Source organism: Chaetodon trifascialis, chromosome 18, assembly GCF_039877785.1.
Source record: "Chaetodon trifascialis isolate fChaTrf1 chromosome 18, fChaTrf1.hap1, whole genome shotgun sequence".
Lineage (NCBI taxonomy): Eukaryota > Metazoa > Chordata > Actinopteri > Chaetodontiformes > Chaetodontidae > Chaetodon > Chaetodon trifascialis.
Window position 1 is genome coordinate 8,386,437 of NC_092073.1, and position 258,035 is coordinate 8,644,471.

A 258,035-nucleotide genomic window follows, 5' to 3' on the forward strand; every position below is an offset into this window, starting at 1 on the left:
TCGTTTTTTTCTTATTCAATCCTAATCCTAATCCTAAATCCTTTGAAGAAAATATAAGCGACATTACGACTACGTATTTCCACTTATGAAACATCACAAAGATTTGTCCCATTCTTTCCATGGCTGATGCTGAAACACTTCCATGCATTTGTCTCATGTAGGTTTGACTACTGTGATAAAAATAATAAAAATAAAAACACATCTTTTCGCAACAGCCTTCAGTCTCACTCAGTCTGCCCTAAATACTAAACTACAGTTATCCAACTTAAACTCAGTAAATGGGCACATGATTATGTAGATGTGCTGTATGTTACACTTTTCTGTATGTGTATATGTTTTTGTATATCATGCTTATTACTGTTTTATTGTACATTTTTCATCGTATATGTTGAATACTTCCAGTCGTTGAAAAGCTCAATAAAGAAGTTAATAAAGGAAGTAGCAGTATTCGCTTTGTATCTTTTTTCTCTTATCTTGTTTATTGTTGAGTGACATATCTTCCCACCATACGCGATCTTTGACAGCAGTGAGACGAGGGGACGTCTCTTTGACGATCTTAGCCGACTTTTCCCGAAGCGTGCCGCCGCCGGTGGAGCAGGTCGCCCCTATAAACAGGCTTCTCTCATTGCAGCTTTCCAGCCGCTCTTTGTCCTCGGCCGGCCGACTGACGACGCGTTTCCCTTTAAGATGATGTCGGACGCGCACACGCCTTATTTTATCATTCTCTGTATTGTCGGCAGGCAGAAACTTGGACCGAGCAATAACGTTAAAAGCCGGCGACGGTAGGCGGGGAGTCCAGCATCCGCGGCGGGCATCACCTCTTCTGGAAGTGGTGGAGTGTTAGCTGTGAACGGGGCTAACGCGTGTCCGGTGTCCTTGCTTGTGTCCCAGGCAGCGCTGGTGTTTATCCGAGGCTCCAACACTTGCCCGGGACAGACATGTCTCTCCACGCAGCAGACAAAGCAGACTGGCACCGAGGCGCAGAGGAGATACGGTGAATGCGGTGAAACTACTATCTCGTCCCCTCTCACCCCGCGATGTTGTGGATGTTTGACGACGGACAGTAGACATACGACTCACATTTAGCAGCGTTTTAAAGGGGTAAGTAACAGCAGCTTGTACATGTGGTTTTGAAGCCGGGCAGACGGCTGAACAGCAGCCGTGTGTTTAACCAGTCTGTCGCGGCAGGTGAGTCTTGTCAGGCCCCCCCCCCCCCCCTCTATTCTGTCATTTTATCTCCCCCTAATGCTCTTTATGTCAGTGTTAGCACATCTTCCACAGTGGCCAGTCAGCCCCCCGTTTGTTACATTCCCTCCACGTCCTTTCCCCCCTCCTCGTGTACCACCTCTTATGTAACCCTGTGGGACTCCTTTTTTCTAAGACTTCCTGGCCCTTCAGAAGGAAAACACAGCAGCACTGGCTGCTAGAGGAGCACCATGTGCACCGACAGAGGAGGCAGCCGAGGGGAGCACAGGCTGTTCACATTCCAGCCCTCAGCTGGGAGCACGGAGAGGGAAGGCAGGGCCCCCATCATTGCGCTGTTTTATGTCAGCTTTTTTAGACTAATCTGTCTACATATGTACCCGTAAAGGCTGCTGACACCTGCATGCTGCATAAAAACCTTCAGTCTTTTGTGTGAGAACTTGAAAAACATGTTAAGTAACGAATATTGGGTCAAAGATCATTGGTTTGAATTATGGCCACGACTAACAGTCATCTTAACCGATGTCAGAAAAAGGTGAAAAGGACCATCAGAGTTTTCTAAAGCGTCAGGTGATGTCATCTGAACAACAGTCAAAGATGTTCAGTTTACACTCATGTAAGGCAAAGAAAAGCAGCCAATCCTCACATTTGAGAGGCTGAAACCAGGGAGGGTTTGGTATTTTTGCTTGCTGAACAGCTGCTGATCATCACAGCCTATCGACTACCTGTTAAAATTCTTTCTCTCGCCTGAATTGAGACACATTTTCCATTGGATCCACACTGAAGTGTAGGTTTTATCTTATAATCCGCATACTAAATTTACTCTCAGAGTTGCTGCACTTCCACGAAACTCTTCTGTTCCAGTTTGGTGTAGATGGACAGAATTAGATTGTGTAAATATTGTGCTCCTGTGGGGTTCAGCGTCCAGGAGGTGCTTCTGCACAGATTTTCACTCTGTGTTTAAAATCCTGTGGTCTCACTGTGTAATGACCCACTGACAAAGGGCAATGTTAGTGGGAACTTTCATATGAGTGCCAATTACACGTGACTTGTGGTCCTGCAGGCAGGAACCACACGGCTGGTACATGTGGTGAACACACATGAGCCGCTGAGCTCCACCTTAATGAAGCTGAAGCTACAGTCAGAAGTGAACACTGGAAAAGTACAGTCACAGCGGATGATAGATGATAATGTTATTACATATATTTGAGCATTTAAGGACCCTGAAACTGATGCAGCTAAATTGAATTCAGCCATTATTTTATTGTTGTCCTCTTCTGAGAGGTCGAAAAAAAGCTCATTCTTGAACCTTTCCCGCTCTGTTTACGTCAGTCCTGCGTTTAAGCTGTAAAGTAATGCTGTGTAATTCTTGTCTCCCACAGAGCTCTCCCACATCTCCAACCATCTACAACCTCCCCACACCTCCACCTTTCACCCCTCCAAATGATGACATCCCCGGACTCTCCCCCACTTGTCTCCCCCTCCCCGTGCCCTGCTCCCCCTCCGTCCCTCCCCTCCTCACCTGTGCCCTCCTCCCCGGCCCCTTCCTCCTCCTCCCTCCCCGCCCCGCCCTCGCTGCCTCCCACTGGGGAGGTGATGGTGCTGGCTCTTGGCAGGAAGAAGCAGAGGGTGCTGATCGCTCTCTCCATCCTGCCCAACCTCTTCCTGGCCTTCCTGCTCTCGTCCGACCCCCTCATCACCCTCTCCCCGCCCCACCACTGCCACCTGCCGGGACCCTTGCCATCGCCCGAGGTGCTGAACGCTTCCCTGCCCTGGGAGAAGGGGGAGAGGCCCTGGGACAGCGGGGGCCTGTCCCAGTGTAAGCAGTACGTCAACGGCAGCCAGACAGTTGCAGAGGAGTGCGAGGCCGGCTGGGACTACAACGTGACGGAGGGGCTGAGGAATAACATCGTTACAGAGGTAAACCTCCGGCCTGGGATCCTCCTCAGCTCTCTAATTATGGTCCCGACCTAGTTCATTGTTTTGGCTTTCTGTGGGAAGGCTTTCTTGTTTATGTATGGATTTAGGGTCTTAAAATGCTGAAAAGTTTCTTTCTTTTTTTATCCTGCGCTCATCCATAGGAGGTTCTCGCTGAGCATGCACCCTTCGTTTCTGCAGTGCCTGCTAAACTTTAATAAAACTGCACATATTTGTAACCATGAGGTGCACAAAAAGTCATCTCCTGGGGGCTTGTGGCACCCTGGATCTCACTGGGCATGTTTTTAAGTTAAGTGTTGTTGTGATTGCGTGGGGACGGGAGTTGTTGTGAAAACTCTTTCTTGTTGGTGTTTTCAAGAAAACTCCAACGTCAGAGATTTGGGAGACCCCTGACACAATTCTCTGACACCAGCCTGCTGTTTGATGAGGATAATGAATGAATGTGCACAGTACCGATGTTCCTGATAACCACAGAAATACTGAGAGTTGTCTGTTTTCTCCTCTAGCTAGCTGGTTGTAGGTTGCACGTGAGTATTTTTTCATCGAAGTGGAAATGCTGTTTCACTTTTCCTCAGATGTGCCAGCAATGTTCAGGGTTGTGATGGATGGAGGGTAAGGTGATGCACACGCACCCATTCAGAAATGGAGCTGCACATCTGGTTTTTTTTTTACACATCAAAGTCTGTTCACAGGTCTGTGGAGTACTACTGCGTATGTGAAAGAGTTGTATAAAGCCTTTTGTGGCTCCAGAGGGAGCTGCACAAAGTCTGACAAACTGCCTCCAGCCTGGTTGTGGCTGTACTTGTAAAAAATGAAAAAAAATCTGGCTTTTGGAAAAGAAGTGAGTTCATCAGACCTCTGTAGCCTGCTCCACAGCTCTGCTTGAGGCTAGAGGCTACATTAGCTGCTACTAGCAGGTTGTCCAATGTGGGTAATGTAGGCGTAAGTCTTTGAGAAGGAAGAACACGTATCTCCGTGTCTGCTGCAACACTTTTAAAAATACAAACATTCAAAAAGCAGCTTGTCAGCCACGACAGGAGGGCGGTGGAGCAAGGTCGGATAATGCCCGGTGACTCATTCTGAAATGTGTGTTTAACCTACGTCACTGTGCCAAACTGAACGGGCCACGGGAGAGATTTTAGAGATATCTCAGACATGTTTCAAAGGTCAAAGTTTCCTTGAATATGTCACTAAGGAAGAACAATCCTCGCTCACAACCAGATTCCCACTGCCCTACAAAGAGAGACAGTGTCCTTAAATGAATGGACGCCAGGGTACAAAATATCTTCGCCTTTGAATGCTTTGGTCACGGGAAGCTCGTTAGCTATATCCTGCTTTACTCCTGGCCACAGCTTAGCTTCTCCAACCTTTCAACTTTTACATACTTCCTGCCTTGATGCCTTTGTAAAAAGGAACATCGTCGGGTTTGAGAAATAAACCTTTGTCATCAATTTGAGGTAGTTTCTTTTCCTCTAATGCTCATGACCACACAGTCATTGTTCTTAGAACGTGGCACGAGATGAGGGACAGCTCATCAGGTTGCTTGTGGTTCTCAGTGAAGTTGCAGATTTAGGTCTGATTCTCACATTTCTGGCTGTACCTGCTTCTGTCTGTACATATTAGAGTGATTAATGCTGACAGATAAATGCCTTGTTTGTGCATTAATGTGTCACTTGACCAGTGTTGAAGATCATTTCCTTTCACAGCTGAATTTCATAGTAAAAGCACTGAACTGCTCTTGTTAATGTCTTTGACGGAGCCTCATCAGCTGCTTGCCGTTCTCCACTCAGGCTCTCTGGTCTGTGTGTCTGTTTGCTTTTTTGCTTTCTCTGCCTACTGATGTGGGAACCACACCCAGCCCTCTGGTCTGTGGTATTAGGGCAGTTCGCCGGTAATCCACCCACACCACTGCAGCGAGCTGAGGATACATAAAGGCTGCCAAGGGAGGCATTTAGCGGGCACATGCTTGCAAATTCATTCTTCCACAGCTAGCAGCTATATATGCCTTCAGTGTCCTCCGTCCTTCATTCACTTTACGCACTGAGAGTGGCATGGACAGATAAAGAGGCTGACATTTGTGGGCTCTTAAGTCAGATTTAGCTCAGAAAGTATTTTTTGCTGTCACGATGATGTCTCTCCAGTGCCGCTTTGCTTTGCTGAGCTGGCAGTCTGATGAGCAGGAAGCAGGACGGCCTGCGATCAGCTTCTCCTCTGCCACTGATCAATAAATACTGTGTCACTTCATTAGAGGAAAGCTCCTCTCAACATATCTCTGCTACAGTCAACGGCATAATGCACAGACTGGTTTGTTTCTTCCTGACGTCATTAGGGTTCGTCAGTAGGACGATAATATATCATCTCTCAAAAATGTTGTCCTGTTTTATACGGGTGGAGCTAGACCAGACGCATCTGAGTGGATGAGGCCCTTGAGGGCTGTATTGCACATCCATAAGCAGGACTGCTTTATGGAGATAGTCTACTTTTACATGTTATTTGAATCAATATAACACAGTGTATTGATTTGTCAGATAATTAATATACTAGTTTAGCCAAAACACCTTGTTTATCAATAGTTTCTCAAATGCTTTTTCCAATACATTTCCTTCATCACTACATGTATTGACATCGCTCTGCAGAGATGTAAGGAAATGATTGGAGTCAGAGATGTAAAAGGGGGAGGGCTGCACGGTGGGGGAGGGCTGCACGGTGGGGGAGGGCTGCACGGTGGGGGAGGGCTGCACGGTGGGGGAGGGCTGCACGGTGGGGGAGCAGGTAGTGCGTGTGGCTCACAGCAAGAAGGTCGCCGGTTCAATTCCCGGGTCGGGCCTTTCTGTGTGAAGTTTGTATGTTCTTCCCGTGCATGCGGGAACACCTGGCTGACACCTGGTGGGCTCTCCCCGGGTACCCTGGCCTCCTCCCACAGACCAAAAACATGCTCATTAGGTGTTGATTGGTGACTCTAAATTGCCCCTAGGTGTGAGTGTGAATGGTTGTGTGTTTGTGCCCTGCGATCGGCTGGTGACCGGTCCAGGGTGTACCCCGCCGACAGCCGAGATAGGCTCCCGCGACCCCGAAAGGGATAAGTGGCATAGAAAATGGATGGAAAAGGGGGAAATGGATGCAGGTTTCAGTCCCTCCCAGAGTCGCACACTGTGCCTGAGCCTCATTCTCAAAACCAGTCAGGGGAGTTCACAGACTGGTTTGTGTTCATTTTCTCTCCTCCTGTTGTCTAAAGCATTCCACCCGCATGAGTGCGATGGGTTGCTATGCTGCCCTTTCCCCGACTAGTGTGCACTGTTACGGCTCTGTGCCTCAGCGACAGGACAGCTGATATTATGTGACAGGCTTTTATGTTTCCGTGCACGGGCTCCAATTATGCAAGGCCTTTTTATCGCCGGCCCTCTGCTCTCTCTCCCTCTCTAGATCATTAAAATCATTTTGCTTTCAGCGGGCCGGCAGACAGCGACATTCGCAGAGCTCAGCTGTTAATGCAAATCAGTGGGTCGGCTTAATGTGATTAAAACTCAGACCTGAGAGCAGATATCTGTCGTTATTTTTCTGTAGTTTTTTTTTTTTTTGTGACAGACATGCTGACTTTTCGTGTGCATGCCCCGTTATGTACAATCACACAGGCATTTGTTTTGAATGCACTCAGTACATGCACATGACCAGACAGTCCTTTTGGTGTATAACTACTATTACTGCTACAGCTGCCAGTACTACTAATAATATCACTAATAATACACCCACTGTCCTCTGGCTATCACAACCACATACACTTTAACATTATGAGGTCACATCTTCCAGGGTTTGTATTATGACTCTGATGGATCCTGAAGGGTTTCTGCTGTCTCATTCCGCCTAAGACACCTCACTATTTATCAATGATCAGAAATCATCCACGTCCACAAAAGCTCTCTTTGTTAGCGAACGCTTGTCTTTGTTCTGTCTTCAAGACCAGACAGGTGGATCTGAAAAAAGTCAGCCAGGTGTAAATTAGGTGTGTTTTCCACTTTCCTCCCTGTACGCTAGTGTCCTTAATGAGTTTGCTGTTAATCAACCAGTTTGCCATTGTTTGTCTTGTCTTGTTTGTCTTTGTCTTGCCTTATGTGTGCATATACAGAACAGGTGTCACACATCATTCAGTATAGTTGCTTAGAATATGAATAAAACGTTACGAACAGCTCCTGATGTGCGTCTGCTGCTGTCGACCCGGTGGCTGCCTGTTCGCTGACATGCACGTTGCTCTACTGACCTGAGCAGATAATAACTGACAGACCTCTCCCCCTCCCTCTTGTGTGTGTGTGCTGTCCAGTGGGATCTGGTGTGTGGTCAGTACTGGCTGGTCCCAGTGGAGGAGGTGTGTTTCATCCTGGGCGTCCTGACTGGCTGTCTGGGCCTGGGCTATGCCGCTGACAGGTAATACATACACTAACCCTAACTAAGCCTTAACCCTTTATTTTAATGATTTATGCAATGGGGACTTGCTTTTTGTCCCCAGAATGTGACTGTGTTAACAGATTTATGAGTATTACATGAACACACACACACACACGTTTTAGTACAACTCAGTCCATCTGTCCTCAGACGTCTGTGCTGTTAAAGCACGTTGTTCCTTGTTTTGTCCTCACTTTGCAGTTTCACTACTGCACAACCCTTCATACAACACACAGACCTGAACACACACACACACACACACATACACACACACACACACACACACACACACACACACACACACACACACACACACACACACACACACACACACACACACACACAACACAAGTAGTCTGAATGTTGATGTGGACATGAAAGGAGCTTTAGATTTCCTCCTCTATCTGGTGGCCTCCAGCTGAAAGTGAGAGAGATTTAATATCAAGCAGCCCAAACGCCGTTTTATTGTGCTTTTATCACAGTATGAGATGTGTTTGTGCAGGAAATACAGTTGCACTTGCTGTAATACTTTGCAACAGATAAACCAAAGAATATAGCACAGAGAAAGTATCACACATAAACAACGCGTGGCATACATGTTAATGTTAGAGGCTTTATTTAGCTGGATCTGAGGACCTCATGCTCAGCACTGTGCATTAGGCACCTCAGATAATTACATGGACCCAGCCTGTGTCTGAAAATCACACGGGGGAAGCCGTAGTTTTGGGGGGATTGCGAGGGAGATGACTCAAATTTAATCAGCCAACAGCCTTCATTAATTTGTTGACCAATGGAGCACAGCATCTGTTTGTTAAGACTACTGAATCGATGCCGCCTCCTGGGAACGTGCAGAGAGGAAGAGGGAACGGTGCTAGTCTGCAAGTTGGAAACAAAACTGCTGCACATGCATGCAGCTGAAAATTGGCCAATCATCACGTTTAGTGATCAGTTAGTGCTTCACAGTTGATCTGCCTCCAAGATGCGTTTTCAGGGCTGGAGACTGCGAGCATTCAGTGGCACTTTGTGACCATTTTTGGAAACAACGCGACAAGATTTTTTAACTCAGAGGACCAGTTTGACTCACAAAGCTTAGAAAGTTTGTGCATCACATCTATACTTCTGTTCATACCCGCATGCTCCCCCTCTCTCATCCACATGAGCACATTCCATCTCTCTCTCTGGAGTACACTACATTTAATCATCATTAATAAATACTCTGCCAAAGCCTCCATATTTGAGAGCAAGCTTTCATTGCCAGCTCTATTTTATTAGCAAGAGCTATAACCAAATCATTTTCACTGCACTGCACTACTCCATTGCACTGCTCCATTATTTATGTTATCACATGCTAATATCCATTGTGCAAATGATCCCGTGCTATATATGTGTGTGCAGAAACACTGTATTTTTATTATTTTACCGTGAAACTGAGCTATTCTTCACAAGTTGATATTTTTTTAACTTATTTGTATATCATGTACACAGCCTCTGTAGTTTTAATTTGGATCTTTTTTATTGTATATTTGTTCCATTGTTCTGTTTTCCACCTCTCCTTTTTAGTGTGCTATCGTAAAAAGAGAATTTCCCCAGTGTGGGATCAATAAAGTCTTGTCTTATCTTATGTCATCTCTTAAATCACACATCCACATTCACATACAAATTGCCCACAAGTGTCACAGTACACGGCAGTAATAACAGTGTTACTGCTGCACAGCGTGAACTCTCTTCAGGAGTTTGGATTCAGTGGGACTCTGAGTAAGTTGACGGAGTTGAAAGTGAAAGTGTGAGCGCTTTTCTTGTCTGTATCTCTGCAGGCTGGGCAGATCCAAGACTCTGCTGACCTCCCTGACCCTGTCGGTGGTGTTTGGGGTGCTGGTGTGTGTCTCTCCGTACCCCTCCATCTTCATCGTCATGCGCTTCTGTCTGGCAGCAGCCAGTGCGGGAGTCTACCTCACTCTGTACATCACTCGTGAGTAGTCTGACATTTGAAGGACTGATGTTTGAAGCTTGTTTAGCTGGAAGAAAATTCATGTCAATCCATCAAAGAGTTGGGTAACACTTAACTTGAAGGTACCGTCATAAGAGTGACGTGACACAGTCATAAACATGTCATAAACATTATGTCAGTGTCATTAAACGTTTATGACTGTTGTCATTAAGTGTCATTCGATTTGGTAATGACAAGTTGACATTATTTTGGTTGTCTTCATTATGACAACTTGACATTAATCAAGGTGACATAACCAGAATTTGTCTTTGTCATGACAACTTGACATTAAATTTGTTTGTGATGTCATTATTATGACAACGTGACATTATTCAAAGTGACATTACTAGAAAATAGAAAAATGCTGTGCAAGGTTAAAGACCAATTCTAGCACTTGGTCATTGATGTTTGACAGAATAACAAAAACTGACTGTCATGACAGTCAGTTTATCCATCATGCTATGATAATGACAGATCACAAAATGCTACCACTTTACTTTAAGTCAAAGAATTTCTTCATTACATTGTCATAATGATGTCATGACAGTCAGTTTATCCTTCATGATATTTCGTTAATGTCAGGTTGTCGTGACAGAGACATTTTCTAGTAATGTCACTTTGAATAATGCCATGTTGTCAAAATAATGACATCACAAACAAATTTAATGTCAACTTGTCATGACAAAGACAAATTCTGGTTATGTCACCTTGATTAATGTCAAGTTGTCATAATGAAGACAACCAAAATAATGTCAACTTGTCATTACCAAATCGAATGACACTTAATGACAACAGTCATAAACGTTTAATGACATTCACATAATGTTTATGACATGTTTATGACTGTGTCATGTCACTCTTATGACAATGTCATGTCACTCTTATGATGGTACCTTCAAGTAAAGTGTTACCAAGAGTTGTTGTGCTAAAAACTACAAGTAAAGGAGCATAGAGTTGAGATGAGGGGCAGCTGAGGAAATTCAGTTGCTTTGCCCCTGTCGCTTGCTTCTTTATGCAGTGATTCATGGTGGTCAGCGTGGATTTGCTGATGCTGTGTTTGTCTGCCAGGTCTGGAGCTGTGTGAGCCATCTCTGAGGCTGCTGGGGACCATGCTGGCTGGCCTGATGACTGTAGCCGGGGAGCTGCTGCTGCTGGCCGTCGCCCTGGGCTGCCAGTCCTGGAGGGGCCTGCTGGGAGCCGGCGCCGCCCCGCTAACACTCTTCCTCAGTTACGGGTACGAGTATTTGTTTGCATGCCCACGTGTGAGCATTTTCTTTTCATATTTAGATAACTGAACATTAGATATATTAGATTTCTTTCCTGTGTCAGTATGCACGTGTGTTTATTTTTCTGAGAGACATGAGAATGAAGAAACCTGATAGTCTTTTGATAAAGTGCCTTGATGCCAGCTGATTTGCTGAAAGCTTTGTTGAATTGTATTGATCTCAATCCCCTTGTCGCACTGAGCCTTTTAGCTCATGTCAGAATGCATTAGGGCTACTTTGTTTAAGGTTGCCCGTTCCTTTCAGACCTGTTACAAGATAAGCTTTCATTGCAGTTTCCAAACCAAATTAATAGAGATTAGCAGATGATTACTGGCAGTGAATTGCAGGTTTTTAATAAGAGTGGAGAAAAAGATGGATTAAGAAATAAAAAATTCTGCTACTCTGTGACCTACATTGGATATTTTCCATGCAGAAGGAGCAAATCTGGTTTACAGCAACAAAATCTGAATGCATCTGAGGTGTTTTGGGCGTTAATAAAGGTCAGCAAAGATCAAAGAGTGGATTTAGAATTTGTCTTTGCTCTCCTGCAGCATTCCTGGGGTATTTCCAGAGTCTCCTCGCTGGCTCCTTCTGTCAGAGAGATGTGCTGACATGAACTCCTTCAGCGAGAGACGAAACTCCAACAGAGATGTGAGGGACGATGAGAGCTTCACAGGTGTGTGTGTACACACAGGTTTCCCTTCTTATTCGCGCCTTTCCATCACTGCTGCGTTGAATGGACTTTCAGTTAATGAAGCCCGTTTTACTAATGGCTTATTTATTTCAGTGCATTTCAAAACATGAGTACCTATCACACACCGCTACCAAGAGCAGGTAATGATGCTCAGTTATCGTTCATGATTTATTAAACACACATGCTTCCTGCATGAAAATGGAATAATAATGGAGGATAATGACCTCCAGCTTCAAATGTGAACTGGATGTTTGCTGGACTCAGGAAGGAGGGATATTGCTGTATGTATGAAAATAACAGTAATAATTGGAAAATCAACCATTTCTTCCCTCTTCTTCTGATATTATTAAAACCCGTCATGTAAAAAAGTATTAAAGTCGGAAACCAAATAAATATTTCATGTCTCAAGGGTTATGGATGAACAAGTAGATCTTCACAGACTTGTTTGGGATTTTAGGGGTTAACACCAATCATAGATACAAAGCATATTGATATGCATTATATTTAATCATGTCTCACAGGACTAATGTGATATTTTCTGTGGTGGATGTCTGAAATATCAGTTCATCAGACGAATTTACATTTTCTCTACTTAAAATTCAACCCTCATTTAGAATTTGATGCCAGCAACACGTTTCAAAAAAGTTCATGTTTAGCACTGTTGCATCACCTCTTCTTTTACCATCGCTCGTCTGGGCACTGAGGAGACCGACTGCTGCAATTTTCAAAGGGGAACATTTTCTCATTCTTGCTGGATGAACGATTTCAGCTGCTCGACAGTTCGGGGTCTCCCGTGTCATATTTTATGTTTCACCAAACATTTTAACGTGATTTCCAAAGAACTGTGAGAAGACGTTCCACCAGGTGTTTCTTTCTGAAACATGTTGCTGGCATCAAATTCTAAATGAGGATGGAATTGTCAAAAAACAGTGAAATTTATGCTTGTGCTATTATCAGTTAAAGATGGGGTTTCAGTGTTTTGCAAATCATCACATTCTGTCTCTCCATTATTTACGTTTTACACACCTTCCCAACTTTTTTGGAAACAGGCTTTTATGTCTAAATGTTACAATGTGTTCTAAATCAATTATTGATTATTTGTTACTAAATTATTTAAATCTGACACAGCTCAAGTACTGTAAATGGTTAATAAACTACCTGTATTTGACCGGTAAGACCTGTAACACATTGATTTAGCTTGTGTCCTCCAGTCTCTCTTCAGATGAAATAAATTGACAATGAGCTATTGATTGAAAGAGAAAGTGCGTCAGGCCCCCCATCGTTGAACTTGACTTGAAAAGACGATGCCTGTTTGGTCTTTGTCTGCTTGCTGCAGAGCTGGATTCAGAGCCGGCCCCCTCCTCACACCCCCACCTGTCCTTCCCCGAGCTCTTCCACAGCAGGAACATCTGGAAGAACATGTGCGTGCTCGGCTTCACCTCGTAAGTCATCCCACGCTCTTGACTTTAATTCAGCAATGCTGCACCTTCGAGACGGTCCTTTCCGTCGGCGTAGCACTTTTTTCACGGAGCCGGTTGCAGCTGCGGTCTCAGATTTCATCATGCTTCTTATAATGTTCTTCCTCTCTGGACCGCTGTTCTATTTAAAACCTGTTTGGAAACATATGACTGCTTACTCTTTGTTTTTCTGCCCTTCCTCTCTCAGATTCATCTCTCATGGCATTAGTCACTGTTACAGCTCTTTCCGAGGTGACGTCAGAGGCACGGCCCCCAGCTTCTATTGGACATATCTGCTGTCTGTGTGTGCGGGGGGCGGCGCCTGGCTGTTGCTCTGGGTGACAGTAGACAGGTGCGGTCGCCGTGGCATCCTGCTCCTCTCCATGACAATGACGGGGCTGGCCTCTTTGATCCTCCTGGGACTCATGGAGTGTAAGCAGGCTTTAGTTGACAGCAGGATATTTGCTTTCTCAAATAAATCTAGAGTCCGATAAAGAAAGCTATTAATAGTCTTTGCCAACCCCCCTGTTGTTGGCAAATCATTATGTGAGGCTTGTATTAGGATTAAAGGCCTTGCTTTCTCAAATCCAAACTGGAATGAAGGTAAAAGTTTGATTATTTGATGTTAAGCTGAGATTTGTGGTCACATTAGATCATCTGTACACCACTGACTTCATGTGGAGCCTCATGCATTATGAAAGGAAAACCAGTCAGCTTTGTGCATGGAAAAGTATGTCTAAGGCGTCTTTGTCTCTCCACAACATGGTGTGGAAACACACTGACCATTGCCTCAGTCTCAGTCCCCCTCTTGTGGCTGAAAATGAGAATGACAGTCAGTTTATGTAGGACACTGCAGTGGCAGCAAAGTCAAAGCTGTGTCAGGTGCTGTGCTTTAATCAGGCATCAAAAGCTGAGGGGGCAGGAGCACTGACCTCCTCTGAGAGGCTACTCACTGCTCGCTCTGTCTGCTGTCAGTGATAGAAGTTTCAGGGAAAGGATGAGGTAGACTGATTCAGTGTTCTGAATCAGAAATCAGTTCAGATCAACAGGGCATCATCATGTCACGTCAGAGAGCGAGAAACAGAAAAGCTGCACCTCATCAAGGTAATCCATAAGTGCTGATATTTGTCCCTCCTCCTCCTCCCCCTAGACCTCAGTGAGACGGCCATCACAGTCTTCTCAGTGCTGGGTCTCTTCTCCTCCCAGGCCACCGCCTCCCTCTGCATCCTCTTCACTGCAGAGATCATGCCCACCATCATCAGGTAACAGCAGCACTCTGCAGTCGAAAAACTGATCTCAAATGTCAAATTAGTCTCTCCTCTTCTTTTAGCTCAGTGAAAATGTACTCAGACGTAGACATGTTAATGTTTTTTTCAGTCAGAAAGAGCCTGTTCAGTCCACGTGTGCGGCTGAAATGAATCAGGACATGAAAAATTCAGTAAATCGTGAGGGAGGAGAGGGCAAATTTCTGTCGATATCTTTTAGTAATGAAGAGAAGTTTTCTGACATCTGAAGAAACTGCATGACCATTGGAGATGAAGGATTAAAATGTCTCACGATGAGGGAATTTCACCTCATTTATAGTGCTGCCTATCAGCTGCTATTTCTCAAATTCATGCTAATTCAAATGAAAGTGACATTTTTGGAAATATGTGTAATCACTTTCCTGCCGAGCGTTTGATAAGAAGATCAATACTGCTCTCAACCAATCTGTGCTAAATATGAAGCTACAGCAAACTACTACAGCTACAGCTGCTACAGCTACTTAGCATAAAGTCAGGAAACAGGAGGAAAGCAGCTAGCCTGGCTCTGGACCAAGGTTAAAAAAATCTGCTGTTTTCACTCTGTTTTTTTTTTTTTTTACAGATCAAACAAACAAGAAATGACATGTTAATTAGTGATTTTACGGACCATCATGAAAGCGATGTCAGATTTTTCATTTAACTCGCGGCTAAAAAGTCAATAAGCGTATTTCTCAAAATGTTGATCTATTCCTTTAAAGAAATACATATAGCAGATGTAGGCAAAGCAGCAGCAGCTTAAACATTTGTACACATTCTACATCAATTAAATAAGATAGCAATAAGAAGTGCACAGATGTTATTTCACTTGTAATCAAAGGTTAGGAGTTTTGCCTTTGAGGCAGGGGGTGCTGAATTTAAAAATCCCAGCATATATGTCTTTAGATCTGAAGTCATGGTGTGTCTACAGGGGCAGCGGTGTGGGCACAGTGCTCGCCCTCGGCTGCGTGGGCCGCCTCAGCTCCCCGCTCATGGACCTGAGGAACCACTACGGTTACTTCCTGCACCACGTGGTCTACTCCTCTCTGGCCCTGCTGGCCGTGCTGTCCATCCTGCTGCTGCCCGAAAGCAAGAGGAAGCCGCTGCCCCAGACGCTGGCCGACGGGGAGCAGTACAGACGCCCCCCGCTGGGCAGGAGGAGGAGGGACAATGTGCCGCTGCTGGCCACGCCCAACCCAGAGACCTAAGAGACTCCTGAGGAGAGTGGACTGTGCTCAAATCATTCACTTTGCAGCCACAACATTTCCATCTGCCATGTCCATGCAGAGCAGGAGAAAGACAGAACGTAGAGACGTAAAGGTGACGGTGATCAGACACTAAGCTTCCTAACATATCATCCTCCATTCATTCCAAATGCAGGCGGTTGGGTTGAGTCATCATTCTGCATTTCCTGCCATTCAGACGTGCGTCGATCTCACGCACACATGTATGGAAGTCTTCATCTTTCATCTGTCCCTGGCCAGACGGTGGGCGGCCCCCCCACCATGTGGCACACCAGCATACACTGCTGCACGCGGTCGTCCAGTGTGTCTGTCGTAGAGATGTTAGCTGCTTACTACTGACACTCCAGACCAGACGTGGCGTCGGAGAGTAGTTTATTCCTAGCATTTCTCTTAACCTGCATAGAACGTTCGTTGTCGTGTTTGCTGTGTACGACAACGCAAGTGCTCGGAGGTGTGCAAAGTCAAAGCAAAGTATACACTTCCCGTGACACTTGTGGTAAAACTCTCCCACTTGGCCCTCCAAACAGGGATGGACCGCAGTTCTCAGACATACATTATGAGGCTGGATGGAGCTGTGGGTGTTACATGCCTTGTAAATACTCTAGACTTAGTTTCTTTAACTTCTAGGGGCATCTGAGTTTTGCTAAAGCAGAGCCTGTGGCTGGAAACTGTACAGTACGCTATGCAGTGGAGAAGCGGTGCAGAGCACTTTGAACCATTCTTTTTAAAGATGATGGTGGTTAATTTGACCAAAGTCTTCAAATTTAAGGGACAGGTTTATGAACATAAATCAGCTATTATCAATATTGGCATCAGAGGCTAAAAACAGCAAAGAGAGGCCTTCAAGCAGAACTGTGTTTATGTTCAATCTGTGTGAATCCAGTTACTGAATCTGGCCTGGAGCCAGCTATATTTATGTCTTATTTATGTCGTTATTGAGCATAATCAGTAAATTATCCAGAGGCCTAGTATTTTTAAATATTAAGCTAAATATTCTGAAATTGGGTTGGCATGGAATAAACTGTCCATTTTCTGATGTCTCTGATCAAGTAACAGGAAGCTGTTAGCTGTCACAACATTCCTGCATGTTTGGAAGCACTGAAGGGCTTGTTTTTTCTCTATTTCCTCAGAAGCTTATAGTTACTCAATACCTCTCTAGATGACCAGTCTCAGCTGTAAGAGAATGGACGGGTACGAACAAACGACAGTAGAAGCTGTATAACCAGGCACATACATGTTTTTGTCAGGACTTTAATGTGGAGGTTTTGAAAGAGGTCATCTGTTGTTTTGCCTGAATGTGTATTGATGCTGGAAAAAGGGCCTGATGACTATGTTCCATAAGGTTTGAATGGGAGCTGAAGAGGGCCCCAGAGCTCCAAATGAACCCCCGACTCCTCCGGCACACACCAAGGAAACGTTTTGCTTCGTAGCTTCCTTGTTTTGAGTGTGCTGGCTGATGCCATGTTGCGTTTGGCACAAGGTAAATCGTGATAGAGAATTACCAAAGCATGTCGGTTTCAGTGCTTGAAAACATTCTGGTGTATGTCAGTTTGCTCGGGTAATTCCTTTTCTCAAGTGTTTGGGGGTGCGTGACATTGAGAGGAAGCGGGAGTTGTTTAATTTGGACTCTGATGTTGAAGAGTCTTTAAAAGAATTCTGAAGGGCACAAACCTTCGCTGATGGCTACTTCCTCCGTCAGCCTTTGGTAGATTATTCCTCTGTATGTTGCACTTATACACTGATGATTATTATCACAATGATTAACTTGACTCGAGTAGAATTATGTCTGACAACACTGATGATCTGTTCAATGATGAGTGTGATGCAGTTAACTCTATAGCCTGATTTAATGTAAAATAAAGCTGGTTAAATAAACAAGATGTGGGCATTTCTTAAAGGAGTTGTTCCAGTGTGAATCTTGAACTGTTGCAGCTGTATGAAAATCAAAGCAAGAATAAGCCTCAGTGTAACTGACACAGTGGAGTAATACACCTGAAAAATCATGGTTTACGCTTCACCAAATGATGATGATGAGTATTTTTTGATTAATTATTTTAGGATTTGGATTGCACAAGAATTACATTTTTAATCCAGAGTAAATCTCTACCTCTGAAACCACAGATAACTTTATCTACATGCAGTGGTGAAAAGCTGACTAAGAACATTTCCTCAGCTACTGTACATAAAGGTCCAGTGTGCAAGAGGTTGCAGCTTTCAACCAACTGAATAACCCTCGGATGGTGGCACGGTGGAAACACTGTCCCCTCATAGCTAGAAGGTCCCGGGTTCGATCCCTGCTGTGGGCTCCAGGGACACGTCCTCCACCATGCCTTCGGTGCCTGCTGCTCGAGGAAAAGGGGCCTTTCTGTACCCCGTGTTCACCTGGGGTATCCTCCTTAAAAAAAGAAAAGAAAAAAGAAACACTAAAAACATGCAAGATCACCACCTGACCAATGGTGTCAAAGGAAACTGGGTCCCCTGCAGCCCACTGCTCGTGGTCCGTCGCAGAGGAAGGACGACCAGGATGGGTTAAACACGGAGGACAAATTTCACCAATTGCACAGCGTGTTCGCGTGTATGTTGTGTGACAAATAAAGGGGATTGTCCCTCTGATTCTTCTTCTTCTCACCCCTCCTTCAACAAGAATGAAGGAGAGCCTATGGTGGCTGCAAAACTTCTGAAAAATCTGATAGGAGCGTTTGGTTTGTCTGTTGTGGGTTACCGTGGAAACATGAGCAGAACAGAAGACCTGCTCCCTCTGTAGATATAAAGAGCTCATTCTAACGTAACGATTCATATTTTCAGGTAATGATAGACTAATGCAAACATAACAATGATCATATTCCATTTCTGCCAATAGAGGCCCCTAAATCCTACACACTGCTCCATTAAGTATAATTTTGAGGTACATAAAATAAGACATTATTGATCCCACAGTGGGGAAATTCATTAAGTCGTTACAGGCAGCAAGTATTAAAAAAAGCAAAAAACTGTGGCACAGAAGGGTCAGGAAAAAAGTATACAGAATAGAAAAACAACTATGTACATTATGTACAGATTATAAAAATAGGAAATGCCATAAAAATCCTCCTGCCATAGAAAGTAGTATTGCCAGGATTCTTATGAGAAAAACTACTAATGTCATATGTTGTATTGCACTTGAGAAAATATTGTTGCATAGAAAGGACATTGAAGTCTATGTAAATGCACAATATATACAGTTTATAAAAATACTGTTACCAATATGGATAATAAAAAGTGTTATTAAACAGTTGAGGAGAAAAATACACATCTTAAAAACTGCACAGGATGAAATGGATAATGTGATCATATATTAGCATTGATAACAGTCATGCAAAATAAAGTGGGTTTAAGATGTAGAATTAAGAAAGACAGCTTCAACACAGAGCTACATTACATGATGCTGGAGTTAAACAGTCTGACAGCTGTTGGGATGAAGGACCTGTGGCAGTTTCTTTCTTGCACACTGGATGCAGCAGTCTGTTTCTGAAGGAGCTGCTTCAGCCCCCCGCTGCCTCATACAGGGGGTGGGATGGGTTGTCCATCGTCCTCTCACCCACCCCTTCGATGGTGTGCAGAGGGCAGTCCAGGACAGAGCCAGCTCTCCTGACCCCAGCAGACCACTGTGTAAAAAAAAAAAAAAACAATGCAGACGCCACCACAGAGTCATAAAATGTTTTTACAGTGTGCTACATACTGCAAAGGAGCAGTTGCAGATGACTTTGGCCCTTCCTGTGCAGGTCACCTGTGTTTGTCCAGTCCAGTTTGTTGTTGAGGTGAACACCCAAGTATTTGTACTTTATTTGAGTATTTCCAATTTGTGCTTCTTTGTACTTCTACTCTTTTCAGAAGGAAATATTGTACTTTTTACTCCACTGCATCATCTGATACAGATTACAGATTATATATATATATATGGGACTTTGCCACTGCATACCCCTCGGTGTGTAGCTGCCTGATCACCACCCAAAACCTGATCTGTTCCACATGTCTTCACCACCGGCTTCTCTTACAAACAGAAAATTATACTTCATTTGACTCTCTCAGTTGTATTCCCTCCTTATTGTAGTTACTATTTTCAAAGGTTATTTGTACAACTACCACAGAAACAGTATAAATATTTAATACATAGCCTATATGCAATTTTCGTTTTACACATGCAGAGTACAGGCAGAGCATGTGTTTAACCCACAGATCCAAAAGTACCTCTCTGTGCAGCTAAATCAAACAAGCAGCACTTGGTGTTAATGTCAACAAGATATCTTTGTCCTCAAGGACAAAAGGAAAGGAGACAATGGCTAGCAAGAAAGATGGGTCGAGTTACACCTCATTGTCACGCTGAAGGATGGCGACAGCTACATTCCTCTCAACACTTCTGGACAGGATCAACCCCTTTGCACTGCACATCAAGGTCAAGTTCATCTGTCATTCCAGCTGCTAAAAATATGACTGATATCAAATCAAGTTTCATTACAAGGATGTAAGGACAGACAAAAGACAAACATATAAAGTGTATTTCATGTTTAAGTGAGAAATCTTGTGTAAATCTAGTGCTGTGAGACCGAAAAAAGACACATTATAAGCACAATGTATTTACACTGAAATAATAAATTCATCTAAGGGGCCCCTCTGCAAGATTGGGCCTTGATTAGGCAATTCATGAAATTACCAGAGACTAATTGTTGCATGGTGAGCATGGAGTGAAACCTTTAGGTCGCCTGGTTCAGCATGGCTAACCACAACTAGGCTAGCAAGCAAAATCTTTAGCTGCTAAGCTAACTAAGCAGCTGCAGGTTGTAGCTTTATTTGATGGACAGCTATAAGACCAAAATCATTCCTCTCACAACAACAGCACAAAAACACCATAATCCGATCAGATTTTAACTTTTGACATTTAGAATGTAAATCACCTTAAGTGAAGACGTTCTTTCAAATGTTTGATCATGGAGAGGTCAGGATATCATGCTAATGTTTATCATTCATGTGCATAAAAAAAGCTCTCCCACAGACAGTTGTCCTGTCTTGTTATGTGTAAGACTTAGTGTAGAGACCAGCAGACAGCTGAGACCTGGACCTGAGACATCATCGGAACTTGACCTGCTATAACGGCTAAACCAGAGGCGTAAATTTGTGACATCTCAAGAGGTTCTCAAGTGGCGCGTTAAGGTCCCGCAAAGGAATGAAAACTCCTGTTAATCACAACCCTGTTAGCACCTTGGGACTTGTCACTTTCCTTGGACAGTAAAACCCGACAATTATCTTAACCCTCAAGGAAGGTGACACTGGAAAGGTTAAGAAGGTCAAAACCTCTTCACTTGACACTTTGTCAGACCTCTGAGCTTTGATGGATCTGTTTCAGTCTCATTAGCTTTACACTCCTTTTATCATGATTATCATTCAGTTACTCAGAAATTTGTGTTTTGTATTCCTGATTGTCACTCTGAGCTCTATTTGTCTTTAAAAACCATGATCCTAATAGCTACTGATTAGTATTGATGATCCACAGTAAATATTTTATGTGTAATAACCATCTTTCAACCATATTTTATCAAAAATAAGCAAACACTTGGTTGGCACCAGCTCATAACACTATCGTCATAGGTTAGCAGCTCCTCCATGTATGGTTGCTGGTGTTTATTTATGTCCACAAAGACCTATACAAGTATACAGCACCTGCCACAGAACAATGAGAGCACGAGGTCTGGCAGTCAAAACAACCTCACAAGTGTCAGAAAGAATCCAATAAGTATTTCACAGGTTTATCTTTGTTCTCAACGATGAAGAGAAGGAACAGATGACAAGACAGGCCAGAGGTTGAGTAGCTGTTACTCTCCCTGGTGACAAAGGAGCATTGTGACCTTCCCTCTGTCAGCAGGAGACAGGTGGATGTGCTCAAGTAACATGAATGAACTGAGCGATGAACGCATATGTTTTCCAGGAATGCAGTCAACAACAAGGATGTTTAATGCTGTCACTTAAGTTTTGGTGCAAATGAATCCGAATGGATAATTACTTAAACAATGTCCCCAAGAATAGGAAGGGGTGGGCTAAAAGCAGGTTGTCCTTATTGGACACGTGAGAACAAATGGTTACGAGCCTTATAAGTCAAAGAGTTCAACACCTAAATAGATCATCTGATGGAAGATCTGAATAATTAATTTCTCTGCCTTTTATGATTGGACAGCACCCTTTATAAAGAAGACTGGAGGCAAGAGGCAAGTAACCAGATAGCCTGAGGGTGAGTATGGCAGAAGAGATTTTAAATAGTGGATTATTTTCTTCGTGACATGTTTTTGGTTTAACAGTTTCTAAATTGTATTTCTTGTGTATAATTTGCGACAGATATAAAAATCATCTTACCAAAGAGGTGAAAACACAGGTAAGATGACACTAAAAGCCAATATGATCGAAATCTGCATTATCATTTAAATGACAGGACTAAAAATTAATTGTAGAATTTGTTTCAGTGCTCATATAGACAAATATTTAGTGAATAAATCTTATTTAGTACACATGTCAAGTCTATATGAAGTCATCATTTGTACTGAACAGGTTCCAAGATGAGCAGCGACTCCATCATGGCGGAGTTCGGGTCTGCTGCCACCTTCCTGAGAAAGTCAGACAAGGAGCGTCTGGAGGCCCAAACTCGCCCCTTTGACATAAAGAGGCAGTGTTTTGTGCCCGACCCTGAGGTGGAGTACGTTAAAGCCACAGTCACCAGCAGAGATGGCGACAAAGTCACCGTTGAAACTGAGGAGGGAAAAGTAAGTATGTGAGATATTTACACTGACTGGCAGAAGTGGAAAAGTACTCAATTTAATTTAAACTGACATATTCTGTGTGATACATCATTTCAGACTGTAACCCATAAGGAGGCTGATATACACCCTCAGAACCCGCCAAAGTTTGATAAAATTGAGGACATGGCGATGTTCACCTTCCTCCATGAACCTGCTGTGCTGTTTAACCTCAAAGAGCGTTACGCAGCATGGATGATCTACGTGAGTAAAGACCACAAATCTACTAATCTTCCCAATGTGTGAAATCTACAGTCCCATAAAAAATGTTTTTTGTGTTTCATGCATCTTCGTCAACAGACCTACTCAGGGCTGTTCTGTGTCACTGTCAACCCCTACAAGTGGCTGCCAGTGTACGATCAGTCGGTGGTCAAGGCCTATAGAGGAAAGAAGAGGAGTGAAGCTCCTCCTCACATCTACTCCATTTCTGACAATGCCTACCAGTACATGCTGTCAGGTATGTTCAGTTCTTTGTAAACTTTGACACCATCCAATATATTTAAAGAAAAACGTCCTGACACTCAACATTGTCTTAAATCTAACAGACAGGGAAAACCAGTCTATTCTTATCACGTAAGTAATTCATCAAAGTTTAATCTGAATCAATTTGAGGAGCAGAGTTTAAGGTTTGTCTTCATGACGTGTTCAGATCACATGCTTGTTTTTGTTTGTAGCGGAGAATCTGGTGCAGGAAAGACTGTGAACACTAAGAGAGTCATCCAGTACTTTGCCAGCATCGCAGCTGTTTCTGGCAAGAAGGATGCTGCTCAGGAGAAAAAGGTTGGTTTTAAACTTTTTTTTAAATGAGTGTATTATGGGAAACATTCTAAGTTTTTGACCTTTGTGGCCTAAATGTTGGCATGCATTGAACCTACAGGGCACCCTGGAGGATCAAATCATCCAGGCCAATCCTGCCCTGGAGGCCTTTGGAAATGCCAAGACCATCAGAAATGACAACTCCTCCAGATTTGTAAGTTTGGTCATTTCAGAGATTATGTGCAGATATGACACTGTCACTCTGACAACATCTAAACAACCTTTTCTCATGACAGGGTAAATTCATTCGAATCCATTTTGGAGTGAGTGGGAAACTGGCTTCAGCTGATATTGAAACATGTAAGTACACAGTGCATACATCACTTAAAGGTATGGAAATAGTTCTCAGGTCAACAATAAACCTTGATACCAATATCAAATGTTCTCAGATCTGCTGGAGAAATCCCGTGTCACCTATCAGCTCAAGGCTGAGAGAGACTACCACATCTTCTACCAGATTCTGTCCCAACAGAAACCAGAACTGCTGGGTGAGTGCTGGATGAAACATAAGATATATATGGGTGTCAAGAAATACCATACATACAAACTTAAACTTTTCTTTCTTTGACAGAAATGCTGCTTATCACCAACAACCCCTATGACTATGCCTTCATCTCCCAAGGGGAGATCACTGTCACATCAATTAATGATTCTGAGGAGCTGATGGCAACTGATGTAAGGAATCTACAGTACAGTGCTATATTTATCAAACATTTAGGCAACCTACCATGATGTCTTGAATTAAACTTCTATTTTTGATGTACAATTTTATTTTGTTAAAGGAAGCTTTCGATGTCCTGGGCTTCACCCAAGAGGAGAAGAACAGCATTTACAAGCTGACTGGTGCCATTATGCATTATGGAAACATGAAGTTCAAACAGAAGCAGAGAGAAGAGCAAGCAGAGCCTGATGGCACAGAGGGTAAAGCATTATCAGGACAATCAACAGCTTACTTCTATTCTCTTAAAACAAGTGTACAACTACTAATTTGTGCGTTTTATACACAAAACAGCATAATCAATGCTTCTCCTACACAAAATCCATTTGCAGATGTGGACAAGGTTGCATATCTGATGGGCTTGAATTCTGCTGACCTCATCAAGGGCCTGTGTCACCCAAGAGTCAAAGTAGGCAATGAATGGGTCACCAAAGGTCAGAATGTGCAGCAAGTAAGTTGAAAATGGAGGCACTGCACTGAAATCCATTGGGGAATAAAGCGACTTTCACTATTAATGTCATTAAATTATGCAATTTTCTAGGTGTATTACTCGATTGGTGCACTGTCCAAGTCAGTGTACGAGAAAATGTTCTTGTGGATGGTGGTGAGAATCAACCAGTCTCTGGATACCAAGCAACCTCGCCAGTACTTCATCGGTGTGCTGGACATTGCTGGTTTTGAGATCTTTGATGTGAGTGTCAGAGATTAAATGATGATGCCACATGGAAGCAACTGTATATTTCAAAGAAAGAACAATGAAACAAGACAACTACTGTCCTCTCTTTTAAATGTTTTGTCAAATATATAGTTCAACACCTTTGAGCAACTGTGCATCAACTATACTAATGAGAAGCTGCAGCAGTTCTTCAACCACCACATGTTTGTGCTGGAACAAGAAGAGTACAAGAAAGAGGGCATCGTGTGGGAGTTCATTGACTTTGGCATGGACTTGGCAGCCTGCATTGAACTCATTGAGAAGGTTAGTGCTGAGTTACATTTGATTTGACGTTGCATGTAACAAACATAAGCTATTCTTTGCAGCAGGTTTACATTCAATTAATTCTATTTAATTCCTTCAGCCCATGGGCATCATGTCCATCCTTGAAGAGGAGTGCATGTTCCCCAAAGCCAGCGATGCAACATTTAAGGCAAAACTATATGACAACCATCTGGGTAAAAGTCCCAACTTCCAGAAGCCCAGGGTTGTTAAGGGGAAACCAGAGGCTCATTTCTCCCTGGTTCACTATGCTGGTATTGTTGATTACAACATCACCAACTGGCTTGTGAAGAACAAGGATCCACTGAATGAGACTGTGGTGGGGCTGTTTCAGAAGTCCACTCTCAAAGTGTTGGCAAATCTTTTCATTGGCTATGCTGGAGCAGACTCAGGTAAATTTCTACTCAAATCTTTTTCTGTAACATTACAACATTCAAACATTCATTCAAAAATCATTAAAACCTCTTGACAAATCTGTATATGAAAATATTAATGATGAACTTGGAATATTTTCTACAGCCCAGGATGCAGGAGGCAAGGGAGGCAAGGGAGGAAAGAAGAAAGGTTCTTCCTTCCAGACTGTGTCCGCACTGCACAGGGTGAACGAACTTCTAAATTTCACACTTTTGTTTTAGGTTTGTCTTTGAAGAAAAAAGACTGATGCTGTCTGTACACCTTTGCTTATAATGAATATTTTTGAATATTACAGGAGAATTTGAACAAACTGATGACCAACCTCAGGTCAACTCACCCCCACTTTGTACGCTGCATCATCCCCAATGAGACCAAGACTCCTGGGGCGATGGAGAATCCTCTGGTAATGCACCAGCTCCGCTGTAACGGTGTGCTGGAGGGCATCAGGATCTGCAGAAAAGGATTCCCAAACAGGATCCAGTATGGAGACTTCAAACAAAGGTACTGTAAATGCAAAATAAAACATATTTCCACATGTACAATACAATCACAGTCTTTTTTTGGGGGGTATATTTGTCTTTTTCTCAGATATCGCATCCTAAATCCAAACGCTATCCCTGAGGGACAGTTCATTGACAACAAGAAAGCAGCAGAAAAACTTTTGGGCTCTTTGGACATTGACCATGAGCAGTATAAACTGGGACACACAAAGGTTGGTCTGTCTACAATAAATTCAAAGACAAGGGTTGCATTTTAGAGTAAATGATTGTGCTGGGGACAGGTAATGAAAAACTTCTGATGTTATGGCATTTTTAGGTGTTCTTCAAAGCTGGTCTGCTGGGTGTTCTTGAAGAGATGCGAGATGATCGTCTCGCTCTCATCATCACTGGAATTCAAGCGAGGTCCAGAGGACTACTTGCCAGGATTGAGTTCCAGAAAATTGTTGAGCGCAGGTTAGAGTGTTTCTTTCAACATTTAATGTCACAAAAGACAAGGTACAGAAAAAAGGATTCAAGCTTGCTGATGTTGTCTCCAGGGATGCCTTACTGGTGATCCAGTGGAATGTCCGTGCCTTCATGGGTGTCAAGAATTGGCCCTGGATGAAGATGTACTTCAAGATAAAACCTCTGCTGAAATCAGCTGAGACTGAGAAGGAGATGGCAAACATGAAGGAGGAGTTCACAAAGCTGAAAGAGGCTTATGCTAAATCTGAGGCACGCAAGAAAGAACTGGAGGAAAAAATGGTCACCCTGCTCCAAGAGAAGAACGACCTACAGCTCCAAGTGCAATCTGTAAGATCAGTGATGCATTGTACCTAAAATTGCAGACATTTATACTCACAGGTGTCATTAATTACCATATTGGTTTGTGCAGGAACAAGACAACCTCACAGATGCTGAAGAGCGCTGTGAGGGTCTGATCAAGAGTAAGATCCAGCTTGAGGCCAAAGCCAAAGAGCTGACAGAGAGGCTGGAAGATGAAGAGGAGATGAATGCAGAGCTGACTGCCAAGAAGAGGAAGCTGGAGGACGAGTGTTCAGAACTGAAGAAGGACATTGATGATCTGGAGCTGACTCTGGCTAAAGTTGAAAAGGAAAAGCATGCCACAGAGAACAAGGTAACAAAACATTTTGACCAGCATTGATTAACCATATTTCCAACCGGATGAGGTGTTCTAACTAGGTGATAATTTAGGTTAAAAACCTGACTGAAGAGATGGCAGCTCTGGATGAAATCATTGCTAAGCTGACCAAAGAGAAAAAAGCTCTTCAGGAGGCTCATCAGCAAACACTGGATGACCTGCAGAGTGAAGAAGACAAAGTCAACACTCTGACCAAGGCCAAAGCCAAGCTGGAGCAGCAAGTGGATGATGTGAGTACAATGGCATTTGTGACTAAATCTCACGTTCTAGAGACACAACTTTTCGAGTAAATGTTTGGATTTTTTTTCTGTTAGCTTGAAGGATCACTGGAGCAAGAGAAGAAAATAAGAATGGATCTGGAAAGAGCCAAGAGAAAATTGGAAGGGGACTTAAAGTTGACCCAAGAGAACGTGATGGATCTGGAGAATGACAAGCAGCAGCTGGAGGAAAAACTCAAAAAGTAAAACTAGCCTTCTACAATCACCAGCACGATGCTCATTGTGCCATAACAGCTGATTACTAATGTCAAGAATTTTGTCATTAAATGTAGGAAAGACTTTGAAATAAGCCAGCTGCTGAGTAGGATTGAGGATGAACAGGCCATGGGCGCTCAGCTCCAGAAGAAACTGAAGGAGTTACAGGTAACTGCACAAACATTCATTTGTGGCATTACTATCTTTTTATGATGGGAATTCCAACTCAAAATGCCTAATTGTCTGATTAACCTCATGAAGGCTCGCATTGAGGAGTTGGAGGAAGAACTGGAAGCAGAGCGAGCTGCCCGAGCCAAGGTGGAGAAGCAGAGGGCCGACTTGGCCAGAGAGCTGGAGGAGATCAGTGAGAGGTTGGAGGAGGCTGGAGGAGCCACTGCTGCCCAGATCGAGATGAACAAGAAGAGGGAGGCTGAGTTTCAGAAGACACGCAGAGACCTTGAAGAGGCCACTCTGCAGCATGAAGCCACTGTCGCTACACTGAGAAAGAAGAACGCAGACAGTGTGGCGGACCTGGGAGAGCAGATTGACAACTTGCAAAGAGTCAAGCAGAAGCTGGAGAAAGAGAAGAGCGAGCTCAGGCTGGAGCTGGATGATGTGGTCTCCAACATGGAACAGATCGTCAAATCCAAAGTAAGACAAGCAAAACCAGTCCTCATTGAACACATCTTAAAGGAATAGCTCTGAGAAATACATTGTTTCACTTTCTTGGCAAGAGTTAGATGAGAGGATTGCTACCACTCTGATGTCTCCACAGTTAATCTGAAGCTACAGCCAGCAGCTGGGTAGCTTAGCACAATACTGGTGCAGGTATTTTCCCGTTTACAGAATTTGTGCTCAGCCAAGCTAACAGGTTGCTAGCATTAGCTTCATATTTACCACAGAGCCACGGGGGAAGGTTTGACATTTTGGGAAATATGCTTTCTTGCAGAGAGTTAGATGAGAAGATTGATACCATGCTCATGTTTTGAAGTGACAGGAAGTCACTGCCCTGCTTTGTTTTGCCGTTTACGTTAAGATCTCATCAGTCTCATCACCTGCTGGCTTAGCTCCTCTGTTAAAGCACAGACATGAAAGTGGCATCGATCTTCTCATTTAACTCTCAAAAGGAGTGTATGTATGTCCTGACAAGTCATGGTATGTCTTAAAAGATAATACCATACAGAAAATAATGCTTGTCTTGTATACATTCTGTGACTTACATATTAATATGAGAATCATGTAACTCAGGCCAACCTGGAGAAATTGAGCCGCTCACTGGAGGATCAAATGAATGAATACAGGATCAAATCAGAGGAAGGCCAGCGTTCCATCAATGACTTCACAATGCAAAAAGCAAAGCTTCAAACAGAAAATGGTAATCAGTTTAACACATGATCACATTAAGTGTTTTTTTTTTCTTTCAGCAATTACTGTTACAATAACATGTATAAAATAAAGAAAATAAAAAAGTAAGGCAGAAGTAGTTTACTGGTCTAATATTACAGGCTGCAAACGGATATGTAACTAAACACCATTAGCAGCTTGATATGGGGGTTGACAAAACTTTATTTTACAGGTGAGCTTGGCAGACAGCTGGAGGAGAAGGACTCCTTGGTCTCTCAGCTGAGCAGAGGGAAGCAGTCCTACACTCAGCAGATTGAAGACCTCAAGAGACAACTCGAAGAGGAGACCAAGGTAAAGCAGTGAATGCAGCCTCCAGATAATTTCATTTCTAATTTGACAGTACATCTGTCACAGCTTATACTTTCACCTTACAGGCTAAGAATGCACTTGCCCATGCAGTGCAGTCTGCGCGCCATGACTGTGATTTGTTAAGGGAGCAGTTTGAGGAGGAGCAGGAGGCCAAAGCTGAGCTCCAGCGCAGCATGTCCAAGGCCAACTCTGAGGTGGCTCAGTGGAGAACCAAGTATGAAACTGATGCCATTCAAAGGACTGAGGAGCTGGAAGAAGCAAAGTAAGAACAGCTGCCTCCTCTTCAACAACGTGTTTCTGAGAAGGACTGAAAGTCATTGTAATATGTTCTTGTCAAACAGGAAGAAACTGGCCCAGCGTCTGCAGGACGCAGAAGAATCTGTTGAAGCTGCTAATGCTAAATGTTCCTCCCTGGAGAAAACCAAACACAGGCTTCAGGGTGAGATTGAAGATCTCATGGTGGATGTGGAGAGATCGAATGCTGCTGCTGCAGCTCTGGACAAGAAACAAAGAAACTTTGACAAGGTGATGGGCGAAAGAAAAAAACATGTGAAGAACAATGTGAATGGATGAATTAATGCTAAGTAATGTAATACTGAATATTCTTCATCCAGGTCCTTGCTGAGTGGAAGCAGAAGTATGAGGAGTCCCAGACTGAGCTGGAAAGTTCCCAGAAGGAGGCTCGTTCTCTCAGCACTGAGCTCTTCAAACTGAAGAACTCTTATGAAGAGTCTTTGGATCATCTGGAGACCATGAAACGAGAAAACAAGAATCTCCAAGGTAGGAAGATGTATTAAAAATTGATCTTTCACTATTCACTGATTACAATCGTGAGGTGGGGAAAACTGTAAATTACATGAATATGCACAAAACAGAGGAAATTTCTGACCTGACTGAGCAACTTGGTGAGGGAGGAAAGAGCATCCATGAGCTGGAGAAGATCCGTAAGCAGCTGGAGCAGGAGAAGGCTGAGATACAGTCTGCTCTGGAGGAAGCTGAGGTGAGCGTTCAGAAGTTTATGTTGTGCTAACTTTCTTCTTATTCTTAAAGAATATTGAAGTTAATGGAGGAGACTGTTCTTTCAGGGCTCTCTGGAGCATGAGGAGGGTAAGATCCTCCGAGCTCAGCTTGAGTTCAACCAGGTGAAGGCTGACATCGAGCGTAAGCTGGCTGAGAAGGACGAGGAAATGGAGCAGGCCAAGCGAAACCATCAGAGAGTGGTGGACACTCTGCAGAGCTCCCTGGAGGCTGAGACTCGCAGCAGAAACGAGGCTCTCAGGGTGAAGAAGAAGATGGAGGGAGATCTTAATGAGATGGAGATCCAGCTGAGTCAGGCCAACAGGCAGGCAGCAGAGGCTCAGAAACAGCTCAAAGCAGTTCATGTTCATCTGAAGGTATTATGGAAGCTTATCATTGATGAATGTTCGTGCTTTGTTTTCTTTCTTCTTTTTATTATTGAAATAAAGAATTTAAAATTGTTCCCCCTGCAAAAATCCCTCTGAACAGGACTCACAGCTGCAGCTGGATGATACTCTCCGTGCCAATGATGATCTAAAGGAGAACATTGCCATCGTGGAGAGACGTAACAACCTGCTGCAGGCTGAACTTGATGAACTGAGGTCAATGGTGGAGCAGACTGAGAGAGGTCGTAAACTGGCAGAGCAGGAACTGCTGGATGTCAGTGAGAGAGTTCAGCTGCTGCACTCTCAGGTATGCCCAAATCTGGATTCATTCTACAGTATAATTACATGCCAATATAGGCAATTTATTTATGTTTCTGTAAGTGTTGACTGTAAAACAATCTTGTGCAGAACACCAGCCTGCTGAACCAGAAGAAGAAGCTTGAAAGCGACACAGCTCAGCTTCAGAATGAGGTGGAGGAGGCGGTGCAGGAGTGCAGAAATGCTGAGGAGAAGGCGAAGAAGGCTATTTCTGATGCTGCCATGATGGCAGAGGAGCTGAAGAAGGAGCAGGACACCAGCGCTCACCTGGAGCGTATGAAGAAAAACATGGAACAAACCATCAAAGACCTGCAGCACCGCCTGGATGAAGCTGAGCAAATAGCCATGAAAGGTGGCAAGAAGCAGATCCAGAAGCTGGAGGCCAGGGTAAGTGACACTGGCTTTTTTCAGATGTGGACATGGTGCTTGGCTTCTGTGACACGGTGACGTTATTTTCATAGGTGAGGGAACTGGAAGCTGAGGTGGAATCCGAGCAAAGGAAGGGCAGTGACTCTATTAAAGGGGTCCGTAAATATGAGAGACGGGTCAAGGAGCTTACCTATCAGGTATTTTGTAGTTATATACTGTAATCTACTTCAATCCATTCATATTAATGCGCTTTGTCAGTTTTAAAATGCACGACTCTGGTTTTTCAACACTATGAAGACTGAGGAGGACCGGAAGAATCTGGCCCGTCTGCAGGACCTGGTAGACAAACTGCAGCTGAAAGTCAAATCTTACAAGAGGGCTGCAGAGGAGGCTGTAAGTCGAGGTGTACTCTGATATTACAGATGGATATATTTCTCCCATGCTCTTTAAATACTTAATCATTATGTAACAGGAGGAACAAGCTAACGGCAATCTGACCAAGCTTCGCAAGCTGCAACATGAACTGGATGAGGCGGAAGAGAGGGCTGACATTGCTGAGTCACAGGTCAACAAGATGAGAGTCAAGAGCCGTGACACTGGATCCAAGGTCAGTGACACAACAGTGTCAGACACAGCTGTGTTTTATTTTTCACTTGGTACTGGTGATCAAGACAACATGGATACTGTGTACTACAGCATACTTGCAGTAGATCTATTTTACTATTGTATTTTTTTTGCTTACAGCAAGAATGTTGTTGAGTGAAATAATTGCACACCCAATTATTGTCTCTCATTGTCTCACAGGGACATGATGGTGAGTGAAGTGCTCAGCTGGAACCTTCAAAGACTCTGCACTAAAGTGCCTTAAAACTATAACTAATCAAAATAGAAAGAATAAAGCATATGAACTCTCTGTTGTGTTCAGTCTTTTCACTTTGCATTGCTTTGTTAAAGGCAGCATCTCTATGAACTAAAAGACAGTGAGGAGTCTTCATGGTCTTCCTTCATGTGCTTGAGACTCTTAATTGCCCATAGATGAAAATGTCTAGTTTACTATTCTGTCATATTTCAATCAAATATGTTAGTAATGCAATTGGGCTTTAATGGGTGTATATGATGGTTGATCAGTGGTACACAGGGTGAAATGGTAACAACGTACTAACTTTATACAGATCAGTTTAATCTGATTTGATAACATGCCATTAGATTATGTTTTGCTTATTAAAAACCACCAAGTATTCCAGTGACAAAAATAAAGGTCAAACCTTAAGACAAAACATCTCAGAAAGTGTTGTATTAAACAACGGATCATATATGGTCATTTAATTATGACCTTCTGTATTTCCCCTCAGCTCTTTGGAGCTTGTACACCCAAATATCTCAACAATCACTGGATCAAGCGCGATGAAATTTTGTGCATCATTCATGGTCCCAAGACGATGAATCCCACGGACTTTGGTGACCCGCTATTTTTGCTGGTTGCGCCATCATCTGGTCAAAATTAAACATACTTTTGTTCATGACCACATACTTGCAAAACTAATGACACCAGTCTGAGCTCTTTGGTGTTTAGTGCTCATTAGCAAATGTTGGCACGTTCACATCCTCGCTACAAACACACTCTATCTGTTCTGGAGTCTGAATGCTTGAGATGCTCTGAGCCGGCTGGCTCCCTCCATCTGAGCTGCTCTGTCTGGTGGTGTGTTTTAATTGAAGTTAAATTTAGGTTTTGTTGTTGGTTGAAAAAATGAAAACTCCCCCCCTTGCAGAAAACTCACTGTGTTGATTTTGGAATTGAGCCTGAGTACCCAGCAAGGCTTAATATTCACACATTATTGCACCCATGTCTCACTGTACTCTGCAGTGTGTGCCCTGATCTGTTTTTGTAATGCATTTTGTTGCTTCTGTTCCTGTGCCTTTAATTATCTTTCTTGGTTGTACGTTTTGTGGTTGCTGGTTCTGTTACACCATCACACACACATGAATACTTATTCTATTCACACACTACTACTAGAGTTGAAACGATCTACATGAACCAAACACCAGATGGCGCTTTAACACATCTCTTCTCCAAAACCCTGAGTTGGACAGCCACATAAAGACAGGAGTGGGCATCCATCCTAGAAATAAATGATTCCCCAAAGTCATCAGGGGGTGCTCATCACTTGTGGGGACACTACATAGACTTACATTCATTTCCTGGAGCCTTACCCTAACCCTAACCACTATTTGCCTATTCCTAACCCTAACTTTTTATTTGCTTTTATTTCCTTGTGTTTTATTTCTTCTTATTTCTATTTTATCTTCTTATTAACCCATTCTTATCCCATTTCTTAACCACTTCTTTTATTCCCAGTCACTGCTCTCTAGGTTTAATCCACAAACCAATTTTTACCCCAGGCTTGTTTATAGCTTCACAGATTTCCTCTGCAATTTTTAGTGTGTTTTATTGTGCCCTCTCTCGCTCACTGACTCTTGTGATTGCATTTAATTGTTCTTTGCTCATTGAAGTATTTTACAGTGTTTTTTATGGTGCTCCCCTTCCTCTGCTTTCTGCTCCAAACCCCCTAACCCCCCGCCCCCCGGTTTAAAAAAACGCCCTCATCCAAACCTAACCTTACATAACACGTAACCCTATCCTCAGTCTTTACCCTAAAATGTAATGACTTAATTTGTGGGGACCTATATTTTGTCCCCACATGTGACTGTGTCAACAGATTTTTGTCCCCACAACGTAATACATGGGCACACACACACACACACACACACACACACACACACACACACACACACACACACACACACACACACACACACACCACTGAAAATAATAAAGAAGTTTAGGATGAAACTGCGTGGCATGGTATCAAATAAGCCTGTTCATTGTCATTACTTAAATATTGAAATTACTCTAGGGACTGCGATTCTCTTATTGCTCGAAATTTGTCCATAAGGAACCACAGTTCAGACAGAAACTGTCTATTGAAATTTCCCCCAGGTAAGTTAATAAGTTTTGATACAAAATTATCCTTAAGTAAATTATATTTTCATGTACTTTGTAACCAGCATTTGTTTTATATCACTGTACTGTCGTCTCTCAGGTTCTTGTAGATTGTGGTTTCACCTGGATTGTGGATTATAGCTCTGTCTCCTGCCATAGCCCTGCCTGACATCCACTGCAATGACTACTACTGTTGGTCACGCAAGTTTTTCCTCGCCGCTGTCGCCAAGTGCTTGCTCACAAGGGAATTGTTTGGTCTCTGTAGATGAAGAGATGAAGAGTTTGGTCTGTACCAGCTCTATAGGAAAAGTGTCCTGAGACAACTTCTCTTGTGATTTGGCACAATATAAATAAATCTGAATTGAATTGAATTAACTGCTGATCCTGTGGAATGGGAAGCTTTCATGTACTTCTGCAGTGGTGCATTCAGGGTCAGCGACATTTTAAGTTCGAGCCAATGGATTAGTTAATGCACTCCACTTACTAATGTGCTGTGTGTGTTATATAATTCACTGAGACAAGTGTGTGTGTGTTAGTGAATGAGTCCAAGGAGTCCCTCTGTATGTGAGAGGGCAGATTGACCCTTTATATTGGGAAAAAAAATCTTTAGCGAATGAGCTGTAGAGCGCAACAGAGTCACAAGAGTGCGTAACTATGCAAAACTCTGAAATGAATTGAAAACAAAGCGGTCAACCTCCATCAGTTATTCTTCACTTAATTTCTGCCAAATGAAATCTGAAAAACTTCCGTTGATAAGACTCAAGTATAAATATGTAGAACATTGTTTTCCCAAATTTGTGATTTTACAAGAAAGATGTCAAAGTTTAAGTTAACACTACCCAAGTATTTCCAAGGCTTCTGATTAAAAAAAAAAAAAAAAAAAAACCCACAAAAAAAATACTTCTCAGTCTCAAAAAGCAGAACTGCTGATACCTTTGAACTGTGAGCGTGAACCTGCTTGGTGCAATGCAGGAAACAGCAGCTGCAAGGCTTCACAAAAGCAGAACCGGTGACCTGCTTACTGCCTCCTGAAATACTTCCAAACCGCAGCAAGAGGACTCTCTGCAATTTGTTGGCTGGTTTTGTAATATCATTAGGGTCATTTGGAACGCAACACTATTAAATCAACTAGTCTATAAAGAGAGCACAGATAAATTACACCTTAGTAGGGCCACAACTAATACTAATGCCCATCACTGTTCCCTTGAGCCCAAAGAGACGGCATCAGTCTTGTTTGGATTCTTGAGTCCAAAACCCAAAGATATTCAAATTACTATGATGTTAAGATAAAGAGAAGCAGTCCTATTTGAGGAACTGGACGTAAATTTTTTTCTTGAAATATAGAAAAATGCTTCTTAAAATAGCTGCCAGTAATGACCTGTTCATTGTCAAACTAATTAATTGACTAATTGTCGCAGCTCTAAAACCTGCTACAGTTGAATTACCTGTCAAAGACTTGTTAGGTCCCCTGAGACTGCAGGACAACACTGACCTTGTCTTTAAAATCATTGTCCATCACTCGTCTGTACTTATTCCTACAATAAAATAGCATTTATTAGCCTTTTTATATTGTTAAAGCATTATATTATATAGACAATGGCTGACTTTAACTAGCACCCTTATCAAATAATCATCTCCATCCTTCATTATATGTTGTTTAATGTTGCAGATCCATTTCATCATCCAGGTTTTCTATGACGTTGTGCAAATGTGCAATCTTGAACTAATTCCTTATTTCACAGAAGGAAAAACCCCCCAAAAAGATCAGTTAATCCAATTTTAATAGATTATACAGTCAAAAATAAGGAAACATGAGTTGAGTTTGAAGATAACAGTCCATAACTCAAGATTTCAGTAATGTTGAATACTATTCCAGGTGCTATCAAATGCAGTGTCACAGTCATTTCCCTCTTTGCAGTCCAGAGGTGACAGGCATGGGACTGGGTCGGTTCACAGTTTACAACTCAGAATTACTCCGGTAAAATTACTGACTTGGAAGAATTCCTTGGGCATGCACGATTTCCATCCCCCTGAAATTAACACTGTGGAAACTTCAATACATTTTGCCTTTTATTGTCACTCCAGTGCTTAGCTGTGTCTTTCCCTGGTCTCTCTGTAGTACCATGGCTACTGCATAGGACATTAGGACATTAACCACCAACAGTGTCAAGGGACACGCGCCATCCCCCACAAAACATGTGGATACTGTGACAAAGCTGCAAGGAAATCTGGAAAATTACCCGGACAAGTGGCTTGTTAATGTCATTTCTTGGTCACTGTCCATGTAGTGTGACTGAGGCTTGCAGGTTGTTTTTTTTTTTAAACTCATGACTTAGTGTTATCTTAATGCATGGATTTATAAACCAAAGTATTACAGAATACAAAAACAGAAGTTTGAACATAAGCTTTTTTTTCTTTCAATAAAAATAATTTCAACATTAGTAATCACTTTCTTTAAAAAATTACATTACATTTGCACTTACATAAAAAACAAAAATATCAAGTAAAATATGTAACAGCCCTCTGCACAAAGGGTCAGGGGGGGAAAAAACAGCTGTTGGCCAACAGGTCCGACCTGGGCTGCAGAAAGGCTGTTGTTGCTGAGGCACCTTCATATATCAGCCATACGAACAGTCTACAGATAATGTTCTGCATATGTTCGAGGAGTTAAATAGCTGCATACAGAAATCTGAATCTATATCAGGGTAGCCTGAAGTGGGGCTCGCAGGCCAAAGCTGGCCCGCCATAAGGTTTAACTTGGCCCACAAGAAAAAAAAAAAAATCATAATCGACGGGAACCTCGTACCATTTTGCATCTTAACAACACAACAGGTGTTTTGCTTCTGGCCTGTGGCCCACCATTAAGTCTCAGTTTTGGGGGCCTAAGGGAAAAAGTTTGGGTGCCCCTGATCATGGAGACAGAAACAAAACACACAAACCAGTAAAAAGTTTTAGCCTTCATGCCTCTCAGGGTATACACACAAGATCTTTGCCTGATGTTCATGACAAGAGCCTGACTAAATGAAAACATTAAGCCAAAATCACATCACATCTTTAAGGACTCTTGGTTAAGGCCGTCTTTTACTTGTTTCTCGCATTTTAGTACACTTGTAACACACAAAGGGAACAAGGGGGAGTACCATTTTAGTTTGGAAAAAGCATGTAGTGCATTCATACAATCTTCTCTCGTAGGTTTATAATCAGTGACCTTAGCTGCAGTTAATTAGGCTGACATCTCCAAAGTGCATGATGCATAATTTGTATTTTATGTGGAACGTCATGGTCTATAATCTCTGTTGGTTATTTCCATGTTAGTTTTCGAGGCAGGACGTCATTTTGTTAGGCCGTTTTCAGTTAGAACTAACCTCAAGTTAGTGTTTAGCAGACGTGTTTCAGATTAAAGCTAGTACTTATGTCAACTTTAGATCAAAATGGCATCAAATAGAAATAGGACCTTGCATAAGGACAGTTAACAAATACGACATCTTGCTGCACACGATACACCGTGATAATTCTCACTCTCCCTCTCTTGCTCTTCCTCTCTCACCCAACCGGTCGAGGCAGATGGCCGCCCACCCAGAGTCTGGTTCTGCTCGAGGTTTCTGCCTGTTAAAAGGAAGTTTTTCCTCGCCACTGTCGCCAAGTGCTTGCTCATGGGGGAATTGTTGGTTTCTTTGTAGATAAAAGAGCTTGGTCTGCACCAGCTCTATATGGAAAGTGTCCTGAGACAACTTCTGTTGTGATTTGGCGCTATACAAATAAAATTGAATTGAATTGAATTGAATTGAATTGAATTGAATAATTGTTTGATTTGGTTACAAGCATAGCTCCATGATGCAGATGTGATTCCTGATGGCCGACAAAGCCCAGAGGTTTAACTGTAACACTCCATCTTCTTAAACTAGACGGTGAGCCAGCACTCTTACCTGATATCAGACTGATGTACAGACAGCTGCTTCTCCATTTCCCTTTAAGGGTTTTTTTTTTTACCTACACGCAGTCAAGCTGTAAAATCAAATCATATAGTCGTCTCATTTTTCCCAATTCATTTTGTGGAGCTGCACATCAGAATGATACCGCGGCCTCAAAGACAGGGTTCACTTCCCTGACTGTGAATGTCCACTGATGCAGACCAAGTTTACACCTTAGGAAGAGCTTAAGGGGAGGGGGTTAACACAGGTGTATCTTAACACTTGTTAGCAGGAGCCAGGTCTCCACCTCATTCCGCAGTAGTTGTGGTAGTTTGGAAACTTGCAACAACATTCTCCATCACACCCAAGACCTCGTGAATCTACGAGAACGAATCCCATATGAAAACCAAAAACACGGTGCGCGTCACATTTCTGCAAAACTATAGAATTGCATAATTGACATGTAAGCTTTTTATGACTAATATTTAAGATTAAATACCATATTTTTTGCTTACCAAAATCAGCCAAATTTCAAAGTGTGTATCCACTATACAATGAAAATGTACAGCAAGATATCCTACAGTCCAGTACAGTCTGGTTCCTGTGCTCTTTTAAAAATCCTGGAAATGCTTCGATATCCCCCTTCAGGAATAGAATCATACAACGTCTTTCCTTTAAATTTGTTGGCCTCAATTAGGAATTGTGTGATGACACAAACACTAGTAGGCTTTGGGTCAAAAAAGTACTAAGTAGCTGATGAAAACGTCTTCATGAAAAGTGCTAAATGATTCCATTCAGTTAGTAAATAGCGGTCACGGACTTAAAAGTGGGCTGGGAAATATTACCCAGCCATCGGCCCCACAATGTAGTAACAAGCAAATGAATTCATATTATACAAAAAGAAACTCTTTGTGGCTTGGTGTGCATAGCATATATACTGAAGGCATGACTTCCTCTGCTTTAGAACAGGATTTAGTGTTCTGTTAGTTATATCTTGGGTCTCCACCCGTTTATGAACTGCATGAGTTTCTTCACCTGCAGCTTGCTTAGCTTGAAGTCCTCCGACAGAATTTCCTCAGTGAGCTGCAGGAGTAAATTCCCATCGATCTTCTCAGACACAAACAGAGAAACAATGTCATCCGGCAGGCCGATGAACCTCAGAGATTTGGACACCTCTTCAATTGAGAGACCAGCCAGACTGGACGGGGGCTGCCACTGTGCAGTGGCAGAGATGGATGGACAGTTAGGAGTTAATGAGTTAGAGATGGAATATATCTCTTTTGTGCCCTCTGTTTCCTGCTCACTGTCACAGACTGGGCCCGTCAGTGCATCTGTGCACGTCTTTGTGGCATTTGATTTTGGTGTTCTAGGTGGTAAGATGGGGCAAGAGAGGCTCTGCTTAGTGTTACATTCTTCTATTGGCTTGTCTCTGTACATTTCTGAATTATAACTTGAAGATTTGGTGCAAAACTGATTGAGAGAAGCTTTCTGCAGCCTGAAGTCATTACTGCAGTGTGCGTGCTCTCGGCTGTCGAAGTCCACGAGGCTGGATGAGCAGGTTTTGGGGGTGCTGGGGGATCTCTTTCTGGGGTAGCTGTAGTAGCTTCGACAGCTGGCGGGGAGGAATTCATCCATGCCGTGCGACTCTCCTCCAGTGAAGTTATTTGGCCAAGACAGCCTGGATGACATCCCATCTGATGGCAGGCTACCGCTGGGCAACGTCGTGCTTGGCTCAGTGCTGTTGGATTTACCCCAGTTGCAGGGGTAGCACATGTGCTCTTGTGGGTCGGGTGCCTCTTGCTCAGATGCTCCACTACTGTTGAAAAAATGTAAGACACATTTAGATACACATGATCATAAATTAGCCTTTACATCTAGAATTTTTAAATTGAACTGTCTGATTCTCTTTTGTCTTTTGTGTTGATTTAACGATGTGGAAACTGAAGTCATGTATGTGTGCGATGAAACAATTCCAGTTCTTACATGTTGTGGAGACCAGAAGAGTAATAGGAGAGGGTTGGACTTGGAGACCGAGTCTCTTGCTGACGTGGCTTCGACAGGATCGGCACTGATGGCATCTGTTTCAAACTTCGTGGAGGAATTGGTGGGGCATTCAACAGACGGCATTCTTCCTTCACCTTCAATGGAAATTAATTGGTGTTGAAACTCACAGCAAAACCAACGCACTCACTTTTTCTGTAAAACTCAGGGTGTTAGCACTGCTTAGGTTATCGTCCTTAAGACCAGCATGAAATCACTATCGCAGTGGCGCTGTAAGCTGATGCACCAGCTGTCTTTTTGACCAAGAGGCTGCTCAAGAAGTGTTTGCTCTTGTATTAAGCCACACTTCCTGTTACCACAGTAATCGCAAATGTCGCCAAATCAAGACCGATACCTTATGGACCACAACTTTAAGTGTGACAGATTATACTCACAGCTTCAGACTTGGGTGGGACTGGCGGTGGAGTAAGAGACACATCTGAGCTGGTTACTGCAACAAGAGGACATGCGATGGGGTATGACAGGGCTGCTGTCGTACTGCAGCCATTGTTGATGCCTCTAATCCCCTCACTTAAAGACGATTTTGGGATCTGGCCTCTCAAGTGATCCAACCACAGCTCTTCGTAGGGCAGGTCTGACTTGTTGAGGGATGGCTGTTGGCTTGTGCTGTCCAACAGCTCGGGGAAAAAGTGTTCATTTTCTCCGGAGTCTGAAGGGATGCTATCGGACGGCAGGAGAGCCCAATCTCCACACAGTGTCATACAACCCTGCAAGTTCACCTCGCTGTTCCCGTGCAGGTTGCTGCCATACACACACACAGACAGCCGGTGGAAGGACTGGGTGAGTTCATCCCGGGCGTAGGTTAAAGAGCTGGGAATCTGCATGTGGTTGGGACAGCCGTTGGAGCCGCCGCTGCCTCCGCTGCTTCCACTGCAACTACCATTCCCACTGCTCTTCTTGGGGCTCTTACCGTCATCGTTCCAGTCTGTGCGCACATCCCGGACGGCACGAGAATAGTCGTCTATGTCAAACTGCTCCTGGCAGAAGGAGAACCAGCGGTGTACCATAGTATCCAGCCACAACTCTCCTTGCAGCAGTTCTTCTGGAATAATGAATCTCGGCATGGCCATGTGAAAGGGAAAATGGACGGGGATAATTTTGTTGCTTCGCAGAATGCAGCACACGACCACTGTTTTCGTCTGAATGTTGACCAATTTGTAGCGATGGCCCTCGCGGATGAGGTGAAGGTCATGCTGGTTGCGGGGTGGACTGCTGGGAACTGTGACATTGACCGGAAGGCGGGTTTTCTCCACAATGTTCCTGATGGTGTGCTCGCCGTCCTGCATCTGAAGCTCGAGTGGGCTGCAGGTGCTGAACCTGCCTTTGCACTGGAACGGCAGGCTGATGCTCTCATTGGTGCGGTGGTTCATGCAGATCAAACAAGGCATCTTGCCTCGACCAATCTTACTGATGGAGTTCAGCTTCCCGATCTTTTTGAAAATGGTGTTGAATCTGGATTTTTCCTTGGAGGTTTTGGCATACAGGATCTCAGCCTGACCCATTAATGTCAGTTCATCACCAGTGCTTAGTGTAATGTTGTAAACTTCAGTATCTTCATTGCATTCCCCTGATGCCATCTGTGGAAACACAAATAAATACATTTTAATGGTGTCACAACTTAAAGGTAGGATTTAGTTTAGGGCTGGGCGATTAAAAACGATAGCGATATGTCTCGCGATAGACACGTTATCAATATCAATAAAAAATGCGTTCGATAAAACATTCGATAACTTTTTTTTCTTCGTCGGAAGAAACCTGAAGTTACGAAGCGAGGTTGGTTGCATGAACGAAGGCACTCGCTCTCAGGTAACTGAGCAACGTAGGGAGTAATCGCTAATTAGTGAGAGAGACATGCTAACACGCCAATCATGTAACATTATCAAGTTCGGTTGCGCCATGTTGTTGTCTCACGTGTGATGCTTCGCAAGGAGTGAGATGGGAAATAGAAAGTGAGCGCTGCAGCGAGCGAAGAAATTGTCGATAAAAAGTCAGCTTGCCGGTATGGAGTTTTTTGGATTTTATAAGTCGGACCGTAGTCAGACCAATGTGGTCTGTAACTGTGGACTGTCGTCCCCACCAAGACCGGTAACACCACAAACTTATCTAACCACCTTAGCCGCGCTCACTCTTTGGAGCAAAGCCGTATTCGCCAACCGCAGCACCACCGCACAAGCAGCTGACCACCATGCAGAGGTATCTGCTTCATTGCCTGATGACAAATCATCTAAAAGGCACGAAGACATAACGGAGGCAGTGGCATATCATATAGCTAAAGACATGCTTCACTGAGCACTGAGGAGAAGCCAGGTTATAAACATCTCTTACACTTACTTTTTTTTTTCTTAAGCACACTCGCAATAAAAATATAATTGAATAGTTCATGTATATTTAGAGTAAGAAGAGTGACTGAAGTTGTTCATATGTCTAGGCTGGTTTTATAGTTCAGTCAAGTCTACCTCAGTTTCTGCTATGTTTCCAAAACACTGCACATATCTGAAAACAATTTATTCAGAAGGTGAATCAGCTTGTGAACTTCCTGCACTAAACCTGTAGAAAAAAAGTTCTCAGGTTTCTCTGTTTACATTTTTACACTTTTTTTTTTAACATTTATTATTTAAGTGTTTTCCATGGTTGTGCTGACGTTTCCTTTCCTTTCTGCCTTGATAGCTGAGGGGATTATAATCAGAGGAAGGTTCAATTAAAAATAAAAATGTTTAAATTGAATGTATTTTTCTCCTGGTCCTTATTTTAAATAGGTCATAAAAAATATCAATAATTATCGATATCGACCAATATAAAACACTTATATCGCAATATTTTCAGCCATATCGCCCAGCCCTAATTTAGTAGCATCTTTTTAGCCACAAAACTGGCTAAAAACATGAAAGCCCTCTCTAGAGCCTGTGTTTGGGTTCTCTGGAAACATGGACCCGCTCCCTCTGTAGATACAAAAAGCTCATTCTAAAGGTAACAAAAACAAGAAGATACATTAATGAAAAATATACTTAGGAATATTATATCCAATTTCTGCAAATAGATCCCCATTAATACTACACACTTTGTGAAGTTGAATTTCTGAAAACAGACTAAATTAACTTAAAAATGTCTGTCATTGGGGCACTTAAGGGGAGGATTTCTAGTCTTAACTGGAAATCTGAATTTTTTTAATACCCTCAATGAACATGGCACTGACCATACACAAAAGATATTCATTCAATTCCTTCAACAGATTACATGTACCTTCACATTGAATGTGATTTCTTCCATGACGTACACCCTTTCAGGGAACGCTTTGGCCACCTCCTCCACACTGTTGAAGTACTGCACAGGCTCCTTGACATCTCTGTCCTGCTCCAGTAACTTAAACTGACCTAAAGTAGGAAAAGACATATCAATGCAACTGACAGGGTCAAGCATGGCTGTACTTTTCTGTGCAAATATCAATAAGATTAAGTTTGACATACGGCTTCACATTATTCCAGTGATGTTTCAACACTGACAGATCAAAGCAAAGCCTCAAATTCAAAGCCCATATTGTCGACTGATATATAGACATACCTCATGAAAAGACAGTGTCAAACAAATTCAAGAGCACCGAGCATCCGTGCAAATGTAGCTCACCTTCATAGTGCACTGGGATCTCAATTTTGGGCCCAATGACATAGTGTCCCTCCTCCAGACTGTGAGCAGTAATAGTTGTCCACTGACGGCAGGAATGAATCAAGAGGTAGTCATTGTCTCTGAGCCCTTCAACCAACTGGCCTGCAGGAACGAAAACAACAAGCAGAACAAGGATTATGCCTCAGGAAATATTGTAATACTGTAATGTGCAACAGTCGTACACCAACTTTCGGAGGAAATTCTGAGGTAGTTGCTGCACCTTTAGCACAGGCAAAATCTTAACTTGCATAAAACATCAACTATCACGTAACATATGAAACATCATTTGACTGTTGCATCATGACATTTGCAAAATCTAAAATTAATACTACCAGTTTTACACGAGTAGTGACACATTTAGTCTCTGTGTTTTTAGCATATTGTATTAACTGGCCTGATGTGGGTGATGGCAGCAGAGAAATTAGCTCATAGGGTCCAAGGCTGGGAAATATTTTAAATGATTATCCCAAACAATAAAGTAAGCATCCTGAAAACTGATATGATTACTGTTTCTTTTTTTTCCACCACTTGTGAGCTTCACGGGCTGCTCCACTCAAGCCAAGGCATTGGATTACTGAGCACACTGAAGTCATTATCCTCCATGGAGAATGACTAATGACCAAATCAATGTCTCTCTAAAACTCAAGCATTGCCATTTAAAAAGTACTGTGCACCACACACTTAGCAGGGTGTGACAGAAGATGGGAAGATAACGAAATCAGCTAGGACTGATTTCATAATGGCTTCATTTCAAAGTGCAGGCACACAATGATAAGCGTGTTTGTTAGTACACAGCTGTCAGACAACACAGCTGATGTGGAGATAAATCCCCTGACCCCATAATACAATCATGTGTAGTTTTGTACTAGGTTCATCTGCATGTAACGTTACTATTTTGCTTGACCAATCCTACTACAATTGGCACTTTTAGCCCTTATTTTCAATGACATTACGCTGCACGTGTGCCCTAATGCACACGCTTTCAACTAGTCACTGTGTTGCACAATGGACAGTCTTCTGATGCTTTTATATCTCTTCCCGAACATGACAATTCATTACTGTCATGACAGTAGCTGCTTTTACTGACTTGCTGCCTTCACTGACATGGCTGCAAAGTGACACCAGAGAGGTTACAGAAAGTAGCACTGACTGACTTAACATCGTTCCTGGTGAGATTTGCACGAGGGACGCCAGCGTTTACAGATAAACAGGCAAATTCAATCACTAGAAAATGGCAACTAATACAAAACATGTTAGACAATTTCGATGACAATTAAGAGGACGCGCTGAAAAAAAAAAAATCAACAGCAAATACTGTCTTTCAAACGGCAGCTAAGTTAGCAACTTAGCAGCTAGCAAAAGAAAATAGCAACAGAAAGTTACAAACCGTTATCCAGCTTGACAATCTGGGGCAGCCTGTAAGCGCTGACAAATTGATCTAATGGTAAAGACGTCGTGCTCCACGTAACATCTTTTAAATTGTTGTACAACATTGTTCCAAGGTCCATTTTGCTAGCTTACATTAGCCAACTGGGGAGCTAGCAATGTGTAAACAAACACGATCCCAAACGGCTACACTAAGCTAACTAACTTAATAATATATCAGCTCTCCATGTACAGCTTTACATTTGGCACGTTTCTTATTAACTGTCGCATTTGCCTACGTGTCATTAAGGTCCATAGTCTGATAATGTAGCAGAGGCATGTTTGTTTAGCTAGCGACGGCTGCATCAAGGCAACTATTCCAGAGTTAACCAGGCGAGGAACGGAAATACGTATTTTCCTTTTAAAATAAGAGCATTGCGTGTTTCGAGGTATACATAATAGTGAACAAGGTTGAACACAACAAAACTTTTTTTTGTGAAATCTTACAGGTGCTTTAGAATACACAGTAAGATATTGTGTGCTAGAGCGCATGGTATTTTCTTATGGTCAATTGGCTGTTTACAAGCGACGTATTTTATTCAAAAGAATTTAGCGGAAGTTTTACTTTTGTGCCGCATGGCGTGACGCCAATGCTGATAGCGGAAAAGACAAGACGGTAGACTCAAGACAGCCTGTTCCAAAATAAAACTCCACCAGTGCTCCACATGTAAATCATGATGAAAACAAACACTTCTCGTTTTCCAGCTGGCTTGTCTCTGTGTACTTCTAATACTTCTTTTTACGCTTTCTGTATGTCAACACTCCATCAGCCCTCTGCAACCTCCTGAGAAACAGACTCATAGAGCTGTGTCTTCCTCTGGGGAGATAAATAATGTACCCCATTTATGATGTATAACCTGTTCTGTTCAAGGGCAGAAAATGACATGGGACAGTATAGCAAGACATACACTAACACACACACATACATACACTGAATCACATGGGGGGACAAGCAACAACCACTGGACCTTAACACCTGGTGGTGGTGCAATGTACATGTACCAACAATGACACTGTCATCATCATCACACTTCCTGATCTCCCTGGTATAAATAAGAAGAGCTTCCTGAATCTGGTCTGTACCTCAGTGTACTCCTTTCCCACAACTATGTCTTTTCTGAACACCCTGCGGCAGTGGGATGAGGCTGTAACTTGTGTTGACAGAGAGGATTTGTCAGAAGGACTCAGGATTTTCCTGTCTATCCAAGAACCAAACTCTAAAATTTGTTTTGACATTGGCTGTCTCCATCTTCTTAACCGAGACCTGGATGCTGCTGAAAAGGTATGGCTGACTCTCTCTTGGTAAAATGCAAACTACATTACACAGAAATATTTTGTAATATCGCTCATCAAAAAAATCAAATCTTTACATGTACTCGATAAAATGCGGTGATATGTTGCAGTGCGAAAGTGCAAGTCACTGAGAAAGAAGAAGTAGAGTTTACTGTTTCTGTTTCCTTCTAGAGGAAGTTACTCTATTTTCTAATGTTTCTCAGGCCTTTGATTGCAGCATAGGCAAGGATGAGCATTTGGCTGTTGCCTTCTTTCAAAGAGGAATCACATTTTACAAAAAGGAGAGGCAAGACACACCAATCATCTCAATAAAATGGCCACATTCATTTTTCATGTTTAACACTGTGATTGAAAAACATAACTACACACTCTGTGTGTCACAAAACGTGATTCCAATCACTGCTCTTATTTTTGCAATCTGTGTGGTTTATTACACGCATAAGTAACTAACTGGATTATTTCTATTCAAAGGTATGAGGAGAGTTTATCTGATTTCCAGCATGCCTTCAGAACACTAAGAGGCAACCAGCTGATAGATTACAAAGCTCTTGGCCTCCGATACAAATTATATGCATGTGAAGTAAGTACTTAAGTTTTTTTTTTTATGTCATTTACAAATTATTAGACTACTTATATGCCCTATGCATATGCCCTAGTGACTAATTTGATGTTAAAAACCAATGGTTCAAAACCAGTTTGTTTTCATTTGGTGCTGTTGATGTCAGTCATTCTCCTTTAAATGCTAAAAAAAATAACAGAGGCTCAGGTATTATTCTCAATTCTCTGGTGTGCATGAGGGATTAAAATAGTGACAAGCTCCTAAATGCTTCCTGACACAGGTTCTCCACAATATGGCCCTGGCTGAGGCTCAGCTGGGTAACTGGGAAAAAGCCCAGGAAAACCTTGTGAAGGCTCTCGACTACAAAACGGAGGCTAAGCTCAATATCATCGACAAAGCGCTGCAATCCACCCTGGTCAGTTAACACGTAGTCAGTACAGTCATGACAAAAACTTGGAATTTACCTACAAGTAACATATTTTGTTCAGTGATTTGATACCTTTAAACGGGATCATATTCATGATGAAGAATAAGAATACAGCTTTTTGTCAGAATTGTAGAAAGAAATGCTTGATGAATATTATCCCGTGATTCAATTTCACCAACAGAAGCAGAAACTTTTCAAACCTGTCGAGTTCCCGTCAAAAATGCTATTCAAACCAAATAAGCACTATGTGGCTGAGCTGGAGAAGAAGGACTACCTGGGCAAAGCCAAGGTAATAGTTTTAGCTGGTACTCATTATTCATGACTGTGATATGTACTGCTCATCTAATTCAGTAAAATGTCATTCAGTCACTTAATCAGTGATTTTGTCTTCATACACTACTTGCCTTACTTGATGAATAAATGTGAGATCACTTTGCAGAAAACACTCATTATATACTGACATTTGTTCTTTGTTGTCTCCAGGTTGTTGCCTCTGTTGTTCCTCAGGACCAATTCTCTGGATTTGCCCCATTACAGCCACAGGTGACATATGGGCTTTTCTTTGGCAAGAAAGGAAACAACAAAACAATCTGATGACAAAGAAATCGGTGTGCTATTATGCTCACATCTGGTGCATCAAAAATATTGTATAAATCCAAAATTTCAAAGCCTTAAGAAGCTCTAAATTATCCATCGTCAACTTTGTCTTGGTGACAATGATGCAAGGCAACATTGATGAATCACATGCTGCATTATATTTAGGCATTCACAACATTTTTTGCCCTATCTGACCATCAAGAGCTCTCAATGTAACACCAAGTGATGAATGTAATGCTGAGCTGCACCAACTACATCTGAAAGCATGTTCAGCACCACTGATCGGATGCTTTGTGTTTTTGTTCACATCTGGCAGGTCAAAGACGGTCCAACTCGCCCAAAAGAACCTGAGGTTCTAAGGTAAAACACTCACTGTGACGTTGTGTAAATGTGATGCTCTCTATAGGGGAAAGCATAAAGCAAAAAATGCTGAATCATTGTGTTAAAGACTAGTGTTCCAGCAGGTCTCTTGATGCCGTGTGGATGTCTCCTGTCTTCACAGAGCTTTAGAAGGAGAACCACACACTGTCCTGTTTGAGTTTGTCCCTGAGACCAGTGATGAGTTGGCTGTAGTGCCCGGCAACATTGTGTTTGTACTGCAGAAGGGTGACGACAACTGGGCGTCTGTGGTCTTCAACGAAAGAGTGGGTAGACTGTGCATCTGTGTTTTTCCTTATAGGAAACATACATCCATTCTATTATTCATGCCATATTAAGAGAGTTGATATCATGTTGCTGTCAGTTGAGAGTATTGATCATTGGCATGTAAATTACAGAGGGGACTTGTTCCATATAATTATCTGGAGCGTTTGGAGATCTCCTTGGCTTCCAAACAGAACGGGGTAAAGAACTGACTTTCTTATTTTTCTATGAAATGTGTTTTTTTTGTTAAAGTTTTGTAGTGTGCTGCAATTGCATCTTTAGAAATGTACTCTGAATGCCATTATTTTCATTGTATTAACCATGGACAGGGGATACCTAAGTCTCCAAGTCGAGAACCACCGGCCAGACCTGAAAGAAAACAAGGTAGACTGATCTGACGCAGTTTAAGCAAACTAAAATAAAACCTTCTCCAACTCTAGTCTGTCATCAGAAATACTCCAACAAAAAGATCAAAAAGAAAGCATTTGCAAATACAATTTGATCCATATAACAACACTTTCTTTAATATGTATTGAAGGTGTTACTCGTAATAACAGCAGTGGAAACACACTTCAGGTATGTGGAGTCCTTGCTCATGAATATGATGCACCTTTAAACCACAAACATGTGAAGTGTTTCAGGTTGGATCTGCTTTTGATTTTTGACCACCTCATTTCACCGATGTGTCCTTTCATTAATACCAGGATGCAGAGTCTGCTAACAATTCATATATTGTCAAAGTCCGATTCACATTCACCTTTGCTGTGTCTGTGCCACCTGGGTCTCCCTATGCCATGCTGATTGAGAAAATCAGTAAGAAACTGAATGTACCGTCTACTGCAATCATCCTGAGGTATGACACACATTTAAGGAAAAAATCCAGTTTAATATTATTTTGTGCTACTGACAGAGAACAAAATTCAATCCTTCTGTTAAGTGTAACCTCCGAGGCGAATGCACAAAGTGTAATCGATGCCAACACGGAAATGGAAAGTGTGTGGAGTGGTGCCAGCGGCAGGCGCATCACCCTGTGGTGTCACACCAAAGAGGTAAGTACGTGATGATCTGCTGCCTCACAAAAGTTATCCTGTACAAACAAACTAAGATTTGGACGCCACTGTGTCATCAGTCATACAGATGCGTTTCATCCTCAGTCATGGTGGTTCAGTCGAGTATATCTGTAGCACACCAGAGCAAGACAGACATGACTTCAAGGTCAGAGAATGATATCCGTGTGCCTTCTGTGTTTATAGCAAACTGATGGAAAGCCACAGACTGAGATCCACTTGGTGGCTCTTCATTCCTATGAGTCGTCAAATCCAGAGGATCTCAATTTTCTTCAGGGCGATACGATCACATTCATCTCTAGAGGTGAGACTCCGTTCTTTCGTCCATATGCATCCCAAATATTTAAAATAGTGCGACTTGTCCAGGAAACATGATTCTAATTTGTAATTTCTTCTTTTTCTTTAGTTAACCAGGACTGGTGGGAGGGGCACTGTAATGGGAACACTGGTATATTTCCTGCATCCTTTGTGGAAGAAGTTCCTGTCAATGACCAGTAGACTGCATTCATAAATGTAAGCCAGAAAAGATACTAAAGCCAGTAATACAATGAAGAGGTCAAAGCAGAAAGTAGTCAATTTATAATTAATTACATTTGATGAATCAGGGTCTACATATTCTTTATTAAGAGTATTCTTTAACATATATTCTTTAAAATAAACCTCTTCTTCATGTGACAAGTTGTAATGTTTGGACAAAATCACAGGTTAGATTCTGTGATTCAGTGAAGTAATGCACAAAGCCAGTGACGCCTATTATTACTTACAGTTTCCAGCAATGACAAGCAATGTGCTGTTAATACCATGATAAGATACTGGATATGTCATGAAGGTGTTCCTTCCTCTTCATAGGCGATAGCTATGCCTTTCCTGCCCTTTCCTGCCTTCACCACCGGCGTCTCTCCCAACTTCTGCTCTAAGCCACGCCAGCTTCGTTCTGCCAGGAAAGATGCTGAAAAGACAAAGTGTACATGTGTGGTGTAGCCAGTTAGAAGTGTGTGTGTCTGTGAAGTTCTACAATAAACTCATGGACGTATGGAAATTGAAGCAAATGGTGTCATATGTGAAACACACCAGCTGAGTTGGTGTTAGCTACAGTCAGCGTCTGGTTCCTGAGGACCACAGAGGAGCCACACGAGGACTCTGCAGGCTCACTGAGCAGCAGATTGTGGCTTCGCAGAGCTCCTGTGATTAAAGACACGTCGGTCTCCTCGTCCTCCTCCTGCGGATCAGCCAAAGGCACATGGCTCTGTCCACCTGGTGCAAGTTTGAGATGGAAAGAAAAAATTAGACGCAGCAAAAGACTTCAACAGCCTTCATTAGGGTACTGGTGATAAAAAAATGGAACAGGCTCAACATTTTCAGATATATGTGTGTGCGTGTGTGTGTGTGTGTGTGTGTACATACTAATGGAGTAATGATATTCACTGTAGCCTCCCATGGACATATTTGAAGAGGAATGAGAAACTTCCAACTCTATGGTGATGTCTCTATTTTTAAATAAAGCCTACATAATAGGCTGAAGTCGAATTATAATATAAGCAAATTTTACACGACACATTTGGTAAGTAGAGCAGAGTTATTGTCCTCTCCATACGGCAACTTTATGACGCACTGCACCGCACTAAAGCCATCGTTTTTATTAATCCTGCGAGAGAAGACTTAAATTAAAGAGAGTCTGAGCCCCCTACAAAACATTTCCCACTTTTGGCCCAGCTTATAATTTTCTTCCAGTCCCTAAACATAAAAAAGTTGAGAAACGTTGAATAAATCCCAGCCTAACCTGGCAGCAAATGTCGAAAGTCTGTGACATACTCCTCTGACCACTCCCTCTTCTTGTTGCAGGCCACCTCCATCTCAAATGGTGTTACTACAGGTTTGTAGAACTCACTTGAGTCCAGCAGGGAGTTCTCAGGACACGCGATTAACACAAAAATGTCTATTTCCAGAAAGTTCGCTAGTTTGGGCACGTTCAGTTTCCCCATGGCAAACATGTAGCTCTTCTTGCCGGCTCTGTGGATGGTCTCCTTCAACTGCTGGATGATGGCGAGGTAGTCGGCTACTCCGAGCGTGCCAACAAGGATGCCAACCACATTGGCATCTTTGGCTCTTTCTATGGCGTAATACCGCTTCATCAGTGTACGGTTGATACTGACTGACTCAGTCCTCCCTGTCATTGTTTGGGGGTCAAAAGAACAGAACGAGCAGCGATTCCAGGTCATCATGAAGTTCCTCAGGGTTGCTCCCTCTTGGCCAACATAGAATACGCTGTAATCCGCAATGCTTGAACCACTCTTCAAGGAGAACTGTCTTCCAAACTGAGAGACAACGTCTCGCTCTGACAGACAGGTGTCATTATGGGGTCTTTTAATCCAGCCATGACTGTAGCACTGTTCCCCTTCAACAACAAGTTCTGAGGTGACGAGGTTTGGATACTCTGACGAAAGTAAGGTGTGAAGATCATCTGGAAAAAATGAAACAACATGTGTTTACTGACAGGAAATCCTTAACAAACCTTTACTAAGCCAAGATGTGAACAAGTAAGAGAACAGTTCTTTCTCCCTTAACTGAGGATGTTCTGAATTAATTTGTTGTACTATTCATCTTCAACTTGAATTCATTCATTTTCATGAAAAATTACACACAGTGATCCGAATGAGGATCGGTTAAATAAACACAGATATCTACCTAATATAATGGCATAAATATATAATATCCTAATCCTCTGTCACACATCAGATAAAGGAGAGCTGGGGCTTTGCAGACTCGCTTACTTATGGCATGAACATAGTTGACATCATAGAGGAGGATGATGTGACTCTGCGTGTCCGGGTAGAGTTCTCTGAAGGAAGAGGTGCACTTCTCAAGATCCACCGGTCTCCTCTCAAAGACGTACATCAGGGGCAGCCTCCTGGACGGGCTGAGGCAAGCGCTGCCATAGTGCACGATGCAGTCGGCTCCGACATGCTCTGCTGCGACCTCGTCCACGCAGCAACTGCTCAGGAAATAACAATACCTTGTAACAAGCAGTCAACTAAATCACATAAAGCTTTTAACTTAGTCACAGTGGCAAACGCTTGTATTTGTCAAGTCCAGTGAGGCACTAATGACACCTGCTCTTAAGTATATAATCAAGTATCACGTGTCTGCACTGGATCCTGTGCACTATTAAACCAAGTAAGACTTTTCTCAGGTGAGCCCAGTGTGTTACCTGCCATAGGATGTATCTCCCAAAATAAAGGGCTTGGCATTGCTGTGTCTCTCAATCTCCACTGCTACTGCCACTGAATCCGCCAGAAGCACATCCGGAAACTGCAGAGCAACCTGTGAACATTCAACACTTTAGACAAACAACTTTCCAACTGATCTAACAGCATCTGTTCAACTTAACAGCCAATCAAAGAGCTTTTCAACAGGAACTCTGTTGTCCTTTCATGCTTTAGCTCTGTATACCAATTGGACTGAAATGTTTACATGACTAAAAGTGAAAATGATGCTCACCTTTTCAAACTGACGCTCACTGATGAAGTCGCAAGTCTTCTTTATCTGATACAACTCCTCAAGTTTTTCCAGAGGAGTGTTTGTCTTCACCGTTACGTCCACAAGGCGCTGAATTACCGTTTCCGAGCTGCTGCTGAACGCATCAGCCATTATTGCGAAGGAAACACTCAACAGTGCCTGCAAAAATACAATAAACTACATTTCAGGATATCAGCTGCTAACAAAGCAATCTAATGGAAATATACGTAACATTTCTGGAATCCTGAATCGTTTCTTCGGCAGCGAAAAATGCGTCTGACTGAACTAAAGTGAGGTATATTTACTCATCCAGCACATTCAGGAATTACTAAATTTATCTTCACGATGTAGCCACCCACTTGACTACATTGCCAAACGAAAGCTATGGTATTTTCTTCTTACACATATCGTGTCAGATATGGTTAACCTTTCCTTAAATTAGCGTTATACAACTGACATTACCATAGCGTTAATGTTACCTCATCGAAATTAGCTTAGCTGTTAGCTGCTTTGCTCCACAGGTCTGTTTAAAACGTGACTCAGCACAAACTATCATTTACAGTTTATGGCGTATTATACTTGCATTGCCACATACATATAAACTTACAATTCAATGTCATGGGAGTAATTGCTGACGAATAAACGCTTCCTTGACAGCTACACACGTGTACACAATACTACTTATATTACTGCAGTCACACTAGGACAAACACTTCCGGCTCAAATATTTTTCAAAGTAAAAGCCTGGGTTACCCGCCTGAACTGCATGCCTCTTTAGCTGTTTCTTTTCCTGGCGTTATTTACCTCAAGTCAAAAAAATAAAATTCAAGTCACGACTAAAATTTACTCAATCCTCCAAATCACTGAGTTGTGATACACACTGATGGATTATGAATATATTTTGCAACTCAGAAGAGATACAGCAAATCAGCATGTGCTTAAAGAAGACTGGAGCATATTGACATGACCAGCTCCATCAAACGTATCCCTACACTAAATCACATCATCACAGGAAAGAGACACTTCATTTGTTGGCACAATGTTTACATTTGTTTACAATCAATTTTATTTAAATAACATCAGTAAATTAATCATGTTAAAACATTTCTGAAACCACAAGGCAGAAAGATAGATACAAGTTAAATATCTGTGATAATATGGAGTGGTCAAGAGTCACTCTAACCCCTCCAAAATTTACAGCTTAATATACACATATACAAAATAAATTACATAAAGATTCAAACAGCATTATCTGAATAAGGGGTCAGTATTTAATTGTCTGCACATCTTTTTTAAATTGAGGGGACAATAAATCAGAATAAAATTGGTCCAACCAAATGTTTTTAATAATAAGTACATTTATCAACAATGTTTCCAGCATCCAAAAATAACAACGGGTAGCTAAAAATGACTGGCCTCAGCTCCGAGGATTCATGTAATTTAAGAGTCAAAATCTCATTATTCAAAAAAACTAACCTGCTACTTCTGAGATAAGAACAAGATCGCACCAGTAAATGCAAACTTTCCAATATCAGAGAGAAGATATACAGAAAGTTCAAGTGTTGCCAGGGTTAAATGAAAATCATAATCATAGTCCTGTTTACATCCAAATACGATAGAAACCCAAGACCACAGTGAGACAGGTGAACACTGAGCCTGAAAGAGGAAAAAACATGGATCAGTCATCAGTCTAGGGGGGTTTTAGGTCCATGCAGCTGTAATTATTTGAGCTCTCAAGGCTGTGAATGCTGATTCTGATTGGTTGCCGTGTCCTTACCTGCAAGGTATTTTATAGTATCCAGCTTATGAGACTCTAACATGGTTTTTAGACCAGCCACTTCAGTGTCTATCTTCATGTTGGTCTGAGTTAAATGCCGATCTTGCTCTGCAGTCTGTAAAAGAGTCAATGAGACACAGGTATTAAAGGTAAACCCAGCAAAGACCCACCAGACGTTTAGAACAGACAGCGCGAAAGCTTTGATGGACTGAGAAGAGGCCAAACTGCTTTTGCATTAAAGCAATCACAGACAGCCATTATTATCTTATTATTTATACTTTAATAAAGCATTAATGAATGTAGGGAACAGGTCATCTGACACCGACTGCATCACAGTAAACTAAAAATGAGATGTGATGGCACAGGGAAAATGGACTGCAGGTGAACTGCACATATACAAACCATTTCCATAATTTCAGTCCGCGTTTCTAGCAGCTTCTTTTCATGCTCTGCTTTCTGAAAAAAGATAAATGTTTGATTCAAAAAAGGCATCTTAAAACATCACGTTTCGATCATGAAGTCATCTGTGATTCCACGATGAAAAAAGAACCGCTGACAGAAACAACACTCACCAATTCTTTTACGCGGCTTTTCTCCAAATTCATTTCCAAAATAGTGTCTGAGCGAACTTTATTCATAATATCCTGCAATGTGGCAAAGGAGAGTCACGACAACACTGCTGGTTGCTAAAAACATCGTCTTCTACAGTGAAACTTGGACATAAACTGATCTGAGTAGATCAGAATAATCACTTACAGCCAGCTGGACCTTGAGCTGCAACAACTGGATCTTGAGTTTCTGGGAGGAATGTTAAAATACGGAAAGTCATATGAATCAAAAACTGAACATCAATATGAATTCTGGACGACGGAGGTCACCAGATCTCCTGCACAGCTGCAGTGCAACAGCTGCTTTTGGAAAGCAGCCTGCTGATGAACACACTGACCTCGTTTTCTGCCAGTAAAGTAGAGAACTCGCTCTTCTCAAGGATTATCATGTCCTTCTTGACGGCTGCTATCTGAGACATCACACGCTGCAGCATGATCTCCTGCCAAAAATCACACAAACAGTACAAACTTTAAAGAGCAACAACACTAAAAGGACACTGTAATTCTTCTCATGATTCCTCAGATTGCTCTTCTTCACATTCAAATATATGATGGTTATCGTGTTAACGTGCTGCTGCTGCTGACGTGCTTTGACATGTTTCATAAATGTGCTGTGGAGGTTAAACAGTGATCTTGGCTCAGTGACCTTCACAGGACTCGAGGCACAGGTGAAGAAACACACAGGTGTGCTTACAGTAAATGTACAATACAACTCCCGCACAGGCTCACCTGCTGCACTTTGGTCACCATGTCATTATAGATGACGTCCATGTTCGAGTTTGTCATCCTCACCAGTATTTTAACCAATGCCTCAGCCTGCTGAGTGGTGAAACCTGTTCATGAAAAATGTTTATTTGTGAGGAAAATCAATGGCTAGTTGTGAACAAAGCATGAATATTGTGACATTTGTCTGAAGTAACAAAAGAAGCCAAACCATTTTCCTCAAAGAGTCGTACCACGGCATGAGTATCAAATAAAAGCCTCCCGCTCTCAGACTTGGGTTCACCTGGTCTCAAGTCATACTGGAAGACTCTGATGGAGGTGCTGAGCTCTGAAATCAACCATAAGTACGTATTTGTCAATAATAACTGTAGACATTTCTGCATGGGTAAAGACAGGTTGGACCAAAGTCACAAACATCAACCAGATAGTTAACTTTATAAACATTCATATTCAAAAACACAACAATGACACTTTGTGATGGTGACACAGCTGGAAGAATGGGAGGCCATGTGGTATATTATGTGAACACAGCATGGGATGTGGGCAAAGGTTTCTATTGTAAACATTTAGCATCAAGGTCTGCCTTTGAGCTGAGGGAACTGCAGAAGTTAGTGATTGCTGGGTAACAGCAACATCTGCATTCAACAGCCGCAACTGATGCGTCTGTGGTTCAGATGGTGTGAGGAGGACTTTTATTTTGAAATTCAGAATAAAGAGGCATATGAAGGGACGCCATGCAGACTGTTATTACTGTGTGTATGACAGGTGTTACAGTATGTGTGGTCTTCACGGTGCAGATTCAAAGTAAAAGATGTAAAGGGCACGTAGCTGTTCATTCAAGAAAAACGTACCTTTCACATGCGCCACTTGTGTTACGTCCCTGCTTTCAAGCACAAACTGAGTCTTGAAGTCTTTAAATGTCTTTTAGACCTTTGTCCCGCAGCTGCCATATTTGCCCCGTTAGTAAAGAGAGCTCGTTACCTCTTGCGGACATCTGAGTCACTGCAGACAGATGCTTAATCCTGAGTCCAGGAGCTCGCCTCCTTCTCCATAGCGGCTTCTCCGGGTCGCTGAAAGGAGCAGCGGTGACACAGCGGTCACAGGGCGTAGTGTGGACCGCCGCCAAACTCGACACGGTCGAGCTGTGAATGACCGACTGAACTGGCACAAAACTGATTATTCTGCTTTGACTAAAACAAACGTCATGCCACTTTTCTGGGAGGTTGACTCCAAAAACTTTGGATCGTGAGTGACACTGTTTAAGCACCATTGTTGACGCTGATGTTCCACCAGCAGCTGCACTTCCGTCTGAGAAAGTCTCGAGACTCGTCCCCTCTACTGCGTCTGCATCGTAACTTTTTCACCTCGCCTTTGCCGCCCTGTCGTCAAGGTAGACACAACGGCAGGCAGAGATTGGAAGTTCTAACTTCCGCTCATTCCCTTCAAAATAAAGCCTCAACGCTTCTTGCGCCGTTGTATTGGTGTGGCAACATATCACATTGACTGGGAGATGTCAAACTTTGCTTAATAAAACTAATTGAACGTGAACGATCTCATTCACCATACAACACAGGGTAGGCCCACCATTCATTTACTGTAACGCACAAAATAAATAAATAAATAAATAAATAAATAAAATAAAATTGAATTCACTTGTTTTTGTACATATATGTGTTTATAATACAGAGGTATGACATTGGGAAGTCTGTAATTTGTCCCTAAAAGTTTGATGAGCAAAAGTGAACACATTTTACAATATATATTGCATTGGTATATAATATCAAAATATTGCATAATTGTAATAAAATAAAATAAAGTTCAGTAAACAATACTGTTAAACAAGACTCATGCTGCATACACATTTTGCACCAAAGGAGTTACACAAAAATGAAGGAAACCTGGTTTACTCAGGACCATTTTCAATCACAAACTACAGTATATTTTAGGTTGGACAACCATTTAAGCACCTCTTGGTGTTCTATAATGAATCTCTTAAACTTTTTAGCTTTTAACTGTAGCGATTTTTCATCTATAACTCAGGCATACATTGTATACAATTTGCTTAGTAATATAATCATAACTTGGGTCTTCAGTGATGTTTTTTGTCTTTGATAGTTCAGATTCGGACTGGATTTCCTCAACATCACAATCATAATAACAATAATAATAAGTTGTGTCTCTCCATGATCAGTGGTCATTACAATCTGTTACCATGTTTGTATATAGTGTTTTCTGATCATCATGATATACAGTAGTTCTTTTTTTGAGATATTAAATAAAAAAAGAGGTTTTCTCAAGATCACGAAACATTGCATTTTTCCTGTGATCATCAGAAAATGAAATAAACATCAATATCTTCTGCAGCCTCCTATATTAAAGCATTCTGCATTGTTCATATTGTACTTGCTCATAAGGGTTTACTTACATGATGCCCAGTTTTGTCTGTTTGGAAAGCTTGATACAAACCTTTAAATGATCTCACCTTGTATGGGTGTGTAAGGTTTCTGCAGTGATTGGTTAGAGTGTGTGTCCTCTCTATCAGCCTGTAGATGGACCCTCTGCTCTGCTTTGAACATGGTTGAGTTGGGGAGGAAGGGGGCAACTTTGAAAGCTGTATTTACGAGCCACAAAGACCACTTGCTCAGCACGCATTTAACCTTCTCATTGCCCGCAGTTGTGGCTACTTTTAAGACATTATAAGGTTTGAAACACATATATCTCATAAGCCAATACTGTACTGACCTGTTTGAAAGGTAAAAAAAAAGCAACAACAGTAGATTGAGTACATTTATACCTGTTGCTTCACACTTTACCAAGGTGCTAACCAATAAAAATGAATGGAAATCAACACAGTGTCATATCAAAGGTAACACTTTTATAATGCTATACATTGTCAGTTATCTACAGCAAAGATTGCTTTATATACAGAATATTTTTAACACTATTTTTCAATAAAAGGAAGTGAATAGTTAGCTTCTTATATTGTATGAGCTACAAAGCATCAGCACCTACGCTGTGTGTTCTCAATGGCAACAAGGAAAAAAATGTGAAATAACTTTTTTAAGTTAGAAATTCTTCATTTCGTGTATCTCAAACTAGTGAGGAGAATGTACTGTGCAGAACAAGGAGGAAATATAAGCTCTATCTCCCTACAGTTAAGTAAAATCTACTGCCTGTGCTATATTGTAAGAATTTCATTTCAGCTCTAACCTGTAACTGCATGTTTTTGCTGTCACTTTGTTCAGCAAAGGTAGTTCAAAGTATATGGCAGCTTTGGATTCACTGCTATAAATGGCAAACTGGTTTGCATGCAGATTAATTATCAGACAAATGATCACATGCACTTGTAGATCATGTCGCTGCTATTACAAAATGTACCCTTTGTGAGAAAGTGTATGTAAAGAGTAAACTACTGTACTTGCAGTAGTTTTGTTTTTTGTTTTTAAAATGTTCATTGCTGAGGTTGCACAGGAAAAAAAAACAGTGGAGTGCATTAAGGTTTTGCTCATGGGAAAAGGGCAATAGAAACAGATAAAGTGGCTGCCACCAAAACAACAGTAAACAGCAATAAGAGCACAAAGACTTGGCTGCGCTGGCACAGAGGCTGCTGCCCAGGCTGCTCCTCATCAACAGACAGCAGAGCCAGGGAGGCGCTGTCGGCGCTGCTGAGCGGCTCTGCATACTGTGGCCCGTGGGGCTCCACCATCCAGCGCAACACGTTGACTTTCATCTCCATGTCATCGATCATCTGGTCAATTTGGCTGATCTCCTGCTCCATGGTGCTGCGCTCCTGGCTCTCCAGACCAGCAGGCAGGGTTGGGCTCTGAGCTTGGTTGAGGTCTGGCAGACTGAGAGCTCGAGCTGCTACCTCACTGCCTCCCCCTGCATGAGTAGAGAGTAAAATTAGATCATGCTGAGAAAACTTTTTATATAGATTTTCATCCATATGCAAGAACTGGTGGAACAAAGATATTTCCTCGACTATATCAGGGGGTCAAAGCAGCATGACTGAACAATGTGACTAAATTTTACGTGCCTATTTTGAGTCAGGCAGAGTAGACTAACATCTTCAACTAAACAACCCCTCTGCCCCTGCTCTCTCTTTGCTACTAGGGGATGGAGAGGGGGGCTGGCTAATTAACAAAGGGGATGCATTTTGGTCATATTGCTAATAAGGGGGAAGGCATTTCCCACAAATTGGCTACTGCTAGTTATTAATATTCAGTCATCCTGACCATTAATCATTGAAGACAGCAAACTTCTCCAGATCAGCCAACAGGCTGGTAGATATAAATCCAATAGTAAAACTATAATAATTGTTTTCACAGGATGTTTTTAAGTAGGTTTCAAAAAATTGCCTTTTGCTGAATACTGTAAAGAATACACAACTCCTGAACTCACTCCTCTGATGATAGTGGAAAGAGAAACAGCACATGAGATGTGTACAAACAAAGGCGTGATACTGTGCTCCCCCTCAGGCTAATCAGTGGAATTCTTAAGATGCTAGAGAGCAAAAGAGGGGCAGCGTCATCACAACGCACATCCTCCTCTGAACAGCCACCAACATCAGCCTTCACTTCAGCGACAACAGAGGGCTAATAAAGTGCTGATGGAAAGTCACATTTGCGCATTAATCATTGACTCATCAAAGAGTAGTCAGTCTATTTGTACCAACATCATTTGATAAACTTGATTTAGTCCCACTCAGTTGTTGTTTATGGTAACATTTTTGGTACAAACCTGCTTTGGAAGGAAATCATCACATTTTCACATGAATGTCCATTTTGTTACTCTTTATCATTTCAGTTCATTAAGAAAAGACAATTAAAATCCTATTCACACCCAAATACTATCTGAAAAGACTACAGTGTAGTTATTTGGCAGATTACAGCTTTCTTCTTTGCTGTATGACCCCCTCTTCTTGACTAATCTATCTCCTGAGACACAATAAGAGGTGCAGAGCCATAACATCCGTACCTTGAAGGCCAGTTTGCACCAGTTTATCAGTGTTGGCCAGAGAGAAGATGTCACCCATGTTGAAAACTTTGCACATGTCAACATGGAGGAGCTCTAGGCTGGAGGAGAAGGCCACCCAGAGGAGCTCCATCTCCTTGCGCTGCTCCTGAGGCAGGCTCTTGTCTCTCAGATGTGTGGTCAGATGATGACAGATGGCCACGGCCAACTTTTGGGCCTTTTCTCGTGTTTGTCGCAGCTCATCCCGCAGCTGTAAGCTGTCCGTGCACCCGCCAACACATGAGGCCAAGTGCCGATAACATGCCACCACCTGAGGAAAGACGAGGAAAAGAAATAATGATTGAACTGGGCAAATTAATATGCAAGCCTTAGTTTCCTGAAGATAACCTGAAGCTCGCTGTTTCTTTGAGTGAATTTTGTTTGTTTTGTTCCTCGTTGGATATCTGAGAGAAGTGTTTACTAGCAGGAGCTAACAGCACAGGGCTCTTGATAGCTTGAGTCTGCTATACTTGAACCTCTCAGACCTCAAAGGTTGTAACAGCAGCATGCCCCTGCAGTGCACATCACCCGATCAAGTATGCAGTAGAGCACTAATCACTGTCACAGTGCAGCAAGAAGCCCTCTGACGAGCCGTGCACGGGCGAACACATTAATACTTTAAGTTTGAAATATGTCTGTAGGCCAATCAAGACAATCAGACTTCCTGAAAGGAGGACATAGATGCTTTAGGATTGGTTAGAAACAGCTGTGATAAATATCCAGACTCTGTATCATCTAAAGCTTCCTGAAACAACAACTGTGAAGCTTGTAAAATGTTAGAGTGTCAGTTTTATTCATCTAAATCATACAGTAACATAACGTTTTATAAATAGACATTAGCTTAGCCCCGGAGGATTAGCAGGTGTGGTTTCAATGAAAAATATTAGAAATAATCTCATTATCATTGATCTATTTCTAGATAAGCCAAAACAACCTTGTGCACTCAGAGCATGGATAGATGAGAGGAGGGAGCACAACAGTGAGAACGACCAGTGTGCTGTATACATTTTCTGATTTGTGTACTGTATGCATTAATTGGCATCTATTGTTCTTTATCCATTGTTTGCGTGTGGTTTAAACCTTTGATATTACTGCCCCCATACTTTGTATTATTTCATGCACTGCTTTAGTTTCCCATGTGTTTCCACATGTGACACTGCTGCTACGATGCTCAGATTTCTCTCTGGAATCAATAAAACAAGTTTCATTCATAATGATAAGACATTACATGACGAAACAGTGTAATTCTTACAGTAAATTTGCAGAAAGCAGTCAAGCATGTCTGTGTAAGTCTGAGCAAAAATTATTCCATGATGAAGTCCTGGATGAAGTTTACAGCGAATATATTAAAACAACATAACACATGCCAATAACTGAGAAAAATAAATGTCAGGCATGGTCATGGCATTATCTAAGACAGAGACTAGAATGGCCACAGAGATGCAGTGGACCAAGAAATTATTTTTAGTGAGAGTGCTTTTTTGGCCACAGGGGGAAAAAAGATGCTTCGATGTCTTGTGTATGCTTAATCTAAGAAACATAAAAAAAAAAAAAAAAGTGAAAATGGCATCATTGCTGATGCAAAAGATGCTAAATTTAACTTTTAATAACACATTTTTTCCACTCTTTCTCAATATTGAACTGCCATTTCAAAAGCATTTCTTTAAGTTGCATAAATCAGCATAGAAAATCCAATAAAAATACAATCATAGGTGTTTTCTGACATTAAGTGCAGATTTATACCACAGATTTCTTTGTCCTTAACAGTCATAACGTACATAAAAACTGTTTAAGCTTGGTGCAGCTCACCTTTATTAGTGAATCCACCAGAGTCTTTCCATCAGCCAAAGCCTTGTCTGTGCCGAGTGTGCAATCATCGCCCACTTTGTTATTTACCAGTGGCATGAGGATGACTTGTCCAGAGTCTCAGACTCTGCCACAGCAGGCAAGAATTTGGCCCAGCAGCCCTTCACTTCTCCGGCTGCCCCTGCTCCTCTTCTTCCCCTGGAAGATGCTTCATTCAATGGCTGAGGGTTGAGACGGACTCAGTCGCAAAGCCGCATGATGCATTGCAATATTCCACTCCAGTGACTATTGCAAACACGGGTACAGAAACATGCTTTGGAAGCTGGGAAATATCCCACAAAGAGCCAGAGGTGGGAAAGTCAACTAGGAAAAAGAAGTGATATAAACTGATGTAACTCTTAAGCAAAGTGCTAATCCTGTGATTGACCCCTTTGGACTGACGCAGGCGAAGGCAAACAGCTAATCTTATTAACTACCACTGAGACCAGAGCAGCTGCCTGTCTCCACCTCAATGGTCCTCTCACTGAGAGGAGGCTGCGTTGTTACCTCACGCACATCACACTCACTCAACTGAACAGGACAACATGCAACATCCTATCTATTCTATTATCAGGACGGACATATTCTGATGTTTCTTGTATTGCACTGGTTAAGAATTAAGAGAGCGTAAAGATAGAATAATAAGATATTCTAATTGTAAAAAACGATGCACTTAAGGGAAGAGAAAGTTGCACTTGGTTTCTTTGTCCTTTCAGGGTCTTTTGTGGGTTACTTTCCCCTCAGGCTCTCGATAATGGATGGCCTCATTTGACCAGGTTGATATAAGGGTCAGTGTGCATATGCTTGAATTCCCTAGCGTGACATGTCTATAGGTGTGTATGTATGCATGTATAACAAGGTTCCAATGTGTGAAAAAGCACACCACAAGAAAAGAAACCATATAAGTGCGTGTTGCGGCCATGAAATGACGTCACACCAGTGATGCTGCTCAAGGAATTGATATCGGCTTAGTTTGAGCAATTTAATTTTATTTAAAACAAACAAATACATTAAAAAAAAAATACACACTTGCCCAGCATAGAATAGTCACTTTTTCAAGAACCATAAAACTGTCCACTGAGGGTTTTTAAAACACCAAAAGGAGCCTCTCTCTCCTTTGTCCGGCTGCTGGGCTTGTCAGTGGTGTGGAGTCCTGACCGTCTTCCTGAACGTTCGGCCGGTCGTACCCTTCCGTGGAGAAGTCACTGCCTCCTTGATGTTGGCAAGCAGGCCTCGCTTGATTTTAGGCTGCACAGGGGACTTCTGGGAGAGCTTGTGAAGCTCTGCCTTGAGTGAGGCAATCTCCTTGTCCTTCGCGACGCTCTGCTTCAGCATATCTTCCATAGATTTGCTCTGGATAGCAAAAAAAAAAGAAGAAATATTCAACCCACATGCAACAATAATGTCCATCCTGATGAAGTCATGTTTGGATTCTGTCAATGAAAATGATTTGAATTAATTTTTGGATGTTTTAAGTTGTTATTTATGTGCTGCCACTTTGTATTCTCCTCTAAAAATCCCCGCACCTGATCGTCCTCCTTCCTCTGCAGAGCCTCCAGATCAGCTGATTTCTCCAGGAAGGCATCTCTGACCTTCTGCAGTGTTTCACTGAGCTCCATCAGCCTTTTCTCTAGGGACAAAATCAACTGAACCGAACATTAAACGGAAAACTGAGCAGGTGATGACATGACGAGACTGAGCCAATGTCTCATTCATTTGAAACTTGTCCTGGTTACCTGCTGTTTGTCCTCACACATCCTCTCTATGGCACATTTTTCTGTGTAAAGCCTTTTGCACCGATCTTCCACTGAGGGGACAAAATGAGCCGAGGGAAGTTTATGCCTTTACGCCAAAAGTTTGCGTTTCCTGAACGAGGACGACGCTGCACCGTGTCCATGAATAGACACTGTGCTCACCTGCTGCTTCTGTCGCTTTTTCTGGTTGAGTCTGGCACGACTGGTCCACTGTTGGAGCGGCACTCACTCTTCCTCTGACGCTCAGCATTAAGGTCTCCAACTCTGACACTTTCAGTTTGAGGGCCTGCACAGTCAGTAAGAGATTTGAAGTTTTAGTTTGAGCCCAAGAATCTGAGGATTGGGACTGGATGGTTTGGTTACATAAACATGCAACAATACCTGATTACTATAAAGACAAACTGACTATTTGCAATTACCATATACCACATACCTCCACTTTCTCCTGTTCAGCAATGAATTCATCCAGCGGGACATAGTCATCTTCCAGATTGTTCAGAGCAGTCTGGTAGGCATGCTCCTTGATAGCATCCTTGTACATCTCAAAAGTGTTCTCCAGCTTTTCTTGGTAGCTCTCCTTCAGCTCTTCTATCTGTCGACTGAACGTTTAAAGTAGGGCTGTCAGTTTAACGCGTTAATTAGATTAATTAATTACGCTGCAAATTAACGCGCTATAAAAATTAACGCAATTAATCATGAGTGGCAAGTCAGTGCGCAAGCATTTTAAATTTGGCCCTTTGAGTGACCCGTAGGCTGCATCCTACCTGCGCTACTTGTCAAAAGCAGGGTGACAACAGACATGGATGCGACACTGGAGAGCGAGGCAAGCCTACTTGGACCTTTGAACGGCAAGTTTATTTATAAAAGAACAAAGACGGGACTGTTAACAAGAACGCAGTGATTTGTACCTTGTGTAAAAAAGAATTTTCCTATCACCGTAGCAGCTCCAGCCTGAATTATCATTTAAACGCTAAACATGTAGTTGCTGCTAGTGCCGCTAGTGCTACCGTGAGCTCACTCCGCCAACCCACACTTGCTGAGTTAGGAAAACGAATGAGCAAAGCCACGACAGAAACACTGACAAACTCAATCGCAAAGTGGGTTGCTGCTGATTGCAGGCCGATTTCAATCGTGGAAGACGAGGGCCTAAAAGAGGCGTTTCAGATAGCGTCATCTGGCTGATTTCCAGCTACCGTCGAGAACTACAGTGATGAAAAGAATTCACCAGCTGTAATGTGAATGTCAGTGAATTGTAATGTCCTAGAATTCAAATTCTTTATTTGGGGACCTTTAGCAGATATGAGATTAAAATGTGATTAATTAGATTAATTAATTACAAATCCTGTAATTAATTAGATTTTTTTTTTTTAATCGCCTGACAGCACTAGTTTAAAGCAAACCATCCTCAACAAGTTTGGCTTCATTTTGACTTTAACAAAGTTTTTCTTGAGAGATTGTTGCTGAAGTGACTGCTGACCATGATTGCCCAAAGGTGTGTGCATTCACTGCCAATATTCCAAACCAAGTCAGATCACAAAAACGCCACAGTTCTGCATCACAAGCCTTCAAATAATGAATAATAAAAAGAACGTACCTGCGCAGTTCTTCACTCTCCATGAGCTGTTGTAACATTGCATCTCCCATTTCTTTGCGAATCTCCATTTCCTGAACCAGGTTTCTTCTTCGTTCTGCCATGAGTTTTGTTCGCAGGCTCTCAATCATATTCAAAACCTCCTAGAAGAGTTGAAATGGACATTTAATGGAGATGACTTTGAGCTGCACAGTATCTGTTGTAATGAGTGATGGTTACTGTTAATGTTCCCTCACAGGTCAAAGGTCTCTCAGCTCTGTGAGCTAAATGCTAACGTCAACATGCTCCCAATGACAAAGCTAATGTGGTCGTGTTTAGAGGGCATATTCACCATCTTAGTTGAGCTTGATAGAGAGCTAGAGTTTGTCAATTACCGCTAAACATAAAGTAAAGTTGAGTATTGCAGGTATTTGGCCAAAAACCCAAGTACTGGATAAAAAAAGCTGCAGGTTTCGTGGAAGTTCCTACAATTCAACCTGACGCCTCATAATTAGAGACAATTCACTCAAAACCATAAATGTGAACCTTGTGGTGGCACTACAGGAAAGGTCAGGGAGTTGCTAAGGTCAGCAGGATTTATCCTCTGGGCACCATGAATATCTGTGCAAACTGTGTTATCCATTGAATAGCAACAACATGTCATAGAGAGCAGTTGGGGTCCTCTTCTGACAATCCCAAATTAAATGCAGCCAACACAAACACAAACACAGCCAACAATGTTTGAATGTGACGCTGTGTGGCAGTCATACACTCTGCGGCAGCAAAGACATGTCAGCCTCGTCCTCCTCGTCAAGCAGCTCCTCCTCCGACAGGTAGCTCTCCAGTGCCTGGCTGTCAATCACCCCATTCCTCACCAGAGGCTTGCCATCACGGCTGACCAGACAAGGAGCCAGAGATTCCAGAGACTTGTCTGGGATCACCTGCACCACCTACGGACAGCACAGGCAAGATGATGATCCAGCTCACTGTGCAGCTTCCTCTCACACCATTGTGTTCTCCCACTCACCTGCTTGGCGACAGCAGAGAATTTCATAACATGGAGGGTCTCGTCATAGGTGGACGCGCACTGGTTAATGTTGACGATCATGGACGCCTTCCCTTTGCCGCAGAAAAAAGCCTGGAAGAGCTTGGTGAGCTTACTCTCTCTGAAAGGGATGTAGCTGTTCTTCATTCTGATGGACAGCACAGAGGATAGGGTCAAGGGACACTTGATCATCAGCATCTTGAGTCAAACATACACTTGCAGCAGGTGACAAACGTCTGACATGCTCATAGACAAGTGTACCGGTCAGTCTGATTGTTGCGAAGGGCGGTGATGCACTTCCCCAGAATGAGCAGGGAGTTGTTTATGTTCCCTGCCTCCTTCAGCCTCTCCCCGAACGTCTTGGTTTTGTTGCATCTTTCCGAGCCGGCCAGGTCACACAGAGAAAACCTGAGAAATACAAATGGTTATCTTCTGCATTGGTGCTGCAGCCTTCAGAAATCAAGCGGAAACAACTTCAGAATTTGGTCCAATGACCCCTGAGCAGCAAGGCTCTGAATGTTTGACATAACTGTTTGAGTTGCCTGCTTTCTTGTTCAGTTGGTCATAAGCCGTTTGAGCTGCATTTTGTGTGAGGAGGTTGTTATATAAAATTTTATTTATTATTATGATTGCATTATCCTCCATATTGGCAGCCAAGTATCTGGCATTGATGCACAAATGTATGTGTGTTCATTTTGGACAGCTGACCACCTGCTCAGACTCCCGTATAACTGGACTGAACCACTTTAGATAAATGTGATCAGTGTGTTCAGATCACATTTTACTGCATAATGTGATGCGATTTGCTTAATGCATTCAAAAAGGTTAAAGAAGTGGAACATCAGAGGTGGCATCTTTGAACTGCTGCCAGAAAAACACTTAAAAAGAGACATTATTAACAAGTGTGTGAGCCTAGAACTCACCTCAACACTCAACAAACACGTATGTATGACATGTATGTTACTGTGAGATACTCACTCTGAGAGCCTTTTCACCTCGCTGCCGTCGATCTTCAGTAACTTCATGGTAAATATGCTGTGGCTGTGAGGAAGGCTGGTGTGAGTCTCGAGCACAGAAAATGACATCAGGTAAAGATGCGATGAAATTAACAGGTTTGCCTTCTGCTGGACGACTGGTTCATCTTCGTGGCTGCAGCGCTTCTGTTTCTGTTTCCGAACTGCAGCAGCTTGCAGGCTTCGCCCAGGGTCTGGATGTTGATCCACCTGAGATCTGAAATCAATCAAATCACACGCGTTGTGATTCAATTTTAAGCCATGAGCAACATCAAGAAGATCGCTGGCATGATTCTACAAACTAAAGCACACCTTTAACGTAAGCGTTCCCAGCACCGTTGTCACACACTCTGAGAGCAGCACGCTTCTTGGACTTTGAGCACAGGGAAGGTTGAAGCAGATCGTACACGCACTCATTGTAGATTTCAAAGAACGCCACCCATAAGGCAAACTGGCTGCTGTCTGCGGGGCTGCTTGCCAACACTAAAGGAGAAGAATATAGAGAGAACATCAAAAGGACAGCAAGTGAAATAATGCCGTTTTGAAAATGCAAGACAATATATGCTCAGTGTGTGGACGTGGTGAAGGCTACCAGTTTGGTCTTGGGACAAAGAGGAGGATGAGAGAGCGGTGATGGAGCAGGATGGGGACTGCACACCACCGCTGGCTCTGGGAGGATCACACTCCTAGAGCAAAGAGATATGCATGTCATGGCTTCATCTGCAGGCAGCGTTATGGCTGCAGCGTCTCATTCCAGCAATTTAAGTTTCTAGTTCGCGAAAAACTTCTCTCACTTCTTTGACTGAGGCAAAAATGGCAGCTTTAGCGCTTCTCTCCTGCTTGACTTGGTCAGGATCCAGATATTGTGCATCGTTCCTGAGGTAGGGCTTCAGGTCCATCCCCTCGTACTGATGGCCTCCAATGTAGTGAAAGGTGGCGTGCAGCACTCGAGGGAGTATTCCCGGCTCTTTTGGAGTTCCTGAAAACATTTCATAGCACGCTCAGACTGGCAGAGAACCTCACTGGACTAATGCTCATTAAAGTGTCCTCATCTTCACCTTGGATCGTGTAGGTCTTCCCAGCATTGGTTACACCATAGCTGAATATCAGTGCATTCTTGCCTTCCAAGAAATCAGACATCTGGCTTTTGACTGTATCCTCAAATAGCTCAGACTGTGTCATCTCTGGTCCAAAAATCTAAAAGCCAAAAAAAAAATGAATGCATGTGCTTGTCTAACACATGTTGAGGCAGCTGGGCAAACAAAACAAACGCTGCAGACCTTTGAGAAGGTGAATTTGTGGAGGGACTTGCCGATGCCTTTCTCGCTGCTCTTCATGGTGGCAGAACCCTTCGGTGCATTCAGTGTCACCGTTTGGCTGTTTTCAATCACGACGCAATCCTGAGGGGTGGAACAGAGGGAGAGATGGCAGCAATTTCTACCAAGCCATGCAATGTAATGCAAATAAGCTGCAACACTTAGAGAAATAAAGTAGCTACAGAGGAACATTCATCTTCTTTGCAGGTCATATCCGGTGCTGTACTGTACCTGATCCTCGCTGTCAGAGAGCTCCTCTTGAGAGAAGGGCCGGACTCTGAGGTAAACTCTCATGGTCTGCTGCTCCGCACCGCCTGCCTGCTCATTCTACAAACAAAGAGCACAACAACCAGACCACACACTGAACCTCAGCACAGAGGAGCCGAGTTTTAGGGTTTGTTTCAGTCCTTTCGAACAGATAATGGCACAGCCAAGGAAATCTGAACAGGCACAGACATTCTTGGTCAGTGTTACTAGAAAAACATGATACAGTGAATCTGAACTGTACTACCCAGATGAAAACAAAAAGGGAAAGCCATCACCTGCTGGGCTGAAGCTCTGACAGGAGAAACATTGCAAGTTAACTCCATGTCAACAGACTGCATGTCGTTGCTTTCTTCATTGGTCAAATCAATAACTGTACTCATCTTGAGGCAAAGTGTCTCCAAAACATCTATCAATTCACAAGTGAATTCACTACACGCACTGAACAAAGCTGCAATCAATTCTCTGCTCAAATTAGAATTTAGAGATGAAATATTGGCCTTCAAGATGACTTATTTCAGCTGCGTGCAGACCTGCTGATGTCCTGCCACTGAAAATCAAGGGGGAGCTCGTAATCACTTCTAATTGAAAGCAGGTGTGAAGCCAAACAAATCATGAAGACCAACCAGATCTGCTGGGGCTGCACGCTGATACATCAAATCACCACAGAGGATCAAAATTCCCACAGTGTTGCTCAGCGTTCAAAGAGCAAATGATTCTCCAGAGGATACATTATAAATAAAAAGATAAAAGACAGAAGAGTTTGGAAAGGGACCAGGGTCAAACATTGTCTCAAAGGGGAGTCTGGACTTCCTGAAGTATCTAATGTCCCACTGGCTTGAATCTGACATTTTGTGAAGGAGGGCCATAATTCAATTCTTGCTCTTAGAAATGAAAAGTTTAATTCACAAACAATTAAAAAACAGCCTCATTAGTCCCATATATGACCAGCAGCTTACTGTTACATGTTGTTTTGGTTTCGCTATTGTCTTGAAATTGTCACTTATGGCCACTGTGGTCTCTGAAGTTACATATTTTCTTGAAGTTCATTCAGAAATGGAGCCTTTTCATCTTGAGTTTGTTTTCTGTGGTTCCCGAGTGCATTCCAGCTCTTTCATGACATCCATCCAGATTTAAATTTGTCCTCAGGAGAGAAAAAATGGTTTTGGGAAAAAAAAATAAAAAATAAAAAATAAAAATGATGGAAAACCATTGAATGGGCTGCACGGTGGCGCAGCAGGTAGTGTGCGTGCCTCACAGCAAGAAGGTTGCCGGTTCGATCCCCGGGTCAGGCGGGGCCTTTCTGTGTGAAGTTTGCATGTTCTTCCCGTGCATGCGTGGGTTCCTCCGGGTACTCCGGCTTCCTCCCACAGACCAAAAACATGCTCATTAGGTTAATTGATGACTCTAAATTGTCCGTAGGTGTGAGTTTGAGTGTGAATGTTTGTTTGTCCTTACATGTGGCCCTGCAATCGGCTGGCGACCGGTTCAGGGTGTACCTCGCCTCTCGCCCATTGTAGCTGGGATAGGCTCCAGCCCCCCGCAACCCCGAAAGGGATAGGCGGTATAGATAATGGATGGATGGATGGAAAACCATTGAGGCTCAGAGGAGAACTAATGTAAGCCGTGGACTTAAAGTGCATTTAAATCAGCAGTTCACCTTAAGTAATGTCAGTCTGATCATGTTTGTGCTGTAATTGAGACAACACATAAAAATTGAGGTTACCTCATATCCACACACACACCACCTGTGCTGACTAAGAACAGCACTGTGCATTTAACTTTAACAACATGATTTTATCTCAAATATAAATGAACAATCACTCACATTTGATTCATAGTTTCTCCCCCTGATCTCAAATGTTTATCAGTCTGATGTCCAGGAGACATTTTCAAATCCTGGGTGGACTGTAATAACTCATATTAAATGCTGAGCAGTGATTTAGTTTCTATAGAACTGATTAGTATCAGTCAGGTTCAGATGATTGAGTGTTCCAGTTATCATGAACTGCATTTCAAAAGTGAGAAATTATGTATGGATCACTCATCCACCAGCCTCATCACAGGGGACGAACATCTGCTGTACATAAACTAAGCAGTGTTCACTCAACTCCCTACAGCAGGCATGTCCAAACTATTCCACAAAGGGCCGTGTGGCTGCGGGTTTTTCCTCCAACCAATCAAGAGCATGCAGTCTGATCAATCAGCTGTCTGAAGACTGAGATCAGCTGATGAAAGAAAAGAAAACTTCAGCCACTTGGCCCTTTGTGGAATAGTTTGGACCTGCCTGTCCAGTCAACACAATTTCACAAATGAATAAGTTTAATGGTTGATTTCCAGACCCCTGTCCTACACACAGAAGTTTTTTTATAGTGTAAAAATCAAGCCAATAACACCACATCAGTTTCCTTATTCACTTCTTTATTGAATCATCTGCATCATTTACGCATCAGCGATGGTAACTTCAACCTCAACACCGGGTTCGATGCTGATGGAGGTGATCTGCTTGACGATCTCAGACGGGCTGTGCAGATCAATCAGTCGTTTGTGGATCCTCATCTGGAAGCGATCCCAGGTTTTGGATCCTTCACCACAGGGAGTTTTTCTGGTGGTGATGCGCAGAGTCTGGAGGGGGCAAAGAAACCAGACTTTAGCCTGAGCAGATTCACACTGCATTTGTGTTCTTGTGCAGTGAAAAAGTCCTGTTACGATACAGTCACATTAGATTTCCAGAATACAAAACATAGTGCGACGACCTTTGGAGCCACTGTCATTTGAAAATAATTTAAAAGCATGTTCTGTCCTGGGTTGCCAGAATTTTGTTAAACCAATTAGAATTATTGATGGAAGTTTAACCACTTTATGAATAGTTCAACTTCTGTCCAGATATTTGTTATACATCAAGCACCTTCTCGGAAGGTGACATACTAGCATACAGCCTGTTAGCTAGATGACATCTGTTCTTACAGGGTGGGAGAGGAAAGCAGGAGGGGAAGAAACAATAAACAAAATAAAGAGAGGCTTTGGGGGGAAACACTAAGAAAATAGCAGATAAACTTTAGATGGTTCATGTGTCAGTGTTAACAGCAACATTTTGTCCTTAATCATGCTCGTTTTTACATTGAACTCAACATAACGAGTGTCTGTTCATGCCCTCAGAAAAACACATGGCAGACTCACTGTTGTACATACCAACAGTAAATCCACATGCCTTATACACATTCAGTAAAAACAACATGTCTGTGCAGCTCGTATGCCTCAGTACCTTGGTTGGCATGCGGACGGGTCCCTTCACCTTCAGGTTCTTCTCCTTAGCCCCACGGATCAAGTCTGCACAGACTGGGGATTGTAAAAAGAAAAAAAAAAATGTTTAAAAACACAAACAACCAGGAATCACTTCAAGCTACGTTTAAAAGCCATGGCTCAGAATAGCGTATTACAGTCGTCAAGGTTGATCGGGTAGGAATTTTATCCTCATAGCTCAGGTCTGTGATCCACTCTCAGCATCAACTATGTTCAGCTTACTTACCCTTCTCCAGAGATTTGACGTTGCGGCTGGTGAGGGTGATGCGGATGCGGTGGATGGCGACCTCGGTCTCAACAGGTGCCTTACCAGTGTCCTTGAAAGCCTGCACACGTGGAAAACAAATTATCAAAACACTGGACCGATCACTGATATTACACTAACAGGATATTAGGTGACATGGGGCTACAAGATGATTTGAAGGACGAGGCACTGATGGGCACAGTAGTGTTGTCTCCTGAATTGCACATTCAGCTGCAGCAGAGTATTTTCACAATCACTTTAAAAAAAATTATGTAAATCTTATTGATATTATGGCAATTTAAGATATCCGTTATTGTTGAACATTTATATTTGAAAATTCAGGATAGCAAATCGATTCCTCGTAATTGTTTCCGACCTAATACACCGGAGATTTACATTGAGCACCTAAATGCATCAACAGTTTACAAGCACATGGGCCGCCTAATATTTTAATTAACGACGTTAAACCAAAGAGAAAACGTGTTTGCGCACCTAACGTTGTCAAGGTTTAATCGTGGATATATTTCGACGTCAATTTCTCCACTTGACTTGTCAAAAAACCATGAAAACGGCACGAGCCGGTTAACATCAGCTAATGTTGGTCACCTGTCTATTGTCCCGATGCTCGTGTTAAAAACATGCCATGTTACGTTACTGTCTGAGCCTATAAGCAAACCTATCCCGTGCAACATGCAACCAACTCTATAACTTTTAGTCTGTAAACTGTCATGAACACTTTCACAATAAAGTCACTTTTCTGCGGGACACGACCATGTGAGCGAGAGACTAGCGTTAGCGAAATGCTACAGTTCAATGTTAAACTTCGAGCAAATGCAGCTTGTGTAACGTCACTTTAAAGTATGCCGAATGCTTAACAATTAGATTTTATTTTTTAAATTGGAATAATCTCGCTTCCGCACTGATAAGGTTAATACTTTGTCAATACGCAATTATTAAAGAGTCCTGTTTGTGAATGATTTCTGGCGGGACGTCTTACTTCAAGGGACACTAGCTGTCGGCGTTAGCCAGCGGACTCCGTGCTCGATGTTGAAGTTAAGCTTTGTAATTACAAAATTATTGGAACGTATACATCGTAGTAAACGACTAACAGTTGTTTCAAAACAACACATACCATTGTGAATGCTCCTGACCGACTTATTCGGGGGAAAAGAATCAAGCGAACAGCGGTGAGCCAGGAACGTGTGCTACCAACGTGGTTAGCTCTTCACAAAAAGGGCGAGAGAAGGCGCTTTTCCTGGTTATGTACTGTTCATCCGGGTTTCTGTCACTTCTTCTTTAGTGTTTTCGACTAATACATAATCAACAGCGACACCTAGTGGTTCTGCTTGATTATTGGAGCTAAAGTAGTGTTGTAGTTTCTAACTGTGTCCACTGGAGGACAGTACGCGCTAAACTCTTCAGAACTGTCTGTACTGTGTACATCGTACAGATACAATTAACTGTCAACTTCTACAATTAACGATCAATAAATTGGTGCTAAATGACTACTATCAACATAAATTCATATATGAATACCCAACATTAATCATATAACCACTAAAGAAAGTGGAGCTGGAGTTTCTCACTGTGACCATTAATTCTTATGACAACTGTCAACTCCGCCAGTGTGAAGACAGACCACAGACTAGGGTCAAATAGATAGATAGATAGATAGATAGATAGATAGATAGATAGATAGATAGATAGATAGATAGATAGATAGATAGATAGATAGATAGATAGATAGATAGATAGATAGATTCAAAACAATACAGAGACACCTGACAAAAAAGGAAAAAAATCGAATCGAAAAATCATATAGACATAGCATTTATTGTATTCAAATTAATTAAATGAGATGGCATTGACGCTGATATAATTTGGTGATTTTATATATGACAAATATTAACAAGTCTGATTATTACTGTAATATCAGATTTGGCTCATGGAAGAATGTAGAGACGTACTTCATATTTATGACCACTGGATGGCAGTGAAGTGTAGTACACGCTCGAAAACTGCCGGCTTTAGCAGTTAGGGGGTCAAGGTAGACAGATAATATCCTACTATCACATCCTGAAAAGATTTTCAAAATAAGATAAATATATTAACGTTGGCAGTTAACAGTATATTATCAGATCCAAATTTGATCCGTTGTATACAGTAATCAACAGTAATAACCACCCATGCTAATACTCCTGGTCAAACGTTTATTAATTGAACACTATTTCTAATATTATGTATCTTATGGTAACTAAGTGCATATTTGTATAAACACATCTACTCACTCACTCTGTCCTGGACTGCCCTCTGGACACCATCAAGGAGGTGGGTGAGAGGACGATGGACAGCCTATCCCATCCCCTGCATGAGGCAGCAGGGGGCTTAAGCAGCTTCTTCAATAGCAGATTGCTGCATCCAGTGTCCAAGAAAGAAACTGCCGCAGGTCCTTCATCCCAACAGCTGTCAGACTGTTCAAAGCCAGCATCATGTAATGTAGCTCTGTGTTGATGTTGTCTTTCTCAATTCTACATCATGAACCCACTTTGGTTTGTACTATTGTTAGCAATGCTAATATACGCTCACATTATCCATTTCATCTGGTGCCATTTCGAAGTTGTATATTTCTCTCAACTGTTCAATAACACTATTATCCATATTGGCAACAGTATTTTCTAAACTGTGTATATTGTACATATACATAGTCCTAGTATTTCTCAAGTGCAGTACAACATATGTCATTAGTAGTTTATCATAAGAATATTAGCAATAGTACTTTTTTTTATGGCAGTAAGATAAGTACTGCTACCTGAGGAATAACCTAATAATTCACGCATGGGCATAAATATTAGGCTTTTCATTTGAAAGATAAAAGCGGAAGTCGTGTGTTGTGTTGTGGATGTATTGCTGCTAGACAGATTCCTAAACAAGTAACGGTGCCGGGGCAGTGCCGGCCAGCTGCCAGAAAGTTGTTTTGTCGAAACCCGTTCAGCTATCCGTAAAGTGTTTTTGACTGTGGAAAAAAAATGAAAAAAAAGATGATTCCCAGGGTGTAGTGTTGAGGAAGAAGAGGAGCAGTCCTTAACATGGAGATTTAACTTTATTTTTCTGTGCGTCATGATTTCCAAACACAGGCCGCCGCCAAGTGACAGAGGAAAAGTTGTCCGTTATCGTCCCTGAAACTAACTGGAGTTGAATGGAGACGGAGTTAACACCTTCAGTGAGGACATGAATTTCGGCGTTCCCGCAAATTCACTGCTACTTTTCCGTGCCTGCGACGAGGGGGACTATGAAACCGCCCGGGGGATACTGGAGCCCGGAGCCTCGAAAGAGTCCGGACGGCAGAGCAGGCTGCGGTCAGAGGCTGGGTCGGAGTGCAACACTGCGGACATGTTGTCTCTGGTACCCGTGGACTGTACGGACGAGGAGGGGAACACCGCCCTGATGTTTGCGTCGGCCAGCGGTCACGAGAACCTGGTCCGGTTCTTGCTTCGAAAGGGGGCCTCGGTGGACAGCCGTAACAACTACGGCTGGACCCCGCTGATGCAGGCGGCTAGGTGGGGCTGCGGGCTACAGCTCTGTGCACTATGTTCTCATGTATGAGGAGAGGGGCACACCAAACTCCATTCAAAAATCTGGCGATTTTATTTGTCATTTAAATCAGAGCACAAAAGACAATGACACACAAAAAGATAACTGTTGGTTTATTTATTTATTCGTTGTTTTACCACGAACCCTTCCTGCTTTACTACCCAGGCAGTCTGTCAGTGGCCGTTGGCATTTTAACACTAATACATTTTCCTTTACTTTTGAATTCAAAAGGATGTTTTATTTGTGGGCATTTAGGCAATCGTCAGATTCTTTCATGGAGTTTGGTGTAGCAACATGTGTTAACATTTTGTTCGTTTTTAATGATTAAATCATATTTCTCAGCTTCATAATTTCAACAAAGGCCATATTAATGTTGACCTTTGAGACATCATTCCCCTTGGTGTCTGTTGTCATATTAGTGTGCAGGTTTCATGCATTTGTCCTGATCTTGAGCATGACTGAAATGATCATCATAGAGGTTAATGTACAGTTGAGTGCACACCCAGGCCATGCCGTACAGTAAAGAACATGACAATCAGTGGTTTGTACCAAAGTCCTTCTATCAGTCTCATTCTTTGTGTGCCTAATTCTCCACCCAGGTTTGGTCACCTGACTGTCGCCCACATCCTGCTGGAGAACGGGGCAGAGATTAATGGAAGGAACAGACTCGGCGCGAGTGTCCTGTCTATGGCTGCCCGTGGGGGACACGCTCATGTAGTGAAGCTGCTCCTTGAGAGCGGTGCCTACGTTGATGACTATGATCACCTGGCTGTGGCTGCAGAGGCGGTCTCAAACGGCAACAACAACAACAGCTGCAGGTTTGGGCTGTTGTAAACCCCTTGCTAGAATAAAACAAAACTTGTTTTAGATAATCTTTGAATATCGTCTTTTGCCGACAACTGTAGAACTCTCCTTAATCTCTTTGTGCCCTCTTTTTCCACAGCACGCCTGGTTTTGGAGGTGGTGAAGGCTGTCCAGGAGGAGGAGGCGGGAGAGAATTCATGGACATCATCGCGCTGATGGTGGCATCTCAGCATGGCCACGAGGCCACGGTGCGCCTGCTGCTAGAGTGGGGCTCTGATGTCAACTTCTCTCAGAAGACCACTGGCTGGGGACCACTGATGGTGGCCACCCTCAGTGGAAAGGTGGGGTTAATGGATTGATGGATAGATTAAGGAGATGGATGGATAATGTATTTTTGGGTGTCATGGCTGTCATGCATTTACACCTTGATACAAGCCAGTTTATTTAAAACACAGTCGCAGCACATGTGCGTATGGAGCTGACATATAGAGTTGTGTGTGTTTTGAAGGTGGCTGTGGCGCAGCAGCTGGTGGAGCGTGGAGCTGACCCCGACCGAGTCAACGTTCTGTCCAAGACGGCTTTTGAGCTAGCCATGCAGCTTAAACAGAGAGACATCAAGGCCTATCTGGACTCCATCACCACAGTCCGACCCCAGACAGGTATGGCCTCGCTCTCTGTGTCAAACTCAAATTTGCATGATTATGATAAAGTAGAGCAATAGCAAAGCAGGGTTTACAATATAGGTGGAAGTGATTTGAGCTTTATTTTGGTGAAAACATACTTTTTTCTGGTTAACAGGATAGTTGATCTGTCACTACCTTGTTGGCAGTGTGTATTGCCACGACTAGACTCCACCTGCGTTGCACTGCACTTAACACTGACGTGAGAGCGAAGCCAACAGTGGTAGCTCTCAGCCTCCTGGGTGTTTAATAGCTCTTCTCACCTGTATGTCAGGTTTTAACTCAGGTTTCCTGCACAGCTTTATAAAAGCTTTGACTGGGGCATCAATATCAAGAAAAAGAGCCAAGGAGGGACATGTCCAGCCTGAAAGCATTACCTGCAGATGCTTCTCAGGACGCTAAAATACTGGCCTGATTTCAGAGTCTTTATTGTATCTTCCAGATCTCTGCTTTGACTTGTTTCTTCTTTCTTTTGTCCTTGTTCAAGTGCATTTCCATTTGTGTGAGCGGTGAACTCTGCTGTGATTTTATTTCTACTTATTTACATAACCCCTCCACGCTAACAGATGACGCTGAGCTGTGTGGAGTCTGGCCAAGTAGGACTGTTGTTTCAGAGTGTATGAGATCTCTCTTCTGTCCTCAGTCTCGCTCTTATCTTCACAGACGACGAGAGAAGAAGACCAGATGTGTTCAGTGCCCTCAAGTTAGGTGAGTTTGACTGAATACTTAAAGATGTCGCAAAACTACAAGTAAATAGTGTTTTCTTTCTAAGATAAACAGGTTTTTACACTGAAATAAAAAACACACTCAAGTGCACGTTATTTATGTGTGCGGACAGGAAATTCCCAGCTAGTCAAAGAGATCTTGGAGGAGGATCCTACTCAGGTGAATTCGTCCAATCAGGAGGGAGCGTCACCTCTCATGATGGCAGCAGTGAGCGGTCAGTTAGAAGTGGTGCAGCTGATGGTGGAGAAGAATGCCGACATAGACAAACAAGACGGCGTCCATGGGTGGACGGCTCTGATGCAGGCCACCTACCATGGGTAAGACGGAGCTGCTCGTATATGATGGTAAACTTGTTGACTTAGTGAGTCTTCAAATTTCTCTGTCTTTTGTTGTCTCTCCCTCCCCCGTCCAGTAATAAAGACATTGTGAAGTACCTGCTGAGTCAAGGGGCTGATGTCAACCTTCGGGCTAAGAACGGATACACAGCCTTTGATTTGGTCATGTTGCTGAACGACCCAGGTACCCCAACTACCATAACTTGTTTTACAGCCCTTTGGGAAATTTTGCTCTGACTGAAGAGACAGTTCCTTCCTAATATTCTGTAATCAATAGCAGAATCAATGAAATCAAGTACTTAAGTTAAGGTGTCCCCTGAAGACTTTGACTTAGGATAGAGGGTAGATGTACTTACAGATTCTGTAATATTAACCAATAATAATTCAGAAGCATACATTTCCAAAATGTATATAAATGATTCTGGAATGAAATCCTTTAGATGTTACATTGACTATAAATTGTAGATCCTGAAAGGAGTAGTCCATTAAAGCTGCAGTAGGTAAGATGGAGAAGAGAGCAGAGAGCCTGAAAATTTGAACCAACACAAGCTCCACGTCACTCCCCCTCCCTCTCCCTTAGCAAATATGACAAAAAATTACTTAGGAATACATAAATCATACATGTTGCAAAAATAAGAAATACATTCATCACACATTTTTTAACCCATTAATGGTATAAGTTACATTTTCTTTAACTAAAAATTGAAAATTCAATGGTGTCAGTTTCTCAAATGTGAATATTGGCTTAGACAAATTCATTTTAACTCAAGGTCCACTTGCTAGCTTTCAGCTGCATCTCTCGCTTGTTTTCTTAATATCCTGGAATTGTAAGTGTTAATCTTTTGTTTTTGGACTGTTGATGGGACCAAACAAGCAATTTGAAGAACTTGATATAGTCGATGTCAGGTGAACCCTCTGACTCCTTATTTATTTTCTGTCTACTCTTCTCAGACACTGAGTTGGTGCGTCTGTTAGCATCAGTGTGTATGCAAGTAGACAAAGACAAGTCGAAACACCGTGGCAGAGCCTTCATGACTCTCTCCAAAAGCCGGCAGTCCCTCAACAACGTCCCTGTGCCACCTGACGACAAGGGAGGCCTTAAGGTAAAGGAGAGCTCCTGTTACATTGATATTCTGTCAAACGCTGTATTATTTCATGCTGTAGGTGTGAATAAACATCCATAGCAGGTCGTACTGACCAGTATCTCTCATGTAGCAGTATTGACTGGATGATATGAAAGATTTAAGGGAAATAAATCTCTCTGACTACGCTAACATGTTTGACTCCTTCCAGTCCTGGTGGAGTCGGATGTCAAATCGTTTCCGACGGCTGAAGCTGACTCACACCTTGAGGCACGGCCTTTCATCCAACCGCCTGGCTCCGTTTCCGGACGACGCTGAAACTTCATTGGATGCCACAATGAAGGCGAACAGGAAGCCTGCTGCCGTGTCCAACGGGGCGCTGGCAACAGCTCCTGTCCTGGGAGGAAATGACATCAGCAATGCCTGGGCAGTCAAGAGCAAAGATGCTGGTGAGACACAGTGACTGCAGATGTTTAGCTTAAAGGGGGCGTCCTCATATTTTACACATCAAAGTATATTGAAAGGTTTCTGGGAGTAGAGACTGATGCTGCTTGTTGATCCTGGTGGCATGCAGAAGTTATATGTCATAGGATGTGTTAGAGGGACTTTATAAATGTGACACATGTTCCTTTTTCAGGTCTTTGCAGGACATCCTCAGAAAAGGAGGACTTTCTTATAACCACTATGGTAGGAGCGTGAGATTTGTTGCATTCTGTGCTTCATTGTGCATTTCTTCAAGCTCCAGCAGCTTGTGATCAGAATGAATTGACTTGTAGAATGGCAGAAAGGTTGCATGTTTGGCTGAAACAGCCTATTGCAAAGTTCTTTTGCCTCAGATTTTGACATTAGTGTGAGAATCCTTTTTTTTATATATAAAATAGATCTGCTGTATTAAAGACTTAGGGTTTGCACTTTATAACTGTTTCAAAAGTGCAGTATGAATAAACGTGGTTATTAGTAGTTTTGTTGTAATTATACTGTGTGTTTCATCTCCTCCAGCTCAGAAGCGGCGCGCCCTTGACCCGGCTGCCCAATGACAAACTAAAAGCGGTGATCCCTCCTTTCCTGCCTCCGTCCAACTTTGAACCGTGGAACTCGGACCGTTCGCGCCTCCTCAGGGAGGGAAAGAGTGAAGCGCCTCGCCTGCCCATGCCACCCCAGAGGAAGCTGAACAGCAGTGGAAATTCAGACATTGTGAGTGCTTGTTGGTGAGAGGGAGAGAAAGTTCAGGGGTGGTGCTAGTGACACTGTTTGTCAGCATTCATATGTGTTTTGCTATCTTCCCTCTCCTTTGTATGTCAGACATCTATCAGTCGTGTGGTTAGCAGGTCCATTAAGTTTCCAAGCATCCCTAAGGGCCCTTCCTCCTCCTCTCCTTCAAACTCTGGTCACTATCACTCCCCCCACTCCTCAGGAGGCTCCAATGGAGTGGCAGGGATCAACCGGGACTCCCACAACCGTTCAGGTTCATGCAAACACAAATACAAACATACCCTGACACAGTGGGAACCAGGTTACGTGACTTACCTCTTTCTTCCACCAGGGGGCAGCGCAGACAGCGTTCTCTCCCAGATCGCAGCCCAAAGGAAGCGAGCAGCAGGTCTGATAGATGTGAAGGCACAAGCTCCAGAGAAACAGACGCAGAGCCAGCCCTCTCTGCCACCCTCAGCACCCGGCCTGCCGCTGCCTGATATTAGCCTTCCTGACATCCACGCCCACCCCAGCCTGGTTGCTTCTGACATCCATGCGAGAAGGGTCTGTGTTGGGTTTCTGCCATTATTTTGCTAACTGTCTTAACCAGCCCAAGTTAAGCAAATGCCTCCTATCATGTCAGTGAACTGGTGCTTCCTTCCACCCTTATTCCTTTATAGAAGATGGAGCTGAAGAAGAGACCTCAATCTGGGAACTCCTCCACCTCTAAGAGCACGTCGCCCACTCTTACACCGTCTCCTTCCCCAACACCCAAGCCTCATACTGGGCCGGGAGACTCTCTGTCCTCAGCCTCTTCCCATCCTCGCTCCAAGAGCAGCGGTGGCTCCAGCAGTGGAACCATAACCGATGAAGGTGATACCAGGTTGAATTCAGCATAAGCTGAGATTGTTGCTCTGTATGTCGCCATTTTTTGCCGTGCGGCAGGCATTAAGACAGGCCTCGACTTAAAACACCCAACAGACACAGAATCACACAAACACAACACAAATCTGTGTGTAAACACTCTGGCCATGACTGCCACGTCATGTTTCTTTTCCTCAGATCACACCATGTTGTTTTTGTCTTTTTCAGATGAGCTGTCAAGCATATTGAAGAAACTGTCCCTCGAGAAATACCAACCCATATTTGAGGAGCAGGAGGTATTCTGTCTTTGATGTCAAAGGGGAATTCCAAAACATTTTCCCCTCAAATATGTTTTTCCTTTGTTTCTATACGCTTTGATCCACGAGTTCTCAGCATGACGGAAACTGTTTTCCCCCAGCTGCATCACTGAAGCGCAGTGCCTGAAAGGACTGCATGGACTGTACAGTTCTCATCAAAATATCAGCGTTTGTCTTCTCTCTTCTTCTAGGTGGACATGGAGGCCTTCCTGACTCTAACGGATGGGGACCTGAAGGAGCTGGGCATTAAAACAGACGGACCCAGACAACAGATCTTGGCTGCCATATCAGAGCTTAATGCTGGAAAGGTGCATTTGGTTAAACATATATTATGCTTAGTAGTATGTAGTATATTTCCAGGGATGTCTGCGCTTATGGTGTGTTTTTTTTTTTCCAAAGTATAGCCCAACATCCATGTCATAATAAACTGTTAACACTGTGAGCCAGCAGACATAGATGGAATAACTTTGAACAAGGATGGAAATTGCTGAAAGGAACAACTTGCTGTTGATACGAGAGGGACATGATATGTGAAAGAACAGCTTCATCTTGAAAATGATAACTGGTTTCTGACGACTGACTGTTGCTGGCTGTCATCAGGGCCGAGAACGGCAGATCCTTCAAGAGACCATCCATAACTTCCAGTCTTCCTTTGGTAGCAGCGCCAGTAACCCAAGACAACCAGGTGAACCACGCTGTGAGTGTCAAAGTTAAAACTGAGCTATGAAATCTGGTGAAGAGCATCAGTGTGCACAAAGACATTATCATCTCTTTACCTCTTTGTCTGATTTTCTCTCTCTCTGCCTTTCTTCATCAGCACCAACGGGCTGGATGAGACACCAGGTTCGCTCCTCCAACAAAAGGTAACCCAGCAGCCCTGATGCCCACCAGGAAGAACGCCAAAGGTACTGAGAATAAGAATAAAACGCTGCTGACCTCTAGCCAAGGCACGAATAATATGGAGTCTTCTGGACACCAGTGTCCCACACAAGTGGCGGTGTGAGAGGACACTGCAGCAAAACGACCAACCGGGCCCTGATAAACTGCCTTTACTGGACCCTCCAGGTCCACACTGCCTTAAAGAACCGTCTTCTGGATCTTGAAGCAGGGGAGGTGTCACAGGGCTGGCTGAGTCCAGTGCCCTGCTGCTATTTGGGACGTGGTGTGTGACAAATCATCTACTGCAAATGCAGCACATGGGTTACACAGAGAGGTTAGAGAGCGCAAGCCAAGAGAGATTTTTATTTTATCTGAACAAATGTGAGAGATAGAGCATATGTACTGTAACGGCCGGAGAACAAGAAGGGAGTGATTATGAGTATAACATTAAAATAAAGGGAAACAGGTATTAACCAGTAAAACTGTGATTGAGACTTTAAAATAAGGTGCACTGATGAGGAAAGCAAATGGACACAGAGAGAGGGACATAAGCCAAGCTAGTTTTTAGTCATCCAGTCTCTTGGACTGCTTTTATTAGTACGTTTATGTCTTTGGTTTATGGGCCACTAAATAAACAGTTGATTTTAAGTCAAGACTGTGCTGTAATGAATAAATAAACATTATGATGATGCAATAACTATACGGTTTTTTACCACTTACGATCTTATTGGACTTGAGATGAGAAGACATTGGCAAAAACATTTTGGGAGCTTTTTATGAGTAGTATAAATTTTGTTTGAAAGAGGTGCATTGAGCAATAGTTTCCACTGAGCCTCCTCTGGTTTTTCATCTGGCTCCTCTAAGAACAGTCGGTCTGCGTGCACACAGATGGAGCGCAATGTCATCCCTAAATATCAGGTACTTATGATACATGCCTCAAATCCAAAGGATGGGCTGTGACAGCGTTCAGATGGCTCAGTGAAATACGAGGTGACACCAATATCACATCCTGTTTTGTCATGGACTGTGTTGTGGAAACGTGAACAAACATACTGAACACTTGTCAAAAATCTGGGTGAAGAATTGAATCATTTAACAGAAACAAAGTCTGTCCAGAATGAAATTCTGCAAGATGAAATAAAGTGAATACAAACTATGTTCAGTGGTGCTGAGGTTTAATAGTTGGAGGTTTCAGGTCGAGCTTTGCCCGTCTAAAACTTGTATGCAAAACTAATGTGAAACCATCTTCTTCCCACAAGATGGCAGTGACCCTCTATTGATGCAATAAATCAACAGACCTATGTCTCAGCTGTAGTTGCTACAGTAAAGTGAGACTTTTGAATAAAGAAATATAACAGCCTCTCACAAATGAAAAGGCTCATTCATCACCAGTAAAACTCACATTACTCTTTTCACTCTAAAGTTTTGCTGCTACAGCCTCACCTGGTCTGGTATGACCAATACTTCATGGTGGCTAATGTTTGCAAACGTAAGATGGATTTTACTGACACTCAAGTTGCCAACTTGGTGACTGCTCATGCTGCAGGACATAGTAGTATGTTTTTGCGATTGCTGCCTTAATTGCCACTGATAGCCACAATAGCTACAGCAGAAGCAGGCTGCCTTTACGACCTCCAAGAGGTGAGTTATTGAGGTCATAATTAGCAGTCAAGGGTGGGTAAGGGCCTTTACATGAATTTAAAAGATCCCCTCCAGACATGTGCGAGACATATTAAACAACTCTGATTTGAATAATAATTTGTGTCTGATATGCTTTTGGGTTTAGATGAATTTAGTATCAGCATCAGTTAGAAATGCTGCTGAACAAAAACGTCCCCTGCTTCACTGAAAGGCCATTCTCCGTGTACCTGCATGAAGGTTTCATGTTACCATCATCACACTTAAGTTTTAAGATGCATACAGGACCATGATTGGCTTCCAAACTTTGTGATGTCACAAAGTCCTGCTCATATGAGCACGTGTTAAACAGAGATTTAAGCTGAGAAGCTTTCCTCCTTCGCCAGTCCGATGTGAAAACAGACATCTAATGTCAAACTCTGCACGTACATCATTCTGCACAGTGAAGCTCAAACATCCAAGTGAAGCAACAAAAACACATTTTTGAGTGGAGGGAGCTTTAAAGAAACACATGTTTTAGTATATACACCATTGTCCATGTTTTTGTTTTTTGTTTTTTTTTTAAGCTGTTGTCACCACGTGAGCAAGATCAGCCCAGAAATGTGCTGGGTTAAAACGAGGAGTTCTTCAAACCGCTTTCGCCAGAGTTCAGAAACACAGACCATCCCCAAACATGACCAAATAGCAAAACACTGACGTTGCTGAAATCATTATTGATGACCTGGATATAGACTGGCCCGACAGGCAGGCGACAGGGTTCCTGTAGAGTTTAATGAAAAGCATCACTCAGTGGAGGAAAGCTTTCCTCTCCAGGCCTGTGGCAGATTGAGTGCTCAGATGTACAGTCATACAGTATGTGAGCTGTAAGAAACTGTAGGAGAGAGAAATACATTTGGAATATATTAACGTCGCTGTGGCATGTGGGCAGCAAATGGAGTGACTCATTCAATTTCCTCCCAATTGATTTCACTTGCATATGGTTTTGATTGGATTGAATAACATTTAATAATATTGTTTGTAACTGTCAACACATTAGGCATGCAGTAGTGAGGAACGATGGGCATAGATCATAGAGTTCACTAAATCTGTGATGTAGATAGTGACTCAGAAAGAAGATTTCTCTAATGAATTCATTAATTGCTGTATTTTTAACTGCTCCTGCTACTGGTAAGATCCCCACAGCCTTAGCCAAGATGTCTACCTCATTGGCTCAAAGTGGCCTCCTGTCTGTGGTAAAACGGGCTGACTGAAGGAACCTGAGTCTGAATTAAAGCCTAGGTTAAGATCCCCAAAAGAGATCCACTCGTGTGCCACAGTGCCAGTTTTCCGATTTCCATTCCCTGTGCTTTCCTATAGGAGTACATACGGTATTCCTCCATAGGCTCACCGAGGACAGACAAACACAAAACTAAACCGAGGTGGTTTAATAGGAGCAGTTAGTCCTGCAATGTAATACAGTAATTATAAGAATAAGCATCTGAGGCCTTATTCAGACTGCCAGTCCAAATCTGTTTTTTGGCATATCCAGATAGTATCCTTGATTTTAGAAAGTCTGAACAGCAGAAAAACACATGAAATGAGTTTTCATTTCAAATCGGATCCAAGCCACATTTTGGTTTCAATGCGATTCGTATTTCCACGAGTCTGGATGCTCAAACCAGCTTTTCAAAGTGTCTTTGAATGTGACACTTAACGGTGACGTCCATTTTGGAGAAACACAAGTGCAGCAGAGCATCTGAGCAGCATTACAGTCATTGCCACAGTACATATGACACAAATCTGATCTGATCACTCAAATAACAGTGTAGACAGTCTGTCTCAAAGATCTGTTTTGAGGAACAAATCTGATTTACCTGCACTTTGAACAAATCCATGTCGTTGTCCACTGTCTACTGTCATGTGTTAGCAGAATGAGAATGATTTTCCTAAAAAAAAAAACCAACGTATGGACTCATAAAAAGATAATTCCTCCCAGTCATCACTTCTGAGCCACTGGAAGCATGTGGTGGTTTCTGTATCAGCAGAGACCCTGCGTTTCCACTGCAGGAACTTCCCCGGAGACCAGGAACCTTTGGAGGAACTCAGTGCATTTCCACCACAGGGAGCAGGGTCTAAATTAAGTTCCAGTCACATTATTTTAACCCCCAAAAAGTCCCTGCTCGGGGTGTCGTATTTTCCAAAAGTATAGGAATTTTGTTCCTATTCAAAACCCGAGTCCAGGCCTCATTGTTGTATAGCCGTGCACAACATCTATGCGTAGAAACTAGTGCTGTCAAAAATATTGCGTCATTAACGTGTTAACGCAAATCAATTTTAACGGCGCCATTTTTTTTATCGCAAGATGCTCTTTGTGACCTAGTGCACTTGTGGTTTTTTTATAAGCTGTGGCCACTGCTAGTAACGTTAGAAAAACTACAGGATCTGGTTGTAAACCGGAAACAAAACAACAGGCACGCCCCACGCACGTGTTTGGTCTTGTCTGCTTGCTAGCTGTAAAAAAGTAGGCTACTGGTTTGTGTGGATGTCAAGCATGAAACGCTGAAATGGATGCGAACAAGATTCTGAATGGAAAGTTTAGTTTCAAAAAGTTGCCAGATGGGTCGACTGACAAGACCAAAGTCATCTGTGTGTATTGTCGTTGTGAGCTGAGTTATCACTGTAGCACATCCAGTCTGAAATACCACTTGAAGACCAAACACAGAGCTAATGCGAATTCTCCGCCGCCTCCTTGTCAAAACCAGGTGACAATGGATGGCTTTCGACAGAGGCATATGGATGCTATTATGTTCAAAGGAAACTTAAGAAAGGAAAGTTTAAGCCATGGTAAATTCAAGGGACATTTAGAATAGAAAATGTGCAATTAATTGCGAGTTAACAATGACATTCATGAGATTTAATCGCGATTAAATATTTGAATCGATTGACAGCACTAGTAGAAACCATTGTTTTTGATAGGTCAGTGGACTTGTTTGCCTAATCTCTGTCAGTCTTTAGATGACAGTGGAAATGCAGACAACAACCGCCTGAAGGAACCTTTTAGTTCCTTGAAGAGTAGTTCCTTGGACCACAAGTTTCAGGTTATAAAGGCAGCTTCAGGATGTTCAGGATGTTTCTGGGCATCAACCTCTGCGTAGCTCCCAGCCAGTAACAGCAGGCAGGGTGTGAGGGCAGGACTCTATGAAAACGAAGCGACTAAGTGCCAAATTGTAAGCATACATTGGACATGCGCTTCTGGTGTCCTCGAGCTGGGGAGGGACCTACTTTGAATGTTGTATTTACAAACCGCAAACCAACAAAGATTCGTTCTACCTTTAAGGAACGCAAATGTTCCGCAAAATCATTTACTAAAAAAATCTGCCAGTTTTAAAGCCATTTCATCATTGGAACAAGTGACGTTGGCCCAGGACAAAATCACTCCTCTGCGGTCATTGACTGACCTCAGAAACTGTAAACTCTGCCCAATTTATTTCACTTGTTAAAGGAAATACAAGGCTTTACGATTAAGTGCTAAACTTGATGATTAGTGGTGGTGCTGTGCTTCATCAGGTGTGTGTGTGTGTGTGTGTGTGTGTGTGTGTGTGTGTGTGTGTGTGTGTGTGTGTGTGTGTGTGTGTGTGTGTGTGTGGAGATATTCTGAATTGGGGTGAAATGCAAAACAAGTGACTTGCTCTCTGCCAGAATCAGAGGATTTTCGCAGCGTTTGAGAGTCTTCTCTAAAAGCTTTGGTTCCATTACCATGAAATTCACTTTGTGGCCATCGGCCTCTGGCTGTACGAGGAGGTGCGGTTTTCAGATTGTGCATCACCTAGGGCAATGGCTTTACGACTGTGTGTGTGTGTGTGTGTGTGTGATTTAGCGGGGAGCAGGGATTGCAGGATTGAGCCCACTGGAGCTTCCACTTCGAGCGCGGTGACTTCATATTCTACGCTTTGCTTTGACGTCTCTCGCCCACTTTGGCCTCCTCCTCACTGAGGGCCTGTCAGCACTTGTACACATCCATCAGACTGTACACGTTTTAAGCAGTTGTTGATTAAAGCTCAAGCCCGTCCAATAAACAGTGTGCACAACTATCATAGCATTGTGTATTGTTTGTGCAAACTGTGCCCAAACAAACAGTTGCTGCCTGATTTCACATTAGCATTCCACTGTCAACTTTCATCCTTGCAAAAGTGACTCATTTGCTCCAAGGATTTCCCAGCATGCTCAGTGTTGCACAACACTGTGGCCCCTTCATCATCTCTCTGTCCACCTCTGTTTTTCTGTGTACTTGACACACACGGATACAAACAGAGCCACAGACACGGGATGGAGCAGATTACAGAGAAATAGGAAGAAAACCTCTCTCTGACCCTTGTTCTGACCATAAATTGACCTTTGAAAAACCGAAATCCAAATGTCAACAAAAGATTATCCCCACAGAGTCCCAAAACACAATTTTCCCTCTCAAAGCGATTGACACAGCTCTTGATACGGGGACTGACCGAAACGTGACAGCGAAGCACGAGTTTGAGACCGGCAGTGTTTTGGCTCCGTTGGATGACATTGCCTAGTTGTGCGTAACCAGCAAAACATTCAGCTGGAGCTCAAAACTACTGAAATTGAACGGCACAATCTTTTATGTTACTGTAAGATCGAATGGGCTGAAAATGCCAGACTTTCCACAAAGGACCAGAAATATTAGTGCAATATTGATTGATTATATTTGACAAACACTTCTGCAACTCTGGATCATTCACAAGGTCGATACAGACACCCAAATGGCTTCCCAGTGCGTAACTCCGTGTGCATTTCTTTGCAGTAGTCACACTTCACAGGCTCGTTCACTGTGTGCCTTTAACATTCATCGTCTAATTCCATCCTGGATTTAAGAGTCATAGTCTCACGAGATCAAAACAGATCTATTCCCTGTCCCCAGAAAACACCAATCTGCTCAGCTGTGGTTTTAAACACTTTAGGGTCAGTGTGTGATTGTTTCTTCCAACATTTGTGACCGTGAACGACCTGAAACAGTTGAAACTGCACTATTCTCTTTGTATGATGAAACCATGCGTGCACGTGTCTGTGTGTACAAGTATGCCTGCACAGTATTTGTCCAACCTAAGGGGACCTCTTGAGCTGGTCTTGTCCGTTAAATACTCTGCTGTCATGAGTTATACTCTGGCACCACAGATCCTGAAGGCATCATTCCTGCTTTCTGACTTCATGGTTGACACCACTCATTGTTAGAACTGGACAAAATGTAGACCAGCAACTTAAATTCCACCATCTTTTTGTGTATACGCTCAAGATTGTTAGCTACACCATTTTCATTTCTGTTTTGAATTGTCTTCCCGATATTGACTGTCCCATCAATTATGAATGTCCATTAAAATCAGACTTGTCATGTCGCAGTTCTGCACATCTCCTGAAATCCCACGATGACGCTAACAGACATCTTAATCAATGAAAGCCACACAATTGCACCTGGCAGATGGCTTTCAGTAAGTCCTGTTTGGCTCTGTGGTCGTTATTCTGAAATGTGTATTAAAGCCACATACACACACACACACACACACAGCAGACACACACACATGGGCTCACACACGCACACGGTTGCGTGCAAAGGTCTCCCCCGGCCCCGTTAGCAGAGCTTTAAACCTGGGCTAATCTGGAAGGCAGCTTGGATGGTGTTGCCCATGGATTTGCATTGATACCAAAGCTCCCTGTAGCTTTAATGGCAGCCACTGACAGCCTTAACAGGACCTTCTGACCTCTTCAAATCCCCATCTCCACCTGTCACAACAAATAAAACATCACCCTCTACGGACACCTCAATACAGCAGTGTGATAGTTGGAAATCAACCTATTGGTTGACCGTGATAACAGGCTTTGTTTTTGTCATTTGATGTTTATTAATATTGTGGGGAAATAAAGCAGCTAATTCAGTGAAAGAAGAAATGCACTTTGCCTAGGCGCAATCAACTTCATCACGACCACCATTAAGGGTCTTATATCTATCATATGTGAGATCACATGTGGCACAACATCACCGAGGGGATTCTCCTCTACTATGTCATCTTTATTTAAAGCAGAAAAGCCTATCTCAGCCATAAGCTTGTATAATTTAGTAGACATAAATACACAATAAGCAATGTGTGATCAAGGGGCATTCTTGACTGTAGTGCATGTATTTGTCCACTAGGGTGCAGTACAGTTGGCAGCAGTACAGTACACACCGCATATATTCTCAGATTAGTGTTAGGTATTATAATGTTTCAACAATGACAATACACAACATGTTACAGTGGCATATTTTATTAGGATACAGTTTTACAAGCAACCATACATACAAGCATTTTAAAGTCAAACTTTTTTTAATCAGTACAACATATTTTAAATACATCTTATTTGCATTCTTTAACTACAACACCACACATTTATAGTGTCAAATCATGACGGTGTGGTGAAAGGACCCTGTCGTAATACCAAAGCAGCATTCTGTGTTGTTTTGCAGGCGTTTGTAGCTGCAGAGGGCATCATGCATTTCTCCAAAGATCACACAGAGCGTGCATTCTGCAGCAACTGGTTTGTTTATGGCTCCTCTACATGAAAACCTTTACAAACGGCAACAAATCTCAAACTTTAAAAAATATTTAAACATAAAAAGGTGCTGGTGAAAGCACACAATATGAATATGTCACATTTGAAGCTTTTATTTTCTTCGACAATTTCCACAGTGCGCTATAAATAACAGGCCACATTGAAGCAGGTTAAAGCTCTTATTGATCACAATCTTGTTTAACAGATGAAAGAATAAAACACGTCCTCTTCATTTGGCTTCTCTTTTACTATGCAAATTCAAAAACACAATGCGATGATTTAAGGATGGCTGAATATGTAGGTCTGCATCAAACAGCGCTCATAAGACGCCTCTATTTTATAGCTACAGGCTGTGAGCCGCATTTCATGGTGTCTTATCGCGTAATTAGGGCTGATCAATGAGTAACTCATTTTGATGTACTACATTTTAAGCAAACGGATTCGAAGCAACTGACGCGGTCAAGTCAAATAAACTGTAATAGTACTTCCGGCTATACAATTCTAAATAAAGCCGTACAGGCGACAATTCACTCTTCGGATGTTACCTCAGATGTGTTAAACGTATTACAAATTACATGTAGAAATGCCTTTCATTAATTTCCAATAAAGTCAATCACTGTGAGCTGCAAGACAATGTTCAACACTTCAGTAACCCTTCACAAGTTACTTAAAGACATACAATCACAACCAACTTGATAAGTCCTTTCACACTAGTCACATTTAATTCCAGACTACAGGTGGGCACAGGCTATTAGATCGGCGACACATAAATGCTTTTGCTCTGAAGGCATAATCATCTCATTTCCGGCGTGAACCTGTCATCTGTACCGAACTTGACGGAGCTGCCAAATCTATCCCAGAGAGCCGAGTCGATTCCGAAAACTACATCCACTGAATTCATTATAGGTCGTAAGAAACCCGGTCCCGTCCAGCGCGGCATTATTTTCAAGTTTAGCCGGTTTCGTTGTAAAAGAGCGTTTGTCTTTAACAGGCCGGTGTGGTAAAAACCCTCCGGTCCTTGAGTGCAGTCGACAGCGCGTAGCCGCTGTGTGAATCTGCAGATTTGTGCCTCTGCTGCCCTTCGCGTGTGATCCCATCTAATCCCTCCCCTCGCGCTGCTCAGAAAATGTGTGTGCAGCGCGCGGCTGCAGGCTGGGGTCGGGTTGGGCGACTGCTGCATTCAGGGACTCCTCGGAAACATAGTCCGTAAACTAATAACGCATTAAAAAATGGTTGAAGTCGCAAGGACACAGAGTACAGATCGGACACGAATGCAGTATGGCATTGTCAGTGGTCTCTATTTTGTTATGTTAGTGAACCAAGCTGAATATTGGATAAAGAGAATTTGCTTGTAGGCACGCAACTTAATGTTGCCAAATGCTCATCAAAGTATGCAACGAACAGCAACAGTCAGGGAAAAGTGTCGTGTAGTTTTATTATTAGACAACATATAATAGTAATGGTCACAAATAAATACGACGGCGATATGAAAACGGAAACTTCGTAAATCCCATAAACAGAGAGTACCTGAAAGCGGCATAGGCTACGTCTAGTGTGTGTGTGTGTGTGTGTGTGTGTGTGTGTGTGTGTGTGTGTGTGTGTGTGTGTGTGTGTGTGTGTGTGTGTGTGCGCGCGCGCGTGTGCGTGCGCGTGTTTGTGTGTGTGTGCGCTCGTACTCTGTTTGTGAGGCAGAGAGTTGCGTGCGAAGAGCTCGACATGTCATTCAGAGGAATCCGCCACCTGAAACGCGAGGAAGTGAAGGCGACTCAATTGGGTATAAAGCATCAGCCAACATCTGCCCCGAGCAGTGCAAAGCTGATGAAAACATCAGCTCGGAGCTCGTACAGGACCTCTCCGATTTATTTTATTTCCATTGGATTTATCATTTGGCATTACCGCGTCGGTGCAGCCAGGGAGACGCATCTCTTTTCTGCACTTAAAGTGAATGCGACTCAACAGCCATCATTATACTGGAATTAACTGATACCCGCCGATATTCTGGGTAATGCTTCTATTTTTCTGACGTTTTGGGGTGAATTTAAGAGCATGACTAGTTTATTGTTTATCCGACATGTCTTCTGTGCTTTTCAAAATATTGATTAGATAAGTTGCACCAGCCTATTATTTCATTTTCTAACTACTGGTAATTTTTTGTTAAGCTTTCAATAATCTTGTTACTTAACTAATTCACAGTCTCTTTTGTTGATAATTTAACTATGAGCTAATTGGGGTTATTTCGCTTTAAATTTAAGGATGCACGGATTTACTGCACATTTAACCCCAACTAAAGACTCATTAATGGCATTATGTGCAACAACCAGCCTGAACATGTGTTAATGCTCACTGTCTTCCATGTGTTCTGTTTCTGTCTCCGGCCACATTGAAGTTAACGCGCTCTCTGTCTCACCCGCAGCGCACCTGTTACCTCCACGGAGCGCAAGATCATGATCCCTCCGGGAGACTGCATGTATGCGGGCAGAAAGAGGAGGAAGCCCATCCAAAAACAGTTAAGGAGCGCTGCTGAACATATATTATGTGTTAAATCAGTGCTTGCTAACTATGTATTTTGTATTATTATTATTTTTTAACTCTACTCTGCAAGTGCGCAGGGGAAACTTCACTCTCGACCTTATGATTTGGTACATTAAAGGGGAGTTGAATTGTAATTAATTACAGGAAGTGAGTGAAACAGCAACATGAAAGTGTGAAAATAACGGTTTAAGCTCCAGCTGATCCTGACTGCCAGTTTCAATTCACATGCACCACCGAAAAACATGATATAATCAAGTAATTGTAAATCCAACACTTGTGATCAAAACATAATGTGTTGCAAGTGTGCTATTTACAAAACAGCACTTATTTATAGAACTAATAGTTAATACAGAGTGGTTATTAATATGATAGGTAAACTAAACTTATTTGTGTGTATTTGTAATATTGGCAGTGTATTGATGTTTAGCTTAGACTTTTTAAAAAAAAAAACTTGGCATGTACATGTGTTTACCCGCAGGCAAAGGAGTCAAAGAGTGTGTTTGGTTGGCGATGTTTTCGGTGACCATTGTTTCTGATGTAGAGGACGACTGTTTTTGTCAGCTGATGTCATGAATAGTGAATCGCCGGTTATATAAGATTTTGAAGAGGGAAGTGGTAATTTAACAAGGCCTGTGGCATTTATAAAGTTTTCATGTTTTGCCCTGCTGGTGCTGCTGAGCTGAAAGGAAATCTTCGCCACATCAAATTGATACTGTATGTGCGCTGGGTAGAAATACACTATTGAAATTCTAGTCAGTCAGTTACGCCACAACACATTTTAGGATTTTGACTTGAGGACTTCTTTGTGTAATATTGGAATAATGTTGTTTTGGTACTTTCAGTTTTGTTGAACTTTATCTGAATAATCCGATCAATCCCTGACATTCATATACATTCCTTTATGTATTTTGCAACAGCAACGTCCGGCGAACATGTGATTATCAGTTGTTTCATCAGGTTAAAAGACGCCAAAGTATTTATACAGACGTTTTCTGTGTCTGTGCAGATGAACAGAAACTTTCCGCTGTGGAAATCGAAGCTGACCATTGCATATGCGGATCATGTTAAGTTCAGCTGGTGAAGCATACCTGACTAAAATACACAAATAACTGTGCCTGAGGAGCATTTTGCATTCTCTGCGGCACTGAGGAGGATAGTATGATATGTCCATTACCCTCAATATCAGGGGTTGCAGAGAAGAAGGGAGCAGCCACAGAGCATTTAAGTAAATACAGAAACTTCAGTGTAAACCTTTATGTCAGCATGGAAAGATACTTTACAGGGAGACAATATGACAAAACTCTGAACTCATTTGTTTTGTCTTGTTGTGAAGAAACAAATCTTAAAGAGACTTGTCACTGGAGGAAACACAAATCAATGCGGTGCTTGGTGTATTGGGGAAAGCTGAGTCAAAAGGAAATATAGTTTTGAAAAGAGTGGGACTTGTGTAGAGTGTGGTTTATTTGGTCATATGTGTCTGCTTGGGTTCACTCGCCATACTTAACCAGAGTCAGACAAAACACCGTCCTCTAGTTTGTATCACCAGGAACAAATATTAAGGTCGCTATTTCTGAAAAGTAAATTCATACTGATGCTTTTTCAATAGCTTGGTGCCCTGTCTTTCACATTGATCAGTCACACACTTTTCCCCCAGAAACTGAGCTGGTAAGTGGTGTTGTGGAGATACATTAAATGCAGGATCTTAGTTTAGAATTCAGAAAATGTATATGGTTGATGATTAATAACACAGTCTTTTAGACCATGACCATCAGGGCTCGGCCAGCTGACCGTGCAAGCTTTAGAAGCCTGTGTCATGTCGTGTGGACGAGTTTTAAACTAACTTTGCCATTAATGGTAGGCTGGCTCCAACAAGTGAAGTTAAACAAGTCGATCCCTCCCGTGTGCTGCTGTCACTGCCCGCTGAGGTGCTTTTCAGCGTCTGTTTGTAGCGAGGAAAAAATTATTTACACGGAGCCATTTAGCTAAAACCACTGTTATGTTACAGCCGAGTGCATGATCGTCACAGGTCCGTCCAAGCCCACGTCCATTCAACCCGATCTATCTCTCTCCCCTCTGTCTGTCTCATCATCAGGAAGCCGTCTTCTGCCAATGAGAAAACCAACCCGTCCAAGCGGCACAGAGACAGGCTGAATGCTGAGCTGGACCGGCTGGCCAGCCTGCTGCCGTTCCCCCCGGATGTCATCTCCAAGCTGGACAAGCTGTCTGTGCTGCGCCTTGCAGTTTCCTACCTCCGCGTCAAGAGTTTCTTCCAAGGTAAAGGTCAAAAGATGACATTTGTAGAGGCAGGTGGAGGGGCTGGGGTATTTGGTTTTCGTGTGTCTTTGGGTTCGTAGGGAGTTGCTGAGTTGACATGTTTGACCAGGTTGATTCTGTGATATCTGCCTCTGTGAATTTACACATGCCTTAATGTTCTCCACCTCTGATACATATATACTATAAAACTGACCAACTAATACGTTGGGTGGCTGTAGGTCTCGTAGTGTGTATTTATAGTAGTAATAGCCTGAGAAGTAGTAATATACTGCTTTCAGTAGAAAAGAAACATTAATACGATTCTGCAATATTTATGAAATCGTCACTTTAAGGATTTTCTGCATCGTTTCAAAAATATTTTAATGTTTAGAAGATATAAAAATCTTGCTCGTATTTGTCAGACCCCTGTGTTGAATGATGTTGGTCTGAGTGCAGGATTCAGGCTGCTGTGTGTGTGACAAACAAGTCACACATAAGTAATAAAAAAGTGGCTAATGCAGGAAGAGATTATACACAGCATATGAATTTGTTCTGCTTCTGCCTGCACTCATTCTATCATCTGTCTGTAGTGCAGCTCAATCATCTAAACTACAATTTAAGGGAAAATAGGGTCTGATTATACATGCCCGCTGAGATACAGTAAACTGGAATAACCCATGAAGTTGAAACTTTTTCTAACGGCCTCATGAGTAAGAATCCCCCAGGCTCCATAACATGAACTGAGATAAGAGAACTGACAATGCGAGGGACATATAAACAGCTCAGTTTGCGTTTTAAGAGGTGTGCCTTGTCTGGAAACATTGTCCTCTTTTTTTCTGGTCCTATATTTTGTCGTCGTGTCTCATTAATTGATATCGGAGACAATGTATTTCTTATCTTGTCTCATTCTCCTGTGTTGCCGCCTCTTGTAGATATGAGCCATTGTTTGTCTACTCACCCACCCCAAATCCCTATCATCCCTCTGTGTCATGTAGTCACATGTAATTAAAAGGCATATCGAGGCCCACTCTTGTTTTCCCACCCTCCCACCATCCGCTGAACGCCTCCCCTCCTCTCCTCTTGTTGCTCCACAATCCACTTCAAATATTCATGGGCCGCTTCAGAAGTGTTTCGTTGCCAGTGGCCTCAGCTGCTGCCTTATCAACTCAGAAGCTCCTGGCACAGCTGGATGCGACAGCTCATAAGACGAGCTGTGTTTTTTTATTCAGACGGAAAAAGAATAAGCATCTTCCCTCTGTCTTGCTAAGTAGGAAGAAGAAAAGAGGTCCTCATTGAATTCCTCATAAAAAAAACTGTATTCTTGAAGAAGCAGGGATTTACAAGGTTCTGCCCAGCGGAAACTTTTGCAGCCGTCCCATCTTCGACACATGTGGCTCCCCTCTTTCACCTTCTCCTCTCTGATCCTTGCAGCACCCTTAATCTCCATCATCCGCAGCCTTGGTTTGGCATGGCACCCAACAGCTGGCATCCTGTTGGCTGGAGTCATGCAACTTTAGACAGACACACACACTTACTTCTTTTACCCTGAATGCTCATTTAGCTTAGCCATCACGCAAAGTTGCAGCGCAGGTGCTAATCGGACTTATTAAAGGTGCCTCTCCCGGATAAGGGATCACGCAGAGATAAAGACAGAAACCGCTGCCTGAGTGATGTTGAGGAGTGTCACTGGCAAGCGAGAGCTGTAAAGGGCCCTCGCCACTGGAAAATGGAGATGGTTCAGTCATGTGTGTGAAACTGCTAAAAGTGTTGAAAGGTGTGTAGAAAGTGAGCGTGCTTAGCGTGACAGTGCTAATAGCTTTCTGTGCACACCTTCTAAAGTTTTTAGGTGCCAGTGTCGTCAGTGAAGGTAGCATTTATCAGGAATTATTTTAGGATCTTCTATTCTGAACACTTTGAACATGCCAGAGCCTCAATTTGTTTGTGCCACATCTGCTGAATGCCTTGTTGTCAGTGGCCATAGTGACCCCCCTAGCTGTCTTTTGATGCCACACTAATGAGATTAATCAGAGTGGAACATGAGTTATTTTGGCGCTGCATACATCTGCAATTTCTGCCCTCCCTCTCTTTGGTCAGCTTACTTGCCTCTAACAGTTGCAGTTTTTCCACTGATACTTAAACATGGAGTGTGGCCAGAACTTCTCCAGATAAATCTAAGATGAGCAGCAAGTACATATCCACATCCTTCCTGTGGTTTGGAACAACAGTCATAATCGGCTCTGTTTTTTCTTCTGCTTTTTTCAACAGTGAGTCATTTACTGAAAACATGCTATGAAACCATGAAACCGGCAACCTTAGGTTTCATTTACTTTTGTAAACTGTTCTACTGAGGAAGGATGAAGATTTTTCCACTTATACTGATGCAGTTCTCTTTTTTCTCCACAAGGGGGACTGTGTGAAGTCTCAACTCTGTCATAACTGATGCAGAGTTCAGTAAGTTGTGATAAGGTGGTTATGAGATTTGGCTGCAGGTTCTACTGTATCATTTATTGAGTCTTTTTAAACATAAATCTACTAAATTAAGTCCATTGTCAATATTAGTTATGGGAGTTTCACAGACTCTTGAATCGAAGGTGTTACAGGTGGTTTTGGAGGCACACTGAGATTCTACCTGCTGTCTGTGTTGCGTGACTGCTCCTGGGTGGAGCACAGTGAACAATGTGTACCTATACACTGTATGCAAATACACCCCTGGGCTGTGTGTGTCTGCATGCCTGTTGGTGTGTATGTGTAAATAAAAACCGACACCAGACAGGGATTCTCGTAAGCTACTTTCCCTTATTCATCATATTCCACGAGATTCAGTTGTGATGTGTTAACAGGCACAGTGAGATATATGACCTGAGATGACTGCATGTGCTATTTTACATGCAGATAAATAATAGAAACCAGGCTTTTGTGCACGATGATGCACCTTGACATTGATTCATGAAATCTAGTTACCATTTTAATAGAATTTTGTTTAGCCAGCCTGCAGGGTGCAAATATCCGCCGGTGTACAAGAAAAAAACTTCTCACATGGATGCCTGACAGGGAAATATATATTTGAATCTAAGAAAATATACTTCATATTCTAGGCTGAGAACCATTTCTCTAAGTGATTATATTCAAACTATTCTAAAGTTCAATGTATATGCTCTTGCTGATGAATTAGAGGAGAATATTTTATTTTGAAATGGATGGCAGCACTGGTCAAACACCTTAACATCCACCTGGAGATTTAAGACTTAATAATGCACACAGTGTTCAATACATCCTTGTGTTCACAGTTGTCTCCAGTTGACAAGACACAATGGAAATGCATGTAATCACGTTTAAGCATGCCAGGGCCCAGGTAAAGCATGCCGAGCCTGTGAAAATGGGCCACAAGTCCAGAGGGGCAAACCACCCCCTTAAAAAAATAATGACAAGAGTACAAAAATCCAAATCCTCAGCTCATAGCCTACAGGCTGTGTGGGACTCTTTGTCTCATGTTTTTTGTTTAATTTTCATTTCAGGTCAGGATATCTGTATTTTCAGCAGTTTTAGGCAGTTTCTCAAGCGAGTAGGTCCATGTGACTCTGTGTGTGTGTGTGTGTGTGTGTGTGTGTGTGTGTGTGTGTGTGTGTGTGTGTGTGTGTGTATGTGTGTGTGTGTTGACAGTCAGCAGGCTGTAATTCCCTTCTCTTCCATGTTAGGTCTCTGGCCTCACTGTAATTGCTGAGCTTGTTAAATATTTACCCTAAGGATTAGCTATCCCTCCTCCTTTGTCTTTCTGCTCCGATTGCCTTTAATTCTCCTCCGGTGTGTGTGTGTGTGTGTTTTCTGGAGTCATTTCTCTGCCATTATGTTTCACTGCTTTTTATCTCATTATTTGAAACTAGAATTTAGCTTTTTTTGGAAGTGTAATGAGGTTATGACCATACTACAGAGGGGATCAGGTAGTTAAAGGCAAACCTTTAAGGGAATATTCTCTTTTTAATTAATTTGTATTTTTGCAGAGATGTAGACAGTTTTTTTTAATGTTTGTACATCAGTAATATAAAGGCAATCATGATTTCTAAAGCAATTGATGAGGAGCCGTTATGTTGATTCAGAATGTGAATCAAGGAATCGTGTCAAGGAAATGTGGCATGCACCCCTTGCTCTCGTCAATCACATTTCCTTTCTCTCCTCCTCTTTTCTCTCATCCTGCATCCCTCGGACTAATGTGATTGAAACTGTCTCTAACGAGAGCAGAAGGCAGTAGGGCTTGTGATGAGAATCAGATGGGAGTAATAAGGCAGAGGGCTTGGAGACCACATAATAAAGGACAGACCCTCTTCCCTAAAGTTCAGCTTTGCTCTCCTATTTATAAGGCTAGTGTATCGCACTGCTACAGGCCTGATATCAGTTGATGTAATTCATGTTAATACGTTAATATAAGCTGCTGGCATGATGTGTGCCTCAATAAATCTAAGGCTGTGTTGGCGCTGCTTCTGTGGGCTTTGTTTGTGTGTAATGTGGTCACATATTTGGTTGGTAGAGCGTGTTTCGCTGTCACAGCTTCATTCGCGCTCACAAAAATTCCTCGACTTAAGTTCATTGTGAGGCTTGTAAGCTTGTGGGCTGTGTTTCTCTGCTAAGTGTGTGTATTCCGGTGTACTTGCCATGGCGGCCATTCTGACTGTGTGCGAGCTGGATCTTTGATGAGGTGCGACAGGGCCTTATTTTGACAGGTCTCGACCCTCGTGGCACTGCGATCAGATTGCCCATTACACCCTTGGGAGAAAAGCAGCGTTGGCAGTAATCCTCACCCGCGTTACCTCTCACAGTCCTCATCATCATTCGTGGGATCACATACAAGAAATGAATCCTTCAGCTTCAGCACTCCAGCTTCTCCACCAACAGGAATACACTTTGTGGACCTTCACACCACATTGCTTTCTGTTTGTTTGCGTGTTTGCTTTTCTTTCCTGCCAGTTTCCCAAATCAGAGGGTCATAGCAGACGTTAAATTAAAGTTTAACGTCTTAATGCACAGGAGATGACTTAAAGAATACCTTAAAGAGGGTGTTTTTTTTGTTGCCTGTGACTCAGGGGAAACGCTGCGACCAACATCAAGTTTCAGTGGCATTACTTAACACCTCAATTTTTTACAGTCATCAAATTGCGACATTGTGCACAAAACCCCCTGAAACAAGAGCGCTGTATCTGTCAGTGAGGGTGACTTATAGAGATTTTCAGTGTCGCTTTGATACCTGTGGAGTAAACTACCTCACCTTCTTTCAAGATATTGTAAATCTACACAAGCAGAAAGGAACTCGTCCTCATGAACCAAAAATTTTATTTTATTTTTCGATCAACATTCATGCCTCTTGTTTGGCTTTTGGCGTGTGTGTTGTCTGCATCGCCCTGCCGTTGTATTTCTGTACTCAGCATTTATGATTAATTGAGCAGAGGCTGAGGCATGCTCTTTTAAGTGTTTCTGTCTGATATCATTTTGCTTCTCAACCCAAGGGACAGCTGTGTCGCCGCTGTCAGTTCGGTTGGAAAAGTTTGTGCCTTCCTTTGGAATATTGCATGCACTATATCTAAAACTGATCATATCTGTGGCAAAATGATTCCTTTTCAGTCAGAAATAAACTTTCTCTAAAAGAGTCTGATCTGGGTAATGCACACTTTGAAATGATACCATTTAGAGTCTGGGGCCTCCAATGTGTTTTTATTCTCTCTCTGTTTCCGCAGTCAATCTTGTTAGTTAAACTGGTAACAACACTGAAAACAACTCCCAAACTCCCATTTAAAAACTTTCCAGAAATAAACATTCACATTTCATTTCTTTACAAATGGAAAAATACACACAGCATATTCAACACAATGCAGCAAGATCCTCCACTTTGGCTTTTGTCCTTCGTTTGTGCTCTCTCCTGCATAGTTTATGTATTGTTTTCTTTTATACATCTCAAAATAGGTCCTCCATGACACACCAACAACCTCAAAACCATCTATGTGACTTGTAATGCTTTGCTTTCAGTAAATCATCGAAATGAAAATCATCAATTCTTGCAATACATCATAACAACCCCTAAAGTTACCACCAAAACAAATCTCATGCCCAAATTTAAATGTCTGTAGTGTAAATCTATCCACATTGCAACGAGGTGTATTTTTAAGTGTGTGTGTCTGGAAGCCCTCAATTAAAGCCCCACCTTCCCTCACAGCTGTCAGTCCGGTCAGGGTGTTGACAGGGTACGGGAACACACACACGTAGACAAGCACAATCGTGATGAGAGAATGAAGTGCAAGTATACCTGTCTATGCCAAGCTGGTTAACTCGACATGCTGATGCTGCACAACAGGCATCAGTGTTTAGATCTGCACAGTGCATCAGTGTTGCTAATCTTCAAACGTGTGCCAGCCAATTTCAGTTTGTGTGTTGTGTGCCTCAAAATGCTGGGTGAGCTATAGCAAAAGAGGAAGAGGAAGGCCACAAAGCCCTCAGACTCACGCCAGGCATACGCCACTCGTGACGTCAGCCGGCAGACAGGAGATGGTTTTGTAACCAACCCACCATCGTGCAATAGAGGAAGGAGAGAAAAAGACAAAACAATCAGTCTAGATCCTGATTCTCTCATCTACAAATTTTAAGAGAATTTCGTGGATCTAAGCCCCCTCTCCCTGACTATTCGGGTTAATCCTTTTCATGTCAAATCTGTATCAAATTGAGTCAATACAAATGCAGGCCATTTGATTTCCCAGGGAGGAAGTGCTTCAGTGAGATAAGGAGTCTTTGCTCTGGGGTGAAAATGAGTATCAGGTCACATTATAGACGGACTTTGTGTTTACTAAACTCTCAGTGACCCCGCACTTTTTCCTTCCTTACACTCCGCAAGCCAAAGGCAGACAAGACGGTAGGGCAGAGGCCAAGACACATCAGCAAGCTGCATGGACAATAAATGAAGTGAAAAGGTTTAGCAACAGAAAGGTCAAGACTTGGTCATTCCGCTGTTGTTTTGAGTTTTTTGCGACAAAATTTCCGGTGAATCGTTCAGTGCGACCCACAGCTGTTCATGTATCAGTATCAGCAGCTTGTCCACCTTCTACTCCAGCAGCTTGTAGTCTTCCTTTGTTTCCTCTTCAAAGCAATAGATCATCATTTTGAGAATATGTATTTATACACTTTCTTGCTGGGGGTTCAATGGGACGATCTCTCATGTCTTTAGGGTAAAAATTAAGCTTTTGCCAGCAGCCTGTTAGCCTAGCTTTGTATAAAGAAACATTTCAGTTTTTGTACAGGCTAAACACAGGATTTATTATGAAGAAATTAAATTCCTTATTTTCCACAATGTGAATCTATTCTTTTTACCTACTGACACGTTTTCAATGTTACAGTAGCCTGAAGCCTATCTCAGTGGACGGTTGGGAAACACCTTGACAGGCCCATCAAGTAAACCTAAAATTCGGTGTTTAAATATTATCTCTGTATACATTGCATATTTGCCTTTCTTTGATGAAACATAGTTTTTGAACAGATGTCATGAATACGTCCTGATAAGGCACTTCCTGAATGAGGGTTTCTCACTCATCGCCATGTTCTTGCAAGTATGTGGAAGTACTCTTTGTATATTTATCATCGAAACACTGAAATGCCACAAAAAGTCAGAAATGCAGAAAGATTTACTCTCTCTCTCAGCCTCAGCTGTGCTTGTGTTAAGTGCTAAAAAGCAAATGTTTGCATGCTAGCACGCTAAATGAAGACGCTATACCTGCTTGGCATCAGCATGTTAGCATTGTCATTGTGAGTATGTTCAGATGCTGATTGTAGCATTAAGCTAGTACAGCCTCACAGAGCTGTTAGCATGCAGTTCACTCACCAGTCCATGAGACTCAACATACTTTAGGTTTTTTCAAGGAGCCCATTCAGTTTGACCAGTAGCACTGGTATCATAGGCTCCCAGGTTGTGACTATACTTGACTGCACAGCTCATTAACCCATTTGTTACATCTGTCTGTACCTTTTTTGAAGTGAACACTCAAACTCACTGAAGGTCAAACCCTTTGACCTTTTCTCTCGCTCCTGTTGTTTGACCCAGCCACAGTGTTAGAGGCACTAGGCGATAGGAATCAGTCGGAATAAGTTAAGATTCCTGGGTAATTTGTATCAACTTGACAAGCTGTGAACCAATGCTCACATGCTGATTTCTGGATACTTTAGTTGCGCCGGACGATTGCACAATTGCGTCCTCCGGCGTGCATTGCATCAAAGCCCAACGGATGCAAGCACTTCAACCCATCAGCCCATCATATCAGTTAAATCTCATATGCCACAACAAGCCTGAAGACATGCAAGCAGAGTGGCCAGCGCTGTTCTGGTGTTGGTGGCACGACAGTTCCAGTTCCCCCTGAGCTGTTACATTATAAGACTTTAAATTATGAGCGATAAAAGGTGATGCTTTGAATGACTGAAGCACTGATATTTCTCAGAGTTGACAAACATGACATTTGAGCGTTAGGAGTTTTTTTTTTTTTTTCAAGAAAGCACCACTATTGCCAGCAGGTCACATTTACACGATTTGTTTTGACAGTTCATTAGATCATCTGGTGTGGCGTCTCATCCTGATTCACATCAGTTTTAGTGATCAACACACATCACTAAAGCGTTATAAGATCTAGTGATGTGTATTGATTAAGAGCATCCAGGGAGATAATGGATCACAGCATCCCATTGTGTGTGTGTGTGCGTGTGTGTGTGTATGCTGTTGAAGCATAGAAAATTTGCCCTTATGTCTGATTATCATCTTCAAAGGGGGATACAGATTCCCCCTGTCCCAATTTCTGTCATTTTTTTTTATTAATGATTTGTCTTTTTCTTCTTTCTTTCTTTCTTTCTTTCTTTCTTTCTTTCTTTCTTTCTTTCTTTCTTTCTTTCTTTCTTTCTTTCTTTCTTTAACCATGACTCTATCTCTCCCTCCTCCTCCTCCTCCTCCTCCTCCTCCTGTCCCCCTTCTTCTTCCCTATGGGGGTTCTGCCCTCCTGTTTGTTTCACTGACCTCTGTGAAAGAGAATCACCTCTCATCTCAATGTGCTTCATGACGAGTGCGTGATCAGGCTAAATGCCAGTGCTCAGGCTTTTCTCCTTCCTCTTTCCTCCACATGCGATGTCTGTAATTCCGTGCTACAAGTTCTATATACAAAGGTAGATGTATGGCCGCTTACTACATTTCCAGTGTAAATGTTAATGTGTTCTCCTAATGCCAGTGCTCGGGGTCTTATCATTCCTTTCCTGTATTTTGGCATGCATAAAGCCTGTTCATTTGTTGTGGCTGCAGTTAGACTCAAAAATGTTTATACACTACAGTAACAGGGGCTCTTATGATGATATTATTTGTTTTTTGATTTAAGCTGCAAACAATTATGTGTGCAAAAAAATTGAACATCTTGACCATTTTCATGCTAAAAATCACCAGTTATTGGGTCAGTATGGCACAGATGTAATACTGGCTTAACTTTACCCTGTACCCAGTGACCCAGTGTTAATTTTTTAAAATTGAGTTTTACTTACCTGAACTGAAATATAGTTTGTTTGCAAACTGTTATAACCTACTCAAGCTCTTTTCCAATAAATACATAACGTTATTCCTCAAAGTCACATGAATACAATTATTTAACGTTGCATGAGAGCTCCTTGAGGTGGGACGAGAATTAAAATGTTATATTTCCTTTGTTGCGCCTGACATATAGTTGCTACCCGCCTGATGATTCAATGCTAATTGCACATTAGTTGCATGTCGGCTCACTCTCCCACCCTCTTGCATGTGTGCTTTCCCCCTCCGCAGTAATCAGCCGCACAATGGCTGTTAACTAGTGCGACAGGCCAGCCATGCTAATCCCTTGTATGTGTCGAGGACCGTGAATGGAGAAGCCGCCTTATGCATTTAGGATCCTCACAGCTAACTCATTAGTTGCTTGAATCAAAGGCATGACACTGGCTTTGTCCCTGCCTGGCCTCTCGTGCCACAGACACTGAACTCGCTTGAGTGGAGTTGGACTCTGTTGGCCTGGGGGGCCAACACAGCCCCCTGGGATCACAAAAGGCCATAAGTGAATTACTCAAATCAGTGCCGAGGGGGGCCCCGTTAGACGCTAACTGTAACAGCTAGTGGCGGCCGTGCAGCAATGGGAGGTGTGTTTGTGTGCAAGTGTGTGTGTGCGAACAGACGGGTAGAGTGTGTGTTTGAGTTTGAGTGAGTGTGAATAGACAGGCAGGACTCATGCAGGGGGAGCAGAAGCCTTTGTTGGCCCAACACTATTGTTGGAAGCTGTCTTGTGTAATTACTGCCACAGCTACCGCCTAGCGCGCTGCTTTGCCTGCACAGAGGGACAAGGAGGGAAGCAACAAGCGCACTGAAGCCCCTGGAGTTTAAGTTGATAATTATATTATGGAGGCGCTTTGAGCATGCAGCGGTCCTACAAACACTGACAAATCCCAGCTGTTGTTTTACATAGTTATTATCATATCATGGCATTCGATTTGAAATCTCTCGTGCTGCTCTAAAAAAGTATATTTTAAGTTCATAGGGTGTGCAAACTGTAGTTAATCTACAGTTATTGTATGGTAATGTTATTGGCGGACATATTTCTTACAAACATTCCTTTGGCTATTGGTTTGTTGTGGAGCTGTGCTATTTTTATAGGCATGCATGCTGAAACCCAACTACACCCCTTTTGGCTTAGATTAACTACTTTCACATTGCTAATTTATATTCATCCCCCCACACAGCAAACAAATAGACTCCATGCGAACATGCAATGGCTTACAGATTCAGAACTGCCCAAAGCCACATGTTGAAAGTCCATTTGATAACTCATTAAGCCTCGAAACAGTCATTTTTTTTTATTTGATGTGACATGCGGGCACTTCTGGACAGAAAGAGCTTCCTGAGTTTAGGAAAAAGTTTTGCAACTCTTTACTGTGGCATCACTGAATTTGAGAAAACCAAATCTGTTTTGCAGCCAACCAAATCAGTAGTAGAATCCTAGAATCAGACGTTATTATAGTCAAGCTTGTCTGTGTCCCTCTGTTGTCCTGTGGCATGCTGTAGAGACAGGACACAATGAACTGATTGATGACGTGACAAAGATTAACTCCCCTGAACCAAATGTTGGCCGTGATCCTGACGCAAATGGCCATCAGTTTCCTCCCAGTGAACACCCAAGGCCTATTAGCTACAGCACAACCAATTTAACATGGCCACCCGCATAAAAAGCTCACTGGTGTCAGTAATGTGATCTGTTGATGGCTAAACCGAGCGAATGGAGAGGCTATTCACAGAGGCTGATGAATGGACTCAGTGACGCTGCTGCTCTGGCACGATGCAGATCAACATCTTCAAACCATTGACCAGCAAAGTTTTGGTGTAAAGGGAAGAAGTCGCAAGAAAGTGATGCATGAATTAAATAAACTTTAATAAATGTGGTCAATGTTCTGTATCACGTTTGTCTCTCCACACTGTTGTCTGACATAAATTGAACTTACTTTTGCTGTGAATGAACCACATTCTGCAGCCTCACCTGCATCAATCATACTTTGGACTCTGGCCTGTAAGCACTGTAAGGAGCTGAAACACATGCCTTTTATAAGCAATATTACTGATAAGAATCAGGGTTATGTTTGTTCCCTGAAGACAGCAACTCCAGTGGCCTCGTGACTCGTGTACTACATGTCATGATGTTGTGTCTGTATGCTGGCTGCCTGGCCGTAATGTACATCAGACCGTTTGTTGTGTCTGTCGCCTCCATTTATCTTAATTGAAGCATGCTTCAGTGTGCAACAGTGGGCAGGCCCGGTCCCTGCTGTTGTTGCCTAATGTAAATCGATATGTTTCCATGTGGTTGGAAAGATCACTAACCAAAGGTGGCATCTGACCCGATACAACTCAATACGCTAACTACCGTCAGCCAGATGAGGTCCCCTTTCATCAGCATTTGATATGGGAAAACAGGAGCGCGTAACTCGCCCGAGTAAAAATAGTTCCTCAGATCATGTCATATAAAGTTAGGGTTATTTGGAGAAGCTCTGAGGGAGAGTGCCTTTTTTCAATCTCAGATAGAGCGTGCTATAAATTCACCATATGAATTAACTGACATAGTCCCAACATGTATTTCAGCGAGAAATGGCCATAGTAAGAGCTAATTAAACAGGAGTCGAGAATGTGATGCAAGGGTGCTTAAAAGGGCTTGTGTGCTTTTTTATTGGTCGGCAGGCCTTTGCTGCACTTGGAGCTCCCACAGCAGCGTGAACTCTGAGTGAACTCCTGCTCTCTGCCGAATTATTAGCGAATGAGTGAGCCTGACAAAATATTTTTAGGCTGGAGACAGCCGCAAGCAGAGGGTACAGCAAGAGGGAGAGTCAGTAAAGACAATCCTTCCTTATCACACACACACACACACACACACACACACACACACACACACACACACACACACACACACACACACACACACACACACACACACACACACACACACACACACACTTTCACTTGGGCAGCACATCCAGAGACAAAGTGGAGCCAAACATCAGTTAACGGCAGCAGGATGGTCTCTGACATGACAGCATCCAGGCACAGTGTTGAAGGGGAATGGCTCTGCAGGGGCAAATGTCTCACCCAGGCAAACAGGTATCAAGTGAGTCAGGATGGAGAGTGTGCGTGTGTCTGTGTGGGTGTGTGTATTACTCACCTTGTGGGGACATAAATCTGTATACACAGTCACATTGTGGGGACTCATCTTCCTTATGGGGACAAAACGCAAGTCACCAAAACATAAATCATTGAATTTTAGGGTGAAGACTTGGGTTAATGTCTGATTTAGGATAAGGGAAGGGGAAGGGTTAGGGGTTAGGGTCTCTAAGGAATAAATGTAAGTCTATGTAATGTCCCTGTGTGTGTGTGTGCATTGACAGAGAGAGACAGAGAGAGAGGCAGTTGCGTGACTGGTGCTTGGCTCAGCCCTTTAGCCCCAAAGGCATTATTTGTTAGCCAGGAGAAAGGGACGTATATCTTAAGTGTTCAACAGTAAACAGAGCTGTGCCGGGGCCCTAGTGCTTACTGGGATTTATCTGGGATGTGTGTATTTGTGTGTGTGTACGTGTGTGTGCATGGCAAAAAAAAAGAAAAGAAAAAAAAAGGTGGGCACAGAAAGGGATTTTGTCTTGTATCCCTCATGTATCATCTTCACTTGAAATGTCATCACACTGTTAGTAAGTCAGTAAGAAAAACGCCAGTGGGAAGTGATGATTTAGCGTAACCACACACGTGCATGTAAACACACTTACACACAACAAAAGTTTGGCAAGATGCTATTGACTCACTCATTTTAAACGTTTCCTTTATTTAGAAATGTGTTGATACTGTTAATTAAACTGAAAAATGTGAAACCAGGGAAGGTTTCCTGATAACAATTCCCTGGAAGTGTGTGGTTGCCGGCCAACCTTTCCATTTGTGTGTGTGCGGGAGCATGTGTGTGTGTGTGTGTCTGCACGCTGGATCGCTGGCCCCCACTGGAGATTTTCACCAACATCACCAGCACCAGGCCCGCTGGGGGAGTTCATGGTAAAAGCTCTCTGAGGCTTTCTGAGTGGCTGAAACTGTAGCTTCAACTGAAAAAAAGAGTAATAGATGTAGTGAGTGAATAATAGAGGAGAAGAATGCTATTTTTAAAAGTGATGTTGCAGTCCTTTCTCGAGAAGAGTTGTGGTTGTTTTGTCTGTTCATGATGTTCTTGACTGAAGGCACTGGTGGTGAAATCACACGTCTTTGAAATAGGAAATGTAACTCTTCCATTATGAAGCATTATACTAACCTACTGTCACATTCCTGTTATCAAATCAAATATAGGAGTAGCATTTCCAAACCAAGCATAGTAAATGCATTACAGCAGCCTTTTGTAGAGATCAGTATATATGTCAGACATATCTCATTGCTGTCATTGACTACCTCAGGCGTTACCTAATTTGATCAGATGAAATGAAATCTCTTTCATGCCCTTATTGAATCTTCACACACATGCACGCACACACACATACATTCTTTTCAAGGCTGACAGAGTTGCACTCGTGTGGCTGCACTGACATTTTAACTCCTTTCATTGCAGGTCTCAGATCATTTGCAGATTTACTGCAACTGCTTTCAGCGCCTACACTTTTACCACATCTTTTAGTTTATACTGTATTCAGCCTGCGCTGTCTTTTTTGACTTTCACTGCAGCAGACACCTCCACCTCAATTTATTCATGACACTTTGGCTGCCACTTCAACTCCTTTCAGCTTCAACTGACACTTCCACTTCACTCAGTTGAGACTGCGTTTACAGTCCAGCTTCAGTCAGCGATTCCCATTTCATCTGCTTTCAGTACTTGCATCAATTGTCACTTTAACTCCAACTTTGGAGTAATTTTTAAATGCTTCACTTGCTGCTCTTTCTCATTCAGCCTGACCTTTTTTTTTTTTTTTTTTTTGCCAAAATGCTCCAAAACTGTCCGGGAGTTTAAGTCTATCTGCAGGGCTGCTGTCTGCCACGGAGGTTCCTTTGTGTTTGTGACCTTATTAGAAACAGAGCCACAGGCATCAACCCTCTGGACCTTTCAGGGACGAATGCAGTGCTGATCTAATGACTTATTCATCAGGCACAATGGCACAACTTCTTAAAGGTGGTACATGACAGAGAGCAAAGGGATCAAGTCAGATCATCATATCAGGTGCAGGAGCTCATTGTGGCTCATGCAGCGAGATTAGCAAGCTTGGTGTGCAGTACTGGCTGGAGGGATAGATATTGTGGTGTTTGTTGGATTCAGATTCAAATTCAGCCAACTCAGAAGCAACGCAGCAGATATTTGCTACAAAAGGAAAGGGAAGAAGAAGGAGGGAGAGAGAAAGCAAAGTAGAGAGAGAGAGAAAATGACAGAAAGAGGTGGTGAAGAGACGTGTCAGACTCTGTTTCTGTCCCTGAGAATCGTGTTTAAATTGGCATGTTGCAGGGAGAGCACTGCTAGACTGAATTTAAACAGCTGCCGGCTTCACCCACAGCAACACACACGTACCCGTACACACACACACACACACGCACTGGGGCCCTCCCCTGCTCTAAGTTTGCGTGCGGAGCTGGGAAATTCTCCATGCTAATGTGCCAGGGTTTGTTTTCATCATCAAATTGCAAATGTTTTAAATATGCATCACACACACACACACACACACACACACACACACACACACACACACACACACACACACACACACACACACACACACACACAGATATATACCCGCATTTATCCAGTCAGTCTAATCCTTGTTTTCACAAAGTGTCATCTGTCAAATACAGAGCTGGAAGTGGCTCCCACCTATGTTTATTTAGCATATACCACTCCCATAATTTTTCAATCATATTTGATCTTGAACGCAGCATTTTGAAGCTATAATGGATCTCAATGCTTTCCCTGGCTGCGTCTCCAGATTAACACATGCAATGGCTTTTCACAGTGTGGGATAACAATTAGCTTAAGAACAGGGAGATTAAAGAGGGAGCTGAGTGGAGTCTCGGTGTGTTTATATTATATCAACTGCAGAGCTCGGAATATAAATCTGTCACATCTTAAGCTTTTAAACTGCACGTTACCACAAAAACCAAAACAAGGCATATGTTTTAACCAGTTATTAGTATAGCATCGCTTCATAGAAATCTTTATTTCCTGAAAACAAACAACAGATCAACTAATGGGATGAGATTATTCTTATTTTAAATGCACTTTCACCTGTTTTGTATACAGTGTAACTGCCGCTAGTGTCAAGATAGTGTGATAGTGTTCATGTGGAACAAAAAAGTAACGCATCCTCCATTTGATTTGCATAAACTAAACTCGCAAGACAAAGTAATTATGTTCAAAAGTGTTGGGGATGATTTGACAGATTAAAGTTGATAGAACTGCGATTGTGAAGTCTAACCCAGCTTCTCACTGTCAGGCGCTAGCCCTGCCCAGCAAACATCCTGACACTGAAAAGATGTTGATATGACAACCTGCACCAATGTTGAAAGCCTGTGTAAATATAGCACGAAAATCAAAACTGAGTCATATCCACTCGTCGTCCGCGGCTGCCACCTGCGTCATTTTGTGAAACCAGGACATCGGTGTCTGTCTGATATCAGTTCAAACAAGTTGTTTTCACACGTAGGTATACTGTGCTGAACCATCGCACTGTGAAAACTTTGGGTTGCTTGGGATGATGTTGAACTTTGCTACCTCTTGCATAGCACTGCCTGTCAAATGCTTGCTAGGAGGTTTTATTTGATTTTCTGGGGAAAAACAGCAAATCTTGGCTTAAAGATATGGATAACCCAGTTTACAACGAAGGAGTGTGAAATGCTTGATTGCCCAAGGTTAAGAGCAAAGTCAGTGTAAGGTTACCACTTCAAAAGTAATGTCAGGCCACTGCTTCTGATTCTATTGGAAGAGTCATTTCAGAACTTTTTCTTGTACTTTTCCATTACGCCCCACAAAATTATCCTCCTTTACCTTTAAAAACAAGGATAATTTCTTGTTTTTCCTCCCCGGAAAACCGCAGTTACTGCATGATGTCCAATGTTTTTGTCATCCCTTTTCCTCAATAAAAGTAAATGTTGTGAAAGCACTTCCGCCAGCTTCAGTTTCAACAGGGTAAATAGAGATAATCATAGCATTTGGATAATTCAACTTCAATCTCTCTTAAATGGGGTGATAACAGAAAACATCTTTTTGAGACTGAAACTGAAGCAGGGAACCTTCCAAGTCCGACCATGAGTAATATGAGGGTAAACAACAGATCGCTGGAGACTCCTTCCTTGTGACTCATGAGCAACAAGTTCGCAGAAAAGAGAGAGAGAGAGAGAGAGAGAGAGAGAGAGAGAGAGAGAGAGAGAAGCTTTGGGAGGGGGGGGACCATAATAACATCATTGTGGCTGTTTGAAGTCGCATCAGGCCTATTTCCCAGATACAGTAAGTACAGGCTGTCTGCATGTCTACTGGCCTCTCGCCACTCAAAGGCCACATTCATGGAGGCGCTGCCGCCCTCACAGAGGGCAATTGGATCCACCGGATACCCTTCCCTTCTCACGCAATGTTGTGTAAACCCAGGGAAAATGACCTCAATATGTCCTAAACGAGTTAAGGATGAAGATGCCGCACCCGCTCACATGTCTCAGGCATGATAATGTGGTGATAGTTTTATAAATACTCTCTCTCATGCACACACAGAAGCAGCAAATACTGATTGTCCTCTGTCTGTCAGTGTTTTTTTCGCTTGAGCTGATGTGCTGTTGGATCTCTTTAAAGGCGAACAGATCCTCCGTACCATCTGTTCATGTTTGAATCCTTTGTCTTTCATGTTGACTTCAAGAAGAGTTAGCTTCTTATGGAGAGCAAGTCTGGAGAGCTAAAAACAAGTATTGAAATCTCAAACTCGGCAGGGAACTCTGCCGTGGTGAGTTTAAACTTATAATGAAGATTCTTTAGTAATGAATCACTGAAGAATAATGAAATAGATTGCACTACAGAGCAGCAGTGTTTGCATATTCATTCTCTCTTTAGAAGTTCTTGGTCTGGCTCTTCTGTGTTTGTCCTCCTGGGGCTTATTGGAAAATTGATTCATCATCTCAGCAGGGCAAACCTAGTAAAATAAAGTCTAAACACAACAAATCTGAATTAATGTCACTTGAATTAACCCAGCATAAATCAGCTTTGTTAAGTATTGCAGTGCAGCTACCTATTTAATTTGGGTTCTTCTTTTATCGTACGTCCATGTCTTTTCTTGATCTATCACTTTCATTGTCACTGTGTTCAGATGTCAAGGCAGCTGTGTGTGTTTTATGATTTGTTTTGCCATCTCTGAGCTTGTTAACCTTCCATTTAATCCTTCCTCTCTTGTGGTGCCACCACTCCTTGGCCTGGAGGCCTGGACAACCTCAACCTGACTGCCTACGGGTGTGGCTTCAGCCTGCCTCCCACTCTCTCACTCACTTTTCATTGTTTTAATCCCAGTCACTGAGGCTGCTGATTCTTTATTTTTGTTGCTTTACTTCTGTCATCTGTCCCCTTCATGTCATCCTGCCCCTGTTCTCACTTTCTCGTCATTTATACATGATCATGAAAGAAGAGCAATGACACTTCATTAAATGTCTCTGTAAATAAGCATAAGCAACTACTAAACAAGAAGATTCTCGCAGAGGTCCACATGTCACGCTGTAATGGCATGAATGATTTTAACACAGTGCCGTGTTCTAGAGAGGTGGATGGGGGTTGCAAACAACAGAAAGGAGGCATTAAATAGAAGGAGAGAAACCCTATTGCATAATTCATTGGGCCCTCACAATACCAATTCCCCATTAATCTATCCATGGACCATTATCTTTGTTCCAGTGTCAGATGGGCCAATTCATGTAGAAAACTCTCAGACTTGACCTGATTGGCAGAGCCATATGATCACTGATGAGGCTGATGCTGCTGTGCTAACAGTTAAATATGATTCAGATTTTCCAGAAAAATGGTAAAACGAACTTGTTTTGTTGAAAGATTGTGTTTGGCTGACTCTCTTATCTAGCCAGACAAGTGTTTTTCAACATTTTCAAGGTTCTAGAAATTTGTCAAAGGACAGAAGATTACAGAGATTACAGCCTGTCTGGACAGCTAATAGATTCTCTTGTAACACCTCCCATGTTTTTAGTCAGCAGCTGGATGGATAGCAGAGTCAAAACACCTGCCAAAAGCCTTCAGGCCTGAGCCTTTTCTCTTGGCAGGCCTCTCTTCCCCGCTACTTCAAGTCCTTCTTCTCATGCAACCTCTCCTGGCCAAATTCTCAGTCAATTTCCAGGCCATATTGAGGCTGTTTTGTGGCCTCCCCTCCCCTGCTGGTGATGTCATGACAAAAAACACAAACTGAGATTTGATGAGCTGGAAAATCTCATTCCAGCTTGTAAAGAATTATTGTCCACTCTGTGTAGAGTAAGTGTCAAAGTGTCAACTCTGATTATACAGCTAGAGTGCAGGTAATGATATTTGAAATCAACAAGGTTTGTGTGTGTTCATGCATACATCCAGTCCATCCATGCATTTACACTGTTTGAGCATATATTCATATGCAACAAATGAACATTGTCGATGGCATTAGCATGTCCAGCTAGCTTATAATAAAAGCAACTGAACCCAATTTTACTTCCAAGGCCACTGGCATGGCATACTACATTGTATGGTTACAGGTTACATTAAAAAAGAAAACCCGCCAAAACTGTTACCCGAGAAGTCGTTACGCGTCGATTAGACCTCAAAGCCTTTTCTCTTGTTATGTTCAATGTGAAGTAAAAAAAAAAAAAAATAGGGATTTGCAGTAAATTGGGTGTCATTATAAAACCAGTCAGCAAACATTAAAATTTCAGACACAGACGTGCTTTGAACCAACCCCTGAAGCTAATGTGAGCTCAGTAGCGTGCTAGCTGCAGCTGGTAAAATTTGCGTGCGACATTTCAACAGACAAAATCCGAAGGTTACAGGTAGCAGAATGAGAAGTCTCCTTTTGTCCGCCTGAGTCAGTCAGCTGTTCCTCAGAAAATGATGCTGAATTTCATGAGGTTAATGTGCCACTGTTATTGTTAACCGCTTGTGTGAGAGCAGAAGGCTCGACAGGTTCAGCAACTACAGCTCAGGCGGGCCGGGCTGAACAGTCAGTTATATCAGAATAATAAATTACAGGTCTGCTGTGCTGCTGCACATTTGTGGCTTGCTAATCATCCCAACACATGTTCCAGTGATGTGCAAGGCTGGCTGCAAATGACAAGAAGCCCCAGGTGATAAGATACCACTGACATAATTGACTTACCTTTTGAAAAAAAAACAAGACTGAGCAATGGGAAGAAAAGCCATCTTAATGATTATCTGTTCAGCTGAAACCATAGCTATGCTGTCACAAGTAGGAAAACTGAATCTGTTTTTTTTTTGTTCATCTTTTCAACATCACTGTCACTTACTATTGGTATAGGGTTTCAGAAACATCCTTCATATATAAGAGAGGTCCAACAAACCAGAGCTTTGTCGGAATTTGCAAGGATTTTAGAGGGCCAGCATTTGAATGATCCCTTTGTTTCTCTCTTTTCCTAAACCTGTTCAAATCACTGGCACTCACTTCCTCTCTGCCCACTGTCTTTTCCTCTGGTTCCCTGTCATCCCCAGTTACTGTATGTTCCTCCTTTGGGCTATTCTGGTGGGAGAAAGGTGATGAGAGGATAGAGAGGTGTTGGGAGAGGCAACGAGACAGAGGCAAGAAGACAGGGAGACGGAGGGAGAAAGATGGATATGCCCGGTCAGGACAGGACAATGTGAGGCTCTGTCTTCTGGACACTGAAAGAATTCAGCTGCTCTGCATGAACCTGACCATGTTATCCACAGAGAAGAAATATCCTGCACATAGAGAGACCATCAGGGATTAATAGAAATAGTTTGGCCCTCTCTTCAATTTTTGCATGCGTTGCTGTGGAATTGACTCTCACCTGTACTAGCAAGTGGCATCATTAAGTTACATGTGGTTTATGAGGTAAAGGCAAAGCAATTGCTTCCTAAGTATGCCCCAACCACATAAAGAGATTGTTTTTATGAATCCCTTCAAGCAGAATGTTAGCAGAACAGGCGTATCACCAATGTATTTAATTCACATTCACATTCATCTGTATTTTGAATTAAAGAGAGCATTTTCTGCAATGATGACAGTCCGAGGTTTAATCTGAAAATCAGCTCTCGCCTGTCTTGCCTTTCCACTCTGCAGCCACAGGTTGCATGTGTGTTGCCAACAGCAGAGGAATGCTTTGAGCACAGAGAGCCAAAAATAGACATGCTGACCCTTTAAAAGCGGAGTCTGTAACATGTTGTGGCTGCTGGGAGAGAGCCACACACTGTCTCTTTAAGACAGGCTATTGTGCAGTGTAGTATTGCTGTAGTAGTGTGAGTGTGTGTATGTGTGTGCACATACTGAGTGTGTCTACATGTAAAGCTGACTGAGCAGGCGAGGGGTTGCGTGACTACTGCAGACGAGGCTGTGACCTCAGAAAAGTGGTTATGAAAACGATCTGTCGAAGCGAGCGGAGAGAGAGTGAGAGAGAGTGAGTGAATGAAAGAGAAACAGAGGGAGTGAACAACATGGAGAGAGAAATGAGTTCATTTGCTTCCTATGCTAGACTAACACTGAATGACACCCGAGAGCCACCACACACACGTATTCCTTAAGGTATTTAATGCATATGCACGTACATTAACTCTCACATGAATACCCTCTTTTTTTGGAGAGGCGTTTTCTCTGTGCTGTGCTTTTTAACAAAGCCATGAGGGGAAGACACTAAAGGCCAGTTCACACAGGGCAGCAGATCGTGTGAGGGGACAGAAGCCATACAAAAAAAAGTCAGAGACACAAAGAGAGACAGGAAGGGAATATTTTTGTCACTGCGAAGGGAAAAGACGAGACAGAGATGGAGAAAGAAAGTCAGGTATCATATTCCTACTGTGGCAGTGGCATGCTCTGAATATCCAGGAGAGATTCCTGAGGCCAACCACATGGAAACAATTGGAGACAGTGGGAAGATAGGAGTATACTGGGGTATACTGTTAAACCCTGTTAAACTCCTGCTTCATGCTGGATTTAAATCTGTTTAGTTAAAGGAATTTTACAGCTAAAACTGTTACTTTATTATGCTGAAAAACTCTCCTTATTCCTAATTTCCCGTAGTATTATTTTGCCATTGGAGTAACCAAGTTTTCCCAGTAGAGGCATCAATCATCAACATTATAGAAATTTTAATTGCTAACATACAGTAATTGTGATTCAACTTATATCAAGTTCATTAAAGTTTCAGCTTTCCCTAAAAGCAGGGTGACATAATGTGTTTTATATTTCCAGTGTGTTTGAAATAGTTAGAAGAAGAACATCAGGTTAGTTTCCATAATGTGATTGTGGTCAGACCAGCGACTGTTTTTGCTCATTGCTTGGTGAGTAAGAGAGGCTGTAAACGTGTACTGCGTAACCAAAGAAAGATGTGAGCTGTTAATTTGCTTTGTCACAGTGCATATTTTGTTCACCAAGATTTCAGGACAAATAAGCAAGAACGGTAGCAAAGTTTAGTAGCTTTTAAAAAAAAAAGCCTTTATAGGATGGAGTTTCATACATGAAGGAATTTAAATAATCCTTCCTTAAATAAAAGAAAGAATTTGCTATACAAGTTTAAATGTTACTGAAGGGCTACCCGTTTCTCCAGCTCTGTCTTAAATAAGGGTTAAGAATAACGAAGAAGGGATGAAAGACAGAAGAGAGGAAAAATTGAAAGGGAGACAGAGAGAGAGAGAGAGAGAGAGGGAGGGAGAAACATATCGGTGTTTGGTGCAGATTGCGTGTGAACAGTAATGCTAGCCTCCAAAGAGCACAGTGGAGCACATTGTATCCATGCATGAGTCGCTCAACAGGGACAGCGGCGTGACGGAGGGAGGGAGGGCACACCAGGACAAGAGCCGGGAGAAAGATGGTGAAAGAGGGAGAGAAGAGAGGAGAAGGGTGAACGAGTCTGTGTCATGACAATTGTGATCTTTGTTACGAACAGGGTTGCCAACTCTCACGCTTTTGGCGTGAGATACACACTTTAAAGCTCTGTCCCACACTCTGAGGGTCCGCTTATGAGTCTAACACGGAGGAAAGTATAGCTTTAAAAACAGAGCTGGACTGCGTGAAGACATACATTACAGTATGCAGCTTAAAGGTTGCTTTGTTACAGTCACAACTTTAGCATTTTGGGGAATGTGAAAGAGAAGCAGGAATAATATCAGACATGCACTGTAAACACCTCTAATTGGAACCTCATGTTACTGGCGTACTATTATATATAATCATTTCAGTGGAAATTGAATTGATGACAGACACTGCTACAATATGAAATTATGGCTTTTCTTTTTCAATTCTGGATAAAAACAATTCAAACTAACAGTGATGATTTCATTAACATGTATTTTTTACATAAATAAAAACTCAGATATGCCCGGAATCTCCTTCTAATCCAGGAAAATTCTTTAAGAGCTCTTCTCAGCGAACACTGTTGCTAGAAGGTGCTCCATAATGAGCTGAGAGGAGATGAAAAGTAGCTTAGTGCCTAGTGTTAAATCCTGGGCAGCTGTGAGTATCTTGGCACATTAAAAAATAACAATAGCTCACTGCTTTAAATAGTTGTTAAAACTAACATGTTCATAATGAGAATAATGAGAATTTTATTTTGTTTTCAAGTTTTACAATTTAAGAAGCAAAGTGGGCTGTACATTAAAACCAGCAGCAATTAAAAACGCATAAAAGACACAGAATTAAAGGCAGTGTGAATAGCAAAAAATTCTTGAAGACTTTTGTTGTGCTCTTAGATGGGGAAGTGCATTCCAGAGATGAAGGATAGTTGAGCTAAAGGCCCGATCTGCCATGAGGATTAGACATGGGGTGCAAAGGGTCAAGAAGCCATCTGATTTTCTGGTTGTCTCGTTTGGGAATCTTGGGGTTGAGCTTCTGGCTCTAAAAGCAGAGTTTCTTAACTACTTGATGTCCGTAGATTGTGTTGATGGTGAAGAAAAAGCTGTCAGCCAGTGCAAAGGTAGTGAAAACTAAAAGAGGAACGGCAAGTTGCAGGCCTGTTAAGGTTTCTACCGCAGACATTTCACACATAGGATCTAATGAAAATGACAAAATATGAAGAACAAACACATGACATAAGCGATAAAGACAGAATAAAAAGAAATATACAACAAAGCAAAAAACTTGAAATCACAATTTAGTAAGGAGCCCTGATGGAAAACAACCTGACCAACCTGGCTCTTTTTTTGTCATCCAGACTTTGTAGCAACCAATATCAATATATAAAGGGGTTTTAGTGTAACATCCTAAAATCTGTTCTGAAATGTAACCACTGTAACAATTCTAAAACCAGCGGGATGTTTATCTTGTCCCAATAAGATTCCTAGCTACTGCATTTTCCAGACCAGTGAAGAGCTTGATGTGTGTGTGTGTGTGTGTGTGTGTGTGTGTGTGTGTGTGTGTGTGTGTGTGTGTGTGTGATATCGTCTCTGCACCAGCAGGGAGACGATATCACACACACGATATTGCACACACACAATGCCCTCCTCTCCAGGGTCAATATTTACAGTTCATCCTCTTCTGCAAAATCACTCTGTCACAATGCCTTACCATCTCTCCCTCGCTTCCCTTCCTCCCTCTCTCCTCTGCCTCCCTCTCAACTGCCTGTCACTTTCACTGTACGTTTCAATGGCTGAGCGTGATCAAAGCCAATTATGGCTTGTTTTGAGCGTGCAGGGCATCCTGTGGAAGCAATACATTACCCACAACTCGTGCCAATCCACCTCTCCCTCCATATGTTTATCCTCCCCTCCATCTCTCCATCCCTCGTGCTAGTACTACATGTAGTAATTCATTCTCCACACAGCTGTTGCATCCAGTTGGAACGTGGGTAAATGTGAATTTAATGGTGTGTCTTTCCTTATGTATATAAAGGCGTGTCTCTTGTCCTGGGGCACACTAGAGAATGTTCAGTACCCCAGTTATGCTTTTCCAAAGAGGATTCTTGTGTTTCATGTTTTGCACGACAGTAAGTGGATCTGGTGGCCAGACCGGATAAAACTGGACCTTTTTCTAGATTTTCTCTTTGGACTGTGAATGCATATGAAATTCACATGAGACAAATTTGGCTCCAAAGGAAAAATATACACCATTTAACATTAGGAACACCTGACTTTTGATTGCTGCGCAAGGGTCCAGAGTTCTTGTGAAAGACTGGATGTTGTAAAGCAACATGTAAAAATCCAGATTGCAAAAGACAACAGTTCATGCATAGGCAATAACTAATATAATCAATACCATCCCCTTTATCGACACCACTCGCCATGCTCCAGATGTGTGTATTTATTTGTCTATTACGTTCAGCTGTTTAAATCAAGTATTACTTTTTGCAAACAATTTCAATCTTAATACATTACTTTTAGCTAAACCAGATGTTATTTGTAGCTAACTGCTAACCGTTTATACATTTTTTTTTTAAGCTATTTCAGCTATTGCTTTTAGCTAACCATTTCAGCTGTTCTAATTCATTACTTTTGTTACTAACTATTTGAACCGTTTGCGTTACTTGGAGCGAGACTTCTCCACTTGATGCTTTTCGCACACTCTCAGTTGCAACATGTGGTTCAGGTGTTACAGCTGACTCAAATGGGAGAAACAAAAAAATGTGCAGCAAACTGTGAAGAAAATTCAATTAAAAATAATGTAGGCTTTATCTTAGTTTTGAAACTCACAAAAATACTCTCAAAGCAGAACGATTTCAAAAATGGCATAGGAGGGTGGGGATACAGTATTTAAATATATTGTTCTAAATGTCAACTGATACTTATAGCTGAATATCCTATGTGCTAAAAGGAATCAGGATCATTGGAGGAAGGAAGGAAGGAAGGAAGGAAGGAAGGAAGGAAGGAAGGAAGGAAGGAAGGAAGCAAGGAATCAGGTTGCTTTTTTTATCCCCAAAGTCAATAAACCTTGCCTCGTATTTTGGTGATACTGTGATACAGATCTAGCAATATGACAAAGCATAGACCTTCAAAAGTCAGTGTAGAGATTCAAAAGAAAAAAAAAAAACACTTTCCATTGTTGTACATCCGTTTCACTCGAAGTGTTGGGGAGGCAGGAGGTAGGAAGGAGGTGTCGACACACAACAACACAATGGCACAGTTTCCCTCTGCTTCTCCACAGGATGCTGCCGACATATACACACTACACACACGTGCAACACACACACACACGGACTAACACAGAACAATGGATCCACACATGATGCTTTTATTATTTAATTTACTACTGCTGACTTCTCCTGTTAAAAAAAAAAAAAAATAGACTTTATGTGCGTGGATTCAGATCACCTGCTGAATCATTTCTCGAATGTCCCATGAAACGCAGCTTGCATGTGCCAAAAAAGACAGGAGAGGATATGTGAAACAAGTGGAGGAACTCTGGATTTTTACAGTGTCTCAACACTTTTCTCCATCATGTGTAGCATATGTTCACATTTGCCACATTTTTTTCTTCTCCCTGTGCTTTGCAGAACATTTGAAAGCATTTCCATATGTGATTGAGTAAAACATAAGTGATCTTTATATTTTACTCATTAACATTTATATCAGGCCTAAAAGGTGGATAAACTCTCCAGCAACCCTTTGTAGCTGTATTCTCACTCTACGACATCCCTAATTAGGACCAAACTTCACGTCTGATTTCTGGATACCATCTATTTTAGTGCGATCACTCCTGCCAAATTCAAGACGCAATAGCTATAAAATCTGAATTGCATAATAATACTGGGTTCCTAAGATTAGTATAATCAAGTCATAAAAACACATTTTCACTTGAAACTGCTTTTTGTGCCAAGTTTCTCAAACATCACCTTCACACAGATTGATTTTTTTAACAGTGCTTGGTGCCTAAATGAGCTGAATCTTGGCATCTTATTGGTCAACCATGCCGAATTAGCTGGAGGATTTCTGCATGTTTAAAGACGATTTTAGACAAAGAGAGAAATTGCTGTCTCTGAAATACCATCGGTTGTTGAGGGCGAGATGTATTAGAGTGGTTATAAAGTCAACCTTCTGTCTGGCGTCCTGCCACTCCAGTGTGGTAGCTATTACATGAAAATTACACAGCATATAGTACCTCAAAGAAACAGTCACATGGTTCTTATCAACCATTAAGTGCACGCTTTAGTTCAGTTCTCATCACCTCATCATCAGGATTGGTGCCGTTTAATTGTGTTATATTGTATCATTTTCTGTTTCCTTTTGTCATTCGTTCCAAATTGCCTGCGGATCGCTCCTATTTTCATCAATGGCTCTAAAAGTAGAAGACATCGCGTGTCTCTGCTGCAGTGTTAAGTCTATTTAAGGCCTCAACTTATGTCAGGAAAAACTCAGTGGCATGTTGCTGAGCTAATAATGTCTGACCACTTTCCCTGTGAGCTGCACAAGTGCTCCTCCGGGAATGAGAGTGAAAGAGAGAGCAGGTCGAGAGAGATTCAGAGAGAGAAGAGGGAGAGAGCAGTGAGAGCGGAGCAGTAAGACTCTCCAGTGTATAAAATGACCTCGCTGCCGTTGCGTGCCACGGTTTGTTTTCAATACTGGCCACATGTTTGAACATTGCATAACTTCTCAGATGCGGTTTGTAAATCATGAAGTATTTTGGGGTATGGAGGTGTGTGTGTCTGTGTATGTGTGTGTGCTGACAGCCCCATTACCTAACAGCTTTAGCTTATTTATCTTCATGTAAATATCGTTTTTATTAAAAGACCCTGCGTCATAATGCATGCAGGTCTCATAGCGGCTGATCACACCGTTGAAAATGACTAATGATTACTGACTAAGTCATTTTCCAGCCATTCATACAGGTAATCTCCCTTCTCTGCTCCTGTTTGTTCCACAGCTGTCTGGTTGTGTCTTGCTGTCCTAACTGTGGGAGCTGTGGCCCAATTAAAGGCTAATTAAAGGGCCATTCCATGAAAACAGGAGAGTCTTTGTAGTGCTGTTTGCACAGGTGGTGTGCATCACATGCTGTAATGGTGTCAGGTTTACACATCAAGGCTGCACACATGAACACGTATTAGCGCTTCTGCACTGTACACTTGTACACACAAAGAAGAAGCAGGTTGCATGCTTGAAATAGCATAATTACATTTTCCTTAATAGTGTTAATTTCCAAACACAAATCAGTCAAACTGATCAACTAAACAGTTCTGAGGTGTCCCACATCAACTGTAGAGCAAAACAGCTGTCTTCATGTGATAGTGAATCTGTCCAGAGACACCCCACCTGGACCTCATCAGCTCTTCTCCCTGTTATTGAGTACTTCAACTGTTAAAGGAGTATGTCTGCTGTGTTCTATGTCCAGATTATAGAGTTATTGTAGCCAGTATGCCAGAGTGTGCAGCTCTCTTGTAACACTACTACCTTGCAGTCTCTTATTCTGCAGGTTTGACATGATTAATAGACAAGTTGTTTCAGTATCTACATAAACACCTAATGACAGGCATCAGGACTGAATTGGCATCAATAAAAATGCCATGTAGCTGCTACAGAGCCCTTGTTCGGGTGTTATAAACCAGATATCAGGCATAATGTTACCCAGAAGCCTGGCATCTCTTGGTCCGGCTGACCCATCCCAAAATAAAATGGTCAGCCACAGCATTTCAGATATGACGGAAGAAATATGTTGACATTTAAAGACTTGTTTCCAGAGCAGCTGCCATGTTTGTCGAGATTGACAACCTGAAAGAAACATCAATGATGGCCCATCAAACGGGCAATTTGTCTTATTTTAGTGATGATTTATAGAGTGAGTTCATCTGTGTAGGAGAGTAAAAAGGTGCTGTCAGTCTTCAGTCATCAGTTGTGCAGTGCATTTGAATGAATGCTACAATGAGTGAAATTTGTGTGCTAACTTTGCTAACAGCACTCTAAGTCCCAGAAACATAACAAGTTCCTGATCAGTCCTCCTGCTCAGTAAAGCTGGAGCTTGTAGAGTTTCATTATCCTCCTGCTGAAAGATGTTTCTTTACAGCAGGTCACCTTCATGCCAAATAATCCGCCCGTATACAGTAGCTGCACAGCAACTGGCCTCCAGATTTTAACACTCTCCAAACTGAAAATCCAGCTTGGCCGATAAATATTTCAACAATCCAAGGAGGAAACAGACTTTGTTTATCTGCACTCTTACAGTAGAAAACACTGTTCAAAATGAAAAGCATTTCACTGAAAATAGTTTGGAGGAGGAGAACCAGCCATTTCTCAGCAATGACATGTTTTGGGATAGTCGACCATAATAAGCTGCACTCTCACCCTTCCACCCTTCCTCAAGCACACATCCACCACCTCGACACAGTCTGACACACACACAAACAGCTCAACGTTTTTTCTTGTCAGTGCTCAGATCTGTTGTGGACTGACCACCCACACTGCGAGCAAAACCTCCTTGACATATGAGACTCATCAGCCAAACCTGCTCTTAACTTCAAAACAGCATTTCTCTGAAGGTGTTGCAGCCATGACAAAATTGCGAACATATTGAGGATTAATCCCAAGGCATTCCTCGTAAAGGCAGTTATATTCGATCACTTCATATTCACATGAGATAAGTATCATCCTATGTTTCCACGGGAGCTGTCGCGAGCATACAGGGGATATGCATTTCCAGTGACACACACCGTGGAGAGAAAGCGGGGTTGAGGTTAACCAGACGAGGGCTGTTATAGAGATAAGAGGTCTCATTTGGTCACGGAAGGACCAGCTATGGATTTAATGGGGATGACAGGTGAATAAATGGTTGAAATCCATTAACCCTCCCACGACACCAGCTTAAGCCTTGCACCTAGCTGTTGTACTGGCCTCTGTTATGTTGTCTACTGTGCGTGTGCGTGTGTGTGGCCATGCAGAGGCGTGGTTTAGCTTGGGAGTCCCACCCTGCTGCACGCGATGCATGGGAATCCGTGCAGGCTAAGGATTTACTGAACACGCTTTAGGGAATCCCAGCTCTCTCCATCCCACAGGCACACACACACACACACACACACACACACACACACACACACACACACACACACACACACACACACACACACACACACCTTTAGGATATAGAGATGACATAGTTAACACTGAGATGGCTCTCTCTCACACACCGCTTGGATACACTGATGTGGTGTAGTCATACATGTAAATGCAACAATCATGCTGCACATGTGCGCGCACTCCCAGACGCCTTCTGGATGCAGAGCTGTCGTACCTGACACTGATCAGATGAGATCACACACAGAGACAGTCAGTGTGCGGGAATGCACACACAGACCATGTGCACTTGGTGATCAGAAGCAAGGTCTTCTCCTTTTCTCTTCCTGCTTTCCTTTGTCATTTTAATCTTCGTAAAAACAGTGCAGCCAATGATGCCTTGAGATGGCGTGCCAGATTAAAAAATGATGCTCCGTTTGTGTGTGATTTAGCTTAAGAGTAAAAAAATATGCTACGCGAAAAAAGCCAGAAGCATAACAGTTTATGTTCCAGTTGGCAGCATTTCAACCGGCTTGTTTGGCCTTGAGTCAAGAAAATATGAATTAGAGATACAGAAAGGCAACTATGGCAACTTGACTGTAGCGGCGTCTCCTTTCAACTGTCAAGCTCTTTTAAGCAAATATTTGAAATATCAGGGAAAAAAAAGTCTTAATTGGATCTGGGCAAGTCGTTTTTGTTTTTTTTCCAAAATTGAGGCATATTGCCTGCTTAATGAAGATGGAAAAATATATAAATGCACATTATGTCTCACGAGTCTTCCAAAAATCCAAAACCGTGTTTGAATTCTTTATCAACTTTATCAACAAGTATTCTGTCTTTAAACAAGCTATGCTTTCACCAGAAGTATGAGGAAATTAGGAAAAATGCATTAAAATTAGATTAGATAGTTCAGCATTTATAACTCTGGGATTATTTGCATGATTAAAATCAGCAGGCAGTGATTAGCTAACACCCCCCCCCCCCCCCCAAAAAAAGTTCCAATCTCTTTGTCTTTCTTTCTTTACTCCTCTCCCCTCGCTGTTTCGACCTCTCCTCCGCCTCAGTGATTCACCCCTGGTGATTGGAGGTGAATTGCTCTATTGTGGCATAATGAGACTAAATGTTTAGACAGGGAGAAGCTGTGACCGCGGAGCAAGGGGAAGGGGAGAGACAGGAAAGGAGAGGTGATGTCAGGCGCTGACTTTCACATTGGGGAAGTGTTGAAATGAGGGAGGTGTTACAATATCCTTTGCATTTGCTGGAAATGTTTTTTTTCCCTCAAATACGCAGGTATACAGCCCAGGCATACAGCAAATAAGACACACTGAACACCTGCTTTCGATCTTTGTTTCCTACTGAGGATTCATAACTAAAAGTACCTAAAACAAGTGCAATATAAAGCTTGCATGGATAGCACAAAATCCATGTAACTATTACTTTTAAACATGTCGAAATGATGAGGACTCAAAGCCTCAAAAGTATTTCATCACTCCAGACAGCGATGGCGGCGCAGTGCAGGAATAGTGTTCATCATCTTGTAGCTGCAGTGTGTAATAAATCAAAACTACTGAGTAATTTGGTGGATGGTGTGTACAATTATCTTTAAAAAGATAACTGTGCAATTAAGGTCAAAACTGCTGCTATCTATCGCTCATATGCGAACCATCTGGCGATGCGTGAACATGAGCCAGCCTGGATTGGGTTTTATACAAACCCCGGGTCTGCTTCACTAAGACCCACTAAGTATCGCAATGAAACTTGAAGCATGTTTGAGACACATCTGGAGCTCTATCGGACTCTCCTTCACAGTACAGTGGAGCCACAAAGGATTTCTCCTTCCTTCTAACACATACTTTTTCATGTTTTATTGTCCGGTGGGAAAAAGTCTTTGAATCTCATTCTCTGTTCAATTTATGACAGTTCCCACCCTGGCTTCTCTTTATCTTTTCCTCTCTTTCGGCATTTTTTTATTGCGCAAAAAGGATTCCAATCCTTTTTTTTTGTTGTTTTCCCAGCTCTTCTTTGTTAGTCAGAGTTTTAGTTAGTAGTATGGGAATTTATACATGTATTGCAACACCATGTTGAGCCACCACTAAGTTCAAATTCAAGTGTTCTTCATGATGATTATTAGCCTGCAGGAGTTTGTCAAATCATTATCCCACAAAAACATCAATTAAAAGCATTTTGTTCTGTGCAGTCACACAAAGTGGAAGCGGAAAAGACAGATTTCCTTTGTCATTCTGACACTATCATTTTGTGATCATTCAGTAAATTGCAGCTGATCTTTTAGGAAACTGTGTAACTTCCACACTAAAACATATAAACGACTTTCCAGGAATGAGCTCCTTTTCCACTGATGCTAAGCCTCCACCTCCATCATCATGTGCGCAATCCTGAAGCCGATCTGGGCTCAGATCTTCCAGTCTGCTCTGAACGGTGGATTTCAAACGGCACGACGCACTATAAAATTTGGTCTGAAACTAGATGTGTCTGTGCTTGAAGGACAGATTATAGCAGGCTATTTAAAGATGAGAGGCCACAGTGGAAACAAAGCCTGAATGACAAGACCACACACTGCTATGGGAAGAGACTGTAGAGCACACACAGTGTGTGTGTGTGTGTGTGTGTGTGTGTGTGTGTGTGTGTGTGTGTGTGTGTGTGTGTGTGTGTGTGTGTGTGTGTGTGTGTTGAGAGACAGAGATCTCTCATACATTGATATGTCTCATCTTGTGTGTGTTTGTACCAATGCAAGCATGCATGTGTGTGATTTCTCACTGATAATTGGGCGCAGGACGCTGAAACTTCTGTTATCTCTTTATTTCTCCAGAGACAGTGATATCATCGCCTTTATTTAAATGTCTCTACTGTGTACACATTAGGAAGCCCCCCATCTGAAGTTACACGCCAGGTGTCCTCTGGGCTCATCATTACCACTTTGGACAGAGACAAAGGTGTTTTTCCAGCCCTAAATGACTCTGCGGTGCTGGCAATAATCACTGATGTCAGTGAGGAAATGGATCGGCTCACCGCAGAACTGTTGCTGAGCACTTCCTGCTGTACTGAAAAGTGGATTTAGGAGGGTTAACAAGCTTGAGGGTGTCCTGTGACCCCTGGCATTTATTTCATTTAACCTATTCCTGCTAATTTTCCATGAAATGCCCTTGTGACAGGAGCCAGCTCTCTGTTATTTTCCACATTCAGCCTCCTGGGTTTCGCTCTTATTTTCTGTCCCTGTAGCCCATAACATCCTTTTTCTTCTCTTCTCTTCTCTTCTCTTCTCTTCTCTTCTCTTCTCTTCTCTTCTCTTCTCTTCTCTTCTCTTCTCTTCCACAATGGAAAAACCAGTCACAGTAATTAATAATTATAAGCTGTGGCAGGCGATAAAAAGAAGCACGGGGCGGGAGGGAAAGAAGAAACAGGTTTCTCTCTTTTCCCTGTGCCGTCCCTTTTGACATGTAAAGCGTGTAAACTTGGCAGGGCCAAATTTGTTGATTGCGGGCTACTGATGTGACCCATCTGGGGTTGAAACATTGTATTAGGTCTTCGCACGCTATTCCCCACCACTCCCTCAGCTCGAAAGCTCACCCCCCTTCTGTCACATGAGAAACAGTTGCAGCACTGTTGTTGGGTGAGGAGGATGTGGGTATTTGGTGTGTTTATTTTGTGTGTGTGTGTGTGTCTGTGTGTGTGTGTGTGTGTGTGTGTGTGTGTGTGTGTGTGTGTGTGTGTGTGTGTGTGTGTGTGTGTGTGTGTAACAGGAGACTGGCCCTGAAATGGACAGTGCAAACCCTGCAGCAGCTGTGTGTCCTGCTGGAGTATCCTTCAGCAAGAGCCACACCCCTAAATGAATAAATTGTAAATGTGCACATGCTGGCATTTATGTTCGAGACTGGGTTTATGTGTGTGTGCATCCTTAACTGTTAATGGATCAGGGTCTGGAATGATGCGTGACAATTTCTCTAACTGTGACAGTGCTCTAACTCTCTTTCTGTCTCTTCGGTGATTTTCCTGTATTTCTCAGTGAGAGGCGCAATAAAAATGCACATATAACACTTTTTCAGAAACAGCTGCTCAGTCGGTATCATGCTGCAAATGTGTTCACTAGAATTGATTTCAAACTCTCAATTCTTGAGCCAGATTACTTGAGCCACTCTACCACCTTTGCAGGAATCACTGGATTGGTGATGTCTGACCAAAGCACTGGAGCTGTTTGACAGGATCTTTCAGTTTTATCAAAATAAAAAAAGCATGAGACACAGCACTGAGATCACAGGACAGTAAAGTTCTCTTTAGCTGACCATTGTGGAAAGTCATTTCACAAGAGAACCGATGAGTAAAAGAGCAATGAACACACCGCAATGTACAGTGTCCTTATGCAACAGAGAGGAGGATGCATTTCCTCGCGTGAGTTGGTGACAATAACTCTGCAGTGTTTTGAGCTGCTAATACTCTCCCAAATCAAAGTTATTTCTCTTATTCCAGAGACATCCTGAAGCTATTGCAGAGGAATTTCTGTGGTCCTGCTCATAAATCAGGCCTCAGCTGCAAGCAGAAAATGCACCAGGGCTGGCCTGCATAGTGACGTACAGTACAGAACAGTGCAGCTCCAGATAAACTGCTTTGAAAACACATGTTCTTCACTTGTACCTCTGACATGTTTGGTTTGAGGTGTCTCAGTTGAGGTTTCTCTGCCTGGAAATCACATGATGTGTTTATGAAAGCAAAAAATACTTCAAATCATTTTAAATCTTTCATGTATTTAAAGATTTCTGGTGACTTCTAATATATATAATAGTTAAATATTCGGTTAAACAAAGCCATGATACTGAAGTTGACTTTGGAGCTCTGAGGGAACAAGCAGCTACTTCAGTTTCTGAGTCTGGGTTTGAAACCACAAGATTTCAGCAGCCTCATTAAAGCAGCCATCCCACTTAGCACTGCAGTTAGATTTGATTCAGTAAAACTATGATATTTGTTTTCTGTGAGGAAATTGGGTGTTGCAACATCGGAGAATAGAAGAGATAAGAGAAGTATGAGGTTGTAACTAGATTCCACTTTATTAGAGGCGCAAGTCATAGAGCTATTTCACCACTACTAAAGGAAAAATGCACAAAGGATCAGAAAATATGCGCAGGAATAAGCCCAAGTAGCACTGTTAGATAAACCTTACATTTCCAAAGATAAGCAGCCTTGATTTTTAGTTTCATCTCAGGGCACTTGCATTATGAAGAGTTTATCAGCTTGACAGTTGAAGAGAATTTCTGAGACGCACAGTAACCCTTCAAAATAAGTTACAGCATGGAAATAGTCAGAACTGGAGTTACAGACAGATATGGGCCCTGGTCCAGCAGTGTTGCCCACAGGTTTCAGTTGTAGGCTGACACCAAAGAGCCGAAGTGGAAATTTATATGCTGCTGAGCCCAAATGGTGGTTTACTGACACACGGTGTAATGTGAGGTTCATTAGTGTGGAGGCGATAATAGTGAAGGTAGTTTGAGAAGCGTGCCGTGCATTAGATCCCGATCTTCAACTTACAGCATTTACTGTATAAGAATTCCCCCTGTGTGCAAAGACTCTCTGAACCTTGAACTTGGAATTCCCTTCATTTAAACTGAAGCACAAACTTGTTGACTTGAAGCACAAACTTTCCAGACTCTCTGCCCTGTGTTACCATTGTTGTCGTTTAATTCTTTGACAGATACATGCATGCATTTCTGTTTGATTACATTTCTATCTCCAACTTGAAAACAAATATCAGATGCACATGATCTCAGCTTGCATTTCTTCCAAGATTTTTGTAAGCAGCTGTCTTTTTAAGTAATGTAAATCCTAACAAATCAAATTATATAATGACTGGATATTACCTACTATTTACATAAATCAAATTAGCCTGCAATATTTCCTCTGAAACTTTTTCCACATTTATCCCTTGCCTCAGCATTGCAGAGTCACTCTTCACCATCTGCAGATTTCTGCAAAGTATGAGGACATAAAAGCACAATTTAGCATCTTAGCAGATCTATAGCTCAGTTATATCCCAATTTAAATCTAGTCTGGAATTTTTTTGTCACATGTTGTTATCCTGCAGCAATCAGACATAGATCATCCTCAGTTTCTCTGGTGAGTTTTACTTTCCTATGTTGCAAACACTTAAGAAGAATTGATTTCTGAAAGAACCACTTAAGAAGGGCCAAAGTCAACGATAATGTGTATATTTGGACAAAATATCAGTACCCATCTCCTGGTTCCAAGTAAAAATGAGTTTGAGACTAGAAGCCATATAGTAAGTTGAAGGCAGTGAAACCTTCAGGTCAGCGTTTGCATCTGTTTGTGTGATTCAGGGACATGGAAGCTTTTGGGTCAGTGGATGGACACTCAATTCTGTCTACTGACCCTCCTGTGCTCTACTGTACTCTGCCTAGCCGTCCAAAACAATCCCTCTTTTTCCCCGATCCAACGACACACTCACTGACCACTGCTTCCCACTTTGCTTCCGTGAGAAGCAGAGGCTCATTTCAGCAGGACGAGGAGACTGAACCACGTGGTGATGAGATCATCACCAGGCTGAAACACACATATCCACACAAACAGTTACTGTGTCATATGCACACTCATATCCAAAGAGCAAAAAAATCCAGAGTGACCTGCCTGTTGACACAAATATAGACTCACAAAACCACACACACACACGCACGCACAGGAGCATTTTTGCTTCAGTGTTACATTTTTGCCAAGACTTTTGTTTAGTAAAGTCATTCCCTTCCTCTTAACCTCAGCCAAAGCAATCTCTGTTGCTACAGTAACACCGCTGCATACATTGGGTTAAGTAATCTAGTATGAAAATGCCATCCTGTAGTCCTGTCAGCTCAAAGGCCGGAGGAATAGTTTCTTTTAGTAACTTCTGAAAAGCTTCAAAGCTTGATCAGGGTGTTGGTGAGCTGAATAATGGCTATGTGATGGCAGAAGGCCTGTTTCAAGCATGAATTCTTTAAAGTGGCTGGAAAACTAATGTCTTGAGCAGCTGATTTTTAGTGGAAATTTGAGACCTTTACAGGTCTTATTTGACAAATAACTCCTACCTTGGATTGAAGGGGTGCTCCAGTGATTTGGAATTGCACTTCCATAAAGTCAGGGCACTTGCAAGAGGCAAATTTAAAGAGAAATGGTCACAATATGTGCAGCATCCTGTATTTTAGTCTATAATATGCTATAATATTCAAATACACTGCATCCTACATTTCCCATAATGCAATCAAGAGTATCTTTTTCTTGCACCCTCTTGTAAATGCCCACTTCCTTCCAAATCAGTATCCTCAGTTTGTAACGCTGCCGTTTTGTCATGACCCAGTTGTCATCACTATGACATCATCAGGGTTATTTTCTCAGACTTGACAAACTCCTCCAGATCCACAGAAGACATTATACAAGTGTTTTCACAGGCTGAGTAGAGCTCCTGCAGATAACTGACCTTCTAGAGACAAAAAAGTGGTGTGCCCCTTTAAAAAAAAGCTTAGTAGCTTAATACCTTCATCTTTCATTTTCCTTGTACGACACCCATGCCGCTCAGTTCAGCATGGTGGACTGTGCTACAGTTGGCAGCAATGCATGTAGAGCAAGAAAAATCGTCTCCCTATTCAGAGCGACAGGCTGTTTGGAGAGGGCAGACAACTCGGTGTTTGTTTACACTCTGAAAATCTCTTCAGTTGGTTGGGAATTAAACATAACACACACATACACACATACATACATACATACATACATACATACATACACTCGTAGCATCACGCTAACACCAGATGCCAGGAAGTGGAGTGGCGACAGAGTGGCATCTACAGCAAAGCCCTGCCATGCGTGACTCTCTCCTGACTTTGCCTCTTTTAGCAAGCTTGCGTGATCCCACCATCGCTCCCCATCAAGCCCTCCGCCCCCCTATATCCTTCACTCACTCACACACACACACACACACACACACACAAACACACATATCGCCTGCTGGGCGATAGCACAGGGGGTGTATGTCCTCCCTCCCTGAGCCAAATGAAGTGATCGGAGCAAACACTGTTGGTATAAACAGGCTTGGATTAGAGTGTGGTGATGACATGCAAGGGGCACAGATGGGAGAATGTGAAGTGGACAGTCACGATATGTCCAGACCTGACAAAGGATGTCTCGCTTTACTCACCTCACTTGTTTTCACCTGTTCTCCCAGAGCTCACTTCCAGAGCACAGGGTTTTTGGAAAGCAATATACTAATATTGCTGGATTAAAGCTGCCATATAGCTTTTCCTCACTGTTCAATAAGCTTACATTTGACCATGACTGTGTCTGTTATATATCAGTGAAAATATTATATAAATATTATGATGTTGTCAGGGCGGAAAAGAGTCACCATTAAACATCTCCATTCAAAACTAGATTAATAAAATTCTTAATTATGTTCTTTTTCGTGTAGAAAATGGATACGATTGAAGGTTTTATTCACGATGGACATTTATCTGTGCATTATTGTAAATCTGTCCTCACCTTAGTATTTTTGCCTGTCTTTAAAATTCCTGCAGACGTCACAGATATTGTGTTTGAAGTTAGGAAGTTGAAGCCACTGAGACGCCTCCGGGGTGTTTCTGTGAGCATTCAGTGTTTGCCTGCAGCCCCGGTCTAATACCCGGCAACACAGGGGCGAGGTGTTAGGAGAGAGATAATCAGATTACCGTTGGGCTAGCGTGTCGGATAATGAATTAGCTCTGTCAGAGGCCAAATTGTTGTGTGATATTGGTGGTGAGAAATGCAGGAGAGGAGTCGCTCATGTTAAAGCGAAGCTGACAGGTGATGCTAAGTAATATCAAATCAGGCTGAAATAGGCGTTGCACTACTGTCTCTCTCCTTCTTCATACTGAAAACATTCTTGAGATATACAAAAGAACACAGCATGAAATAACTCTTTTCAGTGATTTTTTTTTTAAATATCAGCTAAAATTAGATGTAATCAAAGGGTGCTTTTAATACTAGGAAATACTGTGTTGGGGTTACAACAGTAAATTGAACTGTGACTGCATGTTGAGAGAGAATAGTGCATCATGCCATTGTTCTACATGACCTGCTTCACAGATTGGTCTTGGTCTCACACACACACACACACACACACACACACACACACACACACACACACACACACACACACACACACACACACAGATAGAGAGAGAGAGAGAAGCACAGTGGATACATAACACCTCTGATAGTGTCCACTGACTGACAAGTTAATGGGTTTCATGCATAAAGCATGATCAGCATCATGGCTATCAGTTGATCACCCTCAACCTGGGACACATTAACCACCTCACACCCATTTAATTACACATTGCTTGGCCTTTCTGTGCTTTTGTATGCGTGTGGTGTTTTGGTGTGGATTCTGCAAGGGACATATTGCATAAACACACAGATGTTAATACTTTTTTTTTTTTTACTTGAAGGGTTAAGCGTTGTGTTGAGCAAATTCTCCTACTTCTCAGGCTAAATAAACTATTTAAAACCCCACTGGATTATCTAAAATGCATTGTCACAAAGCTTAAAACAAGTGTGTTTCCTTAGCTCATGAAAAGTTAATGTTTTAGAGATACATGGTTTTTACAGGGCAGTGATGTTCCCTACTGTAAAAGCACTCCTGTACTGTAGAAGTACTTCTACTCTGTACTCCTTCCACCCTAATACTGCATGCTCTTCATCTGAACTCAGGACTAGTCTTTAGCACATGTTGTCAGCCACCTTGTACCCACTTTTCCTCAGCTAAAACAAAGCCTTCTTGACTCAAAGCTCAGCAAATGAGCACAACTTGTTGAAGCCATAATCTTCTCTTTCCAGCCCATCTCAGCGGTTAGCAATTGTTTAGCATTGCGTGCTACAGCAGCATTAAAGTAGTTTCCCTCCCATATGGATTCAGCCTCAGGGACCATCTGCCCATTATTATTTGCCTCAATGGGCCGAAACGGCTCCATAATCTTTTTAACAGATTACCCTCTTGTTATGTAGAGGTTATATGGATAAAAAGCCCTAACATTATCACTGGTGGAATCAACTTTTCATGAAAGGTGTGGTTCTTTTCCAGAAAACCTGTTGACCGTTCTGTTCGCAGTGACCACAAAACAGGCGATGATTGCGTTTGACTGGCCAACAGGGAGGAGAATACAAGAGGGATAATCTGAGGCTTGTTGTGCTTCTTTCTCCCTGTTATTTTGAATTATGTGAGTGACACTAGTTGGCACGCAACACCAGGAGCCAGCATTTTACTAAAGTGGAGGTTCATGTGGTACCGCAGACTCTAACCTCTGCTCTCTTCTCTGTCTTTCTTCCCTCTCATGCAGGAATGCAGCGAGACTAAAGTACAGGAGTAGAAAACTAATAATTATTCCCTGAGTTCTCTGACTTGAGTATTTCCTTTTTCAGTCTGAATAAGCAGGAGAGTCAAAGGCACTGGTGTGTTTTGTGAAGAAAAATAGTGCAGGAGACTGAGTGAAACGAGAGCTATATAAAAAACACTTTATGGTTGTTTATTCTGTACATCATGAGCCAACAGTCCTGTGCTCTGCTATACATTTGCTCTAGTCTAGATTCTCATGAAATGCATTTACTTTAGACTTCTTGGACTACAGCCTGGACCAAAATAACTCAACTTATGAGGAACCAAAAAATAATTTATTGCTTGTCAGTCTTTCACTCTTCCTCTCCCTCTTCATCCCCCTTTTTTCCCCTTTGCAATTCCAATCATATTTAATTTAATACATTAAATCCACCTCTCATGGCACATCTGTTTCCAAGCTTCTTGTTTGTTTATAAAGCACGAGAGGTTTTCATTTCAAATTTATCTCTCATTAAAGTCAAAATCAGTGAGATGTGCTTTACAGCAACGAGCAAAACGTGCACATAAACTTTACAGTCTAACAGGATGCGCTGTACGTTCATTTCAAGCTCTTGAATCTCAGTGTTCATGTTGTGTGAGTACAGAAATAGAAGACTTGTGCTTTATTGTGGCCAGGTGGGGTTCCTGAATGCAACTTTTATTAACCACCAGCTCCTTGAGCGCAACAAGCTTCAGTCATCCTCATCAAAACAGGAATCCGAGGAAAAACTATTTATAGAGTAACCACGCAAACACATACATGCATGAAGGAGCTCATGTTTTCTTTTACAGTAGTACATCTCAGATGTGAATGTTACACTCCTCTACATGCATGGCACAGATTTTTCCTTAAAAAATCACTTACTGTACACAAGCAATGTAAAAATAAATGTGTTTTTGCAATTCAATAACAATCAATAGCCTTTTCTGTGTATGAACACAGAGGTCCCCCAAAAGGAAATTCATTATGTCACTATTAGAATCAGCCTATCAGAGGAAGTTTGAGGTAAATATAGAAGCAAAGGAGACAAGCTGAAGAGAGTGAAGAATAGACCTAACAATGGAGTTCCCCCCCCCCGCCGCCCACAAAATATACTTCCACTATGTGTGTTTGTTTCTGCAAAGGCGAACTGTCCAGTACATGCAAGCGTCAGAGTGTGTACACATGCGTTGCCGTTGAGCCCCCAGGCAGGGTTTTTTGCTGCAATATATGTGACTCATGAGGGAGTTTGTATCCCGAGTTCACCCCCGCTGAGCGGACTGGGGGCCTGGGTCGAGCGTTTGGCTGGTGGAACACGTCAGATCCCCGGCAACGGCAGGAAAACTGGAGCGTCTTGTTGTCTTCAATTAGAAAATACACTGTTGCATTCATTTGGGTAAAGTCAAATTAAAAGCTTTCCTGCATAACTGGCTCATCTCACGCAACACATGCCTGAATGCAGCCTGTGTGTGTGTGTGTGTAAGCGGAGAGCACATCATTTCACGCTGAAGCACATTCTCCTTGGGCCTCCATCCATTTGCATCCTGTTAGTTTTTCTAATTGTCTGTATAAATATTGCACCACGTTGGCCTTATGTTGTGGTTAATTTTCCCAAGGCTTGACAAGCAAAATTTAGGAGTGTTTAGACAGCCTTTTTAGCTGGCTCTGAATGTGCGTCGCTCTTTCAGTGGGTTCATCAGAAAAGCAATTTTCTCAGCAGACAAGCATCATGGTCGCATAAAACATGTGTGCCACAATCAGTCGTGTTCTCTATTTATAGAAGCAATTAGATGACTTTCATAATAGGATTGCTATCGTCGTCCTCCAGCGTGTGTGTATGTTGAGAGTGCATGGCGTTGGTTTTATGATGCACCGTGTAGTCAAGCCACATACAGTAGCAGTATACACGCTGTAGAGCAGTTGCCATACAAGTCTGTTTTGCCCAAGGGCTCATGTGTCGAGATCTATTACTCCTGTGCAACATGGTGACTGGTGCGTCTGCTTGCCAACCAAAACAGAGAAGTGGAAACAATCGAGTTTACATCCCGACCTCCAATCAGTGTGATCCCTTTTGCTTTGTCATAATATCGCTTCCCCTTCGCTTCAGTATCTACGCGCGCAACCATGGCCTTTGTTTATGTTCCACTCAGGAATTCATTTTTTTCCTTCTTCAGAGATAGACTTCCCCCGGCAGCCCCGCATGCACGCCCCTCGCAAAAAATCACTCACTCATGTTCTAATCTCCTCTGAATGATGAATATTTGTGATTCCTGCTCTGCCACCAAGAAAAGTGCTTTTTGTAGAAGTTGTTTTGTTAGCAGACAAAGGGAATTACTATAAATCCTCACAGTCATCCCTTCAAGTGTAATCTTATATGTCAGAGTGGACTCAAAACAGTCTCATCCAAAGCAATATCGGAAAGATTATAAACCTCAATCCATTGTTAATATTGAAGGATGATTTAGGATCGAATCATTGTTTAATGCATGCTGTATATATCCATCAACCGGGACAGAATTAAAGTTATAAAAATGCCAAAACCTTCTTTCAGTGAATCTTTTTTTTCCTTTCTTTCCTCTTTGCCGCAGTGTAAAAACAAGAAAAAGTTGAATTTGCAAGGGCTGGATTTGGAGACTGCGAGATCCGGACATTTGATCTGTGGCATAATGAAGTATTAGCTTCCATTACAGTGCAGGCTTAACCTTTTTGCGGAGCACCATTGAGCGCTTGCCAGCAGTCATCAATATTTAACAGCTGTTGCTATTATGAAATTCTTTATGGGCTAATGTGGCTCGCCGGCTTGCACGCAAGGCCTTGGCCGGCTGCCAGCACCCTGTCAGGAGGAAGGGGGGGGAGATTGACAGACGGCTCGCTCGCGTGACAACCAGCCCTTGATCAACCAGCTTCTCTCTCTCTTTGGCCCCCCCTCCTTCTCTCTCTGTGTTTGGTGTTGCTCTCTCTGCTGTGGATTTCCTGTGCCTGTGGAGAGAGAGAGAGAGAGAGAGAGAGAGAGAGAGAGAGAGAGAGAGAGAGAGAGAGAGAGACAAAGAAGAAGAGCACTGAGAGAAGGGGGGCGGGAATAGGCAAAGGAAGTGGCACTAAGCCAACCCAACCTCAACACACACATATGCACACACACACAGTTTTCTCTACTCACGCAAGCCTTGTGGGAGGGGAGGGACTGCTGTGCTGCACAGCGTTCGCATGTTCAGGTCCGGAGCTCTTCTATACAAGCCAAACACACGGCTGAGGATCAGCTGCCAAAAGGTGGCACCCATGCTGCTGAACACAGAGCCTGAACACAGACGGATCACATGGATGGGTCTGGATGTCACTCAGATATGTGAGACATCTGAAAAACATCACCGCTCTGACGGAATCACTTCGGCAAAATTACTTCTTATCAGTGGTGGGGAACGTATTCAGATCCCATGCTTAAGTAAAAGTTGCAGTATTGCAGTATAGAAAGGTATTTAAAGTATTAAAGTATTGGATTGCTAATGCACTCATGTGTAAGCAGCATTTTACTGTTCATGTGGAGCCAATTAAAAATGGTTTATATGCTGTTGCATTAATCCACAACAGTGCATTGTGCGTTTTTAAACTCGATCAATGTTTTGTAGGTAAAAATCTGTAATATCCTCAAATAAATACTGAGTCCAGTAAAAGTACTTGGTTACTTTCCACTAATGCTTGTTACTTTATATCCTCAAATATGATTTCATTTCAGCTAACCGGCAGGCTAAAGTAATGAAATGTCATGTCATTTTGTCAACACAAAAAATAACCACCTGTTTGACTCAGTTTGGAGTGGCATGCATGCAGGCCGGTGGGTCCCAGGTTGAAACCGTGCTGCAGCTGGTGTTGTGTCTATGAGCAGTCATGTATGAACACTTATCTGCTCCTCACCACATATTGCTCTGGAGGGGAGCATGAGCTAAAGAACAGAGCCGAAGTATTACCGACCATTCAGCTCAAAATGCATGCTCCGCTTGTACTCACGATTTCTAAAACGCTTTGAGTCGTGCAACACTCTTTGCCAGCGTTCTTCAACATAATGTCATGCCATGCCATCTTTGAATCGAATGCTCTAATGTACAGGACCGTACTGAAATATTCATCTCTGCATTTTGCGAGACAATTCTTTGTGTTTTATCTCCATTATGCCCAGAGCAAAAGCCTGTCAGTGACACTTTGAGCCCTCAGAGACACATCTCCCCCTTTCATCTTTCTCTTCTCTGTTTTTTCTTCATATTTCTCTTTTTCAGCTGCTCGTGGCAGAGCAGGAGGAAGTGGCTTTAGAGGAGAGGGTGCTGAAAACCGACAAACACATCCACATTGTGCTGTAGCACCCGTATGCTGCATGGCCAAACTTACCTCACCCCCTAGAGGTTGTGGAAATTAATAGCTGTGTTGTGAAGTCACACACACTCTCACATGCACACACACACACTTCTTCTTATCCCAGGGACAAATTAAACAGCTTTTTCACTCTAACAGGAGCACAGCAGTCTAATGCAGTCATTCATAAATCTAATCACATTTTACAACCTTCCTCACTTCTCCTATCTCTTTCCATCATATTCCCTTTTGTGATATCACATTATTTTTTCATTTGAACAAATCAAACTCATCTGGTGTCATTAAAGGCTCCAAGGTCGCTCATCCAATGTGTTCTTCCAGCCAAATGAATTCCTGAGACAATTGTGACTTAAGTAAAATTGAAGCATGCTGCGGCTGAATATTTGGCGGGTGGTCCTCATATTTTGTGTACTAAGTGGAAGCAGTAAGACAGATGACTGAAGGAGCTAGACACTTTCAGCCTCACCCCTTGGCAGCATCCACATCCCTCTACTTGTCACTTTTTACTTAACACCCGGTCCTCACACAGAGCACATAAACGCCTCACCATTACCTTCTCTGTTTTCCTTTTTAGACCAGAGAGGGAGAAAATAGAGGCTAAGAAAAGCAAACCCTAAGACACGAGCGGCGATGAATAAAGCCTGTATTGTTGGCAGAGGAAGTGCCAGTGCCGATAATTAATCATCCCATATGTTTGTCTTTCCTGACGCTGCATCCTCTCCAAAAGCTGCCGTAAGAGAGAAAACAAAAATACATGAGGCGTTGAAGGAGGAAAATAAAGAGGCTTATTAGATTCATTTCCCTCTGCACTACTTTCCACTGGATGGATGGTTTTGCGGTGATTGAAGAGAATAGTTTTGTTTGTGTGTAGCTGTCCGAGTCTGTTTGTTTGTATGTGTTTGCACCTAGTGGAGGTGATGACAAAATACTCCACATTATTACTGGCATTTATGAGTTTACAAAGCCGCCTGTCAGTGCAGTCATCAGCGCTTAACCGGATTTTCGGCAGCAGGGGCGCACACATTACAGCCTTTATTTTCACTCACAGCTTGAATAAACCTGGGGAATAAATGATTGAGCGTTAAAAGAATGAATCCTGGCAAAAATGTATGGATTGGGAAAAAAACGAGATGCATTAGCTTTTGCGTGCTTCAGAGTGGAATTAAAAGGAGGCAAACTCTTCCAGCATCATGAAATTGGTTGTCCATCGCCTGCGATGCTGAGTTGAACAAAGGAAGGGTGGAGAGACGATGATGATGAGGAGGAGGAGGGTAGAAGATGGGTTGATGGGGGGAGGAGAGATGGACAGAGGACAGGAGATGGTAGAAGGTTAAAGGGGGAGGAATGGAAGCCGTAATGGGGTTATTTGGTGGGGGTGGGGACTATATGAAGCATCGAAAGATACATACATACATACTTAGATAGTTTTTCATAATGAGGCTATGGTGTGTGTGTGTGTGTGTGTGTGTGTGTGTGTTGCGTGACTAATCTGTGCCTGCTACAATGAGTGACGGAGCGTAGGGCTGATCTCTTGGAGTGAGCCACATGCCCCCTGACAGCACACCCATAAGAGAAACACGCAAACATGCCTCCAACACGCAACACACACGTCACCAGTGCACATGTGACAGTTCTGCACGCCACTCTCCTATAGGCTAATTGCATGTATACACACTCTGGCATGGTAGTAGGTAGGACTCTTAGGGCGGATAAAAACATAGTATATTTATTGTGGTTGACGGAGTGTGACTCATTTCATGATATTTTTACATCTCTGGCGTGTTTTTCTACCTTATTTCAATATCAGATGGCACAGAGGAGCTGGAGAGTGATGAAGAGTCAGGCTGACGCTGTCTGGAACTGCAGTGCGATGTATTACGAGTTTGCAATGGTCAGAGTGAAAGCTAAGAATCGCAGATCTTTATATTGTCTAAAAATAGCTAAATTCATCTGGTCCTTAAAGGACTCTTCAGAGGACCCTACTTTGAGATCCATAGGCAAAATCTTCTTTTGTGTTGCCCCCCTCCACAAAGAGGTCAGAGGTCAGGCTCAACTAGAGAACAGAAGCATTGACACTTCAGCAAAGATGAAGCTTTATGTTCACTTCCTAAGATAAAACTCTCAAGTGTCGTCAGCACTGTCCTCTTCCTCACTCTCTGCTTAAAAGTGAGTGTTGCATGTGGCCCTATCATGTGAGACGAATCCTGTAAAGTCATGAAATCCTCCACTGTTTTGTCTTTTTAGACAGACCCACTACGCAGACTAATACCTGGCCTTAGTGCAGTGCAAAATGAGACTGATAGAGTTAATGTGTCCGCCACATATCTGAGTGCCGGGCCAACTCTCTCACGGCCGTATCACAGAGGTTGTGGGAGAATTAGTTAGCACACGTTGGAGAATCATTGTTGTTCTCATTCTCAAAGTTGCCTGTGTTGAAACAACTTGTACTATATGCTCTATACTCTGACTGTGCTGCAGTACAGTAGATTAAAGTCAAGAATTTGACCTGAGTTATTTTCCAGACTCTGAACACAACGCTTCTTTTGTTTGTAGCCACTTTTAACTTTCAGGACATAAATAAGCCCCTTGTTTCAGTCCATTTACCCTTTGTCCTTTCATGTCTTACAGCAAACCAAGATAAGACCTCCAGGAAGCACCTCAACAGCACAGCATCCTCGAACCCTGAACCCAGGAAAGAGAGCCTTCCACTGGGCACCACTGTCAATGAAAGCAGCCTCCTCCTGGAAGTAAGCATCCACATGTTTGAATGTGTATCTCGTGGAATATTTCTGTGTGTGCAGCTCCTGTTCACGTTCACTTGAACGGAAAGTCTTGTGTGTATGCAAATACTGTTCTAAAGCCATTTCAATAATATCACTTTTCACTCCTGTTATCATATCGTGCCTTTTTGGTTATACTTTCCTGGCCTCGCCAGCTTGCATATGTCAGTCAGGAGGCCATTTTTGTCTGAGTGACGGAGTGAGAATTAGGAAGGGGGGAGTGAGGGGTTTTGTGTGAATGTGTGTGTGTGTGTGTGTGTGTGTGTGTGTGTGTGTGTGCCCTTCGCCCTTTGCCATGACCTCCTTTGCAAAGCCGTGGTGTTGCGTGACATAAGGGTGAGACGCAAGTGTCAGAGCTGATGAAGGAGGTGGGGACTCACACACGCTGGCGGCTCGTGTGTGTGTGTGTGTGTGTGTGTGTGTGTGTGTGTGTGTGTGTGTGTGTGTGTGTGTGTGTCTGTATGAGTGTATGAGTGCATCTCTGTCCAAATGTATGTGGTCATGTGTGAAAGTGAGCAGAAGAGAGTGAGAAGAGCACACCAAGCCTGTCAACAGTAATCAGAGCAAATAGACATTTGCTTTTCGTCGGTTGACCTCAGACCTTTACTCAGATTTTTCCCACAGATTAATTATAAGTGCCTATATTTCAGGCTATGACAAGCAGTTTCTTATTATTTTCATATATCAGGACACCCAGTTTTACTTGGCTATGACCAATTATGCACACAATGCATATTTTGAGTAGATTTTACAACTTGTGAAGATGCATTGTTCAATTCCTAGAAAAGCAAATGTTTCTGTTGAAGGCATCAGAGCAGACAGGGTGTCATCACCAGACACATACAGCGCATACAGCAGCACTACATTGGAACTGTGAGAGCATCAGATCATTGCTTCACACTCAATATCCTAATGGCTATCTGCAAAACAGCAAATTATGACACTGATCATGGTCCAACAACTGCGTGCTCTCACACATACACACAGAGCCGAGCTGATCCACTGAGGCCTCTGTTAACGTGTTAGGTTGTCTCAATGGGGTGGTAAACAAAAGGATAAATTGACTGTAGTGATGTGCTGCCTCCCGTTGCGTGACTCAAGCTGCACCGGGGCCTCACAGCAAACTGTGCACTAGTTGTTCTGCCGATGGGATCCCAAGAGAGGGACAGGACAGATAGCTCTATGTGTGTGTGTGTGTGTGTGTGTGTGTGTGTGTGTGTGTGTGTGTGTGTGTGTGTGTGTGTGTGTGTGTGTGTGTGTGTGTGTGTGTGTGCACTACTTAGGCTACTTTCGGGGACGCATTTCAGACTTTCAGACTAAAGCCCAGTTAATTGGGGATGCCTGGTACAACTGGGGACAAATGCCTTGTCCCCAGTTGAAGAACAGCTGATTTTTGGGTCAGCGGTTATAGTAATATCCTATATACAATCACGTGGTTCACTCAGTTCGGTGCTTGTGAATTGAGTGAACTGAGCCTTTCGAGGATGCCGCTATCATACCCAATCATGATACTATCACCTGTTACCCATCAACCTGATTACCTGTGGAATGTTCCAAACAGGTGTTTTTTTGAGCATTCCACACCTCTCCAGTCTCCTGAACCAAATTGTTTGACACATGTTGCTGCATCAATATCAGAAAAAGCATATATTAACAAAAAATCAATGAAGCTGATGAGATAAAACATTAAATATACCGTCTTTGCTTGTGATCAGTTCCTCAATTTCATCAGCACGAATAAGAGTCTTGCTCATTCCTGCTATTTACAGATCAGAAATATTGGCAACGTTAAACCAATGCTCCTCCAAAACAGTGTTGAACAATTTATCCACGCCATTCATTTCTGTTATTCATCATTTACTCACCAAAACAATGCAGCAGTTGTGTGTCTACAGTTGGTGCAGGTTCTCACAAACACTCAACATAGGGAAAACATCACTCCAGTCCAGGCTCAGTTACACTGCCTCTCCATCCATTACAGAATTCAACTTTCTATTCTATTGATGACTTCTAAATACCTACATGGTCTGGCTCTGCTTCACATTACATTTCAAGTATAATTCAACATATCAGAATCTCCATATTCCTCTAACCTCAGTATGTGTGTGTGTAGGATGTGGGTGTGCTCCCGGTGGCAGAAGGTCTCCATGTTTGTCATGACCTCATCATGACTGCTTTCATCTCAGTCTGACAGCTAGACAGAGGGAAAACCAAAGAAACTCTGTTGAAACAATAAGACGAGGCTCCACCACCACCACCACCTCTTCTCCTCCCCTTCCTTGCTTCGAAATCCAGTGAACCAATATTTTATTTTGGGCTCTGCGTGCAAAGCGCCTCTTAAGATTTGTAAGTCAAAGCTTTTAGTCTCCCAGGGGCGGTTATGGGAGCCGGGGGCGTCGTAGTTGCAGATATGTGGTGGAGCGGGCCAGCAGCAGGTGCCTGTTTCCATTACCTAAAGGCTTTAGTATGCAAGGAACTGAGGGAAATGTGAATGAAGAAAACACACAAAAACAGCATGCGCACAGTCCAGCCAATATCATAGAGTATGTCTTTTTCTTTCTTTCTTTCTTTCTTTCTTTCTTTCTTTCTTTCTTTCTTTCTTTCTTTCTTTCTTTCTTTCTTTTCCTACTTTATTATAGACATATAAATGTCTCTTACTTGGTTTTCAGTGAGGTTGTTTTTTAAATAAAGAAAATAGAATAATAATTATTATACTTGTAAAGGCATTTTGTTAGTTTTTCTTTCCATTTCTGTATCTGTGAAATGAATTGTAAATGGCCTGTCCTATTCCAACATAAATGATGGGTGTTCCATCAATGGTTTTGGATATGTGAACAATAAATGCACTGCATTCATCTATAAAATATATTTGCCAAGTATTAAATTTTGGAAAGCCGATTACAGCAATCAACCTACAACATGTACCGTTTTTGCCGGTACACACTCTTTCAGGTCACAAGTCCAAGGCCTATTTGTTCCAGAAGAATAAAAATGTCATAGTCTTTTAAAAAGGAAATGGGCTGCAGGAATTGAATGTGGCATTTCAATGACTTGGAAGAGGCATGGAGAAAGGTGAAGTGGCTAAACAAACCAAAATGAACCCAGCATGTAAATACTGGCCTTTTTATAGCCCTGTATGACCTCCTAAAGGCAACATAACATTCAGGTGTATTCAAGCTGTTTTTGTGTCCATTGTTTGGACATGTTACCCTAATCCCAGACCACCGAATCATTTATATTATTATCGTATTTACTTTATATGCAAGCAGTTTTACACTTCATTGCTGTGTGTTGAGGACAAGCTCTGCAACTGGATGGAAACCATTCAGACACTATGCTGTGTATGAATGAATTAGTTGGGATATCTTCAATATGTCACCATCACAGCGTGAACTTCATCACACAGCAACAAGCTACACTGCCTGAACACCTTATCTTTCCTTAGACACATGGTTTTGATATAACAATGATCCCAGATAGTCATATTCATGGTCTAAAACCCAGAGGTTTTCACATTTTGGCGTGTTGGATTTGGACAGAATGCAGTGTTTTTATAAATATATTAGATTTGGCTCCAACATGCTATTACCAGATGTTTGCACAGCCCCATGTGACCAATATATTAAGTATATTGGAAAGTAAGCTATGTTGATCCCACATTACCCTGTCTTCATTTAAAAAGCTTCACAGCAGTCCAAAAGATGCTGTATGCCTTTTGGTGACAGGGACACTCACATCTTTCATGGCCACTTCTTGATAAGTAGGTGCTTAGTTAGGTTCAGGATCAGGAAAAGTGATCCTTTGCAAAGCAGATATGTATTAATTTATTTGGGATTTCTTATCTTTTTTTTTTTTTTGAGTCCTTGCTTGAGAAGGAAGTGCATCCGTGTTTGTGTGTCTGAGTCTACGGGGGTCAGCCTCCCCCTGGATGTTGTGAACACGTGCTAGTTGACCTTGTCAAACAACATTTGCATCTACACCGCCAAGAACCTGAGTCATCTTCCCGTCTCTTCTCCCCTCCTCATCATATATATTTTTCACATATTGCCATGTCATATTCCAGATACGTTCCTGTCCCCGCGCTGCTCTGTCACAGCATGACTCAAATCCCTCTGGGTTTTAGGGCAAATTGCTGTATTCAGAGGCAGGTATATCAGGCAGCGTTCTGTGGTTGAGATGGAGCATGTGCAGTGAGCAGAGCGCTGCACTGCTCGCTAAGGCAATCAGATCACTGTTAGGACAAAGTGAAAGAGGGAGACATAGAGGAAAAGTGAGTATGAGTGTGAATCGAGAGGCCACAGGGGTATACCACACAAATACACACACACACACACACACACACACACACACACACACACACACACACACTCACACACACACACACACACACACACACACACACACACACTCACACACACACATACATCAGGGAAACCTGCATAGTCTCGCAGTAAAATAGAGGTGACAGACTCTGGCAGCAGCAGTCACGCAAGTCAAGTAGCCTTGCATTTGTCACGCTATCACAGCTGTGCGTGCGCACACACACACACATGCACACACACCCTGGAAGACCTCTTCCACGTCTCCTTCCTGTGTTTTCGTTTTTCTCTCACACACTCCTGTTTCCATCTGCATCTGTCCATCCCTCCTCATTTGACTGAAGCCAGTTATGTATTTATTTAAATTTTCTTTTTAATCAACACTTGTCTCCGTAAGCTGTGCCGGCCAAACACATTATTCCCGCTTGTGCGCACGGTTGTGCGTAAAGAGGGAAAGGGGGAACGAGAGTGTGTTTGTGTCTGGAGTTTCTCTGCTTTTCATCAGTGTGTTTGATATTACGAATCAAAGCATGTTACCAGTCAAACAGACTTGATTATCAAAGTTCTTAACTTATGAAATACATAAGTTTAAAGGGGAGCAAATTGGCGTTTCTGTCAACTTCAAGTTAACTGCTTTAAAAATACCATGACTCTAAATTCCACCAAAATATTTTTAAAGAGTCTTTCAAAAGCAATATTTTGCATAACAAATCAGCCTGTTTTACTTGGCCCACTCATTTCCATTTCCATCTGTCTCTCATTTTTTCTCCTGCGTTGTATTATTCTATCTTTTGTTCCATTTATACTGTTATTTGCTGTTCTCAGAATTATGGAAAGAATGACAGAAATTGAACATTGTGCTCGAAAAAAGCCTGGTTAGTGTCGAATGCTGGCTGTGGTGTGTCTCAAGCTTAAAAGAATAATTGTACAGTAATGACTGTTACCACAGTTGGGTTACAAATGAAACCATTTGACTCTGTTGCACTGTGTTTCTGCAGGGTGAAATCATGCCATCTAAAGTTAGCCTTACAAAAATGGCACAGATTAAATGCAGTTGTTTCTGTTTGTCAATTATGTATTTGCACTTGAGTTTATTTGCTGCATGAGCTGCCCTGACTCACCACCTATTTTTGTCTGTGTGTGTGTGCAGTCTCTGACAGGCTTTGCCTTGGTGGTGAGCAGTGATGGAATGGTCTTTTATGCCTCCTCAACCATTGTGGATTATCTGGGATTTCATCAGGTGAGTTGAACGTCTCAGTTAGATTTTAGATGTATAATACTGCAAGTAACACACTGTATAATGAAGGTATCATACTGTATGCTGAACATATCAGCGGACAGAATAGTTGGTGGTGTTTCACGTCACATTGTGCAACATTTCTCTCAATAAGGTGAGTTGTTCCTTCCCTATTTACTCAGCTTCTAACCCAACTTATCATGTTTCTGACAGTTTGTCTGTTGTCCGTGGCCTCCTGCCTGAGGCTAAGGTAATCTGAATCCATAAAACTGTTGCAGGAATTTAGGCACCTGACAGCAAACACAAATTATCAGTGCAATGGAGTTAATATTCTTCAGTTTCTTGGCGTCCTCCTGGTGTCATGAATATTTGGTTTTGCGCGTCTTTACTGTTTACTCTTTTGGCGTCTCTGTGTCTTCTTTGTTCGTGTTCTACTCATCCTAAAGGAATAATGTCAAAGAAATATTTCAACATGCTTGGGTCCAGTCTAAATGAGAGTGGTACCAATATTCTCATGTCACAGTTTCAATCAGATTGGAGGTGTGCAGCTATCCCTTTATCACAGGTAGGCTAATAACTCCAAGCTGGCAGCCCCTCATGTAGACCCTTCTCCAGGTTCTCACTCAACAAGTGTCAGAGATCTCTGCCATTATTCAACAAGTTCACCTTTGCCCTTTTCACCCTCAGCCAAGCCTTTTCTGTTCTCCTCCATCCTTTTCTACTTTCTTTCCTTTTCATGTTACGGTTAATGAGCCAGAGTAAAAGTCTCTCTTTCAGTCTGCCTCCCTGCTGCCTGATAACTCTATCTAGAGGGCAGAATGATCCCACTAAGTCACAGCTAAGAGGCCACAGGAAGGTGAAGTCCTCTGTTTCACCCTGAGATACTCTCTGTGGGTGTCTGCATGTGTGTATGTGTGTGTCTGTGTGTGTGTGTGCGGGCACTGATAAGTCACCAACGGTTTAGCTTCCTTCCTCTCTGGCAGCTAGACCCAGCCAGTCATTAATTATGGATGGTATCAACACAGGCTTGCCTGTCCTGCGATGCTGAAATCATCCCTCTCCTTCAAAACCATGAATAAAGTGCTTTTCACTGTTAAAATCCCTCCTTTGCCCTCATGCCTGCTTACACACACACACACACACACACACACACACACACACACACACACACACACACACACACACACACACACACACACACACACACACACACACACACACACAGAGCACACTAACACTTTGGGGTAAAAATTCTTCTGCTACAGTGCTCCCACTTGGCTTACAAGCAGACAGGGGCAGTAACCCAGCGCCATGAAATCGACATGAAAACCAAAGCGGCCTGAAAGATCCTTCCACAGTGTGTGTGCAGGGTGGCAGGGGAGCCAGTAAAGGCAGACAAAGGAAATTAAAACTGTAAGGTGCATATAATGTGCATATGGACACTTGTGTGAGGAGGTCAGTCAACAGTTTTTAATGTGGGATGTCTTATGTTTCCCTACATTTGCATTCAAATAAGGAAAAAGTGAACTCTTGAAAATGTTGACACAATGACCATGTTTATGTATGTCACATTTCACGCTGCCTGATGTAATGTTGGATGTAAACAAAGAAAGAACACCGTTCAGCATACTTAAAATAAATGAGACTTAGTCAATGGCTATACTAACAGATCTGTGAACTCTTTGAGCTAAATGCTAACATCAGTATGCTAACATACTTATGATGACAATGCTAAAATGGTGATATAAAACAGGTATAATGTAACCATGTTTATCATTTTAGTTGAGCACTACAGTAGCAAGTACAGCTGAGGCTGATGGTCATAAACCAAATTATTGGACAAAGGGACATTTTGAGCTGATAATTGTGCCAGCTAAAAAAATCAGGGGACCACCAAAGTCTGGAAGATGAATCTTCTGGGGACCATGAAAGTCTGTAAACCATTTCATGGTAATAGTTGTATATACTAATAGTAATACTTGTTGTCTGGACATCTGGAAGTGGCAGTCCAACAGACAGACTGACATTGTCATCCCGAGAAAAGACCTGACGTGGTTTGTGTTTGCTTTCAAATGAGGAACAAGTGAATTTACAAAAATGTTGCCTTTTCTGGATTAGGACAGTTTGCCATATTTCATACTGTCTGATGAAATATTGGCTAGAACGCAAAAGTATTTCACAAAAATCAAATGGACCAACTCATGCCAATACAACCACAAGAGGCCCTTTGTGTATACAGAACGTGGCAGTGAGAGTAGGTAGGACATGACTTGTTCATCACACCAGCCACTCCACGTCAACATGTTGAATTTGACAAATACAAAAACACGCTTTACTTACTTAAGAGAAAGAGACAAAGCATTGACAGGCAGCACTTGTTCCCAGCATGCAAAGCAGTCAAAGCATTTTGTGTGATAAGGTGATTCATGATCACAATAGGCAGAAAATCACTGTTTATCGTTACACGAGATCAACTTCAAATACAAATCATGCAGTTCTCTGTACCAGTCAATTCTGAGAACTACATACATTCGACTGCATACCGTTCTATATGAGAAACCACAGGATGCATGCATTGTTTACAGTGAACAGTCTGTCCTTGCAGTACATAAAGAAAATGAAAGCCTTTCTTTAACTAAAACTGTGATCAAAACATTCTCTGAGCCTTTCCCACATGTTCAATGCTCGCAAAGGAGCTATCGGTTGTTTTTAAGTCACATAGTTTGCCTGTAAGGCCTTGACAACATGTCACATAATTTTGAGCCCACAATTGTAGAAGGACACTTATCCTTAATATACCACAGAAAAAAAAGAAAGGGGAACGCTTCACTAAGTAGCACCACAAGAAAGCCCTGGAGAAGAGCAGAAAACCTCCACTGGCCTTTGATCCCATTTGTTACTGGGGCAGTTAGCCTTTGAAGGTCAGTGAAAATATCACTTATTCTTCTTTTTCTTCCTCCTCTTTTCCTCTCTGTGTTTTTTACGAGAAACATAAACAATAGTCACTCGATCCGTCTGTCTGCCTGACTGCCGGTAGGGAACCAAACCACAGGACGAAGCGCCCGCCGAAGACAGTGGGAACAGATTGTGTTTTCAGAGGCAGGCGATCAAAAACCCTCGCGTGCCACCAGTGTGGAAATTATGGAGAGAGTGCAGGGAGGAGGGAGAGGGGGAAGAGAAGAAGGTTGAACATTTTAGTGAGGAATCTGTCATGGAATGACAGAAAGCAAAGCTATTGCTGGAAAAGAGAAAGAAGCATGACGAGAGTGAGCTGGAACCCGACTCGCCTAGTGTGTGTGTGTGTGTGTGTGTGTGTGTGTGTGTGTGTGTGTGTGTGTGTGTGTGTGTGTGTGTGTGTGTGTGTGTGTGTGTGTGTGTGTGTGTGTGTGTGTGTGTGTGTGGATGGGGAGGGTAAGCTGGGCTGGACCGCTGTTCGGGAGCTGGTGTCACGCGATGTTTGACAAACACAGCTGCCCTCGCTGGCCCTACAGCTGCCCGTAGACTGTTACTGTACTGGGTAAATGCCCCAGTATGTGTATGTGCAGACATACTGTATAGCTGTAGTAATAGCATGCATGCACAGTATTTTTCTGTGACTTCCTTTGACTTTGTGTGCACAGTATGGCCCTTGTGTGGGGGAAGTTAGCACGCGCCCTGGGAATCCTGAGGCAGGCTGAGTGTATCTGAGCAGCAACAACAGATATCTCCCCTCCAAACTGCAGCTACCAGCAACACTGATGGCAGCTAAACACACTGGTCCAAAGTCAGTCTGCGGACAGCGCTGTGAATGCACAGTCTCATGTTTCTTGAGCCTTGCAGGAGATGGCAGGATGAAAAAATGGAGTCGAAAACTAGAAATGTCTCTGGCCGACTGTCAGGACTACTGACAGTTGATGACTGAATACAATATTCTGTTGAACAAATTTTCTTGGCAAACTCAACAAAATCTACTCAATTTTCCCCCCAGACTGACGTGATGCACCAAAATGTGTTTGACTACATCCACATAGACGACCGTCAGGAGTTCAAACGCCAGCTCCACTGGGCCATGTGTCCTCCACAGCACCAGGGGACGTCAGCGCACCAGGACAACCTAGCTGCAGGGACTGGTGGGTAGTTTCCCTAGAAAGGTGGAATCAGTCTCCTTGGGGAAACTCTTTGGTTCTAAAGTTCATGACAGACTTTCAAGTGACAAGTTCGACTTGCTACTTTTGAGATAGATCTATTGTATGTCACTAGTAGTGACTGACACACTGCCAGAAACCCTGAGATAAATGTGAAAGTTAAAGGAGATGCATCTAAATTTGTTCTCATTGAAATCAAACCAGCAAAATCGGAGCATATTCTGTCAGAAATCTTCTTTAAACCTGGGTTTACATTACATCTGTCATCGGTACATCCAAAGATTGAGTTTCATTATATCATCACTGACCAACCACGATTATCTTTTGATCTTTGAATCATCTTCTTCTGTGCCCTCAGTTATCCCATAAGAGTGGATCCAATTTTCCAAATATCAGTGTCATTTTGGAATTTATGTATTTGGCACACAAACTGTGGTTCAAACTAAAACCTTTTTCTTCTCTCTGCTACATCTCAGGTGAGGACTTTGTAGTGAGCAGCCTGTTCCATTCTCCCGAGGCCGGGGGAATTCCTCCGGAGCTCTCCTGCTTTCTCAACAGATGTTTCATTGCCCGAGTCCGATGCCTGCTGGACAGCACCTCTGGATTCTTGGTGAGTGGTCTGAACCAAGTTGCCAGCTAAAGTGAACAGCAACTTCAGTTTTCAGTGCATTAAAGTTTACGCAAAACCAAAAAGTGCAGAATACTGCAATGAAAATTAAACATGGGGTAAATGTTGCCCACTTTCTGGGAGAAGACCCAGGCCTATAAAAAGTATTATGACCCCTTTGATACAGCAAAACTTCATTTTTAATTGTAGTGTGTACAGTTATTTATAGTTGTATTGCAAGGCATTATGAGGTAATTGGGTGCCTCACTGCAGCAGCAGAATAGGAGCCTGGTTCATCCCTCATGGCTGTGACTAGAGTGGTTTGGAGAACGACAGTGGAAAAGCTAGAGGCCCTGATGACAGAGCAACATAGAATATGGGTTTGGACCATTTCATCAGGGTCAACAGAGTTCACTGTCACTGCTCTGGTTGCACTGACTTTGGCTGTGCAACAGAAATTCTAGATACTGGAAGCATTTGTAGCCAATTAGTGTGCAAATATTGCGAAGATGCTTTCCTCATCAGTCAACATAATTGCTGTAAAGGAACACAAATTGTAATGTAATGTACAGTACTCAATCTGCTAGAAAGATTAAAAGCCCTGAAAATCTCCCCCCACAAAAATTTTAATTAAATTAGCTTTATTGAGCATACTTGCTCGCCACAGTACACAGGCTTTATGGGTGACAATGTTGGCTGGTTGGTCCAGACTGAAATATAACAGCAGCTAATAAAATTTCCATCAATCTCAACTGCACTTTGTGTTTAGTGCTAAGTAGCCAACATTGGCAGGATAAACCAAGATAGTGAACCTGGTGTACTGCCCCCACATTACCTCCTAACCTGCTAAACAGCATGTTAGTGTTGTAGCAGTGAGCAAGTGTGCCTAGTAATGTTAGCATTTAGCTCAGAACACTGCTCTGAGTGCGTACAGCCTCACATAGCTGCTAGCGTGGCTGTAGACTCCGAGTCTCATTTACATACTAATGTGGGCAATTTGGTCACCGGTGTATGTATGGTTATTTATTTTTCAGGGGGTGCAGAATCTTTTCCTATCAAGGGCCATTGCAATTTTTATAACATCCTTCAAGAGCCATACTAAATTATTGAACACATATATCACACTAACCTCTGCATTGACTGGAACTGCTTCTCTTTGGTGAGGCGTCTGGTGTCAGATGCAGTGATGATTATGCTGGTTTTCCAGGTCAGTCAGTCTCCAAGTCTTTGCAAGAGTTAGTTTTGAAAGAGCTGCTCACAGCAGTAGGTCATTGCTTTGCAGGTCAATGAGTTTGTGTTGTCAGGGACATCAGCTGGTTCCACATTAATTGGTGTATAAATATGTTCAGTTCCCTTTGTTTATTTTACATATCCTGAAACCTCTCACCAAATGTCTGAATGAGTTTTCACACTCAGCAGCACATTCAAATGTTATAGCAGGCTGTTGTTCCCTCTTTCCAGTTGCACGGCTTTAATTTCACTGCAGATGATTTCCCATTTGAAAGCAGAGAGCCCTGAGCTTGAGTTTCAGCTCTGAGAGGTACTTCAATGTCCAAGATGAAAGCTTGCTGCTATTTCTGTTCTACATTAATCTATGAGTGGACATGGACATTATTTTCTGAAGAGTTGAGATATATAGACCATTGAATATGTTCAAACTAGTCATTTCCGCTCTCTCCTCTCCCAGACTATGCAGTTCCAGGGTCGACTGAAGTTCCTCCAGGGTCAGAAAAAGAAGTCAGCCTCCGGGGCTCTGATGCCTCCCCAGTTGGCTCTGTTCTGCATAGGTGTACCCCTCCTGCTGCCCTCCATCACTGAGATGAAAATGAAGAACATGCTAATGCGGGGAAAGAACAAGGGAGGAGGAGGAGGAGGGATCATCCCTTCACTGGAGCATGGGTAAGAAGGAATGAAACCTCAAACACCAGCACCATCCTTGCAAGTTTCACTGAAGTTGGAAGGATGACGTCTATTCACAGTGTCTGAAGATAGTTTAATGGGGGTGCTATCCTGTAATTAAAGGTCAAACCTTTTAACACAGACTTGATGTCTCAGACACCACTGGTCCAAATTTGAGGTCTGATGCATTGTGGCAGCTTGTTATGGCCTCTAGAGATTACATTGATTTGCCTGATGGGGGAGCTAGAAGTAAAGGTCAAAGCTTAAACCTTGGAAGGCCACAGCCGCTACATCATCAGTTACAATCCACATTGTCACTGGTCAGCGCAGAGATGACCTCATAATTCGCAGATGTTATGTTTACTTTGGTTTAGTACAGTTTATATCTAAAAACATTGTTAGCGCCTGCCTTGACTGAGAGCCATGAGGCAGGAGTACAAGAAAACTGTGCTAGAATGATGAAAAATGACATGGACATCAGTCCACATGTGCTATTTATTCATTTTTCAGTTTATTTTCTAGAGATACCGGTTTATTACCCAGCAACAGCTTTATGAACACATAAGCATTTGCCCTGAGACCCAGTTACCAACACAAACATAAGCCCTTTCCTCACCCAGCAGGCTCTGACACCAAACCAAATGAGTGCTGGACGCCTTACCTGTGGCCAATTAGGAGTAAATATATGTCTGAGTTTGGATAGGGCCCTCTGTGCTTCATGCATCATTAAATGTTTTGGGAGACTGAGAGGCCAAGAGTTGAGCTGTAGTCAGGCAGCAGAGCCCTCCCACCCCCTCTGCTGTTCGTTCCTTTTCGGCCTCATACACAGCAGCATGGACGATGTTAGTTTTCTTTACAAAAATACCAATTACTTAGAAGAGGACAGCATGTTGGCTGCTTGGATTAGGAGGCCATGAAGCTTATCGGTTGAGGGCTGAGTCTTCAGTATGAGAACACTGCCATGTGCTGTACAGGAATTTGAAGGAAAAACACTGCCGGTTCGCTAATATGAAGTCTGTCTTTACTTGTGCAATGGGCAGTGCTTGAAAATCTTTATGTTGTGATGTTGTTGAATAGACACAAAATACCTCCCATGTGTTGTCAGCATCAAGAGATAATATCCACCAACAGAAATGAGTTTCTCCACATCTTGCATTTAACGTTAGATCCTGAAAGCTCTTTACATCATGAAAGTGATTTTACTGAGGACATATCACCACCGAACATTCAGTACTTTATGTATATGCTCACTTCCAATTCTCTACTCTAATATTACTCTAATCCAATAACACTAATCCAAAGCCTTAGCTGCTGTTCTTATCTTATCATTACTGTGTTTAAGTTGAACAAGGGAAAAGTAAAATTGAAATTAAAATCTGTCATGATAACCAATGGTTGGAAATGGCCTTGTTTCATAATAAGGGAATACACATTATGCAATATATAGTGATGGAAATACATGTGTGAACAAATGTTTGATTATTTCAGCAAAAGAAAAATATGATTTTTGCAGCTGAAACACTCTTCTAATGAATGATAAAAATGAAAAATGGCCAGCATTAGCCGACACCAGTGATGCATTGATAGTTAAAATATTCTGCATCATTCTATGGTATTTATTCTGGTATAAGCAAATCCACTGAATTCTCAATCCAGATGGTGAAACTGGGCCCAATTCCTATTATTTTTACATGTGTAAGTGCGTAAAGTCTATCCTCATGTTGAATAATCTTAAGCCCTTCCTGGTGTTAGCTATCTTGGAAGCTTCCACTTACATATTAATCAACAAATGAAGTGTACGCTTAGAAATGTATTCTCCATTGATTGATCATGATGTTCACCGTGTAACAAATTCAATTATCCCAAATCAGGAAATCAGAAAAGAAGAGAAAAAAAAGAGGTAAACACAGACAAATACAGCACTGTGCTGCGTATAAACTTGGAGTGTTGGCCGTCATTGATCTTTGGGTGCTGGATGTTGACTCTGTTCTCAATTTTCAGATGAGATGAATCCTGGAAAAGATGAGTCACTTTTGGAACGATTCTCTCATGAACCTAAGTGAACCAAAGCTAGATATTTGTTCTTTGAGTCATTCATCAATCAGTAGAAAAACATTCAGTTTGTGGACCCATATGGATATCTGGGTGGACCAGTGATATTTTAAGAGTCCTCTTCTTGAATGTCCTGAAGGACTACAAAAGCTTTGTATAATCAACATTGATTGATTTGTCTTGTCTCATGACTAATGATCTCATTGTCCTTTTCTGATCCCTCTCTCACGCCTTCCCTGTACCTCACAGTAAGCGAGGGGAACACCTCCGGAGGCACACCTTCAGTGGAGGAATGGGTGACATTACAGACCCTCTCCTCCTCTCCTGTCCTACTCCTGGTGGTACACAGCGAGGTCACCACACTCCCTGGACCCCGCTCTCCAAAGACAACCTCAAGTACCGCCCTGATGGTTACTACAACCAGGAGGAACCCCTCAACTACTGCAAGTCCTCCATGGCTCCCCATAAAGGTGTCAGCCCAGGCCTGGGCGGCGGCTGGCCTCTGCGACCAAACTCAGGTCCCCTTAGGGCAGGCCAGGGTGTTGGTTACATCCCCTCTAACCGCTTGAACAAGGCTGGTCAGTACGGGAAGCCATACCGCCTTTCCCCCAGCTGCCACAGCGGCCGAGGTGGCGAGGTGTTTGTCTCCAAGCTCTACGGGAACGTCCAGATTCCCACAGATCCAGATGCCTACTGCGTGGACTTGGTGAAGAACGAGAACGGCTACGGAGAATGCTACGATGGTCATCTGATTCCCGAGATGCCACCCATCAAGGTAGAGCACGACTCAGACTCTGAGAATGGCTGCGATGCCTATGGGCGACCCTGGGCTTGCCGCGACCCTGACGCCATGGACCGTCGCTATGGTAATGGGGTATACGACCAGACCTCAGGCCTCCATCTCAAATCAGAGGCAGATTACTACGATCAGCAGTACTCACCCTGTCAGCGAGGCAAAGCAGGAATCAGCCCACCGTACAACAACGGCAACTACCAGAACTATGCAGTCAACAACAGCGACAGCACAACCGGACGTCTGTTAAAATGTGACAAAGACTTGGGCAATAACAATGACAACAACCAGTTCAGTCCTCAGAGACTCTCCCACTCAGACTCTCTATGCAGCAACCAATCTATCAACCTCATGGACTCACACGTCTATCCACAAGACCCTCACAAGGCCTACATGCACCCGGACTACAACAAGCTCGGCACTTATGAGTTCAAAGGTCACGGCCTGATCCATTCAATCAAGCGGGAGCCCATGGACTCCCCACCGTGGTCCGAGAACACTCACGACATAAGCCAGTCCATGATGGCTGGTCCAAGAAACGTTATGCCATGTGTGATGAGCACAGGGCACCACAAGTCCAGTCCCTACATTTATATGCCGTAAAGTGATTGGTGCAAACACATCAGCACTACCCCAACCCCCACCCCACCATTCACACATACGATCAGTGTGCATTAAAAGTACTTAGTATTTTTGCGCCACATGCACCAGCATTACAAAAAGACAGTCTTTGGTTACAAGGATTCCCAGGATGTCAACATTCAAATCACTTCTGTTTGACCAAGAGGTCACAAACAAGGCTCAGGTTCTAGTGTTAGTGTTGTGACAATCAAAAAAATAATACTTTTAATCCAGTTTGTGGATAGATGATTTAGTTTTTAAAGGAATACATTTTATAGTTGGTTCCAAGCACTTTTGGATTTAGTGACAATGAGACAAATAATGTCTAGAAACACAATTTCATTTTGTTTTATGTGTTGTGTACACCTGACTTTTGTGGGAGGAACAAAGATTTTGCTGTAAAAAGATACTCTTTAAACTTTGTACACAGGATGATGACTTTCACCTTCTGCTGGGCTTACTGTGTCAAGGGAGATGACTGATCTTGAGAGCACACTTGGGAGTCAAGGATAATCTGCCTTGATGGTGGTTTTGCATGTTTCAATGCTTTAACTATAAACGGCCTACCTTTTTTCATTGCTGCCTCCAGAAATGTAGGAATGGAAACTGCTGGTCACTATGCATTTTAGACTTGTATTAAATCAACTTGCAGACTTGAATCTTCATCAATTGCAGGAAAAAATAAAAATAAAAATTTGGTCGAGGCTACATAACTGTTGCCAGATAACATGCTTGCAATAGGCTCTGCTTTGAAGACATTCATCACAAACACTTGCATTCAATGACTTACAACATCCCTGTTAACTCAGTGTTTGTGCTCTGAATTTGATTTTCCAAGTGTAATTTACAATGCAATGCTTTCCTCATAGTATCCTATTACGGACAGTTTTTTCAAACTTGCAATTTGTAGTTAATGCATCAAAATGTAAAATAATTGGTATGGCCAAAGCTTTCAGTATAATCACTACATTTGTTTATTCATCTAAAAGCAGCCTGCTTACACATATTCTGTACGGGCATTACATAAGGGGAGCAGTAACAAGGGAAACCCTTAACCACAAACCTGTGGTTCAAATGTGTCCTGCTGAAGCATCCTAGACCAAGGTACTGAATCCTAACAAGCACTGCAGGTGCTGACCCTGCTCCTTGTCTCTGACCTCCTTGTGGAAGGGATAAAAGTGAAATTCAGGGTGCACAATAAAAAAAATACAGGGATGTTGACTGCAAAACTGATTTAAAATCAAGTGTCAATAAGCATATACCAGCATTAAATTGATATGAAAGGTGACAACAACTCAGCTCAGTTCACACTGCCTTTTAATTGCAGGTCTAAAATGAACAGGGACATAAGAAAAATGACCAGTTAAATGACGTATTAATTATCAGTTGAAGGCTTAGTGTTAGTTTGAACTGAAGGAAAAGAAGGCTGTCTATTGTTACAAGGTTCAATGTTGATTCTTCTTTCGATGCGCACAATAACTTTGTAATTTTATGTCATGAAACTCCTATTGACGTACAAATAATATTAATTTATGTCATTTTATGTCAAAGCTAATGTTGTACAGTGTGGATTAGTGTTTATGGCAAGATCAGCATTTCAACCAGCCTGTCTCACCGCAGATGCGACACATTTCCTTTGAAATGAATATACACTTTTCATGTTGTCTTTTTTCAGTCCGAAAACATCAGACATTGTCTTCACAATCAGTATTTTTGCACAAATGAACTAAAAGCACCAAATTGATTCAATGTCAGAGTCTCAGTTCTGTGAAGCTACTGTAGTAGTTTCTAAATTGCACTACTGGGAGTAGTTCAGTTGAAGTTCAGCCTAGCCAGACAAGTTTTTGAGTCGACACGCACAACTGTACATGGTGTCACTGTTTTGAATTTGTCTTTTTCTCTTTGTGTTTCAATAAATGTTTGATGATTCGTATTTATTGTGAGAGGCAAAAGTGCATAATTTAAAGACTACAGTTTTGAAGGCTTTTCTGTTTCACTAAGGTAAATAAATGTGGCTTTTTTTTTCTTCCTATCTTTTTGATAATTGTTAAAAAAAAAGACTTGTCTCATGGAGGAGGTAGCTGCAAGGTAGCGAACACAGTGTATATATGCAGTGTCTTCCAATGTTTCTACGTGTTTTTGCAAATGGGACTTATCTATTAAAAGACTCTTCTTTATATGGAACATCTGCGTGAAGTGTTCTTCTTTTGCTGTAGGTAAGAAATAAAGCATCAAATTACTGCCAGCTTGGTGGGCGAGTAACATATCGACATGTCACATGCAATGACATTCTGGACCATCATAAAAATAAAAATAAAACACATATCCACAGTAATCATATTACAGATAATTAGATATTTGGAATATGAATATTACACAACTGTAAATGCAAGCATCTCTATTAATAATTAAAATCTTGCAATAAATGTAGTGAATGTTTTTTTGTGAACTTGGTTATGGTATAAAAATACCAATAGTCAATGTTTATAAAGAGCTCCACTCAAATAATTTGAAATGATGTCCAACATGGTCACTCCACTAACTAAATGGTTTCCTGCTTTCATAAACCTTTTCCAAAATAAAAAATGGCCAGTTGTTGAGCTAACATCCTTGTCGATTTAGTAGCTTCTGAATTTTTCACGTATACCAAATGTGGTTTCATCCTTCAGATTTGTGTCTCTATTAATAATAAATGCACAGCAGAACAGGATACAGAGTACTGTATCTGTAGCCACATTGGCTGTATGATTAATGTGCTGTAAAGTTGGCATGACAGCGCCTTCACACGATCTGGGAAACTTAACACCCGTCTCTCACCGCTGTCTGAGACAGGGGCTAGAGCCAGGGGAGTGTTGGCATCCACAGAGAGGTAGAGGGCAAGAACAGAGCCAGGGGACATGAAGAGAAAGAGATGTAACCTAAAAGCTGTGGTTAAAACCTGGTCCTCAGGATTCCCAGTAGGGCTTGGTAGTTAATTGTATTCACTTGGCACATCAGGCTTAAGATCCCTGAACGTTCACTGTCTCCTTTATTCAAAGTTTCTCCCTCTGATCAGTGGTGCCATTTCGAAATCACACCGGTTGGATTACAGTAAGAAGCATTTTTCAAACCCTTATCCAAAAATCAGTCATCTAAAGGCCGTGCTGTGTGGAGAGAATCAGGTCTTTGATCAGTAAATGGTCACCCACACTTTCCATAAAATGCAATGTGCCAAACAGTGGGCGATGAACAATTATAAAGCTGGAACATGCAAACTGTGCATTAAAATAAGAAAAATAACTGACTTTACAGGAATAGCTACTGCAGGAACAGCGCTCTGTTGTGCAGCACTGTTCAGCACAGTGGCCACATTCAAGATCGCAGACTGTCCTGGGACAGAAAAATATTTTTTTGCTTTCACACAAAAAGTGCTCTTTGATTTATAGTAATTCAAGCTACTAAGTCCACTATATATATAAACAACACCAAGAGTAACATCAAGATATAATTTTCCATCGTTCAATGGTGTGAGCACTTTGCCACGGAGAGCCACAGATGGCCATGATATGCAGGTCACATCATAGTGTTTGAGGCATCACTGGAACACATGTTGCTTAAATGGGCCACCACTTTTCTTTTTTTAAAAGACCTGAACAGCTGATAGTGATGAGGCAGACAGGAAACAAAGAGGCACAAAGGGTCCTCAGTGAGAGTCAAAGCAGGGACGTTGCAGCTTCTGGGGCATCCGTGTTCAGCTTTCACATCTATTGTTTAATAAAGCCGTGTAGCCTTCATTGAGCGTGACCTCTGACCTCAGAACTGCCAAACACTTCTTCAGATGAGAAGAAACTTTGGTGATCGAGCAAACAGTTGAACAGAGAGAGAATTCAGATTTTGTGTAATTGTTTTGTGAGCCGTCGTCACCTCCTGATCTGAAAAGACCGTTACCTGCAGCGGGTCCCTCTGATCTGAAGAAACAAGCCGCTTCCACTGATTCCACAGCTAATCCCTCCCAGAAGCTTGTGTTTGTTTCCCCACAGTCAAAATGTAGCTTATAGAGAATTACAGGATACACGAGGATCAGTTAGCGTGGGGATTTTACTTATTGGGATAATGTGTGTGTGTGTGTGTGTGTGTGTGTGTGTGTGTGTGTCTGTGCATGTAACTGCGTTTGCATGCTTGTAAATCACCACATCTTAAGTTTGTTTGTGAACAGACTGCTAATGAAATTACAGGAAATCCTGTTATGATCTTCACATCTTCAACTTTAAATAACTTTAAATAAGTTATTTAACTTTAAATAAATCATATGCACTATGTCGTTAAACTATTAGGTCCAGGACCAACATTAATAAATAATACAGGTTCTTGATATCAGGTTTTTATGGTAGTAGGCTTTTTGATTGATTTCATCCTCTGAGACATAATATAAAGGGAAGTAACAGAAAAAACTAATCTAAGCAAAAGATACCAGAAAGGAGTATTTTCTTACTAGATTTACACAGTGGATGCAGTACAATAACAGGAGATTCAGAGTATCCTGCATCAAAAACCACATAAATCACTCATGTGCACATTATTAATAATGGAGGTCCACGTTGGTCTAATGTATGTGCCACTCAGTGTGTGGAACAGCATATCAATATTTCACTGTCAAAAGATCATTGGTAACCTCAAAGCCAGTTTTTATAGCTCCCACTTCCACTTCACTACACTTCCCATAAACCTTTTTAATTCCTCAGCTCAACATTATTTTGTTGTGGAGTCACTATGCAACAAGTTTTACAAAGGCCGCGTGCATGTGAGCCGACCCCGACGGTTGAACAGAAGAACTGTTCTCTTCCTCTTGGATTAAAGCATGCACCATCAAAATAAGATGCCACTTCCTCCTCCAGTCGCAGTCCTGGGATGAAACACTGCATTCAGCTTTTTTTTGTCCCTTCAACTGAACTCACGTATTTCATCTTAACAGGGACTTTCTAAGGATTTCAGTTTGCATGCAGAGCTTGCATACAGCACTGCAGGGCTGGTTGTGACAGGTTAGGTGTAACCTGCCAAAAAGTTTGCCAGTTGGTAAAGAATAGGAAAGCATAGTGCAGGAGTGAAGAGTAAAAGCTAGATGATGTTCAGAACTCATTCCGATTCATATGGCAATAATCCATGAATTATCCAAGGACAGTGTTTAATAGCTCTGACCATGAAAACGCTCTTTAAGGGAAGTTTTCCGTAAAGAAATACTTAAACGGGAGTACTGCCTTGCTGACTGAACTTGTACTCAAACTGTGGACACTGATTATTAGACTGCATAATACATAACACACCACTAAGTGTATTGTTAGATAAAGTCTGGAATAAGGAGAACTGTGCCTCTTTTCTGTGGCCTTACAGGGATCAAACTCTATAAGATGAATTAAATTGTGTGTGTGTCTCTCTCTCTCTCTCTCTCTCTCTCTCTCTCTCTCTCTCTCACACACACACACACACACACACACACACACACACACACACACACACACACACACACACACACACACACACACACACACACACACACACACACACACACACACACACACGATTCTCTTCATAAGTGAGTAACAGTTAACTCATGCGAAACAGGGTGTACTATCTCTCTATCTCACTTTTCCCCAAAGGAGTGCTTTGCTTTTGTCTCAAAGTCGTTCCACGACTGATGATGTGACAATAAGCGGGGGGAGGGTGGATGAGGCTGACTTTAAATGTTTAATATTCGTCAGCATGCACGCAACCTTCGATCACGCCATCTGTATGACACTTGTTCTGTGCGGAGAGGGGCAAGGGTGAGAAAGACAACGAGGGGGAGAGAGAGAGAGAGAGAGAGAGAGAGAGGTGGAGAGATAAAACAGAGAGGTGAGAAAAGAGAAGTTAGCTTGGGAGAGGGGTGAAAACAATGAAAAGAGCACATCCAATAAAGAGAGAGGAGTGACCGCTTACGGCAACTGTATTGTAAGCAAAGTGTTTGATGCTTGTTGACAGCTGTATCTGTGAGGGGGAGTGTGTGTGTGTGTGTGTGTGTGTGTGTGTGTGTGTGTGTGTAAACCAAGACCTATAATCCTATACCATGCAAGGTTGCGTGACTGTTCATACCCCACTCTTTGCAGCTCTGCACACCATTTGCCCTAATTGGTCACACCCACTCTGCCTTTCTCTCTCTCTCTCACACACACACACACACACACACACACACACACACACACACACACACGCACGCACGCACTCATATAGGCAGATGCACATATGCATACACAGACACAACAACGTCCGCATCTCCTCACCCCAAATCCCTCTGTGACAATGAGGAGAATCCTTGAGGGTATGTCACAGACACGCATGCACAAACACATATGCATGCACATTATCATCAGGCGCATATACACACACCCTACTAAGCATATGGACAAGAGTCACGCGATCCCCCCGCCCACAGCCCCCGCAACCTTGCCACTTCTTGCTTCCTGACTACAAATAGCTAATGAACAATAAACACCACCTTGCCTTATTGCTGACTGTCTTAGCTTTGCCAGCGTCTCTAAAACCTTTTTCTGTTTGATGTCTCCCCCGAAAAGCCCTGTCAGATGAACTCTAGTACCCCTTCCAACTACCCTGCATGTTCCACACACTCACTCACATGACATTAAATTGGACATGCATACATACAACTGAACTGAACTATGTTTAAGTCAGTTCGATCAAGTTTCCATTTATTCTACTTCAGCTTGAAAACTGGACTTCTCAACCATTTACAAATGACTTCAGGATATTTATTCCAGCAGTTATCTACATCTTTATGATTGATTTATGATTTTAACCATTTCTCATTCACAATTTTCTCATCACTTTTGGCTAAATATTTCTACAGTGTAGTGCTTAGCCTGCTTTTAGCTGCCGATTTCAAGTGTTTATGCATTACTTTGAGCCATCTATTTCAACCAGTTATCCATTACTTTAAGCTATCAACCACTGTCCACTGTCCACTTTGAGATGTTCATTCATTACTTACAGCTAGTCTTATTTCAACTGTTTATCCACTAAACTGTTTGGGCTTCTCTGCTAGTTTGCTAACTACTTCTCAAGCTCTCTCAATTGCTATATGTTCAGGTATTACAGCTGACTTGAGTATGTGAATACTGAACATTCGATAGTACTCCAGGATGGGAATGAAAAATAAGATGAGAGGAACATTCATGGCTATTTCTCAGTGTCTGTGATGTAAAAATAAACTGCTGAATGTGATGGTATTCAGTGGGATTGAGTGCTAAAATGAAATGATTTATGTATGTGCCCAGAGGAGACTAGCCAGTTGAAAGGTTACTGAGTGCAACCTGGTGATTCATAAACTAGATATGCGGGCTGCAGCTGACCATGAGTCATACACACATGCACACACATACGCAACACACAAGCAAGCAAGCTCTTTCACTCCCAAAGTTACATGAACTGCTTTACAAGAATGCCGCTAATTCAGCTTTAAGAACTGCGTATCTCAAGTCGTCTGCACAAACACATGCATCCACACATACATATTACTATTATGCACTCCCACAATCAATCACAGAGGGACGGGCTAGCAGACACGCTCAGACCCTTCATGAAGAAAGTGAATGCTCTATTAATTTCCATGTGAGATTAGAAAGAGAGTAGAGCGAGATTAGGGAGCCAGCGCCAGCTCGGTTTGTATTGGGTCGCATTCATGCTCCAGTTTACTGATTAATCTGTGAGGGTTACACGAGGATAGACGCTCAAACCCTCTCTTTTGCTGGGAAATGCTTCTACCTACTGGTCACAGCTGCACACTGCAGCTGAGGAAGAGTCCAGTCTTCTTAAATCACGTCTGATGGCACGAAGCCATGGCTGAAATTTACATTGAAAAATGGAAGCAGCTGCTACGGAATAACATGATTCTCTGTCTGGACAGTAGATAACATCCTGATCAGTCATCACAATCTAGTTTATCTAGTTCAGGTGATTAGTATTACTTTGGTCACACTGAGACCAAACATTAATATTTAATAGAGTCGTTCTCCACTCCACTCACGATGCTTTTAGTTTCCATTTCATTGTATTTATTATTGAACCAGTGTGATGAGTCACAGAGTGTGTGATGGGTCAAAACAGAAAACAGTTTAATCCAAACTTCAACCCAACCCACAAGCATGCCTTTGCTCAATTACCAACATTTTCTTCCCCCTTACTCATCACTAGAATCTGCAACGTGTCTTGAATATGTGTCTGTGTGTTTGACAGACTGTGGTGTGCAACAACAGAAAGTCCACAAGCTGTTTAAACTATTCAAATGTTTTTTACGTACAAACATTTGACATTATTGGATTCCTGTATGATTATATTAACAAAGCAACATCCGGCATCTTGAAAATGTTGACCTATCTTTCCTATTATACATCCAGCAATCTTCTGCTTCTGTCAGCACCTACAGGCACAGACAAAGAGCATCTCTTCGAATCAGTCAGTGTTAAACTCAACTGGCATTTTTTCATGGTGATTCATCAGAATTATGTGATTGATTTGCCAGAGCAGTAAGCAGAATACCTCACAGTGTTTTTCTCCAAAACTATGAAAACATTCCCAGCTCACTAAAGTGGAGGCGGGGCTTTATTCAGACTGGTCAGGTCATTTAGATGAAATTGTTTAGTTTACATTATTTCCTGGACTTTCTCGTGTCAGATCTGAATGGTGCATCACAATCCCTGCTTCAGGTGAGCGCAACATGGAACGAGAAAGCGCTTCCCGTCCTCGAGATACGACAATGCCGAACAAAATGGGTGAACTATGCGTCGTCTCTGATCTATGGGACAGTGCCCCTGACAGCAAACGGACAAATGGAAAACATTCGTGTGGCGTGCTCACAGGTGGAACAGATTTCTAAGTTTCAACCTATGTGACTCATTGAGGATTTACAGTGAGTGCTTTGGCCTGCGGTGAACAGCATTTAATCAGTGGGTTTAACTCAGAGAGACTGAAGATCCAAATGTGGCTTTGTCAAACAGGAAATGAAACTATGAATCTGCTTTGTGCAAAAATGATTTTGGCTACATGTGAGAAAGTACGAGGGAGACTGAGATTTAACAAAACGCACACTTTATTTTCATCCAGCCAGCCATAGTTCATCATCTCCACGTAAAACTACTGAATGTCACTCAGCCTTCAGTCTCTGTGGAGTTTGTGTTGGTCTGTAATGGGCTACAACCTGAATCAAGATGGAGGAGTTGATGATCAAGAACAGCAAACCTGCGAGCCAGATCAACAGGAAGGTGTTGTAGCCTTCAAACTCCAGGAAGTAGGCTGGGCACAACCAGATACCCTGACGGTGGAGAGAAAATGATAGTTTCTTCAAACCAAGGTCAATTTTAGTAACTTCATTCAAAACATTGCAAAACAAGTTCAGTTAATCTTCTGTTTTAATGCTGCAAATAAGAATCTCTACAGCTGAACAGGAGACACTGAGAGTTCAACAGTGTCTGAAAGGCATCGATGAATCTACTGCTTCGGTCTACAGTCACTAAAATATAATTACCTGTCCAGCAAACCAGAGGAGCAGCAGTCCCACTCCCTGCTTTAGTGACAGACTCAGGTGAGGGATAACCAGAGGGAGTAAACACAGGTACCACAGGAAGTACTACAAAAGGATAACAAGCAACACTGTTAAAAGTGTGAGGGGTTTGAGCTAGGTCGGTGAGATCAATCTATTATACACATGACACTACGCTACATTAATATTCACAGAGACTGTGGGTGGAGGGTATACTGGAGGATGAAACAAACACACATCTGAGGGGAGGGGAACCAGTTCTACACCTAAACTGGTTCAACTCAATCTCCCTTTTTCACAAACAACACTAAGGAGCGACACTAATGACACTAATGAGATCCAACTCTAAACTAAAACTGTAAAGAGAGTAAACACAGAAAAATTATGGGTTCTCTACTTAGACTGCTTTCCATACCTGTGAAGTGCAAACTTTGTTGAAAGACACAAAGATGGCAGTGTGCAGGAAACAGCAGAAGGCCAGGTCAGAGTGAAAGGCCCATGACGCCACCAACAGCAGGATGAGCTGAGGCAGGAATGCTGCCAGGCCAAGCCACTGGCTCCACCTGCTGTCTGCAACAACACACAACAAACGAATTTGACCGTCCTCAGAGAGCTGCATTAACTTCTTTAGTTCACACAGAGGAGAGAGACAAATACCTAATAACTGATTGAATGATTAAGCAACGTGTTGCTGATGACCAGCAGCAATGTAAATCTGCTCATGAGTAAGAACTTTGACAAAGGTGTCACATGAGGAGGCTATAAATGGCTGGATGGGTGAATACCTGCAGTGAGGTAGAGCATATAGAAGTATGGAGAGAAGTTGTGTCTGATGTCCCTTCTGGTCAGATGGTACAAGTAGGTCTCATGAAGGAACTCCCAACCGTACCTGACAATACAGGAGAGGAGTCACATGAACAGTTAGTGTGCTTCTTCAGGTAAGGACTGATGTGGAGAGGCTAATATAAGTCAAATCAAAAACAGTTCAATCAGACATTTCAAGCACCTCGCTCCCCGTTTTTCATCGGGAGACTTCAGGAAAGCAGAGTATTAATATATTTCAAACAGTCAAACAAAGTACTTGTTTGCTCCCAAATGATAGACATCATGTTCACATTTGGACATGAGTTTTTTATCTTATTTACATCAATAATGAATATCCATGTCTTTTGTCAGCAGCTGAATAATTCTAAGTTCACTGTACTTTTTCTACTTGAACACCAGAGCCCAGACATGTCTGTGTTTAGGAGAAATCTTACTCCAGACACAGAAGAACCAGGATTGGCCTCCAGGTTGTGACTAATACACATTTTGTATGTAATTTCTTTGTTCATCTCACATGTAATAGAAGAGCATTGTGAGCATACAGAAGACTCCTCCGGCCACACTTGCGAAGAAGAGCAGCTCTCGGTTGAGGAAGCGCCCAATAAATCCGATGAAGCTCCTCCACCTCGTTTTGTCCCCCTCTGATCCGGTCTCTGGGGCACGCAGGGTCAGAGCAATGGGCAGAGCGTATGTAATGGGGTAGATCTTCATATGCACTGACAGACCATAGAGTATGGCTGCCCACATCAGATGCCGGGCTGCAGGAAAAGAGGTAAAAAGAGGGGCTTTGTATCTACATTACATTAAATTATTAGCAGTATCTACATTACTTTACAGAGGAAAAAACATACCTTCCATACAGAGTAATGTCCCCAACACCAGGGCAGCCAGGATTGACTCAGCATTCCCTCGGCTGGATACTCCCATGGGCAGCGGGTTGAGGAGCCACAGAGAGCAAGCATGACGTGCAGTCTGAACATAACCCACCCCCACCCAACAAAACACAACTTTTATCTGCATGGTGTGTTTTCAAAAAGCCTCTAAACTGCTTTCCCAAGAAAATGAATGAAATATTAGCATCCATAGTAAGCAAGTGTTCATACTATCTTTATATAGACAGTAAGTCTATTAGCATACCTCACAGCTCAGACCTCTAAGGCGGAGGATTCTGTAGATGAGCAGTCCTGACAGCACGTCACACACAATGAAGAGGATCTTGCCGAACACCATGCTGACATAGATGTTAGGGGTGAGCATCCAGGCCAGGAGAGGGGTGTAGCGGTACGTCGACCTGTTGTACGGGGACCCGCCCTGTGCACAGGTTAAAATGATGTAGTACAGTATTAGCATTAGCAATAAAGCGTGGTTAAAACATCAAAAATGACAGTACTCATTTTGCAGAATGGCCCCTTACTTACTAAATGAAATGTATTTAAGTGTACTTAAGTGTACTTCATGCACTGCATGAGTAAATATAACGTTACTAAGACACCTGATACTGTATCTGGCTGCTTTCCTCCAGTCAGAGATGCTATAAGGCTGCTTTTACCTCGCTAATAAATCTCGCAGCGTCCGTGAACACATGGTAGTCAATGTCGGTGTACTTCACTGCCATCGTCCTGTCCTGGTAGTCTCCATATGCGACCAATGCCAGCCGTATAGCGAAGGAAGCCGTGAAAAGGACTTGTTTTTCTGTCAGCTTGGATATCAGCCTCTCCATCACTTACCAAGCAGGGGAAAACAGATTAGCACGCAGCACTGGAAGCTAAGTTAGCTAGATAGTCGTCTTTAAGATGAGACATGTTAGCCTCTCTGTCCGTTTCTCCGCTGCCATTTCTGCTTTCTTTTAACATACAGAGGTTTCCTGGTAATGTTACCGTCGCGTTTTGTTAATAAACGATTCGTTTTCGAATAACCACCCTTCAAATATGACAACTAGGAAGTTATCCGGAAGTGTGTTTCCTAACATTTTCTTCTTTTTGGTCTCTACTCAGGGCACCAGCATAGAGACGTATTATCGCCACCTACTGTGCTGGAGTAAGACTGTCATTGAACCCTCACCGTGAAAAAGCATTTACTGACCTGCAGGATGGGATCACTCAGTGTACTGCTGACATCGACAAATCACTCCCCCTCCTTCACAACATACATGTCCCAACGCTCTGCTACATAGCATATATTCCTGCTATACCTGATATTCAAACCTGAGCATCCAAGACAGCAAGCCTCCATTGTTTCTTCCCACATTTCTACCTGCAAAATGCTCTGATTCTACACTGGTCAGACATGACACTTGCAGGTGCACAATCCTGTAAACGTTCACATTATTATCAGACCTTCAAACTTGAATAGTGTAACAACCCCAATCTTTTTTCTTTTAATAACATCTATTACTCTTCTGCTCTCAGCAAAGAAAGGCCTGTAGAAATGAAAGCAGCTGCTGTAATGTACCTCTGAGTTTAGGTTAAACATTAACAGTCAGTAATGTGAAGTTAAAGACTTCTCATAAACAACAAAATGAAGTAGCAGTAGCATTGACACTTCCACAGTGATTGATCAAACTGTACATAATCCATTTGATCACAGATGGCCAGATCTGAGTAAATGTCAATAAAAGACAACATCTGCAAACCACACACATTTATTCCAGTGAAAGTATAAAGATCCACAAATAAACCAATTCAAAGTTGATGTAAGCTCTTGTTCTCTACAGTCTACATTCATAATATGCATAATGCTGCAATTACATATAACTGCGCTTTGCTCGATTATAAATGTAAAATTTTTCTCTTTGGTTAACTGAAGATATAAAAAGATAAAAAGTGCAGAGACTCTTGCAACGGTCCCATATGGTATAAAAGTGCAGCTGACGTCTATGCTAGAGGCTGATGAAAGACACTGTGATAAAGGCAAATTCTTTCACAGGGTGTAAAGTATGGGATAAGATAATCCAGACTTTAATGGTTTAGATAAACAAGGTTAGGGTGTGAGGGTGCAGCAAACAGGGGCAGACATGCATTACAGACATGATGTAAACCAGATCCTAAGGATGAGATTATGGGCCAAACATAAAAAGTGCAAGAACTTAGTTTTCAAGAAGGATAAACACAGAATCACGAGTACAAGAAGTGATGAAGAGGAGTTTACAGTTTACAGTTTAGAAAATCCAACACCACAGTTTGTAGTCTGATGGAGAACATGTGGGACTGGAGCTCAGGGTGTGATCAGCTATAGGGAACTCTACAGTGGTGATGTTAGTGCTGCTGCAGTGGTAGGTGTAACTTAAACCCCCCCCCCCCCCCCCTTCCAGTTGAGAAACACTGCTCTAAACCGGAGAGCAGTACCGGCCGGCAAAGAGGATGCTCATGGAGGGGTTGTGCCGGATGAAGAAGAGGAAGGGGTGGTCTGCAACGAAGGTGGCTGGACGGAAGGCACAGCGCAGCATCATGACAGCGGCGGTAGCAGCGGCAGCCTCAGTTCCCTCCTCGTTGACCTCCACGAAAGCCTTGTGGACGACTTTGGACAGGACCAAGTCATTGGCGGGAGACATGCCTGTCAAGAGAGGAGGAGGAGAGAATATCTTAGGTTAATATAAGGCCTGACTTGTTGCTGCAGGTTTCGAGAGCCTGCTTTTTAAATTTTCATGAACATGTCTGACATGATCCCCACGCCACGTCCTACCAGAGAAGTCACTCATTGCCAAATCGAAAGCATCCACCATGCCCATGCTCATCAGGACATTCTTCATGTCGTACTTCTCCTCCATCTTGAACCGTGGCAGCCCCACCTGCACCTCAATTTCATTCATCATGTCTGGACGAGTCCACTCCACAAAGTTGTCATAGGTCAACATCTGCTCCAGCTAGGTGGATGAAAAATCAGTTATTAGTTTGCCTGTTTCTTTCTTTATGTGTGTGTGTGGGGGGGGGGGGGGGGGGGGGGGGTCCTACCTTCTCCAGACCTGTTGTACTGTCCTCTATTTGATTGGGTAGAAGGATGAGCATGCTGAGATCGTTTCCTTTGTACGGCATCTCCAGGATCTGTCCAACAGAGGGTTTCAAACATTACAGCCAAGACATAAACTGGTCTGGAGACAGTTTGCATATTAACACAATAGCTTATGAGAGTACATGCAACAGATATGAAGTAGTTTCATAGTTATAGACAAAAAAGTCTCATCACTTTAACCAGTTGCTGCCTGGTCAGTTAACAGCTGGCTGATGGACTCACTGACACCCTGACAGACGTATGTGAAGTGCTTGATTACCTGGCAGTTGGCTTCAGGGATGTAGGTTAAAGGGAATTTACTTTTCTGGTGCATCATCTTCACTGGCTTGCTTTCATTCTGAAAACAGCAAACAGAAAAGAGAAAATGAACCCCATGTGAAATCTCCACCTCCCTGCAGTGATGTGTGTGCATGGAGGTGTTTCAGTCTGCGTTAGTCCATTGAATGTTGTCTCTGAGCAGAGCTACCTGGTTGACTCTGAACTGAGCATCACTTGTGGAGCTCTCCTGAAACCGCTTGTTCCAGCTGCCTTTGAAGTAGATGGCATTGACCAGCACCAGCCTGGTCATGCTGTCCACCACACCCTGGGTCAGCACATCCTTAATTTTACCTGGTGGACACAATTGACACATATGTGCAGCCATGTCATGCGCCTGGAAGCTGAAAATAGTCCTAGAAATGAACGAATCAATGGACTATTTACTGCATCAACGTGCAATCTTTCTGCCTTAAAGTCAGACTGAGTAGGATTCATCGGTTTGGAGACACAACATTCAACAACACTGTGGCTTCCTCTTGGATGAGTGCTTGCGATCTGGCGTCCTCACAGCCTGCGAGCTGTTATTGGCTGGGACCTACGAACCCACTGGCCAAAGGCTGACGCCCAGAAACATCCCACACACAGCAAGATAAGACATACAGGCAGAGGGCAGGGTCTCTGCAGATACAGGCGCTGACACACTTCTAGTGGGTCATGAGTGATGACTGACAGGGTGTATAAAGCACCTTGTGTCTGCTTCTCCACCCAGTTGTTGATGTTGAGCCTTGCCACCTCTGGGCTGGTTACAAAGTCCACAGGCTCCAGCTCTGCACTGTAGTGCTTCTTGGTGTCGCCTAAGAAATCCTGGAACACATCAACAACACATTTACTGATTCTGATCACCCAAACAAAACCATCTCTTTGGTTAACCTAGTGGCATTAAACGTCATTACAGCCAGATCAGTGTAATCACAGCTACTATGTTCCTTGCTTGTACACTAGCCTGCTGTCCACTCCCCACACCTCATTCCTTCTTACAAAGCTCAAACATTCCTGTCCGTGCCTCTCATTCACTACAGCCTGACGATATGTGAAGAGAACCACACCCACTTATGAGGACACATACACACATGCTGAAATACACACACCTCAACAAACTGGTAGGACTGCTCCCCGTACAGTCTGTTGGCGACACTGAGGGCATACGGCGCATCTGGCTTGTTGAGCTCGCTCAGCAGTTGGGAAAAGCTAACGTGGACATCATCCTGACATTCCCGGGTTTTCAGGCACTGTGGACACAGAGGACAGCTGTTACAGAGTAATGCTGCTTCTCTGTTGTTTCATCTGTGCAGCGCTGGGTTTGTTTTTTGTGCTTTAATACTGTCCAATATACAAGTGCAAGCTCATTACAAGGATGCACTGAGCAAGATGCAGACCAGTCCTTCATAAACAGTGTGTAAGAGCGGCCTGGTGGTCATCTTGCCTATTCAGTGACAAGACAATTGACAAAATAAATAAGACTCTGACTTCGATGCTTCGTGCTGTGCATTTGCATCCACTATGATGACTAAATGACTGAAACGTTGATGTCCATGCATAACACAGAGCGAAAAATGTGGCAATCCCAACATAAAAAATACAATAAAAAAACAGGATGGAAAAAGGAGAGGACACCACCTTTAACAGCAACTTTAAAGAACCCATGGCTGCCCGAGCTTTCCAGCCTGTCCAAACATTCACATGAGGACACATGCCATCCCTCCACCATGCTGTTATTTACATGGTTACCTTCAAAAACAAATGTCCATCTTTCGAATAAGAATTCGCATTGTTTCAGACAGTATTATCCACATCCCAGAGTGTTATCAGAGTAATGTCCTTGTGTAATATATATATAGAGAAAAGGAAACAGCTTAATTTGTGTCTTGTCAAAATGTCAAACCTTTGACAGTTCAGTGTAAACACACTGTGGTTTCTGCCAGCTGCGCAGAAGAGATAAAAAAGAAAAGCCAGGACTGCATTCCATGCATTATGTGTTACTCCAGGATTTTCAGCGGTTAGACACACACACACTAAACATCCAATAAACAGCACATAACCGGGGCTGCTCCCGTGCATTGCTGTTTTTTTCCATACTCAGTTCAGCCCAGTAGCAGATTGGAGATCAGCAAGCAAAGCAGTGTGAAAACAAGTGTGAAATTCTCTCTGGGACCTCTGGCTCTTTGTCTCCACGGACCCCCCTCACCATATGACACCACCAGCACAGTTAGTAAAAGGCCCCTCGGTTAGTTTATCGCTGCCGTACTGTTGAATTGTTACCACCTTCAGCAGATGCAGCGGCAGTGTGGACTGGACCTGCTGCTGTAGCTGCATCTCCGCCCCATGCCGCGGCTTCTCTGCCTCAGTGAAGCAGAGGACCTAGAGGTGCAATTGATAGCGTGCAATGTCAAGTTAGAAATCGCGTCTCATGGGTGTGTGTCGCGTCGTCCGAGCAGTGATGCGTGGGTTGAGTCGTATTCTGCAGGCCTTGCACAGTAGCTTAACTTTAGATGCCTCAAAAAGTGAGGTTACACAGTTACAAACACCATCTTCATACTGAAAGTATTGACCTGTGAAAGCACGAAACTTTCCCACATTCATATGCTGAATACTGACTGGACAATTAAAGAGAGTTATTGCATTGGCATCTTCGGTCACGGCACTCACTCTTTGTCATGTTGTGAATGGAAGTGCTGAAGAGTAACCACACCTAACATTGCTGTCAGGGTGAACTCACCACACCCTGAGTGAGTTACTGGCACTTTAACCTATTAAGGTTGGCAAACACAAGCTTTTTGGCTGCTGCTAAGTGGCTCTTAAATACTTTCCCGAGCCCATTTGTGTGCCTTGGAGAGGTGCTGGACCCAGCTGGAGCAAAGCCACAAGGGAGGAGAAAATTGAAGCAGTTGCTTTAGAAACCAGTGATGATTTAAATCTGGGTTGCTCAGGTTCTTAATATTGACAGCAAAAAACGTCTATAGCATGAATCAGATTTATGTGGCATATAATGTTTTACACAGGAATTTTGCTGCTGCATTTTACAGCATAATAAAATTTCTTCCTGTGAAGTTACAGCCCTCATTTGTTTAGTTAAGTGTAAAGGACTTAATGGCTTACCAACATGTTTGTTTTCTGCTTAAGATTCTTGTGTTCTTATTTTGTAAAGCAGTTGTAGTCAGTAGTACTGTATGTTCAAGACCACTAACTGATAAATAACAGGGTTTGTTGCCAGTACCAGTGTACACACATTTCTAAATGGTTGGCAAGAATGACAAGTTCCCACAAAATCAGGTGATTAGGTCATTGCTGACCAACACATTTCTTACTTCCATCAACGGACTGTGATATTTGTAGAGTGGCTGGTTAATGAACAAGTTAAACAAAAAAAGTTCACACAACTGGATTTTCTGGGAAATGGCTGCTAAAGAATCCTCACAGCAGCTATATGTTACTGTCACCTCTGCTCCCTTCATGCATGTTTGCATGCATTCATGACTTTGTGAGTAACAGAGAGTGTGTGCCCTCTGGTACTCACAAAGCCAGGCATTCACACACATTTACTGTACATCACCACAATGAAACAGGCAGGATCACTCGGACTGACTTGTCAGAAAAATACCATAAATCAGTTAGATTTTTGTCTTGGTGACGCTGCTGGTGCAGCAGAAACAGTAAATATATCATAGACTCATCTTTGAAACTGCCATAAACCCTTGACACCCTTTTACAGCCTCTATACACAAGAAACAATTAAGTCCAAATAGGTTGTGTCACAGCTTCTTCTTCTGAACAGTAAACTCACCACGTGCCGCTGTCAAACATTCAGGGGATAATGCTCATGATTCTTAAGAAGGTGAACACAATGGGAACTGATAAGGTGCACAGATTATTTCACCAAAATCTTTATTGCCTTTACACTTCCATATTATGTATTATGTTCTTATCGTAACACAGCGCAGAGCCGCCCCTAATAAAAAATAAAACCCCTGAACAGGCCAGATCTTTGTCATTTTTGCTGATGCTGCAAGAAAAACTGGTGATTCATACTGAATGTGGACCTGCGGTATTTCACTCTGCCCTTCAGTTCTGTGTAACTGAACCTAACACTTAAAAAAAAAGTAAGATTATAAGCTTCAAAAAAATCAGACTGCACCAGGTGTTGATCGGTCAGTTCGTGTGTGTGTGTGTGTGTGTGTGTGTGTGTGTGTGTGTGTGTGTGTGTGTGTGTGTGTGTGTGTACTGTACCTCTGACATCTGTGTGGCCGTGTTTCCTCCGCTCCCCAGCATCACCATAGCCAGGGCCGAAGAGATGCTAAAAGGGGAGTAGAAGATATTTGCGGTCTTGTCGTCATCGCTCAGCTTTCTGAACAGAGCCAGAGAGAAGGTGGTGTTGGCCTTGCAGAGGGGGGTTGATGATGCCATTGTGTCTGCAAAGAAGGGAGGGCAGAGAGCTAATTGCTGAATTCATAATTAGTATTAGATAGAAATAACACTTTTATCTTTTTATCTGATTTCACTTCCTTTGGGCCAAACTCCACTGAAAAGTTAATTCACAATTACATTGGTTGTCTCTGAATATAAATACCTGACAGACGATGTATTAAGACTACATTCAAAGCAGTAAGACTCTGTTCAGTACGGTTTCTGCCCTAATTGATTAATGTCATTAGTAATCTAGGAGTAGAAATAAGCTGCATCAGGTATGCAAATTTACAGGTTGCTTGCAGGTATGCAAATTTATCAGCAGATTGTACATGTATTAACAAGACATCATACATTTCAAGAGAGTATTAAACGTCCAGATTTTTCAATGAATATTGTCAAAGAAACAGCTGAAGGGGTTAATGTCACTTGGACTGCAACATAAAGCAACTTCCTGTGCTCAACTCAGAAGCTATGTATTACATTGTACTTACAATTACATGTGCTGTCACTGAGATATACTCTGGTCTACGGATCAGATCTTAGTCAGTGCCTGTAAAAGCCAGCTTTTCAAGCGCAGCACAATACCTGTTCCGGTAAACCTTCCAGGTAAAACTGATATATGATAGAAACTGATATAAGAACCAATGAGCTGATAGTCTGCTGCTACACCGACTGTCAACAAAGCAATCATTACTCTGCCGTGAGAAACTGAGTGAGACTCATCCTCTACTTACTCACACACACTTTCCTCGTTGTCCTCAAGTGATCAGGAGCCTTTCTGTCGGAGGAAGACTTCTGCTGGAGGCACTAGTTTTATTATTTACAAGCTGACACGCCCCAAAACTCGTCACATGAGCTTCCTCATTCTCTTTATGTCACTGTACGGAAGCCGAGTGGACGCAATAAGCTCTGACTCGCTTTTTTTTTTCTTCCAAGGCTAGCGCACAACGGCAATTAAAACTGTGCTAACAAATACAGACAGTGGCTGTAAGCAAAATAAATTCTTTGTCGTGATGCCAAAAAAATACTGTTTCAGGCCTGTTTTTCAATTCAAACATGAAAATGTTTTGCCTCTCTTGTTTCTGTGGCATTGGGGTAACTGCACAAAGAAAACACTCAGTGAAAACTGACTGACAAAATGTCATTTTCATGCTGTCTGATGTGAAAGTCTGATATTTGCTGGCATTTCCACAGATTATAGGCGTTGGCCAAATTGCACAAGTCAGGTGCACTTGTATGTTTTTCAATGCAAGGATACATAAATCTAGCCGGCATAATGCATCCGGCAAAAAAAAAAAAAAAAGCCAGCAAGAGTTTGCTCATAACCACCCTCCAGCCCTCGACACAACTCTCTCTCTCTGTCTGTCTGTCTGTCTGTCTGTCTGTCTGTCTGTTTGTCTGTCTCTCTAATAGTTTCTACACTGCTGTTTTTATCTTGAAGACTGACCAATAATTAAATCTCTCTTGCTTTCTCTCTCAAACATACATACACACAGTTCAAAGTTCATTCAGGAGTTCAGCTACATTCAACCTTTTGGACTGGGTTAGTTCACAATTTATTGAGTACTACTCTTGGAAGAGTTAGCATCTGATCCATCATTTCTCATCTCTATTCTTTCTTTTTCACTTTTCTTCCTCCCTGAAACACATAGGTACACCCAATACGATGAATTCTGCTTAAAGATCCATTACTGTGATGGAGTGTACTTTTTTTGTAGTGTTAATAAATTACACTTTTTGGAAGTATTTAATGTGTCCACTCTCACTGATTCCTGTTAACTCATTGCATGGCTTAAGGTACGTGGCTTTAAAGAGTTGCACAGTTGGTATACACATTCAAGAGACCGAAAAGACTGAAAAGGTGTGCGTTATCAAATGTGCTGGGCTGGTATGGTCCAAAATGCCAGGGCTGATTTTTTATCCCAGTCCGCCCCTGCTTCTAACCACAGCTGCAGCTGTATTTGGCCTTATGTTCATTAACCTGCTGATGCTCTTGTACCCTCTTCAACCTCTATGAAGTCTCAAAATATGTTTTGACGTAACCTTGTTACATACTGTACATTCAGTACACTCCAGTTGCCGCCTTTATCAGATTTCCACTGTGGCTCTAGAGACGGTGTTTGAACCCCGATTAATCTTTTCTGTCTTGCTTCAATCCATTTTTCTCAACGTCCAAGCACATGACCTGAAGCGCTGTTACAAATCCAAGAGGATTAAATGCAATCATCAGCTCCCTCTACTGGCCTCCTGGCCTAATTGGTTCCAACCTGAGGATATGTTGGATGGCTGCAGCATGAAGTCTGAGGGAATTCAGCACAAAATGTACTGTAACACAAAGGGTAATAAAATTAAACAAAAACATGCACACAGTGTTTTCAAACCATGCCTTTATTCCATTTGTACAAACAGAAACATACACATTGGTGCAGCACTTTGAATTCATTAGCTGACAAAATCTGCTGTCATTATACTCTATGCTCAATATACTCAGTTACATTTCAAAGCATTGTACTCATGATGATGTGTAGGTGCAACAGTTCAACATGCCAGAGTGTTTGCCACACTTAGTTTCCTACTCAAGCATAAGCAAAGATTCTTTCCAAAATACACATAATCATCGGGAAAAGTATTTATAAAAATCAGCAAAAGCACACCTGCAAGCAACAGACTGGACAACAAGTGGGATACGTTCAGCTTTGTAGTTCTGGGTGTTAATGCGAGGGTGCGGTGAGCGAATCCACAGTTTTCACTTTAAGGCTTTCCGCCAAAAATGTGGTCTTGAAAACATGGGATGGGAATTTGGATTCAACTCAGTGGGGAAATGTGCTTCACAGCTAAAGCAATGCAGAGGTGCTGTGCACACACTCCAGAGCAGTGACACTACGCCCTAAAAACTGTTCCTTTAACTGCATTAAAAGGAAGCAGCTGGGTCACACAGCTGCACAGGGCACAGTGCTCACACGGGGGAGCAGAATCGGCCGGCAAAGAGAACGCTCATGGTGGTGTTATGTCGGATGAAGAAGAGGAAGGGGTGGTCAGCGACGAAGTGCACTAAATTGAGATTGGCACACAGAAACTCACAGTACACAGTGGTGGCAGCAGCAGCTTCAGTTCCCTCTTCATTCACCTCCACAAAAGCCTTGTGGGCGACTTTTGAAAGTACCAGGCCTCCGGTCTCAGACATGCCTGTCCAAGAGGAGAAAAGAGAGACATTTTTAAACCAAAAAAAGTGCACTGTCATGTGCTTAGCTGTGATGCTTTACACTGTACACAATAATCAATATGCATGCTACCTTTGTGTTTTGGATCACCAGTGGACACTGAATGTATTTGTCAGTATAGCTTCTCCTAACTACAACATTCTTCTTCTGTTCTTCACAGGCTCCCTTCAGCACACAGTGTGTCATTTCTGCCCCTACGAGTCTCTCAATCAAAAGAATCAACTTAGCTTCTTAACAGCATTTTTTGATTCACAACATTTTGGCGCGGTTTCTCTCTCCGATTAAACGTGATAGCATCCATTGTTGAGAGCCTGGTAAGGTCACCCAAACAAGCGCTAATGGATAAGAAACCAGACAACGAGTGCTGTCCTCACCATAAATAGGGAACTCAGGGCCTATTCCCAAAATAGTCAAAACTATCAAAATGCTCCAGAGAGCTGAGGCTGATGTTTGCCCTGAGAGCAACCCAAGAACCACCTGGATGATGAAGGAAGTTATCAGCATCAGCCAGTACAGCTGGTTCAGACACCTCTGTGACAGGGAAGGTAGACGAAGTACAATCATTCATTTCGAAGGCGCAATGCAAGTAAAGGCCCGTCATTCAAAATCCGACAGAAGGCAAACAAGCACTACTAGAAAAAACCCTAAGTGTCGAAGTGAAAGTAACTGTTCTGCTGAGGAATGCTGGTGGCTATTATTAGTAGATAACACTGATGTCTCAAAGCAAAACATTGTATTGTTGTAACTGGTCAAGGTGGAAGTAGTTTTTACTGCTTTTTATAACACTGGATAGTTTCACTGCTGACATTACAGTCACTGTATCCGATGTGGTCGATCAGTCTCACCAGAGAAGTCGCTCTTTGAGTCATTGAAAGCATCCACCATGCCCATGCTTTTCAGGACATTGTTCAGGTCATAATTCTTCTCCATCTTGAATCGAGGCAGCCTCACGTCCACCTCAACTCCAGCCATCTTGTCTGGACGAGTCCACTCCACAAATTTCTCATAGGTCAGCTGCTTCTCCAGCTGGGGGTGGATAAAACATCAACAATTACATGTGTCAATGATCATATACAGAGCGTGTGTGTGTGTGTGTGTGTGTGTGTGTGTGTGTGTGTGTGTGTGTGTGTGTGTGTCCTACCTTCTCCAGACCTGTTGTATTGTCCTCCATCTCCTTGGGTAAAAAGATGAGCATGCTGAGTTCTTTTCCTTTGTAAGGCATCTCCAGAACCTGCCCAACAGAGGGTTTCAAACATGACAGCAAACACAGTTTATACTGCTCTCTGGCCATATTGACTGACTGATCAGTTGCTTAATTACCTGACAGTTGGCTTCAGGAACAAAGGCAAAAGGAAAGTAGGTTTTTTGTCTCATCATCTGCACTGGCTTAGTGTCATTCTGAGAGAACAAAGAGAGGAAGCAGAATCTTTTAGAATTGAGAAAACACTATTTTAAAACAGGCTCTGGTAGAGCAACATTTGGGATATTAACACTGATTCACTGACTCTGATTGGCTGCAAGAAAGTGGAATATTAAGTAAACCACAGAGACCTCATCGTAGGAGTTAGTGGATCAAATCAGAGATAAAATGTCAGTAAATATTAGACTTCACATCAGACGCCATGAAACGAGCTCAAAGTGGATGCCAGTGTTGCTTTATTTACGCTGTGTGTAAGCTGAGTTAGTGTTAGAGGTGAGACGAACATGAGGTGCCAACATGTCCTGAACAGATTTTTAGTCTTTTGTGTCAGATTTGGAACATTTTCTGCAGCCATGACCCTGATGAAGAATTCAAAGACTCTTTTTAGGATTTTCACATACGTGATAGAATGTGACATTGAAAAAAATCCCTTTCAAGGTTCAATCTCTAAAGAAATTCACTTCATATCCAGCTATTAGACCTTAGTTACTGTATATTCTACCATACAGTCAGTGTTCACTGAGTGCTTTCTTTGTGCAGCTTTACCTTGTTGACTCTAAACTGGGCATCATGCGTGCGAACCCTCAGGAATGGTTCATTCCAGGTGCCTTTGAAGTAGATGGCATTGACCAACACCAGCCGGGTCAAACTGTTCACCATGTCTTTGGCCACAACATCCTTAATTTTACCTGTTGACAGCATTAAAACCACATGGAACCAGTAGTATCAATGCCAGAGAGCACAAAGCTTCCACCCGAAACTCAAGATCATCTGAAGAAAAACAACGCTCATTAGCTGTGTCCTCCAAAAACATAGATACCTGAAAAATAGCAGGTTATTCAACATTTTTTGGACGAGGGGGTTTCCATTACTAACATCTGAAGAGGGGAGTCACCAGCACACACTTTTTTTTTTTTTATTAAAAGGCGGATGGAGCTCACCTCAACATTTCGTCATCATGACTGCATGCGGTCTGTAGGGGCTAATGAATCAAACTGATGGAGTGTGTTTGTGTGTGTGATGCACCTTGTGTCTGCTTCTCCACCCAGCTGTTGATGTTGACCCTTGCTTGCTCAAACCTGCTTATGAAGTCCACAGTCTCCAGCTCTGCACTGTAGTGTTTCCTGGTTTGTGTTAAGAAATCCTGGAACCACAACATGTCTGAATTCACCCGAGCGAATTCATCACATTGATGCATTCCGTCTGTTTCTTTACTTCCTTGCATGCTTGCCTGCTGTTCACTCACTCACCCATGGGGCTCTATTTTCGATTCCGCTGCCGGCGCGGCGTAGGGTGCGCCCCCTGCGCAGTGGTATTTTCGTGCAGCGCAGGCAGGCGCACTTGGTATTTTGGTAAACCGAGGCGCACAGAGGTGCGTCAGGATGGGCGTTGCAGTGCAGTAGGGGCATAATCGGCCGGCAGATTTGGATTTTCATTCCATTTCGGTCCACGCCAGCGGCGCAAACCAGTGGAGGCGTGCACTCACGTCACCAATACCTCACAGTCAGGTTTCCACAGTGTCTGGCATTTCACTGCGATCAATAATTAGCAACAGCCACAATTCAATGCAACTATCTGTCAGCACATACAGTCAGACCTAAATTTCTATATTTTGATCCGTATCTCATCTGACCACATCGCAAGCACGTTCGGCACGCGTAATGGTCACTCAACCTGACCGAATGTACACAGGTGAAACAGGGATGTCTGGTGATCTGTGACTCAAATTGCCTGATGACAAACGTGTATGCCACTTTCCTCGGGTCGGCACATGACTCGTTCATCGTGGCGAATTCTAGCATCCCTACAGTCTTTCATGGGGACACCTCTCTGGATGGGTGGCTGCTAGGTGATAACGGCTATCCACTGAAAACGTGGTTGATGACGCCATATATCACACCTTCAACAAGACGGCAGCGTGGTTTTAATGGTGTTTTCAGCAGTGCTACAGTGGTTCATTAACATACAGCCCTCAGAGTGTCGCTGCACTCTTTGTGGCATGTTGCGTTTCACACAACATGGCTGTACGACGTGGATGTCACTATGAACTCACGCAGGACACATTAAGGGACTTAAGATGGAGAGAGGCCGAACTGCATGTGCCATGTCAACTGGGAGAGCAGCAGAGCGCACGGGAGAGGAGGGAGCGCCTCGCCACCCAGCTGTCATTAAGTGAGTATTTGCGGTTACATCAGTTCAAAAAACATCTGATGATCAATAACTTTCCACACACACGGCCACTGCGAGCCTGGACCTCCCGGACCAGAATGTCAGTCTCCTCCTGGGAGAAGTTTGGGCGTCAGACACTTTCCTGTGGGGTCTCAGTCATGCTCAAAACTTGCCATGCTCGCCAGCAGCGTTTTTAAAGGTGAGGCGAGGAGCTGCTGTGATTAGTGAAGATTTGACTCGGCTGTGTCAAACCCACTCAACGCCTTCTTCCCTCCCTCTTCCCGCATCTCCTCCTCCTTCTCATCTCAGTCCCACCCAGCAGCACAACTCGGAAAGAGGGAGGGGAGAAGGCAGGGTTTGACACAGCTGAGTCAAATTATCACAGCAGCTCCTCACCTCACCTTTAAGAACGCCGCTGGCCAGGCGCATGGCCAGTTTTGAGGATGACTGAGACCCCACAGGAAAGTGTCTGATGCCCAAACTTCTCCCAGGAGGAGACTGACGTCACTCATGTCTGTGTGTGTGTATATTGCTCTATATTCTCAGGGCTGCACGGTGGTGCAGCAGGTAGTGCGCGTGCCTCACAGCAACAAGGTTGCTGGTTCAATTCCCGGGTCAGGCCTTTCTGTGTGAAGTTTGCAGGTTCTTCCCGTGCATGCGTGGGTTCTCTCCGGGCACTCCGGCTTCCTCCCACAGACCAAAAACATGCTCATTAGGTTAATTGGCCCTAAATTGCCCCTTGGTGTGAGTGTGAGCGTGAATGGTTGTTTGTGTATATATGTTACCCTGTGATCGGCTGGCGACCGGTCCAGGGTGTACCGCGCCTCTCGCCTGTCGACAGCTGGGATAGGCTCCAGCCCCCCGTGACCCCGAAAGGGATAAGTGGCATAGAAGATGGATGGATGGATATATATTCTCAATATAAATATTTTGTTTTTATATTTGCTTTTTATATAGTTCTCTCTTTTCTTTCTTTTATAATTTTATTCTAATTCTATTCTTGAAAGGAGCACTGCAACAAAAACAATTTCCCCGCGGGGATAAATAAAGGATTTCTGATTCTGATTCTGATGTCTAAATATGACGTCCTTAGATGGTAAATCCTCTGCCTCCTCTTCATCCTCCTCAAAGCAATGATGTACTCCATCTTTGTAGATATCGTTAAGCATTACTATGATTACATTTGTATTTGGAATGAAATGACGTGGGTAATAGCGGACAACGATCATCACTTACGTTTTTTCCATGTGTCTGTCTCTCTCTGTCTCTTGAGTGCTCTGAGACAGATGCAGTATATATGCTCTGTAGGATGTCACGGCTGTTTCTGGTCGGCACAGCGACGTTAACCGATTAGTTCTCATCCCTGTTTCACCTGTGCACATTTGGTCTGGGTGAGTGACCATTACGCGTGCCGAACGTGCGATGTCGTCAGATGAGATACTGATCAAAATATAGGTCTGACTGTATGTGCTGACTCAGACAGCTGCATTGAATCGTGGCTGTTGCTAATTATTGATCGCAGTGTGCGTTCGATGACTGACCGAGCACTGCTGAAAACACCGTTAAAACCACGCTGCCGTCTTGTTGACGGTGTGATATATGGCGTCATCAACCACGTTTTCAGTGGATAGCCGTTATCACCTAGCAGCCACCCATCCAGAGAGGTGTCCCCCTGAAAGACTGTAGGGATGCTAGAATTCGCCACAATGAACAAGTCATGTGCCGACCCGAGGAAAGTGGCATACACGGTTGTCATCAGGCAATTTGAGTCACAGATCACCAGACATCCCTGTTCCACCTGTGTACATTCGGTCAGGTTGAGTGACCATTACGCGTGCCGAACGCGCTTTCGATGTGGTCAGATGAGATACGGATCAAAATATAGAAATTTAGGTCTGACTGTATGTGCTGACTCAGATAGCTGCATTGAATCGTGGCTGTTGCTAATAATTGATCGCAGTGAAATGCCAGACACTGTGGAAACCTGACTGTGAGGTGTTGGTGACGTGAGTGCACGTCTCCACCGGTTTACGAAAATCCACTTGCGCCGCCACAGAGTTGACCAGGTCTGAGGTGGCGAGCTGTCAGCGCACTTTGACGCCGCCGGCGCAGACCGAAATGGTCGAAAATTCCAATGCTCATTATGCCCCCCCCCCCCCCCCCCCCCCCCCCCCCCCCCCCCACACACACACACACACACACACACACACACACTGCGCCGCAACGCTCATCCTGGCTCACCTCTGTACGCCTCGGTTCTCGGTTTACCAAAATTCCAAATGCGCCGTGTGCCTGCCTGCGCCGCTCGGAAATACTACCGCGCCGGCGGTAGTAGAGTCCATGGAGTCTAATATTTCTATTTGCGTAGCTCATTCACTCAAGCCTAACACACATAATCACACCCATGGAGATACACTTGAAGACACACACACACACACACACACACACACACCTGAACGAACCGATAGGACTGCTCCCCGTACAGTCTGTTGGCAACACTGAGGGCATACGGAGTGTCTGGCTGGTTGAGCTCGCTCAGCAGTCGGGCAAAGCTAACGTGGACATCATCCTGACAATCCTGGGTTTCCAGGCACTGTGGACACAGCAGACAACTGGTGATCGAGGAAAATATACTCAATTAGGAACAAGTGAAAATACACTTTAATATGACACTTAAAGAAATGCTCTGTGAGCACAAAGTCTGTGTAGATCCTGTGTGTGTGTTGCACCTCCACAATCTGCGCAAGTGTGTTGCCTCTGGCCCCCAGCATCACCATAGCCAAGGCTGAAGAGATGCTAAAAGGGGAGAAGAAGACATTTGCGGTCTTGTCGTCATCGCTCAGCTTTCTCAACAGAGCCAGAGAGAAGATGGTGTTGCCTTTGGATAGCGGGGATGGAGATGCCATACTGCGTCTGATGCAAAGAAAGGAGGGAAGAGCTGTTAATTCCTTTATCTGATAAATTCAAATGAGCCAGTGAGCTGATAGTCTGGATGAGGCAACTGCTGCTGATGAGGCGACTGTCAACAAAGCAAACATTATTCTGCCGTGAGAAACTGAGTGAGACTCATCCTCTACTTACTCACACACACTTTCCTCGTTGTCCTCAAGTGATCAGGAGCCTTTCTGTCGCAGGAAGACTTCTGCTGGAAGCATCAGTTTTGTTGTTCACAAGCTGACACGCCCAAAAACTTGCCACATGAGCTTCCGCATTTTCATATGTCATTGTACGGAAGCCGTCGGCACAACAAGCTTTTATTCGCTTTTTTTTCTTCCGAGGCTAGCGCACACAACGGCAATTAAAACTGTGCTAACAAATACAGACAGTGGCTGTAAGCAAAATAAATTCTTTGTCGTGATGCCAAAAAAATACTGTTTCAGGCCTGTTTTTCAATTCAAACATGAAAATGTTTTGCCTCTCTTGTTTCTGTGGCATTGGGGTAACTGCACAAAGAAAACACTCAGTGAAAACTGACTGACAAAATGTCATTTTCATGCTGTCTGATGTGAAAGTCTGATATTTGCTGGCGTTTCCACAGATTATAGGCGTTGGCCAAATTGCACAAGTCAGGTGCACACAACGTCAGGTGTACACAACGGTAATTAAACGGTATTAACAAATACAGACAGGTTTTATGGCTGTAAGCAAAATAAATTCTTTGTCGTAATGCCAGACCTGTTTTTGTTTTTTTGTTTGTCTCTCTGGTTTCTGTGGCAGGTAGTAAAAGTGCACAAAGAAAACACTCAGTGAACACTGACTGACTTGCTTTCTTGTAGACAGCTTAGAAATAAATGTACTTCTGCAATATGAAAGGCCAAATCTGATTATTTTTTAAATCTTATTCCAAAAGCTTCTTCTAATCCTGCAAATTTTTATACAGGACCACCACTCTCTACTACTGATCCCACCGCCCATATTACGCAAACTCCTTGCTTTTCACTGCGGCCTTTTTCTATCGATGAAGTAGCTAACGCACTTCTTTCCTTGGATTCCAAGACATCTGTGGGAGAGGATTAACTTGACCCCTTCTTTCTAAAAGTTGCTGCTCCAATTGTTGTCAACTATATTACATACATTTTTAACCTTTCAGTTTTAAATGGCACAGTTCCTAAGGTTTGGAAAGTCGCTTATGTAACACCTTTGCATAAAGGTAGTGGAACTGCTAACTTAAATAACTACAGACCTATTTCTAAATTATCTTGCCTGTCAAAAGTCTTGGAGTCTCTTGTCAAAAAACAATCAAAATCTTTCATCTCAACACATTGCATCCTCAGCATGCATCAATCAGGATTTAGGGAAAGACATAGCACTATCACTGCAGCCACCTTTGTTTTAAATGACATTATTACAGCCTTAGATAGGAAAAAACACTGTGCAGCTCTTTTTATTGATCTTTCAAAAGCATTTGATACAGTGGATCATGTACTGCTCTTAAAAATACTTCGTAGTCTCGCATTTGAGGACTTGGCTTTTAAATGGTTTCAGAGCTACCTTAGCGACAGACAGCAGTGTGTGTGTATTGGGGATAGTAAATCTGAACTTGTGTAATTAGCACAAGGTGTCCCACAAGGCTCCATCCTGGGGCCTCTTTTGTTCTCGCTTTATATCAATGATATTACGTCGGTTGTCACTGGGAGTAAGATTCATTTATATGCTGATGACACCATATTGTACTGTATTGCAAACAATGCACACTCCGCCTTAAATTCCCTCCAAAAATGTTTTTCTGATGTTCAAGTTGCACTCAATAATCATAAACTGGTTCTCAATGCAGACAAAACAAAATTTATGTTGTTCTCCAGAACACAAAACATAACTCCTGACAGCTTCATCATCTCTACCATGAATGGTGCAAATATTGAAAGGGTGACAGAGTATAAGTACCTTGGTATTTGGATTGATGAAAAGCTAACCTTTAAGTGTCATGTTTCCAAGCTTGTGTCTTCGTTGAGAATGAAAATTGGTTTCTTTTATAGAAACAGACCCTCCTTTCCACTGCATTGTAGAAAGATGCTTGTTGAGGCAACCTTTTTATCAGTTTTAGATTATGGTGATATTTTATACATGCATGCCTCTGTTGCCACTTTGAAGCCATTGGACTCTGTTTATCACTCAGCCTTGCGATTCATCACTGGAGATACTTATGACACCCATCACTGTGACCTGTATATTAAGGTTGGGTGGCCCTCTCTCAGTGTAAGACGGGAAAGACACCGGGTTTTATTTATTTATAAAGCTCTTGTTGGTCTTTTCCCTTCTTACATTAGTTCTATGCTCTCTTTTAATGTGGGTTCTTATCACACTCGATCCAGTGATTGGATCATGCTGCAGGTGCCAGCTGTTTTTACTGACCTTAGAAAATCCAGTTTTTCATATTGCGCACCTGCAACATGGAACAAGATGCAGAGCCATTTAAAGCTTTCCTCATTTTTATCCATATGGCAATTTAAATCCTTAATCGTTTCATACTATGCTTCTAGGTGCTCCTGTTTTACTTGATTAATGGTTTGCATTTTTACTGTTTTTATTCATTGTTGTTGCTTTTATTTATCTTATTTATTTTAAATGGGCCCTTCTTCTATGGCTTTTATTGCTCTTCCTCTTACTCATTTTTATGTAAGTTTTATGTCATTGGCTTTTTCCATGTCTAAGTGCTTTTGTTTTTATTGTTTTACTCGGCTACATTGTAAATGAGGTCTCTACCTCAATGTATTTTCCGAGTTAAAATAAAGGTTGAATGAATGAATGAATGAAAAATGTCAGTCAGGTATAATATACATAGAGTCTAAGGTCTAATAAGATAAACCTTTTATCATATCAGTGATCAACACGAACCACTTAACTAACACCTCTCAGCTTGCAGCCAGAGTAAATAAAGTATCTAATTAAAAGCCATTTTCATGCTGTCTGATGTGAAAGTCTGATATTTACTGGCATTTCCACAGATTATAGGTGTTGGCCAAATTGCACCAAGTCAGGTGTACTTGTATGTCTGTTTTTCAATGCAAGGATACATAAATCTAGAAATGTGGATGGTGTCACTCCATGAGGACGGCCACTGCGCCTTCCGTTATTTGTACTATGGTTCTTCCAGTATCTTCTAACCACTGCTGCAGCTGTATTTGGCCTTATGTTCATTAACCTGCTGATGCTCTTGTACCCTCTTCAACCTCTATGAAGTCTCAAAATATGTTTTAACGTAACCTTGTTACATACTGTACATTCAGTACACTCCAGTTGCCGCCTTTATCAGATTTCCACTGTGGCTCCAGAGGTGTTTGAACCCCGATTAATCTTTTCTGTCTTGCTTCAATCCATTTTTCTCAACGTCCAAGCACATGACCTGAAGCGCTGTTACAAATCCAAGAGGATTAAATGCAATCATCAGCTCCCTCTACTGGCCTCCTGGCCTAATTGGTTCCAACCTGAGGATATGTTGGATGGCTGCAGCATGAAGTCTGAGGGAATTCAGCACAAAATGTACTGTAACACAAAGGGTAATAAAATTAAACAAAAACATGCACACAGTGTTTTCAAACCATGCCTTTATTCCATTTGTACAAACAGAAACATACACATTGGTGCAGCACTTTGAATTCATTAGCTGACAAAATCTGCTGTCATTATACTCTATGCTCAATATACTCAGTTACATTTCAAAGCATTGTACTCATGATGATGTGTAGGTGCAACAGTTCAACATGCCAGAGTGTTTGCCACACTTAGTTTCCTACTCAAGCATAAGCAAAGATTCTTTCCAAAATACACATAATCATCGGGAAAAGTATTTATAAAAATCAGCAAAAGCACACCTGCAAGCAACAGACTGGACAACAAGTGGGATACTTAAGCTTTGTAGTTCTGGGTGTTAATGCGAGGGTGCGGTGAGCGAATCCACAGTTTTCACTTTAAGGCTTTCCGCCAAAAATGTGGTCTTGAAAACATGGGATGGGAATTTGGATTCAACTCAGCGGGGAAATGTGCTTCACAGCTAAAGCAATGCAGAGGTGCTGTGCACACACTCCAGAGCAGTGACACTACGCCCTAAAAACTGTTCCTTTAACTGCATTAAAAGGAAGCAGCTGGGTCACACAGCTGCACAGGGCACAGTGCTCACACGGGGGAGCAGAATCGGCCGGCAAAGAGAACGCTCATGGTGGTGTTATGTCGGATGAAGAAGAGGAAGGGGTGGTCGGCGACGAAGTGCACTAAATTGAGATTGGCACACAGAGGCTCACAGTACACAGTGGTGGCAGCAGCAGCTTCAGTTCCCTCTTCATTCACCTCCACAAAAGCCTTGTGGGCGACTTTTGAAAGTACCAGGCCTCCGGTCTCAGACATGCCTGTCCAAGAGGAGAAAAGAAAGACATTTTTAAACCAAAAAAAGTGCACTGTCATGTGCTTAGCTGTGATGCTTTACACTGTACACAATAATCAATATGCATGCTACCTTTGTGTTTTGGATCACCAGTGGACACTGAACGTATTTGTCAGTATAGCTTCTCCTAACTACAACATTCTTCTTCTGTTCTTCACAGGCTCCCTTCAGCACACAGTGTGTCATTTCTGCCCCTACGAGTCTCTCAATCAAAAGAATCAACTTAGCTTCTTAACAGCATTTTTTGATTCACAACATTTTGGCGCGGTTTCTCTCTCCGATTAAACGTGATAGCATCCATTGTTGAGAGCCTGGTAAGGTCACCCAAACAAGCGCTAATGGATAAGAAACCAGACAACGAGTGCTGTCCTCACCATAAATAGGGAACTCAGGGCCTATTCCCAAAATAGTCAAAACTATCAAAATGCTCCAGAGAGCTGAGGCTGATGTTTGCCCTGAGAGCAACCCAAGAACCACCTGGATGATGAAGGAAGTTATCAGCATCAGCCAGTACAGCTGGTTCAGACACCTCTGTGACAGGGAAGGTAGACGAAGTACAATCATTCATTTCGAAGGCGCAATGCAAGTAAAGGCCCGTCATTCAAAATCCGACAGAAGGCAAACAAGCACTACTAGAAAAAACCCTAAGTGTCGAAGTGAAAGTAACTGTTCTGCTGAGGAATGCTGGTGGCTATTATTAGTAGATAACACTGATGTCTCAAAGCAAAACATTGTATTGTTGTAACTGGTCAAGGTGGAAGTAGTTTTTACTGCTTTTTATAACACTGGATAGTTTCACTGCTGACATTACAGTCACTGTATCCGATGTGGTCGATCAGTCTCACCAGAGAAGTCGCTCTTTAAGGCATCGAAAGCATCCACCATGCCCATGTTTTTCAGGACATTGTTCAGGTCATAATTCTTCTCCATCTTGAATCGAGGCAGCCTCACGTCCACCTCAACTCGAGCCATCTTGTCTGGACGAGTCCACTCCACAAATTTCTCATAGGTCAGCTGCTTCTCCAGCTGGGGGTGGATAAAACATCAACAATTACATGTGTCAATGATCATATTCAGAGCGTGTGTGTGTGTGTGTGTGTGTGTGTGTGTGTGTGTGTGTGTGTGTGTGTGTGTGTGTGTGTGTGTGTGTGTGTCCGTGTCCTACCTTCTCCAGACCTGTTGTATTGTCCTCCATCTCCTTGGGTAAAAAGATGAGCATGCTGAGTTCTTTTCCTTTGTAAGGCATCTCCAGGACCTGCCCAACAGAGGGTTTCAAACATGACAGCAAACACAGTTTATACTGCTCTCTGGCCATATTGACTGACTGATCAGTTGCTTAATTACCTGACAGTTGGCTTCAGGAACAAAGGCAAAAGGAAAGTAGGTTTTTTGTCTCATCATCTGCACTGGCTTAGTGTCATTCTGAGAGAACAAAGAGAGGAAGCAGAATCTTTTAGAATTGAGAAAACACTATTTTAAAACAGGCTCTGGTTGAGCAACATTTGGGATATTAACACTGATTCACTGACTCTGATTGGCTGCAAGAAAGTGGAATATTAAGTAAACCACAGAGACCTCATCGTAGGAGTTAGTGAATCAAATCAGGGATAAAATGTCAGTAAATATTAGACTTCACATCAGACGCCATGAAACGAGCTCAAAGTGGATGCCAGTGTTGCTTTATTTACGCTGTGTGTAAGCTGAGTTAGTGTTAGAGGTGAGACGAACATGAGGTGCCAACATGTCCTGAACAGATTTTTAGTCTTTTGTGTCAGATTTGGAGCATTTTCTGCAGCCATGACCCTGATGAAGAATTCACAGACTCTTTTTAGGACTTTCACATACGTGATAGAATGTGACATTGAAAAAAATCCCTTTCAAGGTTCAATCTCTAAAGAAATTCACTTCATATCCAGCTATTAGACCTTAGTTACTGTATATTCTACCATACAGTCAGTGTTCACTGAGTGCTTTCTTTGTGCAGCTTTACCTTGTTGACTCTAAACTGGGCATCATGTGTGCGAACCCTCAGGAATGGTTCATTCCAGGTGCCTTTGAAGTAGATGGCATTGACCAACACCAGCCGGGTCAAACTGTTCACCATGTCTTTGGCCACAACATCCTTAATTTTACCTGTTGACAGCATTAAAACCACATGGAACCAGTAGTATCAATGCCAGAGAGCACAAAGCTTCCACCCGAAACTCAAGATCATCTGAAGAAAAACAACGCTCATTAGCTGTGTCCTCCGAAAACATAGATACCTGAAAAATAGCAGGTTATTCAACATTTTTTGGACGAGGGGGTTTCCATTACTAACATCTGAAGAGGGGAGTCACCAGCACACACTTTTTTTTTTTTTTAATTAAAAGGCGGATGGAGCTCACCTCAACATTTCGTCATCATGACTGCATGCGGTCTGTAGGGGCTAATGAATCAAACTGATGGGGTGTGTTCGTGTGTGTGATGCACCTTGTGTCTGCTTCTCCACCCAGCTGTTGATGTTGACCCTTGCTTGCTCAAACCTGCTTATGAAGTCCACAGTCTCCAGCTCTGCACTGTAGTGTTTCCTGGTTTGTGTTAAGAAATCCTGGAACCACAACATGTCTGGATTCACCCGAGAGAATTCATCACATTGATGCATTCCGTCTGTTTCTTTACTTCCTTGCATGCTTGCCTGCTGTTCACTCACTCACCCATGGGGCTCTATTTTCGATTCCGCTGCCGGCGCGGCGTAGGGTGCGCCCCCTGCGCAGTGGTATTTTCGTGCAGCGCAGGCAGGCGCACTTGGTATTTTGGTAAACCGAGGCGCACAGAGGTGCGTCAGGATGGGCGTTGCAGTGCAGTAGGGGCATAATCGGCCGGCAGATTTGGATTTTCATTCCATTTCGGTCCACGCCAGCGGCGCAAACCAGTGGAGGCGTGCACTCACGTCACCAATACCTCACAGTCAGGTTTCCACAGTGTCTGGCATTTCACTGCGATCAATAATTAGCAACAGCCACAATTCAATGCAACTATCTGTCAGCACATACAGTCAGACCTAAATTTCTATATTTTGATCCGTATCTCATCTGACCACATCGCAAGCACGTTCGGCACGCGTAATGGTCACTCAACCTGACCGAATGTACACAGGTGAAACAGGGATGTCTGGTGATCTGTGACTCAAATTGCCTGATGACAAACGTGTATGCCACTTTCCTCGGGTCGGCACATGACTCGTTCATCGTGGCGAATTCTAGCATCCCTACAGTCTTTCATGGGGACACCTCTCTGGATGGGTGGCTGCTAGGTGATAACGGCTATCCACTGAAAACGTGGTTGATGACGCCATATATCACACCTTCAACAAGACGGCAGCGTGGTTTTAATGGTGTTTTCAGCAGTGCTACAGTGGTTCATTAACATACAGCCCTCAGAGTGTCGCTGCACTCTTTGTGGCATGTTGCGTTTCACACAACATGGCTGTACGACGTGGATGTCACTATGAACTCACGCAGGACACATTAAGGGACTTAAGATGGAGAGAGGCCGAACTGCATGTGCCATGTCAACTGGGAGAGCAGCAGAGCGCACGGGAGAGGAGGGAGCGCCTCGCCACCCAGCTGTCATTAAGTGAGTATTTGCGGTTACATCAGTTCAAAAAACATCTGATGATCAATAACTTTCCACACACACGGCCACTGCGAGCCTGGACCTCCCGGACCAGAATGTCAGTCTCCTCCTGGGAGAAGTTTGGGCGTCAGACACTTTCCTGTGGGGTCTCAGTCATCCTCAAAACTTGCCATGCTCGCCAGCAGCGTTTTTAAAGGTGAGGCGAGGAGCTGCTGTGATTAGTGAAGATTTGACTCGGCTGTGTCAAACCCACTCAACGCCTTCTTCCCTCCCTCTTCCCGCATCTCCTCCTCCTTCTCATCTCAGTCCCACCCAGCAGCACAACTCGGAAAGAGGGAGGGGAGAAGGCAGGGTTTGACACAGCTGAGTCAAATTATCACAGCAGCTCCTCACCTCACCTTTAAGAACGCCGCTGGCCAGGCGCATGGCCAGTTTTGAGGATGACTGAGACCCCACAGGAAAGTGTCTGATGCCCAAACTTCTCCCAGGAGGAGACTGACGTCACTCATGTCTGTGTGTGTGTATATTGCTCTATATTCTCAGGGCTGCACGGTGGTGCAGCAGGTAGTGCGCGTGCCTCACAGCAACAAGGTTGCTGGTTCAATTCCCGGGTCAGGCCTTTCTGTGTGAAGTTTGCAGGTTCTTCCCGTGCATGCGTGGGTTCTCTCCAGGCACTCCGGCTTCCTCCCACAGACCAAAAACATGCTCATTAGGTTAATTGGCCCTAAATTGCCCCTTGGTGTGAGTGTGAGCGTGAATGGTTGTTTGTGTATATATGTTACCCTGTGATCGGCTGGCGACCGGTCCAGGGTGTACCGCGCCTCTCGCCTGTCGACAGCTGGGATAGGCTCCAGCCCCCCGTGACCCCGAAAGGGATAAGTGGCATAGAAGATGGATGGATGGATATATATTCTCAATATAAATATTTTGTTTTTATATTTGCTTTTTATATAGTTCTCTCTTTTCTTTCTTTTATAATTTTATTCTAATTCTATTCTTGAAAGGAGCACTGCAACAAAAACAATTTCCCTGCGGGAATAAATAAAGGATTTCTGATTCTGATTCTGATGTCTAAATATGACGTCCTTAGATGGTAAATCCTCTGCCTCCTCTTCATCCTCCTCAAAGCAATGATGTACTCCATCTTTGTAGATATCGTTAAGCATTACTATGATTACATTTGTATTTGGAATGAAATGACGTGGGTAATAGCGGACAACGATCATCACTTACGTTTTTTCCATGTGTCTGTCTCTCTCTGTCTCTTGAGTGCTCTGAGACAGATGCAGTATATATGCTCTGTAGGATGTCACGGCTGTTTCTGGTCGGCACAGCGACGTTAACCGATTAGTTCTCATCCCTGTTTCACCTGTGCACATTTGGTCTGGGTGAGTGACCATTACGCGTGCCGAACGTGCGATGTCGTCAGATGAGATACTGATCAAAATATAGGTCTGACTGTATGTGCTGACTCAGACAGCTGCATTGAATCGTGGCTGTTGCTAATTATTGATCGCAGTGTGCGTTCGATGACTGACCGAGCACTGCTGAAAACACCGTTAAAACCACGCTGCCGTCTTGTTGACGGTGTGATATATGGCGTCATCAACCACGTTTTCAGTGGATAGCCGTTATCACCTAGCAGCCACCCATCCAGAGAGGTGTCCCCCTGAAAGACTGTAGGGATGCTAGAATTCGCCACAATGAACAAGTCATGTGCCGACCCGAGGAAAGTGGCATACACGGTTGTCATCAGGCAATTTGAGTCACAGATCACCAGACATCCCTGTTCCACCTGTGTACATTCGGTCAGGTTGAGTGACCATTACGCGTGCCGAACGCGCTTTCGATGTGGTCAGATGAGATACGGATCAAAATATAGAAATTTAGGTCTGACTGTATGTGCTGACTCAGATAGCTGCATTGAATCGTGGCTGTTGCTAATAATTGATCGCAGTGAAATGCCAGACACTGTGGAAACCTGACTGTGAGGTGTTGGTGACGTGAGTGCACGTCTCCACCGGTTTACGAAAATCCACTTGCGCCGCCACAGAGTTGACCAGGTCTGAGGTGGCGAGCTGTCAGCGCACTTTTACGCCGCCGGCGCAGACCGAAATGGTCGAAAATTCCAATGCTCATTATGCCCCCCCCCACCCCCCCCCCACACACACACACACACACACACTGCGCCGCAACGCTCATCCTGGCTCACCTCTGTACGCCTCGGTTCTCGGTTTACCAAAATTCCAAATGCGCCGTGTGCCTGCCTGCGCCGCTCGGAAATACTACCGCGCCGGCGGTAGTAGAGTCCATGGAGTCTAATATTTCTATTTGCGTAGCTCATTCACTCAAGCCTAACACACATAATCACACCCATGGAGATACACTTGAAGACACACACACACACACACACACACACACACCTGAACGAACCGATAGGACTGCTCCCCGTACAGTCTGTTGGCAACACTGAGGGCATACGGAGTGTCTGGCTGGTTGAGCTCGCTCAGCAGTCGGGCAAAGCTAACGTGGACATCATCCTGACAATCCTGGGTTTCCAGGCACTGTGGACACAGCAGACAACTGGTGATCGAGGAAAATATACTCAATTAGGAACAAGTGAAAATACACTTTAATATGACACTTAAAGAAATGCTCTGTGAGCACAAAGTCTGTGTAGATCCTGTGTGTGTGTTGCACCTCCACAATCTGCGCAAGTGTGTTGCCTCTGGCCCCCAGCATCACCATAGCCAAGGCTGAAGAGATGCTAAAAGGGGAGAAGAAGACATTTGCGGTCTTGTCGTCATCGCTCAGCTTTCTCAACAGAGCCAGAGAGAAGATGGTGTTGCCTTTGGATAGCGGGGATGGAGATGCCATACTGCGTCTGATGCAAAGAAAGGAGGGAAGAGCTGTTAATTCCTTTATCTGATAAATTCAAATGAGCCAGTGAGCTGATAGTCTGGATGAGGCAACTGCTGCTGATGAGGCGACTGTCAACAAAGCAAACATTATTCTGCCGTGAGAAACTGAGTGAGACTCATCCTCTACTTACTCACACACACTTTCCTCGTTGTCCTCAAGTGATCAGGAGCCTTTCTGTCGCAGGAAGACTTCTGCTGGAAGCATCAGTTTTGTTGTTCACAAGCTGACACGCCCAAAAACTTGCCACATGAGCTTCCGCATTTTCATATGTCATTGTACGGAAGCCGTCGGCACAACAAGCTTTTATTCGCTTTTTTTTCTTCCGAGGCTAGCGCACACAACGGCAATTAAAACTGTGCTAACAAATACAGACAGTGGCTGTCAGCAAAATAAATTCTTTGTCGTGATGCCAAAAAAATACTGTTTCAGGCCTGTTTTTCAATTCAAACATGAAAATGTTTTGCCTCTCTTGTTTCTGTGGCATTGGGGTAACTGCACAAAGAAAACACTCAGTGAAAACTGACTGACAAAATGTCATTTTCATGCTGTCTGATGTGAAAGTCTGATATTTGCTGGCATTTCCACAGATTATAGGCGTTGGCCAAATTGCACAAGTCAGGTGCACACAACGTCAGGTGTACACAACGGTAATTAAACGGTATTAACAAATACAGACAGGTTTTATGGCTGTAAGCAAAATAAATTCTTTGTCGTAATGCCAGACCTGTTTTTGTTTTTTTGTTTGTCTCTCTGGTTTCTGTGGCAGGTAGTAAAAGTGCACAAAGAAAACACTCAGTGAACACTGACTGACTTGCTTTCTTGTAGACAGCTTAGAAATAAATGTACTTCTGCAATATGAAAGGCCAAATCTGATTATTTTTTAAATCTTATTCCAAAAGCTTCTTCTAATCCTGCAAATTTTTATACAGGACCACCACTCTCTACTACTGATCCCACCGCCCATATTACGCAAACTCCTTGCTTTTCACTGCGGCCTTTTTCTATCGATGAAGTAGCTAACGCACTTCTTTCCTTGGATTCCAAGACATCTGTGGGAGAGGATTAACTTGACCCCTTCTTTCTAAAAGTTGCTGCTCCAATTGTTGTCAACTATATTACATACATTTTTAACCTTTCAGTTTTAAATGGCACAGTTCCTAAGGTTTGGAAAGTCGCTTATGTAACACCTTTGCATAAAGGTAGTGGAACTGCTAACTTAAATAACTACAGACCTATTTCTAAATTATCTTGCCTGTCAAAAGTCTTGGAGTCTCTTGTCAAAAAACAATCAAAATCTTTCATCTCAACACATTGCATCCTCAGCATGCATCAATCAGGATTTAGGGAAAGACATAGCACTATCACTGCAGCCACCTTTGTTTTAAATGACATTATTACAGCCTTAGATAGGAAAAAACACTGTGCAGCTCTTTTTATTGATCTTTCAAAAGCATTTGATACAGTGGATCATGTACTGCTCTTAAAAATACTTCGTAGTCTCGCATTTGAGGACTTGGCTTTTAAATGGTTTCAGAGCTACCTTAGCGACAGACAGCAGTGTGTGTGTATTGGGGATAGTAAATCTGAACTTGTGTAATTAGCACAAGGTGTCCCACAAGGCTCCATCCTGGGGCCTCTTTTGTTCTCGCTTTATATCAATGATATTACGTCGGTTGTCACTGGGAGTAAGATTCATTTATATGCTGATGACACCATATTGTACTGTATTGCAAACAATGCACACTCCGCCTTAAATTCCCTCCAAAAATGTTTTTCTGATGTTCAAGTTGCACTCAATAATCATAAACTGGTTCTCAATGCAGACAAAACAAAATTTATGTTGTTCTCCAGAACACAAAACATAACTCCTGACAGCTTCATCATCTCTACCATGAATGGTGCAAATATTGAAAGGGTGACAGAGTATAAGTACCTTGGTATTTGGATTGATGAAAAGCTAACCTTTAAGTGTCATGTTTCCAAGCTTGTGTCTTCGTTGAGAATGAAAATTGGTTTCTTTTATAGAAACAGACCCTCCTTTCCACTGCATTGTAGAAAGATGCTTGTTGAGGCAACCTTTTTATCAGTTTTAGATTATGGTGATATTTTATACATGCATGCCTCTGTTGCCACTTTGAAGCCATTGGACTCTGTTTATCACTCAGCCTTGCGATTCATCACTGGAGATACTTATGACACCCATCACTGTGACCTGTATATTAAGGTTGGGTGGCCCTCTCTCAGTGTAAGACGGGAAAGACACCGGGTTTTATTTATTTATAAAGCTCTTGTTGGTCTTTTCCCTTCTTACATTAGTTCTATGCTCTCTTTTAATGTGGGTTCTTATCACACTCGATCCAGTGATTGGATCATGCTGCAGGTGCCAGCTGTTTTTACTGACCTTAGAAAATCCAGTTTTTCATATTGCGCACCTGCAACATGGAACAAGATGCAGAGCCATTTAAAGCTTTCCTCATTTTTATCCATATGGCAATTTAAATCCTTAATCGTTTCATACTATGCTTCTAGGTGCTCCTGTTTTACTTGATTAATGGTTTGCATTTTTACTGTTTTTATTCATTGTTGTTGCTTTTATTTATCTTATTTATTTTAAATGGGCCCTTCTTCTATGGCTTTTATTGCTCTTCCTCTTACTCATTTTTATGTAAGTTTTATGTCATTGGCTTTTTCCATGTCTAAGTGCTTTTGTTTTTATTGTTTTACTCGGCTACATTGTAAATGAGGTCTCTACCTCAATGTATTTTCCGAGTTAAAATAAAGGTTGAATCAATGAATGAATGAAAAATGTCAGTCAGGTATAATATACATAGAGTCTAAGGTCTAATAAGATAAACCTTTTATCATATCAGTGATCAACACGAACCACTTAACTAACACCTCTCAGCTTGCAGCCAGAGTAAATAAAGTATCTAATTAAAAGCCATTTTCATGCTGTCTGATGTGAAAGTCTGATATTTACTGGCATTTCCACAGATTATAGGTGTTGGCCAAATTGCACCAAGTCAGGTGCACTTGTATGTCTGTTTTTCAATGCAAGGATACATAAATCTAGAAATGTGGATGGTGTCACTCCATGAGGACGGCCACTGCGCCTTCCGTTATTTGTACTATGGTTCTTCCAGTATCTTCTAACCACTGCTGCAGCTGTATTTGGCCTTATGTTCATTAACCTGCTGATGCTCTTGTACCCTCTTCAACCTCTATGAAGTCTCAAAATATGTTTTAACGTAACCTTGTTACATACTGTACATTCAGTACACTCCAGTTGCCGCCTTTATCAGATTTCCACTGTGGCTCCAGAGGTGTTTGAACCCCGATTAATCTTTTCTGTCTTGCTTCAATCCATTTTTCTCAACGTCCAAACACATGACCTAAAGCACTGTTACAAATCCAAGAGGATTAAATGCAATCATCAGCTCCCTCCACTGGCCTCCTGGCCTAATTGGTTCCAACCTGAGGATATGTTGGATGGCTGCAGCATGAAGTCTGAGGGAATTCAGCACAAAATGTACTGTAACACAAAGGGTAATAAAATTAAACAAAAACATGCACACAGTTTTCAAACCATGCCTTTATTCCATTTGTACAAACAGAAACATACATATTGGTGCAGCACTTTGAATTCATTAGCTGACAAAATCTGCTGTCATTATACTCTATGCTCAATATACTCAGTTACATTTCAAAGCATTGTACTCATGATGATGTGTAGGTGCAACAGTTCAACATGCCAGAGTGTTTGCCACACTTAGTTTCCTACTCAAGCATAAGCAAAGATTCTTTCCAAAATACACATAATCATCGGGAAAAGTATTTATAAAAATCAGCAAAAGCACACCTGCAAGCAACAGACTGGACAACAAGTGGGATACGTTCAGCTTTGTAGTTCTGGGTGTTAATGCGAGGGTGCGGTGAGCGAATCCACAGTTTTCACTTTAAGGCTTTCCGCCAAAAATGTGGTCTTGAAAACATGGGATGGGAATTTGGATTCAACTCAGCGGGGAAATGTGCTTCACAGCTAAAGCAATGCAGAGGTGCTGTGCACACACTCCAGAGCAGTGACACTACGCCCTAAAAACTGTTCCTTTAACTGCATTAAAAGGAAGCAGCTGGGTCACACAGCTGCACAGGGCACAGTGCTCACACAGGGGAGCAGAATCGGCCGGCAAAGAGAACGCTCATGGTGGTGTTATGTCGGATGAAGAAGAGGAAGGGGTGGTCGGCGACGAAGTGCACTAAATTGAGATTGGCACACAGAGGCTCACAGTACACAGTGGTGGCAGCAGCAGCTTCAGTTCCCTCTTCATTCACCTCCACAAAAGCCTTGTGGGCGACTTTTGAAAGTACCAGGCCTCTGGTCTCAGACATGCCTGTCCAAGAGGAGAAAAGAAAGACATTTTTAAACCAAAAAAAGTGCACTGTCATGTGCTTAGCTGTGATGCTTTACACTGTACACAATAATCAATATGCATGCTACCTTTGTGTTTTGGATCACCAGTGGACACTGAACGTATTTGTCAGTATAGCTTCTCCTAACTACAACATTCTTCTTCTGTTCTTCACAGGCTCCCTTCAGCACACAGTGTGTCATTTCTGCCCCTACGAGTCTCTCAATCAAAAGAATCAACTTAGCTTCTTAACAGCATTTTTTGATTCACAACATTTTGGCGCGGTTTCTCTCTCCGATTAAACGTGATAGCATCCATTGTTGAGAGCCTGGTAAGGTCACCCAAACAAGCGCTAATGGATAAGAAACCAGACAACGAGTGCTGTCCTCACCATAAATAGGGAACTCAGGGCCTATTCCCAAAATAGTCAAAACTATCAAAATGCTCCAGAGAGCTGAGGCTGATGTTTGCCCTGAGAGCAACCCAAGAACCACCTGGATGATGAAGGAAGTTATCAGCATCAGCCAGTACAGCTGGTTCAGACACCTCTGTGACAGGGAAGGTAGACGAAGTACAATCATTCATTTCGAAGGCGCAATGCAAGTAAAGGCCCGTCATTCAAAATCCGACAGAAGGCAAACAAGCACTACTAGAAAAAACCCTAAGTGTCGAAGTGAAAGTAACTGTTCTGCTGAGGAATGCTGGTGGCTATTATTAGTAGATAACACTGATGTCTCAAAGCAAAACATTGTATTGTTGTAACTGGTCAAGGTGGAAGTAGTTTTTACTGCTTTTTATAACACTGGATAGTTTCACTGCTGACATTACAGTCACTGTATCCGATGTGGTCGATCAGTCTCACCAGAGAAGTCGCTCTTTAAGGCATCGAAAGCATCCACCATGCCCATGTTTTTCAGGACATTGTTCAGGTCATAATTCTTCTCCATCTTGAATCGAGGCAGCCTCACGTCCACCTCAACTCGAGCCATCTTGTCTGGACGAGTCCACTCCACAAATTTCTCATAGGTCAGCTGCTTCTCCAGCTGGGGGTGGATAAAACATCAACAATTACATGTGTCAATGATCATATTCAGAGCGTGTGTGTGTGTGTGTGTGTGTGTCCGTGTCCTACCTTCTCCAGACCTGTTGTATTGTCCTCCATCTCCTTGGGTAAAAAGATGAGCATGCTGAGTTCTTTTCCTTTGTAAGGCATCTCCAGGACCTGCCCAACAGAGGGTTTCAAACATGACAGCAAACACAGTTTATACTGCTCTCTGGCCATATTGACTGACTGATCAGTTGCTTAATTACCTGACAGTTGGCTTCAGGAACAAAGGCAAAAGGAAAGTAGGTTTTTTGTCTCATCATCTGCACTGGCTTAGTGTCATTCTGAGAGAACAAAGAGAGGAAGCAGAATCTTTTAGAATTGAGAAAACACTATTTTAAAACAGGCTCTGGTTGAGCAACATTTGGGATATTAACACTGATTCACTGACTCTGATTGGCTGCAAGAAAGTGGAATATTAAGTAAACCACAGAGACCTCGTCATAGGAGTTAGTGGATCAAATCAGGGATAAAATGTCAGTAAATATTAGACTTCACATCAGACGCCATGAAACGAGCTCAAAGTGGATGCCAGTGTTGCTTTATTTATGCTGTGTGTAAGCTGAGTTAGTGTTAGAGGTGAGACGAACATGAGGTGCCAACATGTCCTGAACAGATTTTTAGTCTTTTGTGTCAGATTTGGAGCATTTTCTGCAGCCATGACCCTGATGAAGAATTCACAGACTCTTTTTAGGACTTTCACATACGTGATAGAATGTGACATTGAAAAAAATCCCTTTCAAGGTTCAATCTCTAAAGAAATTCACTTCATATCCAGCTATTAGACCTTAGTTACTGTATATTCTACCATACAGTCAGTGTTCACTGAGTGCTTTCTTTGTGCAGCTTTACCTTGTTGACTCTAAACTGGGCATCATGCGTGCGAACCCTCAGGAATGGTTCATTCCAGGTGCCTTTGAAGTAGATGGCATTGACCAACACCAGCCGGGTCAAACTGTTCACCATGTCTTTGGCCACAACATCCTTAATTTTACCTGTTGACAGCATTAAAACCACATGGAACCAGTAGTATCAATGCCAGAGAGCACAAAGCTTCCACCCGAAACTCAAGATCATCTGAAGAAAAACAACGCTCATTAGCTGTGTCCTCCGAAAACATAGATACCTGAAAAATAGCAGGTTATTCAACATTTTTTGGACGAGGGGGTTTCCATTACTAACATCTGAAGAGGGGAGTCACCAGCACACACTTTTTTTTTTTTTTATTAAAAGGCGGATGGAGCTCACCTCAACATTTCGTCATCATGACTGCATGCGGTCTGTAGGGGCTAATGAATCAAACTGATGGGGTGTGTTCGTGTGTGTGATGCACCTTGTGTCTGCTTCTCCACCCAGCTGTTGATGTTGACCCTTGCTTGCTCAAACCTGCTTATGAAGTCCACAGTCTCCAGCTCTGCACTGTAGTGTTTCCTGGTTTGTGTTAAGAAATCCTGGAACCACAACATGTCTGGATTCACCCGAGCGAATTCATCACATTGATGCATTTCGTCTGTTTCTTTACTTCCTTGCATGCTTGCCTGCTGTTCACTCACTCACCCATGGGGCTCTATTTTCGATTCCGCTGCCGGCGCGGCGTAGGGTGCGCCCCCTGCGCAGTGGTATTTTCGTGCAGCGCAGGCAGGCGCACTTGGTATTTTGGTAAACCAAGGCGCACAGAGGTGCGTCAGGATGGGCGTTGCAGTGCAGTAGGGGGAGGTGTCGCCATAATCAGCCGGCAGATTTGGATTTTCGTTCCATTTCGGTCCACGCCAGCGGCGCAAACCAGTGGAGTCGTGCGCTCACGTCACCAACACCTCACAGGCAGGTTTCGACCGTGTCAGACTTTGCGCTGCGCCGCACCGGCGGCGGAATCAAAAATAGAGGCCATGGAGTCTAATATTTCTATCTGCGTTGCTCATTCACTCAAGCCTAACACACATAATCACACCCATGGAGATACACTTGAAGACACACACACACACACACACACACACACACACACACACACACACACACACACACACACACACACACACACACCTGAACGAACCGATAGGACTGCTCCCCGTACAGTCTGTTGGCAACACTGAGGGCATACGGAGTGTCTGGCTGGTTGAGCTCGCTCAGCAGTCGGGCAAAGCTAACGTGGACATCATCCTGACAATCCTGGGTTTCCAGGCACTGTGGACACAGCAGACAACTGGTGATCGAGGAAAATATACTCAATTAGGAACAAGTGAAAATACACTTTAATATGACACTTAAAGAAATGCTCTGTGAGCACAAACACTTGTTTTCAAAGTCTGTGTAGGTCCTGTGTGTGTGTTGCACCTCCACAATCTGCGCAAGTGTGTTGCCTCTGGCCCCCAGCATCACCATAGCCAAGGCTGAAGAGATGCTAAAAGGGGAGAAGAAGACATTTGCGGTCTTGTCGTCATCGCTCAGCTTTCTCAACAGAGCCAGAGAGAAGATGGTGTTGCCTTTGGATAGCGGGGATGGTGATGCCATATTGTGTCTGATGCAAAGAAAGGAGGGAAGAGCTGTTAATTCCTTTATCTGATAAGTTCAAATGAGCCAGTGAGCTGATAGTCTGGATGAGGCGACTGCTGCTGATGAGGCGACTGTCAACAAAGCAAACATTATTCTGCCGTGAGAAACTGAGTGAGAGTCATCCTCTACTTACTCACACACACTTTCCTCGTTGTCCTCAAGTGATCAGGAGCCTTTCTGTCGCAGGAAGACTTCTGCTGGAAACTGCTTGTTCACAAGCTGACACGCCCAAAAACTTGCCACATGAGCTTCCGCATTTTCATATGTCATTATACGGAAGCCGTCGGCACAACAAGATTTAATTCGCTTTTTTTTCTTCCGAGGCTAGCGCACACAACGGTAATTAAACTGTATTAACAAATACAGACAGGTTTTAGGCTGTAAGCAAAATAAATTCTTTGTCGTAATGCCAGAAATTATGTGCCAGACCTGTTTTTTATTTTGAATATTTAAAATGTTTTGCCTCTCTGGTTTCTGTGGCATGACTTCACATTGGTTGTATGTGTTTCCAACATTATCACAGGTGAAATTACCTAAGTTGCGGCCAAAGGGCATGGCGATGCGATATTGCCACATTCCTTTGTCTGATTAGTTAAATTTCCTCTTGGAACATTAACATCCAAAATATTAATAAAAAGTTGTCTTCAAAACAGATCATTGGTTGTTCTATAATACAACGCAGATAAAACAAAAATTGTGCCCGGTGCTCAAACGAGGAAGGAAATATTTAAACCCTTCATTATATTGGCTTCATCATAATTTTTTTTAAGGCTTTTTATGTTTTGCCTTTAATTGGTAATTAATGTCTTAACAGCAGCAAATGATCTGATCCCTTCACTCTGCGCTCTGAACTCTCCTCAATCCTGCACGTGCTCGCTCCAGCGCCAGTGCAGCAATCTCAGGCGCGTGCTCTTCATTAATCATCAACCACGCTCATGCTCACCAAAGTTCACTTTGGATTCCCAGCAGGCTGCTGAACCACACCGGTACTTGCATAGATAACTTCTCCTTTCTTCAAAAATACCAACTCGTTTCTATCTTGTTTCCACAGTCTAATTATCTCCATTGTTCCTTCATTTAAAGAGGAACTGGTCAGTATTTAATTAGTATAGGATTCATTCAACAAAATGACACTGTAATGACATGCTGTATGAATAAGAGTTACCACACTTTCCCACCCAAAAAGTGATGGGTTGTTCCAAGCATATTCCTTTATAACCACAGATGCTACACATCAAGTAAACCAGGTTCACATCTCATAAATATCTAACGTTTTGACAGCTCTGTTTGGTAGCAGTACAGTAGAGAATATTCTTTGTGTTGCCCAGATCAAAGAATTACTGCTTTTCATGAAGAATCAAACCCCACATTCTGCACTTACTGACAGACAGTGTGCTGCTGGTCCTCGTGTGTTCAGGATCCCTCCTGCTGCAGGTAGATTTGTGTTTGAGACACCCGTTTTTATTTACTGACACACCCCAGAAAGCTTTGGCAAATGAGCTGCTGAGTTCTCAGCAGCCCACAGTGATGCATTCATTTAAAAAAGAGTTCTTGTGTCGTTTTTGCTGCCAGGCATCTTAAGTTTTGTAGACTATATCAGATATTGTTTATTTAAAATTCAGTTCAGCACCACAGGACTTTCACCCAAAGGATACACTCACTGTATATCTACCCCTCAAAACAAGACGGTTCCATCAGTGCAGGCAAGTCCACAAATGGAAAAAGAGAAGTGCGCTTTTAACAAGTCAGGATTTATGTCTAGGCAGTAAAGACATTTGAATTTAAGAGATCTTTGTGACCAACACATGTCGTGAACCCGAAAAATAACAACTATAACAGAGTATAAAAAATATAGACGTCATAAAAACTACTACTAAACCTGAGGGGCTGGTATCTCCAACCAATTTCTATCTAATTAATTCACCATCAGGCGTCACTATAAAACAAATAGGAACCAGTAAGAAAGAGAAGAAATGGGGCTGATTTCCATCAAAAGAAAACCGTGATCTGCACAACGAGAGGATTCAGTTAAAACATCACAACCGAAGGAGTGATCACCTGACTGAGCCAGTTACTGGATTTGAGCTTGTAGTAGTTAGTAGACAGAACAAACCTTTTTAACCTGCCGGGTTCATCCACAAAACACAGATTTGTTGAATGAAACACCAAACACTTATTGATTCATACCACAGTCTTTATTCTGCTCGTTAAGGCAACAGTCTGCATTCTTATGTAAACTCTGCTGTCTTTACTCCACATTCAGTATGCACATCATGTAATTGGAGCATGCCAACAGTTAACTGCACTTAAAATGGTGATAATAAAATTGGTAATATAACACAGCATCACACAGTCTCAGGCGTAGGTAATGCGCTTCTATGAGACTCTTGTTTACTTCAAATAGATATCAGATTTACAATTCTCTCTGGACAAGGAGGAAAACATTCAGACGGTCTACACAATATTTCTATACTCAATTACAGGAAACGATATTTTTAATTCATGAACTGAAATTGGAATTGCGCACAAACACACCTTCAAATAACAGGCTGTGGGAAACAATTGCAACACTTTTGATCTTGTGACAGATTAGTGGATGAGATAATGAGTGGAATGTGAGGGTGCTGTGAGTAAAACTTGAAAACCGAGAATTTTGGAAGGACGCCCATGAGGAAGGAGCGAGGGACAAACAGAGCGTGGACAAACCTGGTTTAGAAGCAGTGAAAATACAGTGTGTGCTTATGTTGCTAGTAATTAAAAGCATATTATGAAGACAGAATCACTTGTGTAAAACGAATGCATGTGTAATTTTAGCCTAGCACCATAGATTCATTTTAAATACTTTTGCCAAATCCTGCTCTTGGACATTATTCAACGTTAAAACTGATGAAAACTGCTAGCCTTTTATATTGTAACTACAGCAGATATTTACCACCTCTGGTAGAATCACAAAGTTCCATGTGCACGGACGGATTACTGAACTGGTCTACAGGGCACAGGCCCATACACCCAAAGGGGTCAGGGAAAACAACCACAAAGAGATGCCAAGTTACCCCAGAACATGCAAAATGACTACAAAAAGACCCAAAGCGGCCACAGAAAGGACTGTGACTCTAGCTCTTATGGGTGGCCTTTTCCATGCCTGTGCCCAGAGGCCAGTGGTCTCATAATCCGTCCATGTCTAAAAGAAATGCAGCCGTGCTTACTCAGGGGAGGAGTATCGGCCGGCAAAGAGAATGCTCTTTGTGGCATTATGTCGGATGAAGAAGAGGAAGGGGTGGTCTGCGATGAAGAAGCCAGGAAACGGTTCAAGGCGAGTAGTTGAGACAGCACCAGTGGCAGCAGCAGCCTCAGTTCCCTCCTCGCTGACCTCCACGAAGGCCTTGTGAATGACTTCAGACAGTACCAGGTCGTTGGCGGGAGACATGCCTGTCAGCAGAGGAGAGAGTCCATTGCTTTATCGCACTGAATCAGCGATGCTTTGTGTTCTTTGCAAAAACAATCAAGCACAACCTTTTTCTGATGTCCCAGCAGTCCTGGTGACAGATAATGTTTCTATGTATTTCCAGTCAGCAATGTTTTTATTTGACTGTTTTTGCACAGCACCTCTTACAAATCTCTAATGAATCTGTTTTGGGTTTTTTTTATGTTAATAGCACTGTGAACGGATGAGGTTTGAATTACTGTAAGGTAAGTCGTGCTCTTTTATTTGTCCCTGCAGTTATGTTGTTACCTTGCGAGGCATGAGATCACTCGAGCCGAGAACTCATCTTGACAGGCTTCAAGTTATGCGCTTATGACCAAATCACAGTTGCTTTGGACTAATCAGCCTCCTATAAGGAACTACTGGCAGCTGCGGGCATGGTTTAGGTATAATGACAGTAAGAGAAGCGACAGTGGTGGCACCTAAAGAGGTTAGCGTTGATGCTGCTATAGCATTTTTTTCAAATCGCCTGCCCTTTTCCAAATAGTTTCCAAAGATGATTTCCCAGATGGTTCTGTGTAACAAACCATCTGGCTCGTTGCACTCTTGAAATACTTGAAATACTATGCAGCGTATACATTAGTGGCATACTGTATGTCTTACCAGAGAGGTCGCTCCGTGAGACATCGAAAGCATCCGTCATGCCCATGCTGGCCAGGACGTTTTTCAAGTCATAATTCTCCTCCATCTTGAATCGAGGCAGCTTCACTTCAACCTCAGTTTCACCCATCAAGTCGGGACAAGTCCAGTCCACAAACTTCTCATAGGTCAGCTCCTTCTCCAGCTGGTGTGGATACAATATCAGTGATTAGTCTATCTCTTAAAAATTGGACATTTCTTTGCAGTATGTGTATACTCTATGTGTCCTACCTTCTCCAAGCCTGTGGTGTCGTCCTCGATGTCATTGGGCAGGAAGATGAGCATGCTGAGCTCCTCCCCTTTATAAGGCATCTCTAGGAGCTGTCCAGAAACATTCTGTCCATAATCTTATTTCATTTAAAGATAATCACATTTATTATTATCATCGGCCTGGATGGTTTCCAACATCACCAGAATGGAACCAAATCTTAAATCTGTCCGACCATATTTCCTTGAAATCTGTTCACAAATTACTGAAATGTCATTTTTTTGGCAGACAAACATGGGAAAAACCATACTGTTGAACAACACGGACATTACCTGACAGTTGAGCTCAGGAATGGAGGCGAGAGGGAATTTGCTTTTCTGGCTCATCATCTTCACCGGTTTAGTGGTATTCTGAGGACAACAGTGAACAGAACAAGCACTTCTCCTGTTGAGTGAGTCGTTCTCTCAAAGCTTCCACAAACTGTAATACATGCTCGGCTTTTTGAATACTTCCATCCTCATAGTTGTGACTTATGATGCATCACAGATCCTCATAGAAGCCTGGTGACTTAACATTTTTCATTCTGACAAAACATTTTGTGAGACGTGAGAAGTCATTTCCTCAGACGATCGTCCCAGGAATGTTTTTTATTTTGATGTATGTGTTTTTTGGGGTTCCTCCTACCCCCAATCTGGTTTCAGGTGACATTTGGAAAAGCCCATCATTTATCAGGGGTGGCCACCCTGACCACCCCACTGGCCCTGCCTCTGCTCTCCACAAAGACATCCACGTCATTCAAAGCATCCCTGCCTGTCTTACTCTTGCCTTGTAGTGATCAATTTATAAAACTTTACTTTAGTCAGAATTAGTCAAATTATGTAACTTTCCATGTTTGAAACACAGCTCCAGCATACAATTCCAGGATATTCCACAAATCCCAAGACCAATGGGAACAATGGCAACTTCCTCAAACTAACTAAAATGGGCTTCCCTCGTCTGGTGCAGCTTGCACAGCGGCGGTTTCATTTTCACCTGATGCTGTGAGCTGCAGCAGATCAAACTAGAAACATCACAGTCCTGATGCAAACTGTGTGCTATCAGGCAAAAACATCTCATGAACCTAGAGTGCTGCCTTTGTTCCTCCAGCGCTGTCTTTGTGCTGTATTACCTTGTTTACTCTAAACTGGGCATCAACAGTAGACTCCTCCTCGAACTTCTTGTTCCAGTTGCCTTTGAAGTAGATGGCATTAACCAGTACCAGCCTGGTCATGTTGTCCACCACATCCTGGGACAGAATGTCCTTGATTTTACCTGGTGAACAGTAATGAGCAAAATTATCATCATGAACAGGCTCCAGTAATGTTTTCATCCAAAACTCAGGAATATTTTATTTTTTTCTTCTGTTACAACAATTTCCAGAAGCACTAAGACTCCTCGAGGAGGAAGAACTAGAGATCAGGTGGAAAAAGCGAAAAACAATAATAGAAATGTTTAATAGGTGTCTAATTTCCTCCAGCAGATTGCAGCAGAGCCCTACAGCTCTCATGGCAAGTCCCTGTGTCCACTAGCTTTGGGTCTTGACATATTCAACACGAAAAAGGCCCTACGGGAGGATCTGATGCTGGACTCATCATGTCATGTGGGGATAGAAGGTCAGTGACCTGCTCTGCAGCTGACGACCGGGGTCTGATCCCTGAGGATTCACAGAGGCTGGGGAGAATTTAAAGTGTACCAATGGCAAATTGTCTACCAGAGACAAAATAAACCAGTCTAACAGACAGACCAGACCAGTCTAGATGTCTATGAAGCTGAACTGAAGTTAAATGATCATTAGCACCAAGGCTGCATGAACTCTGAAACAGCTTAATTAGATGAGAATTGAGGATTAGGTTCTGTGGCAGACTGGAGCGCTCCACTCCAGCAATGTTTTTCATGAGACTGGTAGGCCCTAGATTTAGCTTCCAGTCTATGTGCTGATGGGTGTGTGTACGTGAATGTGAGATCTACCTTGCGTCTGCTCCTCCACCCAGGTATTGATGAGGAGCCTGGCCGCTTCTGCGCTGGCTTTGAAGTCCACAGACTCCAGCTCAGCACTGTAGTACTTTTTGGACTCTGATAAGAAATCCTGAAAATCATAAATGGCTCATTTGAATACTCACAGCACAGCTGGAGAAGAACACTCTCATTTTGAGATGAAGTCAACATGAACAGAGAGCTGAGCACACTTGACCAATGTGATTGCTAGAGAGCTCATCTAATCTCCTCATACATTTAGCTGGTTGAGCAATACAGGAAGTACTTTTTTTTTTTTTTTTTACACCAACTGCATAGCAGGATAATGTAAATGACGTAAGTAAAATATAGCGTGCTACACATAAATGAAACCCTAAAAAGCTTTAAATATCCAACAGACTCACCCCACCAGAAATCATATGAGCAGTTTTAAATGAGTCAGTCAAGTAATCTAATTTTTTTTTATTATTATTATTAATTTCTTAGAGTTAAGGTATTTTTTGGAAAGGTAAGTGACAATAAGGCTGCACATTTACTTAAGGCCATGTTGCAAGGCATTCATCCTCATTACTAAATTACAAGACTGCAGTTCAGGTTCAGACACACACACACACACACACACACACACACACACACCGCAACAAACTGGTAGGACTGCTCTCCATACAGCCTGTTGGCAACGCTGAGGGTATAGGAAGCATCTGCCTCATTGAGCTTGCTCAGCACTTTGGCAAATTGAGCATGGACATCATCTTGACCGTCCTCGGATTTCAGGCACTGTGAACAGCCAGAGAAGACCTTGGTTACAAAGACACACTGAGCCAGTGACAGATGAAGGACGGCCTGTGTTATATCAATATGGACCATTGGCCTCGTGGTCATCTTACCTGTGAAATGATGACAACAGACACCAAAATCATCATTAAATTGAGTGTTGCATGCTACATAGATTGTGTTGAGGCAACCATTATCAAGGGGGAAAAAAGTAACATGTAAGCAGGTTTTTAAGCTGACATTAATTTGCTGCGTAAATCTGCTTTTTTTGCACTTCATATGTCCAAATTCTGCTTTAACAGATGCAGTAAGATTTTGAAAATTGGCAAAGCAACGCAGCGGATTATTAAGAGTGAAATACTCTGGAGCCAAAATCTCATATTTCCCAACCAGAAGACACCACCAAGTCTAATCATTCATCATTTCTTTGATTTTGGCTTGGTTGGCACCTTGAGCAGATACTGCGGCAGTCTGGTGGTCTGCTGTAACTGCGTCGTCATCTGCATCCGTGTTTCCATCTGCGACTGCATCACTGACTGCTGTGCTCCTTGCAGCTCCGGCTGGTCTGACTCAGTGAAGCAGAGGACCTGAGGGTGCAAATGGTAGTTTCCCTGATCATTAGGATCATTGATAAGTTCAACATTATTCGTGTGTTTGTGTGTGTACATGTATTTGCTAGATGGAGAGGAAAAAGTTTTTAACCAACATCCACAACCAAGCATGTGTGTGTGCGCGTGTGTGTGTTTGTGAAAGTGTGAGAAAGGGTGTGCACAGGCTAACCATTACTAAACCACTGCAACCGTCTGGAGAAAGGAAATCTCTCTACATCCTCATGTTGAATCATACGTACACATCAAGGTATTCAAGTATTCACACGTTCGACACAACTGATGACTCTCTGGCAGGACGACACCGTTCTGTTAACCTACAAATTCAGACTTGCTTCCATGTAAATTCCCACTCAAAGACTGTCAAAGCACCATCAACATTCTACAGTTGGTGTTGACAGTTGGGAGCAAAAGCCTCAATACACAAGGCACAACTCATCCAAACCAGGTTTACATGTTTGGAATGTATTCAATAAAATAACTCTAAAAAAATTTTAATAATGAAGCATTCATTTTTGCAACTCAGCGTATTTTCCTGTACTATCTGAACAATGCAAAGATCTGTTGCTGCTGTACAGTATGGTGTACTGAATGATCCCAGCTTTACTGTCTCCTATTTCCCCTGTTTCAAATTATTGTGTCCTTTTTTTTTAAAACAGGACTGATTCACTCTGGGGTCACTCCAGTCTGGACAGCAGCTGCAAGTAATAAAACTTTTAATTTACATCATTTATTTGAGAAAAGTAACAAAACCATGCTGTAAAGAAGGAAAAAAATCAGTACAAGTTAAATTCGTGCATTAAATGTGTTACTAAACAAGAAAAACAAAAGTGAAAATCCTCATCATGGTCCCTGACTGTTATTACTGATGCATTAACATGTAATTAATATTGAAAGTCAAGGTGGATCATTTAATCGTTTCTTATACTATTGGAAATATCAGTCATTTAAAATGCATATTTTAAGCAAGTGCATCACTTTTTGTGTGTAAAGGATGTGATCCCGAAAAGTAAATTGTTAAAATGGCAAAGCTCAAATAAAGTGATTAAATGTACTCTCCACCACTGGCAGGACTGTATCGCTCCCTTTTTAGGCTTCACCGCTTTACTGTGCTGATCATTTTTGACGTCTGCTGCTTAGAGATGAATGTATCTGTTCCTCTGCCTGTGATCTGAGTCAGTCAGAGGAGATCCATGTGACATTTGCTGATGCTGGGAGACACAATGAGTAACTAATGCATGTGACCACACCTCATCTGCCAGACAGTTAGGTTACAGTTTTCCAGTGAGACACCGAATAAAGGCCGTACTCATGCCAGAACAGAACGCTGATCCGCCTTTCTCTTTCTCTTCTGACGCATTAATTTCATGACAAAATTCCAACAACACAATGAACCACATCTACTGACTTGTCATGACATTTGAGTACGTGCCTGTGTAAACACCTGGGTGTGTTTACATTACGGCTTTAACTTTGTGCTGTTCATTTTGACAGCTTTCTCTCTCTCTCTCTCTCTCTCTCTCTCTCTCTCTCTCTCTCTCTCTCTCTCTCTCTCTCTCTCTCGCTTTCTGTGTGTGTGTGTGTGTGTGCACGCGCTGGTATCAGGCTACTTTTGGAGACATGCTGCAGACTCCAGACCAGTTAAAAGGTACAAAAGCCTTCTCCCCAACTTGAAAACAGCTTCTTTGGAGTCAAGGGTTAAGTTATGGTTGGATTAAGTATCCAGGAAATGAATGGAAGTCTATGTAATTTCCCTCAAAGTGATTTAAATAAGTGTGTGCGTCTGTGTGCTTCTATGTGTGTGTGTGTGTGTGTGTGTGTGTGTCTACTGTACCTCCGACATCTGGGCGGCTGTGTTGCCCCTGGCCCCCAGCATCACCATAGCCATAGCTGAAGAGATGCTAAAAGGGGAGAAGAAGATGTTCCCGGTCTTGTCGTCATCGCTCAGCTTTTTGAACAAAGCCAGAGAGAAGGTGGTGTTGGCTTTGGATAGAGGGACTGATCTTGCCATTTTCTTCTTTCTAATGCAAAGAAAGGAGAGCACAGCATTAATCAAATTGTAAACTGTTGCATATCCATTGATCTGACAAGATTCCCTGATAATGTGAAACACACCTGTAAATAGCTTTAAAACTTTTAAAACTGATCGGAATCAGTCTCTTTTTTGACACGTGGAGGAGAGAATATAGAGATAAGACTATTTCTTCTCTTGTACTTTGTGTGAGGATGCTCATGAACCATATGAGTGTTTGCTAACCCTTTACATTAAGATACACATATTCACCATTAACTAGATGCTTATTAGCATGCACATTAGCTGTGTGTTGATTCTTATAGTCATTATAAAGTAATGCCTTATTCTGGGTTAGTGTTACCAAGGGTTAGGTTCTTTAGGTTGGAATTCATGTACAATAACTTCCATACTTAGCAGGTTATTGAGAGAAAACTCTTAAGTCATGGCTGAGTAGTTGTACAATGTGGCCATGCATAATAATGCTTTCTAATGACTAATAAAAAGCCAAAATGTTATGAATATGCAAGTCTTTGGCCTCTCGGTTTAATTTGTCAACTGTCAAATATAGCCATGTTTTCAAATTTAAGCAGCTTGCACAAACTTTCAGAATATTCTTCTTCACTGGTGTGTCATTTTACAACTTAGCAGAGTCCTCCAACAACCTTATCCCTGAACAGATTTAGCTCCTGAAACAAAGGTGAAATGCCCCCAGACTCAGTCAAATCACACAGATGTTGCTCATTACTACTCAACCAGGGTTACCTTTGGAAACAAGGTGAAAAGGTCATAAATCAAGAACTGCTGCTTGCTGAAACCTGTTATCTTTGGCAATCATTCTTATCATCAAAATCAATAGCAATAAAAAACATCCCGTACTTACTGCCAGATACTCTTCTTCAAGTCAACAAGCAGTCTAGTGCAATTTGGTTAAAGGAAGGCTTGTTCCGTGTTATTTTATGCTCTGACACACCCAAGTTCAAGTAGGTCTTGCTACAGCTAGAGAAAGTATCTGGAAATCACACCCATCCATGGAAGACACACCCTGCTGTACAGTGGTTTGGGTAAATGGCTTGTACCAGTGAGTGGTTTTTTTTAAGACTCTGCTAACCTCAGACACCCCAGATAATCCTGAACAAAATGAACTGATACAGAAAAGAGAGTGCAGAACATCATAGCCCTCAGCCACCACAAAGCCTGATTTTAGTTCATTCAGTTACTCCTCTGGGGATGATGTTAAACAATGAACTCATCATCAGTAACAGGCTGGTTCATTTATAGGGGCTATTCTACACTGTAAAGACAGTAGATAATCCCATCATTACTCTTTTGAGGTTAAATCAAGGTTTGTTTTTCAGTCAGTAGGCTTTAAAGAATGAAGATGGCAAAGAGCTGCTGTGCAGTGTGAGCATGTGCTGACCAGTCATGGGATGCACTGGCAACCATAGCACTGCTGTACTTTTTTGCTGCTGAATTACAGTACAGTACGGTTTGGTACAGCATTATGTGTGCTGCAGCGCCCTCGCCTGGGTATCCTGTGGCACTGCAGCTGTCGTGGTGTGAATTCAGGCGAGCTAACATGAGGTGCACAGGAGAAGAGACTGTACAGCGGATAAACAGCCACAGGACAATCAGACCTCGGCCTTTATGTGTATGATAAAATTATTTTGTGAAGGGGATAGACGCCGGCCTTCAACGGTAAGCGAAAGATCTCGTCATGATGCGTCATCTTAGCTTTGTCCTCATAGGCTGTCCGTACTAGCATACTAGCTAACGTGAAGGTAATGTGATAGCCTTGTGTCCCAGCGTCTTTCAGCGGGACAGAGGACGTGCCAAACACTGTTCAAAAATCTGTCGGTTTAGCGTTTCCCAATATATTATTGTCAAAATATCTGACAGAAAATAAAAAAAGACCTCTGAAGAACTATTGGGAATTGCCACTGAATTCGGCATGAATGTAATATTATAAACAGCTCTTATTTCAATAAAATATTAACCTACTGAATAAACAGTAGGGAATACTGCCAACTGTAGCGTCAACTAACCTACTTCAGGTTAGCTGCTGCTGTTGCAGTGACTGAAATAGTCTTTATCTGACCTGGTCTGCCTGGTGATTACTTCCTGTATAGTATTTACTCTATTGCCCAGCTGTCGTGATCTTAAGTTATCGCCATTGTTGCTAATTTACCAGTTGTGCACCGAGAATCAGAGCAACGTTACATTAACTCCACATTCTGTTCATGGAGTTCGTACTGTTTAGTAAACGGACGTCATCCAGCGCAGTTAGGCTAGCTTGCTTGCTAATTTCCCTTACAAACAAACACTTCGATCGCCACTTGACTTTAAGAAACGTGACTCTAAAGTATAAAGTAGGTTATTTGGTTGAAATTTGTTGTCATGTTGGCTCCAGTCCCAGGACTTCCGTCATGTTTCTCAAGCGCACCAAAACAGCCGGACGAGTCAGACAAGAGTGAGTGAGCAGCATGAGCAATAACCGATGTCATTTTGTTTTGAAACGCTACTCCTTATTGATCAACTTTCCACCCTGTCTCCATTATGTACACCCAAAATATGTATCAGTCGTGTGTTTTCAGGGTTTTCATCACAGGGCTGACTCCTCTGTGATACAGTGATGCTGAATTAATGTGAACACGTTTGACAGGTGACTCCCAGTCTGAGCACAATAGGTCTGCAACTGGTCATGATTATCATTCACTGTCATTGTTTTCTTGATTAACCGATTGGTTGTTTGGTCTATAAAATACAGAAAATTGTGAAAAACATCGGCCATTGTTGTTTTGTTTACAACCCAAAGATATGCAGTTTATTGACATAGAGGAGTGGAGGAGCGACCAGAAAATATTCACATTTAAGAAGCAAAATAGGTAATTAATTTAGTAGCTGACAACTCATCGATTAATCGTTGCAACTCTAGGACAGAAATGGATTTCAGGAGCTGCTCTTCCGTGAAAGTCAACACGCAGCTTCCTCTTCCTTTACCTACTGTCAGAGCATCAGGGCTCATTCCTTTTTGCAGCATTCAGACTTGGAACAGATGGATAAAAGCTGATCATTTGATAAAATGATCTGAAACACTGTTTCTCTAAGATCTTTACAGGCTTTTGTCCATCATGAATTTTACACATAATGCACAAATCCATAAATTATGAATGACATATGGCTCATGTCAATAATTCATCAGCCCTCACAGTCTGGCACCCTTTTTTCAAGATAGTGTTCGTTCACTGATTCTGCTCCCTTTAAAGTCAGTTTTACATGAATTGTTCTTATTTCTTCTTGTTCAGGGTGTTCATAGCCTTCATCAGCTGCTCAGGGTGAGCGTCATTGCTTCTCTTCATCATCACACAGCACCTCTGAAGCAAGGCAAGGTCAGTGCTGGTGTGAAGAACCTTGCTGACGACTGCGGTGGCAGCGCAGGAGCACGCAGCTCAGGAAGATGGCATCACCCTTTGTGCCTGTCCCCGTGCCCATGGACAGAGCCTTGTCAGGAGGTAGCGGCAAGCTCAGACGGCCGCAGCGAGCTTCATCACTTGGCAGCGTCTCCAGCAGCTCGTCCTGTTCCTCTATCAGCAGGGCAACCGGGGACGACCACAGGAGAGGATGTGGAGACTTAGGTTCCCTGCGCCAGTCCCGCTGCAAAGACAGAGGCGGCCGGAGCAGGACACCGCCACCACCCCAGAGTCCTGTGACACGGGCCAAGGTGAACGGGACTCTGGAGCCCTCCATAGAGTACTCCAGCTGCCCCCGCTCCATATCGGACCCTATTGGGAGCCAGCAAGGCGAGGAGAGGCCTATTACCCCAACTGTGCTGGGGTATGAGGTCATGGAGGAGAGGGCCAAGTTCACGGTATGAATCCAGGAAACCAGCTTATACATATGACATCTCATGTGGAAATTGTGCATTACATTTAACACAACTCTCAAGTCCTCTGACAGGAATAGCTGATAAATTGTAACTCAACATGTCGAGGGGGGCTCCTCCATATCGCCCTAGAAAAGAAGACAATGTGACTTTGCTCTTCAGTTCAATCTTATTTACAGCCGTGATTCCAAAAAGCTGGGAGGCTGTGTAAAATGAACACTCTGAACCTTTCTGAGTCCAGAGAGAAGGAGGTGTTTTTTAACTCTCAGTAAACATTTGGGAACTGATGACACCACTTGGTGAAGTTTTCAAAAGGAGATTCTTTCTCGTTCTGACATGATATATGACTTCAGTTGCACCACAGTCAAGGGTCTCCATTGTTGTATTTCACACTTCATAATGTGCCACACATTTCCAATAGACAGGTCTGCACTGCAGGGAGGCCAGCGTTCTACCTGCGCTCTTTCATTAACAGGTCATGCTCTTTTAACATGTGGAGTGTGGTTTGGCATTGTCTTACTGAAATACGCATGGACAAAAACAAGACATCCAGATGGCAGCATGTGTTGCTCCATTAAAGGTGACGTCACACAAGTTACCTATGCCATGGGCACAAATACACCTCCAGCTTTTGATCTTAAAGCTGGTAACAATCTGGATAGTTTCTTATTCCTCTTTAGCCCAGAGGGGGCAATGTCCATATTTTCCAAAACTGATTTGAAATGTGGACTCATCAGACCACACTCTGCTCCTCATGGGCAGAGATTTCTCCGGATTCTCTCAGTCATTGCATGATGTTATTTTTGGAGCATTCCACATCTTTCCCAGTCTTTAGTTGCTCCATTCCCAACTAGTTTGAAACATGTTGCTGCATCAAATTCAGAATAAGCAGATATTTACAAAAATCAATGAAGTTAATGAGATAAATATTAAATATGTTGTGTTTGTCCTGTTTTCTGTTGAATATAGCTTGGAACAGACTTTCTAATGATTGTGTTCTGATCTATGTTTTACACGGCGTCCCAACTTCCTTGGAATTGGGTTGTAGTTTAGTATGTTGTTTTATCTGATGCTCTGTTGTAAACATCATGTTTGACACAATTGCACTCAGCAAAAAGCACCAGCTCTATAATTGTTTCATTGTGCACAAGGGGCTGAAGGTTGTGTGTGTGCTGTCTTATCTCTGCTGCAGGTATTTAAGGTCCTGGTCAGGAAGACTCCAGATGAGAGCTGGGTTGTTTTTAGAAGGTACACAGACTTCTCCAGACTCAATGACAAGGTGTGTGCTTGTGCTCTCTTTACATATTGTTTCTGAATACACGTTTGTATGTCAATTGTGGACAGCATCAAATCTCAGGCCTATCTGAAGCTTCCAGTTTGCAGCCACTGTTTGTGGCCCTGAACTTGTCGCTTTCATCATGCTTTGGTTTTTGAGTGCACTGTGAAAGTGATTAAGGCCACACAAAGAAGCCCTCTGTTCCCAAATAACCAACAGGTTCCGAGCCAACAAGGGGAACAGGTCTCTCATGGTTTTGGGAAGGATGAGACTGGTCACAGATTACAGACGGGAAAATTAAATCCATGTGATGATTCTGCATGAGGAACCTACAACAAAAAGGATGATGCTTAGAAAGATGCAAAAAAGGCCTGCAAAATATTGATATAGCCTATTACAAGAATTCATAATTCACTAGTGCAGACATAAAAACCCAAGCAAGAAGAAACACAGGTGATGGGAACAACCTACATTCAACATGAGAGAGGATCGGAGGGGATGTGGACATGCTTGCCTCCATTCCTGTGGCTTCCCCTCAGAGGCAGCTGTAATCTTCTCTCTGTGCTGTATGATCTATTTCCCTGCATGTAAACTAATTCCACAGGCATTTAACAGGCGTTTAACTAGTACATAATATATGTGTAATAATTCTTACCGTTATTTAAGAGGGCTTGCCTGCTGCGTATGAACATTACAGACAAGGCAAACATGCACAGTGAGATAAACAGCAGCATCGACACCTTTTGTTGTCGACTCATGATGACGTTATCAGTATGTTGTCTCCACACTGGGTGGTTGGTGCCAAATGTTATTTGTGTGGTAGTTTGGAACTCAGTCAAAAACAAGCAGATTTGCAGACACACACGCACACAACTGACATCAATAAAGTTTCTCTCAAAGCTCACTGCATGCTGTCAAGAGCAACTTTGTCTTGCACACATCTGTTTGGAGGATTTAGTTTATCACCGTGCACCTCGTGAATGTTGCCGTCAGGAGTAAAGGGATGGAAGTAGGCAACATTAACTTTGAAGGCTCAGGCAGAGGCAGGCAGCACAGGACAATCAACAGTAACTGTCATGCTAATAACGACAGGATTCCAGGTATTTTAAACCTCACGCAATCGAGGTGTATTGTCAGTCATTCCATCTACACACTGAGCCGCTCTGCTGGAGACCAGGCTGAAATTTCGGACGTTGACAGGCTGCTCATTTAAGCACAGTGCCTCCTGTCAGTTAAATGTGAGAATTAGGCTGGAGTGAACCTTTGAAACACCAATATTGGCAGCAAACATGAATCGCTCCAGCGTGACACCGGCACAGTGCGGCTTTCCATAAACACCGGTGCACATGTGCAGACCTAACAAAGAAATTCAGCTTAATGATTGAAGGAGTCTGTCTTATCTTTGTGGCTGTCGTGCTCATGCATGTCAATAACGTCATGTTGTCTTTAACACTGAACTGTATTCTTTTACTGTAACTGCTTTGCTGTATGTAGGAGTGATCATGTGCTAGCTTTTGCTTATTCTGTTTGTGTGTGTGTTTAGCTGAAGGAAATGTTCCCAGGCTTCCGCCTCTCACTTCCTCCTAAGCGGTGGTTCAAAGACAACTATGACAGCGACTTCCTGGAAGACAGACAGTTGGGGCTACAGGCCTTTTTGCAAAACCTTGTTGCACATAAAGACATTGCCAACTGGTATGTTACATGATTAGCAGTGTTCTTTTTATCTTTTTATATATTGTATATCTTTTTTTATAGCCTTTTTGTGTGGCATGTGCTTTGCAAAGCCGCCACCTGGCAACTGATAAATCCTGCTTTTCAAGACGAAGCATCCAAACTTAGATGTCAGTGCTTTGGTCTGTGCAAAAGCGACAAGTATGCACACACACACACACATTTATGTTGCACCTTTTGTTCTCCTTCACAGCCTGGCAGTGAGAGAGTTTCTGTGTCTGGATGACCCACCTGGGCCTTTTGATAGCCTGGAGGAGAGCAGAGTAAGTGTTCATATACACGCAGAAGTTTGCGTGCTCATGTACTGTGTGTGTGTTTGTGGTGCTCATATAGGGACTGTATTTAATCCTTTAAAATCAACCAGTCCAACATTTTAAAGGGAAATAAAGCACCTTGATAGTATTTGTTGAGAGGTCAGGGACTGGCACTCATCACACATCACACTGGACAATAAACAAATTTGACCTGTCCCCCGTGACTGTATTTGAGCTGTAAAATGTTCAGGCCGACGCCTTGAACCTTGAACCTGTCTGTTTAAAACGGGTTAATTATAGATCTAACACACCGCTGACTTCTCTGTTGCTTGTCACATTTTGCCCTCCAAGGTTTGTTTCCACTGTCACTCAGTATTTTCTGTTCTCCTTTTTCCATTGCTGCCTCCCTCCAGGCGTTCTGTGAGACTCTGGAGGAGAGCAACTATCGTCTCCAGAAGGAGCTGCTAGAGAAGCAGAAGGAGATCGCCTCCCTGAAGAGGAGACTGGAGGAGAAGGAGCAGGCCATCCTGCTGCTGGAGAAGCATATCAAGTCAGTAGACATGCACGAACTCACACCAACCCTGTTCTACACTCGTAACATACAAACTACATGCATGCAAGTCACGTCCTTCAGTTTCAAATCAAATCAAATTTATTTATAAAGCACATTTAAAACAACGGCTGTTGACCAGAGTGCTGGACAATTTTCAATGTAAAAGCAGCATAATATAAAAGCAACATACAACAAGAAACAGACAGAAATTAAACTCTCAAAGAAAGAAGAAGAAGAAGAAAAATGTGTTTCAAGACGTGATTTAAAAAGCAGGCAGTGAGGGGGATAGTCTAATATGCAGAGGCAGCTCATTCCAGAGTTTGGGGGCTACAACAGAAAAGGCCCGATCTCCTCTAAGTTTTAACCTTGCTCTGGGTACAACTAAAAGCCACTGGCAGACTTTAGAGCCAGTACTGGCTCATATGTCAATAAAGGCTCAGCCAAATAACTTGAAGCTAGCCCATGTAAAGATTTCAAAGCAAAGGTTAAAATTTTAAAATTGATTCTAAACCGTACAGGGAGTCAGTGAAGGGAAGCCAGCACAGGGGAAATGTGCTCTTGTTTGTGTCTTCCTGTTAAAGGACGAGCTGCTGCATTTTGGACTAACAGTGCGTGAGAGAGAACTCGGGCTAACACCAACATGAAGAGCATTACAGTAGTCAAGACGGACGAAATAAAAGCATGGATGACTCTTTCAAAATCGTTAAAAGACAGGCAGGACCACCCCAAGATTTTTTACAGGGGATTTTATGTACGGACTCAGTGAGCTCAGCGTATTACTCAGTCCAAATAACAGAACTTCTGTTTTATTTTCGTTAAATTTTTAAAAATTCAAGGCCATCCATGCTTTAATGTCCTTCAGACAGTCCAACAGTGGCTGTAAAGAGACATTTTGTTTCAGGGGCAGATAAATTTGTGTGTCGTCAGCATAAAAATGGAAAGCTAAGTCATGCTTTCTTAAAATGGACCCCAGAGGGAGCATATAAAGGAAAAAGAGGATAGGTCCGAGAATGGACCCCTGAGGCACTCCACAACGTAAAGGCGCTGAGGATGACACACAATCACCAAGACTGACAGAAAAACTTCTGTGTAAAGATGAGAGGAGAGGACTGAGGTGTCCAGGTTAGGTTTTTTGATCAGTGGCTCAACAACTGCATGTTTAAAATTAGTTGGAACAACCCCTGAAGCCAAACTGCTGATTATAATTGATTGGATACAAGGTCCAATAGTCTCACAGATCTCCTTGAAAAAGTGAGAGGGAACAACATCAGTTGGACAGATAGAGGGTTTCATGTGACCAATAACCTCCATTAACTGGAAAAGAGACACAGGCTCAAACTGTTTAAAGACAGCAGAGGAAGTGACAGTAATGGAGGGGTCATAGGAAGGGGGTAAGATGTCTGCTCTGATGGTCATGACCTTATCATTAAAAAAGTGGAGGAATTTTTCACAGATTTCCAGGGACACAACAAGGGAAGCAGATAGGGGGGTATTGAGAATATTATTAATTGTGTTAAAAAGAACACAAGGTTTGTGGCAGCTACTTGAAATTATATTATTATTGCCTTTTCTATTTTGACAGTTTTCTGATAGCTGGACCAGCTGTCCTTCAAAATGTCAAAAGACACCTGTAACCTGTCTTTTTTCCACCTGCGTTCAGCCTTCCTGCACTCTCGTCTAACAGTGCGAGTAGCGTTATTCAACCAAGGCTCAGTTTGTAGTAACTGAGGTCCATGCATAAGTTATCAATGCTGAAATAGCATTAAATCTGGTAACTAGGTCAATAAGAACCACCTGGTTGTGTGTGTGTCTGTCTGTGTGTTGCAGTGGCGAGTGTGTGAGCCCAGAGTCACTGTGCGCTCTGTCAGCTCAGGGCAGTGAGAGCAGCGCAGATGCAGATGTGGAGTCATCTGCTGCAGAGGCTGATCAGGACATGCCTGATGACGCTGGGTAAAAAACACCCCCCACCCCCCACACCACACACACACACACACACACACACACACACACACACACACACACACACACACACACAGTAGTGAATAAGCTGTAGGAGACAACTCACACAGCCACATGATCCATCTTAAGTTAACTTAAGTCTTTAACCTCACCACACCCTGGCTGTATTTGACACAGAGTCAATGATATTTTCCCATCTGGTGCTTTCGCTGCAGAACAGAACCTAAAGCTGATTTCCTAATGCTTTTAGGAAGGAGTTCAAGGAGTGAGGGCAAGGTCAAAGCTGCGGTCAGTGATTCCAATCCAATTAACTTTTTGGCAAATTGAGCGAATACCTTCTCAGGGTCCGCTGTGTGTCTGTTCTGTGGTGTTCGTACTGTACACAGCCCTGGCTCTGTAAAACAAAGTGGCTCAAATCAAGCCATACAACACTACCCTCAGCAGCAGGGGAACCAGTTGCAATCTCTACCTCTTCCTCCCCCACAAGGAACAGAACTTCATCATGATAGCAATGAAACTTTAAAAGCATGTCTCAAATACAGGCCTGGATCTGTCTTCAGTTGAGGTTAAGACTATCTACCACAGCAAATGTGATTGATAGGGAGTAGTGTGGCTTTTTTCCTGCCTCAGCCTTTACTACCTAATCCAATTACACAGGAGGAAGTATTGATCTCAAACACTTTCTTTGATTCATCAGTCCTTACCAATTATCAGCCCCTTCTTGTCTGAAGATACTCCCAATGACTGCAGACAGCACTCACAGCAGAGCATCTCTATCTCCACCTCATGCCCAGCAACTGATCCTGTGTGCTGGATGTTGGATTTCAGGCCCAGAAGAGTGTCTGATTTGTTGTTTTAAAAATGATTTTTTTTTTTAAATTTTTTTGCATGTAATTCTGTAAATTGAGTGGAAAGTGGAAAAAATTACTGTTTTTTTTTTCATCAAGTCACACCTGTTAGTTTGCTTTATAAAATGTTTTTCCTTCTTGTTTTTGCCCTTATATTTCACAGCAATGCTGCCCCAATCTGAAAGCAGAGTCCCATAACATGTGAGGTACTACATACCAGCTCAGCAGGCTAACTCTGTGGCATACTGTCCTTTCTTCTTCTTCTCAGTAACAAGCATCCCGCTGTTATTTTCTGGCCTATTATGGAAACGTCCTGTTCTGTGGTATCAGGGTGTTTAAGAATACAATCAAGTCTTTCTTAATACAATACCTACATTTTATGTGTGCAGTTAATTGCTGCTGTAATTGTCCCTCCTGTCCATACCAGCTGTACATATGACATGTGAGTATGTATTAAGAATATCTTGAAAAAATCCAAACCTGTCTTAATTGGTTGCAGGCAGGATGTTGGGGTCATTTCACTTTCAGTGCACCTAATGAAGGAAAATAACTTAAACTCTTATACAAAGTGCCTTCCCATCCCCTTAAATTACACCAGCCTAATGGCTACACATAATAAAGGAAGGGTGTATAAACCCCAGAGGCTTGAGAGCTCTTGTTCTTTATAAAAACAGGTTTTCAGGCCAGAAAGGTTTAATAGATAGGAGTCACAACACCTGGCCTAATTCCAGACATGCATGTAAAGTGAAGTACTGAGTTTTACAACCCTGATGCCAAAAAAAAAAGTTTGGATGCTGTGTAAAACATAAATAAAACCAAATGTGATTGTTTGCTTATACTTTGACGTAAACGCAACGTGCAAGTCAACTTCACTGACTTGTGTAAGCGCATGTTTATCCTGGATTTGATGCAGCAACATGTTTCAGACAAGTTGGGTCAGGAGCAACTAAAGACTGGGAAAGTGGTGGAACGCTCCAGAAACACCTGTTTGGAACATTCCACAGGTAGAAGGGTTCATTGGTTCACAGCGTCCAAACTTTTTTGGAATCATCGTTGTATTTCCTCTCGTTGTACCGATTCACCTGGAAATGATTTGTCCCCAACAGTGGTGTGTGTCCATTGTGCTGCAGTGTTCTGTGCTCTGTCAACCTTCTGGCTGTGCCACACTGCTCCCCTGCATCATATGTGACTAACACATGCTGTTAGTGTCTCTCTTCCACGTGGTGATGTGTGCTCACTACGTGGGCACTGTAGGTTGTTGGATTTCAGGTCTTCCTCCTTCCTCTGCCCATCTGGCACCTTGATACACAGGGAAAGCTTGTCTTCCATCTTAGAATTTTAAAGACCCGGATTTGGATCTCAGCATATTGCGTGTGCATGTTAGATTTTGGAGACCAGTAGTAATCCGTTATGTGTCATGCAGTGTGAGATGGGTGAGAGTCGGAGGTAAAGCCTGACTTCCAGCTGTGTTTTCAGTGGACCTGCAACTGTACCTTGTTGGTGTTGTGGCATTAATGACATGTATCTGTCTCCTCTCACAAGGATGGCTCCCACGCTGGGCAATATTAGCCTCTCTCCTCTGCATATGTCTTCTTGGATCCTCTCAGTCTGTCTGGCTTTATGTTGTCTGAGGTGTACAGTTCTCACACTGCATTTCATTCACGTTAAACGAGCGAAAGGCTAAAATTATTTCCTCTGCTGTGACCTCCCTCTCTCTAGTGGCACATGCGAGGTCCAGCCGATGCGGTCCTCTGCTTGTTGGTGTGGGCCATTGCTCAGCGCCTCTCCTCCGGTCATCCAGGTCACTCAGCTTTACCACCAGAAGCTCGAACACTAACAACGGTCCTGATCCTCCTCTTCACATTTCTCCTTCATCTACTCCTCCCTTACCAGACTGCTCCACCTTCCTTATGTCTGACTGGTATTTCATACCCTTCTTCTGCTTTTTCTGCCCCCTCTTCAACCTTACCTCTCCCTCTTTCCCTTTTTCCCTTCCAGGCTTGGAGTTGGATTTGATGCAGCCTTTAACTTAAGAGCTGCGTACTAGGTTAGAAGGGAAGCGGTTTAACTGCAGCAGCCTGTTTCACTTATATTTCCTTGTATATCATGGCTCCAGAGATATTTTCTCTGGCACCTACAGAAGAATTCATTCTGAAGACCTTGTGCAACTCCCTAGAGCAACTATATCCGGATTTCCTCACCTTTTCACCTCCTTTCTGTGGCCGCCAGGTTGGATCAATTTGGGAAAAAAAGGAGGAGATAAGACTCTGGCGACTGGGTGGTTTGATGATTTTCACAATTGTGACAATCTACAGAAAACCTGAACTATCTTCCCACCAGTCTCTGCAGACGTGCGTTGCCTTATGGCTCCTAACTTGTGTCAAGATGCCCATTTTCGAACCAGAGAACACCCAACACAGAAATAGGGAAGTCTGTATCAATGACATGTCTCAGGAAAACTACCAGGTGGGTATCACAGAGGATTGATAGCTTTCTGTTTGGAGTTACTTCCACGTCATTGCTTTGTACTGCCATTGACTCTCATTGAGGCTGTAGACAGAATGTCTGCAGCCTCAATGCAAGTCAATGAGAACACAGTGTTCTCAAGTCATGTCTGTCTTCTCCTTTATTGAGAGTCAATGAAGCTGAAAACAAGCATGACTGGAGAACATGTTTTCATTTTAAGTCAAACTCTGTTTACGTCAAAAAGACATTCCCTCATGTTTTGTGTGCCATTCATGATTTGTGGTATACCAAATTCTGTGAGCGACAGCAAAATTCATAACATGTAGAACCCAGGAGAGCCAGGGATATGCATCCTATTGTTGCTCTTCATTTCCCAGTCACAGTTCCTCTTATACACACATCGCTTCTAGACGCCAATTCTGACACTTTCAGTTAAGTCCATAAATCTTTACAACCCTCGACCTCTTCTGGCACCTTCCCTCTTAAGGCCAGCGTGTGTATCAGTCAAGCTTCACTGAGATCTCACTGCATGAGTACAATTAAACAATCTGTTCACTCATTTTACAAAGAGACACCCCCGTTGATGTCTAGCCACGAAGACTGTTTTGCATTTATTCTCTGTAGATTTTATGACATACCCTTCAATGTTTCTGCCTGTGTCTTGATACAATTAAGGTGAGTTGAGTTTTGTTTGTGGTGCTCAAAGCATTTAAACATTACATACTCAACTTTCCGTCAACAATGTTATGGTCATGGATAATCCACAGACCTCACTTTTGACATTGTATTGGGGGGAAACTGACATTTCAGAGCCAGATGTCTCAAAATCTCAAAACTAGTGGCAGTGCTGGATACCTGTAAGACGAGGTGAGAATGTTTTTTTTTTGGTAATTTGGGTGAACTAACTCTCAAAGGAACTTGAAAACAGTTCATCATTTATTTATTGAAAGATTAACCTCAGCTCTAGTCAAGGAATGCAGAAAGACCCCCCAGTGTGTGTGTATATATAGAGATATATATCAGAGTGGTGTTGGTTACCTGAAGACAAACAGTAAGATATGAGCTGAGAGAAAACTGAAGGAAAATGAGAAGCAGGGTCTGTTTCAGTAAGAGAACACAAATAAATCAAGATCGCCTTGTTATGTCAGGAAGAATTTGGTGATGTAAGTGACTGAAAAACACCCATCAGCCAAGTGGGCTCTGTATTAGCATCCACTGCTGCCAAAGCCTACACATCATCCATGAAAGCCATATTTTTAGACCCAAATAACACTTGAGGGAAGGGATTTCATATGTGGTGGCATGTGCTGACCAGCTGATTTCACTCTTTGATAATGAGTTAATGAGGTGCATAATAACCACAACTAATGCTGAATCATCTCAGACGAGGCCTGAATGAAGGTCATGCGATGCACTTTATGGATGAATGGCAGCCCATAATATTTGCTATGATATGGTTTTTACTCTGTTTTTGTTGGAGACAGACACGTGCCTTTTCAATCACTGAATCTGTCTTGATTCCCGGGCGGATCTAACATGTTCATCTGTGAGTTATGTATATGAAGTTTTGTTCTGTAAATTCCCTTCATGCGTAATTCTAAGTGCCTTGAACATATTTCACTTCACTTCTTCGTTCGATGTCTTTAAATAGCTTTATAGATTTGTGCAGGACATGAAACAATTCATAATGTTCCTCTGATGGAAATAATCTTTTAAATGACACTCATATGTATATGTTGTTGCTTGGAATAGACTGAACCGAGATGTTTTTTTGTAATATTACATGAATTAATATCAAGTCTTAGTTGACATGGACACCCATAGTTGCACTGTACAGCATTTGTATCAATAACATTTGGTATCACTACTAATGTCCTGAATTTAAAGGGATAATTCACATAGAAATCTGGTCTGAAATGGATATTGTAGATACTGTAACACAAACTATAGCAGAGATTTTATCAGAAAGAAATATTTAAGTCACACACAACCTAATGTGGAATGATATATTGAATACACATGTATGTTTCCTCACATTTGAAGCCGCTGCGTTCACGAAATCTGATGGTATTGTGCACTAGTTCATGCTTGGGTGAAATAAACTTTCAGGTTTAAGTCTGCTAAGAGGATGTGGGTTTACAATGTCGGTTTTAAAAGTGTTGCTTTCAAAATGTAATAAATTCTTACAACAGGAAATTCGTCTTTATAGCCATCATTTGTTTTCAGCTATAACCCCCAAAATACCTCAACAGTGGAGTAGTTTCACAAGAGAGGGGACCACCTGCATGCTGTCTGAGCAGTAAAGTCTTGAAGCACCACCACAGCACAGCTTAATTATGTGGGAATTCAACTTTGTAACACATTTAGCTTTACACATGATTTTCCATGTAGCTATTTTGAGTTTTTATAACCATTTTCTGCTTTGATCAGTGCCTCAAAGCAGAATCGATCTTTATCTTATTATTCTGGTCACAGATTTGAATATTTTGACCTTGTGTTTCCATATATTTTGGTGCAAAGTTCAGTCATGGTCGAAGAAATAAGAATAAGCTTATAGTGCAGATTCACAGCAGCACTATACTGTCATGTATTATCTGGCTTTTGTTCAGTCGGATAACTGGAACCCTGAGATGATTGTGGAGCTCTGTCTGCCTTCATAGGCCTTTCTTGTCATTTTAGCGTGTTGAGGAGACGGGGAACACTGAGACACGTTTGTCCTGTGACTGCGACAGCTGTTTCATATTTTTATGAAGAGAGGTATGTGTGCATCCTCCTGTGTTTACAACAGTCCTGTTTTAAGTCACATATAGAAACATCGTCGTCATTTGACACACATGGCATGTCTTATGAGTTTCGCAAAGAATCCAGAGGACACGTCAGACAGTCTGCAGGTGTCAAGGGGACAAGAGAAACAAGCACTGTTACCTTTACATTACTCACGTTAGTGTATTATTGCTTCAAATTTTCAGCTTTTTTTCCCCCCCTGATGAAAAATTACAAGTGGAAAACCTAAGAGGAGAGTTTGCACTTGTTTTCATGTGGCACAACCATATACTAAAAAGTGACGGGCTTTATCATTTTCTTTTTAGATGTGCGGGGGACAGTGAGACATTTTGCTCTAATATTACAGCTGTAGTCATCCTTTACCTTTCTTTCATGTTTAACGTGGCGGTCCTGCATTTGATTGTCTTTCTGGCCCCGTTCACAGACAATTTATCATGAAAAAGAAACAATTTGCTGGCTATCTGTACCCTCACTGTCAAAGTCATATGGGATTGATACAGATCTGGCAGTTCCACCCAAATGCCTCACAAGTTGAGTGCATCAAATCAATTTTCACACCCCTCGATAGTTTAAGGAGTAAATACTTAACATAATTCATACTGGGTGAAACAAAATGCTTCTGGTCTGATAGGGTTGGAAATTTAGTGAGGTGTTCCTTTAATTTTATTATTTTTTCTCTTTTTTTAATGATACTACATGTAATTTGAAAGCTCAAAATGTTTTATTACCAGCATAGAGAGGACAGGACGCCCTGATGGAGGCCAGGACAGCACAGAGAAAACGCTCAACAAATGCACATGAAACAACAAGTACTACTGCTGATTTGAAATCATATTTAAGGACATTCATCATTCAACACATTATAATAATCTTCATTATATTTGCACATGTATCAACACAAAAGCCAAGGCAGGTCAGTATGTGTAGAAATTTGTACGAGAAAGGTCAGTCAAACCACTCCTTACTCAGGTACCTTTTGGTTAAGATTTGTCTATTCTAGTGAAGTTTTATCAACCTCTGTTTGTGTAATGTGAAATTATATATATTGTGTGTATAAATCAGGTCTTTTTTGTGTCTAATCGGAACCAGATATTTGGATGCGAATTTTTATTGGCTGCCTCAATTCCACAACAACAATTGATTAAAAGGAAAACTAGTCTTTTGTCCCTTCAATGACGAACAGCTGGGTGCAGGTTATATGGAAACAATTAAGGGTAGGGGAGTTGGACCGTTAAGCAGCTGGACAAGTCTTTTCAAACCTCAGCCTGTTCCGACAAGGACTGTATTTACCAGAGACAGCTTAATCCCCTTTAAGGTGGAGTCCTGGATTTGGGTTTCAGTGTGGAAGTGTCACAAGAATTGACATTTTGGAGGTCTGGTGGGGATTACACCACATGGCTAACAGTATGCCATTGTTAAACACTGCGCCTATGGGCTGCCTTAGTAGCCTCAGGTTAAATGTGAGATGGTTAAAGAGGCCATATTATGTGTATTTCAAGCTCCCACAGGCCTCAGCAGGCACTGCAACTCACAGCTCTGCAATGTCTGCAGCCAGGGAATCACTGTAAGGCAGGGCTGGACTGGGACCAAAAAATGGCCCCGGCGTTTTTGGCCATGGCGGCCCACCATGCTTTGCATTATTTAGGCACATGACATACCGAAGGATATATGTGCACATTGTGTTGTTTCAAAAATTAAAATAAAGCATAGCAGCCTACATGGAAGAGAGTAACCATGCTAAAAAAAAAAAAAAAAGATATGTTCTTTCACTACTCACAGAAACTTTCATCTTGGGAGAGATGCCACAATTCCCATCTTGAAGTGAAAGCGGTTGTCAAAGAAACACTGTTAGAGATGTTTTTAGACAAGTGTTTACAAATAAGACAGTTAGGCCTAGAGTGAGACCATACATCCATGTAAAATAAAGAGCTCCTCTCCTCAAAGTGGCACCTTTAAGTATGAAGAAGAGAGAATGAAATAGAGAGACAGACAGACAGACAGACAGACAGACAGACAGACAGACAGACAGACAGACAGACAGACAGACAGACAGACAGACAGACAGACAGACAGACAGACAGACAGACAGAAAGAAAATTGTCTCTCAAATTCAAATAGCTTTATTGGCACGAACAATGACATGTTGTTGCCAAAGCAGAAGTAGGTATACATATTAAACATTTAAGAAAAGATTCACATATTAAGCATTAAAGAGAAAAAGATTCACATACTACACATGAAGCAAAAAGATTCTTATACTAAACATTAAAGGAAAAGATTCACATATACATTACATATTTTCTATACATATTAAATGGTGTCATATATGCATGTTCTACTGATGCAATCCATTGTTATACAGTACAGTTGTTCATATTTTGGGATTTTATGGCGGTTGAGTCCCTCAGGCTGTGGCAGGCTGAGCTGCTGTCCCTTCACCCAGGAGGGCGGGCAGTTTTCCTCTCTCTCTCTCTATAACTTATTTAAAGTTGTCTCTTCTCCGCATCAACACCAATCGAAACGTGCACTATAAAATGCAGGTGGCTTATAGTTGGTGCAGGTTGCAGACAAACGCTCAAATGCATGCCTATCGAGAGTGACATGCACACACACACAAACAGCCCTCTGCCCTGCCTACATGAAAAGTCCCTCTTCATTCTGCTAACATTTCGGCTACTTCTTACTGGGCTGACAGTAGCTATTCTGACCTCCTCAATCTCTCCAACCTCTCCAGCAGCCTCTGCCCATGGCCTTTGCACCAGGAACTGCTGCTGCACTTGATGTTGACGGCCCCACTGCTGCAGTCGAAGTTGTGGCCGCAAACATGTTTGTGATTTTGGCACATTTCGCTGCATCCACCTGTATGCTTTTGAGCCTCTTTTCTTGCAGTTTCTACATATATATATATATATATATATATATATATATATATATATATATATATATATATATATATATATATATATATATATATATAACTTTTTTTTTATTATTATTAAATTATGACAGCCCCTGCCAAAAAATGTGTGAAAAAATGTGTCTCTTACACATGCCTGCTGTAAGAGAGTCTTGCTGCACTTCTACCGTGCATGCCACTTTGACAGGTAAAAAATTGATTTTTAGACTCCACAGAGCGTTAACCTCTCTGTTGTCATTCATTCTATGGTCTTCCCTAACTGTGACATGGGTCTAGTATTGGCACCATGTGTGACTGCTTCCATATTGATGGGATAATGCCTGTATCCCATATCGTGTTTAACAGTCTTAAAACTGGTTTAAGTGCTTTATTTTTCTATGCTGTAACAAATGGCATCTTTCCCAAGTGAGGTTTGCCGTGCACTTGAAACGGCTCTCCTTCGTTCATACGGACTGAAATCTAGACCCTCACCTGATGTCAGCCTTCTTTCTATAATCCCTAGGTTTCGTGTGACAGTAATGTCTCTACACTGCTTAGCTTTTAAAGATACATTTTCAGAGCTGTGCATCTTCACAAATGTATTTGCTGGAAGTTCTACTTTTTCTACATTGCTAATTGCTTTTCTGTTAGCAGCGCTATGTATGTTTTGCTGGTCTAAATGTTTCCCGAACTGTAGCTTGTGCGCGTTTGTAGTGGACCAAGGTATCCAGCGTGTGGTGAGCTTTTAGCTGTGTAAATGCTCTACAGTATTTCACCTTTTAATTGCTTCACTACAATTACTACGATTGTCAACTATCCTGGGCAAGATACTGAACCCCAAACTACCCCCAATGCTGTGCCATCAGTGTGTGAGAATGGTTAAAAAAAAAAAGCTTCTAATGAGCAGGTGGCCAAGTTAGCATTGTATGAATCTGTGTATGAATGGCTGAATGCAGACTTGTGCCACGCTCTGAGTGGTCGTCACACTAGAAAAACGCTGTATAAATTCAATCATTTACCATGGCACGCTCTTTTTTACGATGTCTCTGTCTGTATGATGGCTGTTACCAACCTTTTTATTGTTTCCTCCACATCCGTGATATTCTCTCATATTAGCTGTGCACAGCCAGCCTCAGCTGTAATGCATCCCAGTCAGCTTTACCTAGCTTCCATCTTGGTGATCTCACTCCTCCATCTCGATTCCTATCTTGAAGTACAAATATCTGCAATTACAGTGGATGAGATCAATTGAACTTACTGTGTTCTGTGCACTGTTACATAATTATGCATATGTACCCTTTCCATCATTGATACACACATTCATACCAGCCCCTGCCTGAGTGGTAGACGTTCACAACACAAACTTACTCTTGCCCTCAATTAGCGTATATTTCTTTCTGTAAAGGATCTGTTGTTTTTCTCTGTTCCTGCTGGTTTAGAGACATTTGTCTGCCGGCACTTTCCTCAGTTCTTCAGCATATATAGTTACCTGAGAGATCTTAACTCGCTGCACCTCAGCTGCTTTCTTGTTGACTTAACAACCCGGCAAGCTGAGTTATGTTCTCCACTTTGGTATAGGTCCCTCCTCACATTTCCCATACTCATGCTCGCCTGCACGCCTACCACATGTTTGTTTGCCTTTTCAGATCACTGCTATGTGGTCATATTTTTGGCTCTTGAAGCATCCCAGTGGTGGAGGAATATATGGCTTAACTTCACAGCTCATGTATCCTATGGACACTTTGCTTGGAAGTTTAGGCTTATCACATTTGATCATGACAGACAGGCTGTTGCATTTCTCTCCATTTGTAGTTGCTTTCAGGCATTTTGCTTCCAGAACTTTTTGCACTTACTACATTATCTTTAATTTAGTCGAGTCACACAACGCCCTGCGATCAGCTGGCGACCGGTCCAGGGTGTACCCCGCTCCCGCCCGTTGACAGCCGAGATAGGCTCCGGCCCCCCCGCGACCCCGAAAGGGGTAAGCGGCATAGAAAATGGATGGATGGATGGATGGAGTCACACAACTGTAGATATTCCAAAAATGACTCCTCAGGACAATATCTTATCATTAAGCATCTGTCATATGGCTTTCCCCTTTTGCACTCTATCCCTACAGGAAATCCACAGTGATCCATTCTGCAATATTTTCTTCCTGATCCATCACTTCCCTCTGCCATCTCCTGTTCGTTCATACTCCAGTTGTTGTAGACGCTTCTTAAAGAATAAAATGCACATACTTCTCATATACAAATCAGTTTTACAGCTGAATAATGTTGGATATATTCTTTGTTAGTCAGGGTTTGATCATGTCAACTGCAGAAACAAAAGAAGACATTAACCATCAACTGCTTTTGAGTCTCTGCTTTTCCAACTTGAGAACTGACAAACAAAACACACATTATTATTATGATTGCTAACTATTTAAATGTGCTGTTGGTGCATTTTCCCAGCAGCTCTACAGTTTTACATGGCACCACCATCCTCAAGGATGTTGAGAATGAGTTCATGTTGCCATCCCCAGAAAATTTCCTAAACACAAACTGTAAAGCAAGTAAATGGCAGGATAGTTTAGTGGAAGTCAGCTGAAGTACTAAGCCCTGTAAAAGCTGAGTAAAGACACATACCTTTGGATCCTGTAAACCAGGCTGGTCTGGTGGTGGACAGGAGGCACAGGAGGCTGCCAGGTTTAGGGTTGGAGGGGCTGAAGCTTCATATGTTTTTTGATGCTTTGGGACCATTGGCCGTTTTCGCGTAATGGCTCTAAAAATAGTAGAGGAAAATACTTGAGATCAGTGCATCTGTGTGAGAAACTGTCTCTGTAGTGTTCCTGAACACAGCATGACATTCACAAGGACTTCTTCATGAGTTTCAATGGCTTATTTGGCAATATCAAATCTCAACCTAGAACATGACACAATTGTGTGACTTTGGCAAATATTACATTGGGTAAAATTAGAAATCAAGGGTCTTGTTATTTAAATCCAAGTGAAACTTGGAAAAGGAAACTTTGACGATATTTTATATGCATGGAAAAGCAATAAATCACACTACAGGAAATACAAAAACCCCCAAAAGCGTAGTATGGTCAGATCAATAAGGTCAAACTACTACAAAAATATTTTCCCAAGTGATGAAATATTTCCAAAATTAAGATAGTTGGAACAATTGCAAATAAGAATAGGACGGGTCCGGCTTGTAATGCCAAAAAAGTGAGACACAGCATTTTGGAGGATAAATGCAAGTCATTTTATTAAAGGAATAGTTCTAGATTTTAGTAAATATGCCTATTTACATTCTTGCAAACAGTTACATGAGAAGATCAATACCACCATTAAAACAGACAACAGCCAGCAGTAGTTTATTTTAGGAGGAAACAGGTCACCCGTCCAAAGGTAACAAAATCTGCCCACCAGCAACTCTAAGCATCAATGATCGCCCAGCCCTAGTATGAGCACGTCCGAATCTCAGGATGTAAATCTACTGGACCTCTTCGAGGAGTTGAGGATACATCGAGAGATAATACCAAAGGGAATAACTACAACAACTACAACTACAACACTTAAAACACTTCGATACCTTAAAGAGATTGAAGGAACTTTCCCTAACTATGAGATTGTGTTCAGGATCCTATTGACTTTTCCAGTAATGGTGGCATCGGGCGAAATTGAAACTAATTAAAAACTATTGGTGCACCTCCATGTCACAGGACAGACTGTGTCTTGCCCTGCTATCAGTTGAAAAGGACATTGCACCCAAACTGGATTATAAATCCAGTCTTATTGCAGAGTTTGCGAAGGCAAGGAAAGTGAATCTGACATGATCAGTTTCTGCGCAGTTAATACATGGTGAGTCCGTCTTATTTGTTAGAGTTACAGTGCAGTAAATATGTTGTGTATAGTTGTAATGAAAATGAATGTATATTATGAATGAAAAGTGTCCCAACCTAGTTCTTTAAAATGTCAAGATGCCAAAAATAAAGTGATTTGATGTAAAGCAACTCATTGCAGTTGATTTTCCCCCCTTCAAAATAAATAGCAAAAAGTCACAGCTGAGACTATGTGTATGATTATGCTGTATTATTCTACTTGATAAAAATGTACTGCAGTGGGATTATGCATGCAGTAGAGCTAGAATAGCTGTGTCCGTGCGACTGTTATTCATGCGTAATTGCACATCCATGTCAAAGAGCAGGGCCCCACATTTCAAGTTTGCACAGGGCCTTGCACCCCTACTGCGACGGCCCTGATCGCAGATTCAGTTCATATAACTGACCACATAATCACATGTTAGACTGACTGTATGAACAGTGTCATCAGGTTGAGAATATTATGAGGCAGTCATCCAAACATCTTGTCATGTCAATAAAATGTGTTGATCCTGTTGAGCACTTTTATGTCAAGTTTAATCGTTCATGTCTAGTCTTGTCATTCACTTCCTGTTTTATTTTGTACTCACCTTTTCCCTTTCGTTTCAGGCACTTGACTTCCTCCCTTTGTGTGATTTTCCCTCCACAGTGATTGTCTCTCTGGCCGTGATTGGACTCACCTGTGTTTCCCTCCCTCATGTATAAATAGTCCTTGTCTCCCTTTGTCTTGTGTCAGTTCGTCTTGTGTCACATGTCAGGTGTTCTGTCCATTTCCAAGAAATCGTCAGGTCAAGTTTATTGAATCTGTTTGCTTTGAGTTGTACTTTTGGTCCTCTACAGAGAGTGTTTTTTGTTGTACCTTGTAACCTCATTGGAGAGCGCTTTGTGTTATTTTTTGTATCCTCCTTGGTGGGTGACTTTTGTTTGAGCATTTCTCTTAAGTAAAACCTTTGTTAAAACCTTACTGCCAACTTTGAGTTCTGCTTTTGAGTCCACGTCCCTGAGTCAAGTTCTAACACATCTAGCTAAGTAGATACTGAATATGTAATTGCATAGGATCCCATGAATGGATAGATCATATCAAGCCAATCAACATCTCTCTGACCCAGCACAGGGGCCATTATGTCAATGGATAGGTCATGTGCTGTAAGTGGATGGATTCAGTTGACACGGGTGCAATTGCAACTGTCCAATCCATCATTATGCTGCTAATGTACAACATGATGACGCCTCCAAACACAAGTATTCCTAAGTGCTGCCAAAAGAGAAATGAAGACAGAGAGCAGAAGTTGAGATTCTGATACTTGACAAATTAACAAGAGGGGACAAATAACTAAGAATTTGTCACAGACAGTGTTCCACAAAGTTGCTGAAGTTTCTCCTAACTCAGCAACTCCCAAAAGATCAAATTGCAATACATGTTTTTGTAAGATCAGAGACAATATTTTTTTTACCAAAAACAAAGTAACTTAATTTACTATTTGTCAAATTCACAAGAGGAGACAAATGATTAGAAGTTGGCGCAGGTCGTAGATAGCACTTTACAAAGTTTAGAGTGTTTTCATTAACTCAATAACTCAGGGTGCACCTTAGATTGTACCCCTACTTCCTCATTAGTGTCTCTAAAGAGTGTCTCTCTGACCAACAACATGGACCACACATGTTTTACAATTATGTGTGCTGCCTTTGTACTGTTTGTGAGCCTGTGTGTGATTATTGTGGTTGTGCCTTGAGGCTGTTGCTGAGACCTCTGATTTAAGGTCAATGAACATGTTTTGTGTGTTTTTGTGTAGATTGCAGGAATGTGCTTGCCTCATTGTGCTGTACAATTTTAAAGGGTTGTCATGTTGTTCTAATAAAACTAAAAATTGTTTTATATAGTTGTATAGGTAGTTTAGTTATGTACGTAGTGTATAGTTTTAATTCATTGTTCTGAGCTCCAGGCAAAATGTCCCCAAATAAAATCTTGCCTAAGGCCCCCTGTTGTCTAGAGCCAGGCCTGGTGAATGAACACAAGTAGCTTTTATTTTGAATGATTTCATTTACTAACTTGTGCCAACCAAATGAAGCGGCATTTGAAGCGTCCATTGTGAGGAAACATTATAGTGCAGGCAGAGATGAAGCTTATCTAAATTAGCTGTGAAGATGGAGCTCAGTAAGCTCATTTCCTGCAGCTATTGTGGATGCAGCAGCTGGTCAAGTTGAACTGGCTTGCTTTGTAATGTTTCTTTGTAAATGCATCCCAAATAAAAAAGCCTTCAGAAGAGGATATAATCATGTTTTGCTGCCTTTTCATCATAACTAGTGAAAAGTAGCTCGCTATAATCTGGCGAAAAAAGAATTTAATTCACTTTGCAGCTCAAAGGCTGCCAGCAGCTACAACCAGCGGTTAGGATGTTTTTTTGAATATATCTGTAGGCATATCTTTTCTCAGATCTTTAGTTACAGAGGTGGTTTAGTCTGGGGATCTATTTTCAGCAGCACAGATGCTACTGAATGATCACATAAGAATTATGGGAATAGTACAGCAGTGTTTCTCCATGATCCTCTGATCTTCTGCGACCACATCTTGCTACTTGTCACTTTGATCATGAAGGCGATGCTACTCTATAGAGTATAGAGACTACAATATATATGGAATTGATATTATGATGATTTATAGCATATAGTTTAGAGAATGTTTCAGATCCAAGAAGCAACTGAAAGAATAGACTTTAGAGAAAAAAGTACAATAGCAGATCCATCTGCTGCTTCAGCACCACGGACAGCACCATGGATTCGTCAATACACAGCACAGTAATACTTCAGAGCCATGGTCATAGATTCTAACCTAAAACCTCAGTCAGATAAAGGCTCAAAGAGTCGGGCAGAGCAGACGAACTTCTTCAATGAGAAAGAAGCTTGTGAACCAAGTCTTGGCTCCGTGTTGCCAACTGTTGCCATTGGTGCACTGTTGCTATAGTCAGACCAATGATGCTCTCCTCAGCATTAGGAGAAGTAAACGAGTAGGTTAGTATTTTGTGAAACTGACTTTCAAGTCAGTATTTTGGATGAGAAAATTTACCTCTCTTGTCTGTCTGGATAACTTAGCATAACAGCTGCCCCGGCTCTGTCCAAAAGGTAACAAAGAGCAGGTTGAGGAAAAGTTTGTTTTTTAGTAGAAAATTTAGCTGAAGTAACTGCTGATGACACATGCACTGGGAAAAGGTCACAAATTCCTGGCAGAAGCCAACTACTGTAATAGTGGTTACTGGGTCCATGGCTGAGAGGAGACTGGTTTGGAAACATTTTTGCATGCTACAGGACAATGCTACTCAGTTTTGGTTAATTGTATTTGTATTGTATTGTATTATTTTTGATAGCCCATTAACCATTTACTAACCAGTTAATTTTGCACAGTGTTTCCATTGGTGCCAGTCTATCCGCACCTTTTTGTTAAAGAGTAAGGTCCTATTGGTTAAACCAAAAACAGCAGCTGTATCGCTCTTGCCAAAGCCACCGGAGTCCATTTACAGAAACAGTCATTTTATCATCGTTAAAAACACACTTCATTCAGCTCACCATGACTGTCTTGGTTTGTCCCTCCACTGTTCAAACAGTCACCACCGACTCTGGTTTGGTCAAAATCAACCCCTAACTCAAGGAATCAGGAGAGGAGTGAGAGAGAGGGCGAGCATCAGAGAAAACAGTGTGTAGAGGCAGAATATTTTCACATCTTTCACATCTGCATAATGTCCATTGAGCACCACATGTAAAGGATACTAGCTGCTTCATGTCTGGTACTAGGCAGCTGTAAACTGTGCATACTTATGCGAGCCATATGAGATACTCCTCCGTATTGCCAATTGGATTTGGGGCTTTGCGTACCATGTCCATAATCCCTGATCCGGTCCATCCTTTACACACAGCCATATCTCCTATCAGGACTTTCTGAGCTGTTAATACTGGCTCTGACCCCTTTTTTTCTGTCTTGGGGTCCAGTCATTATAGGGGCTCATTTCATGTGTTTTACTAGCATGTTGCTCTTTTTTCTTCCACAAACTAACATTGTTTCTTCCCCTGTGCCTGTGTCTGTGTGTCTGTGTGTTCAGCAACTGCATGTGATGATGTCAAACCCTGTCGATGTGTCTGTGAATGGCGCCTCCTCCTTGAGAGTGTCTGATTCTAAATCTGAGTCAGTTACTGTTCTACTCTCACCCCTGTGCTCTGACCCTGAGCCTCTCCCTGCTCTTGCTCAACTCTATGCAATTGAGCAGCTGTCTTCCCTCAGCTTGCTGTCTCTGGACGACAGCAGCTGCAGCATGTATATGAAAATCATCATCTGTTGGCCTTCTGTCCATCCCTGTTTCACTAATCAATTTAGGATAGAGCGAAGTCAAATAATTTATGCCACTATTCACAGTCTGGAGCACACATCATTCCTACCTGATTGAACTGGAGCTGGCAGATGAGCCTCACTCAGTACTGTCAACAAGCTGTCTGAGGTGAGTTTGCCTTGACGCCTCGCCCAACCGCACATCGTTGAGTCCACACTTGCTGCAATGTTGTTCTGGTGTCATTCTTTCATTTTTGTCATTTCTGCAGCTCTAGTTTGCAACACTGATTGTAAAGACTTGGAGGTCCATAGACTATTTTTAATCAAAACACAGTTTCTACAGGAAAGGAGCCTATCCCAGCTGTCAATGGGCGAGAAGCGGGGTACACCCTGGACCGGTTGCCAGTCGATCGCAGTGCAACACACAAGACAAACAACCATTCACACTCACACTCACACCTAGGGGCAATTTTTAGAGTCACCAATCAACCTAATGAGCATGTTTTTGGTCTGTGGGAGGAAGCCGGAGTACCCGGAGAGAGCCCACGCATGCACGGGAAGAACATGCAAACTTCACACAGAAAGGCCCTGCAGATCAATCATAAAAAATCATTAAAAAAAAAAACATCATAAAAAATGTCTGAACCTTAAAACAAAGCCAGGGAGATAAGAACACATGAATAGGCAGCTCAGGGAACCTGCAGGGTCCACATCAAGTACAAAAATGTTGAGCTTACCCAAACAAGCTAACTCTGCTATTGCTAGGGCTAGCAACCCGGCTACTTAAGTGTGTATGTATTGTATATATTGAAAATTACCATAGGGTATATAACACTTTTTTTGTCTTCTTGTCCTCTGACTTCTTGCACTCTGTCTTGTTGCTGCTATAACCTGTGAATTTCCCCCATTGTTGGATAAATAAAGTCTATCTTATCTTATCTTATCTTATCTTATCTTATCTTATCTTATCTTATCTTATCTTATCTTATCTTATCTTATCTTATCTTACTGGCACACACCATGCAGATGAGTATAACCCAGTACTGCATGAGATCCGCAACATGAATCATGCCCTTGAAACAAGCTGACATCAAAGGCTTCGTTAGGACATCTGTTAATGTAATTCCTCATGACCTCAAAGGTTCAAAAACCCGAAGAGGCCCTCCAGCACAGTTTCCAATACAGTCCTTCTCATGGAAGACATGCACTTTTGCCCAAGCATGGTACCAATTCAGTCCTCGGCATAGCTGTTTTGCTTCGGGATCACGCATCAGAGGATTTAACATTTCCAGTAAAAGGTTGAGTAACTCTTTTTCCACTTTAGATATGTCACACCCCTGCAAGGTCCATTTCATTTAACTGTGGAAATGCAGTTTACTGAGAACATTGCGTTCATCTGAGAAATGCCAGCTGCAACTTTATTAGACCCAACCTGAGAATCTTAAGTGTAGAAAGTTCACAGTCATATTACCTACTATCATTTCTGCGTAAGTTGTTTTCATGAATTAAAGATATTGTCATTTTCAGTGTATGGTTGCCGGTAGCAACTAATATAAGACAAGAGCAGAATAAAATGCCCCTGAGCTGTGTGTGTCTGTGTGCTCCATCTTTTGATGTTTTGTGATTTTTTTTTTTATTTTTTGCTCTCTTTGGGTTTCATTCAAGAAACAATAACACCTTGGTTACTTTGATAATAATAAAGGAAAGTCGCAGATCTTGGGCTCTATGCTAGTCTTTATTTTTCTCTTACTTGTTTGTTTTCTCTTGACTTCGCCCGATTTTAATTGATACTTTTTTATTTTTATTTTTTTCATTTTTTTTTATTTTTTTCATTTAAACCGCAGAGTCGAATTAGGTACAACAGAGTCTCTTGTCTGTGACTCATCTGCTTAACAAACAAACAAAGCAGATGACTGGACACATGTTGTTTACACATCTGCTGCTGGAGTGATGGCTCCCAAAGGACCTCAAACTACTTTGCAGGGATGAAGGATGAATACTGCGGGTCATGGAGCTTTCGGGTTCAACAGTGTGGGAAAGGGACCAGGAGTGAGGTTGGAGGTGTTATGTTCTTCATGTGTTTATTAGGAATGAGACCACCAGTCATTCATTTAGAGGCTATACTCCAATAAATCACTTGGTTTCAAATACTTTAAACTGCTGGCTTGTCATTACCTACTAATGATATGGCTGATAAGATAATTAAGTTTACTTTCTGGAATTTAAATGGAGTGCAGTCTAATAAAAAGAGATGCCAGACACAGGATAATTTGATGGTTGATTGGTTGGCTGATTTTATTTAAGCAGACTATGTCATATATCATTTTACTATTTTACAGCAACTGACAAAAACAAGTAATGATAACAAAATCCCACATGTCTGAACCACCGTTTGTTAAACTGAATCCATCACTCATCATTTGCCACATCATGCTTTGGCTCTCAGTCCAAACAAGAGTCTGTGTACTTCAGTGAGACACATGTCATGTAGCTTACATGTGATCATGGACTGAAAAGAGAACGAGGGAAAAGATGGCTCAGCTGCATGGACCTGCTAACTCCAACCAAACTTTACTCTAGCTGAAAGTGGGACTGTGCAGTCGCTGAAACGCTAAACCGATTTGAGTCAGCAATAGCTAATTTTGCTTTTGTAAGATGGTTATTAATATTTAGCATTACGCTTGTTGATTTTAGTACTTGGGATGTAGTGGAGGGTAAACTTCCTCACATGGATTTTACTCAGCCAGCGGACATTTACACTTTATCCACCTTTCATTTTCCCTCTATGAATCTTGAGGAGCAAAAGTCGCCTTCTGAGTTGTGCATTAAAATAGCAAATGACAAGATAATGTAGATCAAAACAATCTGCTTTTGAAGTTATGATAAGTCATTCCTGTATAACTCTACAATTACGCAGCGAGAGGTGGAATTTAAAATAGCTACCACTAGAGCCAGTGTGTAAAATAAACTGGTAGGATTGGAATTGGATAGTTGTCAGGACATTTCATTCATCCAAACTGTTTTGTTGCAAGTGTGGTCCGTGGCTGGACCTCCAGACCCCTGCACTGGTAGAGCAGACGCTTCATCCCACTGAGAGATGTGAGATTAAAACTGACTCAATATAAAATCTTCAGTAGAATCTATTTCACCCCAGCAAGGCTGCATGCAATGGGCCTGAACATTACAAAAGATATCAAAGATGTAAGTGCTAAATATTTGAAGTCATTATTACCACTGCTACGAGGGTCATACTGAGACACTGGAAGGAGCTTGCACCCGCTCAATGACGTAATACCCGAGCAGGAACAGCTTTCTATAAGAACCCCATTTATAAAAATAAACTGGATGTCTTCTTGGAAATCTGGGATCCATTTCTGAGACATTCCAGGGAAACCAACACATGAGTAGTGTCTAGCTTCACATACTTGGAGCCAGAAATCACAGCACAGTGGTTCAGACGGGTGGTATCTGTTTCAGTTAGGGAGGTGGGAGTGAATGCGCTTTAAACATGTCTGAAACCCACAGCATCTATCCTGTGTGTGTGTGTGTGTGTGTGTGTGTGTGTGTGTGTGTGTGTGTGTGTGTGTGTGTGTGTGTGTGTGTGTGTGTGTGTGGTGCTGGGAATCTGTTGTGTGAATTTGTTTTTGATGAATCTACATTTCTTATTGTGTTATATGCATGCAGCGTATTACTTTATTTACTGTGGTTTTAGGTTGTTGTAGACATTTCTGAAGGAAGCAATAAAAAGCATGATTCACAAAGCACAGGTCACGCAGGGAGTAAGTGAGAAAGTCCTGAAGCACGGCAGTATCAATGTTTTAATTAACTCTGGATTCCTGCTTGCTCCTGTTTGTATTTATTTGCCTGTCTTGGTCTGCCTCTCTGGTTATGACCCTTGCCTGCCCCATGGCCCTGTAAGCAATTTACAGTATTTTTTGGAAATAAATCATTGAACTGTAGCCTCGACCAAAAATCCCTCCCATCGTAGATTACTCTTGCATAAGAGGGAAACGTGAAGCTGAACTTAAAGCCATGCTGCTTCTTTTAAAATCAGCATGGAATACTAGTACATATCCAGCATGTTAAGCACAAGAGAAATCCACCGCTTCCTGTACTTCACCCAAGCATTTAGGGAACAATGGAGGGCATAAAATATGACACAACCATATTCCCATAACTTCATAAGTGCAGAGCATGTCCATTATTCATTACTTATTTAGGACCATGAATGCAGCATGAACACAAACACAGCTATAGGAATGAATATATAATTTATAATATTGCAGTTACAATATTTAAGTTCTACTGTAAATGTATACATGACCTGCTTGTCTAAAAGCCACTGTCTCTCTGAAAGGGAGACAAATCAACTGAAATAAAATGTGGACAATAAGTGGAATCTGTCAGTGGCTTTAAATGTGAAGTCTAAAATAAAACCTGTGAGGTTACCGTTGACCATTCTGCTGATAGGCGTGAGGACAAAGGGGGGGCGTGTACTGTGCATGTGTAAAGCCTGCCTCTCAAATAAGTTTGGGTCGAAGAGGAGTGAGGGGCAGACAAACAAGACGACGACTAAATAGCTAGTTGGATTTGCAGGCTGGAGCTGGCAGCGCAATACGCACGTTTAGCTCCTTGGACTCCACTGGGACATTGAAGGAGTTGAAGATGGTTCCTGTCAGGATGAGGCTGGTATTCTGCTGGTTATGCATTGTGCATTTGGCCCTTATCAATGCTGTACTCTTCACCCGCAACAATCCTCAAGCCACCCCCAGCAGCTTGTCATCAGACAGGAGGGCCCAGGCCTCTCAGAGCGCAGGTGAGTGCATGACCCCTTCTGCGGCCGCTTTCACAATTCGTTCATTCTTCACTGCTCTTCATTTTGTCAGGTAAAGCAAATATTAAAAAGCAAAACGATATTCAATAATGAAAAGTTAACCTACAGTAAAGTGTAATAATGCTAGGAGTTCTAAGAATGTCGTGATTATCGCGATGAATACAATAAAAAAAGCGGTGATAGTGATAGAAAATAAGACAATATGTACTCTATTTCTAGAGAAAAAAAATAACAGGAATGAATATTCTAATATGAAATATTATAGAACTATGAGCTGTAATGTGGCAGTCTTGGGTATAGTAGAAAGCAAGTGCGAAAGCGTTATTTTGAATTGTGACCACGCACTGTGCAGTGTCTTTAATGCAGTTTGTCCAAAGTCATTTTCTTGCAACACCGGAGTGCAAATAAAAACGCCTGCAATCCAAGACACATCACGCAAGTGACTGTAGCTATACCTAATTAAATTAAATTAAATTAAATTAGGTATAGCTACAGTCACGTGCGTTTTGCGTTTGGAAGCATCCTAAATTTTAGGATGCTTTCAAATGCTGCTTTGTCATCAAAACTGGAGTCGAATTGTTCTTGTTATCTTGCTAACACATGACCTGAAGTCCTGTGAGTCAGTGTGGACGTAGGTCTCTGTTCGAGGCTCATCTCTAAAATCCCGCTCTGTGACGTACGAAAGACTGAAAAGATCAAGATATATGAGAGAGTCAATGTGTGATTAAATTTGCTCATGTTAAGCAGTTGCCTAACTTGTATGTTCAGCTTAAATGGCACCAGGCAAACTGTGAAGTGATGTGTTGCGCATCTCTGAACAATAAACTAAGAGCTAACAATAAAAGTGCAATTCAAAATAAACACACATAGTAAAAGCCAGGCTGAAAAGGTGTGTTTTAAGTTTCCTTTTAAAGATGTTTTCATTCTTGTGCACGCAAACAAGATCATTTGTATTTCCAAAAATGTTTTTAGATACTAGTAGTGTCCATTATTCTTAATGGATATGAGCAGCATTTTTTACATATTTCAAGCATTTATTATCTTCCGAGAAGACAGGAAATAAGGAGATGAAGCTAAATTCTTGATATCTTTGGTGTACAAGATCATCTTAGTGCACAAGATTTAAAAAAAAAACAAAAAAAACAAAACAAAAACACCTTACAGGATTTCAGGGGCTCTATAATCACTTAAGTGCTAGTTAAGCCTTTTTACTGGCCTTTATTAGTCAATCAATGTGACTGTGCAGTAAATCAGGAATTATGATGAAGCCAGACAACAGGGAGCAGGCAGTTGGGCACATATTGACACAGTCATTGTCTTGTCACAGTGTGACTGCATGCAAACACTACTATACACTTGGCAGAGAGATTAAAGAGAAAGTAACATGCAGCTGGTAAGAGGAGCAGTTGCAGGTTTTAGACCTCCTTGGGGAATCTCACTGAGGGCCTCTGGTGGATAGAAAAGGAAGTGAAAGACAGCTAAAGGGGAGTATGTTGAAATTATTTGAGTGTTTTGTTTTCCCATGATTATAGAATAATTCTACTTGTACTTTAGTTGAGCTTTTACGTTTGGTGATCCTTTAAACTTCTACTCCACTACATTTCACGGGATAGTATTGCACATTGTACTCTCTGCTGGGAATTACGTGATTTCACCACTCCCTAAAGGGTAAAAGAAATCAACAGGAGGGAGAGGGAGATGCCAGTCAAGCACAGCACTATGAGATGAAAATGCCTGTGTGGGTAGACTACGGGTGTGCCTTTAAGATTTTACATGCAAACTCTATGATACCTTTATAAAATGCAATTTACTGATTAGCTACCAAACAATACAGCTACAATCTTGAGATGCTACTTATACATAATTACATATGGTAAGTAAATAGTATATATTGCTATAGCACTGACAGGGTCCACTCTGCATAAAGAGTACTTTTAGTTTTAGTAAGGCTGGGAGGCCGATGATCTTGGCCTTGTGCAATTTGTGTGAATCTGTTCTTGGAGGGGGTTGACAGCATATTAAATAAGCAAGAGGAGCAGTAGAGGAGGAAGGGTTGAGCTACACTTTTGTAGAGTAGCAGCAGAAGGAGGGGGGCGATAGAAAGTGCTTTGAGTTTGCAGATGAGGGAGAGTCTTTGTTGACAGCATTTATGGGTGTCAATGGTGTGTTGTTCAAAGCTCAGTTTTAGACAATTGCAAAATTTGTAAGCAATTACTGTCACACCTCATGCGTCTGTCAATGTGCACAATGTGAAATAAAATAAGCTGTATTCTCCCTTATGTTTGTCTCCACTGCTGTTACAGTGTATTGATTTATATTAGAGTCGCACAGCTCTGGGGATTCCGGAAATAACAGCAGAAGAGTCTCGAGGGTTGACCAAAGATTTCCGATTATTTTTCAGAAAAACTGATGCGTGGCTTTATGACCGGAATATACACAAATGGAAATACATGAGAGGCACAAACTGGTGATTGTACACAAATCAGTCTGTGATTGAGATGTTCTGCAACATTAGTTCCTTATCAATAGTCTTGATGTTGTCTCAACAGGGCCATTGAACCCCGGAAGACAGAGACCACTGTTTGCGAGGAGAGGACAGTATGAACGACAAAGGACCCACATAGCTGTAAGATGTGTGTGGTTCACATACACTTAGCATAGATGTTTCTCGTTAACAGGAAAGCTTTTCTTCTTAAGTTAGCTTAATTTAAGTCAGCTTTCAGTAAACAGCAGTACTTTTTACACTTCAAAAGGAGGTGAGGCAAAACTACCTGATTGTGTGATTTTGATGCTCTAACATTCACCTACCTTGTCTCCCTCTCTGTGTTCTCTCCACCTTTCAGAGAGAAAAAGCGGTTTCTGTCCCTAGAAATGACCTCCCCACTCCTTCTAAAGAGGTGCCCAAACCTGTTAAACCAAACTGCTCTCAGCTTGCACAAAGCTGTTTGCCACAGTCTGGCTGCTGTGACCCATGTGCGTCATGCCACTGCCGCTTCTTCAATACGATCTGCTTCTGCCGGAGGACAAAACAGTTACACAAGAAGACATAGAGGACGCCAGCAAAGCCGAGATACAAAAAATAACACTTCAGGCCTGTGAAAAGAGACGCCATCACCCACCCAGAAAATCAGTTTTGTCAGACAGTGAATGCACGTTTGAAAAAGTTTAAATATATCTCTTGTGAACGGCAACTGGAAAAAAGTTATCCAGTCCAGTTTCCAGTAGGAGGAGAAGTAAAATGTCCTGGAAAATCTGGTGTTGTCCTGGAGAATTATTTTATTTTTTTTAATATTTGCCTTTAGCTAAGAGAGCTCCCCAAAACGAATAACACACCCATCTGAAAGAGCTAAGTTATGTTCAAGATCATATTAATGTTCAAACAGTAGTTTATGGAGAATAAGGGTCTTTTGAATTGGCTGCTCTCCATGTCCACACCCCTGCTAAATATGAAGCTAATGCTAGCAGCCAGTTAGCTTAGCTTAACATAAGACCTGGACTCTATCCTTCATGCCATAATACCTACATGAATGTATTAGTTCCTACAACATATTTCTGCAAGCCCTCACCCTTTCTCAAATGAGAGGTCTGTGGTCATTATCAGCTAAAAAATTGGAATCTGTCAAACAGATCGCTTTGTTCTTTTCTTTGGAAGGCCCTCGCTGTCTCTCTCTTTGAAGCAGCACAGCTGAATCAGGGCTGGAATCTCATCTTTTGGTCTAGCAATTTAACAGTTAAAATGAGGCTCTACAGTAGCACTGATTTGTAGAAATACTACAACATGCTCTCACGTTGAGCTTTGAATGTTGCAGTTTCGAAAGATTTCCGGTCATTCTAGCATTTTCATTGCTTGAGCATGTATCTTTGTAATGCTAAATTCTACAAATAAATGTATTTTACACTCATGCTGCCAGCACGTATGCTAAGACTGTCCATCTGGGCTAATTTTCTAGTTTAGTATATATGTATATATATCTAGTATACATGTACAGCATGTTGCCATCTGTCGGGTATTTTATGCGCAAGTAAGCATGATTGTAAGCATGTATAGTTTATTTTGTGTGTGTTTTGTCCTGTATACAGTTTAATTTTCAAATCCTAATTTGTGCTGAGAAGCTATGAACAGGTAGAGCAGGCTTGTGTGTGTGTGTGTTTGTGTGTGTGTGTGTGTGTGTGTGTGTGTGTGTGTGAGATTATTATACATGAACATGTTAAATATCACCTTGATGTTTGTTTTGATGCAAATATCTTTGCTGTCATGGTGACTGTCTGCATTTAACTGATTAAAGTCAGTTGGTTGAAATGTTGTGTTGTTTCATATATCACTTATCAGCCTTTTTTTTTTTTTCATTTGAGTCAGGGTGCATCACCATTCTAACAGAATTATACCCATCCTGATGAGAGAAGGCTGTTGGGAAGAATGCCCAAAATGGCCAGATTAGAATTGGCTGCCAAACAAAGTGAAATTTGGTTCCAATTTTTGTCCAGGGCTGCATGTAAGCTAACATCCTCCCTAACTCGTCTTGTTTTCCTCCCCTCCAGCAAGGGTTGCCTATAAAATGCATGAAGTGTATCCCATGCTGTGGCAAAGGAACAAGACTTGTGTGAAAGTGAAAAATCCAAAGTTTAACTTGAATTTTCTGCTGTCATTACATTGTGAGCTGCAGGAATTGCTAGTCCAAAGGGATTAGGAATCTTTGGAAGAACACCAGGGTCTAAATTAAATCCAAAGGGCATTAAATTACCCTCTAAAAGACCCTCCTCAGTGAGTAGTACTTTCCAATTTTGAGGGCTGGACTTGTGGTGCTGAACAGTTCTGATTTGTTGAATACTCGAACATTTTGTCAGCCACCAGTTTAAAAAATCTGCAACCACAAACTAGTTCCATTTTTCCTATTGTGCTTTGACATGTCAACATGGAGTCACACGAAGAAAGCGTGCGATAGATGGACCATGAGTCCAGGCCTTATTGAACACTGTGACTAGCAAAAATGAAATCGCTCACATGTCAGTGCACTACTTTGCCTAGTCTTCTTGGGTCTTTGTTATTACTTTTAGTTCATTGCAAAGTAGGGTTTAAAGTTCTGAGTGATTTGCATGGAAATGTGGGTTTTGTTAAAACAGCACACGATGAACTGGTAGGCTAACTTCTTGTGCATCATAAAATTCATCGCTAGGGGCCTCACCAAAGAGAAGGCATTATGGGAAGGCAAGATGCTAAAGTGGAACCAAATGTAGCCAGATTTTGCTGTTGTAACATACATGCTGATTCCCAAAGAGTCCAGGATGCTGTGCAAAACAAGTGGCAATAAAGTGATAATTTGTTCATGTAGAGTCACTGCGGGTGAAATACTCTTTAATGAGATTGGGATGTGAGATGGCACATCACTGTCTGATGATTCACTCAGACAGGCTGTGTGCAGGAATACCTCGACCCCAGGGGTTTATTTCCATCTTGTCCTTTTGTTGCCTGCATGTCCTCAGAAGCTCCATGCGTTCAGAATCATTTTCCTCACATATCATTTGTTATGGAGCTGTGGACAAGCTGTGGTGTGTCAAATGTGTCCGATCCCCTTAGAACACACTGACGCAAAGCCATACATGAGGTGAAAACTGCAAGACTTTGTGCCACTTGAGAATTAGATGGGCCGGCTATGATTAATTTTCCTTCCTTACGCATTTCTTTTTGTACCAGTCATTGTCACCACAGGTTTCTGACTTGCCAAATAGCAAGGTGCTTCGCTTCTCACAAGCCTCGCACTGTGTTCATCTGCCTGCTAGGTGTAGGGTCCCTGTGGTTTCTGTACAGATTTGAAACCCAAACCTTGCCTGTAGTTTTTGAAGACATGTGAATCAGTGTGAAGATGACACTATATGATGAATACCTCACAGTGTAAGAGGTATGCACGCAATGGTTTGTCTGCATAGTTTCCAAGAGTCTGTAAACATACTGTTGGCTAACAGGCTCAACATCTGCCATCCATTCTATTGGAAAAATCCATTAAGACAGACTGTTAAAAACATCAGTGCACACAAATGTGTTCAGTGTAATGTGACTCACCTGGTCTCAAGCAGAGAAGCAGTACATATACGGTGCGGTGCTCTGTCTAGTAAATCATATGGATCAGTTTCAATTCCTAGGTTCTTTACTTTTTCAAGATGCTTGTTTGTTTCCCTTAAAGTATGGCAGCTCTTACTTCATTTATAGAACCATTAATGAGTTTGTTTTGTCACTCACACATGTTGGTGCTGATGTAAAAACAAGTGACGTCAATACATACCTTCTTCAATAAAATCCAATGCACAGCAGAGAAAGTGGCCTCCGAAACAAACAGCTTTCTGACATGTTCAAATAATAAGGCCATTATAAGTTGCACAAAGTATTTACTGCATGGCTATTGTGTTAGATTGCATTAGATGTGGTGGATGTCATTATGCCCACCATATGTTGGCTACAGATGATTTAGAGGCTCGTGTCTGGGATCCAAGGCAAATCTGTCATCATAAGGGCTTGACCTGGCAAAGACTAATGGCTTTTTAACGTGTATTGTTGATTTTCTTCTAATATAATAGGGATATGCTCTTCATATGTCTTCATAATCCTGTATTTCATTAATGTCTGGCATGCTCATTATTTGCTGACTTGTGCTGGTATATATAAAATATGAGTTTTTAAACAAGGACATGTTGAACATTCAGAGAATTTCAGAATGTGGATTATAGAAGTACAGCACACAGCAGCAGTATGTTTACAACATGGCCTGCTTGTTGAGAGATGTTAGATGACACTCCATCTGCATGGATAAGGTTTAACAAGGTCTAATGATCTCCCCAGACCCTCACAGTCAATGCTGTCCCGGGAAGAAAACAGAAGACTTAGATAACTGTAGGCCAAGTTTAATGGCACAAGGGAAAGGTGACCGTCTTTTTATGTCTGGAACCGGAACATGTACCGATTAAGCCTGATAGCAGCACTGGAGAAAAAGTCATCTTTGATCAAGTCACTAATGAGCAATTCATACCAATGCTGGTCACAGGGGAACAGAATGGAGGCTTGGAGGTGTTAATACCTTTGTGGGAGATTAACATAATGCTTACAACATGTAAAAAGTAGACAGCACACGCAAATGTGCATTCATCTTCAAGAAATACCACAGCATAGACAGACTATTACAAAAGCTAGAACCCTTTCAATCTCTCCTCCTTCATATGGTTTATACTTAATAGTACTGGGTTGTGAAGCTAAATGCAGCCTATGGGAGAGAGCTGGCAAGACAGCGTCCATGCTTGACAAGGAATGTACATTCTGAGAGCTCCTTAGGAACATACCCCAATACTTCACCACTAATTTCAAACAAATGCATATATTGACTTCATGCACCTTTGGGGTATATTTTGTGTAGCTACTATTTGTGGACAATAAAGGAAAATAAAATAAATGAAATGTACAAAGAGTTACTCTCTCTGTTCTAAACAGCAGGTTTCTGATTCAATGCAAGGCCACTACTGCAAGACAGTGTCCATTTAAGGAAAAGGGTAACAGAAATCTACTGAACAATTTCATAATGTTTGAGTTAATCCTACATGACACAGCAGTTTTGAATAGATTATTGATGTAATAGGTATGACAATAAGAAAGTGTTTACAAATGTGTAGTTTGGCATCCTCTGCTGGTCTGCACACACATGTACACACTCGCACACCAGCAGCAGCAGTAGGCATGCAATCTGAAATGCAAAATATTTGCAAGACCAGGTTACATTCTTTAGGTTCCGTATGCCTGAAGCCCCCATTGTGATCAATTATGTGAGCAAAAAAACTTTTCAGCCTCTCTTCAACATATTCTTTATCAGAAAGTCACGGACCACAAGCCCCCTCCATAATAACTGCATGGTTATTAACAATAACAGGCACTAATAAGTGCACCTAACAGAGTATTTTAATTTAAGCGTCAGCCATACACAATCCTCACTCCTACACAGAATGCAGCTGTTAACAGTTCTCAATTATAGTGTGCTTTTACTGCAATTAACATGCCAAAACGACTGCCTGTATACCAGAGTTTGTAACTTAAGAATATTAGAGCAGAATTAATAAGTCTACACACACATGCAACATCACGGGCTTGCAGATCTGGCAGTGATTAAGATTTGTGTTGCCCTGCTGCACAAAACAATAATACCATGTCAACTCTGGTTTAATATTATTGCTGATCAGTGTTATTGAGTCAGCAGTTATTGTTTGATCCTCTCTGGTTCATAAACACTATTGTGTTTTTTCTGCGAATGCACACTCATGTCCTTGGATTTCCAGACAGTGAATCTATATGTATATACATATTCTATTCTTTGTGGCCCTTTCTCACTAAGGTGAGAAAGAGGACAAAAGGACATTCAATGAGGGAAACAGGATGAAGGGGGAAGATTAAGGTGCGATTATGGTATAGTTTGAACCCTGGGAAACAAGATGAGTGCACTCCCCCAAATGGTCAACCAGTTGTCCTTTTTATTGCTAAACAGTATAAAAGCCAAGACATTGTGGAGATCTGCAGAGAACACTCTGCATGAGTCTTCCCTCCATGCTGCATGTATTAAAGAGACCTGATTCA

At 42.4% G+C, this 258,035-nt stretch overlaps 18 protein-coding genes and 1 non-coding gene across 30 annotated transcripts; 7 read left to right on the plus strand and 12 right to left on the minus strand.

Annotated features, from left to right (window-relative positions):
* Window positions 1-572: 572 nt before the first annotated feature.
* Window positions 573-17,402, plus strand: slc22a17 (solute carrier family 22 member 17). The gene is made up of 10 exons (XM_070986198.1): window positions 573-1,101; window positions 2,586-3,123; window positions 7,457-7,560; window positions 9,393-9,547; window positions 10,634-10,799; window positions 11,382-11,506; window positions 12,861-12,966; window positions 13,190-13,413; window positions 14,132-14,243; window positions 15,193-17,402. The coding sequence occupies exons 2-10, from the start codon at window positions 2,647-2,649 to the stop codon at window positions 15,467-15,469; spliced, it is 1,746 nt and encodes a 581-aa protein (XP_070842299.1). The 5' UTR covers window positions 573-1,101; window positions 2,586-2,646; the 3' UTR covers window positions 15,470-17,402.
* Window positions 17,403-21,867: 4,465 nt separating this feature from the next.
* Window positions 21,868-32,049, plus strand: LOC139346549 (myosin-7-like). Its single transcript, XM_070985671.1, has 38 exons — window positions 21,868-21,905; window positions 22,079-22,290; window positions 22,384-22,527; window positions 22,624-22,780; window positions 22,869-22,896; window positions 22,998-23,103; window positions 23,201-23,293; window positions 23,376-23,439; window positions 23,529-23,627; window positions 23,711-23,814; window positions 23,922-24,060; window positions 24,190-24,308; window positions 24,399-24,548; window positions 24,666-24,836; window positions 24,937-25,246; window positions 25,374-25,453; window positions 25,564-25,769; window positions 25,857-25,980; window positions 26,085-26,221; window positions 26,305-26,560; window positions 26,643-26,885; window positions 26,963-27,139; window positions 27,224-27,369; window positions 27,460-27,550; window positions 27,644-28,033; window positions 28,631-28,757; window positions 28,959-29,077; window positions 29,161-29,357; window positions 29,437-29,620; window positions 29,710-29,875; window positions 29,971-30,095; window positions 30,181-30,489; window positions 30,602-30,805; window positions 30,907-31,203; window positions 31,278-31,382; window positions 31,483-31,578; window positions 31,658-31,792; window positions 31,990-32,049. Exons 2-38 carry the CDS (start codon window positions 22,087-22,089, stop codon window positions 32,005-32,007), a joined length of 5,820 nt encoding a protein of 1,939 aa, XP_070841772.1. The 5' UTR covers window positions 21,868-21,905; window positions 22,079-22,086; the 3' UTR covers window positions 32,008-32,049.
* Window positions 32,050-38,175: 6,126 nt separating this feature from the next.
* On the minus strand, window positions 38,176-45,578 carry garem (GRB2 associated, regulator of MAPK1). Its single transcript, XM_070985494.1, has 6 exons — window positions 45,206-45,578; window positions 43,780-43,920; window positions 43,399-43,529; window positions 40,533-41,735; window positions 40,081-40,235; window positions 38,176-39,913 (listed from the first exon to the last, which is right to left on the minus strand). The coding sequence occupies exons 1-6, from the start codon at window positions 45,324-45,326 to the stop codon at window positions 39,085-39,087; spliced, it is 2,580 nt and encodes an 859-aa protein (XP_070841595.1). The 5' UTR covers window positions 45,327-45,578; the 3' UTR covers window positions 38,176-39,084.
* A 739-nt stretch (window positions 45,579-46,317) lies between these two features.
* Window positions 46,318-50,326, plus strand: ncf2 (neutrophil cytosolic factor 2). The gene is made up of 15 exons (XM_070985917.1): window positions 46,318-46,525; window positions 46,740-46,822; window positions 47,008-47,116; window positions 47,376-47,510; window positions 47,704-47,811; window positions 48,006-48,065; window positions 48,436-48,479; window positions 48,622-48,763; window positions 48,896-48,961; window positions 49,091-49,145; window positions 49,300-49,337; window positions 49,466-49,614; window positions 49,699-49,810; window positions 50,015-50,132; window positions 50,235-50,326. The coding sequence occupies exons 1-15, from the start codon at window positions 46,352-46,354 to the stop codon at window positions 50,324-50,326; spliced, it is 1,485 nt and encodes a 494-aa protein (XP_070842018.1). The 5' UTR covers window positions 46,318-46,351.
* A 104-nt stretch (window positions 50,327-50,430) lies between these two features.
* On the minus strand, window positions 50,431-54,054 carry dph2 (diphthamide biosynthesis 2). The gene is made up of 7 exons (XM_070985919.1): window positions 53,952-54,054; window positions 53,327-53,503; window positions 53,037-53,149; window positions 52,600-52,820; window positions 51,609-52,289; window positions 50,900-51,082; window positions 50,431-50,777 (listed from the first exon to the last, which is right to left on the minus strand). The coding sequence occupies exons 2-7, from the start codon at window positions 53,474-53,476 to the stop codon at window positions 50,650-50,652; spliced, it is 1,476 nt and encodes a 491-aa protein (XP_070842020.1). The 5' UTR covers window positions 53,477-53,503; window positions 53,952-54,054; the 3' UTR covers window positions 50,431-50,649.
* A 335-nt stretch (window positions 54,055-54,389) lies between these two features.
* mcur1 (mitochondrial calcium uniporter regulator 1) lies at window positions 54,390-57,825 on the minus strand. The gene is made up of 9 exons (XM_070986256.1): window positions 57,434-57,825; window positions 56,664-56,780; window positions 56,459-56,562; window positions 56,068-56,169; window positions 55,878-55,919; window positions 55,694-55,765; window positions 55,524-55,577; window positions 55,122-55,236; window positions 54,390-55,000 (listed from the first exon to the last, which is right to left on the minus strand). The coding sequence occupies exons 1-9, from the start codon at window positions 57,720-57,722 to the stop codon at window positions 54,945-54,947; spliced, it is 951 nt and encodes a 316-aa protein (XP_070842357.1). The 5' UTR covers window positions 57,723-57,825; the 3' UTR covers window positions 54,390-54,944.
* A 2,054-nt stretch (window positions 57,826-59,879) lies between these two features.
* On the minus strand, window positions 59,880-63,736 carry rgs9bp (regulator of G protein signaling 9 binding protein). The gene is made up of 3 exons (XM_070986189.1): window positions 63,275-63,736; window positions 61,430-61,736; window positions 59,880-60,334 (listed from the first exon to the last, which is right to left on the minus strand). The coding sequence occupies exons 1-3, from the start codon at window positions 63,368-63,370 to the stop codon at window positions 59,958-59,960; spliced, it is 780 nt and encodes a 259-aa protein (XP_070842290.1). The 5' UTR covers window positions 63,371-63,736; the 3' UTR covers window positions 59,880-59,957.
* Window positions 63,737-64,447: 711 nt separating this feature from the next.
* LOC139347068 (kinesin-like protein KIF20A) lies at window positions 64,448-70,655 on the minus strand. Its single transcript, XM_070986512.1, has 18 exons — window positions 70,551-70,655; window positions 70,240-70,335; window positions 69,973-70,092; window positions 69,751-69,889; window positions 69,487-69,671; window positions 69,285-69,378; window positions 69,005-69,175; window positions 68,798-68,909; window positions 68,658-68,720; window positions 67,941-68,087; window positions 67,662-67,827; window positions 67,405-67,584; window positions 66,659-66,798; window positions 65,498-65,663; window positions 65,227-65,350; window positions 65,047-65,117; window positions 64,837-64,956; window positions 64,448-64,663 (listed from the first exon to the last, which is right to left on the minus strand). Exons 1-18 carry the CDS (start codon window positions 70,653-70,655, stop codon window positions 64,448-64,450), a joined length of 2,415 nt encoding a protein of 804 aa, XP_070842613.1.
* A 2,017-nt stretch (window positions 70,656-72,672) lies between these two features.
* rps20 (ribosomal protein S20) lies at window positions 72,673-75,075 on the minus strand. The gene is made up of 4 exons (XM_070986104.1): window positions 74,952-75,075; window positions 73,802-73,901; window positions 73,538-73,611; window positions 72,673-72,897 (listed from the first exon to the last, which is right to left on the minus strand). The coding sequence occupies exons 1-4, from the start codon at window positions 74,952-74,954 to the stop codon at window positions 72,715-72,717; spliced, it is 360 nt and encodes a 119-aa protein (XP_070842205.1). The 5' UTR covers window positions 74,955-75,075; the 3' UTR covers window positions 72,673-72,714.
* Window positions 73,689-73,756, minus strand: LOC139347193 (small nucleolar RNA U54). Its single transcript, XR_011603309.1, has one exon. It is a non-coding gene; the product is annotated as a small nucleolar RNA U54 (small nucleolar RNA).
* A 1,653-nt stretch (window positions 75,076-76,728) lies between the features above and the next one.
* On the plus strand, window positions 76,729-85,648 carry LOC139347077 (ankyrin repeat and SAM domain-containing protein 6-like). 2 transcript variants are annotated; one of them, XM_070986525.1, is made up of 18 exons: window positions 76,729-77,376; window positions 78,010-78,228; window positions 78,354-78,555; window positions 78,723-78,873; window positions 79,558-79,602; window positions 79,733-79,937; window positions 80,033-80,139; window positions 80,907-81,058; window positions 81,249-81,486; window positions 81,675-81,724; window positions 82,037-82,231; window positions 82,340-82,502; window positions 82,581-82,792; window positions 82,909-83,101; window positions 83,321-83,388; window positions 83,601-83,717; window positions 84,010-84,106; window positions 84,227-85,648. In XM_070986525.1, exons 1-18 carry the CDS (start codon window positions 77,048-77,050, stop codon window positions 84,274-84,276), a joined length of 2,793 nt encoding a protein of 930 aa, XP_070842626.1. In that variant the 5' UTR covers window positions 76,729-77,047; the 3' UTR covers window positions 84,277-85,648. The 2 variants fall into 2 exon arrangements, with proteins under 2 accessions (XP_070842626.1, XP_070842628.1); XM_070986527.1 differs by having other exon boundaries at window positions 76,736-77,376; window positions 84,010-84,094; window positions 84,227-85,442.
* Window positions 85,649-94,251: 8,603 nt separating this feature from the next.
* ahrra (aryl-hydrocarbon receptor repressor a) lies at window positions 94,252-162,201 on the plus strand. The gene is made up of 9 exons (XM_070985916.1): window positions 94,252-94,507; window positions 94,919-95,011; window positions 97,130-97,311; window positions 144,311-144,429; window positions 149,932-150,021; window positions 153,986-154,127; window positions 154,619-154,752; window positions 156,437-156,648; window positions 158,950-162,201. Exons 2-9 carry the CDS (start codon window positions 94,950-94,952, stop codon window positions 160,094-160,096), a joined length of 2,088 nt encoding a protein of 695 aa, XP_070842017.1. The 5' UTR covers window positions 94,252-94,507; window positions 94,919-94,949; the 3' UTR covers window positions 160,097-162,201.
* Window positions 162,202-168,414: 6,213 nt separating this feature from the next.
* Window positions 168,415-172,484, minus strand: pigm (phosphatidylinositol glycan anchor biosynthesis, class M). The gene is made up of 8 exons (XM_070986203.1): window positions 172,054-172,484; window positions 171,642-171,815; window positions 171,356-171,476; window positions 171,019-171,262; window positions 170,465-170,568; window positions 170,095-170,249; window positions 169,665-169,766; window positions 168,415-169,451 (listed from the first exon to the last, which is right to left on the minus strand). The coding sequence occupies exons 1-8, from the start codon at window positions 172,222-172,224 to the stop codon at window positions 169,284-169,286; spliced, it is 1,239 nt and encodes a 412-aa protein (XP_070842304.1). The 5' UTR covers window positions 172,225-172,484; the 3' UTR covers window positions 168,415-169,283.
* Window positions 172,485-173,130: 646 nt separating this feature from the next.
* LOC139346473 (leukocyte elastase inhibitor-like) lies at window positions 173,131-189,209 on the minus strand. 4 transcript variants are annotated; one of them, XM_070985505.1, is made up of 10 exons: window positions 189,130-189,209; window positions 179,055-179,236; window positions 177,093-177,188; window positions 175,919-176,059; window positions 175,517-175,634; window positions 174,979-175,121; window positions 174,772-174,849; window positions 174,455-174,544; window positions 174,186-174,366; window positions 173,131-174,056 (listed from the first exon to the last, which is right to left on the minus strand). In XM_070985505.1, exons 2-10 carry the CDS (start codon window positions 179,229-179,231, stop codon window positions 173,830-173,832), a joined length of 1,251 nt encoding a protein of 416 aa, XP_070841606.1. In that variant the 5' UTR covers window positions 179,232-179,236; window positions 189,130-189,209; the 3' UTR covers window positions 173,131-173,829. The 4 variants fall into 4 exon arrangements, with proteins under 4 accessions (XP_070841606.1, XP_070841604.1, XP_070841605.1 ...); XM_070985503.1 differs by lacking the exon at window positions 189,130-189,209 and adding an exon at window positions 179,969-180,080; XM_070985504.1 differs by lacking the exon at window positions 189,130-189,209 and adding an exon at window positions 179,973-180,078.
* Window positions 181,606-189,267, minus strand: LOC139346474 (leukocyte elastase inhibitor-like). 2 transcript variants are annotated; one of them, XM_070985507.1, is made up of 9 exons: window positions 189,126-189,267; window positions 188,774-188,957; window positions 188,497-188,637; window positions 184,902-185,019; window positions 184,422-184,564; window positions 183,776-183,853; window positions 183,597-183,686; window positions 183,301-183,481; window positions 181,606-182,420 (listed from the first exon to the last, which is right to left on the minus strand). In XM_070985507.1, exons 2-9 carry the CDS (start codon window positions 188,948-188,950, stop codon window positions 182,191-182,193), a joined length of 1,158 nt encoding a protein of 385 aa, XP_070841608.1. In that variant the 5' UTR covers window positions 188,951-188,957; window positions 189,126-189,267; the 3' UTR covers window positions 181,606-182,190. The 2 variants fall into 2 exon arrangements, with proteins under 2 accessions (XP_070841608.1, XP_070841609.1); XM_070985508.1 differs by having other exon boundaries at window positions 189,130-189,264.
* A 3,306-nt stretch (window positions 189,268-192,573) lies between these two features.
* Window positions 192,574-200,237, minus strand: LOC139346476 (leukocyte elastase inhibitor-like). The gene is made up of 9 exons (XM_070985509.1): window positions 200,093-200,237; window positions 199,741-199,924; window positions 199,464-199,604; window positions 195,895-196,012; window positions 195,413-195,555; window positions 194,767-194,844; window positions 194,588-194,677; window positions 194,268-194,448; window positions 192,574-193,387 (listed from the first exon to the last, which is right to left on the minus strand). The coding sequence occupies exons 2-9, from the start codon at window positions 199,915-199,917 to the stop codon at window positions 193,158-193,160; spliced, it is 1,158 nt and encodes a 385-aa protein (XP_070841610.1). The 5' UTR covers window positions 199,918-199,924; window positions 200,093-200,237; the 3' UTR covers window positions 192,574-193,157.
* A 3,301-nt stretch (window positions 200,238-203,538) lies between these two features.
* On the minus strand, window positions 203,539-217,816 carry LOC139346484 (leukocyte elastase inhibitor-like). 2 transcript variants are annotated; one of them, XM_070985524.1, is made up of 9 exons: window positions 208,160-208,263; window positions 207,808-207,991; window positions 207,517-207,657; window positions 206,810-206,927; window positions 206,329-206,471; window positions 205,683-205,760; window positions 205,504-205,593; window positions 205,234-205,414; window positions 203,539-204,353 (listed from the first exon to the last, which is right to left on the minus strand). In XM_070985524.1, exons 2-9 carry the CDS (start codon window positions 207,982-207,984, stop codon window positions 204,124-204,126), a joined length of 1,158 nt encoding a protein of 385 aa, XP_070841625.1. In that variant the 5' UTR covers window positions 207,985-207,991; window positions 208,160-208,263; the 3' UTR covers window positions 203,539-204,123. The 2 variants fall into 2 exon arrangements, with proteins under 2 accessions (XP_070841625.1, XP_070841626.1); XM_070985525.1 differs by lacking the exons at window positions 203,539-204,353; window positions 205,234-205,414; window positions 205,504-205,593; ... (4 more) ...; window positions 207,808-207,991; window positions 208,160-208,263 and adding exons at window positions 210,912-211,455; window positions 212,114-212,294; window positions 212,381-212,470; ... (4 more) ...; window positions 215,594-215,731; window positions 217,587-217,816.
* A 1,479-nt stretch (window positions 217,817-219,295) lies between these two features.
* Window positions 219,296-232,926, plus strand: snx16 (sorting nexin 16). Of its 6 annotated transcripts, XM_070985530.1 has the most exons (10): window positions 219,301-219,461; window positions 221,069-221,631; window positions 222,839-222,925; window positions 224,466-224,614; window positions 224,847-224,916; window positions 225,321-225,457; window positions 227,288-227,410; window positions 228,431-228,473; window positions 228,695-228,709; window positions 229,987-232,926. In XM_070985530.1, exons 2-8 carry the CDS (start codon window positions 221,221-221,223, stop codon window positions 228,447-228,449), a joined length of 996 nt encoding a protein of 331 aa, XP_070841631.1. In that variant the 5' UTR covers window positions 219,301-219,461; window positions 221,069-221,220; the 3' UTR covers window positions 228,450-228,473; window positions 228,695-228,709; window positions 229,987-232,926. The 6 variants fall into 6 exon arrangements, with proteins under 6 accessions (XP_070841627.1, XP_070841631.1, XP_070841629.1 ...); XM_070985528.1 differs by lacking the exon at window positions 228,695-228,709; XM_070985531.1 differs by lacking the exon at window positions 228,695-228,709 and having other exon boundaries at window positions 228,431-228,468; window positions 229,987-230,095.
* A 16,329-nt stretch (window positions 232,927-249,255) lies between these two features.
* Window positions 249,256-253,727, plus strand: LOC139347108 (agouti-signaling protein-like). The gene is made up of 3 exons (XM_070986575.1): window positions 249,256-249,412; window positions 251,980-252,056; window positions 252,274-253,727. Exons 1-3 carry the CDS (start codon window positions 249,262-249,264, stop codon window positions 252,478-252,480), a joined length of 435 nt encoding a protein of 144 aa, XP_070842676.1. The 5' UTR covers window positions 249,256-249,261; the 3' UTR covers window positions 252,481-253,727.
* The last annotated feature ends 4,308 nt before the right edge of the window (window positions 253,728-258,035 follow it).

Excerpts from the sequence above, each read along its gene's own strand:
- slc22a17 (XM_070986198.1), top strand. The coding sequence starts at position 2,647 with ATGATGACATCCCCGGACTCTCCCCCACTTGTCTCCCCCTCCCCGTGC. Across the intron at positions 3,124-7,456 it reads GGAATAACATCGTTACAGAG|TGGGATCTGGTGTGTGGTCA; the intron begins GTAAACCTCCGG and ends TGTGCTGTCCAG. Across the intron at positions 11,507-12,860 it reads GGACGATGAGAGCTTCACAG|AGCTGGATTCAGAGCCGGCC; the intron begins GTGTGTGTGTAC and ends TGCTTGCTGCAG.
- LOC139346549 (XM_070985671.1), top strand. The coding sequence starts at position 22,087 with ATGAGCAGCGACTCCATCATGGCGGAGTTCGGGTCTGCTGCCACCTTC. Across the intron at positions 24,061-24,189 it reads AGAGCCTGATGGCACAGAGG|ATGTGGACAAGGTTGCATAT; the intron begins GTAAAGCATTAT and ends ATCCATTTGCAG. Across the intron at positions 31,204-31,277 it reads TCCAGAAGCTGGAGGCCAGG|GTGAGGGAACTGGAAGCTGA; the intron begins GTAAGTGACACT and ends TTATTTTCATAG.
- garem (XM_070985494.1), bottom strand. The coding sequence starts at position 45,326 with ATGGACCTTGGAACAATGTTGTACAACAATTTAAAAGATGTTACGTGG. Across the intron at positions 41,736-43,398 it reads AAATCACATTCAATGTGAAG|ATGGCATCAGGGGAATGCAA; the intron begins GTACATGTAATC and ends GTGTTTCCACAG. Across the intron at positions 40,236-40,532 it reads TCCCACCCAAGTCTGAAGCT|GTGAAGGAAGAATGCCGTCT; the intron begins GTGAGTATAATC and ends TTTCCATTGAAG.
- ncf2 (XM_070985917.1), top strand. The coding sequence starts at position 46,352 with ATGTCTTTTCTGAACACCCTGCGGCAGTGGGATGAGGCTGTAACTTGT. Across the intron at positions 49,146-49,299 it reads CAGACCTGAAAGAAAACAAG|GTGTTACTCGTAATAACAGC; the intron begins GTAGACTGATCT and ends TATGTATTGAAG. Across the intron at positions 49,615-49,698 it reads TCTACTGCAATCATCCTGAG|TGTAACCTCCGAGGCGAATG; the intron begins GTATGACACACA and ends CCTTCTGTTAAG.
- dph2 (XM_070985919.1), bottom strand. The coding sequence starts at position 53,476 with ATGGCTGATGCGTTCAGCAGCAGCTCGGAAACGGTAATTCAGCGCCTT. Across the intron at positions 52,821-53,036 it reads GGAGATACATCCTATGGCAG|TTGCTGCGTGGACGAGGTCG; the intron begins GTAACACACTGG and ends TTTCCTGAGCAG. Across the intron at positions 51,083-51,608 it reads CTTTCGACATTTGCTGCCAG|GTGGACAGAGCCATGTGCCT; the intron begins GTTAGGCTGGGA and ends AACTTGCACCAG.
- mcur1 (XM_070986256.1), bottom strand. The coding sequence starts at position 57,722 with ATGGTGCTTAAACAGTGTCACTCACGATCCAAAGTTTTTGGAGTCAAC. Across the intron at positions 55,920-56,067 it reads CTTTACTGGCAGAAAACGAG|AAACTCAAGATCCAGTTGTT; the intron begins GTCAGTGTGTTC and ends CATTCCTCCCAG. Across the intron at positions 55,578-55,693 it reads AAAGCCGCGTAAAAGAATTG|AAAGCAGAGCATGAAAAGAA; the intron begins GTGAGTGTTGTT and ends ATCTTTTTTCAG.
- rgs9bp (XM_070986189.1), bottom strand. The coding sequence starts at position 63,370 with ATGCCACTGGTAAATAACAAAGTGGGCGATGATTGCACACTCGGCACA. Across the intron at positions 61,737-63,274 it reads TGGTGGATTCACTAATAAAG|GTGGTGGCATGTTATCGGCA; the intron begins GTGAGCTGCACC and ends GTCTTTCCTCAG. Across the intron at positions 60,335-61,429 it reads GGTGCAAACTGGCCTTCAAG|GGGGAGGCAGTGAGGTAGCA; the intron begins GTACGGATGTTA and ends CTACTCATGCAG.
- LOC139347068 (XM_070986512.1), bottom strand. The coding sequence starts at position 70,655 with ATGAGTACAGTTATTGATTTGACCAATGAAGAAAGCAACGACATGCAG. Across the intron at positions 70,336-70,550 it reads TCAGAGCTTCAGCCCAGCAG|AATGAGCAGGCAGGCGGTGC; the intron begins GTGATGGCTTTC and ends CTTTGTTTGTAG. Across the intron at positions 67,585-67,661 it reads TCTCTGCTGTCGCCAAGCAG|GTGGTGCAGGTGATCCCAGA; the intron begins GTGAGTGGGAGA and ends TGCTGTCCGTAG.
- rps20 (XM_070986104.1), bottom strand. Across the intron at positions 73,612-73,801 it reads CGTCAAATCTCTGGAGAAGG|TCTGTGCAGACTTGATCCGT; the intron begins GTAAGTAAGCTG and ends TACAATCCCCAG. Across the intron at positions 72,898-73,537 it reads CCGTCCGCATGCCAACCAAG|ACTCTGCGCATCACCACCAG; the intron begins GTACTGAGGCAT and ends TGCCCCCTCCAG.
- LOC139347077 (XM_070986525.1), top strand. The coding sequence starts at position 77,048 with ATGAATTTCGGCGTTCCCGCAAATTCACTGCTACTTTTCCGTGCCTGC. Across the intron at positions 78,229-78,353 it reads AACAACAACAACAGCTGCAG|CACGCCTGGTTTTGGAGGTG; the intron begins GTTTGGGCTGTT and ends CTTTTTCCACAG. Across the intron at positions 81,059-81,248 it reads ACGACAAGGGAGGCCTTAAG|TCCTGGTGGAGTCGGATGTC; the intron begins GTAAAGGAGAGC and ends GACTCCTTCCAG.
- ahrra (XM_070985916.1), top strand. The coding sequence starts at position 94,950 with ATGATCCCTCCGGGAGACTGCATGTATGCGGGCAGAAAGAGGAGGAAG. Across the intron at positions 154,753-156,436 it reads ACAGCACCTCTGGATTCTTG|ACTATGCAGTTCCAGGGTCG; the intron begins GTGAGTGGTCTG and ends CTCCTCTCCCAG. Across the intron at positions 156,649-158,949 it reads ATCCCTTCACTGGAGCATGG|TAAGCGAGGGGAACACCTCC; the intron begins GTAAGAAGGAAT and ends TGTACCTCACAG.
- pigm (XM_070986203.1), bottom strand. The coding sequence starts at position 172,224 with ATGGAGAGGCTGATATCCAAGCTGACAGAAAAACAAGTCCTTTTCACG. Across the intron at positions 170,569-171,018 it reads ACAATGCTCTTCTATTACAT|GTACGGTTGGGAGTTCCTTC; the intron begins GTGAGATGAACA and ends CTGTATTGTCAG. Across the intron at positions 169,767-170,094 it reads ACAAAGTTTGCACTTCACAG|TACTTCCTGTGGTACCTGTG; the intron begins GTATGGAAAGCA and ends ATCCTTTTGTAG.
- LOC139346473 (XM_070985505.1), bottom strand. The coding sequence starts at position 179,231 with ATGGCATCATCAACCCCCCTCTGCAAGGCCAACACCACCTTCTCTCTG. Across the intron at positions 176,060-177,092 it reads TGCCGCTGCATCTGCTGAAG|TGCCTGAAAACCCGGGAATG; the intron begins GTGGTAACAATT and ends CTGTGTCCACAG. Across the intron at positions 174,850-174,978 it reads CTCAGTTCAGAGTCAACCAG|AATGAAAGCAAGCCAGTGAA; the intron begins GTAGCTCTGCTC and ends TGCTGTTTTCAG.
- LOC139346474 (XM_070985507.1), bottom strand. The coding sequence starts at position 188,950 with ATGGCATCTCCATCCCCGCTATCCAAAGGCAACACCATCTTCTCTCTG. Across the intron at positions 184,565-184,901 it reads GGTGGAGAAGCAGACACAAG|GTAAAATTAAGGATGTTGTG; the intron begins GTGCATCACACA and ends TGCTGTCAACAG. Across the intron at positions 182,421-183,300 it reads CTCAAAGAGCGACTTCTCTG|GCATGTCTGAGACCGGAGGC; the intron begins GTGAGACTGATC and ends CCTCTTGGACAG.
- LOC139346476 (XM_070985509.1), bottom strand. The coding sequence starts at position 199,917 with ATGGCATCTCCATCCCCGCTATCCAAAGGCAACACCATCTTCTCTCTG. Across the intron at positions 194,845-195,412 it reads CCCAGTTTAGAGTCAACAAG|AATGACACTAAGCCAGTGCA; the intron begins GTAAAGCTGCAC and ends TTGTTCTCTCAG. Across the intron at positions 194,678-194,766 it reads TTCCTGAAGCCAACTGTCAG|GTCCTGGAGATGCCTTACAA; the intron begins GTAATTAAGCAA and ends TCTGTTGGGCAG.
- LOC139346484 (XM_070985525.1), bottom strand. The coding sequence starts at position 217,763 with ATGGCAAGATCAGTCCCTCTATCCAAAGCCAACACCACCTTCTCTCTG. Across the intron at positions 214,483-215,006 it reads AGTCCTACCAGTTTGTTGCG|GATTTCTTATCAGAGTCCAA; the intron begins GTGTGTGTGTGT and ends TATGATTTTCAG. Across the intron at positions 212,295-212,380 it reads ACACCACAGGCTTGGAGAAG|CTGGAGAAGGAGCTGACCTA; the intron begins GTAGGACACATA and ends TATCCACACCAG.
- snx16 (XM_070985526.1), top strand. The coding sequence starts at position 221,221 with ATGGCATCACCCTTTGTGCCTGTCCCCGTGCCCATGGACAGAGCCTTG. Across the intron at positions 222,926-224,465 it reads TCTCCAGACTCAATGACAAG|CTGAAGGAAATGTTCCCAGG; the intron begins GTGTGTGCTTGT and ends GTGTGTGTTTAG. Across the intron at positions 225,458-227,287 it reads CTGCTGGAGAAGCATATCAA|TGGCGAGTGTGTGAGCCCAG; the intron begins GTCAGTAGACAT and ends TGTGTGTTGCAG.
- LOC139347108 (XM_070986575.1), top strand. The coding sequence starts at position 249,262 with ATGGTTCCTGTCAGGATGAGGCTGGTATTCTGCTGGTTATGCATTGTG. Across the intron at positions 249,413-251,979 it reads CCAGGCCTCTCAGAGCGCAG|GGCCATTGAACCCCGGAAGA; the intron begins GTGAGTGCATGA and ends TTGTCTCAACAG. Across the intron at positions 252,057-252,273 it reads GACAAAGGACCCACATAGCT|AGAGAAAAAGCGGTTTCTGT; the intron begins GTAAGATGTGTG and ends TCCACCTTTCAG.